At 41.2% G+C, this 273,618-nt stretch overlaps 2 protein-coding genes across 7 annotated transcripts; one reads left to right on the top strand and one right to left on the bottom strand.

The window, feature by feature from the left end:
* The first annotated feature begins 53,237 nt into the window (after positions 1 to 53,237).
* On the top strand, positions 53,238 to 123,967 carry PRKAA2 (protein kinase AMP-activated catalytic subunit alpha 2). 3 transcript variants are annotated; one of them, XM_070609477.1, is made up of 9 exons: positions 53,238 to 53,474; positions 82,166 to 82,307; positions 102,135 to 102,228; positions 102,836 to 102,980; positions 104,026 to 104,113; positions 105,688 to 105,912; positions 112,927 to 113,431; positions 114,910 to 115,036; positions 116,302 to 123,967. In XM_070609477.1, the coding sequence occupies exons 1-9, from the start codon at positions 53,381 to 53,383 to the stop codon at positions 116,538 to 116,540; spliced, it is 1,659 nt and encodes a 552-aa protein (XP_070465578.1). In that variant the 5' UTR covers positions 53,238 to 53,380; the 3' UTR covers positions 116,541 to 123,967. The 3 variants fall into 3 exon arrangements, 2 of the variants coding, with proteins under 2 accessions (XP_070465578.1, XP_070465579.1); XR_011537331.1 differs by having other exon boundaries at positions 53,300 to 53,474; positions 113,223 to 113,431; XM_070609478.1 differs by lacking the exon at positions 53,238 to 53,474 and adding an exon at positions 53,677 to 53,873.
* Positions 123,968 to 126,933: 2,966 nt separating this feature from the next.
* FYB2 (FYN binding protein 2) lies at positions 126,934 to 243,450 on the bottom strand. 4 transcript variants are annotated; one of them, XM_070609476.1, is made up of 20 exons: positions 243,354 to 243,450; positions 209,682 to 210,423; positions 206,323 to 206,508; positions 204,517 to 204,550; positions 183,179 to 183,279; positions 167,154 to 167,188; positions 164,815 to 164,846; positions 161,298 to 161,400; positions 158,457 to 158,616; positions 150,482 to 150,596; positions 150,350 to 150,390; positions 148,921 to 148,984; positions 147,760 to 147,858; positions 143,819 to 143,847; positions 142,311 to 142,371; positions 134,234 to 134,320; positions 131,798 to 131,891; positions 128,613 to 128,769; positions 128,470 to 128,503; positions 126,934 to 128,135 (listed from the first exon to the last, which is right to left on the bottom strand). In XM_070609476.1, the coding sequence occupies exons 1-20, from the start codon at positions 243,360 to 243,362 to the stop codon at positions 128,114 to 128,116; spliced, it is 2,205 nt and encodes a 734-aa protein (XP_070465577.1). In that variant the 5' UTR covers positions 243,363 to 243,450; the 3' UTR covers positions 126,934 to 128,113. The 4 variants fall into 4 exon arrangements, 3 of the variants coding, with proteins under 3 accessions (XP_070465577.1, XP_070465576.1, XP_070465575.1); XR_011537330.1 differs by having other exon boundaries at positions 127,515 to 128,135; positions 142,131 to 142,371; XM_070609475.1 differs by having other exon boundaries at positions 128,470 to 128,769.
* Positions 243,451 to 273,618: the final 30,168 nt, after the last annotated feature.

Raw genomic sequence — 273,618 nt, 5'->3', positions numbered from 1 at the left:
CACACGTAATTTAAATACAGAGAGTCAAACAGCTTTTATTGAGTACTATGAATATACCATTTAATTTTATTCATCCTTCTCTAAATGCAATAACACCTTTGGCCATTCTTTCCTATCTTTTTTTTAATTGTGCAATTTCTTGAAATTTCTGAAAGTAGTAATCAAACATCCTTATTTTTTCGTAGGCAATTTAGTTACTTAGTGTTTTCCTCAGGATTGTTTGTGAAACTCAAGGAAAGTTATTTGCTTAAACTAATGCTGTAACTTTGTACAAGTGAGAGTATTTTCGTTTTAAAGCCACTTTCACATCTATTATCTTATTTTATCCTTACAACTCACGGGAGTAGGTGGGGTTGCTATCATTAGCCCATTTATAGATGAGAGAACTGAGGCAAGCCCGTTTAACTGGCCAGAACTGGTTTTCCCTGTAGATAAAATGGACGTGATGCTAACATTAGCTCATGCAGAATAAAACAGAGCCCTTTACAGTTTATAAAGGTATTTACATTCACTGATCTCATTTCAAGTAGGTAAAGCAGAGATTATTACCTTTGTTTTAGAAATAAAGGTACTGAATTTTAGAAAGATAAAAGATTTACTTAAAATTCGGGGCTAAGGAGATTCCTGAAGCCTTACTAGAATCCCAGGTGTCTTAATTTCTCAACCGAGAGTCTTTTCTTTAAGGTTTCACCCTCAAAGGCGCTCAGAAATTTCTGCTTCTTGACAGTGGTTTCAGAGTGATTTAGATTATCCTTACCTCTTTATTTAAAAAGACAGAGGAGAATAAGTTTTATCTTTTTTTCTTTTCTTATAGACTTGAAAAGGAACAACGTTGTTGCACCTTGTGTAACCGAAATGGAAGATTTGGGTTCATTATTTGTCAAGCAGTTATTTGTTACAAAAAAAGGAGCTTTAAGAACACACAAAACAGTAGTGTTACTATACTGCAGCCTCAATTCATGTCAGTATTGGTCCTTTTTTATAAGCAATAATCTTTTCTTTAGCTAGAAATTAGGGCAGTTAAGAGCTAACCTCATGATAATTGAGAAAGTTAATGTTCATTTTTTAAAAAAAGAGAATCTAGAATGGATGGAGGGACTTGCGAATGAAGATGTTGCAGCGTTTGTCCCTCGAACGGGTAAAACTGGACCGGCTGATAACTCAAAAGGAGACGGATGCTGCCACCTTGCGTCAGTGTAGAAAAATGCTGTGACTCCCAAGATTGGCGCGTCGTAACTGGGGATGGGGAGTGGTTGGAACGGGAATTCAGAACTTTTATATCAGACACGAAATAATAACACCCAACAGTTATTGGGATTTTCCTGAGCTGGGTGTGTGTCATTCACACAACAGGTGTCTACCCAGCACCTGCTGTGTACTAAACACTCTCCTGGGAGCTGGGGATGCGGCCGTGAACAGAGCAGGCAAAAGTTCCAGGCCTCATTGAGCCATTGGGCCTCTGATTATTGTGTATGTATGAATTCATTTAATATTCCGGACAACTCTGTGAGGAAGGCTTTCCCATTTTACAGGCGAGGTTACTGGGGCACCGAAAGGTTGAGTAACAGGTCTAAGACTCCGCGGCTACCAAGCAAGAGAGCCTGGATTCGAACCTGGGCAGTCTGACCAAGAGCCGCCAAGACTTTAATCACTAACATACGCATAAACTTCGTCCTCTGTGTGAGGTATGCAAGCGAAAGATCAGTGGTGTCCCTAAGTTGTGCCTTAGCTGTGTGTGTCCGGGAAGGAGACATATGGCTGTCTACAGCTGCTCTTGTGCTGCAGTGGCAGAGCTGAGTAGTTGCAAGGAGTGGAAAGTGTGTGTGTGTGTGTGTGTATGTGTACACATATCTACACATTTATGTGTATTATTCGCTGAATTCCTATGTGTACACATTCTGTCTGCATGTTCACTGTATGTATATGTGTATTTATTCACTGTATATGTGTGCGTATTATTCATTCATTCATTCACTCATCAAATTTTCATGAGCACCTATTCTGCACTAGAGTTTATGCTAGGTGCTAGAGATAATCAAATTAAAGCTATGGTCCTGTCTTCAAATGACCGTTTTTAGTAGGAGAAAAACATAAACAAATACTTGCAATATTATCATGGCACTTATCACATTTTCTTGTAAAGCCTTAATAGGTTTCTTCAAAAGAGTAATCTCCTTCAGACAAAAACCAAAGTTTTGTGCCTAGCATGGTACGTAGTTAGCCTTTGAAAAGCAGTTGTTGAATGAATGACTGGCAGGGAGTTATAAGTTCCACATAAAGCCACCAGGAAAAGTTTCACAGAGCAGCTAAGTCATAGCTACATAGTAAGGTGGGAAAAGGTATATAATAAATTGAGTACGTAGGTATATAATATCTAACAATAAAAGTATATAATAGTGAGCACATAGAAACAAAAGTGTAAAACCTTTACTTCACGCCATACACAAACTTAATCCTAGACAGATCATTGACATAAACCTAAATAATAAAATACAGCTTTTAGAATAAAACAAAGGAGAACATGTTCATGACCTTGGGGTAGGCAAAGATTTTTTATATAGGAATAAAAAGCTTTACTTCACACCATTCAGAATGGCTATAATTGACAAGACAGGAAACAACATGTTGGAGAGGATGTGGAGAGAAGGGAACTCTCATACGTTGCTGGTGGGAGTGCAAACTGGTGCAGCCACTGTGGAAAGCAGTATGCAGATTCCTCAAAAAATTAAGAATAGAACTACCGTATGATCCAGCTATTCCGCTTCTGGGTCCAAAGAACACGAAAATACGAACAATAAAGATATTTACAACCCTGTGTTCATTGCAGCATTAGTTACAATAGCCAAGACTTGGAAGCAACCTAAGTGCCATCTGTGAATGAATGGACAAAAAAGATGTGGTATACATATAAAATGGAATACGACTCAGCCATAAAAAAGACAAAATCTTGCCATTTGCTACAACATGGATGGACCTCGAGGGTATTATGCTAAGGGAAATAAGTCAGAGGGAGAAAGTCAAATACCTATGATTTCGTTCATAAGTAGAAGATAAAAACAATGACAACAAACAAACACATAGATACAGAGATTAGACAGGTGGTGACCAGAGGGGAAGGGGGGAGGGAAGAGGGTGAAAGGGCTGATATGTCACACATGTACAGTGATGGATGGTAATTAATCCTTGGGTAATGAACATGATGTAGTCTACACAGAAATTGAAATATAAAGATGTACACCTGAAATGTATATAATGTTAATAAACCAATGTTTCCTCGTACATCATACTACATATTTCATAAAAAATAAGTGAATAAATAAGTAAAAAGATTTCTTATACAGGAATAAAAAGCATTATTGACAAAAGAAGAAATATAAATTGGAATTCATTAAAATTAAGAACTTATATTTATAAAATATATATAAAGTCACAAAACTGGCCTTTGGGCTAAATTCAGCCTGCTACATGTCCTTGTACAGCCTATGAGCTCTAAACGGTTTTTACATTTTCACATGGTTGAAAAAAATCAAATAAAGAATAATATTTCATGATATGAGAAATGCATATAAAATTCAAAATTTCAGTGTCCATAAATAAAGTTTTACTAGAACACAGCCATGCCTGTTCATTGAACATATGGCTGTCTACAGCTGCTTTTGTGCTACAGTGGCAGAGCTGAGTAGTTGTAAAAGAGATCACGTGACATGCAAAGTCTAAAATATTTACTATCTGGCCCTTTATAGAAAAAGTTTCCTGATGGCTAAGATATACAAGAAAGTGAAAAGGTAATTAGGACAGATTAGGAAAATGCATATGTACACGAAGAAGACTTATATCCAGAATATATAAAGAACTACAAATCTATCAGAATAATACAGACAACCCCCCATTTTTTTTAAAAGGGAGGTAAGCGGGGGGTGGGGGGGAGCCTTAAATAGGCTCTTCACACAAGAGGATGGATGAACGGCCAATAAGCATAGGACAAGGTGCTCAACATCATTAGTCATTAGGGAAATGCAAATTAAAACCACAATGAAACACCACTACATACCTGTCAGAATGACTACAATTAAAAATCCTGACAATATTAAGTGTTGGTGAGGATGTGGACCAGCTGGAGTGAAAATTGGAATAGCTACTTTGGAAAACTCTTTGGCAATATCTACTAAAACTAAACATACACCTATCCTATTGCCCAGCAAGTCCACTCCTAGGGAGATGCCCCACAAGGATGAGGGCACATGTCTACCAGAAGACTTGGACAAGAAGATTCATAGCAGCTTAGTTCATGATAGCTCACAAATGGAAAAACATGTGAATGTGACCTTGTTTGGAAAAAAGGGCTTTGCAGATGGAATTGATTTAAGGATCTCAAGATGAGATCATCCTGGGTTACCCAGGTGGGCCCTGAATCCAATGACAGGTGTCATAGGTGTCGATGAAAATAATCCATAACCGATCTATAAATGAAAATTTGGGTGAGTTTATTCTGAGCTGAAATCTGAGGACCATGGCCCGGGGCCTTTCTTCCCAAAGGAGGAAAGGGCACCGAAGAAGTGGGGTGCACACAGTGGTTATATACCCCCAAACAGGGTGTTTCACATATGATTGAAATGTCCCTCCCACAATAGTCACAAGATTGCCCTGTCGGCACAGGCACTAGATGGACACAGCAGGTAGTGGGTCTGCTGTCTTGGTGGGCGTAGCAGGAGGCAAGTCTATTGTCTCGAGCTGGGCGGTCACAGGTGAGCGCAGCAATCAGTTTCTAGCCAAAGGAAAGATGCTTAATCCTTAAGGAGATGCCAACGTTGGGAGGGGGAGGGAAGTTGCACCTTTATCTTAAGGGCCTTTGTTCTTGCCATAGGGAATCTCTAAAGCAGATATACAATGCATGCTCAACAGCCCCGGTAAGGCCCTTTTGGAAAGACAAGGTCAGGCCGAATTAGGTTTATACCAAATGGCTTCCTCATATTCTCCAATATACCCTATTGCTTGCCATTTTTATTTGTCATTAGCGACATAAGAGAAGACATGGACACACACAAGAGAAGACCGCATGAAGATGGAGGCAGAGGCTGTGGTGATGGTGCCAGAAGAGCTGGGACAGCCACCAGGAGCTGGAAGAGGCGAGGAACAGAGTCTCCCCTGAAACCCCCACAGAGAATGTGGGCCTGCTGGATTTTGACTTTCTGGCCTCCAGAACTGTGAGAAAACACATTTTTGTTGTTTTAAGCCACTTAGTTTGTAGGAATTTGTTAAAGAAGCCCTGAGAAACTAAGACATTGAATTACCGAGTGCATTATCTTCTCCAGTCCAACAGAAACTTTTCTCTTTCTTTCCTCCAATGCTAGAGGCTGGTGACATGGGACACTGGATGGCAGGGACAGGAGCCACAGGGCCTTTGCCTGAATGTCCCCCCTGGAGAAGTGCCCCTCCTTCAGGCCTTTACTTCACTCAGGGCATCCCCGGCTCTCCTGGCACCGTTGCTGCATTCTTCCCCATAGAATTCATCTATTTTACTTTTTTTTTTCCCTCCTGTCTTCCTCCACCAGACTTCAAACTCCATAAGGATGAGAACTTCTGTCTTTATTCCCCTTTTGTCTCCTCATTGCCTGGCACTTAGCAAATATTTGTTGAATAAATTAGCAAACGAATGAGTGAGTGAGTGAGTGAGTTAATGAATGAATGACACGCTGGATGCCATGCGTGAACGCCTCGGGAAGAGTGCACAATATCTTTAGATATTGTTGACCAGAGTCCTCCTTGGGGAGGACCGCTTCATTGTTATGCATTAGATACAACACAGAGCTGTGGGTTTCATCTCTCAGCCAATGTCCCAAACCAGCTCCACTTTCTTCAGGAGTTAGACTGTCTGCTTCGCTGACTAAGCTCAACTCCATATTTGCTGATTGCATTCTGTCTCCCCAGCCTGGATTGTGCCTCCCCCTTAGACATTCCTCTCTCCATTTCCCCCTCCTCAGGGGATGTTAACTGGCCTTTATCTCCCATCTTAAATGGTTGGGCAGTTCAGTGGGCTTTCTCATAATGAGAGAGTGTCTCAGGTTAATCTAACCCTGATAAAAGTAAAAAGTTTGATTAAGACAAAAGTCAGGTGGAAAAATAAGGAAAGAAACTTTAGCAACATACTTTGAATATCCACAACACAATGGTTCCTTTCATATGTATTGTCTCTCTCTTCATGTTAAGCCTGTGAAGTAATAGCAAGAGCTACTGCTTAGCAGTGCTTATACGCCCAGCCCAAAGCACTTTGCATGTGTTGACCAATGCACGTACTATTTAACAAGTCTATGAGATCAGTGCTATTATCCCCATCTAAGGGTTAAGAAAATGAGATTGAAAGAGATTAAGTAACTTGCCCAAGGTCACACAATGATAGGCGTGTGGTGGAGCCAGGATCCAAATTAAGCAATGGGGGAGCAAAGTCTGTGCTCTTAACCAAGAAGCTATAATTAACCCAGTAGGTTATTATTTGGCTATTGGAGGTTATTGTTATCTCCATTAACAGAGGAAAGAATCAGGAAAAAAATAATTTTCTCAATGTCACATAGTTAGTAAATGGCAGAGCCAATATTTGAAACTAATCTAAACTATATATCAAACTACATATGTACATATCTACTTGGTTGTGTTCAAACGCATCTCAAATTTAGCATATCCAGAACTACCTCACCAAAAAACACTCCTCCTGTAAGGGTCTTTATCTAAGTAAATGAATCTCCACTTACCCATATCCTTCATGCCCTACATCCAATCAGTCATCAACTTTCATTGATTGTCCCTCCAAAGGAGATCCCAAAATCCATCTGTCTCCACTTCAACCATTCTTTCTCCTCGTCTACTGCAATAACCTTTTGATTACTCTATTTCTGACTTGCCTACTTCCAATTTTCCACACACCAGCCAAAATGATTTTTTAAATGGAAATTTGATTATGTCACTTCCTTGCTTAAATCCCTTTAAAACTTTCTTTAAGGCTTACGGTAAAATTTAAGAGCCATGTCATATGTTCCTTATCTAAATCACCAGGTTTTTCCCACCTTGCCCATACACCTTGGGGACATTGGCTTTCTCTCTTTTCCTCATAGACATTTAGTTCCTTCCTAGTTTGGGGTCTTTACATATACTGCTCCTTTTATTATGTTTTTTCCCTCCTTTCCATTACCTTACATTTTTTAAACAGCTTTTTAGAGATGCAATTGACGTACTATAAAATATGCCCATTTAAAGTGTATGTTTCAATAGTTTTAGTATATTCGCAGAGATGTGCAACCATAACTACAATCAATTTTAGAACATTTTTATCATCCCCAAAAGAAACCCTGTACCCATTAGCAGTCACTCCCTTTTCCTCCAACCCCCCCCAGCCCTAGCCAGTTCCTAATCTATTTTCTGTCTCCATGGATTTGCCTATTCTGGGCATTTCTTATAAACAAAATCATAATATGTGGTCTTTTGTGACTGGTTTCTTTCACTTAGGATGTTTTCAAAGTTCATCTTAGTTGTAGCATATATTAGTACTTCACTCTTTTTTCTTACCAAATATTATTCCATCGTATGGATATATCCCCCCTCCCTTTTTTTTTTTTTTTGAGAAAGTTTAGCTCTGAGCTAACATCCACCGCCAATCCTCCTCTTTTTGCTGAGGAAGATTGGCCCTGCGTTAACATCCGTACCCATCTTCCTCCACTTTATATGTGGTATGCCTGTCACAGCATGGCTTGACAAGTGATGCATAGGTCCACACCCAGGATCCGAACTTGCAAACCCCAGGCTGCTGAAGCAAAATGTGTGAACTTATTAACTGCTGCGCCACTGGGCCAGCCCCAGATATACCCCATTTTTGCTTATACATTCATTTGGTGATATTTGGGTTGTTTCTACTTTTTGGTTGTTATGAATAATGCTGCCATAAACATTGTACCACTGAAGGGACTTTAGCCTTTACTCGGAGTGAAACAAAAGTCTATTTTAGAGCTGGGATAAGAGGAGTTAAGTTTTAAAAGAGTCATTCTGGCTGTTTTGAGAATAGATTGGGTGTGAACAAAGGTAGAAGCAGAGAGTCTAGTTCAGAGACTCGCAGTAATCCAGGAGAGAGATGGTTGTGGATTGAATCAAGGTGGCAGTAGTAAAGAAGGTGGTGAGAAAGCTCAGATTCTGGCTGTATTTTGATGATAGAACCACCAGGATTTGTTGACAAAATGGATATGCAGTAGTAGAAAAAGAGAGACGTCAAAGATGACTCCCAGATTTTTAGCTTGTGTAACTAGAAGGATGGAGTTGCTGTCAACAGAGATGAGAGAGACTGAGAGCGAAGCAGGTCTGTGGAGGGAAGATGGGAGCAGAGTTTTGGACACGTAAAATGTAAAATATCTGTTAGGATGTAAAGGACATTAGGATGCCAAGTAGGCAGACATATATTATAGATAAAATTTTATTTGTCCCTATAACACCAAATAACCTGTATTACTAATTTAATTTTTTATTCATTCAGTAAACAATTAGCAAATGCCTGTTATGTATAAGGCACAATGTAGAAGTCCAATAAAGCTAACCTAACTCTGTTTACGTCTCAGACAGCATTCTCCATAGTGCTGGTTATTAGCAAAAGCAGTGTGGCGTCTGGAAACATACATAGTAGCTCTGTCGTGTTCGGAATGATAATCCTAGGCAAGAAGCCTCACTTATCTGTGCCTCAGTTTCTTCAACTTTAAAATGGGGAGTTGTGCAAGATGATAGCCAAGATCCCCCACAGCCCTAAAAATCCTTGCATTAGCTTATCTTAATTGAAACCTAGTTTTCCTCAAGCGGCATCATTTCCTTGAAACTGTACTGGGAAAGGCAGCTGCTTTTCCTCCTTCTGTTAATGCACTGGGCAAAGAAAAAGAAGCCGGTCTATATATTCCTCACTCTCTGACCACCTTTGTTTCTCTTCCATGAATTTAACAATCGCTCTTCTTTAAAAAACAAACGAATCTTTTTTATTATTATTACAAGAGTAATGCATATTCAGTGTAGACTAAAATTAAAATTATGTTGCCCCTCCTTTTCCTCTGCTAATTTCTCCTAACACTGCGCTCACACTGTGTCTGGTACAGCGTTTGTAACACTCTGTCTGCTCCTATGGTTATTTGCATGCCAGAGACTACACAGTTCATAAGGTCACTGATCATTTTCACAGTTCTCATAGTGTTCAGTTCAGTGACTTGTCAACGACAGACACCCCAAAACGTATACTGAATTGATGAATGAGTCAATAAACCATCTATAATAAAATACATTTTTTTAAAGATTTTATTTTTCCTTTTTCTCCCCAAAGCTCCCTGGTACATAGTAGCATATTTTTTTAGTTGTGGGTCCTTCTAGTTGTGGCATGTGGGACGCCACCTCAGCATGGCCTGATGAGCGGTGCCATGTCCATGCCCAGGATCCGAACCAGCGAAACCCTGGGCTGCCAAAGCGGAGTGCGCGAACTTAACCACTCGGCCACGGGGCCGGCCCCATAAAAGACATTTTAAAAAATCTAATATACAATAAAATAAAATTTTCTAGGAGGATCCCTCTGACGTCTGTCAGTGGTTTATCTGCTCTTCTGAGCTTTTGTGTAATATCATTATACCTTCTTTGATTTGATGTATATCTGTGAGATCTTTAGAATGCTCTCTGGCACAGACAAGGTATTTCTGATTTTTTTAAAAAGTAGCATAAAGGAAATATTATAGCAATTAGAATCAGCAATTTGAACCCCAAGTCTGGCACTAAGTAGCTGTGTGACTTTGGGGAAATTGCTATTTATCCTTAAACCTCAGTTCTCGATTTGATAAAGTGAGAATCTCAGACCTTATACACTAGGTTGATGTGGGAACACAATGAGATAATGAATGTGGAAATTCTTTGTAGACTGAAATGACTTTATTTAAAAAAAAATCGTTTAGAAAAATTTCTGAAAAGATATACTATTATTATATTATTTTTACTGTTAAAATGATCAAAATTCTTCAGTGGAATAGTTTAGCAGACTCCTAGTTTAATGCTAAGATTTGAAAGGAATTTGACTCGAGAGGCATGCTCTATAAATTTTAAATGAGAAGACAGAGAACTATGTCCGTAAAAATTTTGGAAATTTATGTAATCTTAGGGCCACCGTGTGTGGCTGCACTGTTCCAGGATCTCCATTCGCATAGCCATCCATGAAGGCCCGGCCTTGCGCAGCGTAGCTCCTGGTGGTCAGCCAGGCAGTTACACAAAGAATGGAGAGCCCAAGTTGGGAACACCCAGTAAATTCTGTGAGTGTTTTGGGAGGTGTATTTATAATGAATTCGTAAACTGTAAATGACACTCTGTATCATTACCAATACTAAAAATATGAAGAAAAAGCGTTGGGACAACTATCCAAAGAGATTGAGTTGAGAGAGTATAGCTGACTAGCAGAGAGAGAGAGGGCTAGATACGGACCCATCCTCCCTTAGCCTACGTGCCTCCCAGCATTTTCTTAATGTGGATCTGGATCTCATTCTTCAAAAAGAAGTGCTTCAAAACAAAGGTATAGTTATACTCTGTGAACAATTATATATCCAAATAAATCATGTCTAAAAAATACGTGCAAATGTATTAACATACATAGGTTGAAATGTATAAATGCTGTGCTACACAATTTTTCTTATGTAGCATAACTATTACGCTTACTTAACAACTATGTTTCACCAATTTATCCATTCATTCAAATAGACATCCACTGAATGTTGCCTCTTGTTACGTCCAGCTAACAAAAAATTGCCTCAAAATGCTCACAGATATTCATTGTGGGTCCAAGGGCTCTTGAGAAAGCATAAAGTAAACTTTAAACGTGATTGTATGGAATCCAGAATGGGAATGTTTAAACCTAAAAAAAAAAGAAGAGAAAAGATAAAGATTCTCTGGAATTTCTATGGGGTAAAATCATCCTGACACAGGAAAGAGTTAAGAACCACGAGTCATCTTGGGGCTCAAGTCAATCATTTGGCGAGAGGAATGGTTTCAAGTAGGACACTGAATCACTGTCAAATGTATTTCGTTCTAACCAATGGGGAAGAATTTATAAAGCTTTTTGTGAGCTAAGGACAAAGCTATGAATGCTGGGAAGGGAAGACCCTTTTCCACTCCTAGGCATGACCAGTGACACCAGGAAGGGAGGAAGCAGCAGTTTTGGAAGGAGCCCAGCAAGTGCCAGAGCAGCACAGGGCACCTGGCGCAGCAGCCACATCAGGAAGGAAACGTCATCCAGGACCCCCAGAGGAAAGGTGGACACTTGAGGGGCTTAGGATCCCAGTGACTTTACTGGCAAAGGCAAATAATGTTAAAGGTAACAAGTAACAAGGAGAAAGGGTTACACAAAGGGGCTTTGTTGTCCTTCAATCTCTTCCAAGAATGATAAGCCTATTTGTCCTTAAAAAAATAAAAGAAACGTCTTCTTTTTTTTATAATATTATTCAGACTCAGTTTTTCCACTTTTAACCCAGTTTGCCTTATAGTAATAAAGAAGACATTATTTTGCAGTCAGATCTGGGCAAAGTATTTTGCCTAGTGCCCTGTGGGGTTGGAGCGACGGTGAAGGGAAACATCCCGAGGCGATCACACGGGGAAGTTCATGGACGCCCTTGAGGTTCTTTCCCTGTCCTTCTGGTAACCAGTAGCTCTTCAGGTTCCAGGATTTGATATAGATACTCTCTCTTAAAACAGGTCAGGAAACACAGGAGAAAATATTAGAGCTAATGTCTGAGGATGTCTCTTAAGCCTTAATGGGCATATTTCTGAATTTTCAATTTTGGAGGAAAGTGGATGTCTTCCTTGCATCACCTCCATGATTCCACTGGTTTATCTCAACATTGTGACAGCACAGAGTCAGACACGCTGTGCTACTTCCTAGTATATGTGACGATAGGCAGGTCACCTCAGCTGCCTACCCTGAGTTTCTTGGTCTGTAAAATGAGGAGAGCTAGACCCGCTTTGCAGTGTTCCTGTGCAGGTTACGTAAAGAACGTGCATAAAGAGTGAAATTAAATGCTCAATTCGTGGTGAGTGTTTGATATTTCAGCCACGTAATGGCAGTGCCCCCTGGAAACTGCGCCCTGTCGTGGAGGATTAAGGCTTCGTGTTTGGTAACTGATTGAAATGCTCAAATTTCTAAAATGCTTGGACAAATGAGGAAAGAAATTTGGTATTCTATATCAGACAAACAAGATTTATCCAAACAGAAAGAGCTAAAGATGAAAACACAGGACTGTGAGCTCATGTAGGGCAATAAATATTTTCATTTGAAAAAGCTTGGGAGGCTGTCCAAATTCTTCCTAGGCTTTGTCATCTGGCCTCTAGGTTGCTTGATTGCATCTGCATAGGAGGAACAGTGAGAGGGTCCAAACTCCACCCCTCCATCACTTCCAACTCGCAAAACTGGTCTGAGCGTCCACCTTTGCCACAGAAAGGAGGCACCTCGGCAGAACGATTCCTTTAATGCATAAAAATTATCAAATCTTCGAGCCAGGAGGACTCTTAGTTATAGCCTGGACCTCATTCTATAAGAAGGAAATTATTCTAGAGAGACAAGGGACTTGCTCAAAATAGAGGAAAACCAAGTTCCCAGCTCTCCTTCCCAGTCCTGTGCGCTTACCCCTACGTCACACTGTTTGTTTCTGATTTGTTTTACATGTGAAGGATTCTGTTTCATCAAAGAATTAGAGGGAAGAAAGAAGCTTTACATTCACATATCTATTACTGTGCCTCCTAATCCATAACTCTTATACATGTGGTTTTCAACCAGAAATATTTAGAAACCCGGGATGATATTTGTTAATAGTCACTATGATGGGGGTTTGCTATCTGTATATAGTGGATGTGACTCAGGAGTGTTGCATAATACAGCATAATAAATTGTCCTTAACAAGAGCAACAGCCATCCTGCGACAAAAACATTGGTGCACTGACCATGTTCCAGGCGATATGCTGCTAAATGCTTAAATGTGTTATACCCCAATTCATTCACACAATAAATTACTAAGATAGGTACTATCGGAATTTCCATTTTACAGAGTAGGGAGCCAAGGCAGTGAGCGGAAGACCTGCTGTATGTGCCTATGTGTGTATGCATGTATGCACTGGCATTTTTATACTATCAAAGCACAGAATATCTGGAACATCAAAAAGGAGGGAAAACCATTATCCATGTCCCACCACGTTTTAGTATATTTCCTTCTAATATTATTTCCCATGTATCTAACTTTTAAAAATAATTATAATAGCATGCATGCAAATGTAAGTTTATATTCTGATTGTTGTCACCTAACATAAGAACCCCCCCCCACTGCTATATAGTCTTCATAACCATCATTTTTAAAGAAATTATGGTGTTCAAATCAGCGCCTGTACCATAATGTCTTTAAACATCCTTTCTTTAGTTCTTTTTGCTAACGGCGTGCCTCATTTTATTATGCTTTGCGGATGTTACGTTTTTCATAAATGGAAGTTTTGTGGCAACCCTGCACCAAGTAAGTCTATTGGCGCTATTTTTCCAACAGCATCTGTTCACTTCATGTCTCTGTGTCACATTTTGGTAATTCTTGCAATATTTCAAACTTTTTCATTATTACTGTATTATATTTGCTATGGCGATCTGTAATCAGTGATCGTTGATGTTACTATTGTAATTATTTAGGGGCACCAAAAACTGTACTCATATGACGATGAACTTAATCGATAAACGTTGTGTGTGTTCTGACTGCTCCACCAAGTGGCTGTTCCCCCGTCTCTCTCCCTCTCCTCGGGCCTCCCTAGTCCCTGAGACACAACAATATTGAAATCAGACCAGTTAATAACCATACAACGGCTTCGAAGTGTTCAAGTGAGAGGCAGAGTCGCATGTCTCTCACTTTAAATCAAAAGCTAGAAATGATTAAGCTCAGTGAGGAAGGCATGTCAAAAGCCAAGACAGGCCCAAAGCTAGGCTCTTGTGCCAAACAGTTAGCCAGTGGTGAATGCAAAGGAAAAGTTCTTGAAGGAAATTAAAAGTGCTACTCCAGTGAGCACACAAATGATGAGAAAGTGAAACAGCCTTATTGCAGATATGGAGAAAGTTGTAGTGGTCTGGATAGAAGGTTAAAGCAGCCACAGCATTCCCTTAAGCCAAAGTCTAATCCAGAGCAAGGCCCTAACCCTCTTCAATTCTGTGAAGTATGAGAAAGTGAAGAAGCCACAGAAGAAAAGTTTGAAGCTAGTACAGATTGGTTCATGAGGTTTAAGGAGCGAACCTGTCTCCATAACATAAAATTGCAGGGGGAAGCAGCAGGTGCTGATGTGGAAGCTGCAGCAAGTTCTCCAGAAGATCTAGCTAAGGTAATTAATGAAGATGGCTACGCTAAACAGCAGATTTTCAACGTAGATGAAACAGCCTTATGTTGTAAGAAGATGCCATCTAGGACTCTCACAGCTAAAGAGAAGTCAACGTCTAGTTTCAAAGCTTCAAAAGACAGTCTGACTCTCTTGTTAGGGGCTAATGCAGCTGGTAACTTTAAGTTGAAGCCAGTGTTCATTTACCATTCCAAAAAATTCTTAAGAATTTGCTAACTCTACTCTGCCTGTGCTCTATAAATGAAACAACAAAACCTGGACACACCTGTTTACAAGATGGTTTACTGAATATTTTAAGCCCACAGTTGAGACCTGCTGCTCAGAAAAAAAGATTCATTTCAAAATGTTAGTGCCCATTGACAATGCTCCTCGTCACTCAAGAGCTCTGATGAAGATGCAAAATGAGGTGAATGTTGTTTTCATGCCTGCTACCAAAACATCCATTTGGCAGCCCACAGATCAAGGAATCATTTTGACTTTCAAGTCTTATTTTTTTAAGAAATACATTTTGTAAGGCTGTAGCTGCCAGAGGAGAGTGATCTTCTGATGGATCTGGGTGAAGTAAATTGAAACATTCTGGAAAGGACTTTCCACTCTAGATGCGATTAAGAACATTCATGATTCGTGGGAAGAGGTCAAAATATCAGCATTAACAGGAGTTTGGGGCTGGCCCTGTGGCGTATTGGTTAAGTTCACATGCTGCTCTTCAGTGGCCTGGGGTTTGCAGGTTCAGTTCTGGGGCGTGGACCTACACATCATTCATCAAGCCATGCTGTGGTGGCATCCCACATACAAAATAGAGGAAGATTGGCACAGATGTTAGCTCAGGGCCAGTCTTCCTCAAGCAAAAAGAGGAAACTTGGCAACAGATGTTAGCTCAGGGCCAATCTTCCTCACCAAAACAAAACAAAACAGGAGTTTGAAGAAGTTGACTCCAACCCACGTGGACGACTTTGAGGAATTCAAAACTTCAGTGGAGGAAGAAACCGCAGATGTGGTAGAAATAGCAAAAGAGCTAGAATTAGAAGTGGAGCCTGATGATGTGACTGTATTGCAGCAATCTCACAATAAAACTATAATGGATGGGGAGTTGCTTCTTATGGATTAGCAAAGAAAGTGGTTTCTTGAGATGGAATCTACTCCTGGTGAAGATGCTGTGAAGACTGTTGACATGACAACAAAGGATTTAGAATATTACATAAACTTAGTTGATAAAAGGAGCAGCAGGGTTTGAGAGGACTGACTCCGAATTTGAAAGAAGTTCTGCTGTGGGTAAAATGCTATCAAACAGCATCACATGCTACAGAGAAATCGTTAGTGAAAGGAAGAGTTAATCGATGTGCCAAACTTCACTGTTGTCTTATTTTAAGAAATTGCCACAGCCAACACAGCCTTCAGGAACCACCACCCTGATCAGTCAGCAGTCATCAGCATTGAGGCAGGACCCTCCACCAGCAAAAGGATTATGACTCGCTGAAGGCTCAGATGGTGGTTAGTATGTTTTAGCAATAAATTATTTTTTAATTAAGGTATGTACATTGGTTTCTTTTAGTCATAATGCTATTGCACACTTAATGATTAGTATCGTGTAAACGTAACTTTTATATGCACAGGGAAACCAAAAAATTTGTGTGATTCTCCTTATTGTGATACTTGCTTTATTGTGGTGGTCTGAACTCAAACCTGCAATATCTCTGAGGTGTGCCGGGACATTAAATACATGAGGAGAAGATTCACAATTCATTTTCTCCTAAATAATCTCCTATCTATTCCTCTCCTCCACTCCCTGCAAATTCTGCTCTTGGCTTCAGCTATACTTTTGATAGTTCTAGGATGCTTCTTTGCCTCTGTTCATGATATTCCCTTACCTGAAACATCCTTTGTCCCTTCTCTTTTTGGCTTCACTTTTAGAGGAGGTATTACTTTCTCTGGAAAATCTTTTTGAGAGACTGCTACAATATCTATGTGTTTGGGTGAACTGTATGCCCATATCTATCAAAACACTTATTATGAAAAATTTCCACTCCCATGACAATGGAATAATTGGTACTGGCCTTGCTCTCTTATCATAAGAAAACTAGAAAAGTGGACAAATATGTGAAAATTATTGTTTCAGAATTTGGACAATAGGCATAACAAAGCTTTGACCCCTGAGAGAAGGGAAACAAATGGGAAAAACCCTCTGATTTTCCCACCTTTTTACTTGGAGTCACTCTACAGAACAGAGTGGGAGAGAAAGAGCATAAACAGCATAGTAGTCACACTGAATTGAGAAGAGAAAGAGATCAGAGGTCAGGGAGGCTGAGGTGGCTAAAATTACAGAACAGAGTACCAGAGCAATGGAAGCTAAACAGAAAGAGGTGTCCAGTAAGCTGCATAGGAACCCACTGAGAGTTGATGAATACTAAGCTGTGAATACACAGAGTAAAGCTCCATGAGGCTGGACAAAGAATAATGAAGAACTGCAAGCTGAGCAATTCTTAGAACTCACAGAAGAGTGGAGAGATACTCAAGTTCCAACAAGTCAAAGAAACAGAGACAGTGTTGAACACCTGGAGCATACAATAGAAACCCAAGAAGGCTCATATCATAGTAGTAAGACTCAACTAGTTCTAGAAAAAAAGCTACTCTGGGTCAGCAGTAATAAAAACTAAAAACAGACCTCAAAAGCTTCAAACTGATTTTAACTTAGTACTCTTTTAAAAGGCATCAGAATCGATACGTGACACCACAACATCACAATGTCTAGCTTCCAGTGAAAAATTTCTAGACATGCAAAGAAGCAGGAAAATGTGACCTATAACCAGAAGAAAAATAAGTTGATATAAATGACTCAGAAATGGTAGATATAGGCAGGAACTTTAAAGTAGTTAAAGGAGATAAAGGAAAATATAAATATAATGCAGAGAAAATTAAAGACTTAAAAATTCTACAGCTGAAAAATACAATATCTCAAAAAATTCACTGAAGTGGTTTAACAGATTAGATGGTACAGAAGAAAAGATAAATGAATTTGAAGACACAGTAAACTTAAATATATCCAAAGTGAAGCACAGAGAAAAAAGACCAAAAAAGAATGAACAGTGACAATGATTCGTGGGACAATATCACCATGCAATATACATGTAATTCGAGTCCCAGAGGAGAGGCGAAATAATGGCTGAAAATTTTCCAGATCTGATGAAAACTATAAACTCACAGGCCTGAGAAGTTCAACAAGTACCCAGCAGAATAAACACACACACATACACAAAACCAAGGCACATAGTAAACAAATTACTGCACACCAGTGTAAAAAAAATCTAAATGCAGCCAGAGGAAAACAGATACATTACCCCTAGGGGCGACACTGTCAGAAACAATCCTAGCCAGAAAAAAATGCTACAATATTCTTAAAGTGTTGAAGTGAGGAAAAACGTCAATCCAGAATTATATATCCAGGAAAAACATCCTTTAAAAATGAAGGTGAAATACAGATTCTTTCAGAGAAAAACTAAGACAGTTTATTGCCTATAGACCTGCACTACAAGAAATGATAAAGTTCTTTAGGCTAAAGGAAAATCATACCAGTGGAAATTGGGGCATAGATTCCCCCTGAATCAAGGTGATACCCCAATTACTAAAACTTTCTGGTGGTGACTTGAAAGAATGTTCTCGCTAAGGGGGATTCCTTGGTGGGTGAACGATTCAGCCATGGGAGTTGGAGGTAATGCATATTAAATTGTATCTTACAGATCCTCTGTCTTACAGAAGAATAATGGAAAGCCAAAGGCAGTTAACAACGGAAAATTAATTGTTAAGGCCAGAGAGCCTCTTTGGTATCTTAGAAAGAGGCCCTTATCTACTGCAGTGAGTAGCAGAAAAAATTAAAAACCAAACTCAGAATTGAATAGAGTCCCTAGCTTCAAAGACAATTGAACACGTAACCAAAGAAGGTCTATTATGCCAATGTCAAGGCACTGGTTGGGAAAACCGGGGATCCAGACACATGAGTTGGGATATCTGTATGGATGCCCCTGGAGACTTTTGCTCCTCAGCCTTATCCAAACCCTCAGTGGCCTACCCCTTCTCATTAAGAGCTAGCACTCTCTTCACGGAGGAAGACACTCTAGAGACCACTCCTCCACAGCACATCTGGGCTGAGCTGCCAAGTCAATAATTGTGTGGAGTAGCAGCATAACCCAGCTGGGTTCATGCTAAGCTTGATAAGGGAGGATGGGATCTGTAATCTAAACAGGCTGTGAGAATTAGTCAGTGTGTATTAGACACAGCCGGGGCAGTACCTGTCGGACTGGATTTTGAGAAGGGGCTAGAACAGAAGACTGAATAAGGTAATGTTTATTGACTTTGGAGGAACTCTCTTGAGATGTTGGATTTAGCACCCCTCCAAGAAACTCAGGGGACAGTGCAAACTCACTGCAAGGGCAGCTGAAGAAAGCAATGGTTCATGCTGAGCTAAGCTGAAATGCTTGAATTTCTGTGGCATGTGGTGGACAGAGAATAAAAAGCTTAGGCAACAGGCATGCTGGAGTTGTGAGGCTAAAAGACTCACCAGAGGATTTCATGCTATGAGAGTCCCAAAGATCATGCAACTTACCAAGGCCATCAGGTATACATCAGTGAGAGAGGCATCAGTGTCACGAAGAAGTTTAGTGGTGGCTCTCTTCTAAAGGCCAGGTCTGATAGTAGGAGAGGTAGGTGAACTTGGCTTATTGGTAGGAAGGGGAACGAGGCCAAGTGGTAGCGCTTAACCACCAACCCATGCTTATCATAATGATGGGCAGCACTGATGTGGCATCCAAGATATTGACCCACAGAGTTGTAGAGGTGGCTAATAGAAGACAGTGCCCCAGGGACAAAACAGATGGACAGCCAAAAAAAGTGTTCCTTTATGTCTCTAATCAAAAGAAAGCAAGAATGGATAAACAGGGGGCTGAGGACAGTTGTCTCAGGAAAATTCCTAATTCCTTGCTCAGTTTCTAGACCTGTGCCAGACACCAAACCTGGAGCACATTTCTTTCAGTCTGGGTCCAGTCATGAGATAGAAACCACACTGTGATTTAAACAAAGGAAATTAGATATAAAATATTATCAAGCTATGATAAAAGAGTAAGTATAGATATAAATATACCTTGAGGCCAAGGGATAGTAACCAAGGAAGGAAAAACATGTACAGGGGTTCAGATCTCATTGGAGAAGGTGTAATTGAAATCCACTAGATGATGAAAAATTCTCTAATTTCCAAGACCAGAGCTGCTCCACAGTCACTGGGCCAACAGAAGCAGCCCTCCGGGGCACAGGCAAGCCACAACCAGTGGGCATGTGTGGGGTGTAGGAGGAAGCTACTTCCACGAGTAAGGAAGCTGAGAGTTAATGAGCCTGAGTTTGTCGGGTTATTTTCTCTGTAAGTGTTGAAGTGATCTCAAAAGAATCCGTCCCATTCCACAGTCCTTATTGTCATCACGACTGCCATAGTGGTCAAAAGTAGTAGTCACTTAAGTTTCCAAGGCACATGATTTATCTAGCACTTCATCGCAATCAATGACAGCTTGATGAATCGTGATGTCATTGCAGGCCATGGGTTGCTAGCATCCCATTGCCCATTAGCAACGTGCTCAGACTGCACTCAAGCTCAGGGCATGACCAACCCAATCCCCAGACCTAAGTTTCTGGGACAATTTCCATTCTATAGCAATCTGGGTCCAATCAAGAGACAGAAACCACACCATGATTTGAAAAGGGAAAGTTCAATATTAAGAATAATTAGCTATGATAAAAGACTAAGTATGAGATATAAGGATAGCCTAGGGCTAAGAGAAGGGACCCAAGGAAAGTCAAACTTCTAAATGGGGAGTTCTCTTCCGAAGGCTGAGTTCAGACCTTGCCCGAGAAGATGTAGTTGCAACTCACGGAATGGCAGAGGAGCATGCTGGTTTTACGAAGCTAGAGCTGGTCTACTTTCTGGGCAAGCAGGGAGACAACCCTGTTGTGGGGAGGGTGGCCTGCAGAGGGAGTCAGGGTGCCAGTGCAGATGAGATGCCTGGATAGCACAGTGTCTATACCAGGAAAGCCACACCGTAGTTGGAGACGTAGAAGACAAACCTCTGGGGGAGGGGTAGCGGCCAGCAGAAGGAGATGGGGTGCTAATGCAGGCAAGAGGCTTGGAAGGCACAATGTCTGTGTTAAAGGGCTATGGAAAGATTATCGGGCTAGGCTGGAGCTGTGCATCCTGGGACCATGGTGGAGCAGAGCACCACTGACCACATCACTGATCAACAGCACAGCAGCCAGAATTAGTGGAAGAAGCCTCTTCCTCCTGCAATGTCCCTCTAGCACCCTCTACCGAGAAAGCTTAGCATTTTCTCACTGGGAAGGGTAAATCCTTAAAAGAATCCCACCCATTATACAGCAAGTATTGATGGGTGAATTTGGAGCTGAGAGGTAATGAATTGAAAACTAGCACATCATTGAATAAGGAGGTGGTCTGTCTCCAGGAAAAAAGACCTTGAAACGCCACAGCAAAAATATACCCAAATTCTCCCAGTCCTTTCCCAAAGGGGACTATGGCCATTTGCTTGAGTGACTGTACACTGGGGTAAGAGAAACACCAATACGTTTTTTTTTATTGAGGTCATAATAGTTTATAACATTGTGAAATTTCAGTTGTACATTATTGTTTCTCAGTAACCACATAAATGTGCCCCTTTACCCTGTATGCCCACCCCCCAACTCCCTTCTCCTCGGGTAATCAATAATCTGATATCTTTGTCCACGTGTTTGTTTATCTTCCACATATGAATGAAATCATATGGTGTTTGTATTTCTCTATTAGGTTTATTTCGCTTAATACAACACCCTCAAGGTCCATCCACGTTGTTGCAAAAGGGACAATTTTGTTTTTTTATTTGGCTGAGTAGCATTCTACTGCATATATATATACACCACGTCTTCTTTCTCCATTCATCAGTCGATGTGCTCTTGGGTTGCTTCCACACCTTGGCTATTGTGAATAATGCTGCAGTGAACACAGGGGTGAATAAATCTCTTTGAATTGTTGATTTCAAGTTCTTTGGGTAAATATCCAGTAGTGGGATAGCTGGGTCATATGGTATTTCTTTTTTTAATTTTTTGAGAAACCTCCATACTGTTTTCCACAGTGGCTGCACCAGTTTATATTCCCACCAGCAGTATATGAGGGTTCCCTTTTCTCCACATCCTCTCCAACATTTGTTGTTTTTTGTCTTGGTGACTATGGCCATTCTAACGGGCATAAGATGATATCTAAGTGTAATTTTTATTTGCATTTCCCTAATGATTAGTGATGTTGAATATCTTTTTATGTGCCTATTGGCCATCTGTGTATCTTCTTTGGAAAATTGTCTGTTCATATCCTCTGCCCACTCTTTGATCAAGTTGTTTGTTTTTTGTTGTTGAGTTGTGTGACTTCTTCATATATTTGGGAGATTAACCCCTTATCAGTATATGATTTGCAAGTATTTTCTCCCAATTGGTGGTGGGTTGTCTTTTCATTTTGTTCCTGGTTTCCTTTGCCTTGCAGAAGCTCTTTAGTCTGATGAAGTCCCACTTGTTTATTTTTTCTTTTGTTTCCCTTGTCTGAGAAGACATGGTGTTTGAAAAGATCCTTCTAAGACCCTGTCAAAGAGCATACTGCCTATGTTTTCTTCTAGGAATTTTATGGTTTCAGGTCTTACATTCAAGTCTTTGATCCATTTTGAGTTAATTTTTGTGTTTAGTGAAAGATAATGATCTACTTTCATTCTTTTGCATGTGGCTGTCCAGTTTTTCCCAGCACCATTTTTTGAAGAGACTTTCCTTTCTCCATTATATGTTCTTAGCTCCTTTGTCAAAGATTAGCTGTTCATAGATGTGTGGTTTTATTTCGGGGCTTTCGATTTTGTTCCATTGATCTGTGTGTCTGCTTTTGTGCCAGTACCACGCTGTTTTGTTTTTATTTTTTATTTATTTTTTTAAATTTTTTTATTTTTTAATTGCAGTAACACTGGATTATATTATACAGCTTTCAGATGTACATCATAATATATTTTTAATTATGTGTAGATTACATCATGTTCACCACCCAAAAACCAATTATAGTCCATCCCCTCACGTGTGAGCGTAATCACCCCTTTTGCCCAGCCCCCCTTCCCCTATAGTAACCACCAATCCAATCTCCACTGCTATGTGTTTGTTTGTTGTTGTTTTTGTCTTCTACTTACGAGTGAGATCATACAGTATTTGACTATTTTGATTATTATAGCTTTGTAGTATATTTTGAAGTCAGGAATGGTGATGCTTCCAGCTTTGTTCTGTTTTCTGAGGATTGCCTTAGCGATACAGGGTCTTCTGTGGCCCCCTATGAACTTTAGGATTCTTTTTTCTGTCTCCATGTCACTGGGGTTCTGATTGGGATTGCCTTGAATCTGTAGATTGCTTTGGGTAGGAGAAATACCAACACAGTTTGAAAACTATTGCAGCAGGGCCTGACGTTTAATGCTGATACTGTAATAGTTAATTTCAGTGTCAATTTGGCTGGGCTATGGTGCTCAAATGTTTGGTCAAATGCCAGCCTTGATGTTGCTGTGAGGGTATTTTTCAGACGTGACTAGCATTTAAATCAGTAGATTTTGGGTAAAGATTATTCTCCATAATTTGAGTGGGTCTCATCCAATCAGTTGAAGGCCTTAAGAATAAAAAGTCTGAGTCTTCTTCAGGAAAAAGGAATTCTGCCTGCAGACCACCTGTGGACCTGAGCTACAAAGCTGCAATATCAACTGTATCCTGGATCTCCAGACTGCCAGCCTGCCTTGCAGAATTCAGACTTGCCAGTCCTTACGATCACGGCAGCCAGTTCCTTAAAATCTCTTTATTTCCTTACACACACACACAAACACACACTATTAGTTTTGTTTGTTTGGAAAATCCCAACTAATACAGATACTTAGAAACCCAGTGTCATCATAACTCTCTGTAGAGTGGCTGCAAAAGTGAGCCAGGCAATAAGTAGACTCTTGGCCAAAGTCTGGCTTAAAATTGGCATACTAGGTCTGTGCACCCACCCTATGGTTATTTCCCCAATTCCTGAATGTATAATTGAAATGGATATACTTGGCATTTGGAGTAACCCATGGCCTATGGGGTAAGAAATAGGATAGTAGGAGAGGCCAAGTGGAAGCCTCTGAAACTGCCCCACCTGTACCCCCAATCAAGATAGAAGCATCATTGCATCCCAGGGAGGATGCAATAGATTAGCACCACCCCTAAGGATCCCAGGGACGCAGGGTTGGTGGTCCTCACCACATCTCCAAGTGCCCAGTCTGGACTCTGCAGAAACCAAATGATAGATTAGCACCACCCCTAAGGATCCCAGGGACGCAGGGTTGGTGGTCCTCACCACATCTCCAAGTGCCCAGTCTGGACTCTGCAGAAACCAAATGATAGATTAGCACCACCCCTAAGGATCCCAGGGACGCAGGGTTGGTGGTCCTCACCACATCTCCAAGTGCCCAGTCTGGACTCTGCAGAAACCAAATGATAGATTTAGAGAATGATAGTAGGCCACTGCAAGCTCAATCAAGTAATGGCCCTAATATCAGTTAACATCCTAAATATGGTATCTTTATTAGAGCAGATTAGTTATAGCCTTAGGTACATGGTATGTGGCCCTTAACTTGAAAGTTGTATTTCTTTCTACCCCAATCAAGAAAAAGGACAAGAATCAGTTCACATGGAATGGACAACTATATACATTGACAATATTGTCCCCAGGGTTATGTTAACTCACCCGCTCTCTGATATTAATACAGTCCAAAGAGATGTAGTCTTTCTGGATGTTCTGCAAAACATCACATCGATCCATTACAGTGATGACACCATGTTGATCTGGCAGACTAGGCAAGGAGGGGCTAGCACACTGGAAGCCTTGATAAGGCACATGCATATACTCTAGTGGATGGGAGAGAAACCTTTTGAAATTCAGGGACCTGCCATTTCAGTAAAGTTTTTAGAGCATCAGTAGTCAAGCATATTCCAGAACATCTCCTCCAAAGCAAAAGACAAATTAATGTATCTTGCATCTTTCCATAAAGATGGAACCACAATGCCTGCTGGCTTCTTTGGGCTCTGAAGGCAACACCTTCCACACCTAAGCATACTGCCCATATACTGGTGTCGTGACAGTCTGTGAGCTTTGAGTGGGGCCTGGAAGAGGAAAGCGCTCTGCAGCAGATCTAGGCTGGGGTGCAAGCAGTTCTGCCACTTGGGCCATATAATTTGGCAGATCCTGTGGTGTTGGCAGTATCAGTGGTGGAAAAAATGGTAGTGTGGCATTTGTGGTAAGCTCTAGCGGGAGAATCCCAATGCAGGCCCTTGGGCTTCTGGAGTAAAGACGTTCCATCCACAGCAAAGAATTATATGCCTTTCGAAAAACGGTTCTTGGCATGCTACTGGGTCCTGGTAGACATGGAATGACTGACAGTAGGACACTAAATGATCAGGTGGTCAGAATTTCCCATCATGACCTCTGGGCTCTGTCAGACCCACTGAGTTATAAAGTTGGGCAGTCCCAACAGCAATCCATCAAAAGATGAATGAGTTATATCCGAGATCAAGCATGAGCAGAACCAAAGGGCAGAAGTAAGCTGCATAATCAGCTATCCCAAAGCCCCGAAAGAACCCTGGAGGAGATAGTCCTTCGGAGGAAGCAGGCTGCTTGGGGAAACGGGTGGATTGTAGTGGCCAGAGAGGTGCATCCTTTACTCTCCCTTTAAGAAAGAACTGGCTGTCCAGCTACAGTTGCCAAGAGTGAAGTCAGTTGACAGCCTCCTGTTTCAGGAACTTCAGGGTTCACTTTGGTTTTTGAAACGAGCCCTTACTTTTTCCAGGCAACCCCAAGACAATGACTAAACACAGTGGGTGTATGTTATGAACTGAATGTTGGTGGCCCCCTCACACAAATTCATATATTGAAGCCCTAACCCCCAATGTGATGGTGCTATGCTCTCAATGTTTGTGTCCTTTCCAAACGCATATATTGACATTCTAATGCCTAGTGGGATCGTGTTAACAGGTGGGAACCTTGAGAGGCACTTAGGTTATGACAGTGGAGCCCTCATGAATGGAATTAGTGTTATTTTTTTTCATTCATTGAAATATAATTGACATATAATACTATATTAGTTTCAGGTGTACAACATAATGATTCAAAATTTGTATATACTCTGAATATATTGTGAAATGATCACCACCATGATCTAGTTAACATCCATCACCACACACAGTTACAAATTTTTTTTCTTGTGATGAGAACTTTTAAGATCTACTCTCTTAAAACTTTCAAATATACAGTACACTATTACCAACTACAGTCACCAAGCTGTACATTACATCCCCAGGACTTATTTTATGATTGGAAGTTTGTACTTTTGACCACCTACCCCCCCCCCCACAACCATTGATCTGTTCTCTTTATCTATGAGTTTGATGTTTTGTTAGATTTAACATGTAAGTGAGATCATATGGTATTTGTCTCTCTCTGACTTACCTCACTTAGCATAATGCCCTCAAGGTCCATCCATGTAATTGCAAATGACACGATTTACTGGTTTCTTGTGACTGAATAATATTTTGTTTTATACACACACACACACACACACACTACATTTTCTTTGTAATTTTTTTGTCTTCACTGTTGTAAATAATGCTGCAGTGAACATAGGGGTGCAGATATCTTTTTGAGTTAGTCTTTTTGTTTCCTTCAGATAAATACCAAGAAGTGGGACTGCTGGATCATATAGTAGTTCTATTTTTAATTTTGGAGGAGCCTCTATATTGTTTTCCGTAGAGACTGCACCAGTTTACATTCCTACTAACAGTGCACAAGGATTCCCCTTTCCCCATAACCCCACCAATGCTTGTTATTCTTGTCTTTTTGATAATACCATTTAACAGGTGAGAGGTGATACATCATTGTGATTGTGATTTGCATTTCCCTGATGATTAGTGATGCTGAGCACCTTTTCTTGTACCTGTTGGCCATCTATATGTCTTCTTTGGAAAAGTGTCTATTCAGATCCTCTGCCCATTTTTAAACGAGATTGTTTGTTTTTTTGCTATTGGGTTGTATGAGTTCTTTATAGATTTTGGATAGTAACCCCTTGACCAGATTTATGATCTGCAAATATCATTTTTTTCTCCCATTCAGCAGGTTGCCTTTTCATTTTGTTGATGGTTTTCTTTGCTGTGCAGCTTTTTATTTTTATATATGGCCACTTGTTTATTTTTGCTCATTGCCTTTGCTTTGGGTGTCAAATTTAAAAAATCATTGCCAAGAGGCATGTCAAGGAGCTTACCAGCTATGTTTTCTTCTAGGAGTTTTATGGTTTCACATCTTACATTCAAGTCTTTAAACCATTTGAAGATAATTTTTGTGTATGGTGTAAGAAAGGGGTCCACTTTCATTCTTTGGCATGTGGCTGTCCAGTTTTCCCAATATCCTTATTGAAGAGACTGTCTCCTCATTGTATATTCTTGGCTCCTTTGTCACAAATTAATTGACCGTATCTGCGTGTCTGTTTCTGGGCTCTTGATTCTGTTCCATTGATCTGTGTATCTGTTTTTGTGCCAGTACCACATTGATTTAATTACCGTAGGCTTGTAATATAGTGTGAAATCAGGCAACTTGATGCCTCCATCTTTGTCCTTCTTTCTCAAGATTGCTTTGGCTATTCAAGGTCTTTTGTGGTTCCATACAAACTCTAGGACTGTGTGTTCTATTTCTTTGAAAAATGCCATTATAATTTTGATAGGAATTGCATTGAATCTGTAGATTGCTTTGGGTGGTATACACATTTTAACAATATTAATTCTTCCAATCCATAGTCATGGAATATCTTTCCATTTAATTGTATCTAATTCAGTTTTTTTCATCAATGTCTTATAGTTTTCAGTGTACAAGTCTTTCACCTCCTTGGTTAAATTTATTCATAGGTATTTTATTCTTTTTGATGCAACTGTAAATGAGATTATTTTCTTAATTTTTCTTTCTGAGAGTTTGTTATTAGGGTTTAGAAACACAACAGATTTTTTGTTTGTTTTTTTTTTTAGTGAGGAAGATTGGCCCTGTTGCCAATCTTCCTCTATTTTGCATGTGGGTTACCATCACAGCATGGCTTGATGAGCGGTATGTAAGTCTGTGCCTAGGATCTGAACCCGTGAAAGTGAACCCCACACCACTAAAGTGGAGCACACAAACTTAACCACTATACCACCAGGCCAGCCCCACAACAGATTTTTATATAATGATTTTGCACCCTGCAACCTTACTGAATTCATTTATAGTTCTAACAGGGATTCGTGTTCTTATAAAAGAGACCCACAGAGTTCCCTTCCACCATATGAGAGCATAGCATGAAGTCTGTGACCCAGAAGAGGGCCCGCACCTGACCATGCTGGCACCTTGATCTCAGACTTCTAGCCTCCAGAACTGTGAGGAATAAATAAATTTATGCTGTTTACAAGCCACTGTCTGTGGCAGTCCAAAACAGCTAAGATAGATGGTGTTTGGAGATGGGGCCTTTGGGAGATAATTAGGGTTGAGCAGGTCGTGAGAGAGGGGCCTTCATGATGAGATTAGTGGCCTCGTACGAAGAAGAAGAGAGAGCTCTGTCTCCTCATGAACACAGAAGAAAGGCCACAAGAGGATGCAGAGAGAAGGCAGCTGTCTGCAAGGCACGGAGGAAGCCCACACCAGGAACCGCACCCTGTCAGACTTTGATCCTGGACTTTGCAGCCTCTGGAACTGTGAGGAAACGAACTTCTGTCGTTTAAGCCACTCAGTCCATGGCATCCTGAGCAGACTCAGTCAGTGTACCACAGCTTGGCCATTTATACCCAACCAGAACCCCTAATGTTTGCTCCAGGCTCCTCGTTAGGTTGGTTAAGACTTTGTCAGATCTGTATTTTCAGCCTTACGCCCTCCTTTTATTGGTAACCATTCAAAATATCTATGGTCTGTCACTTCGTGGTTTTAATATAAGCAAACACTAACATATATATTTGAATCGTCTCCTCCCTTTCTTAGATAAATGGTAACATACTACGCATGCATTCTCCTCCTTGCTTTTTACACTTAACGATATGCCCTAAAGATAACTCCACAGTAATATATAGAAATCTTCATTCCCCTTTTACATCTGCTTGGTACTCTATTATATGAATACGCTCTGGCATGCTCATCTAAGCCCCTATTGATGACACTGGACTGTTTTCAGTGTTTTGTCATCAGTTTACCCTTAGGATAGGGTCTTAGAAGTGTAATTGCTAAGTCAAAGAGCAAATAAATATGTCATTTTGCTAGATATTAACTGGCATTCATTCTGGAATTTGCCATTAAGCCCATTCCTACTCTTTAATTTGCCATCGTCCTTCAAGGAAATTCTATCCAGTCAAACTAGTCAGACACTTGGAGATTTTCTCCAACCTTCCTTTTATTTCCTGCCACCACTGAAGCAGACATAAAATTAAAATAATCTTGCCTTCTTGGGATGTTTCAAATCGAGTTCTAACTTTTATTTCCGAAAGCCAGTGCTTAAGTCAAACCCTTATGAACTATTTGGACATGCTGTCTCATATAGCATATTACTGGTATCCTGATGCATAGGATAGAGTGGAAAAAAGAATTTGACTTGGCTTGAAAGTCAGAGAATGTTTAAATTAAAAAAAATGATTTCTAAACATATACTGAAGACTGAACAGGCACTAATAAAGGGCATTCTTGGCAGAGAGACACACACGTCCCGAGGTACTGTGGTGGGAGGACGCACGAAGAGCGGGAGGGGCAGAAAGACAGCCAGTGAGTCAGAAGCACAAAGAGCAGAAGGCAAACTGGAGAGGTAGGCAGACGCCAGAACACACAGGGCTTGCCGGCTGGGTTAAATACCCCTTTTTTATTCTAAGATATATAGAAACCATTTAAAGATTTTAAGCAACAGGGTGACAGAGATTTGGGGATTGAAAACGTCCACACAAGAAATACTGGTACACTCTGGTGGCAGTGAGGGTGGCAAAAGAGACAGATTCAAGAAATATTTAAAAATAAACTTAATATAACTTAAATTAATTAAAGCATTTAAAAATCTCTACAAATAGGCAGGACTCAGTGATAGAGTGGTTGGGGGAGTGTTTCCCTTAAGCACGTTTCTGCTTGTATGACTCAACGGACAGTGATTTCAGTCCCTGAAATGGGGAGAACGAAAGACAAGCAGGCTGGGCAAAGCGGAAGGTGGGGTAGGAAAGTGGGCTGGCTTTTTGGATGTGCTGAGACTGCAGTACACTTGAGATTCTAAGATAAGACGGTAAGCACTAGATGGAAGTAGAGGTCCGAGGAAAGATCTCAGCTGATGACATACATTTGTGAGTCATCTGCGAATGACATAATTGGAAATCATGGGTGTATGTGAGAACGCCTAAGTAGGTAATGAGCACCGGAGAGGCCAAGACCCGGTTTTGAGGACTGACAATGTTAGGAACCAGAAAGAGGAGAGGGAGCATACAAATGTAATAGAGAAATGGCAGCAGGTAACTGAGGTTAAAAGGTAGCCGGGGAAAGAGGGTGTTTAAGGGAGAGAATGCTTAGTAGTGTTGATTGCTGCTTGAGGTTGGGTTGGAAGGAAGCCATAAAAAATGATCATTAGATTGAGCAACAGGGAAGTCAGTAGTAGCTTCTATAAGGCAGTTTCAGTGACGCAGTGGAGGTGAAGCCTAATTAAAATCAGTGGAGGAGTGAATAGACGGTGAGGAAGTTGAGACAGCTTTCCCTTTAGAGAAGTTGGGGAAAGGAAGTTCAGAAATGTGCAGATAACTGGAGGACAGTGTGTGGTGAAGGGAGGTCTTCCAAAGATCGGAGAGTGTTTTGAACGCAGATGGGATGATGCAGTAGCGTGGGAGAAACGATTGCTCCAAGAAGGAGGGGGAAATGACAAGGAACCAAGCCCCTGAGGAGGCCAGAGGGAATCTGATCTCTCTTGAGGTATTGCTGAGAGTAGGAAAAGGGACACTTCATCAGGTGAAATCAGAGAGAAGGAGGGGTGAGGGCTGGCACAGACCTGTTTGTTGAACTAGTGACAAGGTTATGAAAGAGTGCCCATCTGATGGTTTCTACTTTCCCAATTAAATTTGAAGAGAGGTTGTCGATTGAAGGTGAGAGTGATGGGGATGGGAAGTTTGAGGATAGAGATTCTATGAAACAGGTATCTCGGAGAATGCAAAAGTGAGCTGAGAAGAGAAACGTAGTAGGATGGTTGGACAGGGGTGACAGTTCATTTTACGAGTCAATTGGCGATATTACTGTTCTTCTGTATTTAACATCCTGTCTTGAAAATTAAGCCAAACTGATCTCTGCAAGAGTTTGGCCTGAACTAACGAGATGATGGTTTCAGTTCTCCGCTTTGCTCACGTCCTAGCCTGAATCTCTCAAAAGCAGAGCCTGAAGTGGTGGGCTTATGCACTCTTATTTTATGAAGGAGTACAGTCCCGGGGAAGAAATGTGAAGGATGAGCAGAGTGAAGCAAGGAAGGTAGGAAAACCAAGGTGACGATGCTTGATGTTGGTGGTTGTAAGGAGCGATTGATTGCTGGATCCAAAAGACTGTGTTCTTAAGAACCAGGGCACGCTGTATCTCACAACTGCCCACTTAGGAGAGAAGGGGGTACAAAAGAGGAAGATTCCATCCACTGGCTATGATCCATGAGATCACAGGTGTGCCCCCCGTACTTCCAGGCTGCACATGTCTGGGTGCATGCAGCCTTCTGGTAGGAAGCTCTCCAGTGGGAGGAGAGACATGCAAGGCAGGGCCAGCAGGTGAAGTGCGTTCGATCTAGGCCTGTGCGAACTTTGTCAGAGCACACACAGAGCTGGCTGGCCCAGGAGCAGCTGGAATAAGACAGATGTTGCAAAGAAGTATCTGATACAACTTACGACTGCGAATATGGCTTACTTGATTTGGCTGAGTGAAGTAATACTTTAGAAATACAGGCAAAAATGAAAATCAACTAGTCTGTTTCTAAAGTCCTTAATAGAAGTCTTCTAATCTGGATGGCGAGCCATTCAGATATTTTAAGGTGCTTTCGACATAGCAGAAGAATTTCAGGTTTGCTTTGGGCAGACTTACGCAGGAAACAATTTTAAAATTATGATTTTAATGTACTATTTTCACAGGGTAGAAGAGTCTCACGGATTGTCAATGATGGCTTTGTTTTCTTAATCACAAAGCACCCTGTGCTGCCATCTACTGTTCACCAGTTTGTAAGAGGAAAATTTGTGCAGAGTTGCTTTACCTGTTTCTCAATGGCACTACTGACGTTTTGTGGCTGGACAACTTCTAGTCATGAGGGACTGCCCCAGGCACTGCAGGATATTTATGTCCCTGCCCCCACTAACCAGCAAGAGCCACCCCAGTCACTGTCAGGACTGAAAACCCTCCCACACCTTTTCTGATGTGCCAACACTCCAACCATTGAGACCCCTGCAGGAGGGGTGGTGGTGAGCGCCCAGGCTATGGACGAGGAAACTAGGGCTTCGAGAAGCTAAGTGGCAAGGTCACATTCCAGATGAGCAGTGGAGCAGGGGCTCGGAAACATAAGTCCCTTTCGAACTTTCCCTTCCCTCTAGAGATGGTCTTTAAGTAACTTTAGCATTCTTAGTGCATCTGTAATATGACACAGTTTATAACAAATTCTGTTTTCACATAGCTGTATTTCATAAAGCGAGGTTCACTCATAAGATCCTGAGGCTAACAAAGATAGGATGGATGATAGATGAGAGAAAAGTCACAAAACACGAAGATCATCAAGAGTCTGAGAAAGAGATTTTGTAGGGGGACATTTTAAACAAACTAGGCTATTCAGCCTGGAAATTAGAATGGCCATTTGGTGATGGTCGTCTAGAGTGTGAAGGATCTTCACACAGAGAACAGTGTGTGCGACGCACTGTGCAGTCTGAGGTGACCCGAGTCAATGGAGATTGCGTCAGGATAGTGTTTGTGCTGTGTGAGAGCTGACCAACAACTTTCACGCACATTGTCTCGTTTTAACAATCTTTCTAGTATTGTTAAAAACGTCAACGTTGCATATATCTTGCTATGTACCTATGTAAAAGAGCAGGAAAAAACAATCTTTACTGACAAAAAAGAGAGAAAAGACTATTAATATCAAGATATCCAACGACCCAGGTTTTAATTAGATAGAAAGATGGGAGTTCAGATGGCCCATGCCTGACCCCCTAACATCTGGATAACGGAGGGAACTGATTAATTTAATTGAGGCTATAGGTATGTGTTACAAGACCTGGCTAGCTGAACAAACCAGCAAAATTTCAATCAGGAGCCGGCCCTGTGGCCCAGTGGTTAAGTTCTTGTGCTCTGCTTCCGCAGCCCAGGGTTTCACCGGTTTGGATCCTGGGCGTGGACATGGCACCACTCATCAGGCCGTGCTGAGGCGGCATGCCGCATGGCACAACCAGAGGCACTCACAACTAGAATATACAACTATGTACTGGGGGGCTTTGGGGAGGAGGAGAAGAAGAAGAAGAAAAAGAACATTGGCAATAGCTGTTTCTCAGGTGCCAATCTTTAAAAAAAAAAAAAAAAATCAGTGAAAGTGAAACTAAGTTCAAAGAGAAACTATGTATGCATGACATTGCAGACTATCAATGGAAACAAACACAAAGTTTTATAAAACAGTGAAGTTAGGAACACAGGATTATAGGGAATGTATGAGGCACAACAAAAAGGACAAAGAAGATGATATAAGAGAAAAGTCTGGAAAAAAGAGTTTTGAGACTTCCTTATGAGAACAGAATTATGTGCAAGCTGCAACTGTCTAATTTGTTATTCATGAGGAATTGTTCATTCCATTGCCTACGTATGTAAAACCAAATAACCAACAATGGATACCTAATATAAGTGAGAAGAATGGCCGACCATGTATTGCGCATAAATATGTGTTTTTGTAGTTACATTATCCAACCAACTTTTAAATAAAGGAATCACCTCCTAAGATAGTGTTATTATACCTACCTCCTTGACACACTCATTCAACAAGGAGAGCACCCACTGTGTGCCAGGTGCTCTGATGGGCTCTGGGGACACTGCAGAGAGAGAAATAAATATGTTCTTCCCGCATGCAGATTACTTTCTAGTGTGTGTGTGCGTGTCGGGGGTGTGTGTGTGTCGTGGGGGAGGGACGGAATAGGAGCTAGAAGAAACAAACTAAAGAAGTTAAAAACGTGCAGTCTGTGAACGGTGGTAAGTGGGATGGAGATGGTAAAGCAGGGAGGGAGGACGGGGACTGCTGGGCATCGTGAAAAAGAACATTTGTTGCTCGGGATAAAATACTAGGTGAAAAGAGCAGGATTGAAAACTGCGTATGGGTACCCTGCCTATTTTTATGTAAAAATACATTTGATACACTATCCATAGAAAACAGAATATTAAATTCTGTTTAATCTTAAATATTAAAGTTCCTAACTATCAAATACTATCCTAAATATTAAAGTGATTATCTTTTGAGTTGATGAAACTAAGAGTAATTTTTAAAGTGCTTTTCTTCGTTCTTTGCCATTTTTATTAGTTTTTCTATGATTAGTGTGTATTACTTTTATAAATCAGAAACAATAAAAATTTTGTTATTTTTCTAAACATCTGTTTCCCGTCTCCACTAAGTAGAATGGTTTATACTCCCCCATAATAGATTTGTGTTAGCTATACAGAAGAATCATCTAGAGAGAGATCATATAAAACCTTCCTAAAATGCCTGTAGCATTTCCTTTTGTCATTATTCACGTTTCTTCCTATTAAAATGTTATCAAGGGGCTGGCCCATGGCTTAGTGGTTGGGTTTGGTGCGCTCTGCTTCAGTGGCCCAGGTTCGCAGGTTCAGATCCCAGGTGCAGACCTACACCACTCACCAGCCATGCTATGGCGGTGAGCCACATATAAAGTAGAGGGAGAATGGCACAGATGGTAGCTCAGGGCTAATCTTCCTCAAGCAATAAAAAATGGAGATTGCCAACAGATGTAAGTTCAAGGCTAATCTTCCTCAGCAAAAACAAGCACACAAACAAAAAACCCCAGTGATCAATTTTTTAAGGTCTGGATCAGAAGCCCCTGATTTCTCTCCCCTCATTCACTTACTGCTTAGACCACTCATTAGATAGTTATCGTCTGTTTTCTTATATTAGTATCCTTCTCTTGAGAGGCAGTGTTGTACAATGGTTAAGAACACAGATTCTAGGCACACTCAGCCTGGGTTTGAATCCCACCCTGCTACTCACTAGCTCTGACACTTTGGCCAAGTTACCTAATCTTTCTGTGCCTCAGTTTCCTTACCTAGAAAGCAGGGTGCATATAATTTCTATCTCACAGATTATTGCAAAGAAAGTGAGTTCGTCCATGTTGTTGCTTAGAATAATGCTTGCTATATATCAAATATTACTCATTATTACTCTAAATTTAATTTGCAGAAGGAAGGGACCACATTTTGTATTTCTCTATGTTCTAAGCTACAACTAAGACCAGTGCTAGGAAACGCACCCATCCATTTTGTGTCCCTAGGACTTAACGTGGGGAAGAGGTGAGACTTGAGGTGGGGTGGGTAGAACAGGATGTCAAGCAGTTTTGTATGTTACGTTTTGTAATCCACTCTATCATTCTTTGAGGTAGATAGCAGATATGAAAGCAGAGGCTCTGAGATTTTAAACAACATCTCTGAGATCACCCAGCTGTTAAGGGCAAATTAAATCCGTGTTTGTTTGACCCTTTTCATTGTACTTTGTGTTGGAAATAAATATGAATAAATGGATGAATGAATTTGAGAAGGATCTGAAATTGTCTTTTGAGCCCCTCCTGTGTTTATTTATCTACTGCTGTATTCCCGAAACTTAGCACAGTGCCTACTTCACAGGAAGAGCTCAATAAATATTTATTGTTAAGTGAATGAATGAATAAATGAAGAGAGGGACAAAGGAAAAAAATCAAGGGATGAATGGGCAAAATGACTTCTCAAAAAGTTATTTTCAGCCTTAATATCCAGTCTCCTACATTCAGTGTCTGACAGATTCATGACAGAAGCTTCTGTACAGTACCTAGAGAAAGTGGAGGAAGGAATTTGTTACCTATCTGCTATACCTACTAATTCAGACCAACTGGGACACAATCGCCTGTGGTTTTATTTTTATGAAATGAAGAAGTAGTAAGTCTCCAGCTGTGCAACCACAAGCTTCATTTGTTTGGCTGTGGGTTCACTCGGAATAGGCAAAAGAATTCAAATGAATCCGTGCGGTTTATCCCAAACGTATTTTGTCTTTTTGATTCAAGGAACTTTGGGAAAACACTTTTGTGTATATTTCGGATGATTGTATCTCTCTGCCAACACCTCCCCTCAGAAAACTCAGCCTCAAGCTGGCAAAGGTCTACAGGGAGTCCTGGGGGCCCTGCCACCGACTCTTCTTTCAATGCAAACTAGTCCCTCACTTCATCTGAATATAAGTGTGGGAGGAGCACCATAAGTTTAACATAAAATGGATTTGTTTATAATAAGATGTCAACATGATAAAAACACGCTAATACATCTGCAGGGTACAATGAAAAACTGCTGTAAAAATAATTTTTATTTAGATGAAAAATACCAGATTGTTCAGGAATGAGCCAATATATGTCTTTGTGAAGGGAGTTTATATCCCACTGGTGCTTATAAAACATTTCTCAATTTATAAAAATATGCTTTCTAGGGGCTGGCCTGGTGGTATAGTGGTTAAGTTTGCATGCTTCGCTTTGGCAGCCCGGGGTTTGCAGGTTCAGATCCTGGGCACGGACCTCTGCACTGCTCATCAAGCCATGCTGTGGTGGCATCCCACATACAAAATAGAGGAAGATGGGCATGGATGTTAGCTCAGCGACTATCTTCCTCAAGCAAAAAGAGGAAGATCGGCAACAGATGTGAGCTCACGGCCAATCTTCTTCACTCCCCCCCCCCCCAAAAAACCTTTCTTACATGATTTTAGAGTACATAAAAGTCCACTGGAAATGGCATAATATCATAATGTTTTATATGGTTACATTCTCTCCACTTGCACAGACAAATATTCAACATTGTAATTAATTTTGGAACAGGGAGTTTGCTTTGAGATAGCCAAATAACTATAATATGTAAATACCGTGTAGTGAGAAGAGCAGAATATAAACAAGATGAGTGTTAAGCATAGATGATTTTAAAATCTGGTGATCTACTGCTAATGCACAGCATTGAACAAGAAATCTTTCTTAGCGTTGGAACCAGAACCCTGCTACAAACGAGGAGATGAATAATGTTTGGTATTATTATTGGTTTTGTTTTTATCCCCACACACATCTGGGTGTTCAGTTATATAACGTTGTAATCATACAACATGGTTTGTTTCCTTTATTTTGTTTCCTGTGGTCCTTGGTGGATAGTGAAAACTGTCTGAAGCATTTAATAAGCCTCAAGTTCTATTTTATTAGGATAAAACTCTTTTTTTGCTTGTAATTTTCTGCATTGAATTAGATGAATGGCAATAGATTTTATTATAAAAATGAATCACTGTCCTTTTGAATTTTATACTACCAGGGGAATCATGACAGATACACAACTATTCATTATTAATACAAACATACAGACACATAGACATATCTGGAGGTCAGTGCCTCGCTCCTAAATATTTGTACCCCATGCATGCACTTTTATACTAAAAGGTAGACGTTGTGTTAAGGATGATAGAAATGGAGCATATTGTACAATCTGTGTATAACGTTAGCTTCCTTTTTGTTTTGAAAGTCACTTCAAATATCCTGCCTTTTGTTTATATTGCTTACGGTTTTTCACACAAGTGTGCGTCTAAGGTTGACTTTTGTATTAATCACTCTTTGCTGCAGTACAAACAACTCTGAAACGTCAGTGGCTTATACTAATAAAGATTTACTTCATGCACACGGGCTTGTGAGCTGCCTACAGCTTTGCCGGGCTCTGGATGTTTTTCAGGACGGGGCTATCTGAGAGCTCCTCTTTCGGCAGAGGCCAGAAGCTCAGGAGGCCAAGCCAAACCCCGCAGGCAGATTCAACGCCTTTGCAAGAACGGGTCCGTGTCACATCTGCTCACACCCCATCTACCAAAGCAAGTCTCGTGGCCAAGCCCCTTGTCAATGCCGTGGGGAACTATATTCCTCCATTGGGGCTGAGGGGTTAGGAGAGTAAATATTAGGTGGAAAGTAATATTATCTATTATGACTACAGATTAAAAGGCTATTATGTCTCTCAGTTACAAAAAGAGTTAAATATTAAAATGTCACAAATTTAAGTAAAATTTTAATATTTCTTTGGACAACTACTTCCAAAGGACATGATTGCTTGAGAGCCAGAATGGAAGTTTCAAGAAAGAAATCTGATACATTAATTAAATCTAGGAAAGTACAAAACAAAACATATTCATTCCTCTTTGGGGCTTCCTCAGCACCTGTGCTTACGTCTTTCATTTTACTTATTACTATGCTTTCTGATTGTTCATTTTTGAAGATAAGAACATTATCTACTATCTTCGATATTCAAGGCCTAGTAAAATCTCTGGCATACGGTAAGCACTTGGTGAATGTTTGTTGAATGACTAAATGAATCCATGTATACATAATCCAGAATATGTTTTTCTTATTGGTTCTTTTCAGTGCTGAAATTATTATAATTTATAACATGAGAGAACCAACATATTTGCTTTTCTCCTGCTATTTTCTTTTTCTACCTGAGACTTTTCACTTTTCCTTCCCTCAGTGAGGTTATTTTATTTTAAATAAAATAAGTTGAACACATTTAGTTTGATATACCTCAGGTATTTTCCTGCAGATAAGTTTTGTGCACATACGTGCACTCCTGTGAGTGTGTGAGTGTGTGTATGTGAGGGAGAGAGAAAAAGAGATCTGTGCAAATAGTTTTTGTACATTTAGGGAATATCTTTCTGGTATTTACCATCCATTTTCTGTACTACTGATGAAAATCGGTTCTTGAACTGGGTTCTTTCCATATTTTTATTTCTTTTGTGATTTGCCTTCTAGAAAAAGCTTCAGTGAGTCACATGATGTAGTTATGAGCCTGTCAGGAGGACTACTCCCGTCCTAGCACAGTCAAAAATATTTCAGCTAGGTTGTATAGTACAGTGCCTTCACGGTAAATAGCAGACAACAATATAAAGGAACGAGGAAGCTGATGAAATTCAAAAAGGTGAAAATGGAAATAGTAGAATGCACGCTGGTTTCTATTCCCATTCAACACATATAATAAACCTTTCAATTTCTATAAAACTATCTTAAACTCACTTGGATCAACTGTGTATTTTTCACGATTTAAACTTCACTCTGAAGTCATGAAGTATTTAAAATGAAGTCCACGCAAAATTGCATCTTTGCAAATCATCCGGAAATAATAGAGAAATATCATCTCTACAACGCCTCCTGCTTCCCCAAACCACGACTTTCCAGTTCTGTACCTGGTTTTAGATAGACTACGTATGTGACAAGAGTAGAAAAAATTCTTTTAATGTACCTACGCAAAAGGAAACAGAATTTGCTCATGATTTTTACATATGCATATCATCTTATTACAGGAAAATTAACTGCTCGTGACAAAGCTTTTGAGGACTAAATGGGTATGGTTTCTTAGTTCAAGTTAACTTGGGTTTTTTTTTCTTTCTTTTTTCTTTGCTGAGGAAGACTCACCGTGAGCTAACAGCTGTTACCAATCTTCCTTTTTTTTGCTTGAGGAAGATTAGCCTTGAACTAACATCTGTGCCAACCTTCCTGTATTTTGTATGTGAGCTGTCGCCACAGCATGGGTGACGAGTGCTGCAGGTCTGAGCCCGGGATCCAAACCTGCAAACCCCAGGCTGCTGAAGCAGAACATGCCCGACTTAACCACTAAGCCACTGGGCTTGCCTCCTGGCTTTTTTTTCTTATAAGTTAAAATGTGATAACAGTTTATAGACTAAATGAGTTATCCAAAATCACACAGCAAAGCCAGCTTGCCTCAAGAAATATCATATTTGAATATTCAGAAGATTTTAATTTAGGAACTTAGACATAGCGTGGCAGAAACAGTACAGTGATGAAAAATAGTTAACGTTTGAAACCTCAGAATTCTTTGCTTAATGCTGAGAAGTATTTGCAATCCAATATTTGTTTTTATCTGATGATTGACTGTGTTCTGAGGATTCGCTCAGATCCAATCTCAGTTAAGACCCGTGACAGGAAGCTATAATAGACGGCCCCTGACAGCCATGGAGTGATGACACACACATTTGGGTAGGGATTTATTTTTTAATTTATATTTGAAAAATGTTCCTGACTGATGGGCAAAAGTAAGGAGCTGTTCATAAAACCTTTGGCTTATTTCCACAGAAATGCTCCATTTATTGAGCAGGAAATAAGGTACAGAAAGAATTCATTTCTCTAATTTATAAAACCTATTCATTCCTTCTGCGACAAACCAAACATCTCCTCATCCCATACCTGTCGTAGGCTTGACTCTTTAAATCGAGCTCCAGAGTAAGTGTTTATGGCACCCTCTTTCGTGAAGAAGAGGAAAGAGCAATTGCTTTCCAATGTTGATAAATTCTCGTGGGTAACAAGGTTGGGGGTTACTTGGTGTGACAAGAAACTTGCCAGAGTGGCACCTCCTTGCTTTATTTGATGCTATGGCAACCCTTTTCAGGTGAAAACCTGAAGTTTGCTAGGACGTATCCAAATTTTACAGAATGAATTTTGGACTGGTGGGGATGAGCAAGATGTTGTTAAGACATTCAGACTTTGGATGCAGCAGGGGTGGAAAACAGGAGTAAACGTCAAAAATGTGGAACAGAGTTAACCTGCACATTAAGAGGCAAAGTAAGGAACAGCTGGTGAGAATTAACAGGGCGCCTTTCCAGAGAGAAAACTCAGCTTGGAGTTTTCGATTCAAGAAACATAGTCAATGTTGGGACTTAGAAACATGAGATGTATTAAAGACAGGTTTGATCAATTCTGTCTCAAAAAAAATAAAAGAAGAAATCTCCCTTGCCTTTCTGGCTGTTTTCATTAAGCAATCACCACACGATTCCGCTTTTGCCCCCTGGGCATCATAAGGATACCATTAGATTTTTAGAACAGGGGAGTGAAGAAAAGGGCAGAAAGCATATATAATCACACTCTTACACATCTATGTTTCTGAGGGTGTTTATGTCATATGCAATGGAAATAGGTAACAAAAATCAAGTTACTTCTTTCCTGTGTAAAGAGAGTTTGGTGAAAGAAATATAATGAGGTGCCATTTTAATCCATGAGTTAAAAAATAAGTAACTTGTTTTTGAATTGCTTCCTGGGCCCAAGTCTTCTCCTTGAGAAGGTAACAGCTATAAGGGCTCTGCTATGAGATCCTTCTTTTGTATCTAGCATGGTAGGCACTAAAAAATTTTTGAGGCTTGAATTACACTTAAAAAAATTAGCATTTAGCTTACCAAAAGAATTCCTTTAATGATTCAACTTTATAGTAAGCAAAACAATTGTTAACTGAAAAAAGCCATATTAAAAGTAAAGTTTTATAAAAGTGAATTAGAATCAGTTAAAAAAAAAAGAATGCCTCCAAATTTATTTTTTTATTGTTCCCCAAACAACGTTTGAAAAAGATTATAAAAGGCTTGAAATATACTTTTTTTTCCTGCTGAGGAAGATTCACCCTGAGCTAACGTCTGTGCCAATCTTCCTCTATGTTGTATGTGGGTCGCCACCACAGCATGGCCACAGATGAGTGGTGTAGTTCCGTGCCTGGGAACTGAACCTGGGCTGCCAAAGCAGAGTATGCCAAACTTAACCACTAGGCCACAGGGCCAGCCCCTGAAATATCCATTTTAAAAAAGTAGAGGGAGATACTTAAGGTGATTTCTTTTTATTCCTCATGAGGAAAAATTTAAAGCCCCATTTCTGAGAATATAGTTAAAGATAGCTTTGACCTTTAGTTTTTTTCCTGGAAAATCTCAGGAGAGACACTGTGATAAGTTTCTCATTACTCATTATAATTGTTAGCATTTCCTGAATCTGTGTCCGTAGGCCTAAGATTCCTCACGCTTTATTACGTACTCCATGGGAGGTAGCAGGTGGATCCTCAATGGAGGAGGCCAACCACATGCTAGCTTTCTGAATTCTGGCAAAGGGACCAAAGTGTCAAATTTGTTGGGGATCTTCTCCCAATATGGTTTGTTTTCCATTCTCCCTTTTTCCCAGTAATAGGAGAAGCTTTCTGGGGCATTAAGATGATGGCACAAAGAGGAAAAGCAAAGTGGGGGAAATAAAAGCTGCCTCCAATCTCCGGGAAAGTGGAAGACATTACTGAGTAGGTCAGAATTTCCCAAGTGGTCGAAGGAAGCAGAAAGACAGGGACGCTAGCCTTGCCTACTCAGTCATGGTTCGCAGGAATCGCTAACGATGGTATGTGGATGACATCCTGCACGTGTCGCTCAGTCCTTTTCCTGAGAAATTTGTTTCAAGTTCTGCATTGCAAGGGGCTGTAAACTAAAAGAATAAAATCAACTTTTCGATTGTTAAAGAGTTGTAGTCACTGGGAGAAGAAAACAAACAAGAAACTTCTCTTCCATTTTGAGGATTATGATGGCAGCAGAGGGCACCAGATGGACAAGCAGTGCTGAGGAACACTGGGAAACAGAATAAGCATGGGTCCCTTGGGTTCCACAGAGATCAGAGAGGTCAGAACTTAATAAAACCTCAGGGAAAATTCAGTTCCTGCAACATTTCTATTTGTTTCCAAAACTAGCATGGCCTGGGGAAAGAAGCATAATTTTTTAAAGTAAAACTATTACTTTGTTTAGAATTTAGTTTATGAAGGACGATATTGTCTTCCTCAAACCCATACAAATATATTATTTCTGGCTTTGAACAGTAATAGATTAAATGAGTGGACTAATTATGTACAAAACACAAAATCTGAATTCCCTCTGAATTTGGTAGTGGAAATAGTACTCCTTCCTTCCTTTATTCATTCATCGAATATTTAAAGAATACTAACATCTAAAAGGCTCAGTGGAGGAAGACGTTGTCATAGTTACTAGTGATAGTGTAACTGTACTAGCTTATTAATGGTTTATTTTAACAAGATAAATCATATCAGACTGAAGAGCGTCAGTTTCATAGCTCTCTCCAACGGGAAAGGGCAGGACTATGCCAGCTGCTCTAGGCATTGGCAAGGTGTGCACTACTCAAGTGCAGCAGTACACAGAAAAGAAGAGTTGAGAATCACAACCCTCTGGGAATATGATGAAAAACAAAAGTGTTCTTGTTCTTAGGCTTTGTAGTCACTCTATATCAATAACTGTCCCAGAAAGTGATAATTACACGAGAGAGATACAGCTACGGCTTAATAGAATGCCAGAGTAAAAGATTAATTCTAGCCAAGAGTGATTAGGGAATTCTTTGTGAAGGTGGAAAAAGATGGGCATGATTACATGATATAAGACTTTAAAAGGTAAGATGGCTCTTGAATGATTAAACAATACATTCTTAAAACATTTATTGAGAACCTAGGTGCTTGGTATACAAAGATAAACAGGATAAAATCCATGCCCTTGAACATTTCAGGCAGGGGACATTTACACCAAAAAAGGGAGAAAAAGCAATGTCATAGAACAAACGCAGTGTTATAGCACAAAATAGTGCTAGAACAGAAGTGATCTAGGACCTTACAGGAATAAACAGGAAGAAGCCTTTAGTGCTGCCTGGGAGGGGATAGGAAAATTAAGATAAAGTTATTCCTGAACTGAGATTTCATTTGTTTCTTACTCATTCATTCAACTAACATGTATTAAGTGCCTACTATGTTCACAGTGCTTGCCTTCAAGGGATTAATAGTCAAATGATGGACAAGACACATAAATAGATAAGTACAATGATGGGTTTAATTAAGTATACAGTACATGGTGTTATTAAAGACGGGGTGGTCAAATGTATCCAGGAGGTTGAGGAAAGGCCGCAAAGAGGAGGTGAATTTTGAAACATGTGGAGGTATTTGTTAGGCAGACTGCAACTGGGAGTCCCAAGGGCTGAAGCGTTCCACACAATGAGAACAGTGCAAGCACAGGTGCACCGGCCCACCGCAGCTTGGTGTGTGCACAGAACGCAAAGAAATCTGATAGGACTAGAGCTCTGGCTAAAGAAGATGAGATAAGAAATTAGGTTAGCAGGGACCAGATTAAAGAGGACCTTGAATGCAGAGTCAAAGACTTTCAAACCGGATTCCACCAAGTCCTTGAGTTCCAGAGTGCCTCAGGTAAGGGCAGACTGTGGGGGCCATGAATTCCAGACGACAGAGTTCTAAACATTAATCTTTAGGCAATATAAAGTCTTTGAACATTTGTAAGGAAGGAAGTGACAGGTGAATAACTGTTTTTGGAGGATTCATCCATCCACAAAACCATGCCAGAAATCTGGAAGTCATCCAAAATTGCTTCATTTCTCTCCTAATTCATAAACAAGCAGTCACTAAATCCTAGTCGTTCTTTCTCTTAAATATCTCTCAAATCCATCCTTTCCCCCCCTCCCTACTGGAACTGCCAGTGGTTCTCGTTCTCATCATTCTTCTGCTGGTCAAATAAAAGAGCTTTCTAACTTAGTGCTCCACACTCTTCAATCAGTCCTATCCACAACTTTGTCATATCACTTATCGCATATCACTTCTTATTAATAAACTTTGAAGTTTATTCATTTAACTGTATATGTTTTCCATCAGACTATGAGTCTCTTGAAAGCAGGTATGTGAGGTCTTGACAGACTGCCAATTGGGATTCACTGCTAAATGTTTTACCATTATTCATTCTATCCTACACTATCATTTTTTTCCTCTTCTACTCTTTTCCCATCAACTTACAAGCAGGTTGCATATTTCCTTATCCAAAAAAATCCACCCTTGTCTCCACATCCCCCAGTTGCTACTGCCCCCTTCGTAGCAAAACTCAAAAACTTCCCTGCTCCCTTTCATAGCAAATATGAAAAGAATTGTACAGAATCACCTTCTCTATTTCTTCATTGCAATTTTCTCATAGACGTACTCTGTTCCGACTTCTATCTCCTTCACTCCAAAGTCATTTGTCAAGGTCATCAAATCCAATAGTGAACTCTTCATCCTCATCTCACTTGACCTTTTCATGGCATTAGACATGGTTGATAATAGCGTCTTGAAATAGATGATAATACTTACTTCCTTCTGCCTTAGTGGATACTCCTTTTCAGTATCTTTTGCTAACTCCTCTTCCTTTCACAGATCTCTAAATCTGGGATATCTCACTGTGAGAATCTCTTCCTTTTGTTGTTTATATTCACTTCCTAAGGGATCTCCAGTCCTATCGTATGTGTAAATGCTCATGATTTTTAAACTTACATTTTCAGTCAGGACCTCCCCCCTGAAGTTCACACTCTTGTGGTCAACTACCTACTTGACATGTCCTTTTGAATTTCTGCTAAACATCTCAAACTTACCACCTTCGAAACAGAATTTCGTCCCTTAGCCTCCTCTTCCTCCCAATTTATTTCTCATGAAGTCTTTTAAATTTCAGTCTGTGGCTCCCTTGCTTATCTAGTTTTATAGTCCAAAAAATGTAAGTCTTCAATTTCTCCTTTATGATTCTTTTCACGCTTCTCATTCAACCATTGGCAAACCCTCTTGGTGTTAACATCAAAATATGTGCCAAATCTGAATGCCTTTCACCATCCTCACTGCTACCACCTTGGTGTAGGCTACTACCAGTGTTCCTCTTGTCTACTACAGTGCGGCCTTAGTGAGTTTCTTTGTGTCCACTCTAGTCCCCATAGACTTTGCTACACAGCAATCTAGAGAGATCCTTTAAGTCTATAATTCATATCACATCACTCTCTTGTTCAAAAATCCTCCAAAAATATGTGATCACACTTTTAAAAAATCCCGAGCTTTTAACATAGCCTACTGATAGGATCTGGCTCCAGGCATTCTAACTGCAAACACCTCCGTTCTCATCCTGGTACTCTCCACTCTGGACACAGTGGCCTTCCTGCTGTTCCTCCAAGATGCTATTTGTACTGCCTGTGGGACTTTGTACTTTCTCTTTCTGTCTAGAACGTTCTTATCCCAGACATTTCAATGGCTCCTTCCTCCAAGTCATTGTCAGGTCTCGTGCTCAAATGCTACATTCTCAGAAAGACTTTCTCTGACGACCTATATAAAAGGCCTATTCAACCCTCCCCTCTCCCCCACTTTCACCTCTGTATCCATTTACTTGGGTTATTTTTCTTTACAGCACCTGTTACTAACATTAGATTATATTATATGTTTGATTGTTTATTGTCTGGCTTTTCTATTAGAAGGTGACAAAGACTTTCTTCTTGACCTAACTCTTATCAGGCTCTTCTGAGCCCAACTAGGCCCCATTCCAGGGCATGTCCTCAAGAGCCCAGTTTTATCAAGAATCCTACTAAGTCAGTTTAGCTGGAATAATCACCTTGATATCCAGCAAAATTTCCTCATCTTTGCCATCACCTCAGCCCGCCTGCAGCAAGTCTCCTGTTAGGTCAGTTTAGCAAAGAATTACCCTATGCTCTTAGTAATTTTCCATTCACCAATCCTCTCACCCTGCTCCTTGGCTATAAATCCCCACTTTCCTTTTTGTATTGGAGTTGAGCTCAATCTCTCTCCTCTACTGCAAAACCCTGTTGCAGTAGTCCATATATGTATAGAAATAGTCCTGAATAAAGTATGCCTTACCTTCCTTAAAATTGGCATGAATAGGGGTCGGCCCTGTGGCCTAGTGGTTAAGTTTGAAGCACTCTCCTTCAGTGGCCTGGGTCACTTCTGAGGTGTGGACCTTACACCACTCATTGGTGGCCTTGCTGTGGTGGTGACCCACATACAAAATAGAGGAAGACTGGCACAGATGTTAGCCCAGGGTGAATCTTCCTCAAGCAAAGAGGAAGATTGGCAGTGGATGTTAGCTCAGGGCAAATCTTCCTCAGGGAAAAAAAAAATTGTCATGAATAATTTTTTCTTTAGTAAATGGTAGCATTATGAGTGGTAACCAAGACAGACATGGTACTCTTATATCTTCAGTGCCTAGAGGAGTGTCTAGCACTCAGTTGGCATTCAATACTTCTTTGTTTAATGAATGAGTATATTTAGAACAAGGAATGATATGCTCAAAAGAATCTGGGAATCTTTAATCGATGGAATAACTAGTTTGCTACCACTTTTAAAAACATTTCAATATTTTAAAACCACGGATGAAAAGCTCATTAATGAATACTTCAAAAAAATTATTAACACATTTAATTTCATAGAATCAGAACCTCAGAGTTAAGAGCACTTAAGGGTGCCCAGTGCAAGCCCACATTCTAATTAAAGAAAGAAATTGGATTCTTTGGCTATTTTTTTAAGGCTTTTAGTCTTGGAGGGAGAATTAGTTTATTATTTACATAGCATTTGGAAATTTTGAAATTATCTAATTGATCTTCACTTCACACTAATTAATCACATCAAAGCTTTGTTTAATGTTAACAGAATTGAGCCGACAAGCCAAAGCATTAACACTGACTTGAGGTCACCAAAAGTATATTTTAAAAAACTTCAAATAATATATATACTGTATAGTTTTGCCGAGAGTTGTTTTAATTCCAAAGTACAGCCATAACAAAGAAGATAAGCAACTCAAGGTGACATTGGTTTCTCCTTATTCAAACCTCACCAATTGAAAAGTGTTCAGTAGAGAGGGGCCCTGAATCCCTGCCAGTGGGGAAATAACTGATTTAACTGATCCAAAACCGTGTTTGAGCTTTCTTCAGACAAGCCGTCAACACACACATGAGACCAAGATTCTAAAATACTGTAAGATCCATAATGTTTATACAGCAAAGCAAACAACCTTTGTTATTCCAATTAATGCATCTGCTCATGGAGGAAATCTGAGCCAAAATGTTTTATTTTTTTCTCAGCTACACTGAAAATTACAATGTTGACTCATATTGAAGCAATTTAGAAATGTACTCAGCCACAAAATGGAAATGGATTCCATTAGGTTTAATATTTGTTGCTAGGGTACCTGCTAAAAATAACATCTCAAAGTTGTATGTTACACTTCCTTGAAAGGGTTTTAAGTATTGTCACACATATTGCATCTACTTATCATCTAGAAGGGGGTTGGGAGAGGTAATATTATTCTCTCAACCTTACAAACCAATAATAATAAATGTCAAGAGGTAAAATGTGTGCAGGGAAAACAGTATACCCAGATCAAACTGTTTGTTGAGATGTCCCGGCCTATAGCCTACAGTGCTTTATAGCAATCTCCCTGTCTTTTTCCATGGTAGCTTCACCCTAAAACGGGACTGGGATTTGGGAGCTGAATTTCCTAACAACCGAAGAGAACTTTAAATATAATCAGGTCAACACTACGAGTTTTACCAATGAAATGTGAGATGATCTGTTTAAGAACATACTGCTAAGTGGCTAAGCTGGGACACGAACTCGGGATTTTTTTCTAGATACTCTGTTTTGTCTACAACACCATCTTACCTCTTCTGATCAAGAGTAATTATTGAGCTAAATCCAACAGGGTTTAGGATATTCAACAGGTAAAATGATCCAATTTTCAACAAATAAATGACATTTTAACAAAGAGGGGGAAGGGGCTGGCCCGGCAGCCCCTTAATTTCATGGTTAATTTCACACGCTCCACTTTGCTGGCCTGGGGTTCGCTGGTTTGGAACCTGCACACCGCTTATCAAGTCATGCTGTGGCAGGCATTCCCACATATAAAACAGAGGAAGGTGGGCACAGATGTTACCTCAGGACCAACCTTCCTCAGCAAAAAGAGGAGGATTGGTGGCAGATGTTAGCTCAGGGCTAATCTTCCTCAAAAATAAATAAATAAATAAATACATACATACATACATACATACATACATACATAAATAAATAAAAAGAGGGTGAAGGAAAATCGTTATTGATTAAAAGAGACATAAGATCCATATCAACAAAATGCTAACTGTAGACTTTCTAAAATCTTGATTAGAATGAACCTAATGTAAAACCACATTCTTGATACTATCAAGGGAAATTGAACACAGAGTGGATATTCCACAGCGGTAAGGAAGTATTGTTAATTTTGTTAGATGTGACAGTGGTAGTATGGTTATACCACAAAGAAGTCCTTATCTGTTAGAGCTAGACACTGAAGTATTTCCCAGTGAAATAATCTATCTGGTTATTTGCTTTAAAACACCTCAAGAAACAAATAAATTTTGGGGAAGGATAGATTGGTAAATGTTAACGATGTTGATAATCATTAAGGATGGGGGTTGGTTAAATTACCTTACTTTGGTGTCTGTTTGAAATTTTCATAATAAGAATAAAAAGAGAAGTGACTATTGAACTTGTACTGCCTATAAAACACCATCAGCACACTTCATTAATCAAGTGTCCAACTTACTTTTTATTTTAAACTGGAAAACAATAAGAGGAGCACTTTATCATGAATCTATAAGGTCCTATATGTCCTGGCTTATGCCTATGTCCAACCTCACTAATAACTACAACACCCAGAGAGAAAATTTTGCTTTTTTTTTAACATGTGAATGAATAAAATGAAGCTGCTATTAAATTTGACTTCTTAAGTGCTCTTCCCTGTATTCTTGTTCCTTGATTTCATAGCTTAGTAACCATTTTCTTTATTTCAATTCAACAAATATTTCTGGAATGATGGTACCAGGTTACATTAGGCCCTAGGAACAGCAGATGGGGTAGGTCATTTTCATATATATATATATATATATATATGAAATATTCATTTATATGTGAAATGTATATGAAATTCATGTATATAACAGAATTGGTAGATGTTACATTAGCTATATGAAAAAAGTGCTATGAGAACTCTAAAGAGAAACATGTAATCAAAAACTTGATCAATCATGTTAGAGAAAGGACAGAATTATCTTTCTATTGTCTCTACAAAAAAAATTATAAAATATGAAGAGGCAATCAAAGAATATGCAGCTAAAAAATGTAGAAAACAAGTATTATAAACGTATGTGGGATAGTTAACTTATAAAAATATCATGGTTTTTTTCTGGATTTAGGGATGTTTGTGTTATTTGTCAGCTTCAAAAAATCTGTAGATAGTTCTGTTTCTTCACTTCAAATAAATATACACTTTCATAACCAATTTTGTATTTTTTTTCCTTAAAGAGGTCCCCCACATCGTGAAAACTTCAGGTGCCACACAACCTGAATCCACTTGAGTCCCTTTAATTTGCTAGGCACTGTTCTGGCAGCTCAGAACACATCAGTGAACAGAATAGAGAGAAAACCCTCTCTCTTGTGGAGCTTACATTCTAATTGGGAGAGACAGACAAAACGAAAAAATAATAAACACATAAATTAAATAATATGTTAGAAGGAAAGTGCCATGGAGAAAACTTGAGAAGGGTTGGAGGGTGGAGAGTGCAGAGCAGGGAGTGTGGGTGAGATGAAGAAGCATTTGACAAGATCCAGCATCCATTTATGACAAAAATTGTCAATAAAATGGGTCTAGAAGGAAAATAACTAAGCATTAAAGGCCATACCTGACAAACCCACAGTCAACATCACACTTTTTTTTTTTAAAGATTTTATTTTTTTCCTTTTTCTCCCCAAAGCCCCCCAGTACATAGTTGTATATTCTTCGTTGTGGGTCCTTCTAGTTGTGGCATGTGGGATGCTGCCTCAGCGTGGTTTGATGAGTAGTGCCATGTCCGTGCCCTGGATCTGAACCAATGAAACACTGGGCCGCCTGCCGCGTAGCGTGTGAACTTAACCACTCGGCCACGGGACCAGCCCCCAACATCAGACTTGACAGTGAAAAACTGAAACCCATTCCTCTGAGAACAGGAACAAAAGAAGGACGCCCACTCTTACCACTCCTATTCAACACAATACTGGAAGTTTTAGCCAGAGCAATTAGGCAAGAAAAAGAAATAAAGGAGATCCAAATTGGAAATGAAGACGTAAGACTGTCACTATTTGTGGATGACACGATTCTCTATAGAGAAAACTCTAAAGAATTCACCAAAAAACTATTAGAAATCATCAACAAATACAGTAAAGTTGCAGGGTACAAAACCAACATACAAAAATCAGTCTCATTTCTTTACACTAACAACGAACTAGCAGAAAGAGAAATGAAGAATACAATCCCATTTACAATCGCAAGAAAAAGAATAAAATCCATAGGAAACCGCAATTTTAAATAGGCTGGTCAGAGAAGGTGAGCCTCACTGAGAAGGTGACTGTGAGTAAAGACTTGAAGGCCTGGTCGTCGATAAGACCAACGGAATCTAGTATTCGAGTTTAGCGGTACTCCATTATTCTCTTATTCAGGCCCTACTTTAGAATATTTGAAGTAAGATCACCCCAAAGACCCAACAATGGGAGGGTAAAGCAGTAACAACTGACCGGCATTCAGAACGGAGTGGCTGCCGGGGCACTCATCTCAGAGATTGGTACCAAACAGCATAGGGACACTAAAACATCACTGAAAATAACACAATGGGGAATACTGTATTTACCAGAACATCTTTAGTGGGTGAGACCCCTGAGGGGCATGACTCTTCAGGAGATTTGGTCCAATTAACTGTCTGGTTTGCATTGCAGGGTAGGGTGACGCAAATATGGAACCGTATCTGAAACGGTCAGAGCAACTGAAGGCTGCGTGCTGCCACCCAGCGCTGTCCTTCCCCACCCCCTCCCCCCGACCCACTTAGCTTTCAAGCTTTCCTCTCAATAGAAGTCGGAAAACAGCTAAAAATAGGAGTTTAAAGTATATACTGCCCTAACAATAAAAATAGGAGACTAGGGCTCTAATTGTGAACATTTTAAATGTCCTTAGAGCACTACAGTTCTTTCTTTATAAGCGGCTGTGGTATAGTAGAGAGACAAAAGGACAAGTCAGAACTGGACATTGAGTTCTGACTCTGCCACTTAGCTGATTAGCCTTGGGCACATCAGAGAGGGAAAAACTAATTTTTATCATCTATAAAATGGGCATAATAATAAGTTTCTTTTATGACAATTAAATAATTGTGTTTAAATGAACTTTTTAATCACCAGAGTATCATACACTTGTTTGGTATAATCATAAAGCTACAAGGTAGTTTTATTTTATGTATTTATTTATTTATTTATTATAGTTGCTAAGTAAGGATCATAGCTATGAAGTCTATAATAATTTAAGTTGTAATTATCAACGAATAGTTAAGACAGTGCAGAATGCTTTAAAATCTCTATAGTCTGTCTTCATGGAGCTTCAAGAAAGCAATCTAACAGACTTTTCAACATCTTTTAACCGGATCTTAGCACAAGAGACAGACATACATGTGGTATGTCAAAAGCAGAATAGGTATTTTGTTTTCTTATTCACTTGAATGAATACTGAAGGAGTGACCCTTAACCAAATGGAGGGTTGGCAGCAAAAATACCTGGCTATTTTCTCCAAATTGCCAGCTAGGTAGAGTGATTCTTAAACGATACTTCTTGTAAGCAAGAAAGATGATCCCAAGAATGAACAAAAACACCCTCTGTCCGACAACTGTGCTATCTATCATTTATAAGGTGCGATCATCTCTCGTCAGATTGTCTTGGGTGTCTAAACAAGAATGGATGCTTATTTGCCATTTGTATATCTAACACTTCTCAGAAAAACTTTTGTTACATCTTCTTTCTGATCAATCTTTCTCTCTTTACATATAAACAGTGCGATAAGAGACTTCTTGTTTGAGGAATGTGGTCTTGAAACTCTATCGTCATGCACAATGCTAAAACTGTTCAACTAATCCTTAAACATTTATTCCCAGTCAGTAAATAATTTGTAAGCACTGAAAGACAGGTAACATTGAAGAACAAGACCACACGGAAGGAAGGAAGGGAGGGAGGGAAGGAGATAGGGAGGAAGGAAAGAGGGAAGAAAGGATAGAAGGGAGGCAGGAAGGCATAATCACTTCGCTACTAAGTTCCTGTGGGTCTTCAGACTCGGCCTGTGTGCTACGCTTCCAGTCTCTTAGGATTTTTTCCCCACTTTTATTTTTACCTTTCTTTAATTTGTGCCTTTATAGCCCTTGCTCTTCACACTTCTCGTTGTCCCTTACGTATTTTACTTCCTATGCACACTATATTCAATTTCCCATCTCATTTCTTGCACTATTTTCCTCTTGCGCAGCCCCATCACAGGCTATTTCGACACCATATATTTACATAAGCATATGCTAAAATACCATCAAGCAAATATCGTGACCGACTTGATGAAGAATTTTGTGCAAATTAGTCAGAATTGAGAGTTCTGGAGGAGATCGTGTCTTCCATGTCTCGGACAACATAACTGAAAATGATAAAGCAGCGGAGGGGGGCAACTGCCCATGTACTCTGTGTGGCCGTGCCCGGCGCCCGGCGGAGCCCCCGCGGCTGTCCCGGCCCGCCCCCTGCCGTGCCCCCTGCCGCGCCCCCTGCCGCGCCCCCGCCGCGCCTCCGCGCCGCCCGCGCCGCGGTTTTCACGCGCCCCGCCTCCCCGCGCTGGCGGCCTGTGTCTCTCCTTCAAATTCGACTCGCACCTCCTTCCATTCGCCAAGATCCCCCAAATCTCGGCCTCATATTTCCTCTCCCTTCGCTTGCCCTCCTGACGGCCCCCGCGAGCGCCCCCCGCCCTCGCCCCGCCCAGGTAGGGGCGTCCCCTCGGCCGTCCGCGCACACCTGTCGGCCCCGCCCCGGCGCGCCGCCTCGGTGGGCCCGCGCGCGCCCCGCCCCCGGCCCGGGCCCGCTGCACTGTGGGTAGGCGGCGGCGGCGCCGGGAGCCCGCGGCAGCCGAGCGGGCGGCGGGCGCTGAAGATGGCAGAGAAGCAGAAGCACGACGGGCGGGTGAAGATCGGGCACTACGTGCTGGGGGACACGCTGGGCGTCGGCACCTTCGGCAAAGTGAAGAGTTGAGTACGCCGGGCGGCCCGCTTGCCGGAGGCCGGGCCTCGGAGCCCCGGGGGAGGGCGGGCGGCCCGGCGGCAGGTGGAGCGGTGGCCGCGCGAGGCCGGGGCCGGGGGCGCGGGGCCGGGGCGGGGGTCAGGGGGCGCGGACCGGGGCGGGGGTCGGGACCCGGGCGCGGGCCCGGGGCAGGGGTCGGGGGTCGGGGCGGGGACCTGGCGCCGCGCGCCCTCCGCAGAGCAGGGGGTCGAGCCCGCGGGGTGGGGCTGAGTTCCCGGTCCTGCCGGGCGCCCCGGCAGGTGCCTTCCCTGTGACCTCGGGTAACTGTCCCAGCAGCTGGGGCAGGGCTGGCCTCACATTGACGGTGGGAAGACGCGGACCCCAGAGGCGGAGGAACGTGCTCAAGGTCACACCGAAATTGGCAGAACCAGGCTGAAGTGTAAAATGTCCTCCCCTTCTGGCCAGGCTGGGAGGTCCCTGCCCCGGCTTCTCCCGCGCCCCCCGAGCGCGGGCTGGCGGCCGACGGTCGAGGGGGGCCCCGGGGCCGAGAGGAGGGCCGGTTTGGGGGCTGGGGATGCGCGGGGCTGGCGCGCAGCTGCGGTTGTCGGGGTCGCTCAGAACTGGGAGGCTGGGAGGCTGAAGGCTGGTTGGCGGGTGTAGGATGGCTCTGGGGAGGCTTCGGGAGTGGGCAGAGGAGGAGGGTTCCTTGCTGTTGCAGCTTGGAGGGTGTGGGGCTCAGGAGGCAGACCTGCTGAGGCATATTCTCCGGAGGTCGGTTTTCCCGGTGAGAGGGTCCCATTTTGGATGTAGAAAAACAGGCTGCTTTTGAAATGTTTTTACTTCTTACTGGTTAAGTATTGAACTTTCCTTTTTTGTTGTTAATAAGTCACGTGGGATTTATTTTGTCCTCTTTCCAGAGCTAGAGCCCCCTTATTAAATATACTTTCCCTTTGGTGGTTGCGATTTCAGAATTATAAGTAAAATGTTGGCTTTTTTTTTTTCTTTTTGCTGTAGAGATGTTCGGTAGGCAGTTTGGAGATTTTATTCTGAGGCCTCTATTTCCTTTAAAAATTCCTATTTTAATCTTGTTAAATAGGTTCAGAAAACACTTACTGAGCACCTATGATGTACTGGCCACTGTTCTGGGCAGCGGGGATACAGCAAGAAACAAAATGAGATTAAAAGCCCTCCTTTTGTGGAGTTTATATTCTAGTAGGGAAAGACAAACAATAATCACAATATTTATGTATAATGTATGGTATGTTTAGTGCTATTGAGGAAAATGAATGAGAGAAGGGAGCATAGGGAGTTTTGTGAGGTTGACAGCTTTCAATGAAGTTGTAAAGCAAGGCCTCACAGATAAGGTGGAGTTTATGTAAAGACCTAAGAAGTTTATAAAATTCTTTAAAGTCCTTTGAGGGCTATGGAGTCCTGGATTATTTTTGAAAGACCTCATAAATAAAGTGGATAGTTAGGGGGATATGTTTGGAACGAATATAGGAAGGTGCAGGGATTGGATTAATAACACTTGTAACATTAGTGGTCGTTACATATGAGTTGTGAGGACTCTTGTGCTTTGACATTATGCAGTTACTCAAGCAAACAGTGCCTTTGCCATCTGGACGTGTACACTCTCAAAGTTATATAACTTACCCTATGTCCTTTCAAATCGTGTTAACGTGTTTATCTTTTTAAATTCTTCAGCTGTAATCTGAATGTTGACTAAAACTCCCGTCAGCTCAGTTGGCCCATTGTCAGAGGACAATTTAAACCTCTTTTGTGTGTACTCTTGAGCTGCTTCCAGGCGCCGGCTTCTTCAGATATAGACTAACAGAAACTTTTTTGATTTCTGAGAAGTCCTTTTCCTGGAGGACCCCTGTCCAGTGAGCAACCAGTTGGAGGGGTGTCCTTAACACCGGGTGAAAGCCTCTGTGAAGCTAGGCTGTGGCTTCCCAGGCAAGGTTAGAGGTGTTTAATGAAAGTTAGGGAAGTGGCTCCAATCTAAAGTTACTCATTTAGTTCTTCAAGGGACGAGAAACAAAAGTACGTGCATTTTTAAAAACGGGTTTATTGAGGTATATTTTACATTTCCTAAAATTCACTCATTCCAAGTGTACAATTCAGTGATTTTTAGAACTTTACCAAATGGTGCAGCCGTCATCATAGATCAATTTTAGAACATTTTCATCACCACAGTGAATCCCTCATGCCCGTTACAGTTAATCCTTGTTCCCGCCCTCAGCCCGAGGAAACCACTGTTCTATTTTCTGTCTGTATAAACTTGCTTTCTCTGAACAGTTCTTGTAAATGGGGTCATTCAATATGGAGTGTCTCATGTCTGACTAATTTAACGATGTTTTTGAGGTTTATGCATGACATAGAATGTGCCACTAGTTTGTTGCTTTTTGTTGCTGAATAATAATCTATTGTGCGGGTATGCCCCATTCTGTCTGTACCAGTTGATGGACATTGTTTTCAGTTTGTGGCTATTACAAGCAATGCCACCACAAACATTCGCGTGCAAATGTTTGTGTGGACATAGGTTTTTATGTATCTTGGGTAGATACCTAGCAGTAGAATTGCTACGTCGTATCATAGTTTTATGTTTAGTTTTTTGAGAAACTGCAAACTGTTTTCCAAAGTGGTTGTACCATTTTACAGTCCTACCAACAACATATGAGGGTTCTTGATTCTCCACATTCTCATCAACCTTTGTTACTGTCTGTCTTATAATAGCCATTCTGATGGGTGTGAAATGGCATCTCATTGTGGCTTTAATGTGCGTTTCCCTAATGACTAATGATGTTGAACATCTTTTCATGTGCTTATTAGCCATTCATATGTCTTCTTGGGTGAGATGTCTATTCATATCTTTTGCTTATTTTTTGATTGGGTTGTTTGCCATCTCATAAGTTGAGTTATAAGAATTCTTTATAACTTCCGGAGACAAGTCTCTTGTTGGATGTTTTGCAAATATTTTCTCCCAGTCTGCTTTTTGACTTTTCATTTTCTTAATGGTATCTTTTGAAGTATAAAAGTTTTGCATTTTTGTGAGGTCCAGTTTATTGATTTTTTTCTTTTTATGAGCCGTGCTTTTGGTGTTATGTCGAAGAGATCTTTGCTTTAAGTCTCAAGGATTTTTCTCTTATGTTGTCTTCTAAACGTTTTATTGTTTTAGCTCTTGTGTTCAAGTCTCTGACTTATTTTGAGTTAAATTTGAGCGTGGTATAAGATGAGGTTTTAAGGTCAATTTTTTGAATATGAATATCCAGTTGTCCCCAAACCGTTAGTTGAAAACATATGCGTTTTTAGTTGTTATAGATGTAGACTTTGTAAAATTAATATCTAGTAAAAAACTTAATAGTAGATAATTTCGTTTTATATGGCTGTAAAAACATGGAAATGCAAGAGTGAGTTTGCCTTCTCTCTTAATAGTTATGCTGATTATATATTTTGAAAATTTAACTTAATTATTGATGAGTCAATTTATGGACCAGAGTTAGGTATGATAAGAAAAAATTGAAAATGGCATAGTTTTCATTCAATAGCATTCGTTTCAAGTTATTTTTAAAAAGTAAATGGAAATCCTTCTCTATTTGTTGAGAAATAAATAAAGCCTATTAAAATGTTCTAAACTGAATTTTCTCCTTCGTTATTCTATTTTCTTGGATTACTAGGAGAGTGCTTATGGAAACAGATTATGTGGTCTGGCAGAGTTTAAAAGTAATACTTTTTATTTACTTAAATGCTTTCTTTATATTGATTGTTTCAGTTCTTACTCTTTCCAGGGTAGAGTGGAACCGCTGTTCAAGAGCTCTTGTAATTAGACTTGTTCAGCTCTTATTGAAATAGCAAAGGCGATAGAAATTCTAGAAGAATAGATCTGTTTGTGTTATACAAAGACTGGTTGAAGAAATAAGTATTTATTTATAATAGAATGCTGATTATCAGTTACAGAGAAGCCTCCATTTTCCAAGTGAGGACTGGCAGATTGGGTTTATGAAGTAGTTCTTTATCGGAATTGTGCATCAAGAGAGACTTTGCCATCACATTCTCCCTGAGCAGCAAATTCTCATCAAGGACTTACCTTCTCTGTTTTTCAATAGTTACGTGAATGGCCCACAGAATTGACTGTCAAGAAATTAAGTAAATATTTTACTAATTCTCCACTTCTTTTGAGATAATAGGAAAGATAAGCAAATAGAACTTTCATTAAAAATTTTTAACAAATAATGTTCCCTTTTTTGAAATGTAAATTCCATGTCCTAAATGATAAATTGAATTTCAGACAACTGCCCGGTCAGTTGGTGGTCCTGGGAGTTGTGCCTCTGATATTTTGGGCCCTTGCTGGGATTGTCTGTGATGCCTGTGTGTAGTGTCAAGGCCCTCAACAAGACATTTAACCTTTTTGGGCCTCATTTTCTTCTTCTCCTAAAGGATGACTTTAGAACACCTGATCTCTCCGGTCTTCTCCAACTTTATCATTAAGCTGATTTTTTTAAAGATTTAATTCCAAAATATGGATGTGTTTAATGGAAATCTGAATTACTGAAGACCCGAGCTGAAATGCAGATGTCACGCAGAACAAAAGAAAAGAAGCGTGTGTGTAACACTTGAGTGATGAAAGCTACAATTTGATTCAGTTTTTACTGTATTCTGAGTACTTTTTATGTACTTGATTTTATTTATTTTCCAGAGTAATCCTCTGAGTTTGGTATTATCTCCATTTTACAAGTGAAGAAGTTGAGAATCAGATACTTTTTGAGTAACTTGCCCAAGGTCACAGTGCCAGTACGTGGCAGAATTGGCAGTTAAATTCTGGATTCTCTGACTCCAGAGTCCGTGCAATATGGCATGTCAAGTCAAAATGCACAGTATGTTATCTTTTGAGTTTCAAATCTACAAGGATATAATTTTACATATCTGTAGATATTATCAGGAATTGAGAAAATAAGATTTAAATGTCTTTATTTTAGTCCATATTTACAGAGAATAAAAATTTTTTTGAAGCTCCATATGTATGGTAAAAATTTATATTTTCATATTCCCAACTTTTACTCATATGCCTCAGTCCGTTCCTTTTCTTATATGATGAATGTGTTGAATACTGACATTTTAACCCAAGTTTCTTAGAAATACCATGTATTTCGGGTTTTTTTTCTTCCTATGAAAATAACCTTGACTAAAGATTACCAGCAACCTTTGGTAATCAGACTACAGAGAACTTGTAGAAAGGATTTTATGTCCTAGAAAGAGCGTTGGTTTTGGAAGGCATTATCCGTTCCGCTACCAGTTTTATGGCTTTGGGAAAACCATTGAACTCCTGTGAGCCTTTGTTGCCTCCCTTGTAAAATGGCAGTAACAAAACTTGGCCTACCTACTTTCTAGAACTTTTAGGAGGATTAAATGAGTCAAGATACCTAAAATGGCTTTAAAGCAGACAAATTGCGGTACACATGGGTGCTGCTGTTGTGGAGGTGACTTGACGCGTGGCGGTTGTGAGTAAATTCCGCCCCGTGTGAGGTGTGAATAAGTGTTTGCTGGGTTTAGGAGTGCCTTCAGCTCTGATAGCAGTATTGAGACAGAGCTGTGAGAAGCTGTCCCTAGTTTTTGGCTGCCAGCATTGAAGAAAGTTCTTAATGACTAATTTTTTTGTGCTCTGTTATACCTAATTATTAGCATTTATATTAAAATGCATATCCTTTTTGGTTGTCATGTAATTTGTTTTTTCACAAATATGGAAAATGAATGAGAGTCAAATGGAAATAATAGTGAATGTTTATATAAGTCACTAGCTGAACTGATTTTACTTTTGAAATTATGCAAATTCTAAACATGTATTAAACAATAGTTCCAAATAATGAATCTATATTTCTCCTCAAAAACTAGAAGATTAGTGTTTGAATTAAAATCAATTCAGTCAGATCTCTCAAACACTTAGGGAAATGATGTACTATTTAGATTTTTTTTTTGCTGACTTATGTATCATTTATATGATTGTGACGTTGGTGATTTTGTTCTGAATTTCTCAATGATTTTGTTCATTTTGTGTAATCAGTTGGTTGACTCTCAAAAGATTTTTTCCCGTAGGAAACAATGTTCTAAATGGTGGATAGGTTTAGGGTAAACCTTCGAAGGCAACATGGTATATAATACAGAGAACACTGGATTTGGAGACCTGCTGTGGAACTTGAGCTGTGTCATAAGCCACCTGTGTGACCTTAAACCAAAGACCCTTGATATATAAAGAAGAGACTAATACTGTATGTTCTCTTACACCATTGTGAGAAGTACATGAGAAAATTGAGGTGAAAAGATACTTAGAAGTACTTCACTCCTAGGTACTTTTATGTACTTAGGTCCTATTATGCACTTAAACCCATAATTAGCTGAACTCTGAGAATAGTCAGTGATCTGGTTCTGACACCAGAAATTTATTTGATGAGGTGTAGGAGGAGTTTACTATCTCCTGTTTTGTTTTTCCCATGTCTTCTTTCATGTTTCACTCAAATATGTTCAGAAAACTAATTGTCTACATGCTGCTCACTTACCACCCTCCCCTGTACACCACTGCCAAAGCGTATATGCAGACACTGTGACATACGTATGTTCCATTCCCGTGGTGGCAATCATAGAGCTCTTGGAGGAAGGAGGAGCGTGTGAGCATCAGCTGGTAGTTTTTATGTATGTTATTTTTAAAGCCATGTCTACTTAAAGTAGAACCAAAATAATAAATCAAGTTCATTTTTCTTAAACTACAGAAAATGCAGACTCGGAGCTAAAAATGCCTTTCTACAAACTTTTTCCTTATATATCTGTGTAAATTAGAAAGGATTCTTGTAGTTTGGTCATATACTGAGGTAACCACCTCAGTTCTGTAGAGACTCTTCCGTTCCCATGCTGACACGGCACTGCTTTATCTAGTTCTTTTGTAAAAACATGCCAAAATACTCACTTGTCTTGTGGTCCGTGTTAGCTTTCCTCAAAGCATTTGGTACTGGTTTGTAATGATACTTCTGCATTTATTCTTCTGAGATTCCTGTGGTTTCCTTAATGATGGGGAAAATATTCTGTAGAGAAAATAGTTAATTTTTTGAAGCCAAACAGATAATTCAGTTTGATCTAGCAGAAGATCTGGTCTCAGATCCTTTAAGAGAGAATGAATCAGTAAGTGGGTGGCACAAGACCCCTAAAATTTTGAATGTGTTATAAAAATGAGAGCAAATCCTCCTGGTATGTTTATTAGATGCAAATGTAAGAGAAAACACCTTGATTCAGGTTGAATAGACTTTCATGTGTTATTTAAATGATTGAAATGCAAATGCAGAGCAATGTGTTTATTTTGAAATGTGGTGAACCATTTTATTTTTAGTATGGTCTTATTAAGGAAAGAATTTCAGGCAGCTCTTATCTCTGCTAATAATAGAAACCTTCTTCACCCCTTCAAGGGAACAGGATTCTAGCTTAAGTGGTTTCTTATGTTTAACACTGTTTGCTTCTAATAAATTTTACTGTCTCTTTTGGTGGTGACTTTGACTTTAAAGTGATAATTTTTTTCCATTTGCTCTTAGATTTTTAAAATATCCTTTTATATGATTAAAGATAATTATCAAATCCTGCTATAATTTGTCTCATTCTGAATGCTAATATATCAATTTATTAAAATAGGGTTTCTTAGAATCTTTTTTCTTTATATTTTCTTATGTACTATTAAAAACACAATGAGCAATATGTTCTCATTTAACATCTCTCAATTTCTAAATTGCAACGTAGTTATAAATGAGGAAGGGTGGCTGATGCCCCCAGGGCCCTGCTTGTTGACGCATAGGGTGTCCCTTCGCTTGTCATAGCCTAAGTGTGGGTATAGTGTCATCTACACATTCTTTCTTAACTTTGTGATTGTATTGTGCCACATATACAAAGAGGTACATGCATTCTAAGTGATTTTTTTTACATAAATCCTCATTGAATTTTCACAGACTGAACATACCCATATAAACTACTAACGACACAAAAGAGGACCAGTATTCTACAAGCTCCCCGTGGTGTCCCATTTTAGTTACTGTTTCTGTCCTCCACCCCCACTAGGGGTAACCACCGTCGACGGATTAGTTTCACCTATTTTTGAACTTTATGGAAACAGAATCGTATTTGTGAGCTGACTTTCACTGGAGACTGTGTGGTGAGATTTATCCACGTTGTTGCGTGCAGTTGTAATTTATTCATTCTCATTGCTGTATGGTATTACATTAAGACTCTGCTCTTTATCCATTCTGTTATTGTTGGGTATTTGAGTAGTTTTTACTTTTTGGTTATTATAAATAATGCTGCTTTAAACGTTTTTGCATGTGTCTTTTTTTCTATTTATGATATATTGCTATTTTAGATAAACGTTTAAAATCATATCATTAAATATTTTAGAAGTACTGTTTTTTTTCTACGTCACATTTCAGATTTTTGTCTTTACTAGGGTTACTTTTTGAATCATCGACCATGGTTTTCTAGAGTACCATATTCATTTTCATTTAAGTTATTTTGAATCTGTGTGCAGTACTATAACAGGTACCCACTAATATAACATTAGAGCTTTGGGTTTTTCATTTGTCTTGTAGGCTTATACTTAATGAGCTTCACAATGTTGCAATCACACAGTATACTGCTTCTTAAATGTGAATCTTTAAAAGGCTTATATTTAGGATGATACTCTACATTTTTAAGTATGAAATTATTCATCAGGAATAATTATATTACCTTATCCTTGATAAATATCTTTTTTTTAACTGATTTCATCAAATGTTTTCTCTCCGCTAATGATTGATACATGTTTAGGCAAATGTGTCTTTTATACGTTGTCATTTGTTGTCCAAAATAACTTAGAAAGTGCTTTCTTAATGTAGAAGGTTTATGAGAACTTGGCTTTGAGAACAGTCTCTTTTTTCTGAAGTATAACTTTTGGTTAAAAAAATCAGGTTATATTTGGACTATATTGTGTACTTTTGAGAAAAGGATTTTGTCGTGTTGTTCTTTTTAGTCTAAGTGCTGTTTCCAGTCTATTTTTGCATCATTTAACAAGTGGCAACAGGACTCTTCAGAACTCTTAGGAAATGAATACAGAGCAAATTTTTTCCCCCTGAGAATTGCTTTGGAGATAGCAAGATATAGCTTTGAATCACAGCTCTAGTACTAATTTCTGATAGGAATTTTGGGTAAGTTTCTTAAACTCTGTGAGGCTCAATTTTCTCTGTAAAAACCCTTGTAGGGTTTAAATAAGAAAAGTATATATATTAAGTGCTTAAAACGCATGTACACACACACACACACCCACCCACAAAAGTGCCTGGTAGGTAGTAGGCACTCATTACCATTACCATCGTCATCATCTGCGGTTCAGCAAGAGCTGTCTTCCTGTTGCTGTCGTAGCCACCTTTCCCCAAATTGCTCTGCTTCCTGGGCCCCAGAATCGTCTGGTCCTTTGATCCTGCCTTTGTGGACCCACTCTGGCTAGTTTCCTTTCTACAGTACCTTGTGCTTTTCTTTCTATTTCTTGGGTCTTTGCTACTTAAGGTGTGAGTCTATGGACCAGCAGAATTGAGAACTTTTTATAAAGATCTCAAAGCACCCGAGAACTTTTTATGTGTACATTTCTGTTGGTTGTGTACTTAGGAGTGGAATCAGTGAGTCAGAGCATACATACTCAGTTTTAGTAGTTACGTGTTTTGCACCAATTTACACTTTTCCCTATTGTTTGCACTAATTTACGTCCCCACCAGCAATATAAAAGTTCCACTTGGTCTACGTGCTTGCCAATACTTGGTATCGTCTGTCTTTTGTTGTTGCTGTTCTGGTGGGCATGTTGTGGTACTGTATTGCATTGTGGTTTTAATTTACATTTCCCTGATGATTATTAATATTGAGTACCTTTTCATATGTTTATTGACCATCAAAATTTCCTCTTTTTCAAATGCGTTTTCCTGGAGGACATGTAATTTCTTCCATAATGCCCAGACTTTATGTAAGTTGTAATTGTGGTTCTGTGGTGCTGATGATTATTTCTTCTTCTGTCAGTACTGTTTTCTTTTTGGCTTAAACAACATTTGTTTCTCAGAGTTCTGGAAGCTGGGAAGTCCAAGATCAAGGTGCTGGCTGATCCAGTTCCTGATAAGGGCTACCTTCTCACTGAGTCCTCACATGGCTGAGGGAGCGCAAGCTCTGGTGTCTTGCTCTTCTTGTGGGGACACCAGCCGTGCTGGATTAGGGCCCCACCTTTATCACCTCAGTTATCCTTTGTCCCCTCCTCACAGCCCTGTCTCCAAATACAGTCACACTGGGTTAGGGCTTCAACACGTGAATTGGGGATGGGGACGGCACAATTCAGTCCATAGCAAAAAGTAATACAGATTTTTCATAAAGAACCCAAACATCACAGAAATAAATATGTAGAAAGGGAAAGTCCCTCGTAATTCCATCCTCCACGTAAAACCACTGCAGATAGTTGGTGTATCTTCTTCCAGATGTTATTTTTATGTATGTACTAATATTTTTGGAAACGTGCTCTTAAATGCTGTGCATCAATGTGGTTTTCCACAACCGTGCTTTTTACTGTGACTTCCCGGGGAGAGAGTTTCTTAGTCTGCTTTCCTTGCAAGAAAGACTCGTGCCACAGCCGGGGTCACAGGAGATTCCTCCAGAAGAAAGCCCTGAATGAATCCAAGTTCAGGGGAGAGAGAATCTGAGGCATGGAGGCTAATGCACACATTGGCTGTGATTCTGCTTTTTTGAAATTTCTAGGTTTGCTTTCAGAAATCATCATTGATCTGATGATACCTCCTCTAACGCTGGCCTTTCACATGCTCAGTAAAGACATATGATGTACTTACACAATGCCCCATTGAGGGACCTGGTTCAGCCCAATAGTATGAGCCTTTGTCTCCTCTTTTATAAGCAAGTGGATTTGACTTGTCGCAGCTAAGATCCTTTTCGCCTCTGAAGTTTGGTGATTCTGAGTTCTCTCCGGTAGGAATCAAATGGATAAATATGAATTACTTGTTCACTACTGCTTTGTGTTAAAGAGATAATCACCTTTCTGTCCATGTCAACCCCATGGTACTGTGTTTTCTCTTGTCAAGATCTTAGGCCTAAAAATAAAGTACAGAAAAAGCTTTTCATGCTTTGACTTGTAAAGAAATATCCCAGATTGCAGTTGTATCAAGAGCAAGGTGACAAACGAGACTTCATCGTATAGAAAGAATATGCAATTCTAGAGCCAAGGGTGCCTTTTCCAAGAGAAGGAGCAATTGGAAGGTGTTTTTAGTATGACTTTGGGTTAAATATATCAATAGAGGTGAGTAGTATGGCTAATGCTTCATAGTGAAATCTATGCAATTTTGTTCAGCAGGTGACATGGCAGGAATAACCTGGCAATGTTTTCAGTGGGAAAATATCCAAGAATAGAACTACAATGCCATGCTTATTGTGAAGTGATTTGTTAGAGGGATTAATGAACACCAAGCATGTGGATATTCAGCCAATAATTTTTTTTTAATTTAAAGTAAAGAAAACTTCAAAAGCAGTTCACCCATTTCTCCCACCCTCCACCCCCTGTCTCTGGCAACTACTAATCTATTCTCTGTATCTAGGAGCTTTTTTTTTTTTTTAATACATATATATTTTTAGATTCCACATATAAGAGAGATCATATGGCATTTTTCTTTCTCTGTCTGAGTTGCTGGCATAATGCCCTTAAGGTACATCCATGATGTTGCAAATGGCAAGATTTTATTCTTTTTTATGGCTGAATAATATTCCATTATATATATGTGTGTGTGGTGTATATATATATATATATATGCGCCACAATTTCCTTAGCCCTTTACCTATCAATGGATGCCTAGATTGTTTTCATATCTTGGCTATTGTAAATAATGCTGCAGTGAACGTGGGATGCATATATCTGTTTGAATTAGTGCTTTTGTTTTCTTCAGATAAATACCTGAGGTGGAATTGCCAGATCATTTGGTATTTCTGTTTTTAATTTTTTGAGGAACTGCCATACTGTTTTCGTGTGGCCACAGTAATTTGTATTTCCACCAACCAGGCACAGGGGTTCCCTTGTTTCCACATCCTCGCCAGCACTTATTACTTCTTGTCTTTTTGATAGTAGGCGTTCTAACAGGTGTGAGGTGATATCTCATTGTGATTTTGTTTGCATTTCCCCAGTGATTAGTGATGTAGACCATCTTTTCCTCTACCTGTTGGCCATCTGTATGTCCCCTTTGGAAAAATGTCTCTTCAGATCTACTGCCCATTTTTTAATCGTTTTTTTTTTGCTGTTGAGTTGTGTGAGTTCTTTATATATTTTGGATGTTAACACCGTATCAGATACATGATTTGCAAATATAGTTTTTTCTTCCATTCAGTAGATTGCCTTTTCATTTTGTTTGTGGTTTTCTTTGCTGTGCAGAGGCTTTTTAGTTTGATATAGTCCCACTTGTTTATTTTTGCTCTTATTTGCCTTTGCTTTTGGTGTCAAATTCAGGAAATCATTGCCAAGGTGGATGTCAAGGAGTTTACCACCTATGTTTTCTTCTAGGAGTTTTATGGTTTCATGTCTTATGTTCAAGTCTTTAATCCATTTTGAGTTAATTTTTATGTATGGTGTAACACAGTGGTCCACTTCGATTCTTCTCCATGTGTCTGTCCAATTTTCCCATCACCGTTTATTGAAGAGACTGTCCTTTCCCCATTATATATTCTTGGTTCCTTTGTCATAAATTAATTGACATATATGTGTGGGCTTATTTCTGGGCTCTCTATTCTGTTCCATTAATTTATACCTGTATTTTTATGCCAGTACCATACTGATTTAATTACTATAGCTTTGTGATATAGTTTGAAGTCAGGGAGCATGATGCCTCCAGCTTTCTTCTTTTTTCTCCAGATTGCTTTGACTATTCGAGATCTTTTGTGGTTCCCTACAATGTTTAGGATTGTTTGTTCTGTTTCTGTGGAAAATGCCATTAGAATTTTGATAAATATTGCATTGAATCCGTATATTGCTTTGGGTAGTGTCGACATTCTTAACAGTATTAATTCTTCCAATCCATAAACATGGAATATCTTACCATTTGTTTGTGTCTTCTTCAGTTTCTTTCATTAATGTCTTGTCGTTTTCAACATACAGGTCTTTCACCTATTTGGTTTAATTTATTCTTTGGTATTTTATTCTTTTTGATGTAATTGTAAATGGGATTACTTTCTTAATTTCTCTTTCTGATAATTCATTATTAGTGTATAGAAATGCAGCAGATTTTTTATCCTGCAACCTTACTGAGTTCATTTATTAGCTCTAACAGTTTTTGTGGAGTCTTTAGTGTTTTCTATATATGATATCATGTCATCTGCAAATAGTGACAGTCTTACTTCTTCCTTTCCAATTTGGATGCTTTTATTTCTTTTTCTTGTCTAGTTGCTCTTGCTAGGACTTGTAATACTTGAATTGTTGAATTATTGAATAAAGGTGGCAAGAGTGGACATCCTTGTCTTGTTCCTGATCTTAGAGGAAAGCTGTCAGCATTTCCTATTAAGCATGATGTTAGCTATTGGCTTGTCATATATGGCCTTTATTATGTTGAGGTATGTTTCTTGTATACTCGCTTTGTTGAGAGTTTTTATCATAAATGGATGTTGAATTTTGTCAAATGCTTTTTCTGCATCTATTGAGATTATCATATGACTTTTTACCCTTCATTTTGTTAATGTCATGTATCACATTGACTGATTTGTGGATGTTGAACCATCCTTGCATCCTTGGAATAAATCCCACTTGATCATTAATGTATTGTTGACTTCGGTTTGCTACTATTTTGTTAAGGATTTTTCCATTTATCTTCATCAGTGATATTGGCCTGTAATTTTCTTTTCTTGTGGCATCCTTGTCTGATTTTGGTATCAGGTTAATGCTGGCCTTATAAAAGGAGTTTGGGAGCGTTCTCTCCCATTCTATTTTTTGGAAGACTTTGAGAAGCATTGGTGTAAATTCTTCTTTGAATATTTGGTAGAATTCACTAGTGAAGCTGTCTTGTCCTGGAGTTTTGTTTGTTGGGAGGTTTTGATTACTGATTCAGTCTCCTTACTGGTAATTGGTCTGTTCAGATTTTCTGCTTCATCATGATTCAGTCTCTATAGGTTGTATGTTTCTAGGAATTTATCCATTTCTTCTAGATTGTCCAAAATGTTAGCATATGATCTGTTATTTCCTTTCTTTTACTAACTTTGGAATCTCTTTGTTCTACCTTTTTTTTTTTTTAGTTCTTTGAGGTGTAAAGTTAGATTATTTGAGACTTCTCTTGTTTCTTGAGTTAGGCATTTATGTCTATGAACTTCCATTTTAGAACTGTTTTTGCTACATCCCATAAATTTTGGTATGTTACATTTCCATTTTCATTTGTCGCTAGATATTTTTTGATTTATCTTTTGATCCATTGGTTGTTCAGTAGAATATTGTTTAATCTTCACATATTTGTGAATTTTCCAGTTTTTCTGTGTAATTGATTTCTAGTTTCATATCATTGTGGTCAGAAAAGATGCTGATTATGATTTCAATCTTCTTAAATTTATTAAGACTTGTTTTGTGGCCCAACGTATGATCTATCTTGGAAAATGTTCCATATGCACTTGAGAAGAATGTGTATTCTGTTGCTTTTGGGTGGAATGTTCTGTAAATATCTGTTAAGTCCATCTGGTCTAACATGTCATTTAAGGCCAATTTTTTTTTATTGACTTTCTATCTGGATGACCTGTCTATTGATGTAAATGGGGTATTAAAGTGTCCTACTATTATTGTATTGCTATTTCTCCCTTTAGGTCTGTTAATATTTGTTTTGTATATTTAACTGCTCCTATGTTTGGTGCATAAATATTTACAGATGTTATATCTTCTTGTTGGACTGATTCCTTTATCATTATTTAACACTCTTCTTTGTCTCATGTTACAGTCTTTGTTTTAAAGTCTATGTTGTCTAGGTATAGACTCTAGCTTTCTTTTGGTTTCCATTTGTGTGGATTATTTTTTCCCATTTCTTCACTTTCAGTCTGTGGCCTTACATCTAAAGTGAGTCTCTTGTAGGCACCATATAGATGGGTCTTGGTTTTTTTAAGTCCATTTAGTTACTCTGTCTTTTGATTGGAGTATTTAGTCCATTTACATTTCAAATAATTATTGATAGGTATATACTTATTGCCGTTTTGTTAATTGTTTTCTGGCTGTTTTGTATTTCCTCTCTGTTCCTTCTTTTGCTCTTTTCTTTTGTGGTTTGATGACTTTCTTTAGTGGTACACTTACTTGTCTTTCTCTTTATCATTTGTGTATTTACTATAGGCTTTTTATTTTGTAGTTACCATGATTCTTACATATTACAACTTATTTCTATAAGTCTATTTTAAGTTCATAATAACTTAAGTTTAATCCCATTGTAAAGCTCAACATTATTGCTCACCCCTCATGTTTTATGTTTTTTGCTTTTGTTTTTTTTTGCTGAGGAAGATCCCCCCCTAGGCTAACATCTGTTGCCAGTCTTCCTCTTTTTTATGCGAGCTACCACTACAGCGTGGCCACTGATGAGTGGTGTGGGTCTGTGCCTGGGAACCGAACCCAGGCTGCTGAAGCAGAGCAACTAGGAGGCCGCTGGGGTTGGTCCTTGTTTTATTTTTTTGATGCCACATTTTATATCTTTTTATCTAGTGTATCCCTTAACTAATTATTTGTGATCATATATTTATATGTTATTTTTACTACTTTTGTCTTTTAACCTTCATACTAGCCTTACAAGTGATGAATCTACTACCTTTACTGTATCTTTACCTTACTAGTGAGTTTTATTCTTTCATATGTGTTCTTGTAACTAATTAGTACCCTTTCTTTTCAGCTTAAAGAAGTCCCTTTAACATTTCTTATAAGGCCAGTTTAATGGTGATGAACTGTTTTGCTTGTCTGGAAAACTCTTTCTCTCTCCTTCACTTCTGAATGATAACTTTGTTATGTGGAATATTCTTGGTTGGAAGTATTTTTCTTTCAGCCCTTGGAATATGTTATGCCACTCCCTTCTGGCCAGCAGAAAAGTCTGCTGATAGTCTTATGGGAGTTCCCGTGTATGTAAGAAGCTATTTTTGTCTTATTGCTTGTAATATTCTCTCCTTGTGTTTAACTTTTAACATTTTAATTATAATGTGTCTTGGTGTAGGTCCCTTTGGATTCCTCTTATTTGGAACTCTCTGGGCTTCTTTGATATGGATTCCTATTTCCTTTCCCAGGTTAGGGAAGTTTTCAGCCATTATTTTTTCATATGTGTTTCCTTCCCCTTCCTCTCTTCTCCTTTGGGACTCCGATAATGTGGATGTTGGTCTGCTTGATGCTGTTGCATAAGTCCCTTAAGCTATCTTCACTTTTTTCATTCTTTTTTCTTTTTGCTGCCCTGATTGGGTGAGTTTCACTGCCCTGGCTTCAAGTTGACTGATCCTTTCTTCTGCTTCATCTAGTCTGCTGTTGAACCCCTCTAGTGTATTTTTTAGTTCATTTATGGTATTCTTCAGTATGTGGCTCCTGTTTGCTACATTTTTGTGTTTTGTATCTCTTTGTTGAAGTTCTCATTGTGTTCCTCAATTTTTCTCCCCAGTTCTTTATGACCACTACTTTTAACTCTTTATCAGGTAAAGTATCTCTGTTTCATTAAGGTTTTTTCCTGATGTTTTGCGTTATTCTTTAATTGGGAACATATTACTTTGTTTTTTCATTTTGCTTGACCCTCTGTGTTGGTTTCTATACGGTAGATGAAACAGCCACCTCTCCCAGTTTTGAAGGAGGCTCCTTGTGTAGGAGATGAACCTTGTTATTCAAGCCTGCCTCAGCTCTTGGTTGTCTCTCAAACTTTTGTGCTCGTCCCAGCAGCCTATTATATTTTTAATCACTCTCAGTAGTTCAGGATGTGCCAGGACCTGTCAGTGTTCCAAAGGGGAAGATCTCAGCACCTAGATTTAGGCTGACTGAAGCCAGACCCTCAGGCAACAGTTTTTAAAGATGTGCAAAGATTTACAGGCCTGTGGGACCACAAGCTTAAACCTCACTGGCCACCAGAGCCAGGTGATCTGGAGGTGTCCCTGGGTGGCAGTTGCAGAAATTGGGGCTCCAGATGAGTATATAAGTTCATTCCTGAGTGATACTGGCGAGCTTGAACAAGGCAGAGGCAGAGCCCCAGGATGGCATCTGCAGCGTATGTTCCTTCAGAGCAGCTCCCTAGGCCAGTAAATGTGTGTCAGACCTGAAGCCTGCCCCTCAGGCCAAAGCTTCCAGACAAGCGTAGAGGCCTCCTTCACAGAAAGACTGGAGAGTGTGCCTCAGTCTGCTCTCTGTGCAGTGCCCTGGGGGTAGTGCCCCACCAAGAACCAGCTCTCTGATTGCTGCAGTCCTGTGGGACCTAGGAATGCAAGCCCCCCGCTCCCCCCCCCCCCACCCCCCAGCCACCAGAGCCAGGCAATTAAGGGATGTTCTGTGAGTGGAAGCTGCAAAAACCAGGGTATCAGGCATACAAATTAGGGCACCAGATGTGTGTAGAGCTCCGTACAAGGAGACACTTATGTTCTGGAGTGCGGCACAGGGTGAGTGTGAGGATAGCACCTGTCCTCCAACGCCTCTGGGAAGGATTACAGTCAGCCCCAAGAAGCGTGCTTAATTAGAAGCCTGTCCCTGAAGCCTCAGTCACGAAGGTTAGCCTAACAGGCCTGCTTCACAGAAAGATCGAGCTCCTAGGTTTGATGACTCTTGCTGTGCCCTGGGGGTGGTAGCTGTTTAAGGACTCTTTCTCCACTGGTTACAGACCTGTGGGGCCATGAGTGTAAGACCCACTGGCTATGAAAGCCAGGCAATGTAGAGGTGTTTCCTGGAAGCAGTCACAAAAGTTGGGGTGCCAGACAGGGGTATGAGCTCCTTTCTGGGTGACACCAGTTATTACAGTCCTATGGCACCAGGAGTGCAGGTTCCGCTGGCTTTCAGAGCCAGGTGATCAAGAGGTGTCCCCAGGCTGCAGCCACAAAATTCGGAGTACCAGACACATGTAACAGCTCCCTTCCAGGGAATACTGGTGCTACGGAGCACAGCAAAGGGAAAGCGCGAAGACGGCACCTGCCATCTCCTTCCGGGAGAGTGTTCCAGCAGGCTCCTAGAAGTGTGTGTTAAATCAGATGCCTGGCCATCAGGCTGATGCTTTATTATAAGCAGGTGAGCCTACTGCACTTTAAATCTGGGAGCTAAGTCTGCGTCTGGGCTGGGCCCTGAGGTGAGTGAGTCTGAGGGCACGAGCCTGTTAAGGGCGGTTTCTCAGATAGCTAGAGTCCTGTGGGTCTCTTGATGTGAGCTCCATTGGTTTTCAAAATTCGATGTTTTCAGGGCTCGTGACTCAAGTGTATGTCCTAAAAGTTGGGATGCCCGATGTGGTGTTCCAGCCCTTTGCTCTTCAGGGAGAAGCTCCCTCCTCTGGTACCTTCTTGGGAGGGTTTTGCGCTCTCTCCTGGTTGTGGGACACTACGCCGAGGGTGGGGTTTATGGAGAGACTGTGTCCCAGCTTCTCCTGTCCACTTCGATGTGATTTTCTTCTCATTTCCCAGATGTGTAGTCATCACTCACCCTGCTTTAGGTTTTTTTAAAGAGGAAATTGTTCCGTTTGTAGCTGTAGGCTCAGTGTGTCCATGGGAGGAGGTGAGTTCAGGATCTCCCTATATCGCCATCATGAACCGGAAGCCCACGTACTCGTTCATATTTAGGAGCTCCTGGAATCTGTGCCACATAGGATTCCTTGGAACTTGGAATGTATAGATAATGCCTCTTCTTTGCCTCAGATATGAGCCATTACCACACCCAGTTTGCATTCTCCTCTCAAATTCTAAAGCAGCAATACTAGTAGAGTATGAAACTTAAATCATATGTTCAAGCAACCAAAATATCAGTATCAGTCATGCCTTTCATCCATATAGAAAATAAATTGTTATTAAACGTCAACTTTCTGTCAGGCGCTGTGCCGCGTGCTGAGACTGCAAAGATAAATGAGACACAGATCCTGCTCTGAAGGAGCTGATTGGTTTAAAGAGGGAGGCCAGTAACAACAACAACAACAAATAGGTGATTACAGCACTTGATGTTAAGCGCCATCTCCAAGAGCTGTTGGAAGCACACTGGGGGGTCATTTAATCCAGGCAGTTGAGTTGTTGGAATGAGGGGGGGAGTAGAAGTGGTGATTAGGGAATGCTTACTGGAGAAATGGTACTTGAGCTGAATTTTGAAGGACAGATGAGACTTATACATGTGGAATATTGGAAATTGGCGATTGGGGAACACACATGGTTCACATGTTTAACAACATTCATTTATTCCACTGCATAAAATTCCACTGAAATTTACTGAATGCTTAACATGACCTAGGCATATGTTAACTTTGGAAATGAGAGAAAGCACATACCTTATGGGGGAATTCCAAGTAGTTCCAAATGACTGAAGTGTAACACTTGAGGTAAGGGAATGGTGAAAGGTGATACTGGAAAGGTGAGCAGATGCCTAAATATGTCTTACATAAATGCTGTATGTATATGTATAAGACTGTATCAAGCCTCCAATATTACATAAATCATTCTAATTATCCCCTCATCCCAATTTTCCAACCAAGTACAGAACATACTGCCAGTATAGGATTGGTTCCAGCTTCCCAGTATCTGAGCCTCCATTCTGTGTGGTGTCATAATATGACCTTGCTCCCAGCACGTCTGTCCAACACCATCATAAGAAGTTCTTGAATCTTCCGTTTACTTTCCATTTCATTCAGCTTGCCTTACTTGCAACTGGAGGGTGTACAGAAGACTAATCTTTCCTGCTACTGAAGTATTTCATATTGTATGACACTGGGCAAAAACAATTACCAGTGGGAAGAGAAGGGTTTCTAATCCTGGAGTCTACAGAAAAGGAGATTCTGGAGCTGTCTGAGGACTGATAAATGTGCCTTCCCTCAGGTCCCAGAACTTAGCCATGCCCATTCCCCACTTCTCTCATTCCTGCCCCCAGCTTTTCCCCCTACTCCTTAAACCTAGGGCCAATTTCAAGATCTCATCCTAAGATTTTTAGAACCATGAGAGGAACCTTGAACTGGGGCAGTAAAAAATTCCACTGTCCTTAGAAGAGCTCTGTCCCTAGCATCTCACCTTAGAATTCTGAGTCCTACTCTCCCAACCCCAAATCATTATTATGTATGGTGTTTAGATTCTATAGTACTTTTAATATAGTAGTGGTGTTTCCGGCGTTATGAGTTAAGTCTTTTGTCAGGTAAACGTGGGGTTCAGTGTAATGTAATCAGTAAGAACCCAGGCAGACTTGGATTTAAATACTGATTCTGTCCCTTACTAGTCTTCTTAATTTCTCTAAGCCTCAATTTCCTCATCTATAAAATTTCCTCATCAGGTTGTTATGAGATTAAAATGAAATAATGTATGTAAAATATTTAGCATGTGTGCATGCTTGTAGACATACCACTGCTACTTGTCTCTCCCAGGGTTGTGGGAAAGAATCATTAACTGTCCTTAAATAACCCCCACTACACCTCACACTGGAGCTTACTACCTGTGTGCATGTTTCTGAGAAAAATCTGGGTGACAAATTGAATCCTGTAGCCACTCCGAAGGATGATGCCCATCTCTTTGCACTGAGAGCTGTGCCTTCGCTTGGAGGCCCTCCTGAGGGATTTAGTGTACTTTTTTGTAGCCTAAATTTAAGTCAGACCATCCCCAATATACCTTGAAATTTTTAAAAAACTTCCTCTATCTATTTTTGGTAATATGGTGATAGACTTGATTTTACTTGGAAGCTAATAATTTCCTGGGAGCATAGCACTATGAATGTCATGATTACGATGAGATAAAAACTTTTCAAGTTCCAAAAAAGTGATTTGCAAGCAAATTTTGTGTATAGGTCAGGGACTTTGTGTAGGCATGGGAAGTGCTATGCTCACCTACTGGTCCTGTGGAGCATGTGAAATTAAATAGTCAGTTCTTTTTGTGGACTGCAGCTTGCTCTTCTCTGACATAGTTCAAATTATGCAATAGTTCCGTAACCTTTGCAGCAGAAGGACCTTTTGCCAACTCTTTGCTTTGTTTGAGCCTGGAAGATAAATAGATTATAATTCTGGCCTAAAATAATCAGTACTTTATTTTTTAATTGTTCATTTTTTTTGCTTCATTAGATATGATCTAGATTATATGATATTAACATTGAATGTAAGAAGTATTTTGTATGAATTAATATTGAATAATGTATAAGAGAAGTGTTCCAAATTATACTCATAAAATTATAGGGTCTGTGCTGGTGGTAAAAAATGCTGGAGTCCATTGGGAATCGTATTGGAAATTTGAAAAATTATAGTCTTTGTGCAAAACAGCTCTGTATTTACAAGGACTTCATGTGGCTAAATGAAATCCTGCATCTTGTGCATCAAGAAAAATGTGTCAGAACTGGAAAGCATCCAGAAAATGGCAACTAAAATCACCAGGAGGCTAGAGTGGCTTAAAAGACCTACCCTTCGGTGTGGAATGATCACTGGAGATATAATTTGAAAAGTCTTACAGTTGGAAGGGGAATTAGGTTTGATCTAGTCCAACCTGTTGCTTAATGCAGGAGTTTATCTTATATTAATTCTGACAAAGGCCTGAACTTCCTCTGTTTGAATATTGGATGGTGCACACTGCTAGGTTTAAATCCAGTCCTGCCACTTCATAGCTGAATGATTGTAGGCAAATTCTTAACCTCCCTGTGCCCTATTCTCCTGGTTTACTGGTTATTGTCAGGAGCTGTGTCCCTGGCAATAGACAAACACTACAAGGTACCTGACCTCCAACGCTTTTCCATCTAGTATTGAGAGATGAACTGAGAATGAAGTAAATGTTCATGTTACACATCCTGTGAAAGAAGTATACTCAGGGTACAGCCGTTACACTAAAAAGGAAATTTTCAAGGCCTGCCTAGTGGTGTAGTGGTTAAGTTCACAAGCTCTGCTTCAGCTTCCTAGGGTTTGCGGGTTTGGACCCTGGGCTCAGACCTTTATACCACTTATCAAGCCATGCTGTGGTGGCATCCCACATACAAAATAGAGGAAGATGGGCACAGATGTTAGCTCAGCGACTATCTTCCTCAAGCAAAAAGAGGAAGATTGGCAAGAGGTGTTAGCTCAAGGCCAATCTTCCTCACCAAAAAATAAATAAATTTAAAAAATAAAAAGGAAATTTTCAATCTAGGCTGGAGTGATGAAAAAGATGGTCATGAGAGGTTTCATAGAACAGATGACTGTGTTAGTTGAAATCGTTTATTCCCACTTCTGCTTCTGGAGCAATATAAGTCAGTTTCATTCTTTCTTCTTTATGACAGCTCTTTACCTTATCAAATGTAAAATTCTAAAAAGGCATAGATTGGGTAAGTATGGATTTTTTCCCCCATAAAATTCCATAGCTTTAGAGAGTGTTTTGTGTAATTTGGTTGTAAGTTAGGAAAAACAAAATGTACCAGTAATAGGTATTAAGTTTGTAGAACACTTTTAATCCAAGAAATTGTGTGGGCTGTAAATTATAATTTATCTCCATTAGTTCACGGATGACAGTTCAGCAAAATTGGAAATTTGAAGTGATTTTAAAACTTGTGAGTTTTAAAGTCTTTTGAATAGTGTATTATGTAGTTTCAACCCTGAATGACAGAAATCAGCAACGTAAGAGCGGCTTAAATAAGGTAGTATTTTGTTCTCTTAGAACTCTCTGAGCAGATGACTCAGACTGCTGTCGTGCCTGATGGGGTCAAAAGCATGGGCTTCTCTCTCTTGTTGCTCCCATCTGTCTAACCCTGTCCTCATGGTATAAAATGGTGCCTTTGGAATTCCAGGCTTCAGGATGAAGGAAAAGATGAAGAAGAAGCTGCTAGGGACATTTCTGCTTGCATGCCATTGGCCAGAACATAGTCACGTGGTCACATATCTAGTGACAAGAGATGCTAGGATGCAGTCTTACTCTTGAGAGTCGTGTGCTCAGGTGTAATTTGGGAGTCTTCTGTCTGGGAAGGAAGGGTGGAATAGATACTAGGGGACAGCTAGCAGTGTAACAGAGCTAGTTCGTTCATCACTTACATCCCAGGTGTCTAGTATAGCTCTTACCATAGTAGGCGTTCATTAAATGGTTGTTCCTTGGATGAATGTCCCTGTTGCTCCTGTCAGAATTGGTATTGATCTGGATATTTACTTATATACATGACAAATTATGGCAAATTTGTCCTTTTTTGGTGTTCATTTTTAATGTTCTTTCTCGTCTATCTTCTTCCTTTACAATAAATTATCCCTGAAAGTCTTCAGACAGATTTAATATGATACAGAATTTATTTAACTCCTTTATAGCTCATATTTTTTCCCCTACTAAAACGTCTCTTTTCATGTATCTTTGACCAACACAGTCCTGGCATCTAAAAGATACTCAGTATTTTATTGTTTGATTGAACAAGTGAATGAGAATAAACTTTGATGAGTCCAAGCCTTTCAGTTACTTCCCTAGAAAAATTTATGGCTGTGATACACATAGAAGAAATTCTTGGTCTTAAATCTGTTTTTATTACCAGATTTTTAGGAACATTCATTCGGCTTTCAGGAGGAATGTGATTATGAGACAACTATTTGGATTTAATTAGTTATAACTAAGTGTTAATTCACTTCACAAGTTATTAAGCAATAGAGGCTAGCATAGTTCAGCAGAAAGAGGGGGCATTCTTAGTGCATTTGATTCTTTTGACCACACAGAGATGTGTATATATTTAGTATTCTTGTGAGAACATTTAAGTTCTCTCTTGGCAAATTTCAACTATTCAATACAGTATTATCAACTATAGCCACCATGTTTGACATTAGATCCTCAGATTTTATTCGTCTTGTAGCTGAAATTTGCAACTTTTAACCAACCTCTCACTATTTCCTCCACCCCCTACTCCCTGGTAACTGCTTTTCTACTCTCTGTTTCTAGGAGTTTGCCTTTTTTGTGTTTTTTAGATTCTACATATAAGTGATACCATGCAATATTTGTCTTCTTTATCTGGCTTATTTCACTTAGCATAATGCCTTCAAGGTCCATCCATGTTGTTGCAAACAGGATTTCTTTCTTTCTCATGACTGAATATTCCATTGTAAATATAATATATATATACACACACACACATATATACATATATATACCCCCCCATCTTCTTTATGCATTCATTTGTTGATAGATACTTAGGTAGTTTACATATCTTGGCTATTATGAATAATGCTGCAGTGAACATAGGAATGCATATTTCTTCCATATCCTGTTTTTATTTCCTTTAGATGTCTACCCAGAAGTGGGATTGCTGGATCACACGGTAATTCTATTTTTAATTTTCTTTTCTCCCCAAAGCCCCAGTACATGGTTGTATATCCTAGCTGTAAGTCCTTCTAGTTCTTCTGTGTGGGATGCCGCCACAGCGTGGCTTGATGAGCAGTGCTAGGTCCACGTGGAGGATCTGAACTAGAGAGCCCTGAGCCAGCGAAGCAGAGCGCGCGAACTTAACCACTTGGCCACTGGCTGGCCCTTGTTTTTAATTTTTTGAGGAACCTCCGTGGTATTTTCCATAGTAGCTGCACCAGTTTACATTCTCACCAACAGTACACAAGGGTTCGCTTTTCTCTACATCTTCAACAACACTTAACTCTTGTCTTTTTGATGATAGCCATTCTAACAAGTGTGAAGTGATAACTCATGGTGGTTTTGATTTGCATTTCCTTGATGATTAGCGATGTTAAACACCTTTTCATGTACTTGCTGCTCATTTGTATGTCTTCTTTAGAAAAAAGTGTATTCAGTTCCTCTGTTCATTTTTAAATCAGATTGTTTGTTTTTGCTATTGAGTTATGTGAGTTCTTTATGTATTTTGGATGTTAAACCCTTTATCAGATATGTGATTTTCAAATATTTTCACCCATTGTATACATTGCCTTTTCATTTTGTTGATGGTTTCCTTTTACTGTGCAGAAGCTTTTTAGTTTGATGTAGTCCCACTTTTTTTGTTTTTTGCTTTTTTTGTCAAATCCAAAAAAATCGTTGCCAAGACCAAAGTCAAGAAGCTTACCCCCTATATTTTCTTTTAGAAATTTTACCATTTAAGGTCTTAAATTTAAGTCTTTAATCCATTTTGGGTTGATTTTTGTGTAACATGTAAGATGGAGTCTGGTTTCATTCTTTTGTTTTCATTTTGGCTGTCCAGTTTTCCCAGCACCTTTATTGAAGAGACTTCCCCATTGTGTATTCTTGGCTCCTTTGTCATAAATTAGTTGACCATATATGTGTGGTTTATTTCTGGGCTCTCTATTCCGTTGATCTGTGACTGCTTTTATTCTAATACCATGCAGTTTTGATTGCTATAGCTTTGTAATAATAGTTTGAAATCAGAAAATGTGATGCCTCCAGCTTTGTCCTTTCTTAAGATTGCTTTGACTATTTGGGGTCTTTTGTGGTTCCATACAAATTTTAGGACGCTTTGTTTTATTTCTGTGAAAAATGCCATTGGAGTTTTGATAGGGATTGCATTTAGGTTGCTTTGGGTATTATGGACATTTTATTAATATTAATTCTTCCAATCCATAAGCTGAGCATGGAGTGTCTTTCCATTTATTTATGTCTTCAGTTTCTTTCATCAATGTCTTTTAGTTTTCAGTGTCTAGATCTCTCATCTCCTTGGTTAAGTGTATTCCTAAATATTTTATTCTTTTTGATGCACTTGTAAATGGGATTGTTTTCTTAATTTCTCTTTCTGATAATTTGTTGTTAGTGTATAGAAGCTCAACTGATTTTTGTATATTGATGTTGTATCCTGCAGCTTTATTGAATTTGTTGATGGAGTAATACTTTCTCATATTATTTTCCAAATGAATTCACTCACTTTTTGGTGTCTTGTTTTTTTTCAGTTTAAGCATATGTCATTAAAAAACAAAGCTGCCATCTGTTTGGCTGTTAGAGTCCTTGGTCTTAACTTCTTTGATCTGGAAAGACCCACATGTGTTCTCAGTAGACACTAGTTTTACTTATCCAGTGGGAAGGCGGACATGAACTCTTCTCCCTCTTGTGTTGACAAGGCCATTGCAGAGAAGCCCTATCAGGGACTTGAGGAGAGAGATATACTTGCTCTGTCACCCAGGCAAATCTTTGGCTATTATAAAATTTCCCCAGGTGAATAATGAACTACCCAGGCATCAAGAAACCATTTAAGTTATTTTAATTGAGTAGAAAGTCCCTGAAATTGATAATGTGTCTCTGGAGTCCTAGAAACATATTTTGGAATGTTAGTAAGTTAAGTTACTTGAACTTGATTTCTCCCAATTTGTTTGTTTGATATTCAGGGAAAGTAGCTTTCAAGGTTCATTAAAGTTTTTGAGATGATAATTTATTGCTTGAGAAAGTTATAAAGGTAAAAGTCATCTCCAGTGACAAGAATTTCAGTTCTTCCTAGGTCAGCCCATTCCATGTTTGGATTGCTCTGACTGGGGCCCCTATTCTGTTGGGATTAAACGTGTTGTTTCTGAACTGAAGTCAGGCAGTATGAGATCACATGTTGTACCACCACTTAACATGTTGCCTGGACAGGTTGCTTAACTTCTCTGAGCCTCAGGTCACTCCTCTGTACACTGGAGGACAATAATACTTCATAGAGGTGTGAGGTTAGTGAGCAGGTCAGTTAGCACTTAGAATAATGCTTAGTACATAATAAACACTTACTGTCATTGTCACTTCTATCATTGTTATTAACATATTTGTCATAATGATTTGCAACTTGACTCCAAGAAATATTTAGGAGACAATGTCACCTGACTCCGTGATTTCTAGCTTGTAGGCTGTGTGCCACACCAAGTGAAACAGAGGACATAGGTCTGGTGGAGGAAAATGCTGGGTTTAGTTTTGAATATGTTGCATTTGAGGCATTTGTGGGATACTAACCTTGAAATACATGAATTTGAAGAAGGAGGCAGTCATTGGCATATGGGTTGTATTTAAAACTGTGAGAAAGGAATGGGATAACTTCAGGATCTACCTTGGGTCTAGATTAGAAACCTGGGGATGCTAACCATTAAAGAAAAGGTGGAGGTCATAAAGGAGACCATCTGAGAGTTAGTAGGGGAACCAGGATAGAGAAGTGCCACCAAAGAGAGAGTGATCAATGTTGTCCCGTGCAGCAGAGATTATAGTGGTATAGTGGTCTGAGAAATGAAAAGGATACATAGCTTGGTAATTAATGGGTCTTTTGTGACCTTTTGGTTTCGGTAGAGGAGTGGAGGCAGAAGCCAGAGAGCAGTGAATTTAGAGATAGTGAAAAAGGAAGAAGAAAAGAGAATGTGGACTACTGTTTTTGAGAAATTTTGGTAAGACAAATGTTGGAAACCAGAGGAGGATACAAGGTAAATGAAACATTTGGGAAGGATGGGATAATGATAGGCTGAGGAGAAGGAGCTATTAGAAAAGAAAAAGGTCGAATATAAGGAGAGTGTAGAAAAGATGCATTCAAGGGCACAAGATGATGAGGCCAGCTTTGAACAGGAGGAGTGCCAAATCATCTCTGAGACATGTGGAAGGACGGATGTGGAATAAATACGTCTTTTTAAAGGAAATCACTCTTAATGACTTCATTTTTCCCAAAGAAATGAAAGGGGGAATTTGTCTGCTGAAAGGGGCCAAGGATTGAATAGGATGTTGTGAGAAGAATGGTGAAAGTTAAGAATAGTAATTGAGGGAAATAGGAGGAGGGGCTGACGAATTTCTTCCCCGACTGAGAGATTTTTCATGTGAACGGTATTTAAAGATATCACTAGTTGTGTAGATAACTGTGAATGTGTTATATGAAAGAGGAATGACTGTTGTTTCATTTAATGCAACATATATTTAGTATCTAATATGTACAAAACACTGTGCTAAGTTCTTCCTGGGAGATTCAGATGAATACTATCATGTTATATGAAATGTCAAAAACACAAATGTTTATAGTAGCCTAAAAATGATAAGTGACACACGAGCTTTATAAATATACCGTGAGGATGTGAAAGAAGTAGAGATTCCATGAAATAAGGGGAGAGCAGGAAGGCTTCATGGGAAAAGCCAAAAAAGGGATGGGGGCGCTGCATATGGATTTTCTGATGAAATAGTAATGAAACTAGTTATGAGTTTTTAATTTATTATAGTAATCATTTATTCTTCTATAGTACAATGACTGGCATTAACCAGAAGAGGGGAAATAAAGAGATACCAAAACATAGTGAATTCTATTCTATCCCAAAGGTGTTCCTATTTTGATTATATTTTTATGCAGGAGTATAGAATTCAGTAATCCTTTCCACAAATATTTAATGAACATGTCTATGCTAGGTGCTGAGGATATAGAGAAGACTAAGATACAGTTTCTGTCCTCAAGGAGTGCATGCTCTGGTAGAAGAGACAAAAGTGAAAAGAAATATCTTCAATTTTATGCAATGAGTCCTATAAAAGTGGAATATATGCATAGAGAAATTTGGGGTTACAGTGAAAGGAAGCATGAGTAAATGATTGCATTGTTATTACAGCAGATTTTTTCCTTTTTCTTTTCTTTAGTTGGAGAACATCAATTGACAGGCCATAAAGTGGCAGTTAAAATCTTAAATAGACAGAAGATTCGCAGTTTAGATGTCGTTGGAAAAATAAAACGAGAAATTCAAAATCTAAAACTCTTTCGTCACCCTCATATTATCAAACTGTAAGTATTTTTGTACCTGATAATAAAAAAGAGAAACTGTCTTATACATTTACAAATAATTGTTTATCTTTTATAAAACATTTTACAAAAATATGTAATTTTTAATATTTATTTTCAGCAAGTGTTAATTCATTTAACCTCCATCAATCCTTTTTTGCATGCTTTTGGTTTAGGATTAAAAGTCATTGTTTTAAAATTGGTACTATTTTCAAGTGATGAATGAAGCCTTGGAAGTTGACTCTTAACTGCTACTATTCACTTTGAAGGTCATTTAGGACTTTGATATTCCTAGATTCATTTTGTAGTTTTTTTCTCATCACTTTTTATTAACATATCAAGGTATTTTCTTTTTGGAAAAGGTAGACAGTAACTGTTGAAGATTATACACCACAGTTTATTACTTACAAAACTTCAATTATTACTGTAATTACTGATATTAAAGCCCTTAGTAAGGCAAGTGAGTTTTTGAGGGGATAAGACAAGTTACAAACTTACAAGATACGTAAATGTTGAGATTAATAAATAAGCTAGTTAATTAAATTGAAAGATAAATAGTTTAAAATCAATGGACTCAGAAAATTTAGATAAGTATACAACAGTATTTAAATCATTTGAAGTTGCAGTTTAATATTTATTGAGAAAATATAATATACTGAACACTGAAGATTCTTTTTATTTTATTGTCTTAAAGCTTATATAGAGTTCTATAAAATAAATATTAATCTTACTTATTGAGTACCTGATAATGGCTTGGAACTGTATTGAGCATTTTACATATATAATTTCACTTCATCCTCATGATAAGCCTATCAGCTGAGTAGTATTATCCTCATTTTATAGATAAGGAAATTGCATATCTAAAGAGTATCAGCAACTTGTCCAAGGTCAAATAGCTAATACGTTGCAGAGCTGGTAGTTCAGTTCGGATCTCACTCCAAATGCCATCCTGTTAACCTCTACTCCAGTACTCTAGTTTTTCTCAAAACTGATAGTTATATAAATTGCTTTCAAAGGAAAAATAAATTTGTTGATCCCTGGTTTTGACTTGTTTTTAATATACCGTTACTTAAGTTTATAGAAACAAAGAACTAGATGTAAACTCCATGTTTATAGCTTTGATACAATTATGAAACCAAAATAAATTCACAATTTAAATACAAATAAGACAGTGAAGCCAAGGAAATTCAAAATAGTATCTATAATATAATGTGACAAATAATGTTGCTTTACAAAAACCAAATTATTGTTAGTTAAAGAGTAGAACTAGTAAAACGCGGTCCAATACTATATTTATATTTTGATTCAAATAATATTGTTGCAGAGAAAGCTGTTCGTATAACTATACTGTAAAAACAAAACAGTATTAGTATCTTTGAGGCTTTGTTTGTTAGTTCATTATAATCAGACATTATATTTAGTTAAACTTTATAAGTGAGCAATCTTTGGCTGTCTTTGTTAATGGGGAACAACTTGATAACCCAGTAGAGGTACGTTGTTTACCTCATGGCAAGGCCAGCATAGCAGAATAATAGACTCCTAGGATGTCCTAATGTCCGGAACCTGTGAGTATGTTACATTACATGGGAAAGGAGAGTTAAGGTTATAGATATATTTGAAGTTGCTGATCTGCTGATCTTAATTCTCCTGAATTGTCTGGGTGGGCCCACTATAATCACAGTGGTCCTCAAAAGTGGAAGATGGAGTTAGAAGAGTCAGAGAAAGAGATTTGAGGATGGAAACAAGGTCAGAGTGATAAGATGTGAGAGGGACTCAACTGGCTGTTGCTGGCTTTGAAGATGGAGGAAGGGAACCATGAGCCCAGGAAGGCAGGTGGTCTCTAAAAGCTAGAAAATACAAAGAAATGGGTTTTCTCCCAGAGTCTCCAGAAGACAAAGCCTAATGAGACATGTGTCAGACTTCTAACCTATGAAACTAAAAATAATACATTTGTGTTATTTTAGGACACTAGGTTTGAAGTATGGCAGCAATAGGAAACATACAGTAGGATCTTGAAATCCTTCCATGAGTGGCTGATCCAATTATTTCTGGGATTTGGAGCATGCATTTAGTCTTTACTATCACTAGCTACATTTATTTCTAGTGAGCTATTGCAAATTTTTATATTCAATGATGGGGCCCATTCTGTGCATCTTAGCCACAGCATAAATATACCACTGACTGACTGTTCAGAAAAGGCTTTTTTTGGGTTTGACATCCCGTTGGGTGACCTGTGATGACTGAGTTCTCACACCAGTACCATGAAAACTTTATGTTACAGTAAGCTTCATTGTCATTTGATCTTCACTTAAAGTTCGCTAGATCATAAACATAAACAAGAAATGGGGTCTCTGAAATTGCATGGCAGTACTTGATGATAAGGCTGTCATCTAGGACCTATATTCTAGATGATCCAGACTATGTATATACAAGTTTTTTAGGATCATCATAAGAATTAAAATACCACCCATGAGCTTGGTGATTCACCTCCCCTGTTCTTTGTCTCCTTAACCTTAATATGGGGCTGCCTCATGGTGTTATTTGAGGATTAAATGTGTTTGCACTGCTATAATGCCTAGTATTTGATGAACGTTGGCCCAAAGCAGCAATTGGCAACCTACAAGCTGATTCCACTCCTCTTTTATGATTCCAGATGGTTTTCAGTTAATTGAAACAGTTCATACCTATCTTCGACTCCATGATAGTAGTGACTTTATTCTGAGTGATTTCTAAGCAAAATCTCTTTGCTCTTTCTTACTGAATGGCCATTTCCTATAGGAGGGGAAAGCTGGGAAGCCAAACCAAAAGTATCACATGCTAAGGAGAGAGTGGAGAAGGGAGAGATCTCTCTGTATTTGCCTTGTTCCTCAGAATGGCAACCCTGAAAGACCCCAAGGAAATTTTGCTCATTTGGGGTGTGAGTCCTAGTTCCTGTTCTGTTCCTGCAAAGATGAATCAGATTTTGTCAGCAAGCAATTGCAATTGTCGTGAGGATTTAAAAATTAATTTTTGATGTCTTATATACCAGTGTTTTCTTGCCTCCATTTATATAATTATTTATAATTGTTTAATTTTAGTTTGACTTATTATCTCATTCTGGTTTAGAATTATTTCATTATTTGCTATTCTGTTTTTGAAAGAGTTATAGAATATTCTCAGAATTGGTCAGAAAGTAGTGGGCAGAGGTGAATTTAATGTTTAAGGCTTCTGTCTTCCAGCCTTAAGCTTAATCCATTCAGCCACACTGCCTCTTTAATTGTGGATCTTAATTTTTTAAAAAAAGCACTCCTGTGTTCTTGCTGCGGAACAAGCTTGTTGACTTAGCCTCTGATAGTGTTAGTGATTTAAAGAGGGAGAGAGACCTGATCCTTTTAGTGGTTTTGTTTGTTTTATGCAGTCTTGGATTAGCTGCCAAGAATACTTTCCTTGTTACAGAAGGGGCCTCTAGAATTAGTAAGTAAGTTTGAAAACTAAATACCAAGAATGAAGGCTGTTTATTGCCTGATTTCTCTATTGACTCAACTTGAAAAAAACCCACTGGGAGAAAATTAAAAGAAGTAAACTTTAGGATTGAAAGGAAACTCCAAACTTTCCCAGGAACTAGAAGTTGTTGAATTGATTTCTGTCCTTGTTTTTCTTTCCCCCATTGTTCTTAGCTAAGGAAACTTCATTTTAACTGGTTAAAAGATCAGTACTTTCTGATTCGGTAGAGATGGTTTTGCCTGTCTACGTTTTTTAGACTTTATCTTACTCAACCTATGGACAGCTTTTTAACATTGCTCACCACCACCACCCTGAAATGTTGTAGTCTCTAGTTGTCTCTGACTCCAGTCTTCTGGTTTTCTTTTTCCATTCTTGCTGCTGCTTAAGATTTTCTTTTATGGGCCCCTCCATCTGCCTGGCCATTAAAAATTGATGCGTTTCAGCGTTCTGAGCTCGTGGAATCTTCTTAGCAGACCCTCTTTAGGTGACCTCATTTATTACCATGGTGTCATTTGTCATCTCTGTGCTAAAAATTTCCAAATCTATATTTCTGGGCCAGATATTTCTCCTGAATTCTGAACACATTTGCTGAACTATTTATTGGATGTTTCCATTCTGAAGTCACAGAGTCATCTGCAACTTGGTTGAACTTTTCTTTCTCTCCCAAATTTACTCCTCTCTCTGTTCTTTTTTTTTTCCTTTGGTGAGTGAAAATACCATTCATACAATTTCCTAAGCCTAAAACTTGGGCATCATCTTTAACTTTTCCCTCGTCCCTTACATATAATTAATCATTAAGTGCTGCAACTCTTTTTCCTCAGTGTCACATGAATCTGTCCATTTCTCTCTGCTCTTATTGTCAGGTCACCGTCTTCTCCTGCTTGCTCTACTTCAACTGTTGCCTGTACTTGGAAAACTTTATCTGCATCTCCCTTCCCTTAGGCTTCCAATTCCAACTTGTCATTTAGATCTCAGCTTTTAAATACAGTTATCTCTAGAAAACCTACTTTATCCCTTAACACTGGATTAGGTTTCATCGTCTGTGTTGCCACAGCACCCAGCATTTAGCTTTTCCAGAGCCCTTGACATTATGTTATAATTGCTCATTTTCTTGTTAGTATGTCCCACAAGGCTGAGTTCTTTAGGCGCAGGAACTTTTTTTTTCTTTTATTTATTCAACAAATTTTTATTGAGTACCCACTATCTGATGGGTACTGTTCTAGGCATTGGGGATACAATGATGAAATAGCACAGACAAGATCTCTGCTATTTGTGGAGTTTGTGTTCTAGCAGTATCCAGCAGCTCTAGATAGTCAGTAGAAAAATAAATTAGCAAGATTATTTTAGTCTGTGATAAGTGCTATGAGGTGAATGGAACGTGGTGCTGTCAAAGTGTGTGTCTAGGAAGGAGGAAGTGCTAACTTAGATTAGTTTGTGGGAAAGCCTCACTAAGGAGGTAAGGTTTGAGCTAAGAACTAAAGGATGATGAAGATCTAGCCATTTGAAGATCTGGGGACAGAGTGTTCTCAAAACAAGGGGAACCACAGCCTTGAAGGAGTGAAACAAAATTCCAGTGTTGTAGGAAAGAGAGAGCTATAATGTCGAGAATAGTGTGCGGGGGAGAGGAAGAGAGGCAGCAGGTGGTTCATGAGGTCAGAGAGTAGATATGGGTCTTGACATAGTAGGGTCTTGAGGGCCTTGGTAAGAGGTTGGATTTTGTTCTAAATGGGAAGCTTTTGGAGAGTTAGAGGAGTGCTGTGGTCTGACCGTAGTGTAGAGTGAGCATGGAGGCAGAGGGACCAATTAGGGACTATCGCTGTAGTCCAGCGGAGAGATTATGGTGACTTTACCCAAAGTGCTAGTCTAGATTTGTGCTGTCCAATACAGTAGCCACTAGCCACATGTGGCATAAATTTAAATTAATTAAAATTAAAACTAGTTTTCTGGTCACACTAGCCACATTTCAAGTGCTTATAGCCACATGTGGCTAGTGGTTATCATATTGGACAGAGAAGATGAAAAACATTTCTGTCATTGCAGAAAGTTCTATTCAACAGCACTAGTCTAGATGGAGAGAAATCGATGGATTCAATATATGTTTTGGAAGTAGATCTAATGTATTACTGAGGAAAAGAAAGGGAGTGAGGAATCATTTTGTTTTTTGCTTGAGCAACTGGGATTTTGGGTTTTGGGTTGGGTGATGATGATGATGATACTATTTTCTGGGATAGGAAGAATGGAGGAGAGCCATACTGGGGTATGGGTGAACGTTAAGGATGCTATTTTGGCCATGTTAGGTTGAGAATCCCATTAAGCATCTAAATGGAGATGTCAAATATTACCTTTATTTCTCTAGCACCTAGCACAATAGTGGGTGTTCAACAGTTGCTTGTAGCATGTATAAAGAGGTAGGTCCTGATGGTTCTAGGAGGACAAGCAAGAGCAAGAGAATGAAAGTCTAAAGAACATGGTGTGTTGGGAGTACAGAGTCTGATTTGGCTGATGCACAGGGTGTGTGTAGGGAAATAAGACCAGCAATTAGCTTGTTGACATTCATTCAATGAATGACACCATTTAGGCCCTATGGATATATATCAGCAAACAAAAAGATGACAGCAACAAAATCTGCTAATATGGAGCTTATACTTGTGTGGTGTGTGTATGTGTGTGTGTGTGTGTGTCTAGTGGGGGACATTGAGGAGATAGACAATAAACCCTATATTAGTAAAGTATATTTTATGTTAGAAAGTAAAGAGGTGAGGGAACATGCCATGCAGATAGCTGGAGGAGGAAAATAGCAGTTGGAGGAGACAGCAAATACAAAGGCTCTGAGGTAGAAATTCCTACAGGCTAGAGATCAAGGGAGCAAAGTGATCTTGGAGTAAGAGACGAGGTCAGAGACATAAAGGGGATCCAGATTGTGTAGGGTGGTAGAGGCCATTGTAAGGACTTTGGCTTTTGCTCTGGGTAAGATAGGAAGCTGTTGGAAAGTTTTGATCAGAGGTATGATATGACCTGACATATGACCTGAAGCAGAGAAACCAGTTCAGAGTCAATGGCAGTAATCTGAGTGAAAGAGATGGTGGCTTGGAATAGAGCATAATGTGGAGAGTATTGAGAAGTAAGCATATTCTGTATATACTTGCAAGGTAAAGACACCAGCATTTGCTGACGGATTTAGATGTAGATTGTGAGAGGATAACTCAGGGATAACTCTGAGGTATCTGGCTTGGGCAAATAAATAAAAGGATGGAGTTGCCATTAACTGAAGTAGACAGAATTGTAGGAGAGGTTTGAGGTGGGGAGTGGTATCAACAATTTGGTTTTGGTTTTATGAAGCTAAAATGCTTATTAGACATCCAAGGAGAGGTGTAAATAGGCTATTGAATATGTGAGTCTGGAAATAGGGGGAGAGGTGTAAACTAGAGATAAATTTGGAAGTCATCAGCATATAGATGGTATTTAAGATATTTAAAGCCCTAAGACTGGATAAGATCACCAAGGATGTGAGTACAGGTAAACACGAAGTCTAAGGATTGATCTTGAGGGCCCTATGATGTTAAGGTGTCTGGAGATGAGGGGAAACAGCAAAGGAGAATGAAAATGAACAGTTAATGAGGTTGGAGGAAACCCAGGAGAATTGGCTATCTTCAAGCTAAGTGAAGAGCATATTTGAAGAAAGAGAAATTATTAACTGTTCCTTACACTGCTGAATATTGAGTAAGATAAGACTGAGAATTGACTACTAGATTTGGTGAGGTGGAGGTTTCTGGTATCTTTGAAAAGAACCAATTTGTTGGAATGCTGAGGGCAAAAACCTGTTGTGAGGGGTTATATGGAATGAAGGGAGGGGAATGTGGGATGAAGAAGGGGAGGTAGTAGTAATAGATAGTTCAGGAATTTTATTAAAAGGAGAGGAAAGAAATAGGAGTGATAACTAGAGGGGAATGTGGGGTCTAAATAGGATTTTTTTTTTTTATGATGAAGATACAGAATATTTACATGCCAAAGAGAATGGTTCAAGAGGGAGAGATTGATACGAGAGAAAGAAGAGTGAATTGTAGAAACCAAGTCCTTTGTGTGTTGGGGAGAGGAATCCAGCGCGTAATGTTAGGAATTGGTCTTAGATAGTGTGTGACCATGGGGTGAGTGGCTGTGTGTGGTTGAGGAACAGATAATTAGAAATGAGCAGATCAAGGAACTTAGAGGCCACGTGTTAGACAAGGATATTATTTACATCCAAAATGATGACCACAGTAGGAGTGGGAAAAAAGACATTAAGTCAGAATGAGAGAGAGTTGGCAAGGAAATTGGTTAATGTCTATAACAAGAAAAAGTATTGGGTAGTATAATCTGATGGCCTCCACTTCAGAGACAGTGGGGTTTTTGAGGAAGGAAGTTTGAGTCAAGATTTCCTTTAGACCATAGTTCATTACTACACTATGCAAATTGGCCAGCGTTTCAAATTTCGTTGTGAATTAATAAATCTAGGCTCTGATCAAGAGTGGCTGCTAATATCCAAAAAGGAGAGACAAATATGATAAGCCTTCGGCTGGAGGTACACAGTACCATCTGTTCTTTCAAAAGAAAACAAAAATCAAACTGAAATCTGATCAAGTCTAGATCTAAGAGGGGGCTAGAGACTGTGCATTATGCCTCTATAAAGAATGGATCAGCAAAATGAGACTATGGAATCCTCTCTATAGGGCAAACCAAGTGGTTTCTTCACCAAAAGAATGCAAGGAAAAAAACAAATGGAGGAACAACCTATAAATTTAAAGAAACACAAGAGACATATCAACCAATTGTATTTAGATCCTGATTCAATAAAAATATAAAAACAAAAACCAAAAAAGTATTATAAACGAATCAGGAAACCTTCTGATTGGATATTTGATGAGATTCATGATTTCTTAAATTTATGCATGATAGCAATATTGCATGAGTATATACAGATACGTTCTTTAAAGTTATTATCCTTTCAAGATACATACAGATCTAGTTACAGAGAAAGTGAAAGCCAAATTCAGTGTGAGTTGGTGACTGAAAATACATACTTTTATAAAGTTAATTGCCAAGACATATTAATTATCTTATGTGCTAACATGTTATGGAAAATATTGATTTATTCTGTATGTCTGCACATAAATTTAAAAAACATGATTAACTTAATAAAAATGGGCAAAAGACACAAGTAAGCATTTCATAAGACAGTGTACAGTGTGTTCGAAGTGTTGGAGAATATATAAAGCCATAAGCTTTCTAAAGATTTTAGCATTGCCAAAATCTCTTTGGAAAATAGTTAGCATTTTCTCCTAAGTTAGACGTTCACATAAACTATGACTCAGCAATTTCACTCATAGGTATATATCAAAGAGAAAATCTTACCATGCACAAGAATGTTCATAGCAGTACTGTTTATATAAGCAAAATTTGAAAGTAGAAAGGGTAGAAAAAATGCCATTTAGTGGTAGATTGAATGAATAAATAGTCTCTCTATTAACAGGAGAGTAGATGAATAAAAACAATGGAATATTATACAGTGATCAAGTCAAATAACTGTAGCAAACACAACAATGTGGATGAATCTCAATAAAGCAAGTCCCAAAATGTTACATATAGCGTTATACCCTTTCTTCTAAAGCTAAGAACAATTAAAATAAGAATACACATATGAATATGAATTTTTCATATCTATATGGAGAGAGGGGGCTACACATACATATGTGTACAGTAGTCCCCCTTATCCACAGTTTCGCTTTCTGCAGTTTCAGTTACCAGCAGTCAACTACGGTCCAAAAATAATGCTGTGTCACAATGCCTGCGTCGTTCGCCTCACTTCATCTCATCATCTAGGCATTGTATCATCTCACATCATCACAAGATGAAGAAGAGTCAGTACAGTACGATAAGATATTTTGAGAGAGACCACGTTCACATAACCTTTATTACAATATATGTTTTTCTATTTTATTATTAGTTGTATAACTATTGCATAATCTCTTACTGTGCCTAATTTGTAAATTAAACTTTATCATAGGATGTATATATAGGAAAAACATAGTGCATATAGAATTCAGTGCTGTTGGTGGTTTGGGGCATCTGCTGGGAGTCTTGGAACATAGCCCCCGTGGATAAAGGGAGACTGCTGTATGTATATAAATAAAGCTGTATAGAGAGCAAGCGAGAGAAGAGTGAACAGGGGATTCAGGGTGATGGCTCCCTTGGGTGAGGAGAGGCAATGGGATGTGGCGGGCTGCTGCACTCTATGCTTGGATGGAGGTATTGTCAAAGTCCTGGGCTTTTTTAGGTGATGGGTTTGTAGGTTCTTATTATATTATTAAAAGTAGTAATTAACTAAACAAGAGCAGGCCATTCATAGACCAATAAAGACAAATGCCGTGAACCAAGGATGATGATTACTACTTTTCTTTATATTACAACTGAATTTTAATTAAAGAAAAATACTATTCTGTATACATAGTTATATAATATTTTAAGACTCTATAGATATAACCATCAGAAAGGTATGCTCATGACGGTTGATTTTTGCCAAACTTTAGAAAGATTTTTTCCCATGAGTTTTATATGCTATTTAAAGGAATATTGCCTAAAAATGCATGTAACTTGACCAACTGAATAATGCTTTGGGTTTTTCTGGATACTTGAAATTTTTTTTTGCTTAATTAGAAATACTGTTTCTGAAAAGTTTCTAAAGTATGTTAGTTTACTTTTCTATTATATTAAGAAAATAGTGACATGTATGAGTGATTCCTGATTGAATTTCATAGAATGCTTCAATGTGATTATCATTTTAGAGGGCTCAAAAGATTTGGCTTACTTTGGCCAGGCTTAGAAGATAATCCTGGAATTTGCCTTTTTCACGTGAAACTGTTTTCTTAGGACTTATTTCTTCTAAAAATGATGTTTCTCTTTGTCCCCACCTCATTCTGGTTAATTGAAATTTTATTGGTTGAAGTAATTTTCAGTCTCAGATTATTTGAGTTTTGGCTCCAAGCTGCTCACATTATTTAAAAGTGCTAATTCCTATTTACTTAAATACCTATTTCGTTATAGATACTTTGCTAGGTGTGTACTTATTAATCAAATGATCATAAGAATAAGTATATAGTTACCAACTGAGGTATGTGCTCTGAAGCTCAGGGAAATGCTTCCGTGAGAGCAAAAAGAACCTAACCTGGGTTAGGAAGTGAGCTTTAAGCTGAGATCTACAGGATGAGTGCTAACCAGTTGAAGGGTGGAGTACAGGTCATGGTATAGGATTCAGGTTAGCAGAAACAGCTTGTACAAAGGAGCTGTGCCAGGAGGAAGTGCAGCATGACTAATAAAGAAAAGAAACCCTGTATTGTAGTGGTGGAATCGAAGATGAGACAAACAACAGAGATAGCAGGGGCCTGATTTCTTTAGGACCTAAAAGCAATGGGAAATCCCTGAAGATTTTTAATTATGACGCTGCTGGAGAACAGATTTGTGTTCTGAAAAGAATACTTGTTTAACATCTGGATTCCTGGGTAGACTGTAGGCTCCACGAGTAGAAGGAGGAGCTATTGATTTCACCAAATGCAATACAAGTAGCTACTCAATGTTGTGTCACCGTTTCCTAGCTCAGTGCCTGGCGCACAGTAAGTGCTCAGTAATGTTAGCTGTGGTTTTCATTGCTCTAGATTGGCCTTTGGTGTGGACAGTGGATGCTGTGGAGTTAGGGGTCTCATGAAATAGTTCAGTCCAACAGTGTCTGTTGAAGACCTGTGATATACTTGGAGGAATCAGCAGCTAAGTTTATTAGAATTTTATCACTTCTTTTCTCTTATGCCCCACAGATGTACAGTTAGAAGAAAAGTGATTGAGAATTCTGTTAATCAATCAGATCAGCCTTCAGGGAGGGACACAGTGGGCGCTCTTGCTCTCTACTAGTCATGTTATTAAATTGGAGTTCGGGGCCATTAGGATTGCTTTTATAGAACCATTTCTTCTAGAGTTCTCAGGTAAAATTCCCTTTCCACAGTTCATTTGAACTTATTCCTCAGTTATATTAGTTTATTTTATATAAACTGGAGTACCTAGTCATTTTTCATCCCAAAGACTAAAGATTGCTGCTAGAAATATTTCTTCTGAAAATTTCTAATAGTTTTCAATACTATGGCTTTAATATTTTACTTTTTTCAAGTGTATAATTTATACATGATGTGTCCTTAAAATGTATAATACGTTGTTATATCACCAACTTCCTGGCCATTTTTTTCACTCCTCCTTAGTGGGGGATAGTAAGCAGAATTACCATCCAGCATATACTTGCTTTTGTGCACATTAACAAAAATGCCCCATCTGGGTGGACTAATCACCAAAAGGTTCCTCTGCTTCTGATACATCCTGTATCCAGGTATACTGCCCAAAGGGTGGCATCTGGGCCCCTTTCAGCTCCTGCTTGTGCCTTCTACTGGGTGCCGTTAAGCCATGCAAAAACGACACCGCTCTACTAGCGGCCATAAATAGTAAGTCAGTATAAATTAGATATTGCTCATGATCAATCAGATTACAGATAATCCTTTATAAACAAAGCAAGCCTATTTTAAAACATAGAACAACTGTTCATTTATGTAAGTGTTAAATGCACTTACATAAATATTAAAACATTAATATTGTATTTAACTTGTTTTCAAGATGTCGGTAAAATTGTGTGTATAGAGGGGAAGTTGTACTTTTTTTAGGAAAAATTTTATTTTGCCAAATAAAGCTAAGGTTCTTTCCTTCTATATTTTTTTTAGTTATTTTATTGAGGTCATAATGGTTTGTAACAGTGTAATTTCAGATGTACATTGTTGTTTATCAGTTTCTGTTTAGACTGCATCATCTTCACCACCAGTAGTCTAATTTTTATTCATGACCATATGTATGTGCCCCTTTACCCCGTTTGCCCACCCTGCAACTCCCTTTCTCTTTGGTAACTACTAATCTGTTCTTTTTATCCACGTGTTTATCTTCCACATAGGAATGAAATCATGCAGTGTTTGTCTCTCTGTGTCTGACTTATTTTGCTTAACATCGTACCCTCAAGGTCCATCCATGTTGTTGCAAATGGGACGATTTTGTCTTTTTTTATGGTGGCGTAGTATTCTATTGTATATATATACACCACATCTTCTTTATCCATTCACCCCTTGATCGCCACTTGGGTTGCTTCCATGTCTTGGCTACTGTGAATAATGCTGCAGTGACCATAGGGGTGCATAACTCTCTTTGAATTGTTGATTTCAAGTTCTTTGGATAAATACCCAGTACTAGGATGGCTGGATCCTATGGTATTTCTATTTTTAATTTTTTGAGAAATCTCCATACAGTTTTCCATAGTAGCTGCAACAGTTTGCATTCCCACCAGCAGTGTATGAGGGTTCCCTTTTTTCCACATTGTCTCCAACATTTATTATTTTTTGTCTTGGTACTTATAACCATTCTCACTGATGCAAGGTGATGTCTCATTGTAGTTTTGATTTGCATATCCCTAATAATTAGTGATGTTGAACATCTTTTCATGTGTCTGTTGGCCATTTGTAAATCTTCTTTGGAAAAATGTATATTCATATCCTCTGCCGATATTTTGATCAGGTTGTTTGCTTTTTTGTTGTTGAGTTGTATGAGTTCTTTATGTATTATGGAGATTAACCCCTTGTCAGATATATGATTTGCAAATAGTTTCTCCGAGTTGGTGGGTTGTCTTTTCATTTTGTTCATGGTTTCCTTTGCCTTGCAGAAGCTTTTTAGTCTGATATAGTCCCATTTCTTAATTTTTTCTTTTGTTTCCCTTGCCTGTGTAGACATGGTATTTGAAAAAATGCTGCTAAGACTGATGTCAAAGAGTATACTCCCTATATTTTCTTCTAGGAGTTTTTTTTTTTCCCCAGATATTGGTACCTGAGCTAACATCTGTTGCCAATCTTTCTTTTTGTTTTTTTTTCTTGTTCTCCCCAAAGCCAGCAGTACATAGTTGTATATTCTAGTTATAGATCTTTCTGGCACTGCTGTGTGGGATGCCATTGCAGCATGGCCTGACGAGTGGTGCTACGTCTGCACCCAGGATCTGAACCAGCGACACCCGAGGCCGCTGAAGCAGAGTGCCTGAACTTAACCACTTAGCCACGGGGCTGACCCCTCTTCTAGGAGTTTTATGGTTTCAAGTCTTACATTCAATTCTGTAATCCATGTTGAGTTCATTTTTGTGTACGGTGCAAGATAATGGTCTACTTTCAGTCTTTTGCATGTGGCTCTCCGGTTTTCCCAAGACCATTTATTGAAGAGACTTTCCTTTCTCCACTGTATGTTCTTAGCTCCTTTGTTGAAGATTAGCTGTCCGTAGATTTGTGGTTTTATTTCTGGGCTCTCAATTCTGTTCCATTGATCTGTGTGTCTGTTTTTGTGCCAGTACCATGCTGTTTTGATTACTATAGCTTTGTAATATATTTTGAAGTCAGGGATTGTGATGCCTACAGCTTTTGTTCTTTTTTCTCAGGATTGCTTTGCTTATTCGAGGTCTTTTGTTCCATATAAATTTTAGGATTCTATGTTCTGTTTCTGGGAAGAATGTCATTGGGATTCTGATTGGGATTGCATGGAATCTATAGATTGCTTTCAGTAATATTGATATTTTAATTATGTTTATTCTTCCAATCCAGGGGCATGAAATATCTTTCTATTTCCTCATGTCTTTCTATTTTCAGTAATGTCTTACAGTTTTCAATGTATAGGTCTTTCACAACTCCTTGGTTAAATTTATTCCTAGATGTTTTATTCTTTTTGTTGTGGTTGTAAATGGGTTGTATTTCTCTTTCTGCTAGTTCATTATTAGTGTATAGAAATGCAACTGATTTTTATAAGTTGACTTTGTACCCTGCCACTTTGCTGTAGTTGCTGCTTATTTCTAATAGTTTTCTGATGGATTCTTTAGGGTTTTATATATATGGAATTGTGTCATATGCAAAGAGCAAGAATTTCATTTCTTTCTTTCCAGTTTGGATTCCTTTTGTTTATTTTTCTTACCTATTTGCTCTGGCCAAAACCTCCGGTACTATATTGAATAGGAGTGGCAGGAGTGGGCACCCTTGTTTGTTCCTCTTCTCAAAGTGAAGGCTTTCAGTTTTTCCCTGTTGAGTATGATGTCAGCTGTTGGTTTGTCATATGTGGCCTTTATTATGTTGAGGTACTTTCCTTCTATACCTATTTTATTAAGAGTTTTTATCATAAATGAATGTTGGATCTTGCCAAATGCTTCCTCTGCATCTATTGGGATGATCATGTGATTCTTTTTATTCCTCATTTTGTTAATGTGGTGTATCTCATTGATTGATTTGCGGATGTTGAATCATCCCTGAGTCCCTGGTGTAAATCTCATTTGATCATGGTGTATGATCCTTTTAACGTATTGCCGTATTCAGTATGCCAGTATTTTGTTGAGGATTTTTGCATCTATGTTCATCAGCATTACGGGCCTGTAATTCTCCTTCTTTATGCTGTCCTTTCCTGGTTTTGGTATCAGGGTAGTGTTGGCCTCATAGCATGAGTTAGGAAGCGTTCTGTCTTCTTTAATTTTTTGGAGAAGTTTGAGAAGGATAGGTATTAAATCTTTGAATGTTTGGTGTAATTCTCCGGAGAAGCTATCTCGTCCTAGACTTTTGTTTTGGGGGAAGTTTTTGATTACTGTTTCGATCTCTTTACTTGTGATTGGTCTATTCAGATTCTCTATTTCTTCTTGATTCAGTTTTCAAAGATTGTGTGAATCTAAGAATTTATCTGTTTCCTCTAGGTTATCCATTTTGTGGGCATATAGTTTTTCATATTATCTACAATCCTTTGTATTTCTGTTGTATCCATTGTAATATCTCCTCTTTCATTTCTAATTTTATTCATTTGAGCCGTCTCTCTTTTTTTCTTAGTATGGCTGAGGGTTTGTCAATTATGTTTATGTTCTCAAAGAACCAGCTCATAGTTTCATTGATCCTGTCTACTGTTTTTTTAGTCACTATTTCGTTTATTTCTGCTGTTACTTTTATTATTTCCCTCCTTCTGCTGACTTTGGGCTTTGTTTGTTCTTCTTTTTCCTGTTCTGTTAGGTGTAGTTTAAAATTACTTATTTGAGATTTTTCTTGTTTGTTGAGGTGGTCCTTTATTGCTATGAATTTCCCTCTTAGAACTGCTTTTGCTGCATCCCATAAGAGTTGGTGTGTTATATTTTCATTTCATTTGTCTCCAGATATTTTTTGATTTCTCCTTTGGTTTCTTCATTGATCCACTTATTGTTCAGTAGCATGTTATTTAATATTTGTGACTTTCCCAGCTTTTTTCTTGTAGTTAATTTCTAGTTTCATAGCATTGTGGTCAGAAAAGATGCTTGATATGATTTCAATCCTCTTAAATTTATTGGGGCTTGCCTTGTTTCCCAACATATGGTCTATCTTTGAGACTGTTCCATGTGCACTTGAGAAGAATGGCATTCTGCTGTTTTTGTATAGAATGCTCTTTCTATATCTCTTAAGTCCCATCTACTCAAGTGTTTCATTTAAATCCATGATTTCCTGGTTGACTTTCTGTCTGGTTGGTCTATCCATTGATGTATGTGGGGTGTTGAGGTTCCCTACTATTATTGTGTTGCTGTTAATTTCTCCCTTTAGGTCTGTTAATAGTTGCTTTATATACTTTGGTGCTCCTGTGTTAGGTGAATATATATTCATAACTGTTATGTCCTCTTGGTGAGAAGTCCCTTTTATCATTATATATGTCCCCTCTTTGTCTCTCACTGTCTTTTTTCTTTTTCCTTTGATGTGGAAGGTTGGCCCTGAGGTAACATCTCTTGCCAATCTTCCTCTATTTTTTGCATATGGGATGCTGCTATAGCATGACTAGAGTGGTGTGTAGGTCATTGCCGGTATCTGAACTCGCGAACCCTGGGCCAGTGAAGCAGAGCACATAAACTTAACCACTACCCCACTGGACTGGCCCCTCATTGTCTTTTTTTTTCTTGCAGTCTGCTTTGTCTGATGTAAGTATGGCAACACCTTCTTTCTTTTGTTTGCCTTTGCTTGGAGTATTGTCTTCCATCCCTTCACTCTCAGCCTGTGTTTGTCTTTAGAGCTGAGATGCATTTCCTGGAGGCAGCATATTGTTGGATCTTGTTTTTTAATCCGTCCAGCTACTCTGTGTCTTTTGATTGGAAAATTTAGTCTATTTTCATTTAGAGTGATTATTGATATATGAGGGCTTAGTACTGCCATTTTATGTCTTGTTTTCTGGTGGTTCTATATTTCCAATTTTTTCTTCCCTTGTATTTCTGACTGTCATTTCAGTTTGGTAGTTTTCTGTGATGGTTTTCTCAGTGTTCTCTTTATTTATGAATTATGACTCTGCTCTAACTTTTTGTTTAATGGTTACCATGAGGTTTGTATAAAAGATCTTGCAGATAAGACAGTCCATTTTCTGATAGCTTCTTATTTCCATTAGCCTAAGCAGGTTCTAGCCCTTTCCTCTTCCCTTTCTGAGTTATTGTTGTCAAAAATTGTTCTTTTCTGTGTTGTGAGTTTGTGATTAAATTGAACTGTTTAAAGTTGTTTCTGATGTTTTCCTTCCCTTTATCTTTTATGTTATAATCGTATTTGCTAAGTGGTCTGATAGCTGCAATTTTCTGATTTTTCTATTTATCTTCTTGCTCAAAGCTTTGTAAACCTTTCCCTTTTTGTTTCAGGTATGAGGGCTTCCTTCAACATTTCTTATAAGGGAGGTCTAGTGGTGATGAACTCCCTCAGCTTTTGTTTATCTGGGAAGGCTTTTATTTTTCCATCGTGTCTGAAGGATAGTTTTGCTACATAGAGTATTCTTGGCTGAAAGGTTTTGTCTTTCAGTATTTTGAATATATCATTCCATTCTCTCTTAGTCTATAATGTTTCTGCTGAGAAGTCTGCTGGAAGCCTGATAGTGGTTCCTTTGTAAGTTATTTTCATCTGCCTTGCTGCCCTTAATATTTTTCTTTGTTGTTGACTTTTGCTGGTTTTACTGTTAAATGCCTTGGAGAAGGTCTTTTTGCATTAATGTAAGTAGAAGTTCTATTGGTTTCATGTAGTTGTAAGTCCAGTTTCTTTCTTAGGTTTGGGAAGTTCTCAACTATTATTTCTTTGAACAAGCTCTCTGCTCCTTTCTCTCTCTCTCTTTTCCCTCTTGAATACCTATAATCCTTATGTTGCATTTCCTAATTGAGCTGGGTATTTCTCCAATCATTTCTTCATTTGTTTTAAATCTTAGTTCTGTCTCCTCCTCCACCTGAAGCATTTGTGTATTTCTATCCTCCAAATCACTAATTCTGTCTTCTATAATGTCAGCTCTGTTATTTAAGGATTCTGGATTATTTTTTATCTCATTAATTGTGTTCTCCTTCTCCAGAATTTCTGTTTGGTTCTTTTTTAGTGTTTCAGTCTTTTATGTGAAGTATTCCTTCTGATCATTAATTTTATTCCTGAGCTCATTGAACTGTCTTTCTGAGTTTTCTTTTAACTCATTGAGTTTCTTTATGACAGCTAATTTGAATACTCTGTCGTTTTTACTGTAAATTTCTGTGACTTCTGGTTTGTATTGGTTTCTGGAGACTTGTAATTTTCCTTCTGCTTTGAAGTGTTGGTATAATTCTTCATGGTGTTTGATCAACTGATCCTTTGCCAGGGCCTTTGTAGTACTATTAGGTTCAGGTTCCACCTGCCATCTCTGATGGGAGGGGCAGGATCTGTGTTTTCTGAACCTGCCACATCTGCTTGAAGTTGTGCTATTAGGGCTTATCTTCATTTGCCTGCTGGCAGCCATTTGGCAGGTCACACATGCACACACAAGTGCTCTGGTGCTGGACTGCTGCCTTGGCAGAGGACCTGCTGAGCTGGTGTGCTAGGCGGCAGGGGTGGGGTGCTTTCTTTTGTGCTTGCACACTGGCACTCTGCTCACAGGCAGTTCACCTGAGCTGCTGCACTTGCTGGGGGCTCCTTTGCAGGGGCTGAGCCACTCCACTTGGTGGAGAGTGTTCCCATGGGTGAGGCTGCTGCAGCTTGGTGGACACTCCCACAGTCAAGCTTTAACTCTGAAAGTGAAAGTGTTCGTGCAGATGCCTGGCTGCCCCCCACCTACTCTTACAGTCATGTGCTGGCTGCTGTGTGAGGACCCTCGATCTAGGTTGCTGCCTCTTGGGAGGGGGAGGGATCCACTCACCTCTTCCTACTGCTTCCCAGGGATCTATTCCCTACCTTCAGATGTATGGCTGTGTGGATCTCTCTGATGTCCTGTTGTGCTTTGTAGAGAATCCTCTGTTGGTTAATGAATGTCCATTTAGTTGTGACTTTGTGGAGAGAGACTAAGGGAATAACTCACTCCCCATGATGCTGACATCACTGCCTCTTTATTTTTTTGATGTGCTCAGTTTTGAATGCCTATATATATATTTTTTATATATATATACACACATACATACATACGTATGTTTATTTAGTTTTTGTGGAAATTTTTTTAATATTCACAAAAGTAAAGTGGTGAAACCTCATGTATCTGTCATTCAGCTTCACCAGTTGTCAGGTAATGTTATATCTGCTTTCTCCTACTTCTTCCATCCCAACTTATTTTGAAGCAAATCCAAAATACTATGTTTTAATCTGTAAACTCCTTATTATCTACTCTGGAAGATAAAGACTTTTTAAAATTTTAATAACACAAGCACAGTTCATTGTTATACCTAAAAAATTAAAATAATCAACAACAACATCAACCATCCAGTCAGTATTCAGACTTTCTTGATTGCTTCATAAATGGTTTTTAAAGTTGGTTTGTTTGAATCAGGATCAAAACAAGTCTATACGGTATAATTGGTCAGTATATCTCTTGAGTTAATCTGTAGCTTCTCCTTACCCTCTTTTCTTGTCTTTTATTTGTTGAAGAAAAAGCTGTTAGTCCACCTCTTGGATTTTGTTGATTGTATCCCTTTGGTATCATTTAACATTTCCAAGAATATTTTTTACTTATGTTTAAATATACCTCATCTCCATACACTGTAAACAAAGTTTTGTTTAAATGCAAAAATTAATGCTCAGTTGTTTAATGAACACATGAAAGGAAGGATCTGAAGGAAAGTTTGTAAGCCTCAGAAAGTAGTTGCGTTTGTATAGCTCTGTGATAATTTTGATAACATTATATGATTTGTTACCATCTTAAAATATTGTAAAACACTAGAATGTAAAATTGTAGCAAGAATAGATATGCTAGATTGATTTTGGTTAAAGTGAAATTTTTTATTAACTTTTTTCATTTGCAAAAAAGATACCAGGTGATCAGCACTCCAACAGATTTTTTTATGGTAATGGAATATGTGTCTGGTGGTGAATTATTTGACTACATCTGTAAACATGGACGGGTGAGTAACATGCTGTGTAGTACAGTAAGTCCCTAAGCTAAAAAGGAAGAAAGTAGTGGGAAATACCAAACAGTAAAGAGATCTTCCAAGTCGGGGTTGCTTCTGTAATAATGCCCAGCTAAACATGTGGAGTATTAGACATCTTTTCTTTCTTAGAAAGTACAGCTTTCAAAATACTGATTTTAGGAAGTATGTTCCACTTAATTGCCAGCATGATGCTATACCTTTCAAAATGAAAAACCTGTTCCATAACATCATGTTGAAGCTTCACTTATTTCCTTTTCTTAGCACTTTCATGTAAGTTCTGCTTTAGATTGTTTTACTTGTTAATTCCTAAAAACATTGTACACATTTAGTAATGTTAGTTGAAAATTAAATATTACTGCTTTTACTGCTATTACTGCTATTACTGCCTAGCACAAAGAAAAACCTGTTGATTGACATGTTGAGCATTAATGCAAGTTTTTGGTTTGTTTGTCTGATTTGTTGAGAATTGTAACAGTTCTAATTAGCGTACTCAGTTATATGTAGGCTGATTATGAAACTGAATCTTTTGCTATGTAAATGTCCCAAATATTCTTAGTAGAGCTTCTTTTATATTTGATAGGTTGAAGAGATGGAAGCCAGGCGGCTCTTTCAGCAGATTCTGTCCGCTGTGGATTACTGTCACAGGCATATGGTTGTTCATCGAGACCTGAAACCAGAGAACGTGCTGTTGGATGCACAAATGAATGCCAAGATAGCTGATTTTGGTATGTAACTCCAGGGTTGTTCAGAAATGTGCTTGCTACCTTTTAAAGTGTGTCAGTAACAACTCTTACATAAGAACTTTCAGTTTCAACATTGTAAATTCTAAACCATGAAAAGGGATTAGTTGCAGTCTCCACGTGGAGGTACATGAAAATTTGCATGCAGTTCTGGAGCTTATAGTCTTTCTGAATTGATACGGGGGAGTGTCCATGGATCTCAGGGTAATATTTAAGAACTTAATAAAAGAATAGGAGCTTTTATCAGGGATAAAAGAAAAGGTAAATCGTAATTTTTATGCACCAAACACTTTCTGGGGTAAACACACCTGGACAGGATGCCATAGTAGGTTTTTTAGCAAAAGATTAGGAAGTGAGAGGTTACGGCAAGAGAGCTGGAAAGGTGCCAGAGTCCTGTGTTGCGTTATTTACAAATTTTAGTCTGTACCTCGTCTTTAATCTAAAAACCAGAAAACCGGTTTCCATGTTTCTCTCCCATCACTAAATCAGAAAACTCATTAAGTACTATAGTTCAGCTAGATTTTTGGTTTGATAGATTATTTTTTCTATGTTGAATTAAAGCTTTCCAAATTAAAAATTTAAGGAACATAATCTTTATAAATTGGAGCCTATCTGATTTCTACTTAGGTAGAAATTTTTTTAAAAGGGCTTTTGAAAGCATAGTATAAAAAAGTAATAGTTTCTGTTTTATTCTTTTAACTATATAAGTGAATAAATAATATTTTGATGCTTTTATGTTTGGAAAAGTTTATGTAATTTAGAATAACCTCAAATTTGTGAAGTGAATCAACATTTTTATTTAGAAAAGGAGTTTATTCATTTGTATATGTGATATACTTTAGCTTTTTTCTCTTGGGGTAACCACTCTCAAATGGTCTCTTTCTAGTCTAAAAATGCATTCCACTGCTTTTTTTCCAATAATTAAGAAATGATGTGTGCAGCATTAAAGACTTGACATTTTCCTCATGCATTTGTCTATATCTGCTTTTAAAAATATCTAGCACTAGGTAAACTTTACACCTTTTTTCAGGATTATCTAATATGATGTCAGATGGTGAATTTCTGCGAACTAGTTGTGGATCTCCAAATTATGCAGCACCTGAAGTCATCTCAGGCAGGTAATAATATACTAGTGAAGAATAAGCTTTTGTTCATGCTGATAATATTTAATTATTCTCTTTGGAAGATAAGATTTTTGTTTTGAGGAAGATTGGCCCTGAGCTAACATTTGCTGCCAATCCTCTTTTTGCTGAGGAAGACTGGCTCTGAGCTAAGATCTGTGCCCATCTCCCTCTATTTTATATGTGGGACACCTGCCACAGCATGGCTTGATCAGCAATGTGTAGGTCAGCACCTGGCTTTGAACCTGTGAGCCCTGGGCTGCTGAAGTGGGGCATGCGAACTTAACCACTACGCCACAGGGCTGGCCCCTAGAAGATAAGATTTTTAACAGAGTAGAAACAAATTTTTCCTTTGATTTTTCCATTATTGAAGAGAGAATAGTTAAACAATTTTTAAACGTTTAATTTAGATTTTGTTATGAATGTATTTAAGGAGTTTTTCCACTAAAAAAATGACTAAAACAAATCTTGATTGTTTCATTTTAGAAAAGTACAGGTAAGAGAGTAAGCATTTGCTAAATTCAAGCCAGTGTCAATATTTACTTATCAGGCACAGTCCTGTAATAATACTTTACATATTCTTTTATAAAGTATACTGACTATTGTTGTATATTTTGTCTTTAGAAGAATGAGGTTTTTGGGGGACAATATTGTTTTGTGAAATTAAACTACACAAGTGGAGATTGTGTAATTACTTATGTAACTTACTCATTGGTTCATTTTAAAAATGTTTATACAGATTGCAGTGGTAAACTCAAGTGTTCTACAGTGATCAATGTGTGATTTTTAAAGTTAGCAGAATTCTGTGAGAGAAAATATAGAAAAGGTGTTATTGCAAGTAGCAGATATAGGAGTTTGGACAATACAGCAAATGATGTAAATGATAGTAACTTTTATTGAAATGGATTATATTCAGACACAGGTTTGAGTTTGATAATGTGTAATCAGGTTAATTTTAATACTGTAGCAAGGTGAGGGAGAAAAGGAATAACATTCTAGGTGTTCTGGAGCAAAGCTAATCTTAATCCTACGAGCTGGCAAGTGATTAGGATGAATAATGTGCTACAGGATACATACTGTCAAAGAGATTGCCACGGGACTAGTTAGATACTTTAGTGTTTAAATAGTCCTTAAAATAGGTGGGTAAGGATAAAACTTGTATTATATTTGTATTTTCTTTTTTCTAATAGTTTTATGATAAAAATATTTAGCCTATACATTATATAGTATTGTTTTTTTCAAGTTTATGGTCATCTACTTTGTTATTTCCATCAAAAATCAGTCATAGAAGTTTTGTATTTTTTAGTCAATTGGTAAGTTCAGTTATATGAGTTTGTGCCAAATAAGTAAAAATAGCTTTTTCTTTTGGAAAACTTGAATAGTAATTGGTTAGACCAGTTATTCTCTTTGGGGAACAAACATTGAGCGTTGGGGAGGGACCACGGACTTGAATAAAGACCTGGGAAAGCGACATATACTGATCTATACTGTATGTGTATGTAGAAACAGGGTACGTATAGATGAGAAAAAATGACACTTGCATTTCATATTTGTGTTGTCATCTTTCTTAGATTGTATGCAGGTCCAGAAGTTGATATCTGGAGCTGTGGTGTGATTTTGTATGCTCTTCTTTGTGGCACCCTCCCATTTGATGATGAGCATGTACCTACGTTGTTTAAGAAGATCCGAGGGGGTGTTTTTTATATCCCAGAATATCTTAATCGTTCTGTTGCCACTCTCCTGATGCATATGCTGCAGGTTGACCCCCTGAAACGAGCAACTATCAAAGACATAAGGTGAATATTCTTTTTGTTACTGTTATCTACATATTCTGGTATTAATAATAGTACCACTAATTGAGTACCTGCTTTATGCTAGGCTCTGTAACACTTTACTTCATATGAATTTTACATTCCTTATTACACAAATCTGATCATGTCACTCATCTTGTAAATATTTCAGATTGTTTCCAGAGCTTTTCAGCTTCGGTAGCAAGCATGCGAGGCCCCTCAGAGGGAGGCCATCGTCCTCCTGCAGTTTATGGCCTGCACTTGCCACCGCACCCCTTGTACCAGTGCAACAGCCACGTTGGGGTTTCCTTGTTCCTCAAACATGACATGTATTTTATGCCTTCATGTCTTTGTTTATATTATTCCCTTTGCCTCTGATGCCTTTTCTGACTTTTTTGACCTATTAGATTTCCATTCATCCTTTAAAATTCTGCTCACATATCACCTCCCTTGTGAACTCACTTCTGGCTCCCCTAGGCAATGTTGCTTCCACTTCTCTGATTTCCACATTTTGTTCATGCTTTTATTCTTTCATTCTCATTTTGTGTCCAGCTGTTTCTCAGTGTGTCTTTCTCCTCTCTTAAATTGTGACTACAAAGGCGGAGGGAAACTGTCTTACTCATTTTTGTATATATAGTGTTAGAAGACCTAGGAATATAGTATATGCTCAAAAAGTATTTGAACAAATTTCAGATGGAAAACAGGGTGAGATTTGTGTAGTTTACATATGGTTGGTGAAATAAAGCATAAAAATTGTTGCTAAGATTTTGAATCCAAAAATAGCTGCTAGTGGGTTTGCTGTGAGGGCTTTCTTGTTATGTGAGAAACCTTGAAAGTGCAGTTGCTGTGTTACTGTGAATATGATCTTTATGTAGTGCACACAAGCCAGGGTGATTCATTGCCTTCCACTTTTTACTTATCATGTCATATTTCTTAGAGGGCTTTTTGTTCTTACCTAACACTTTATCAGGTATTTATTTACAAACACATTCTTTTGACATCGTTCCAGAATCCTTCCCCTCTCTTCATAAGCCAGAATGACTGTGCAGAGATCTGTAACTCTTGGAATATTTAGTGCTGACTGAGGCAGTTGTTTATGTGACTGCTGCCAGTCTTGCAGGCGAGAGCTGATCCCTCTTGCATTCTCTTTTCTTCCCCCAGCCTTTCTTCCATGTTCAGGCCTCAGACATAAAAATGTAAAATTGTAAATTAACACCAGATTTAGTTATGGAAAGTAACTTAGCAGGAAAAAAACCTCTTGTGTTCTCGGTTCTTTAGAATAAATAGTTCACTTTATTTGCTTTTCCTTAGAAAGAAAATTAGATATGCTGATATATGTACTTGCACCTATTTCTGTCAACGTATGTGTATTCTAAATGTATGATTTAGAATAGTAAAAGTACTGAGTCTGTTATTTTCAAACAGTTGTTTGTAAATTTACGGGCTTTAGGAGAAAAATGTAAATAAAATTCAACCAGGATGAGTTAATTTACGCATGTGTAGGTGGTATAGAATAGTGGCATTCGTCTCTGTACTTAAAATAATATAAAACTTGAATTTGAATTCATTTTTTAATTTACCCATATTCAGTTTTCTAATGTTTGGGAATTCTTGATTCAATAAAATATAGCTCAACAGGGAAAGAATTACAAATTATTGAACAATTATTATATACCAGGCATTTTGGTAGATACTTGATTTATTTTATTACACTGAGAATAGGTAGCTATTATTTTCATTTTCCAAACCATGAAACTGAAACTTAGAAAGATTCTGTTATGATTCATTTATGTATTTGCTTACCTTATTAAATTTTAAGTTCCTTTAAATTAGGGACCAAATATTAATATATGCTAGGCCTTGTGTACTTTATATGAATTGTGTTGAATAAATCTGTTTGTTGAAAATTATGCAACTAATAAGAGGCAGAAGTGAAGCTTAACTCAGAAATTGCCTGAATTCAAAACCTATACTATTTCCACTAATCTAAATTGCTACACCAGTTCTCTGACATGCATCCTTCCTCCAAATACCGTAATATTTTATATTTCTGTTATGCCACCACATTCTGTCTTATAGTGACTTCTGTACAGATCTTATGTTTGCTATAATCTGGTAAGCCAATGGAGGTTAGAAAATATATCTCAATATTAATTTGTTCAATTAATCATTTTTGCTTTTATTTATTGAACAAATATTTATTTAGCATCTGCTCTGTGCAAGGTCCTGTACTAGGTGCTGAGAATACAGTGGTAGATGAGACAGACGTTGTCTTCGTGAAAGTCACATCTTTGTGTTCTCCCGAGTGCCGTAATTCAGTATCACTATTAATGTTGTTGTGGCTAAAAGTGAAGGGTCTGAAGTTCAGTTGTGAACTGATATAATTCACATACCATAAATTCCCCCTAAATATGAATCCTGAGTTCTTCTGTTTACTGTCAACATATTGCTTCCTCTCTTTGTGCTTTAGTTACATCATATATAGTAGATTTGTTGAGAGGATAATCGTAGGTTGAACCATTTGAATTTACTATTTCTGTAGGTCTAAAAAACAGTTGAATACCAGAAACTGCAAATATTCATCCTAATATAATTAAAGCTCTTAGCACAATGTCCAGCACACAATGTTAGCTATTAATGTTTAAGTGAAAATATAAGAACCTTGTAGCTGCACTTAAAGAAGTTTAGGAACATTGTGAAGTTTCTAAAATGCGATTGGTAGTCTTCATAACTCATTTAATCTTAAGTCATATATCAAAATCAGGTGTCAGGTAGTGGTGATAGAAAGACATAATTTCTAGTGGCTGTGTTGTAACCCATGGGAATGAATTGATTTTGTCTCAGGCAGATCGTCACAAACATCCTGGTTACTGCTTGCCTTTGTAGAGTTAATTCAGAAACTGACTCCTGAAAATCAAAAGCTGGAAGTATGGCTTTTTAATTGGCAGTTTTGTTATTGTAAATAATTATGGTCCTTTATCTAATGAATTAGAAATGAAAATTTAGGTTATTTCCCTATTTATTATTTTTTAAATGTTTATTTTATCGATATAATTCACATAACATAAACTTCCCCTTTAAATTATGTAATTCAGTGGTTTTTAGTATATTCACAGAGTTGTACAATCATCACCACTATCTAATTCCAGAACGTTTTCATCATCCCCGAAAGAAACTCTATACGCATTATTAATCATTATCCTTTTCCTCTTCCTTTTAGCCCTGGCAACCACTAATCTGCTTTCTCTCTTTATGGATTTGCCTATTCTGGACATTTCATAAAAGTGGAATCATACAGTATGTGGCCTTTTGAGTCTGGCTTCTTTCACTTAGCATAATATTTTCGAGGTTCTTTCATAGTGTAGCATCTATCAGTACTTCATTCTTTTTGTGCTTGAAAAATATTCCGTTGTATGGATATACTACGTTTTGTTTATCCATTCATCAGTTAATGGATATCTGAGTTGTTTACACTTTTTGGCCCTTATGAATAGTGTTGCTATCAGTGTTGATGTACAAGTTTTTATATGGTTGTATGTTTTCATTTCTCCTGGGTATATGCCTAGAGTTTGTAATTGTTGTATATTGTTGTTGCTCTTGTTTGTTTGCTTAGTGATTTTACTGATTCAGTTCCATAAAGTCTATTCTTTGTTGTGGGTGGCCACTGAAGTCTTTGCTTGGTTAGGTAATGGTCAGCTAATTACTAGACAGAGCTTTCCTTAAGTGCATTGATCTAATAAGTCTGCCGGCCCTTGCTGAGGAGCTGTGTATGCATGTTGGGAGTATGTCTTCAGTGCTCCAGTGAGAAGTTCATAACTCTGCCTTAGTCTTCACTTCTTGCTAGTGCAGAGCCTCAAAGTCAGCCAGTGATCAGAAATTAAGGCCTTTCTTGGGCATGCACACAGCTCTGCATATGTGTGTGGCCTTCTTGAGTCCCAGGAATATATCAGAGTATTTCAAAGACCCCCATGGAACTCTTATTCCCTGACTTTTCCTGGTAAGTCTTTTGGTCAGCTGCTTATTTGCTCCAACTCTTTTTGCTGCTTTAGGCAGCTGGGATGTTAGACCCTTGCCATTGGTTCTTTTGACAAATGTCCTGGAGGGAAGGCTGTTGGCAGTAAGGGAAGTGTGAGTCGAGTCAGATAAGGACAAGACTTGTGAGCAGAGGTTTCCAAGAAACAGCCAGCCGTGTCAAATAATGGCACTTCTCTGGGGATGAGGAAAGGGAGATAGATATGGGGCAACTTAAAATATTACAAATCTTGCTGTTCTTACCGAGACTCAGGCATTTTTCTTGAATAAGTACTCCTTAGATTGTTGCAAGCCTTTGGTTAATTTCCAGAGTTCTTAACAAGTTGATTTTGACAATTTTTGCTAGTACTCATTGCTTTTATAGAAGAGTGAAGTTTTGAAGTTCATTCAAAAGTGCTCGTCTCCCCTATTTGTCACTGATATTTTTAAAATATCAGATGTAACAAAATTTATCTTCTAATATTTCTTTTGAAAAAATTAATATCCATCAGCCATTACCTAAACATCTCTTAGGTGCTTATTATCATGATATAGCAAATAAACATATTAATGAATTCATTTTTGTCTTCATACTTCACATGTCTATTTATCATTTATTTTTTCTGCGTTTATTGAGCGTTTTCTCTGTACTGGGTACTGGAGTACCCCTAAATAAAGCATGGTCACTGTTTCAAGGAGCTCCCAGTTTAGTGGGAAAGATTAAGAAAAAATCAGTAACTGTGAGAAAGTATGAATGTTATAATAGAAAGATCCACTAGAAGCTGTGGAAGTCTCTTCTTTGTGTGTCTCCTCAGGGCCTGGCACACCATCATTTCTCACTTGCTATTGCACTAGTGTCATTGTTATTATTATTATTTTTACTTTTTCAATTCAATTTCTGTATCACAAGCAGAATAATCTTTATAGACTGCGATTTAGATCATGTCACCCCTGTCTCTTTAAAGTCTCAGTGATTTTCATCAACCGTACATTCAAATTCTAAAACCTTTCTTATAGCCTACAGCTGTCAGAAATATCTGATAGGTGTTGCCACTGCAGCCTGTAACTCATGCTTTCATGCTATTGGCATCAGTTCAGTTCCTTGAACATGGCAAAACTTTTTCTGTTCTTAGAGCCTTTGCATATATTGTTTCTTTTGCCGGAAATACCTGTTTCCAACTCTTTGCTTATCTGACTTATAGTCATTCTGGTATCTGCTTACACATTACTCAGAGTGGCTTCCCTAATCATCCACCACCCATTCTGAATTATATTCTCTCATTTTACCCCAGGCTCTTCACTCACAGTCTTTATCACAGGATTTTCTATATTTGTATATTTGTAGCTATATATTTATTTTTGCAAGTATTTGTTTAATCTATATCCAGCTGGAATATAGGAGCAGAAGGAGTGTGTCTTTTTGCCATATTGTGTCCTTAGTAAATATTCATAAACTAATTAATTAGTCAGTAGAAAGCATTCAGGCAAAATATATGTTGATGTGAATGCAGTTAGGGGCTGCCCAGTTCTGCCACGTAGCAGTGCTTCCTGGTCTTGAAGGAATAGTACGTGTTAGTCAGTTGAAAACGGGTGGGATGTTCCAGGATGGTAATAGTAACATCGTGTGCAAAGGCCTATAGCTGTGAGAAAATAAGATTTAGGAGACTAGCTCTCAAACTTTTTGGTTTTAGTACCACTTTACAGTCTTAAAATTGAGGACTCCAAAGAGCTGTGTCTTGTTTGTTTTGTTTTTAATGCAGGTGATGTCTATTAGTATTTACCATACTAGAAATTAAAGCTGAGAAATTTAAAAATATTTAATTCACTTAAAAATAGCAATAAACCTAAGTGTTAATCTAAATAACCTATCTTTTATGAAAAAATCTTTATTTTCCAAAAAAACAAAAGTGGTGATAAGAGTGGCATTATTTTACATTTTTCAAATCCTCTTAGTATTTGGCTTAATCAAAGACAGCAGCTAGATTCTCATATCTACTTCTTTCACTCTGTTGCAATATGTTGTATTAATTGAAGTCCATAAAGAAAATCTGGCCTCACTCAGATGAGTGGTTGAAAAAGGAGGAACATTTTAATAGCCGTTCAGATAGTTATGGATATTCTTCTTTGATATATATTTTTGTTTTTTTGAGGAAGATTAGCCCTGAGCTAACTGCTGCCAATCCTCCTCTTTTTTACTGAGGAGGACTGGCCCTGAGCTAACATTCATGCCCATCTTCCTCTACTTTATATGTGGGACGCCTACCACAGCATGCCTTTTGCCAAGTGGCGCCATCTCCACACCCGGGATCCGAACCGGCGAACACCGGGCCGCCGAGAAGCGGAATGTGCGAACTTAACCACTGTGCCACCGGGCCAGCCCCTCTTCTTTGATATTAAACCAACACTTAACGTGTTAGTTGCAGTATCAAATCAGGAAACATATCTGAACTTTTGTGCTTTATTACAACAAAATCCGCTGGTCTGTTTTGCATTTTCAGTGGAACTTTTACCCATGTATCATTCTGTAACATGTATAGGTCGTTTGGAAAATATTGGGTTATTGAGTTAGACAGATTTTGCAAATGACACATTTCATTATCCATTATCAAAAATTATATTCATTATTATCATCACTATAAAGTTATCAGAAAAGTCTTCAAGTATTAAGAAGCTGTCAAATTCATGGAGGCAGATACAAATTATACAAAATTCTAAAATTTTGCTTGAAAGCTTGAATTTTATCATTGGCAACAAATACTTCCAGGTTTTTCTTTGAAGTGATAGGCTCATTTTTTTTATTTTTGAGAAAATGTCCGCCAAACACCCAAGTCTGAATAACTATAGTTATTCAAGGGTATGGGTTAGTTAACTTACCCAGGGTCACAAAGCTAGTAAGTGGCTAGAGACTAGGGCTTTCCGATTCTGTTGTATTCTATTGCCTCATGTCTAAATTATTTGGGACTTGCCAAAGCATGTTCTTACCATAGTGTATTGTGGTATTTTTCCTAGAGAGCATGAATGGTTTAAACAAGATTTGCCCACTTACTTATTTCCTGAGGACCCCTCCTATGATGCTAACGTCATTGATGATGAGGCTGTGAAAGAAGTGTGTGAAAAATTTGAGTGTACAGAATCAGAAGTAATGAACAGTTTATATAGTGGTGACCCTCAAGACCAGCTTGCAGTGGCTTATCATCTTATCATTGACAATCGGAGAATAATGAACCAAGCCAGTGAGTTCTACCTCGCCTCGAGTCCCCCAACTGGTTCTTTTATGGATGATAGTACCATGCATATTCCCCCAGGCCTGAAACCTCATCCAGAAAGGATGCCACCTCTTATAGCAGACAGCCCTAAAGCAAGATGTCCATTGGATGCACTGAATACAACTAAACCCAAATCTTTAGCTGTGAAAAAAGCCAAGTGGCATCTTGGAATCCGAAGTCAGAGCAAACCGTATGACATTATGGCTGAAGTTTACCGAGCTATGAAACAGCTGGATTTTGAATGGAAGGTAGGAAATTATAGTATTTAAGATCATTTGTAGACACCATTTTTCTATATAGTAAGCTGCTCTGAGCCTCTGAGTTGAGTACTGAGGTCAATAAAAAAGTTGTTTTTGGTTTAGATGTGAAAGCTGGTGTTGATGCTTCTGGATGATAAAGCCCATTCTTTTCAATAAAATATCATGTGCATTCAGATCAGAACAAATAAATGTCTGTAAGTATGAGGAGCTGTTCATGTTGGGAGCCTACATATTTTTGAATTACAGAATAGCATTTTTGGCTGAGAAACAAAAAGTAGTCAACTTGAAGTCACCTGTCTCAGCATGTATTATAGCAATAAAAAGTCATGCGTCTTCAAAGGTAGTATGTTTTTACTTTTCTCTCTCTCTTTTTGGAGAGGGCTTTTTTTTTCTTTTTGCTAGTAGCTGTAGCAGCTAGTAATTATACCATCAGGACATATTTCTTCAGTCAACAAATACTTTTCTCTAAGTTGAGATAATCTGTCTTATTTGGCTGGTGCTTTTAATCTCCTTAGATATGTTTTTCTTAGCTCACATTTTGCTTTTTTTTAATTAGTGCTCAAATTCATTTTTATTCTATTTGTGTATGTGTGGGGGGAAAGTATTTTTTCATTTCAAATATCACTTTCACTCGTTTCTTTCTTGAGGACCGAATGTATTTTTAAAGGAAGAAGAAAAATGTTCATGTATACCATGTAAATATTCATTTGACATGTTTGAGTGAATCAGTCATTTTCATTTATTTGTACATGAAATGAATAAACAAAATAATATTTCCTTAAAATCGTTAAAAAAACAGACCTCCTTTTTCTGAAGCAGTTTTATTTAGTTAGTTAAAAAAGAGATGTTAATGTCTTTAACATTCCTTACTGAAAAATTTTTGGAACTAATTCGATACATGTTTTGAAAACCCAGAATCATTTTTATCTGAGCTGCAGTTTCCTTCTCTTCAAAAGGCAGATAATCTCTTCCTCACAGGCTTATTGTGATGCTTAAATTTTGTGACAGTACCTGTGACAGTGCCTGCTGCAAACCATTAACATCTTAGTTCCAGTTTATTCCTTCTACTCCATATTCACAGGTTAAGTATTCAAGCTGAGGCTGAGCAACCAGAATTCTTATTGTTTTAAGGTGGATGCATGTCTAGAATGATGGCTAGACTCTACATAATCTCTGAGTTCTCTTTAAATTTTAATTGCTGTACACAAACAGTACTGTTAGTGGAGATTAAATAAATAGTAAACTACAATGTAGTATAAAAACAAAAAGATCATTCGGAATTATTTCTCTACCCCACCTCTGTCAGTTATTTGTTTTGGTATTCTTTGTAATAAGAATAAAAAGAGAGATATTTCGTAGTTTGTTATTTATTCATTTATTTATTTTATTGAGGTCATAATAGTTTATAGCATTGTGATGTAGTTTGTTTTTTTAACATTTTCCTTAAAGAAGATTTCCTGTTTTAGGTAGTGAATGCATACCATCTTCGTGTAAGAAGAAAAAATCCAGTGACTGGCAATTATGTGAAAATGAGCTTACAACTTTACCTGGTTGACAATAGAAGCTATCTTTTGGACTTTAAAAGCATTGATGGTAAGGAAGCTGTGCAGGCATGAGCTCTGAGAAGAGAAAACTTGGCACTAGTTGGCAAGATGTTAAAATCATCTCAAAGCTGTGGTGGGTAGGTTTTCTATACTGGTTTTTAAGTAATCTGGACTTAACTAAAAATGTGAGTGAAATGAAAATGATTGAAGAGACGTGGAATATTTCTAATCCAGCACCTCTCCAAAAGAAGTGCTTCCTTTTGGCCTGAAAAGGTCATTGGAAATGTTGGCTGTGGAGCAAAAGTAAGGAACAGTAGGAAGTAGCTTTTGCCTAAAATTAGCTGACGTGTCAGGTTCTTTCTCAGAGTTCTTCACTGTTGGCCTTCTGATACCTAGACTTCCCTTTCACCAGCTTACCTCATCCGGGTGGCCAAGGTGACCACATAGACCTCTCCTGGGATTTAAGTTGGATTTCTGTGCCCAGGGCCATCCAGGAGCCAAAGGAGTCAGGGGAGCTGGTTGTGTCCCAGTACACCATGTGTGCCAAGAGTCAAACCCGGGTGAAGCAGATGTGCTTGTTCCATTTAGAGGCCCACGTGGGATCAAAACAGCATAAACCAAGGCTCAGGAGAAGAGTAGAACAAGAATGGAACTGAATTCAGAGTCAGGGAAGTTGTTTAAACAGAGCATTGAAATTTTATTCTTTATCTGCCATTAACTGTAGTAGTGTTTATATGGTCCCCAGACCACCTTCACCAGAATTACCCAGAGTTCTTATTAAAATGCAGATTCTTGGGAGCTACCCCAGATCTACCAAATCAGAATCTCTGGAGATGCGTCCTGGGAAACTGGAAATCTGCATTTTTAACAACATTTTCCTTGCCTCTTCTACCAGACAATTGCAGTGTGTACTGAAGGTTCAGAAACTACTGTGTGATGGTAGCTTGTTTTTATCTTAATAATTTTTTGTCAGTAGGCTGCAAGAAAATAAGCCTCTAAGGATGTACTTTCTTCAAATGCAGGGGTATCAGTTTGGTTTCAAGATTAACGCCGAAGACTACGTTGAGAAGGATTTCAGGGTCACATTTTGGCTATTTGGAAGTCTTGTGATTGATTAGTGATGTCTGTTATAATTGTGGGAGTGAGGAGGTGTTGCCACCTCTGCTTCTAAAACACTGAAACAGGATGTTCATTATTAAGCTGTCCTTGCTCAGATGCATTTACTTACTTAGTTTTCTGAATATAGCATCTTCATAGGAAGGGCTCGAGCAAGTACATGTTTCTTATAAACGGCTCTTCTTTTGTCCATTTCAGATGAGGTGGTGGAGCAGAGGTCTGGTTCCTCAACACCTCAGCGTTCCTGTTCTGCTGCTGGCTTACACAGACCAAGATCGAGTTTAGATTCTGTAACTGCGGAGAGCCATTCGTTGTCTGGCTCTCTCACTGGCTCCTGGACGGGAAGCACCTTGTCCTCAGCTCCACCTCGCTTAGGCAGTCACACCATGGATTTCTTTGAAATGTGTGCCAGTCTGATCACTACTTTAGCCCGTTGATGATCTTTCTCTATCTTTCTGTTATTGCACTGTGAAAATCAGATATATTCTTTAAATTATTATTTTACTTATGGATATCACATGCTCTGCAATACTGGGTGAGAGACGTGAATGTCTCCAGGGGACACTCAATGCCATTGAAATTACTGAAAACAAAAGTCTGACATTTTATTTACCTGTAGAAATCTGTAATTCTATTTTTCCTGTGATAAATTCACATAAGCATATCTTTAATAGGTGAACATCAGTGAAGATGACTGTTAATTTAAAATTGTGAGTGCACTACAGATGATTAATATGCCCTCACTGGTGAACCATCTCAATCAAAGGGTATTGGCAGGACCGTCTTGCTTGACTGTTTAGTTGAGGTAATCCAGTTTACTTCCTAAAGTTCAGCAGGATTTAAGCTGTGTTTATGCACCCATTTCTCTTGTACAAGAAGATTAAAAAATGAAAGAACCATTAGTAAGGTAGTATTTGAATGTTGAAATCTTAAAAGCCTGCCCCCAAAATTCCAGAACCCAAGTTCTTCTAGCAGTTTTTGCAGATACTGCCCAGCGTTCCACAGAAGGGCTAGGCTCCTGGAACAGGTAACCGTAATTCCAGGTTCCTTAGAAACAGCTGTAACCAACTAGAGGATTTATCTTGAGAGTTCCCTGAATAATATATTTATATTAAGAGCCCTCAAGGTTCTTCTCAGTATTGGAACATCTGGAATTGCAACAACTTTTGTCTTTTTCATAAACTTTTATCGTTTTGAAACATGCCTTCAAAACCTACCTTTCTCAAATTCTTTTTGGCTCTATTTATTTTTGTACTTTATCAGGTGTGATAAAATAGACAGTGAAATGAAACAAAGCAAAATATCATAGTCCCTTAAAAGAGATCTCTTATCTTTGATCTCTTATTTGGGGGGGGGGGGTTGGGGAGGGAGTGTGTGTGTGTGTGTGTGTGTTTGAGAGTTTGCCTCCCACAATGCTAATTCTTCATCTAAAGTTTGTTGTAGTCAGCCACTCCCTCACCTTCCCCAGTCACCATTGTCTTTGTTTATTGTTTGATCCTTGGTGGCTGTTGACTTAACTTTTAAATCTTTTCTGGTTCGATTTCTTTGTTCTCTATCTTGGTTGCTAGCCATCTGTTTTGAAAACACTCTTCTGGCCCTAGGGGCTTGTGTATACTTCCAAAGCTTGATAGGCTGTGACCTTCACTGTTGAACCTGTTAGGCAGGGAAGCCTTAGACATTTAAAAAATCCTCTCTTGAATAAATATATGTGTGTTTACATATATACATATATTCACACACCAGTGCTTTTAAAGGAAAACCAAACAGTTTTTTTGTTTTTCTTTACTATTAACAGAAACAACCTATATACAGCAGAGTAAATAATAGCTCATTGATTATATTTTTAGTAAAAGTAATTTTTAAATTAATTGTAGTTTATCTAATTATTATTTATTTGTTTTAATATGTTATAATTAACAATCCCATTCACCTGACTTACCCTAGGAAAAAAAAAGATTAAGCTCTTGAAAACGGAAAGTGGCTATGCCTTGATAGGTTCTCATTGCCAAAAATGATGTTTTCTACCAAGAAACAACTGAGAATATTAGGCCACGTTTCTTCTCTGTTTATGGAAGACAGGCATGTCTGTCTTTAAATTTTGAGTTAGGAGTTTGCAGTGTGTCACATCATATTGTTTTGTAGAACCTTTAAAAAATAGTGTTAAATAACTTTTTATGTCTGACTTCTTAATATCAAAATAAAAGGAATCCTTGTTTGCCAATTTGGGAAGGAGGGTGGGGTTGCAGTTAAGATGTTTTAAGTTTAAACCTTTGAAAGATTGCCATCTAGTGGCACCAAAAGGTACTTTTTCTGATTATTTTTATAGGGATAAGCAGTCCTGCTGTGTTAGTGTGATGTGCAGTGTAGACCTGGCACCATTTTGGCCTCTCAGAATGCGTAAATACCTCTTTTGGGCAAAACAAGACCACATCATAATATTTGCGTGGCCATGAATGCGATGACTTTAGAAATAAGGAGCTTATCTGATTCCTTATACCTTAACAGAATCCCTCATAATTTTGAAGGCGGAGAAACAGCAGGAAGGAATCCAGTGGTGTTTTAGCTTCATTAGTCTAGTAAATCAGATGTTAGAAACTTATTCATATCAAAATTACTCTATATGGATGATTATCGTGTTTTTTGAGAGTTAAAAAGATTATTGACTATTTTCTCATTCTTGCTAGTATTTATGAATATCTACAGTTTGATCGTCATCTGTTGAATTTTCGGAGGACCAGGGGTCACGGTTGTGGTTGTCGTGTGCTGAACGGTTCCGAGCACAGCGGTTGTGTGGGTGTGGGTGGTGCAGTGACTGGTTGTGGAGAGAGGATTCAGGAGGCTCGCTGGCGCGCTGGGGCAGCACGTGGTCATAGGATGCTTTTTGAGGGAAAGAATCAGTTGCTAAATTCCCACATTTCAGTCTTGAAAACTGGTTAATTGTGGAGGTCAGATGTGGCATATAGACCTGGGGTAGGAACAGTTCCTTCCGGTTAAGATTCTGCAGGAGAGCTGCTGTTATAAGGCGTAGCTCTCTCATGGAATGGACTCCATGTGATTCTCCAGCAGCCTTTCCCAGCCTGGGTCCTGTCAGATGCTCTGCAGACAGGTGATTCCATTGAACAAATAGGAAAACGTTACAGGCTACTCCTGCTTGAGGATGACAATGGAAATGAGCACTAAAGACTTTGACAAGTCCTTCTGTGAAAACAAAAGAAAACTATTGAAACTGCTTTGCCCGAGTTGACCATCTTTTTACACTTATTATCCCCTGGGGAAAAGCAATTTTGGCAAATTTGGCAAATACTATTTTAGAAAAATTTTTGGTCCGGGTTGTCATAATTAGGGTACTTAAGAATGCAATTAAGCTTTCCTTTTCCTTTCTCATTTGTTGGAGAGAATCTAGTTCAAAATCAGAATAATTTCGTTTTAACCTGTGGGCATTTTTATCTTGAGCGAATGCTGGACTAAGTAGAATTTTATATGTGTGTAACTTATTTCATAGCACCTGGATCTTTGTAATCAGGTTGTGGTGTAGTTTGGGAGCAAAACTGATTCTTTTTTGTATTGACTGGATAACTGAGCAACCTTAAACAAGATTACTTGTGAAAAAGGACTAAGACTGGTGACTCATGCTTATGGCTCTGTGAGTAATGAGTCAATATCATTGGTTCTTACTTTCAAAATGTATAGTCGGTGAACATTTTCTAAATACTTTCCTATAGACGCCGTATTTAGATTTAATCCCTGTTATCCTTTAACATAGGAACAAACAACATCTCAAAATGAATATGGAGGGAGAGAAGTGTTACAAGTTGGCTTTTTATTTTGATCAACAAACTTTTAAGGGACACTTTTGTAATCTCTAGTACTTGCATTCCTTGATACTAGCCATCTATAAAGAGAATCCAGGAGCCTAAATTAATCAGAAATAATAGTATTTCTATGTCAGAGAATTGGCTCTATGTCATACAGAAATTCTCCATTTTCCGCAAATAGGTTTTCCATAATAGTTACATAATTCTGGGTTCACTTTCTCTTATTCCCTGGCCAGTTTGTACTCAGGGAATACAAGTTGATTTTAAGTATTAGATGAGACATAACTGAGAAAATAATTATAGACAATTGTTACAGATTATTTGCCTATTTGGATTTATCTGTAGCCTCTCTTAATGTACAGTATACTGAGTTAATATGAGCACTGTACCTTTTATTTAAGAAGCTTGGAACGTGCCACCCACAGACACTGCATCTTTCTCTCTTCACTGGTTAATCATGTAAATCCTATTAATAGTTGTGAAATCTCAGTATCTAAATGCTAGACAGGTTCTCAGTTTTGTCTGTTTTTAAAGACCCCCCACCTTTTCAATCTAGCATTTCTTTACTTGGTTGTCTTGTCACTCTGTGACTTTTAAAATAGGAGTAATTTATTTGAATAATAGTTCTCAGAGATTCTACTTTATTAAAAATTCTGGATGAGGGATATGTGCAATCTGTTGGTAAGTCACATGCTATGCTGGGCCTCACTTTTGTGACCTCTAAAATGGGAGGGACAGATGAAAAGACCTCTGAAGTACCTTTGAGCTTTAAAGTTCTGTCTTCTCATATGATTTGTATTAGTGTTCACTTTTTATATATTTAGAGTTTTTCTATAGTGTGAATGTTCTATATTTGTTTGGTGATGCATTTTGAAGATATATACTTGAATATTTTTCTAAATATAGCTGCCCTCTGAAATACAAATGGCAAAAATCATCCAGAAAACCAAACATGTTAACACATCGTGTACACTTGGTGTAAAGCAAAACATTACTAATGTGGAGTGGTGGAAGTGTTCGACACGTTTTATAGTGATGTTTAGATCCAGAAATCTTCCATATCTACTCACTTATTTGATCCTTTGCAGTAACCTTGTGAGGTAACCATTTTCCAGATGAGGAAGCAGGACCAGAAAGCTCTTCGTAAAGCTTTAATGCCATACAAGTATTCACTGATGGCCCCTGCTCTTTATATGCCAGCTTCCTCTGGGGAGGATTGTCTGAATCACTGAAACATCTGGGTAGTTGAGTAATAAAAATAAACATAGATGTATTGCTTTTAAGTCTTAGAGTGACATAAAGTAGTCTTAACTGAATATTTCTTAGTTTAATTATTTGAACCAGTTGATTGTACTAAGTGTAATTATCTGAAGTATTTATGATTAGCATATTGATTTTTATAAGTACTTCTAAGTTATTGAGGGTGCTTAAAAAATACTGAAGAAACTTTTTAGGACACGATTCTTCCTGTAATTTTATTTACATGATTCTTATAGCACAATCTTTTTTAAAAAGTAAAATTAGCCCCAGCCCCTATCTTAAATTATCATAGTGTTTGACTATTATATGAATTAGGCTTATCTAAATTTCATATACAGATTGATAATTTTTTGTTTTGTGTGCCTATTAGAAGATAAAACACTATTTTCATAGAGTATATTTCTATTCACGAACTACCTATTATCAGCTTGTTAGTCTCCCTTATGAAACTTTGAAATGTAATTTATGTTTGATGAGCTTTAAAAATTATATAAATCTTATTTAAACAAGTTGCTGGCATCCTTACTAGCCTTTCCCACATACAGTTATGATGCATTTGATGCCACTGAACAGTAACAGCATAGAGAACAGGACCCACAGTCCAGACTGGGTTGAGTTTTAATTAAACTTTTTCAGCCATAACCTGATAGGAATCAGGCTGGGTCTGGAAGTTACCAGACTGTGGGCCTGTGTGTGTTTTGTGAGGCAGTGTTAATGTTTACTGCCAGCCTTGCGTAGCAATCCCGTTTGCAGCTGTGGCTGTGGGTGTGACTCTTGGTAACTCTTGTTTATATGTAAAGCAGTTTAGATTTCATGGAAGTAGCTCATGATTATGTGGACAAGCAGGGTAGATAAATTTGAGTTACATTTAAAGTGCAATTAATAGGAAATCCTAGAGTAGAGCACCCTTTCCAGGAAAAAAAAGTATTTGTAGAATATCCTAGCATGAAAACTGTTTTGAACATAAATAGAATTTTGACAAGGTTCATACAATGTTTTGGGTTTTTTTTATTCGGGGTTTGCTACTTTGTGTCGATTTAAAATTTCAAGGAGAAGTAGGAACATTCTAGCCAAGGAAAACCGCATAGTTAATTTTTTGCTGCTAATTTAAGCATGCATTTTTCACAGCTGAAAGTCCATTTTAAGTAAGTTTTGTTATAAAGGCAGGCCATTTTTCTAGACAGATAACATTTTCCTAAAATGGAAAAGAGAGACAGATCCACTGGTCTAAAAAAATAAAAACACCTTAATTGTGCCTTCTTTTAATTTACAGGAACAGTAATAATTAGTAAAAAACTTATTTGAACTGTATTTTCCTTCTCCCTGATTCCTCTCATTTTTCCTTAAGTCTGCCCTCCACTCGCGGTCACGCTGTTGGCTCCGCCTGTTGTTGGAGGCCCCTGTGGCCGGCCCTCCCCTGTTGCGTCCGCGTCACCCGCTAGACGATGCTTCTGTTTCTGCTCTGTTGCTTCCTTGTTAAGCCGACTTGGTCAAAGTTTGGCTGCCTTCCTGCACAGGTTTTTAAAATGAATGCAATTAATAACAATCTTTATATTGCAACCCTTTAAAAAGTTTATAAAGGAAAGAAACAATGCAGAGCAAAGATGAAAACCTCATTTGGAATTGATTCTCAGCTCGGCTGCGGTGGGCAGCAAGTCACGTAACCTCATTCAGTTCTCTCATCTGCAAAACGTGGGTAATGACCTACCTCACAGACGTGTGTGAGAAGCTCTTTGAAGGCCCTTGTTTAAATACAGGGTTTATCATCCTCATATTTAATGTAAATCCCTTCCTTTCTTTTTAAAATAGCTATCTTTGATACTGATAAGACGTGTATCTTGATTTTAGGTAAGTTTTACGTGGTAAGAATATAGTGGTAAAAATATGTAAGACGACACTTTCACAAATTATGCTATTCTTATTTTGAGTGACTTAAAGTTTCTTGAAAACACTGAATATTCAGATATTAAAGTTGTCTTTTATTGCAACAAATATTCAGAACTTCCTAAAATGTGGGCTGAAGCTGCCTTAATGTACCAAAATACAGCTTTTTCTCAAGACTATTCACAAATATTGATGGTTGTACAATGTTTTGAGTATTTAATGTAAATTGTGGTAAAACTGTGAACTCTAAGTGTAGTAACCTTAATGTTGTAGGAAGAATGCTTGTGTTCTTTATCATGTATGCCTAAATATCATACATTGAATCTTGAGTGCAACAAATAAAACTGAAAGTTGACAATCACTAGGCCATGTCCATGACAATCATAAGAAAATGTAAGGTCAGATATTAATTATTCAAATTTTTTTCATGAACATCCTGCATTTATTCTTTCTAGCCCATGTTTGAAAAAGAAAAAAAATCCCGTAGGCTGATACATTAACCCATTGAGCACTTGATTAAATTAAAATTTTAAAATCTATTAAATTTTTTTTAAACTGTTGAAATTGTGATTGCTTTTTATATTTTGTCTCGGGAAGGAAGAAAAAAAAGACCAGACTCCCAGTGCTTTTTCGCAGTTTTAATAACCATAGATTCAAATTTCAGTTTTGTTTGTTACGTGTTTTTCGTGAGTGTGAAATGGCCAGTGGGCAGGATTTGTCTTCCAGTAACACCGGTGAAGCTGTCTTCTTGGATTACACAGCGTTTCGTAGTCACAGGTTCTCCCCAGTTCATATTTGCACTGTGCAAACTCATAGGTGACAAACACAGAAGAGAAAAGCAGCCTATCTGATTGCTTATAAGCTTTTTTCACAAAATCACATTAAAGTCTCTGGTTCATTTGAAAGCTGTTGTTGTTTCTGTTCAGTCATTAGCCTCATATTCTGCATGTCAGTGAATAGTTACACAGAAAGCTGTTGCAGGAAGAGATTGCCGTGGTTCCTTGGAGATTGTCTACCCTCTCTGTCCACTTTGGTCATCTTTGTTGTAAATTGTAGTTTCCAACTTCAGCCATTGTATTAGTTTTCTATTGCTGCTATAACAAATTACTACAAATTTAGTGACAACATAAATTTATCATCTTACACTTTCGTAAGTCAGAAGTTTGGTAGGCTTAGCTGCTGTTTCTGTTTCAAGTCACTCAAGGCTGAAACCCCAAGCTTTGGTGGGGCTGGGCTCTGGGAGAGAATCTGTTTCAAGGCTCATTCAGGTGGTTTGCACAATTCAGTTCCATGGTGGTGCTGTGGGACTAAGGTCCCATTTCCTTTCTGGCTCTTGGCTAGGGGTCATTTGAAGCTTCTAGAGGCCACCATCATTCCCTAGCCTATGGCTCCCTTCGTCTTCAAAGCCAGCAACAGGGGGCTCATGCTACAGATGTGTCCTGCCTCTTCTTCCACTCCCTCTCTCTGACTGGCTGACTGCCTCTTCTGCCTTCCTCTTCTGATTTTAAGGGCCCATGCGATTAAATAGGCTTCATATGGTTAGCAACCTTAATTTCATCTGTAAAGTCCCTTTTGCCAAGTCACATATTTACAGGTGTAATACCAGGGCATGAAGATCACAGAGGTCAAATTCTCCTTACCACAGCAGTAGAATAAGGAGGGAAAGGCCTAGAAGATCTCAGGCTAACAACAGAATTTTACACTAAAGCCTGCTGAGGTTAGAGAAGCAACGTAGGTGTGATCTTACGTACCGATAATGGTCACCTTCCATATTTACATATGTAAAAGCAACTTTTTGAGAAGCATTGTACTCTAGCCTTCCTTAAAAACACATCAGGGGCCGGCCCCGTGGCGCAGCGGTTAAGTGCGCACGGTCAGCTTTGGTGCCCCGGGGTTCGCTGGTTCGCATCCTGGGTGCGAACATGGCACCTCCTGTCAAGTCATGCTGTGGTAGGCGTCCCACATATAAAATAGAGGAAGATGGGCACGGATGTTAGCTCAGGGCCAGTCTTCCTCAGCAAAAAGAGGAGGATTGGCGGGAGATGTTAGATCAGGGCTAATCTTCCTCAAAAAACAAAACAAAAGAAAACAGAACAACACACATCAAAGTCAAGATACAGAAGTAAAGATTTTAATTTGCTTTATGCAAACTTTAAAGAGAAGAATGGATTTGTTTATTAGTTAAAACATTTTTCCTTTATTTCCTAAATTGCATAGGTAATGCATGCTTACTGAAGGAAATTTAAAAAGTACAGGAAGTTTGAAGAAGCTGAAAAAAAGTCGTCCTAACCCTGTTACCCAGAAGTAATCACTTCTTTGGGGTTTCTTATTATATCCTCATTTTGTTTTCTTTTCCTATTCTTACCCCTAGAATCTAGCATTTTAAAAGTTCTAAAGATGTGCAGGAGAGGGGCTGGTCAAGAGAATGCCATGTTATCTTGGAATGCCAAGCGGCACTCAGAAAAAGGACGGGAACATTTTATTGGTGCCTGTTAGCAGGTTGCTGTGGTGGCCCAGCCTGCAGATGGATTTGATGGGCCAGCGTCAGCCTCTGTTAGGGTCAAGTACCTCTGCATGCTGTCTTTCATCTGACAGAATGTTGTTATCTTCACTGATACCTTTTTATGTAAAATTAAAAGTGAGATAGAACCTCAGTCTTTCCATTGAAACTTTATGCTAGATTAGGATTTCTGGGAGATAGATGACATCTGCTTGGGACATCACTGAAGTCTTAGTTATAGTGTTTACTTTAAAGAAGCTTGCAGATCAATAGTGTGAGAAATTTGGTTTCAATGCTATGATTTAAACAATGGAAGAAATGTGGCTGACAGTGAAATGGAAACAACCACCTTGAGTATGGATAGAAGCAGTTATTTTTCCTAAAAATATACTCCGTGTCAATAATAGCAATTAGGTACTAGTTTATATTAGGCCAAATGGTTTATACTTTAAAAACATAGAAGAATGTTCAGTTTTAAAAACCTATTAAATATATGAATGTAAAATTAATTATTACATCCTAGCCATTCTTTCAAGTCGTAAGATTTGAATTTCAAAAACATTTTTGTTTTCAGCATTTTCCAACTTCAGAAAAGGCCAGGTACTAAAATAACAGCACTTTGACAGTATTGTGTATTAAGGGTTTAGACACTTATTTATATTAATACATTACAGCCTGAGAACAAGCCTGTGAAGTAGACCAGGTGAGTGTGTTACTAGCCCTGTTTTACTGATGAGGAAATTGAGGCTCAGAGCTGAGTCATGGAAGTAGAACGAGAAGGCGTTCCTCATCCGCCCTTGCGATGAGATGGAGAGTGCATGGGCAGACCTGTCCCGGTTCAAGTTTAGTCCCTCTGCCACTCTAGGATTGAAAATACTTCATGTTTTTGTGAGGCGGCGAGAGTGATATATGGTTTACGATTTTCTTTTGGACAGGGTTATTGCATGAAACGTCTCTGCTCGGCATAGCCCTGTCCTTTCTCTCTCACTCACCTCCTTGCCCACAGGCCGTACTTACTCTCGTCCTCTCCAGGGCCCAGCGTAACAAGTCCTGCCCTGGAGTGTGGGACAGGGCTGCAGCTGCCTGATGGCCCTTCCTCTCACTGAGTAAATTCAGAGGGGTCCCAGCAGATATATATTCCCAAGCTTTGTTACCTGCCTTAATCTCATCTCCCAAAAAAGCAATTTCGGAGTCATTCCCTAATTCTCTCTCACCTCTAATCAGTCACCAAGACATTCTGTTTCCTTACCTCTGTAATACCTCTAACGGGGCTCCTGTACTATATATTTCTATTGCCGCTGTCTTATATTAAGGTCTAATGCTCTTTTGCCTAGAATATTGCAAAAACAACTCCTTTCTCTAGTCTATCACCCATATTGCTGTGATTGTTTTTTTCTCTTTTCTCTCTAAACATCTGGCATTCCTTCCTGCTTAAGACCTTAGAATGCTCCCCACTCTCTGGAGGAAAAGGTCCAAGTGAAATCTGTCCCATTGTGCCCCCAGCTCACCCCCCAGCGCCTGCCGTTCCCGCCAGACAGCACGGTTTGTGCATCTCTGTGCCGTGTCCAGCAGGGGTCCTTGTGTTTAAAGACCAAGCTTCAGGGTCGCCTTAACTGCAGAGCCTTTCTTGATCTAGGCGTGCCATTCCTTTCTTAGTGCCCTTTCTCAACTCTGGGAGTACTTTTGATTCCTGTCTTCCAGAGGGAGCTTGGCCTTTCCTGGCCACTGCCATTTGGAACATGAAAAGAAGATAAAAGAGCCTAGAAGCTTAAAAGGCAGTGTACATCCCTTAAAAAATAAAATATTATTATAGCTTGGCTTTTATTTTTCTTTCATGTAAGTAAAAATACGTATGAATTCTATTTGAATAGCTGTTCAGGCATAGACAAAAACTATTTTTCTTGTGGACAAGAGGATATATTAAACTGATACAGCATATATATTATTTAAACTTTGTTAAATATATTTAGATACTTCTTAAAATGATATTGGGTGAATTTAGGAATACATTTTCAGAATACTATTTACAAAAGAAACCAATTTTGAGCAGTATTTGTCTGATTTTGGTTTTATGACAAAGTACAAAGACACATCATTATTTTAAGGTTAGACTTTGGTTATACTATTTACTTTTCAGAATTAAATTACACCGAATTTAAACATACAACATCTTCTAGAAATTATAAACACTTGTGTACTAATATTAGAAGCAAACTAGCCATCTGCACAGCTGACTAGGTGCCAAAGGCATGGTTTCTCACTGTGCATGTGGCTCATTAACAAGTGTTCAAATGCTAACACGCTGCTCACATCCTCTTGAGCCAGCAGTGAAACAGATACTGAAATAGACATTGGAGTAACCATTTAGGAGTAAAAGCAACATCTCAATGTGGAGGAAGTGTTTTTCTTTTTCTCTTCTAAATTCCTAAGGGAAGTTTCCACAGATTCTGCCACCTCAATTTGACGTGTAAACTGAAACTGATGGGAGGCAGGGCTAAGATCTCAGAACTAGTTCTCACTTGGGCAGCCCAAACCATCGATCTCCATCTTCCTAAGGTGACCAACCTTGATGCCTGAGAAAAAAGAAAAATGTAAATACATTGTAAACTATAGTCCAGTGGAATAGTGAGTAAGAGATTCCTGGGGGATTTCTTATCCAGTTTAATATTTTTATGCTCCTTTAAAATGTTTATAAATATGCTCTGTAGAGATGTTTGATAACATTCTCAGGAGACACAATAAGAAAGTCTCTTCCAAAGTAATCCTTATAGAATAGGGTGTTGCATATCTAATTTTCAAAACTTTTCCTGAATTTAAATTCAGTAGTCTTTCCTTGAGACTAATGTACACAACAATGTATTAAGTATTTAGAATTCCTGATTTGAATTATAAAATCAAACCACTTACTTGAAATCTAGATGTTCAATTAGCACGTATCCATCTACAGAAACAAAAATCATTATTACTAATCTGAAAGTTATAGAGATGATTCTTTGAGATTTTTTTAAAAAACTGCTTGAAATTTTGTGGATGATAAGCCAATAACTTACATTTGCCTTTCGAATTGCGACATATCACTAGATTTTCTTCAGTGATATCAATGACTTCCAGCTCTTCTCCAGGGGTTATTGGCAAATCAAATATTCCATTTCTTGAATTATTGCTACATGCCACTGCTGTGTTGATGACAGTGATCTCTTTGTCATACTGAAACAAGAAGTTACTAATCAGACTGTGCTTGCATAGTTTTTATTCTTTTTCGTTATGACAAAATTAATGGAGGACGTAATATAGTAACCTCAAAGTAAACCGAACATGCTAGATATTGATCAGTTAGATAACATCTAAGGGAATAGAAGATAATGGCAAAATATTCAGTGAAAGGAGAGTTATTTAAGGAAATAATAGTAAAATACCACAATCATAAATTTGTTTGGTACAATCATATTTTAACGTGTTTTCGTACCCGTTATCTAATTGTACTAGAATGAGTTCTGGATGAGAAGGGTTTAACATGGGTACAAATTAAGTAACGTGGATGGTATGTTAACTGTTCCCGTAATAAAGTTACCACCAAACCCAGGAAAGGAGAAGTTAAAAAAAGAATAAAGAAGGAAAGAGAAAAACCTGTTTGTGTAGTGCGTGCATTTATGATGCTCTCGCATACCTGGCCTTGCTAGACAGCACTCTTCCCCGCCTTCCTCTCAGGGTGGGCGTATATATTCTTATACCTAGCTGTAGCACACACATTTTAAAGTAGTAGGAATGGAGTGTAGGGACCAAATCCCACTCTCCTTTTGTCGTCAGAGATAGGCATTTGTGAAAAAACTGATGATGAAATCAATTTCTGACCTCAGGGGAGTTTTTCCTGTGTGATAAACTAAGCGGCCTCTGGATCTGAAGACACGTTACCTTCTAAAGTACTGAAATCTATTGACTGGAAGAAAATAGTTCCAGAATATGTAACTTATATTTACAGATGTCTGTCTCACCAAATTAGGGTGGCCAAACTTCTCCCTTTGCTCAGGACAGTCTCTGTAGCCAATGTCGCTGTTTACAAGCACTTATTACGATCAGGTGTGCCTCCTTCCACTCTCGGAAGTGTTGAATTTGGTGATAAATTACAAGATCACTCTATAGCAGATGGGATCTGAGCCATAAAATAGATTTTTCTTTTGCCTAAAAAGTAATAGCTTCCTGGCTGATCTTACCTTACCAGACCCTTGTTCACTGTGAAGACACAGTGATTTCCCAAAACACAAGTCTGATTAGGTCACCTTCCTTTTTATATAGAAGATTCACATTTCTTAGCTTGACATTCAAGGTGCTTGGCATACGGTCATTCCCCATGCCCTTATCTCTGTCCCCTTTATTGAAGCCACATCAAGCTCTATGATAACCCTGAGTATACCATGTACCTTCCATATTTCCCTGCCATTGCTCATGCTGTTTCCTCTGCCTGAAATACTCTTTTTTCTCTTAACCACTTTGCATGAAGACTTTCATGACTGCTATGTATAATTTACTATTTTAATTGCACTTTGTATGTACTCTTATTGTAACATTTAATAAACACACCTTGTAAAATGAAAGTGAAACTTTTATTCATGCTTGTATGCTCAACATGTGGCACGTATGAGGTACCCAATTTTTATGATTTGAGCTGAATAAAAATTATTGAAATGGCATAGTTTTTCTAATGATATATCAAGGAAACCCACCACAGGTAATTAGGAAGAATGGACTCATACGTGTGTGAGAATGGGAGTTTCTGTCCCATATGAGACAGTCACAGACAAGATGGGGGAGAAAAGCACTAAACAGAATGTAGAGTCTTTTCAACAAGTAATTGTTACACACTTGCTCTTCACCTAATCAAATAACATCACAGTTTGCAGTAAATAATTTCATGTCACAATTTCTAGATATAGCGACCTTAATTGGCTTTGGTCCGAGCAGGAGTTCTTAGTGATTATGAGGAATCCGTGTGCATTCTTGTTTTAGTTCCAGCCCAAAAATATTTTTGGATGTTTACAAAGTGTTAGGTAGTCTTATTCTGCTCTGCACATGAATGTGAAGATAGACAATACAACCCTTGTCCCCTGGGAGCTCCTAGTTTAATTGATGAACATAAAATTACAATAATGTTCATGTTCTGTGATTAGCCAGAGGTTTGCTCAGGTATATAGAGGAAGAGTAATTTCTTTAATTGGCAGGTGTGGGTAAGTCTTCCTGGAGGAGAGGAGATGCACCCACTGGGTCTTGATAAATGAACAAGAGCCAGTCAGATGGAGAAAAGTAGCAAGAGTTCTGTATACGAGACAGTTGAAACAGACCAAGTAAATGCCTAGAGGAAGGAGTGTCAGGACAAGGACAGCAGTGGATGTTCATTCAAGGGATGGAAACGAGCAGTTTGCTGCTGAAGCACAAAGTGCAAGGTGAAGAATGGCAGAAAATAAAACCAGAAAGACAAGCAAAGGTCATGACATGAAGAGCTTTATGTGCCGTGTTAAGAAACTTAATCCTTATCCATTTGGCAATGGGGAATTTGGGAAAGATTTTAGGCAGAGTAGTGACTTGGACACATTTTATGAGCAGGATGCACAACTTTCTCTCTCTCAATCCCGTGTCTGGTACGTGGGAAGTATTCAATATATGTTTCTTAAATTAAGAAATTCTCAGTGTGACAGTTTATGAAATCAGAAGGGAGGACCATTTGAACCTGGGAATTACGGAAAAATGCTCCATGGACTCAATGACAGAAGTGGTAGTCAAGGAGGTTCAGATGCTTCATTCATTGGTTCATTCACTGAACACTGTGTGTCCAGTTTGATTTGGGGAGCTTGAATGAGACAAAAATCTCTCCTTCAAAAGGGACTCAAGAGTTCAGTTCAGAATACACACACACACATACATGCCGTAATGACGGATATGAGTATAATAGATACACAAAATACGCTGAGGCAATAACTGCCTGGACGGGTTAGGGAAGAGCGGGTGACATTTGAACAGAGCTTTAAAGAACATAGGAGCTTTTCCAGGCCGAGGGAAGGGCATGTACAAAGGCCTGAGAATACAGAATGTAGAAATACATCAGGAAAAAATCAAACATCAGCTAAGTCAGAGATTCTGTCTATCCCAGAGAGGCAGAGGTGCAACACCCTTACAGAATCTTTAAAAATAGAAATGCCCAGCCTTTAATCTTGCTAATTTTTACCTTTAGAGAAGAGCTTACCTCAAATCTTTCTCTAAAAAGTTTTTCTTCTCTTTCCATTCTGTTCTTTTCTAAGTTTTGCTTCTTAGGTCTGAAGAAATTTCTAGGAGATAAACTGGCAAGAAATATGCAGTAGGGTTAAATGTACCATCATAACACTCTTTAAGTTTCTAAATCTATCAACCCACTCTATTTCAGGATAAATTCAAGTATAATTTTGCGTGTATAATTTTATATAAAATGTGTGTATGTATATACATGTACATGTATATGTATATACATACACATCTCTGGAGCAGATTGTCAAACAACTGGACAGGGTAATACCAATCACTCTTCCCTACAATTAAAGTCTTTTTTTGATAGCAAGATAATTTGGAATAAAACCAAGTTGGTTAAACTAGAAACTTCTCTGAAGCAAACTTAGAAGCATAATTGTCTAAAAAAATTGTCTAAAAAAAAACTTAGGAAATTTCTAGATCTTCCTACTCACTCTCAGATTACTTAATGGAAAACAGTAAGAATAAATGGCTTCTCTCTTGTGGTTTGCCAAGTTTTCAAACCTATTTGGGGAATCACAAATCTGTGTGCCTCAATCAAAGCACTGTCCTTTGCTGAATCACTTGGAGAAGGAGAGAATTAAGAAAATAAAGCAAGATCCACAAAACGCGCAAAATCTTTAGCACGTAGAAGTGGACAGCCCTGCAGCAGAGGCCGGTGCTCCTCTCCCTCCTCCCTGCTCCTCCCCTGCTCTAACGTGGGCTTGTGCTGTTGTCTAGCAGTTTAAAAAACTGACAGATGGAAGAAAGTCAAGCAAGTCCTGTCTGTTTTATTCAGCAGTGTCTCCTACATCTGCTTCATTCTGTCCAGGATTCCAGCCACTGCCATATTTCACTCTTGCCCGTACTGCCATCCTCGTCTGGCCTCTCCTTTCTCAAATCATCTTCATACCTGCCTCCAGAGTCATCTTTCTAAAAATTAATTGATCATGTCTCTTAAAACCTTTCAATCTGTCTTGACAGCCTATAAGATAAAGTCACATTCCTTAGCCTGGTATGCAGGGCATTTTAGAATCTGGCCCCGGTCTTCCTCTCCAGCTGCCTTTTCCACATGGAACACCTCAGAAGGTGGGTTCTCATTTCCATGTCTTTCATACCTGGGATAGTCTTCCCCAACTTCTCTGAAAACTTGTCATCATCTTTGATTAATAAAGGGATAATGAAAGGACTGAACTAATGTAGAAAGCATTTCTTATTGACAGAATAAGTGATGGTAGAAACCACTGAAAAAGGAACAAAGAGCACAGAGAAATTGATGCATCAATCTACAGGAACAATGATAGCCTCAATGTTGCATTTTCAATTCACTCAGTTGAGAATAGAAGTAAACTATCACGTCAGTTTGTTGTAAGAAGTTAAAAAAGCACTAGGAAATTGTTTCCTAAAAAGACTTAGACATAGTCATTAAAATACTAAAAAGCTTTTGGGGGAGGGGCAGACAGAAACTTCACTGATGTTTCCTCTCTTGGAATTCTGTTTTGCTATGCTATGCCAAGGTATGTAAAAGCATGACCTTTCAGGTGGAAAGATGCTTTTCTAGTCTCTGAATATACCTTTCCAACGTGGGAAAAATAAATTACATCAAGTCTAAACCTAAAGAAGATAAATTTAAGGGAAGGGCCATCCTATGCTGTCCTCTGAGTTTAAATTTGGTATAGACATGTCTGACTTGTTGGGGGTGCTCCTGTAGGTTTCTAGACAGGTTTCCCAGAGCAGACAGACCCCACAGTGTTCCTAGCTCGGTGACTGTTTACACAAGGATTTCCCCAACGCGTTTGTTAAGGTGCCTCAGATCTCGCCCCACGCCCTGGCTGCTGAGGAGAGGACAGCAGCAGCACAGAGCTCTAAGTAACCGTCTGAGACAGCAAAAAGCATCACCTCCCCAACAGCCAGCGGGGAGCCCGAATCGCATGAATGAAGGTTAGATCTTGATAAAACATTTTTTAAAAGTTTTAACACTAATGTAGTCATAACCAGAATTATACTGTAATTTAGGGAAATCAGTCTTACTATATATCTAGTTTCTCTTCTCAAAGTTTCGTTTAAGTTCAAATTGGTGTATTATTTAAGTTGTATCTTACCGAGAAAATATTCTTACAGTCTAAAAGGCTAGAAGTTTTTCATCGTTTGCTAAGGGCTGGCTTGAAATCTTTCCTCACTCCCCATCCACCAAAAGCAGACGGTAATGATGAAGATAAATGTTTGTGACACTTTACATTTTCATATTCTTTATCTCTTTTAATCCTCTCAACTGTGCTATAATGTAGACGTTATTATTCTCATTTTTTAGATGGGGAACCTGAAAATCAAATTGGATGACTTGCCCCAGGCCGCCCAGCTAGGAAGAGGTACAAAGTGCAGGAGATAAGCTGTAACGTGAGTGCACCTGTGTGCCTACCTTTCTGATTCTTCAGCACCTTTCTTCTCTTTTTTTTCCTTTGGTATCAAAAACTTGGGCTTCCAAGCTTTTAGTTTATCTTCATCTCTGAGGAGAAAAATATTTTGAGCAAGTAAATTAAGATGGAACTAAAACATCGTGGAACCATCAGTACTTTTTGGGCAATTATGTTTTACAAAAAATTTAAAAGTCATCTAGGAGTATATTTTGACAGTCTATGACAAGGCCAGATAGTACATATTTTAGGTTTTGCAAGCCATACACCTCCACGGTAGCTACTTAACTCTGCTGTTGAGACTGCATTTACAAAAACAAGTGGCTGGCAGCACTTGGCCAACAGGCCATAGTTTGCTGACCTCTGGTCTGTAGGGATCCAAGTTTGACACCAGAAGCAAGAGATCAGCCTGCTTATAATCACACTTCCTTTCCTTTCAGAGCCTCAGTTTCTTTGCCTCTAAGACATGAACAATATCTATCCCTTCACTGTGAGACAAGACTGATCCAGCTAGTGTTTGGCATTAGGAGAAGAGCATGGCAGGGAGGGGAGAGGGTCTCATAGCATGAACACTTTTTGAGCACCTCTGTGTCAAGTCTTAGGCTGGGTACTTTACATATGATAACTAATTTGGTTTTCACAGTAAGCATTGTAGCCATCCTTTAAAATAGTCATCCAGGTAATTTTACAAAGTAGGAAATGCATGGGGTCCGGCCCAGTGGTGTAGTGGTTGAGTTCATGTGCTCTGCTTCGGTGGCCCAGGGTTCACAGGTTCGGATCCCAGGTGTGGACCTATGCACTGCTCATCAAGCTATGTGGGCAGCATCCCACATACAAAATAGAGGAAGATTGGCACAGATGTTAGCTCAGGAACAAGCTTCCTCTAGCAAAAAGAGGAAGATTGGCAACAGATGTTAGCTCAGGGCCAATTTTCCTCACAAAACAAAACAAAAAAGAAATGCACGATCGGAGAACTGGGTATTTTGTCATGGCCACGGAAACAGTGACTATGAACCCAGGTACATTTGACTCCAAAGTCTTTGGTCTTTCATCATGCCTGCTTCTTCAACACATTTCTTCCCTGGCATGACAAGGTGACCAATATGTCCGTCATTGATATGAGCAAAACAGGACCCTACGCCGTCACTCAGCTGTATGTCTGTGGTGTCTGCACACCCGAACACTTCAATAACGCTTCAGTGGGTAAATCATAACCACAGGGATGTTACGTCAGAGGAATTTTTGAGATTTTCAGAGACACTGTGTCACGATTCCCTTCAGGTTATAGTCATAAGTGTCCAACAGAGTGTCAAGGACTCAGCATTTGAGCAGCATCGAAGATGAGCTTAGGGTAGGATTTCAGAAGCCTTTCGGGCCTCGCCCAGGGATCTGCCATCCCTGTCTCTTCTCAATGTCTGTCGCCTTCAGAGTCTGTAGCAAGGAGCTCAGCAATCACTCCTTTTCTAACTGTCCGATGGTCACTTGTTTCCTCTCTCCACTTTAGCTTCCCAGAAGTTGGGATTCAAACGGATAGTCCAGTGTGTGGCCCACGAGGTGAGCACAATGTAGGCATCTAGCGAGTGTTCACGGAGAACCTCAGGCACGCGCTTGTGTGCAAGGAGCTATGACTACGGGGCAGGCAGAACAAATGCGTGCTTTCTGAAAAGTTTGTTTTCTTTGCTGATTGTAAACCAGTCTATCCTGAGTATTTCAACAATTGGAAGCAGAAGTGGAAAGGAGATAAAAGAAGCATAATCTGACCTCTCAACGACATCCAAGTTTCCTTCTAAACATGTTTCCAAGCACTTTTTAAAACTGAGTTGAGATGATACTGTACATATAGTTTTGCACTTTGCTATTTTTCAATTGCATCATAAGTATAAGCATTTCTCCACGTCACTGGAAACTACTTAGTACATATTTAGCATGTATTTAAATGGTTATGTTGAGTGCTACACCATAATATACTTAGCAAAGTACTACATATTTGATAGTTGGGTGGTTTTAAGCATCTCCTTTTTATAAATAACACTGAGATAGACATTTCTGAACATAAAATTTTTTCTTTATTTTTCCTTTATTTTTTCATTAGAGATAATTGCTTGAAGTGGAATTATTGGCTTAAGTGAAATTCATGGGATTCTGGATACATATTGCCAAATTATTCTTTCAGGGAGAGCATACCATTGTATACTCGTGCTAGCCACATGAACATTATGGTCAACTTTGTCTCCTTGTCAACTTATTTTAGCTTTTCTAGGGATCCAGTTTGAGAACGTAATGAATTTGGCAGGATGGGGATTGTTATTGCTGTATTAAAGGTTAAGAAACTGAGGCTCAGAAAGGTAAGATGACATGCCGCGGGGCCCGCTGGGGCCACGTTGTGGAAGCAGTTCCTGTGTCCTTTCCCAGATGCCTCCTTCTTCCTGCCCTCACTGACTCTAGCCAATGTTCTAATGAACAAAAGGATGTGAAATGTAAAGAGAAGTCTGGATCACCTAGCAGCAATTTAGTCCAGAGCTGTATAGGCTACCCCTTCATCTAACCCCTACCAAGACATGACATGCAGACTAGGCAAGCTTAGAAGAACTCGGGTATCATCTTCCTTCTCTCTTCTCATTCCAAATTCTGCTACTTTCCATCTATGGTCTGCCTGCTACAAATGCCTTTAATAATTGGTTTCTGTGAGGCCAAACTACTAAAGATTTACTCTATCACATGAAAAAGAAATTGGTCAGTGTATAACAGAGCTAAATATCATTTAGTCAGAAGATATTCCTTGCGTACCTCCCATGTCTTAAGTGCTATATTTGGAGCTGGATAACAGGGATGAAGAGGATCTGGTTTCTACCAAAGGAGTTTACAATTTAATAAAATCCTCTTAAGTTCTCCCCTGAAATATCTTCCCCTCTCCTTCATTTCTTTCACTGCCCTAGAATGCATTTTGATCATCTTTCGCCTGAGCAATAGTAACTATATTCTAACATATGTTCTGTTTCTGACTTTCTCTCAAAACATTCTGTAGAAGGGTCGGGTTACTCTTCCTGAAGTGTGACTCTGGTTATATTCTCCTCTTGCTCAGGGTTCTGGACATTTGGCAGTAGGGCAGAAGAAAATTCTGAAAGAGCCCTCCCAATACAAAACGACGAGATCCTGGATAAAAGTTTTTTGTTTTGTTTTGTTTTAACAAATTGCTATCCTTTACACTTAGAGTAAGTACTACCCATTGTACCCCCACCAAATAAGCTGAAACCAGAACAGAGAGCAGCAGTAAGCAGCATGCAAGCACAAAAGGCACATTTGTCCTGAGGAAAATGCTAGTATCAGCACCACAAATATTTCAGAAGATTGAACCTTAGATCAAGGGCAAGGTAGGAGTTAAGGCAGATTGTCATATTGGACTTTTAAAAAGCCAAATTCAGTTCTATGGAATTTATGGGAGACATAGAGAATGAGAATATGGAAAATAGAAAAGTAAAGGATCAGAAATGTATCCTGGGCAAATACTAACTAAAAGAAAGGCCAAGTAGGTATATTAATATTGGGCAAATTAGACTTTAAGACAAAGAGCATCTCTAGGAGATATAGCATGGTGTAGTAGTAAAGAGATTAGATTGGGAGTCCAGTTGCTTGGGTTGGAATCCTGGTTCTATCACTTACTAGCTGTGTGAGCTTGGGTGAGTAACTTAACCTCTGTGCCTCAGTTTCTCTTCTATAAAATTTGTATAATAATAGCATCTACCTCAGAGGATTGTTGTGAAGAGTGAAAGAGTTAACATATATTAAATGTATGAAACAGTGACTGACCCACAGTAAGAACTATATAAGTGTTATTTTTGTTATTAATAGTATTGGGGATAGAGATGTCTAAAACACAGTTAAGAAACGGCTCACTAGAAGATAGTTTTAATTTTGTATGCAACTAATAAAAGAGCCTTAGAATATATAAAGCAAAAAATGATGATAGAACTTTTGGAAGAAACTGACAAATCTACCATCTTTGTGTGAGATTTCAACCCATTTCTCTCAAATATTGATGGATCAAGCATCTAAAAATTCATGAATCTACAGAAGATTTTAACAAGAGGATTAACTCATGTTTAATTTAAAGGATTTAAAGGATAGAAATTGAGCCCTGTATCAAACAATGAGAGAAGTCACTTTTTTCTAAAGTGCACATGGAACATTTGCAAAAACTGACCATATGCTGTGCATGAATCATGACTCAGCGTGTCAAAGTACTGGTGTCAACTACCTTCACAGCGTACGAATATCATATTAAATACTTTTGCAGACCACAATGCACTTAACATAGAAATGACACTGGAATAGAATAGAGAGCAGGGAAACAGACCTTCAGATAGATGGAAATTTGCTATGACAAAGATGGCATTCCAGATCAATGGGGAAAATAGGAACTATTCAATTATTCATGCTAGGACATTTATCCATATGGGAAAAAATTTAATTGGATCTCTCCTTCACTATAAATACAAAAATCAGTTCCAGATAGATCTAAGGTTTAAGTGTAAAAGGCAAAGCTTTAACAGTTTTAGAAAACATGGGACACTATCATGACCTAGGGATAAAGATTTCTTTCAAAGATACGGAAAGCAACAATCATAAAGGAAAAATTGAGAAATTCAAATTTGTTAAAGTTAAGAATTTCTATTCGTCAGAAGACTTGAAAGGAAGTTGAAAAGGCACACTGCAAAGTGCGAGAAGATATCTGCAACACAAGTGACAAGGGAGCAGCATCTCGAGTGCAGAGACTCCTGTCTACAAAGGAAGAGAAACAGGCCGGGAACCCGAGAGAAAACAGGCAAAGCCATGAACAGGTCTTCTTTAGAAGGAAAGATATGAATGGTGAATAAACATATGAAAAGGCGTTCAACATTGTTAGTAATGAAGGTAATGCAAATTAATATCACAATGAAGTAGCGTTTTATATCCACTAAATTGGCAAAAATGTAAGAATTCTTTCTGTGCTAAGTGTTGGTGAGAATGTGAATCAATTCTCCCTGTGTATACTGCTGGGTAAAATGTAAATTGGTGCAGCCACTTTGGAAAACAATATAATTTGCATTTCTTCCCCGTTCTAAGTATATATATATCTCCTATAAAAATTCTTACACATGTTCACAGGGCACATGAATAAAAATACTTGTAGCGTTATTGTTCCTAAATGCAAAAAATCTGGAGCTGCCCCCATACCCACCTACAAGAGAATGGATAAACTCTGGTATATACGTACAATGGAATATCACAGAACAGTAGAAATAAGTGAACTACAAGTGTTAAAAAAGGGACAGATTTTATGAGTGAAAAACAGAAGTTGCCCAGTTCTATATATAGCATGATACCATATTTATAATGTTCAAACTCCAAATGAAGAATGTATTTTTGTCATCTGTGTTTGATAACACCATTTTTGTTTTGAACAGGAAATGAAAGTCATAAAGTTTAGGAGAGTGGTTATTTTGGGGGAAAGGCAATGAGAGAGGCTAGGGGATGCGTGCAAAGTAGAGAAGCCAAGGCATCGGCTATGTCCTGGTTCTGAAGTTGACTGATGGGTCCGGGGGAATTTATTTTATCATGCCTTACAACTTACATATGTTTCTTGCTTTCTTTTGATTTTTATAAAAATCATACAATTTATTTTTAAGAAAAAGAATACATTCTTAACTCTAATTTGATATTCCAGGGCCCTTCTCCATCTCATGCCAAATTATATTTCCTGCTTTGTAACACTCTCTTTCCTGAGTATGTGCCTCACGGTCCAATGAAAATACCCAAACACACGTGTTTCTATTTACAAAGTTGTGCACACCCCACCCCCCCCGCACCTGCCTACCCTCCCCTCTGTCTCTCTTCTTGATCCCTAGTCCCCATCTGTCAAAATGTTACCCATCCTTCCTGCTTCAACTTGGCACAGACACTTTTCTGATCCCTTAAATCCTATGCAATAGGAAATGGCTGCCTACTCTGAGCTTCCAGATTATTTTGCACATATTTCTCAGCAGGTTCTTCGTCAACTGATTTAAGAAACTGCTCTGGTATGAGGCCACATGATACAGTGGGGAAGCCATCGTCCCTACCTGAGGGACTTCCCATCTAGAGGGGGAGACTGGCAAGAAATAAGACACTACAACTATGAGAAAAATGTTCTGATAAAAAAGGGTACCTAACCCAAACGGATAAGGACAGCAGTAAAAGTCTGAATTCACTTTTAAATAATGAGGGATAAAACAGTTAACCAGGCAAAATGCATGGCAAATGGTGTTACAGGTAGAACCATTCTTTTGTTCTTAAATTCTCATCTCCTTGGAGAGGCCTTCCCAGCTATCTACTCTAAAATGACTATTAATCTCCTCCCAACACACACACCCTATGTCCACTCTCTTTCAAAATATTCAAAGCAACCAAATTCCAACGTGTAATTATATATTTATTTTTTGTTTATTTCTCCGTCTCTCCAATCAGGCAGGAACAGGAATTATATCTGTTTTGTTCACTGCTTTATACTCAATGCCTGGCAGACAGTACATGCTCAGTAAATATTGGCTGAGTGAACTGATGAGTCTGGAACAAATGTGAAGGTTTAAAGCAGCTGGACAGCTTGCTGAGTTTGAGGAACTCCAGTTCGTATAGCGTGGATGGAACACAACAATCGTGGGTGAGCGGGAAGTGCAGGTGAGGCCAAGAGTTTGCCAGGGGCTGGATCATGAATGAACTTCATGTCCTCCTAAGCAGTTTGGATTTCATTCTGGGAGCGATGGACAACCACTGAACATTTGTAAGCTGGTGGATGGCAGGTTTTATGACATGATCACATTTGCCCTTTGGAAAGTTTGGAGAATAAACTGAAGTAGCAGTGAGGCGGCCATTTAGGAAGTTGTTGCGGTAGCGCGTCTGAGAAGCAGTGAGGACCTGCATTGTGGCTGTGCAGTAGGGATGGAGAAGTGGGGCTGCTTCGAAGGTTATTGGAACAGAAGAGGCACAGGGCAGGAGGGAAGGAGCCGTCAAGGACAATGCCTAGGGTTTCGGTTTGGGCAACTGCGTGTTTACTGCAACAATCACGAACACAGAGACTAGAAGAAAGGGGCCATCTTTGGACGGGAGGGTTGAGATTATGAGTTATTATGGAATTCTGAGTCTCACACAGTTATCCAGCAGGCTTATTAGAGTGGAGGAGAGAAATCTGACCTCAAAATGTAAATTTCGATATTATTACCATAATGATTACACTTAAAGCCCTAGGTATGGACGAGATCATTCAAGAACATATAAAGGAAGAACTGAACTGAAATAGGAAATCTGAGGAACACATAATTTTTAAGGAGATGAATGGTAGAATTAGAACTCTCACTCACACACACAAAACCAAACAAACAACAGCCAAAGATGAGGAATAGGAAATAATGATAACATGGAAACCTGGGGAAAAGTTAATATTTTTTTCCTTTGAAGGATGGCTTAGTCCACAGTTTGAGACACTGGAGAGAAGCCAAGTGAGATAAGGACTTAAAGGTATCCACTGGATTTAACAAGTTATTAGTGACGTTACCAAAAATAAGTTCACTGGTGTGATAGGAACAGAAGAGCAATTGCAACGAGTGTGGAAAGACGAGCAGACGAGAGCTTTATTTGCAGCCGTTTCGTTGAGAGGGAAAAGACAGATAACAAGTAGCCAGAGGCGGGTCATGAGCTGCAGGTGCTGTCTTTTTTGATAGATTATAGTTATTTAGTCTTTGAGAACAGAGGTTCTGTCAGAGAGCGCCTGCTGGCCTCCAAGTTGCCCTGTACATAGGAGGTTATTAAATAAGCGTTTGTTATGCTGAAATGAGTCTCTAAATTCAAAGAAATAGATTCCAAAGCTCCAGTGATTTTTGAATCACCTACCGCTGTTAGATCATCTACGTTCTTCATTGTTTTCCCTTCTTGGTGGGGGAAATATCACAAGTTGACTTTTCATCCAGTCTCCAAGGATCTGAAGAGATGGCCCTCTGATCATATTTAAGAAAGCTTAACAAAGGAAATGGCTTAAATAGCAGGGATGCCCAGTGAGGTAAATTGACTTACTTGGACTCTTTTTCGTTTATGTCCACATCATCATAGATAATAACTTCTTGAGACCTAAGTTCTGGGGTCAAGATGGGAGCAAAATAGTCCATTATTAAGTATGGTTTATACAGTCGCTGGATTTCTAAATTATGCACAATTACCTAATTATCCAGGCGCATCCCAAGCCTGTTTTATCAAAATCTGATCATAGAATGCAGACAGGCTGGAAGGATCAAAGAACAAAAAGATTCTCCATTTGGGAAGAAATTCAACTGAGAGATTAAAAAAATTGATGTCCTAGTACCTCAAACACACACGCACATATATATATTTATACGAATTTTATTTCATGCAGATCTCCAGAAATATGAAGTGCTGAAAGGATAATTTTTAGACTAGGTTCCCATCGTCTTAGAACTGAACAAAAATATTATACTGCTGGAATAGTGAGAGAGTTTTCCTTAATTCCTAGGGGGAAGAAACCAGTTTAATAGAATATTAATGTTGATTTTTCTCCCATGATTTTTCTTTCAAACCATTGGCAACTACTCCTTTATAATAATCTTGCATAAAGTTGAATCTGATGTGGTGCGTCATCATAATTAGACATTTTCAGTGTGGGGTATTCGCATTCCTTGCTTGGTGCCCCACACAGAATTCCATAATGCTCAAGCGATTCACCACCTCAACTAGTTTCAGACCTTCCGGCATATTTATTCATAATTCGTATTCAATTATTCATAAATTTGGATGGGAGTACAATGCATGCCTATTCTAAGTTGGCCATTTTTTTTCTTTTGACACAGACCAAGAGTATTCTGGGAGATCTGTGATTTTACAGGTTTATAGAATCTTCATTTGTTATTTAGTTCAGCAAACCCATATTTGTGGAATATAATATACATTTGAATTGCCAAGTCAAAGTGAAATCAAAGTAGCACCATGGCTAGAGCCCCAAACCAAAAGCAGAAACAACAAAAGTCATGGTCCTCTTTTACTGACAGATTCAATTTACTGAACATGTATCGAGAGCATACTGTGTGTCAGGCACTGTGCTCATATGTGCACTGTTATTTTTATAGCAAAGCAAACAATATGCCATGACCATCTTTGATTCAATAGTATGTGGACTGCAACATAATCCTGTTCAACGTGTTACGTCGTAATCGCAGCGACCTGGCTGTCCAGTCCTTCGGGAGGCTGTGTGGTACGTATCATGTAACAGGCAGAGACTTCCGCCCACATCCTGGAGCACTGAGTAGGGATGTGGGTCCTAGAGCCTCCCTAAAGAGGGGTGATGTCTATTTCTCTGGTATTTTAAGAGGCCTGATATATGGTAGGCACTTGAGAAATGTTACTCATCTTCCCCAAAATAAATTATAGTTGTGTAAAATGTTTTCTTTGATTTTGATGTATCAGTTTTTCATTAGATGTGGAATGCAGGAAGGATTACTTCTTCTCTTTCCCTGCCCCTGAATCTGCTAATGCTGAGTAGTTTTGTGTCAGCAAAAGCAAATGTCACTTACCTAAATCAGGCAGCGAAATGGAAAACGCACTGTTGATTGAGAGAAGACACAAAAGGGTTAAGGGCAAAAGCTGTGTTCAGAAAAGTTAGCTGATACATCTCAAATAATAACATTGAAGACTGGGTTTCTTGATACAGATGTTTCTAGGCGAAGATGTGGAGCAAACCTTTCCTGCAGCTTTGTTCTGACCACCCCCCCATCTTTTGAAAATGAGCTTAGTAGTCCCCAGTGATCACCTGTGCCCGCTTCCTGACTAGACAACCTCAGGCTGTCCCACAGCCCTGCTCTTCTCCATCCACAGGATTCTGTCTCTGCCTTCTAACCTTCCGAGATGCCATTAGATCCATCCGATGTGGGATAAGTGTGGAGAGAGAGAACAATTCCCTGGAGACTCTGGACCCTAACTGTGTGTATGTTTAAGCCAAAGGGATGACTTGAGGGGAGAATTCCAGGCGAGGCGGAAATGGAAGATGATGCATCGCTAAATGGGAAAGGATGTCTGGCTCGGGTAGATTGTTTGGTTCTCCTCAATCTCACAGTTAAGGAGATCACATGTGAGGAAGTATGATGTGGTAGAAAAAAAATCCACGTATTTTAAGCAACTAATTTCAGTTCAGTCCTACAGGTATACTGGGGACACTCACAACGGGCCAGGCCCAGGTGCTGGGTAAACAAAATGATCAGACACAGTTTCTGTCCTGAAGTAGCTTGGGCATAGTGATGGAGACCAAAAGTAAATTAACACAACCCTCTGATAAGAACACCATAAAGGAGTGTCCTAAGGCACAGCGCCTCCAGGAAGCTCAGCTAACCGTCCTGTGAGCCTCAGCCCCTCATTTCTAAAGAATCCCAGCACCTAGCCTATAGAGTTACCCTTGTGTTGGGTGAGCGTACCTCGGTGCATGTGCCTGGGACACTGTGATGCTCAGGGAGCCCTGCTGTATGTCTGTAAGACCAGACTGGATGCTGTCAGGATGTGGCATGCAGGATAGGGGGCAAGAAGAACATGGTCACTGGAGTCAGAGACAGCTGGAATGGACTCTCTGTTCTGCCACTTATCTACTTCCTTGGGCAAGACTCAACTTTTCAAAGCCTTCCATCTATGAAATGGAGAAACAAGTTTCCATCTCACGGGTCATTGTGAGGATTAGAGAGAGCACGTGGGAAGCACTTAGTGCACTTGCTGCCCCCCACACCTATTAGCACATATCCTGGGCATCTCCACTCAAGGGTCCCTTGCTCCAGGAAGCCTTTCCTAACATCAGTTCCCTTCCTCTTGTTTAATTGGATCAGAGTGCTGGTAGCTCCTATTTAAACATAGAAACCGAGGTCACAAAAAATCTATTGTGATATTTCCTTCCTTTAGGTCATTTATTCATTCAGCAGGTATTTATCGAGTGTCTGTCATGTCCCAGGCACTGTTCTTCATTGGAGATACAGCAGCGGAAAAAACAGTCACAATCCCTGCCCTCATGGATTCTAGTAGAGTGAGGCAGACAGAAAACAGGAAATTTGTCAGTAGGGAAATGTATGGAGATAGGTGCAACTGAGAAAAATAGAGCAGGGTATGGGGACAGACGGGCTGGAGGTGAGGGTTGGTTTGCCATTTTTCAGAAGATCGTCAGGGAAGACTGCACTGATAAGGGGCCTTTTGAGCAGAGACTTGTAGGGAGGCAGGGAGGGAGGGAGCCACACGGATATCTGGGGAAGCGCATTCCCCGGAGAGAGAACAGCAGATACGGAGACCTCAAGCCAAGGTGGGCTTGGCCGTTTAAAGAAGAGCAAGGAAGACAGTGCATATGGAACAGAGGGAGTGAGAAGAGGTTTACCATTTAATTCCCGTGTAAAACTCACAGCATAGCTAAGGCTGGTGGCATTTCATTGTTGGTTTATTTATGCCTCCATCAGGCAATTTACTAATGACGATCCTAAAAGGCAGTGGGGGCAGGGCGAGAAAAGATTGGGAGTCTGTACTCTTTTTAAATGCCACATTTGCATGGGTGCAACCTCCTTCTGAAGATGAGGCAGTAACCTAAGAGCTGGTCTTCAGCGGAGGAGCCTCAGCCAAAAGGCTCGGCAAAGGGAAGCAAACAAGTAAATAAATAAAATTCTGTATCACCTTGGCATATCTACATGCTATTAATTGAAAAATTAAAGTAGAGAGGCAGATTTTGGCAATGTGAAAGGGAAAAAATCTTAATAGACCTTTGTAAAGATGGAAGATCCCTCTCTGCGGGTTGTGCACTGCTCCTTCACAGAGGTGTGCAAGCACGGCGGCTCGGCTGGCGGGCCGCGTGCAGGGCAGCTTGTGCAGCGGGTCGGACTTGGGAATGTGGACGTCTCCTCTTACCCTGAGGGTCTCTGCTCTAAGAAAAAGGGTTTCTCAGTAGTATTAATAGATGTTACAAGATGTGCACAGGATGTTAGGGGAACACAGAAGAAAGACAAGTAATCCAGGTTTGGGAATCAGGGAATCAGGGAAGGTGGGCCAGAAGGGGTATGTTTGACCTAATTTTAAGAGAAGAACAGAAGTTCCATAATCAAAGGAGGTTGGAGGAGGGCAGTGCGTTCCAGACCAAGGGAATGTCACGGTTAAAAGCAGGGAGGCACGAAACAGCACGGCAGAGTCAGATCCATAGGATGTGTGTATGGGGTGGTGGTGAGAGTAAATTTCAGTGAGGTATGGAGCTGGACAAGTAGGAAGGGGGACGCCATAAAAGTATTTACTTGCCATGGAAGGGGGTTGGATATTTTCTCTAAAAGTCATAAGGAGTCACTGAATAGTTCTAGGAAAAAGGAGATCAGGAAAGGAAATGCATTTGAAAACATCGGCATCTTACCTAGATGCAATTTAAGGGACTGCCGGGATCACGCTAATAATTTTTGTCAGAAGCATCTGACCTGCTAAGGCTGGGTCAGCCCTCGGGTCTCAGTGACCACTGGAGCTAAACTCACTCCTCTTCCGTGGTCGGGACTACAATCGATAAACCCCATATTCTGTTCGGTCTCTTGGTGGATCTAAATCCAACAGACAACTAGACTTACCATCACATAACTTTGAGGTTTTATCATTGAAAAGAACTTCAAGGCAGAATAACAGAATTCCTTGTCAATATATGTAATGACTTTGGGCAAATTATTTTACCGTCTCCTACCCTCATCAAACACAGCTCTCTGTCTCTATCTCTATATCTCCGTAGATTAGAGAGCAAAGGGCCTCCAGACACCCCCTGCCAGTCTCCCCCGCACTGCGTGCAAAAGGAAACCTGAGCCCTGCAGGTGCGAAAGGAAGTGATCTGTCCACGGCTGCACGCGAGCAAACGGAAGAACTGAAACCAGAAGTCAGAATGTAGGTCTCCCGCCTCTTTCTACTCCCAGTGAATTTGTAACCTTCCCAAACATCGCTGATTAGCCGGGGTGATCTTGGAGGGTCCTTTCCAGGTCTAAGACTTTGAGATACACAGACCATTCAGCTGAAATGTTCATCTCCCCTCTCCACACATTGCCTCCTCAAGAGGGGCAAATTAGAATATGGAAGTGTAGACAGATAAAACCACTGGAACTTGTAGGGCTAAGAAAGCATAAAGGGACATAATTAATATCATAATGCTGAGTCATGTCAACAGGAATATATGCCAAGGGTAATGAGGAAAGTTTCCTTTTTCGACTTTGCTTGATTAAGACTCTCCCTCTACCCTTGTTTACAACCTTTTCTCTTCAATTTTTTCAAAAGGAACATTGTCACTTTCTCATTGTATCTGTGGGTTTGGTTCACTCAAAAACTGGCAAGAAGGAATAGGTGATAACCAGGGCCTTGGGTTCTGGTTTCTGATATCCCTTCACTGTTTCTGGGAAGAGGATGGAGAGCATCAAGCTGTCTAAGTACCAGGCCGAGGCTGCTAATTCTCTCCTGGAAACAGAGATAAAAAAGGACTTTTTACCTTAAATTTTCTTTCGACTTGGTTTTCCTCATTTTAAATTTATTCTTTTCTTTCTTGAAAAATCTTTGCAGTCTCTTAAGAGCTTCTTTTCCATCTAAACTAAGAGAAATCAGAGGATATAAATAACATGGCGTTTGAGAGAGTGCTAGAGATGGAGGATTATTGTAGTCAAAAGGACCAGAGGCTTCAGTCTCATTTCCAAAACACAGCCCACTCAAGCAAGAGCAAGAAAACGCCTTCTCAACTCCTGTGCGCGTCTTCTTTGTTTAGAAGCCGACATGAAGTAGCACACAGCAGTCAGCTATGAAGGGAATTATTATATTTCAATACAAACTTTCATCTACTCCAAATGGTCTCTACTTTAGGGCGCAAAGTCTTCTTTTTAGAGAAGATGCTTCAGGGAAGCATAGTGTACAAAATATACTAGAAATGCATTATAAGAATTCCTGGCTTCTGAAATTCACGTCAGTGATTTTTTAACTTACAGAATGATAATACAACAAGGGTGGTACATTGACTGTCCAGTTGATGATTAAAATTCTTCCAAATATGCTCTTGGGTTTTTCAGTGGGGTAAGGAGAGAGAATGATACACCCACACCATCCCAACCAGCATTGATCCCCTCTTTTGCCTTCAGCCCTCGAACTTTTTGCTTTTGACCATAGCTGTTTCCTTTCCATAATGTGCCCTCATAACTAAACTTGATGAACAATACCCGTTTGAACAAATATTATTCTTGATAACACTGAATTGTTAGATATTAAATTAAGCCCAAATCCCAGTGACAGTCTTATTAACTTGCAAAGACACAGGTAAGTCATAACCACTAACTTCTTCCCGAAAAAGCACGTACAGAATTGAAGCATGTTATTGATATTTACCTCTCCTTTCTCACTTATTCCCAAAGACAATATCAAAGTCCTCTGCTCTGGGAGATGGACATTTCTCAAAAGAGAAAGCAACGTGATTAAAAATTATAGCGTAAGATTGTACACAATTACAGGTATCCTGTTGGTCACAGGCAGTATTACAATGGCTTATCACCCCTATCTCTGTGCAAATCCTCCCTATACATGGTGGGGCGGGAAGGGGAGCCTTCGTAATCTCCTAGACTAACAGGAAGTAACATTGACTATGAAGCCAAGAAAGAGAGAAACTCACTCTATCTTTGAGTAGTTGCTCTTTGCTTTGTAGATATCTTCATACGTTTCTTCACTATTTTCTTCTGAAAATTAAAAAAAAAAGTATTTTCTTCTGAAATTTAAAAAAAGTATTTTCATTCATTATAATGGCAATAATTCGGATTTGTATTTAACAAAAAAATTATTGGATACCTACCAGGTACTAGGTACTTTGATCTTTTTCTGTTAAGTAGTTTTTATTGAAACACATGCACAGGTTTTTACGAGCATATGGTAAAAATAACTAACCTCCATAAAAATATGTACAAATGAAAATTAATATTTGTTTCCACCCCTGATTCCAAGACTGATCAGATTTAATCAAAGAAAGTTCGTTTATCAACAAATTCCTTCCTTCTACCCTCCCCCTTTGCATATTTAATACGGAACCATTGAAGTCTACTGAACGTCAGACGTGGTGCTGAATGCTGGGGAAGGAATGGAGACCTAGACACATCTTCAGTAATCTTTCCCTTCATAGCATGGCTTTAGCGGAGTCGGACACACACACATACACACACACACACACACACACACACACACACACCCGGTATATATATATATAGCCCAACACAGACATACTTTGAGTCTACTCTGGCAATGAAAGATTTTCAAGTTCAGAACTTGAATCACACACAGTGAGCTTAGGAGAGTCACTTCTCTGTGCCTCAGTTTCCTTTCTGCAACGAGCATACTGTGTTTAATGATCTTTAAGATTGTTTTACCGTCAAAAATTCTGACATGCTAAGAAGGACAAAAATAACCAGAGTAGCATTTGATTATCCCTCCTCCATTGCCTTTTTATTCATTCACTCAACAAATATTTTTTGGAATATCTAACATGTGCCTGGCATTATGCGAGGGGCTGGGGAAAATGGTAAACATAAAGAAGGTAACCATCTAGGAGGGATGACAGTTATTAATCAAAGAATCACATAAGTAGAAGATTACACTGTGACAAGCAAGTCAGAGAAGCTCAAAGGTGGTCAGCTCAACTGGATCTCAAAGATGCAGATTGAGTAGAGTGTGAGAAGAGGTTGCAGAGGCAGCTAGGGGCAAAACTCTCAAGCCTCTAGAGCATGTAAGGGCCATCTTAAAAGCACTGGGAAGCCATGAAAGTGTTTTAAGGAAAAAGCATTCCTCTAATCAGACTTGCATTGTGAAGAGATCAGGAAGGAAGTAATTGCACAGTGAAGTTGTTTTTATGCCACAGGAGTGCCCCCACTTAGCAGCATCTTCACCGTCATGATTCTAAATGCATTTATCAGCACATACCCGGACCCCTACCATTAGCTCACATTCACCCTACCCAATCGGTATTATTAAAATATGTATATACAAAAGACGCCTTATCACCAATCAGCCACAAAAACTCCTACTGACAGTTTCAGATGTCTTCCTATACTTACCATTATCTGAGGCAAACGAGTTAGCAAAGTCTGACTTCGGTCTGTGGGGAGGAAAGATACGAAGACCGTCACCCTGTTGCACCTTTAAAATCTCATCACATTCGTCTTGCTGAAGGGCTGGAATGTGCTTACCCCTCTCTCCCAGGGTACTCAACATCATCGTAAATCTCCTCTGAGATGGAATTTGGCTGAAAGGCTCCTTGGCCTGGGATTTCTTTAGTCACCTCCAAGGCCTCCACATACCCACCTGTAAGGAAAACAGAGAAGCCCCTGAAGAATATCTCACCAACAGCTACTATAAATGCATTCACACGCATCATTGGCAATGGAGGTAGTGAAAAGGCAGATTAAATGTGCTAAAACTGGATTATAATCTTGGTACGTGTGGCCCTCTGGCAAAGCACTTCACCCTGCAGAGCCCGTTATGATTCTCTGAAGCTGGGATAATGATAGTGACACCTGCTCTCACGTGACTGTGGTGAGCATGGACACATTTTCAGGAAGGGTGCTAGTTACCCGGTAAACCAGTAGCTCTCCCCTCTTCTTTGATGGTTCTTCTTCCTCTGATCCCTGACCTCAACTGTGAAGGCCTCCAGTGCACAGCCTGGGGCTTCTCGCCCTACATCCAGATGACATTATCCAGTTTTGTGGTATTTTTTCTTAAAGTACAACTCTTAGACAAGTTTATTGAGCACATGTCAACCTTTATGATTCACCAGTGATGGAATTAGCCAGAAGATAGTGTGCCAGGTTGAAAAATGGATAGGGATTGTTTGCACAAGTAGCTAGCCTGTTAAATACACGTGCTGGTTTATTTGCAGAGCTGTAAACTTGTCATAACCATAAAACTGCCACTTTTTTATCAGTTGGAATAGGTTAACATTTGGAGTATGGGTGATTCAGACCTATTTTCAGACACGAACTATTAATCAGAAATAAGTAATATATCTGAGAAATAAACAATAAGCAAATTGACTTGTCTGTTATTAAATGAACCAAGCAACAATGTTTTATCCCCTGACAAGAAGTCAACTAGCATATGGGCCCCAAACTGTCTCAATGAATGTCAGCTCCTAGAGGCGTCGAGGTCCTGCTGTTTCTTACAGGCTTATTAGTAAATTTCTCCAGCACAAAACAAAGACGCTGAACACAGTTGCTTAATTTTTATTTTGGGACAACTTTTTTCTTTCTTTATCCTTCCTTTTGGCTGAAGCAAATGTAAAAGTTTATGGCTTCAATTTTAAAACACAGACAACTCCCAAATTTACATCTCTAGCTTACACCTCTCTCATGAATTCTAGATACTCCATCAGCCTTCACACCATTTCCACGTGGTTGTCTAAACATATTATGTTCCAAAACAAACTCATCGTTTCTCTCTGTGTATTTGCTCTTCCTGAAGTCTGCCCCACCTCAAGAAAAAGTGCCAACCCATCCTTTCAGTTACTCAGGTCCAAAACCTTGACACCCCTCTCTCTCCTATCCCACTTCCAATCCACAGCCATGGGTCAGCTCTACTTTCAAATTATATCGTGAGTCCAAACACATCTCAACAACTCTACCACCGTGCCCTCCTCCAAGACACCATCACCTCTCACCTAAATTATTGTAACACACTCCTACCAGGGCCCTGATTTATTCTTCTACATGCTTCTGTCAAGACAGCAGCCAGGATGATTCTTTAAAATGCAAGTCAGATCATTCTGTTCTTGTGCTTAAAAACTTTCATTGGTTTAAAAAATCTCATTTAGCATAAATGCCAAAGATCTTGCAATGGTCTACAAAAGCCCCTCCACTCCCTGGTCCCTGTTCTCTCTCTGACCTCCTCTCCTACTACACTCTCCCTCAGTCACTCTGCGCCAGCTACACTGGCCTCCCTACTCTTCCACCAACACATCTAGCAGGCTCTTGCCTCAGAGTATATTTGCCTTCCTTTTCCTCTTCTCTAGAACATTCTTACCCTAGATACACACTTGGCTCTCTTGCTCATCTACTTTGGCTCTTTGAGGTCATCTATGAGCACTTTAACACTGCAACTTCCACTACCGCCACCTGTTTCCCTAATTCTCTTTCTTTGCTTTGTTTTCTTTCCATAACATTTGCTACATCCCACATAGTGGATCTTTATTGCTTATGTATTTATTATCTGTCTCCTCTGATCAGAATGTAACCTCCCTGAGGACAGGAATTTTTGTCTCTTGTTTACTGCTGTATTCTCAGCGCCTAGAACAGTGCTGGGCATGTAAAAGGCACTCAAATATTTTTTAATATTGAATGATTTGAATGCATATGTCTTCTAACTAGAGAGTTTCACATATTAAATTTATAGTGTTTACTGTTATTTTAAAATTTATATCTTATTACATACTTTTTATTTGTTCTATTTCTTCCCCATATTCTTCTTTCTTGATTGACTGAGGTTTCTTCTCTTTTCTTCATTCTGTTTTTTCATTTCTATTTCTTTAGAAGCTATATGTGCTATATCTGTATTGTAACAGTTACCATACTATGTTTTAAGTTTTAATTAAAGTATAATATAGTCGTGTTGCATAATGATGTTTTGGTCAACGACGGACCACATATGCAATGGTGGTCCCATAAGATTAGTACCATGCAGCCTAGGTGTGTGGTAGGCTGTCCCATCTAGGTTTGTGTAAGTACTCTCTATGTTGTTCACACAACGACGCAATTACCTAACAATGCATTTCTCAGAACGCATGCCCGTTGTTAAGCAACGCATGACTGGATACAGGAAAGGGCACAAATCATTAGAGTACACCTCAATGAATTTCCCATATTGAACATATTCATGTACACAGCACATAGATCAAAAAATGTAACATTGCCAGTGTCCCAGAGCTCCCATCTTGTGCTCTCTTCTGGTCACTATTCCCTCCCACAAGGGTCACCACTATCAACTTCTAATACCAAAGGTAAATTCTGCTTGTTTTTGAACTTTATGTTAATGGAATCATTCAGAATGTGCTCTTTGGTGTCGCCTACTTTCGTTCAATATTATTTTTGTGAGATTCATCTATATTGTTGTGTATAGTTATAATTCGGTCATTCCCATGACTATGTATTCCATGGTGTGAATATACAACAATTTATTTATCCATTCCACTTTTGATGGCTAGTTGGACAGTTTCCAGTTGAGGCTATTATAAAAAGTTATGCTCTGAACACCTTGTATAAGTCTTAGTAAACTGAAGTCTGCATTTCTATTGGGTATAAGAACAGGCATGGAATTGCTAGGCCAGAGGCTACGCATATCTTGGGCTTTAACAGGTATTGCCAGTTTTCCAAAGTGATTATCCTAATTTTCAGTCCCAACAGTGTAGGAAAGTTCTAGTTGTTCCATAACTTCACTAACACTTGATATTTTTAGTCTTTTTATTTTAGCCATTTTGGTGGGCATGTAGTGATATCACATTGCAGGTTTCATTTGCATTTCCCTGAAACTTAATGAAGTTGCACAGTTTTTCATAACGTATTTGCCTTTTGACTATCCTCTTTGGTAATGTGCCTGTTCAAATATTTTCCCAATTTCTCTAAATTTATTTTTTTAATGATTTATTTCTATTTTATATTTTCTGGATACAAGGATGTTTATAGAAGATTTCTGTATTTCATATATGAGTCCTTTGTCAAATAGATATATATATGTGCATATATGTAAGATATATATATATATATATACTCTGTGACTTGCCTTTTCACTCTTTTAATGGTATCTTTTGTTGCATATACCCTAGCTATTCTGTCTTTTAAGGCTAAAATGAATTAATGTTGTTACTTTCCATTAAAAACTTTGGAATACTTGAACTTTGATCACCTTCCCAATGTATTTACTATTACTGTTCAATATTTTAGTTCCCTTTCCCTCAACCTGACATTATTATTGTTTTATTCAGTTGATACTTTGCTCAGATATCTTTCTTGCATCCAAAATTCTCTATTTCTTCTTTTTTCTTTTTGGGCCATTGGTCTTTTCCCTTTATCTCCTTTAAGATACTTTAAGGTATTCTCTTGTTCTTTGATGTTCTTCAGTTTCTTTAAGATATGGCTTGGTGTGGATTTCTTTTATTTTTTCCTGCTAGAGAACTTTAGTGTTCATGGATCTGCAAATGGATATCTTTTTAACAATCCTGGAAGATTATCAGGCATTATCTCTTTTACCTACTTTTTCTTCTTTCCCATTCTTTCTAGTGTCCTTTTATAGAACCCTGATTTGATGTTATTTTAAGGCTTCTCATTCTCTTCTCCATGACTCTTATCCTCTCATTCTTTTCTATCATTTCCTTTGTGGAATGAATTTTGGATAATTTCTCTAGATTTTATCTTCTAGTTCACTAATTTCCTCTTCAGCTGTGTCTAATCTGATGTGTAATTCATTCACTGGATTTCTCTATCAACTGATCAATGATTATTTTTTGCATTTTTCAAATCTGTTTATTCTTTTATTTTTAAAGCATATTAAATATGCTTATCTTGTTTTGTGTCTGATAATTCCATTTCTGTAGTATCTTGCAAATTGGTTTCTTTTGTCTGTTGTCCTGCTTGTTTCACTTACTGTGACTTGTTTTCTTGCATGTTTAGTTATTGTCTATGAACTGTTAATTTTTTAAAGAATTTTTTTTGGGAATTATTTGAAACCTGGGAATAAAAGAAGGCTCCATTAAAGAGGATTTATGTTTGTTTCTACCAGTTGTCTAGAAGGGCTACCAAGCTGATACCACTTTAGATTCATTTGGGTTTCTTTTGGACCATACAGATAACGTGAATTTGAACTGAAGATGTGCATGAAGATGAGCTTGTGGTAAGAGATTCTTTTTCCTTCGCCCAGCACCAGGGTCAAAATGGGCAAATTTCCTTTGCTCAGTGGGGTTTATGTCTTACTAATTCTCTTTTTGTTTCAATCAAAAGAAGCAATACTTTTGACTTTGTTCATTTTTTCAAGAGGCCTACCTGAATAAAAGGAGTATAGAAAAACATTCAATTGTATTTTTTTCCTCAAAATTTTCCTCTGTTTTCAAGCCCACTCCCTTTGACTAAGCATTTTGTGCTACTCATCATAAGTATTCCAAAGACTTATCAATGAGTTCAGCAACTCCCTTGTGCTTTAGCAATATGTACAGATTACTCAGAATAATCTTCTTCCAACTCTTTCCCTCATGGTATAATTTCCAAATCTGTAGTGACTCCTCATGGACAGTACATAACTGCATGACAATGGTTCTCAGCCTCATATTCAGGGATGTCCTTTAACTCTTTTGTTCACTTCAACTTGTTTTCCTCCTTTCCATTCTTTTTCTTTTCGAGTGCTGTCAAATTGATTCTGATTCCTAGTGACCATGTGTGCAGTAAGGCAGAATGCTGCCTGGTCTTTTGTGCCATCATCTCATCTTCTGATGCTATATCAGACAATACTCTGCTGCTCTTCTTAGGGTTTTCATGGCCAGTTTTTTGGAATTCAGTGGTCAGGTCTCTTTTCCTAGACTGTCTTGGTCTGGAAGCTCTGGTGAAACCCATCCATCACTACTGGTATTGAAATACTGGTGGCATAGCTTTCAGCATCACAACAAAATGCAGCTGCCACAGTATGACAACCGACAGCAGGGTGGTGTGGTTCCCTGATCAGGAAACGAACCTGGGCTGTGGCAGTGAGAGCGCTGAATCTTAACCACTACACCACCAGGGCTGGCTATTTTTTTCTTTACTCCCAATAATTCTATCCACTTCTCATCTTAAAGCATGGTTTTTAAATTAATGTTACCTCTGTGCTTTCTCATGTGTCATTCACTTCATCAGAAATGTCTTTCTTTTCCTATATTTTTTTTAATTAAAAAATATTTCTTTTATTGTGGTGGGAACACACGAGATCTACCCTCTTAACAAATTTATAAGTACACGATACAGTATTGTTAACTACAGGCACAGTCTTGTTTGTTCTTAAAGTGTAGCCCTTTGGAGCCCCAATTTTATACAGGAGTCTCCCATTATAAACTCACTTTGGGCAGCCCCGGGATAGAGCTCCTGTCCTCTGCATTCCACGCAGTCAAAACAGGAGCCGGGGGATTCATTCAAAACCCTCATGACAAAAGTAGCTTTGGTTCTCACCTCCCAGGCTTCCTGGTTACTGTAGGCGTGTGCATGCTTTCTTTTTATATCAGTTATGTGATACTTTTATATCTTAAAAAAACCTTTATTCTTCACTTTACTTCTTTCTGTGAATCATTCAGATTGTCTAATCCACTACACTCTCAGAAACTGAAGTTCGATTTATTCTTTCATTCCTTCACTCACTAAAGTTTTCTTGGGTGTCTCCAGTGTGCCAGACACTGTGCCAGGTCACAGAGACACAGAGAGAACACCAATGGTCTCTGATCTCAAGGTGCTTACAGTATACCATGGGAGACAAACACGTACATCATGAATTATAATGTAAGGCATGCTCTAATCTTTCAGAAAAAAAATAACTGAAGAGAGCTAACAATTATTTAGCCTACAAACCAGACACTTTATACTCAGTGACAACCATTCCTGGGAAATAAGTAGTAGCGTCCTCATTTGCACATGAAAGTAAGCAAGTTTTCCAAGATTACGGGATTAGTGTACAGTGGTCTTGGGTCCCAGAAATGCTTGGCTCCAAAGCCCAGGATGGAAACGTGCTCATTCAGTTGCTGTGTAAGTGTCAAGGAAACAGGGAGAAGTGAGGAATTATGGTCCTTGGAGAGCGGGAAAGAAGAGGACAGACTAAGGAAAGGGAGGCCTTAGAGGAAGCGACTTTCAAGATAGATCTTGAAGGATGAAAAGGGCATCAGCAGGTAGAGAATGAGCATGACGGCACTGCAGACAGAAGAAAGAGACTGAGCAAAATTCTAGGGCCGTTTAAGCACATAACACAGTAAGGTGAGAACAGAGCGGAGAGTACGCAGGAAAGGAGGCATGTGCCAGGGATGAGGCCAGCTAGCCTGGAGGCAGATTTTAAGGGGCCTTGAGTCCATCTTATGATTGCTGCAAATTTATTCTTCCAATAACTCTGATTCCAACACTTTAGGAAACATCAGTGGCTTACCATAGATTATTGGGTTGGAGGGGACATCTGTTTTATCTACCTAGTGTCTATTTTTTTTTTGATAGCAGCCCTCTTATTTTCCTTGGGAAACCCTTGAATCTGATGTTATGTAGTTGTGGTAGAACTGACTCTGCCCCCAGTTCCAGGGGTGAGTTTATGGCACAGGATGAGTCAATCAAAGCAGCCGAGCCCCAGTTCACGGCTGGTTCAGGGGTGACATGTGATGCAACCAGGGCCAATAGGACTCAGAGCTGGGCTTTTTCTTCTAACTTGGGAGATGATAACAAGGTCTAGTTTTCCTCTGGGGTTCCTAAGAGGATAGGGTGTGAGCCTGTCACTGCTAGATGCCATCCTACCTCCACAAGCGGAGAATTTGTCTGACAATGGAGCCAACCCAGAGGGGAGCAAAGGCAGGAGTGGGAAAAGTGATACTGAGCCCTTGTGACATTGTTTGTGTCCCTGAATCCAGCCAAGCTGAGATGTTCTGCTAGGCGAGTCTTCTTTTCTCTTTTTGCTTAACCTAGTATGACTTGATAACTGTTTACAATCAAGAGTCTTGACTAACATGAAGGTAAAATGCAACCTGAATAAAGTCAACTAACGATATCATGTCATAATCATCAGTGTGTCAATTACTTGGGCCTACAAAAGACAACAGGAGCTGGTAGATAGAAAGAGAAAGGAATAAACATTTGCCAAGTGCCTGTTACGTGACATACTGTCAGATTTGGTCCTCATAAAACTCCTGTGAGGTCCACGTTATGGTCCCTTTTTAGAAATGAAGAAATTAAGCTGAAGGAATATGAAGCTATTCACCACACAGCTGATAAGCATTAGAGCCTAGTTTCGAGCTCAGGCCTTCTGCTTGTTAATCGAGTGCTCTTTCGACTACTGCACAGCTGGCTCACTGGTGCAAGTTACTCTGTACATAATAGGTATTCAATAAATATTTATCAAAGAAAGTCTTGGACATGCACAGCTTTAAAATAATTTGGTGATGGTGAAGGAACCAGAAAGAAATGAACTTACCGTGGTCTTGCGAGAGCCTGGCCAGCTTCGGGTCCTCGGGACAGGCCTTTGTCTGGATGACGTCAATTACAGCGTCCTGCTTCCCAGCCTGCACGTTCCTTTTACCGCTGTGGACTTTCATCACCTGGACTTTTCCAGGTGTGCCGTCATGGGCACCCACCTAAACACATGCAACAGGGAGAGAGTTGAGGGGCTCCGATGACATCCTTTCAGTTCTCTGCTTACTTAGGCTGTTCTTCATTCATTCATTCCTCATGGATAACACTTACTTATTATTTTATTTGATGCTGTGCACCACATCTTTTGTTCACCTGTGAATGGCCAGTGAATGCCCGGCACAGAGGCTGGCTCACAGTCGGCAGTCAGGATATTAATGGAGCACTGACTACCGGGCGGGCTCTTTGTACATTCTATCTCACTTAATCTTCGTGATTCTTCGTTATGAAAATATCATTAGTCGTCTTGATAAAGGGTTTAGAAAGGTTAAATTACTTGGCCTCTGGTCCCACAGCTAGTATTCTACTGAGGCAGGACTTGACCCCAGAACCCTGTGCTCTTGACCACTAAGGGATGCTGTGTTCCTTTTGCCTGACATTTCATCTCTCTACCTGCCATTCTTCTGTTTCTTCTCACGCCTTTCCACACTCCCTCTCCCCAGCATTTGTCAAACGCTTACTAAGGGTGAGGCAACATGCTAAGCTCTGGACATAGAGAGATGCAATGGACATGGTGGCTTACCCGCTGGTCATGGAGACAATACACACAATTAACGAAGGTATAATGTGCCCAGTGTTACTTATGGAAGTACTGCTCACTGAGATGGAAACAGAGAGGAGGGGAGGTCAGTTCTCTTAGCTAGGAGACAGAGTGGGGGAAGACTTCAAAAGCAACTTTTATTAAACTGTACCTTAAACTGTAAGCAAGAGATTGATAGAGAGGATAAAGGACTACCTGGCAGATAAATCAGCATGGGCAAAGGCCTGGCTATTAGTGTCCTTGAAAGGGCAGCATGGAGGCTGCGGAGGAGGGAAGCACTGAAGAGAACGGGGGAAGAGATGGGGGAGGAAGACTGGGGATGGGCTGAAAAGGGGAGATGGAAGGGGCTGAGTTACGGGGGGTCTTGCATGCAAGGCAAAGGGTGTGGGCTTTATCTCATAATCACGGGGAGTCAGGCAGCAGAGAAACCTGATCAGATTTGCATTTTGGAAAGATCTGGGTAGACTGACATGAGGAGACACTGGACAGAGAGAAGAAGTAGAACGTTTCTGGCCGCCTAAGTGTCTTCTAATTCTCAGATGAGAACGAGAGAGAGGGCTACTGTCCTTTCCTCTGCCACAGAGTGGGCGTGAGGGTTGACTGTGATGATACATTGGGAAGTACTTGGAAAAAGCTAAAGGAATTGACAGTTATAAGGCATGGCCTATCCCGAGTTCTGGGTGGGAGCTACACAAACTCAGAGGAGAACAAAAGGAGGGGCCTACTTTTAAGTTACACAGCCAAGAATGAGTTTTTTAAATTGGGAAAAATGACAAGAAAGTAATGAAGTCAATGTTTCACACAAGCATGGTGACTGCCTTCCTTCAGTGCAGCCCCGATGGAAGCAGTACCCGGCTTCTCTGAGGGCTGTCCTTGGGAATGGTCTCTAGAGTCAGTTTGAGTCACAATGGATTATGTATCTACTTACTTATAATTTATATTTGACCCCAAAGAGTACTGCCCAGCTAGACCACCCACCACATTCACCTAACATAGTCTACATAACTTTCAACAATTTCCAAAACTCCAACCCACTCCATGAAAGTAGGAACACGTCCCTTTGGTGGTAGCCTGATCCCATACCTGGCTCTTGTCATATAGCCAGCACTGAAAACCGCTTTTGCTCTTTCATGGTCGATATCCTTAATGGTGCTCCTCTCCTGTCTTTCTCATATGTTCCTGATTAACCCCTTCCTGATCTCTGGCCTCATCACCCATTTATGGCCTTGCCCCTGCTTCTGACCTTGACACCCAGTGCTGCTTCCCTGGCTCTGGTCCCTGTCTTTCTTAATTAGTGACTTACTTCATCTTTGAATTATACTGCTTTGTGATACTCTGTAAAAACCCAACCTGGCCCAGCCTGGCCTCTGAGCCTACACACCAGTTCCGGTTCACGCCACCAACACGCTGTGTGACTCACCCCAGCCCTGCGGACAGCACTGCAACAACTTGATACTATAACATAAGGCTTATCTCAAACAGGTTTCTAGAATGTTTTGAGCACTGGCGGTAACCCCGGTAGTCTCCACTGTCAAGCATCTGACCACTTTAACTGTGTTGAAGGGGACAGTGTCCATTGGAGATGGATACAACACATATACAGTGTTTACTATTAAGAAAATCAACACCACATTTCATTTTTATAGTAGCTTATGGCTTACAAAGCACTTTAATGTACATTATTTCATGGTGGAGGATAGGTGTGGGGATGGTAGTTGGGTGGGGATCATTACTCTCTCCTCACAGATGAGATGACTGGGCTCAGAGACTAAGTCACTCTTCTAAGCAGGGCCTCAGAGCACAGCAGTTAAGGAGCTGAGTGAGTATCTCTTGATATTTTGCCCCAGGGTGCCTTGCTGAACTCACACTAGTCCCAGCCCTGATTCACGACTGATAAGTAGAAAATCTGAGCCTAGGGCTCAGTGCTATTGTCACGTTCATTGCTTTGGCGAAATGCCCAACACCACGGCATCTCCTGACTGTGTGCACAGCTGCACAGCTCAGCCTTTGAAAAGTCACCCATGAACTGATCCTCTCACATGTCTGAACTGCACTGTTTGGTTCAGAATCCTGGAACACAGATACCTTGACAAGATGGTTTGAAGGTGGGTCCTTTTCTGATTTATGAGATTCCAATTCACATGGCTCCTTTTCCTTCGTGTTTTTATCTTCATCTTCATATTTCGGGCTGAAATGTGAAGAGATACCAGGGAAAGAGTTAAGCTTAGAGTGTTTAGATGACACTGCACCATTCAATCCTAAATGAAGTGAATAGGGAAAATAAAGTTAAGTAGTCATGAATCCTTTAAAAAAGAAAAAAGATAAGGGGACCCAGCTCAGGTGAACCACATGGATAGTTTCCCTGAGTTTCCAGCTGTTCCAGTCAATGTCAGAGCATCAGTTCCTGCTTAAGGCTCCTAATAACTCCCCCTTGCCTGTAGGACGAAATGTCAGTCCTATCATGGGCTGGCCCTGCCTTTCTTTCCAACCCCGTCTCCCTCTGCTCCTTCCCTCCACTTTTGCTATAGTCTAGACTCTCGTAATTCCCCAAACCTACCATCCTATTTTGAGCATCTCTCCCTTTTTATTTGCCATTTCCTTTGTCCGACATGCCTTCCACATGTTATATTGCTGGAAAACACAACAGTCTTCTCGATTTGTCTAAATCATCTTACCTCTGAGAGTCCTTCCCTGCTTCTCCCAAGCAGTCAAACCTTCTTATCGGCTCCCTAACATGTTCTTCTTCTACTCGTGTTATAACGCATCGTCTGTGGATCTGTCTCCAGTTCCTCCACTTTGCCTTGTCAGCTAACTAAGAATCAAGTTATAGTGGCAGAACTCTCTTATTCATATGGCAATCCTCAGCACTGATGATGTGTAATCCATGGTAGCAATGGCACAGTGCGTGGCACAGAGGGGTACTCATCCTGTGTTCCCTAACAAATGAATGACTGGCACGCTCCAGTATAGAGACAACAGATGCAGTGGAGGAGTGGAAGGAGACAAGGGGGAGAGTGTAATGAAAACCTAAGGATCAAGGACAGAATGCTGGGGAGCATCAACATTCACACAAGAACTTCTGTTTCTGGCATAACAGTGAACTAGATAGTTCTATGACCACATTTATATGGAAGGCAGAGGAAGAAGAGCCCTCAAAGGAAATCAGAAGGAGCGGTCATGAAGGAAGGAGAAACACCAGGAGAGAGTACTGTTCTGAAAGAGTTTGAAGGAATTTCATTCATTCATCCAATTACTCAGCACTCTTGCCCACCATTAAAGTCACATGCTCGTTCTGTGATGAACAGGGGCTGCGAAGTGAGGGCTGGGTTCTAAGCCCCACTCTACCTCTTTCTAAAAGTCTAAGATTAGCCTTTCTAAAACTTAAATTTTCTCATATTTAAATGAAAGATCACAGTGCCAATCTCCATGGTTGCCCCAGGAAGGAAATGTGGTTAAAATGTTGAAAGCCTAGCATTGCTCGTAGCACGTAATGGACTTTTAATAATTGGTGGTGCCCTTTTCTTCATTGAAGCATTTGCTGTGTTAGAATTACCCAATTCTTATGTGCCCATTACACATTGCTGATATTTCTCCTAAGTCACTTACCTGCCTTGTTGATGTACGTGTCCTATTTTCCTATCCCCCAAGCTTTGTCCAATAGTTTCTACACAGCTGGATCTCCACACATAACTCTCAAATTAAATTTAATATTGTGACTTTTAGGAATACCATGAGGGAGAAGGGTACATTATCTCTGCTTTAAAACTCTTCTGGGCTAAATTTGTCTAAATTCGTCTAAATTTGTGCCATCCAATTTGGTCACCACTGGCCACGTGGTTATCGAACACTTGAAATGTGTTTGGTCCAAATTGAGCTCTAAGTGTAAAAGATATCTGGATTTTGAGGACTTGGTATTAAAAAAGGAAAAGAACATACCTCGGTAATATTTTTATATTGATTATATGTTGAAATGATAATATTTTATATATAGGGATAAATAAAATTCATTAAAATTTCACCTCTTTATCTTTACTTTTTAAAATATAAAATACGGCTAGTAGAAAATTTTAAATGACTTATGTGGTTTGCACGTATTTCTGTCGGACAGGGCTGGTCTAAGCAATGAATTAGGGCGCTCAGGCCCCCCGGCTCCAGCTCTGCAGACTTGCCCAGCTCTGTTCCTGCTGCTCGCACACTGCATTTGATGCTCAAGCATTATCAAACTGTTTGTGCGTTCCTGCACTGGCTTTGCTGTCTAACCCTCTGTGTCCTTGCTCTATATCTTTCCTTGTGCCTACGACATACTTTCCACAGTTGTCACCTGCCCAGTTCCTCCTGGTCTTCCAAGCTTCAGCTTAGTTGTCCCTCTTCCAGGAAGCCCTCCCGGAGTCTCCCCTCTGGGTTTTACAACTTCCTTAGTGGTGATCTATCACACTGCGATTTCCTATTGATGTGGTCATCTTCCCCTCCAAGTAACCCCGACCCCAACCGCTTCAGCCTCCACTCCCATCTCGAACCGAGGGTAGGAAATATATTCTATTCATTTCTGTTCCTCAGAATCTAGCGGTGTCTAAACAGAGAAAAAGCTCAGTAAATGTTAAACTAAATAGTCAATCATTTGACATGTGTCTACTGTGTGCCCAGCGCTGTGCTCGGTGCTGGAGGATCATTATGGGGTCATGAATTTAGGGTCAGGCAGGAACTCCAGGGAGACAAAGAGACAAAGAGAGGGGGACGAAGCAGGGTTTTCCCCGTGATCCAGCTCTTCTGTTTTTAGCCTCAGCCAGGAAATATTGATACTTGCTGTCCAGCGCTCACCAGCCATGTTTATTCTAATGCCTTAAAAAATAACAGCGTGGGAGAGTGACACAGTCTCTGAAGAAGCAGGAGAGAGCGCTGCTCTGGACCCGGGAAGTATGAAAGGTGCTGGGACACCAAGAACAAAAAATCCCTTGCCCCCAGGGAGCTCACAGACAAGGTGGGAAGGAGAGTGAGGGTGATCTGGCATGTGAGCAAACAAACGACATGAAGTGACATTGGTGCAAACATATGTGCACCTTACAGTGGCACCAAAGGGACGGGACTGGTTAATTTTCTCTAAAAGAGGGGAATCAGGAAGGCTTCTTATAAGAGGGGACATTTGACGGTCAGTAGAAGTTTGCCTCATTAAGTTGGGGTGAGTTAGTGAATTAAATGAGCAAAGGCGAAGAGACTTGAAACAGCACAGTGCATTTTGGAAATTGTAAGTTTCTGGGGAATCATGGCATTGTCATATGCCTGTTTGATTGTGTGACTGTCCCACTATCCAGAATTCCCCAGGGGCTAGCCCTCTGTCCCTGCCACAGCTCCAGTCATTAGCAAATGGCTGGCACACGCTGGAGACTCAGGATCTGCCGAGTGAGTGCAGGGTGGGCTGGAAGGAGGCGAGATGGAAAGGCTGGCAGGACCCCTGGGCACCTTCTCTGGTCCCGGCACCTGGCGAGGTACTGGGCCAGGTCAGGCACTGGAAGCACAGCTGGGCCATTGAGGAAAACTAGTTCAGTCGTCAGAGGGTCACTGGTTGGATCATTTGGGTTAATTGGATTCTGAAGATAAAGCTCACCTAAGCTCTTGATGGAGAGAACTCTTCCAAGGCTGAAAGTAAAGAGGAAAATGGTCATTTTCATAAATCATTCCAAATCAGACATCTGTTTGGGTACAGATCGTTAGAAACTAGACCAAAGGTGAGGCAGGTGAGGTCTCAGTACAGACAAGGGGAGACACTGACAACAGAAAGTTCCATGAGCTGTTGCCAGTAGAACCGCAGATCAATCCAAAAAGAAAACGAGCGTTTGTGAAGTCACGGTGCATGCTAGAGGGCGTGTGTAATTTGACTTAGAAGAATAAATTGTTCTTTGCACGCCTTTCCAGGAATGCGTCTGTAGAACAGAGAAATGTTAAATCATATGAAGAAATGTGAATTTGTGGTATTTGAGCAATGTTTCAGTGGGCAAAATCGGTCTATGCAAATATGCAAATCACGCTGGGAATTCTCCCTCACTGAGCATGCGCACTCTGATAAAAAATCAGCTCCCACATGATCTGGATTTGACTGCATTAAAGTTTTATTCCAGAGACCACAACATAGCCCCTCATTTATTCAGTTGTGACATGTCTGATGCCGTGCTTTATTTGGAATCTAGCCAAGAACTCTGAAGAAAACAGAAAATACCTAAGCATCCAAACGCTGCCACAAAGCCCAGGCCTAATAGCTCACATACGTTCCCTTGAGGAGAGCCCGCAGGCCTTCATTCAGGGACTATTGGCTTTTACTTTCCATATAATTCTAGCAAATTGGACGACAGTGCTGGCGGAATGAAAGGTCAGGGAGCTTGGTTTATATCTCTGCTGCATTATTTACAGGTTATTTAACCTCTCTGAGCCTTGAGTTGAGTTCTCCTCTGTAAAATGGAAGCCGTGACACCAGCTCACAGGGTGACCAGGAGGATTAAGTGCTACCATGTATGCACAAGCGCCCGGCACACAACAGGGACTTGGGACATGCCTGACCGCGTGCAGACTCACTGCTACACGCAAAGAGACAGTAGAGAGAAATGATAATTTTCAGAAAAGAGACAACAATTACAGCAAACAGACTTGTGGTGGTTTGGTGTGAAGGCAGTCAGCTCTGGACACCTGCAAGGCCCAGGAGCGTCTCCTGAGAAGGGCATGCACTGAGCCCCTCAGCCCCCGGGGCTCCAGAGCATCCGCGTCCTCAGGAAGGGGTGGGATCAGATTCCACCCACCGAGCGCAACAGTGCTGACCAAACGGGGTGCATGTCTGAAGGGTAAAAGGTTTAAAAATTAAAGATACTTTCACGCTTTTTTATTTTAATAGGATAAAATTTGGTCATTTGGAGAGTTCACTTGTGCAGAAAGTTTATTTGCTGATGTTGCCGGGTAAGTGAAGCATTCTAGTAGAATGTTTCTCCTTTCATTAATAGGAATAATAATCATTTATAGTGTTCTGTCTATAAAGTGTATCCACAAATGATCAATCCTTTCCAGTAAGCATAAGAAAGCTGAAGGATCTAGACTAAATGTACCCCATGAGAGAAGAGTGGAACCTTAAGGACCCTGTGACAACATGAGGGAAGCGCCTACTGAGTGCCAGGCACTATCCTAGGTGCTCAGCCACTTTGTCTGACTTCATGCTCTCAGCAATTCAGTGAAACACGTATTGGTCCCCACATTTACTGAGCATCTGTCACTGCAGGTGTGGCAACCACGGGCACGTGCTTCCTGCCCTCGTGGAGACGACAGCATTTTACAGAAGACACTACTGAAGCTCGGAGAGGTAAAACGCTGGAACAGACGCCAGCACTATTAAACCGCGTACCTGAATTTAGCTATTTTCATTCTCACCGTGACCCCAGATGTGGGTGCTCTATTCTTGCTAGTTTACAGGTAAGGAAATGGAGCTGGAAGATCACACAACCAGGAGCTGAGACTGAGGCCAGGGATTCTGCTTGGACCCTAATTAACTTGCTACATTGCCCTCAAGGTGGCACCTGGCACCGTGCCCACCAGGAGCCCAGAAAATATGCCTTCGAGGGTCTGGTCATTCTCGTGAAAGCACAGGATATACAAATTTAGCTTGTGCCAAACAACTCTTCTCTCTGAACGGACAGTTATTAAAGGCCAGTTGCTGCTGCCCACTGTAGAGAAGGGGCTGGGGATGGATTGGAACCATCTTCTTCCACCCCGTGACACATTTTCTGTTCCCGAAATGGCAGGGCTCAGGCTTCAGAATCGTGGCAGCTGGAGTCTGGATAAGGCCTCAGAAATCTGGGGAAAATCAAAACACAAAGACCTTCCTTCCCTCACGAAAGAAACTACTTTAGCATCAACTCTGTACACTTGTTTTAGTTATAAAGCTGGTAAGAAGAGAGGAAACAATACCTTTTGGAGTTCTTCGATTCCAACTTCATAAGTTGCTAAAATGAACATGAAAAAAATTATTTCAGGCAGTTTCTCACAGCAGCCAGGACCGTCGCCATTATGAGCGAGCGCAGAGTCCGCTCCCTCAGCTTTCAGAGCAACCAGCCACGCGAGGCTCTGTCTACGTGGTTTGGGAAATTCTCGGGTCCCTGACCGTGGTTTTAGCATCTGTGGGGATTTCCAGGATGGAATGTGCAGTCAACGAAAACATTTGAAACAATTTTCAGTTTCCTTTTTGGTAAACAGAGTCATACTCCCTGATTAAGAGAAAGCACTGAGATTTCGTGGTGGCAGTGAGAAGGCAAGCTTGAAAGGACAGGGAAAGGAAAGGCCACAGAGCCCAGATCCTGCCCCGACACCAGGGCGCCACGGTGTTCCACAAGTGTTCTGCTCCCCTGGGCTCGACACCTTTAGATTTTTCTGATATTTCTGTGGATTTTAGTTAAAGACACGATGCCAGCCTTATTAATGAACACAAGTAGTGGCAAGACTTTGGGTCCAGTCCTGCCATTTCCTATCTGTGGGCCTGCAGACAAATTCCTCTATTTCTTTGAGCTTCAGTCTGCTCATCTGTGAAATGGGGTCGCTGGTACCTGCCTTACAGAGTGAATGCGAAGATTACAGGAGACAATGTAAGAAATGTAACATAGCTAGCAGAGCACCAGACAGTGTGTAGAAAGTACTGTGTTTTTTGATAAAATTCCTGATTTGATTTCTTTGCTTAAAAGTTTCCCCTTACAGTTACTGACTATGCATGCATAATGAATAGGATTCCCTGTTTCTTTTCTCTTTTTTGCTGCTAGAATCCTGAAACTTTAGTTTAGAAAACTGACCAGACAACATGTTGCATTTCTAAGCCATTATTATTCTAAACATACAATCCATCAATAAAGCAAGGGAAATCCTAGCTTTTCTTTAGGGACTGCCCACACGTGAGTGTTGACACACAGACCTAAAATTCTGTGTGGATGATTAATAATAGGTATTATTTTCACCGATTTTTGAATCAAAACATATTATTCTGCTATTACTGCTTTAAAAACTTTGTTTACTATTAATACATTAAAAATATCTGCTTATGATACAGTTTGCCCAATATCCATTCCAAGTATGGATTTCTTTTTCAATTTTAAAAATGATAATTTCTTCCCTCCCCCAAATTATTTACCATTCTATGTTTTTCAAAGAATTAACAAATCATGATCTCTGCTTCTCCTTGCCACCTGGAGGAGAGGGGAGATATTATTTTCTCTAAGAAATGGGGAAACCAACGCTCAGAGAGGGCTGAGGGGCTTACTTGCCAAGGCGAGTAAACAAACATAATACACACACAATTAATAACACGTTCATAATTTGATACTGCTTTTTCACAAAGTGGAGATTCTCCAAAGGTAAGTTTGGTCATCAAAACTTGCTCCCAAGGTAGGAATATCAAGGACATAGGACTCTACCTCATGGAGTCAGGAAGGGACCAGCAATTACAACAGGAGGACGCAAAGCACAGCATTGGAGCCCTCGCTCACTCTCCATATGGAGTTATATAACTCTCTCTCCACTGAAGAGCTTTATCTCAGCTGGGAGAAAAAGGACAAATATCAGAGGATGGTGCTCAGCAGCCTTCAAGTACCTGCATCGTAACATTATCATGTCTGTCCGGGCCTCAGCTCTTTCTCCATGTACTACCTTCCCGAGTGACCTTGGACAAGTCCCTTTATCTCTTTTAGGCCAGGAGGTATGACGATTGGTACTAATATTATAAAAACAATAATAATAAGCAGCTAACATTCTTTACACTTATAGGTAGCAGGCATCATGCTAAGGGTTTAAATGCATGATTTCACTCAATTGTCATAATGATCACTACTAACATTTCAATTTTACTGATGAGGAAACACACCCAGAGAAATGAAGTAACTTGCCCAAGGTCACTCGGTTAGGAAGTGGCTTTCAAACTTTCTTTCAGCAACAGAATCATTTGTTTAAAAGGAATATTACCCAGGAGCATAAACAGAATTTTTCCAGTTGAAGTTATCCCCAAGGGTCTCCAAGACCCCTCAGGACAGCCCTGGGACCTAGGAAGCACAGTCTGAATGGCTGGTCTAGATGACTTCTGTGGACATTCTGCACACCTTCCAGAACAGCCTAAATCCTGTTTACTTATGGCTGAGTTTGGTGAAAAAGGGAGAAGCCTCAGGAAGGCACCTGCTGAGCTATGTACCCTGAGGGGATGGTCTTGGTTTTCTTGCCATTGTTCAAGGGACAGACACACCCAATGGTGACAGTAAAAGCCAATCACCTCTACCTCTCCCTTTCTCTATTCCTTCCTTCCTCTGTTCCAGAAAGTATCATTTAGATTCCTCACTCTTGGTGGGCAGAGAAAAAAAAAAGATCCATTTTGAGTTAATTTTTTTTTTAGGATCCTCTTTTTCCAGACAGAAAACACAACGACCTACTTTGCAGGACTCTCAGAAGCAACCATTTTTTTCTCTCATTTAAAATTTTTATTTACTTTTCATTTGAGTTCATAATAGTTTACATCAATGTGAGATTTCAGTTGTACATTATTTCTTGTCTGTCACCACATAAGTGCTCCGCTTCACACCCTGTGCCCACCCCGCACCCCCCTTCCCTGGTGACTACTGAACTGTTTTCTTTGTCCATGTGTTTGTTTATATTCCACATATGAGTGAAATCATGTGGCGTTTGTCTTTCTCAGTCTGGCTTATTTCACTTAGCATAATTCCCTCCAGGTCCATCCATGTTGCTACAAATGGGATGATTTTTTCTTTTCTTATGGCTGAGTAGTATTCCATTGTATATAAATACTACATCTTCTTTATCCAGTCATCAGTCGATGGGCCCTTGGGTTGCTTCCGTGTCTTGGCTATTGTGAATAGTACTATAATGAACATAAGGCTGCATATGCTACTTTGGATTGTTGATTTCAAGTTGTTTGGGTAGATACCCAGTAGTGGGATAGCTGGGTTGTATGGTAGTTCTGTTTTTAGTTTTTTGAGGACTCTCCATACTGCTTTCCATAGTGGCTGCACCAGTTTGCATTCCCACCAGCAGTGTATGAGGGTTCCTTTTCTCCACACCCTCTCCAACATTTGTTATTTTTAGTCTTGGTGATTATAGCCATTTTAACAGGTGTATGGTGGTATCTTAGTGTAGTTTTGATTTGCATTTCCCTGATGATTAGTGATGTTGAACATCTTTTCATGTGTTTATTGGCCATCTGTATATTTTCTTTGGAAAAATGTCTGTTCCTATCCTCTGCCCACTTTTTCATCAGGCTGTTTGTTTTTTTGTTGTTCAGTTGTGTGAGTTCCTTATATATTATGGAGATTAACCCCTTATTGGATACATGATTTGCAAATATTTTCTCCCAGTTGGTGTGTTGTCTTTTTGTTTTGATCCTCATTTCTTTTGCCTTGCAGCTCTTTAGTCTGATGAACTCCCACTTGTTTATTTTTTCTTCTGTTTCCCTTGTCTGAGAAGACATGGTGTTCAAAAAGATCCTTTTAAGTTCCATGTCAAAGACTGTACTACCTATATTATTTTCCAGGAGTTTTATGGTTTCAGGACTTATCTTCAAGTCTTTCATCTATTTTGAGTTTATTTTTGTGTACGGTATGAGATAATGGTCTACTTTCATTCTTTTGCATGTGGCTGTCCAGTTTCCCAACACTATTCATTTAAGAGACTGTCTTTTCTCCATTGTATGTTCTTGGCACCTTTGTCAAAGATTAGCTGTCTGTACATGTGCAGTTTTATTTCTGGGCTTTCAGTTCTGTTCCATTGATCTGTGTGTTTGTTTTTGTACTAGTACCATGTTGTTTTCATCACTATGGCTTTGTAGTACATTTTGAAGTCAGGGATTGTGATCCTTCCAGCTTTGTTCTTTTTTCTCAGTATTGTTCTAACAATTCAGGGTCTTTGGTTGCCCCATATGAATTTTAGAATTCTTTGTTCTATTTCCGTGAAGAATGTGGTTGGGATTCTGATTGGGATTGCATCGAATCTGTAGATTGCTTTGAGTAGTATGGAAATTTTAAGTATGTTTACTCTTCCAATCCATGTGCATGGAATCTCTTTCCATCTCTTTATGTGATTATCTATTTCTTTCAATAATGTCCTATAGTTTTCATTGTATAAGTCCTCCACCTCCTTAGTTAAATTTATTCCTAGGTACTTTATTCTTCTTGTTGCAATTGTAAATGGAATTGTATTCTTGAGTTCTCTTTCTGTCAGTTCATTATTAGAGTACAGGAATGCAACTGATTTTTGTAAGTTGATTTTGTACGCTACAACTTTACTGTAGTTATTAACTATTTCTAATAGCTTTCCAATGGATTCTTTAGGGTTTTCTATATATAAGATCATGTCATCTGCAAACAGTGAGAGTTTCACTTCTTCACTCTCTATTTGGATTCCTTTTATTCCTTTCTCTTGCCTAATTGTTCTGGCCAAAACCTCCAGTACTATGTTGAATAAGAGTAGTGACACTGGGCATCCTTGTCTTGTTCCTGTTCTCAGAGGGATGGCATTCAGTTTTTCCCCATTGAATATGATGTTGGCTGTGGGTTTGTCATATATGGCCTTTATTATGTTGATTATTATATTATTATATTATTCTTCTATCCTCATTTTTTTAAGAGTTTTTATCATAAGTGGATGTTGGATCTTGTCAAATGCTTTCTCTGCATCTGTTGAGATGATCATGTGGTTTTTATTCCTCATTTTGTTAATGTGGTTTATCACACTGATTGATTTGCAGAGGTTGAACCATCCCTGTGTCCCTGGTATAAATCCCACTTGGTCATGATGTATGATCCTTTTGATGTATTGCCGTATTTGGGTTGCCAATATTTTGTTTAGGATTTTTGCATCTATGTTCCTCAATGATATTGGCCTGTAGTTTTCCTTTTTTGTGTTGTCCTTGTCAGGCTTTGGTATCACAGTGATGTTGGCCTCGTAGAATGTGTAAGGAAGTGTTCTATCTTCCCTAATTTTTTGGAATAGCTTGAGAAGGATACGTATTAAATCGTCTCTGAAAGTTTCATAGAATTCCCCAGGGAAGCCATCTAGTCCTGGGCTTTTATTCTTTCAGATTCTTTCGATTACTGTTTCAGTCTCTTTACTTTGATTGGTCTATTCAGATGCTCTATTTTTTCTTGATTCACCTTTGGGAGGTTGTAAGAGTCTAAGAATTTATGCATTTCCTCTAGATTTTCCATTTTGTTGGCATATAGTTTTTCGGAGTGTTCTCTTATAATCCATTGTATTTCTGTGGTATCCATTGTTATTTCTCCTCTTTCATTTCTAATTTTATTTATCTGAGCTTTCTCTCTTTTTTTCTTTGTAAGTCTGGCTAGGGGTTTGTCAATTTTATTTATCTTCTCAAAGAACTAGCTCTTTGTTTCACTGATCCTTTCTACTGCCTTTTTTGTTTCAATAGCATTTATTTCTACTCTGATTTTTATTATTTCTCTCCTTCTGCTGACTTTGGGCTTTGGTTGTTTTTCTTTTTCTAATTCAGTTAGGTGTAGTTCGAGATTGCTTATTTGGGATTTTTCTTGTTTGTTAAGGTGAGCCTGTTTTGCAATGAATTTCCCTGTTAATATGGCTTTGGCTGCATCCCATATGAGTTGGTATGGTATGTTTTCATTTTCATCTGTCTCCAGATATTTTTTTATTTCTTCCTTAATTTCTTCAATGATCCATTGCTTGTTCAATAGCATGTTGTTTAGTCTCCACATCATTGTCCCTTTTTCTTGTAATTACTTTCTAGCTTTACAGCACTGTGATCAGAGAAGATGCTTGTTATTATATCAATTTTCTTAAATTATTGAGGCTTCCCTTTTTTCCCAACATATGGTCTATCCTTGAGAATGTTCCATGCACACTTGAGGAGAATGTGTATTCTGCTGTTTTTGGATGGAGTGTTCTATATATGTCTATTAAGTCCAACTGGTCTAGCTTTTCATGTAATTCCACTGTACTTTGGTCTACCAGTTGAGTTATGTAGTTTTTTATGCTATGTTTCTTTGTTATCTCCTTATTTATTAATTGTGTCTCCGTTCTGCTTTTTTGTTTAGTGGTTACCATGAGGTTTGTATTCAAAATCTCATGGATAGCATAGTCCCATTTCTGATGGCCTCTTATTTCCTTAGACTAAACCAATTCGGTCCCTTTACTCTTCCCCTTCTAAGTTGTTTTTCTGACATCTTATTCCATCTTGTGTTATGACTTTGTGGTTAAAATGACAAGACTATCTTTGTTTTTGGTGTTTTCCTTCCCTTTTTCTTTAATGCTATACTTGAGTATTTGCTATCCTGTTCTGATTCTCCTTACTCCATGCTTTGTAACCTCTTTCTCCCTTTTTTTCAGGTATGAGGGCCTTCTTGAGGATTTCTTCTGGGGGCAGGGGTCTCATGGCTATGAACTCCCTTAATTTATGTTTGTCTGGGAAAGTTTTTATTTCTCCATCATACATGAAGGATATTTTCACTGGATAGAGTATTCCTGGCTAAAAGTTTTTATTCTCCAAAGATTTGAATATGTCATTCCATTCTCTCCTAGCCCGTAAGTTTTCTGCAGAGAAATCCACTGAAAGCCCGATAGGGGTTCTTTTGTAGGTTATTTTCTTCTGCCTTGCTGCCCTTAGAATTCTTTCTTTGCCATTCACTTTTGCCAGTTTCACTACTATATGCCTTGCAGTAGGTCTTTTTACATTGACATATTTAGGAGATCTGATAGACTCTTCCACGTGGATTTCCATCTCCTTCCCTAGGTTTGGGAAGTTCTCTGCTATTATTTCTTTGAACAAGGTTTCTGCTCCATTCTACTTCTCTTCTCCTTCTTGAATACCTATAATTCTTACATTGCATTTCCTAATTGAGTTGGCTATTTCTCAGAGACTCTCTTCTTTTCTTTTTAGTCTTAGTTCTCTCTCCTCATCTATCTGGAGCATTTCAACATGTCTCTCCTCGATTATGCTGTTTTGCTCGTCTATGATGTCTGCTCAAGCATTCAGGGAATCCATATTTTGTTTTATTTCTTCCATTGTGTCTTTCATCTCTAATATTTGTGACCAATTCTTCTTTATAGTTTCAATTTCTTTTGTGAAGTAGCTCCTAAACTCATTGAATTCTTTCTCTATATCCTCTTTTAATTTGTTGAGTTTTTTGATGATAGCTACTTTGAATTCTTTGTCATTTAGATTACGTACTTCTGTGTCCTCAGGACTGATGTCTGGGTACTTGTCATTTTCTCGCTGGTCTGGAGATCTAATATAGTGTTTGATATTGCTAGAGGGAGTGGGTCTTTTTTCCCCCAGCATACTGGTGTTATTTGGTCACAGTTACTGCCTATCACCACTGGGTGGGGGTTGAGAGCTGCATAGTCTGAGCCCTCTGCCTTCCATGAGATGCCAGGCAGTGGAACCCGGCTGGGCAGCTGGTAGGAGGGGCACTTTCTTCTGCATGCTCTCAGGGTTTTCTCACTCTGCTCTCGTTATCTGCTTTCCTGGGGTGTTGGCTTGATGAGGTCACCCCCCAGCAAAAGCTTTCACCACAATAGAGGGCTTCCCTCTAGGCTGCAAGGGCTCTCAGGGATCCTTGATGTTCCCATGGACAAACCTTCCTTCCCCCATTCCTTTCCTCCTGGAGGCCTCCCACAGCCTCGGATCACAGTCTTTATGGGAGGGAGCAAAATTTCCACCTACCACGTTCCACTGCCTCCAAGGGGGGCTGCAGCCTCTCTGCCCTCTGTCGTATGACTGCCTGGGTCTCTCTGACTTTTTTTGTGTTCTGTTTGGATGTCTTCTGTTGGAGTATGAATGTCCTTTTCATTGTATGTTGGAGGGGAGAGATTACCAGGAGAATTTACTCCACCATGATGCTGACATCACTCCATTTTGAGTTAATTTTTGTTTAAGGTGTGAGACTTAGGTGAGGATTTATTCATTTTCTTACCTAGGGATATCCAATTGCTCCCACACCACCAGTAGAAGTTATCTTCCCTCCATTGTATTGCTTTTTACAACTTTGCAAAAGAAAAAAGTCAATTGGGCATATTTGTGTAGTTCTCAATTCTGGGTTCTCAATTCTGTTTCATTGTTCTAGGTGTTTCTTTTTGCCAATGCCACACAGTTTTGATTTCTGTGAAATTAGGAATTCTGCTACCTCTCCATTTTTCTTCTTCAAAAAAATTTTTTTAAGCTATTCTAGTTCCTTTGCCTTTCTGTATACATCATGCACTGCATGACAACATTTTGGTCAACAATGGATCTCATATACAACAGTGGTCCCATAAGATTAGTATCATACAGCCTAGGTGTGTAGTAGGCTATACCATCAAGGTTTGTGTAAGTATGCTCTATGATGTTCACACAACAATGAAATTGCCTAACAACACACTTCTCAGAATGTATCCTTGCTATCAAGTGATGTATGACTGTCCATTTTAGAACAATCTTGTCAATATCTACAAAAGATCTTGCTTCATTTTTATAGGAATTGCATTAACCCTGTATGTCAATTTAAGAATTAACATTTTTACTATACTGAGCTTTCCAATCCATAAATATGGTATGTTTCTCCATTTATTTAGATTTTTTTTGAATTATTTCACCAGCAATTTGTAGTTTTCAAAATTTGTCTTATACATATTTTGTTAGATTTAAGTCTAAATAATTCTTTCTTCAGCAATTGTAAATGGTATTGTGTTTTTCAACTTTACTGTGCATGTGTTCATTGCTAGTATATGGAAACATAATTGATTCTTTAATGTTTGTTTTGTATCCTATGACACTGTTCAACTCATTTATTAGTTCTAAGAGAGGCAATTGTTTTTAGGCAATTTACATGTTTATGTAAGAGAGGGTATTTTTGTTTTTTGGTAAATTTCTTGGGATTTTCTAGACAATTATATCATCATAAATAAGGACAATTTGTTCCTCTCTTTTTGATCTGTATGCCTTTTCTTGCCATATTGTGCTGGCTAGAACTTTCAGCACTACGTTAAATAGGATTGGTAAGAGCGAACATCCTTGCCTTGTTCCCAGTCTTGTGGGGAAAGAATTCAGTGTTCCACCATTAACTTTCTTGTTAGCTATAGGCTTTTTGTAAATGCTGTTTATTAAGTTGAGGAAGTTCCCCTCTACTCCTATTTTTCTAAGAGTTTTTATCATGAATAGGTAATTGAATTTGTCAAATGCTTTTTCTGTATAGATTGATATGATTGTGTGATTCTTTAGGTTGCCAATGTGGTAGATTTCATTGATTGATTTTTGAATATTGAACTAGCCTTTGCATCCCTGGAATTAACAACACTTGGTCATGGTATGTAATTCTTTTTATATTTTGCTGAATTCTATTTGCTAATATTTTGTCAAGGATTTGGATGACTATACTCATGGAGGATATTACTGCCGTTTTCTTCATTTGTACTGTCTTTGTCTGCTTTTGGTACTAGGGTAATGACAGCCTCACAAAATGAGTTAGGAAGTATTTCCTCCTCTTCTATTTTTCCGGAAAAGATTGTACAGAATTGGTGATAATTCTGTATTAGACATTTGGTAGAATTCTCCAGTGAAATTTCCTGCACTTTGATGTAACCTTTTTGAGAGTTTTAAAATTATGCATTCAATTTCCTTAATAGTTACAGGGCTATTCAAATAATTTATATTGAGTTGTAATAGTTTGCATTTTTTGAGGAACTGTTCCATTTTAATCTAAGTTGTCAAAATTTATATGTGTAGAGTTGTTTATAATACTCCCTTATTATCCTTTTTTGGCTTGAGGAGGATTGTTGCTGAGCTAACATCCGTGCCAAGCTTTCTCTATTTTATGGCTTGAGGAACAGTATGTAGGTCTGCACCCAGCATCTGAACCCACAAACCCTGGGCCGATGATGCAGAATGCATGAACTTAAACCATTATACCACTGGGCCAGCCCCTATTCCCTATTATCCTTTTGATGTCTGCAAGATTTGTAATGATATGTCTGTTTTATTCCTGATATTTTTAATTTGTGTTTTATTTCTTTGTTTCATCAGTCTTGCTAGGTGTTGTCAATTTTATTGCTCTTTTTAAAGAACAAGCTTTTGGTTTTATTGATTTTTTCCTACTGTTTTTCTGTTTTCAATTTCATTTATTTCTGTTCTTATCTTTATTATTTCTTCCCTCTACTTGCTTTGGATTTATTTTCCTCTTCTTCTTCCATGTTCTCGAGGTAAGATCTTAGATTTGAGGCTTTTCCTCTCTTTTAATGTAAGCATTTAGTGCAACAAATTTCCCTTTCAGCATTGCTTAAGCTGTGCCCCACAAATTTTGATCTGTTGTATTTTCATTTTCTTTCAGTTTATATGTATGTTTTGATTTTCCTCAAGACTTACTCTTTGACCCAATGATTATTTAGAAATGTCTTGTTTTGTTGCTAAGTGTCTGGAGACACTTCCTGTTATCTTTTGGTTATTGATTTCTGGTTTGATTACATTGTGCTCAGAAAACATACTCTGCATGATTTTAATTCTTTTAAATTTGTTGACATTTGTTTTATGGCTCAGAATATGATCTATCTTGGAATATGTTTGTGGGCGCTTGATAGGTATGTGTATTTTGTTCTTGTTGTGTGTTCTATGGATGTCAATTAGATCCTGTTGGATGATGGTGTTGTTGAATTCTCCTGTATCCTTGCTGATTTTATGTCTAGGTTTCCTGTCAATTGTTGGGAGAGGAGTTTAAAGTCTCAAACTGTAATAGCTTTTTGGTCTATTTCTCCTTTCATCTTTTGCTTCACCTATTTTGCAGCTCTGGAGTTTGGTGCATACATGTTTAGGATTGCTCAGTCTTCTTGGTGGATTGATCCTTTTATCATTACATAATGCAATGTCTCTGGTAATTTTCTTTGCTCTGAAGTGTACTTTACCTGTTAATATAGTCACAACTACCTTCTTTAGATTAATGTGATATATTTGATATATTGTTTTCCATCTTTTTACATGCTCTACCTATACTGTTATATTTGAAGTGAGTTTCTTTCAGGCAGCATATAGTTACTTCATGTTTTTTGATCCACTCTGCCAATCTCTGTCTTTTAATTGATATCTTTAAGCAATTTACTTTTAATGTAATTAGTGTAATTATCGATATGTTAGGGCTTAAATCTGCCCTTTATTTTTTGTTTTCTGTTTGTTCTGTTTTTTGCTTTCCTGTTTCATCTTTCTTGTATTCCCATAGGTTACTTGACCATTTTAGAATACTTTATGATTTATCTCTTGTGGGGTTTTTTTGTGTATTTTGAATTATATCTCACTGTATAGCATTTCTAGTAGTTGCTTTAGGGATTACATTACATTTACAAGACTTTTCATACTCTACTGGTGTGGACTTTTTATCAGTTCACGTGAAGAGTAGAAACCCTATTTGCTTTTATGTCCCTAACCCTCCCTCTTATAATTGTCTTAAATATTTCCTTTACCTACCTTTAGAACTATATCAGATGATGTTATAAGTTTTGGGTTCAACCCTCAAACATAATTTAGGAAACTCAAAAGAAGGAAGATGCATCATATTTTCTCATATTTGTATTCTTTCCGTTGTTCTTTTTCTGAAAGGTTGTTCCAAGGTTCTTTTATTGTTTCCTTTCTATTTAGAAAACTTCCTTTAGCTATTCTTTTAAGATGAGGCAAACAAATTTTCTTAGTTTTCCTTCATCTGAGAATGCCTTGATTTACCCTTCATTCTTGAAGGATATTTTCACTGGTAATAGGATTCTGGGTTGATAGTTCTTTTCTTTTTTCACTTGAAAAACATTGTGCCACTTCCTTCTGGCTTTCATGGTTTCTGATGAGAAATCCACTGTCATTCAAATTGTTTTTCACCTATAGGTAATGTGTCATTTCTCTCTCACTGCTTTCAAGATTTTTATTCTGTGTTTAATTTTTCAGAAGTTTGATTTTGTTTCTTTGTGTGCACTGGGTTTATCCCATTTGGAGTTTGCTTGGCTTCTTGAATCTGTTGTTTTATATGTTTTACCAAGTTTGGGAAGTTTTCAGCACCATTTCTTTAAGTACTTTTTCAGGATGTCCTCTTTCTCCTCTCTTTCCAGAACTCCAACTTAAGACTTCTGTTATAGTCCAACAGGTGCTTGAAGCTCTGTTCATCTTTTTTCCAAGTCTATTTTCTCCTTGTTGTTCACATGGGTAATTTCTGTTGTTTCTTTCAAGTTCACTGATTCTTCTGTTCCCTCCATTCTGCTGTTGTGCCTTTTATTTTTCTTACTGCATTTTTCAATTCTAAAGTTTCCATTTGTTTGTTCTTCCTTTTTTTTTTTTGCAGAGACATTCTATTTCTTCAATAAGACTCTATTTTTTCCTCCATTTGTTTCAATCCTGTTCATAATTGCTCATGGAAGAATTTTTATAATAGCTGCTTTAAAGTCTCTGTCAGAAGATTCTAACACTTCAGTCACCTAATGTTGGCATCTGTTGATTCTCTGTTTTCATTCAAGTTGAGACTTTCCTGATTTTTGGTATGATGAGTGATTGTCTATTGAGACCAGGACATTTGGAGTATTGTGTTATAAGTCTCCGGATATTATTTAACTCCCCTTTTTTAGGCGGCTTTTCATGGAAGCAGAAGGGAGGAGACTGCCTTCTTTTTGCCAAGCTGGGGTAGAAGGCTCAGTCCCCACTTCTGTCCTCCTGATCCCCAGGTGAGGGAAGGGCTCCTTATCACCACTGGGCAGGGTGGGGGCTCCAGCTCCCTGCCAGGCTCCTGCTGATAATGCCCTGGCTGGGAGGGGTAGGAGTGCTTGTTATTGTTCCCCAGGTGACCTCTGCTGATACTAGAGGGAGAGGGTGGCTGCCTTACTGCTGGGTGCTTGTGAAAGTATTGACTCTCCGCTAAGTCTCCTCTGATACCACCCAACAGGGAGAGGAAGGGGCACCTTGTTACTGCTGAGTGAGGGGTTGGAGTCCAAGCTCCCCATGTGGTCTTCACTGACCGTCACTGTAGGTGAAGTTTTGTTAGTCCTGGCAGGGACAAAAGTCTCAGCTCCCCACTTGGCATTCTCTGAAAGCACCGCAGCGGAGGGGTTGGGGTGCATCACTGCAGCCTGATGAGGGTGGACATCCAGGCTCCCCACTCAGCATTGGCTAGCGGGGGTGGAGCCACATTTTTTTCTGTGATGTTTAGCTGGAGTACAATGGTTGTTGTCTAGAGGCTTTCTGTCTTTCTCGGCTTTTTCTTTCTTGGTCCTTTGGCTAGAAAGAGCAGGCTTTTGTTGGAGCTGTTTCTGTCTGTGCCTATTGGTGTTTCTGGGTTACTGGCTTCTTCAGCTCCAAGTCTGGGATATATGGGGCAAGAATAAAACCAGGGAACTCACTACCTCTCCTTTCTTGGGTCCTGAGGTCCCTAGCTGGTCTACCTTCTTCTTTCTACCTTTTCAGAGTCTTCTAGTTTTCTTATGTTAGTTTTATATGTAACACCCAGATATTTTACTTGTCCTTAGCAGGAGGACTAGGGAAAAGTACATCTGCTCCATCTTCCCAGAAGCAGAATTCCACTTGACTCGAAATGTATTATTTTATCAAACACTCAGAACAACTCCACAAAGGAGATATTATACCCATTTTGTAGATAAAGAAAGTGAGGTTCAGATGTCGTTCAACCAGTAAGTGCTGAAAGAGAATGGAAGACACTGGGAAGAGTCAATGAACAGGGACAAGTCAGGGTAAAATAGCCTACTTCCTTCCTTTCTTTTTCTTGTAGGGTAACTGTATCTTGGCTCTTTAGAGAGGGGCAGGGAGAGGAGTGCGGACATATAACAGAATCCTTTTGATCCCAGGCTATGGTTTCCCAGCTTCTTCAGCCCTGGCAGGCCTATTCCTATCTCCCACAAGGATGCCCTCTCTAGCAGGGGAAGCCCTTGCCATACCTGCCCTTCTCCCAGCCTACTCCCTTTTCGTTGCCCTATCCTCTGTTACCTCTCAATTGCATCAGTGGCTTATTTTCTGAACTCTTTTCAATCATAAACACTTGCCTTCTTAGCAGCACTGTCCATGAAGTACACAAAGAATTCCTCAGTGAAAGACTGAAGAGGAGCCTGGGTTAGTGGTCCTTCTTTGGGTACCTCAAATGATGCCCCCTGGCAGGCCCACCTTGAACATTTGTGACCTGGAGAGTACAAATGCAGGCCTCTGGTCCAGCTTCCCATTTTCAATCCTCAGCTTCACCCAGTAGCACAAGGGGCCTTACATATGTCTAACCCCATCCATGCCACCCCCATGAATAGCTCTCCCTGTAGTCCAGTCTGTCCTGAGGAAGAAGCACCTAGGGGAGAGAACCAAACATGATCTTAGGGAGCCACTTACAGCAAGGGCTTTCTGGGGGCCACATGTAGTCCAGAGAAAGAAGGTGCAGGCTCTGTTTGCAGCATCTCCTCGAGCCTGTGAGCCCTCATCTTTGTAGAAAGGCTTGTAGTTGGAATGTAGCCCAGGCGGGGCCCACAGCCTTTCTATTCAAAGTGTGGTCTGCAGACCAGCGGCATCAGCATCACCAGGGAATTTGTCAGAAACGCAGAATCTCGGGCCTGACTCAGAGCTACTGAATCAGAATCTACATTTTAATAAGATCCCCAGGTGATTCATGTGAGCGTTAGGAGTTGAGAAGCCATGCTACAGTGCGACACCCTGAGAATGGAGCGACACTGCCTTCTGGGGGCGATGGGGCAGGAGACGGCACTCTTCTTATGGCCAGTATTTTACAAGCCATATGGGAGAATATAGAGTTTCCCAGTCTAAGAGAGTTTTTCCAGCAGTCCCTCACCACCTTATTTCCTGGGGGAGGTGAGGGGTATGTCAATGGGTCCTAACTCTTACCCCACAAACTTCCTAAGTATGTGTTCCCACGCAAATGACCTCCTCTCCCAGAGCCTTGGGCTTCTTGTCTGTATAATAAAGATGTTAGACCAGATGATTTCTCTGTAACTCTCCTTCTGGGAGTTAGACATCCTTCAATGTCTAACATCCAAAGGAATATCAAACATCCTTGAATGAGAAGCAGCATAAAATTGAGGCAAGAGCATGGATCTTAGAGGCAATCTGAGCCCTTTTCACATTATAGCTCTGCCACATATTACTTGCATGACCTTGTGCAACTCAGTCTCTCTGATCTTCAGTTTCTGTCTCCAAAAGTGGGTTAGTACAACTACTATTTCAGCAGGGATATACACAGAGGACCTAACACAGAACTGGTACATGACACAGAAGCCATAGTACAGGCTCAGTAAATACTAGTGTTTATTTGAGCACTAATATGCATGCCTTTTGTAGAGAAATTGGCTGATCCTATATGCAAAACAAAGATATAGAAGCTTATAGAATAGCTATGAGTCCCTGCTTCTTCATTTTCTTGCCTGAGAGGGTCTCTGTCTTCACAGAATGGTCTGAGCTTTGTTGGCAATACCAGAGGCACCAAGACTTACCTCTGAGCCTGTGGTCAGATCCAGTAAATGAATCTCTGCTCCTATCCTCTGCTAAACACAGGGACCTACTTCTCACAGTCTGTTATCTCCCTCCTCACACACAGACTCACCGGGGGACTTCAAGAGAACGCCACAAGAAGAGAGATGAAGTTTCCATAGGAGGAGAAGGAAGAAAAATGAATCGCCGTATCTTGATTTTTCCCTCCCTCTCACATATCTACAAAAGGCACAGCATCTAAGCAGATTGGGGAACGAGAGAAGAGACAAGGGCCAGAGAAGGCAGCACTAGGAGTTGTGAGAGAGCCTTGATGCCCACTTGATTTAAGTATGTTTTTAAGAGACAAGATCAGGAAAAAAAAAAGAAAGAAATGAGACGGTAAACAGCATGGCTGTAAATTTTTAAGCTTACAGTTAGCGAGGAGAAAAATACCATTTTTGACACATTTTCATTCCACACAGCGTTATAATATTAATTGGCTCAGCAGACTTACAATCAGCCATTTCTTTTGCGGTGCACAGGTTAATGGAGTTGCTACAGTGTCTCAGATACGAAATTGTTGCCTCGTAATTATGCGGTTCTTCAAATTCAGCACTGAGAAGCATGGAGAAAAAAGGTTACTTAAAATAATTGCTTTAAACATATTTTAATACATTTTGTATTTTTTTCTCATTAGAGAAGTTATATAAGTGTGTCTGGCCAATAAGGTGACCTCAGCAGATATGGAAGGTACACCACCCCTACTCTAAATACAATTCTCGATGAAATATAACTGCAAAGAATTATACAAAGACCACATAACTCACCTAGAAATCAATAAGGTAAAAATCCCCAGGTACCAGACACACAGAGGAAACCCACAATTAAAGATGTTAGTGAGAATTGCAGCCAAGGGACTCAAAGGGAAACTGGGACCAGATATAGAAAGATCTTAGTGACCGGGCAGCTGGGGCTATAACGACTGAGTCAGAAGTGAAGTTTGAGCCACAGGCCTCATCTGATTGGGAAGCTGGAACTGAGCTATCAGCATAAAGTCCGGAGTCACAAAATGACATCCCATCTGCAAAACAAATTCTAAAAAACCTCTGTGCACTCCCCCAGGCAACAAGCAGGGAGACTCGCCATCTGACTATGGCCCCTGGAGCTGAGAGAGTCACTGCTGAGAAATCAGGAACTCGAAAACCAGCACCAAAGTACAGGTTGGGTTCTAAACGCATGCGATCTATGTATTTCAGAGAAGCAAAGCCAAAAGCGATGCTTGAAATCCAACCCCCCTTGTAAAGTGGATCTGAAATCACTCTGCATAGATGCTTCCACAGCTCACCACACGGATGGTTTCCAAAGGAAAGAATTCCCCCTCAAAACAAGCTTGTAATGAAGGGCTGCAAATCACACAACGAGACGAACTGACGTAGAAGAAGGTGCAACTGATGGGAGAATTAAATAATACAGTGAGATGAAAGTGACATTAAAATAAGTATGTTTTAAGTGCTTGAAGAAATAAACTGAGGAATAAAAGCCACTAGGAAAAACAAGAGTGTGAAAAAAGAACATACCAATTTGGGGACAGGAGAAAGAAGTTATAAAAATCATAAATATATTTCTTGAAATAAAAAACTTACTGTAAAGGTTGAAAAGTACACTAGACACGGCAGAAGACAGAACTGGTGAATTAGTTAGATCTGAGGAAGTCCCCTGGCATGTAACACAGAGAGGTTAAGAGATGGAAACTATTCAAAGAGTAGTTAACAGTAGGCAGGATAGAATGAGAGAATCCAACATATATATACCAGGGATTCTAGAAGGAAAAAAGAAAAAGGATGATGAGAAGGAGTCAACATTGAAATAATAGCTAAGACTTCTAAAGTTGAAAAGGGACATGAGTCCTTCTATTGAAGCAGCTTCGATAATAAGAAATAGCAATAAATCCACAGTTATACAGTATGTATATGTATATGTAATAAATCAGCACAAAAAAGTAAAAATGTAAAAGTTGAGTGAAAGAAAAGACTACTAAGGGACAGCAGTCAGAGTGGCAATGGACTTCTCATTAGCAACACTAGATGGTGGGGATTGTGGATAATATCTTAAAGCACTGAGCAAAGGCATCTGTCAATATAAAATTCTCTTCCAGCTAAATTATTATTCAAAGACAAGGACAAAGATGTTCTCAGAATACAAGTGCGTGCTCTCACCACTCTCAGATGCTTGCTGAAACATTCAGTCAAGAGAAACTGAACTAGTGACAAAGCAGGGCATCAGAAACAATGGTGGTCAAAGAAATTAATAAAGCTATTGGTAAACCTAAATAAATACTGACTGTAAAAAATGACCAATTTGTAGAAGTTGAGGAATAAAGTGGAATGAAAATATTAAATAATAATATGGGAGATAGTGAGAGGGGGCTATGGGAATTATTGTCAGGTCTTTGCGTCATTTAGAAGGATAGAGATTTTAATTAACATTGTTAATTGTGGAGGTCAGAATTTAACTGTAACCACTAAAAAGGATAGAAATAGTAGAATATTTAACTTCTCAACTGGTAGAAGGAGACCATGCAATGAGAAAGCATACTATTAAAAAAAGAGAGCATAAAAGGAGGAAAAAATGCACATAAAGAAATTTCATAGTAAACTTAGAATATATAATGGGAGAAAGTCCAAATAGATCGAGAAGCACAATATATGTACATAGACTAACCTACTCCAACAAAATAGAGAGTGTCTGGCCTGATGTTTTTAAAATCTAGCTAATGCTGCTAAAAAGTGCCAGACAAACCAAAACTCCCGTATGAATGAAGGGAAAAAGCGATGCAAACCGATACTAACCAAAAGAAAGCTCAGGTAGGTATGTTAATATTAGCCCCTACTTTAGCATGACAGGCGTACACACTCAAATTACAGATAAAACAGGGGAAAAAACTAGAGAGAGTTTTGGGTTTTCATAAATCTAAGAAAATGTTATGATCAGCTCTCTGCCAATACATTTGAAATTTTAGGGCAAATTGGCAACTTTATAGAGAAATATAAAATTACCACACAGCCTAAAGAAGAACTAGAAAGACTGGTGGGCCAAAAAACCATTAGAGGACTTGAATCAATATTACACACACCCACTCTCCCCCACCCACTTCCACAGTCAACCCACCTCTCTCCTTTGCTTTCACCAAATAGTTTTATAGGCAAGTTTTAATGAATGGTTTCAGAGAATTAAAAAAAGAAGAAAAGCTATCCCACTCCGTTAAGAGTATAGTATAATTTTGATATGAAAACCACAAAATGACTAAACGATAAAGGAAAAATATAGCCAAATCTCACTTAAATAATTTTAGCCCAAATACTTAAGATACTGGAAAATGAATTAATCAGTAATAACTCAAGAACAACTAAAATTTATTCCAACACTTCAAGAATGGCTCAATATCGGAAAATCTGTCATTACAATGAATCACATTGAAACAATAAAAGAGAAAAAAAAGATTTTTTAATAGCTGCAAAAAAGCATTCCACATAGATAAACTCTCTTAACTAGATTGACCTCCAATGAGTATCATAACGGCAAAGCGTAAGAAAGAGTTAATATCCAAACCACTGAGAACTCCTGTAATAGGAAAAAAACAAATAAACCCATAGGAAATTGTACAAAAGGATATGATAGACATCATAGAAGAGAAAAATTGAATAGTTTATAGGTAAACAGGGAAACAGAAATCAAGACAATGAGAATTTAGTTCACACCCATCAGTTTAGCAAGAACCCTAAAGTGTGAAAACAATATCTTGTTTGGCAAGAATATGGAGAAACAGGAGTTCTTTTTCTGGTTTGAGAGTATGAATCGGCACACACATTCAGGAGGATAATTTTTTTAATATCTAGTAAAACTGAAGTGGTTTATTTACTATTGTTTAGCAATTATACTTTTAAGTAAAAAACCCTAGAGAAACTTGTTTATATTCACCTGGAAATATATGAGGATGATTACAGCAGCAGCATTTGAAAGGTGAAAATGTAAAACAACCTAAATGTCACTCAGTGGAGGAACACATGAACAGACGGTGAAATGTTCAGCAGTGAAATGCACACAACACTGCAATTACAGTGAATAAGCTGGAGTTACAGGCATCAACTTAAATATGAAAATACAGCTTTGAAAAAAATCAAGTTGCAGAAGGATAAAGTAACATGCCATTTTTTTAAAAATGTAAAATATTCTATCTTTAACAGATGTATGTATTTGTAGTTAAAGTATGAGAAATACACTAAATGGATACATGTCGATATTCATGGTAGGAGTTCCCTCTGGGAAAAGGGTATGAAATAGAAGGGGAAGTGAAACAAAGGAGACATCAGCTGTACCCACAACACATGGAAAAAATCACTCCTTCACACCAAACGTGGATAGTAGAGGAGAAAAAACACCCGTAACCCTCCCACCTTGCCATGAGTGAGGGCTTAGCATTCCAGTGTTCTTCCTGACTTTTTCCATTTATGGATATATTTGGAAGCTGAAAATGATGAACACACAATGAAAAGTTGGAATTTTCTTTTCATGTTTTCCCCACTTATTATTATATCATAAGCACATTCTACTCTATTGTTTTCCTTCCTTTGTTTGATCATTTTGGATATTTTCAGGGTTTTTTAAATCATATTCTCTACAATATTTTAAAATCTCTAAAATATTTTTAAAAATAAATTTAAATAAATATGATCTCATATCATTTTCTCTATAATATTAGTTTAAAATATAATATTTTAGACTCAAAATTTTAAATTATAATATTAATAAGAAACAAGTGTGGAAAAGTTGAAAGAAGATTCATCAATTTCTTGAACTACTTTTGTCAGAAATGAATAAATATCTGACTTTAGATATGAATAGTTCATTTTGCTGAAAAGGAAAAATTATGAACTCTAAGGCATCAGGAATTTCTCCCCTCACTATTTTGTTCCCCTCTTCCCTGCAGGAAGTAATCGAGAGAAACTTTCTTAAATTATAGACTACGCCGTGTTCCTCATGCTCCAGTGGCCTAACGAGTCTCATCGAGTCTATGGTAAATTAACTTTACTAACGAGAAATAAGTGTGGAAAAGTTGAAAGAAGATGTCTAATCAATTTCTTGGACTACTTTTGTCAGAAATGAACAAATATCTGACTTTAGGTGATCAGAAAGGATTTCAACCAAATGTTAAAAAAAAAAAGAAAGGGCGTCTTTCAGATCGTTAATGCTAGAAGAGAAAAAAGATATTATAGATGTATTTGAACCTTCCTTTTTGCTCCTGAATGTCTTTTATCTTTTCCCTGGTCCACTAAAACCAGATCTAAGATCTACTTGATTTAATACAGCATGGGTCAACATAAAGAGCTTGGATTGAAGGGAAGAAATAACTCTATGATTTAAATATATTTATGCTTCAATTTCCTTTTTTCTTCTATTTTTTTTTCCTGAGGAAGATTCGCCCTGCGCTAACATCTGTGCCAATCTTCGTCTATTTTGTATGTGGGTCGCCACCACAACTAGGCTGCCAACGAGTGGTGTAGGACTGCGCCTGGGAACTGGGCCTGGGCTGCTAAAGTTGCAGTGAACTTAACCACAAGGCCATGGGGCCAGCCCCGATGCTTCGATTTCTTTGTTTCCACATGTATTTCCAGAACTGCAGGCGTTACCAGGAGGCAGCAGAGAATACCAACAGACCAGGAGCTTGGGGTCAGACAGATCTGAATTTGACTGCTATCTCCTCTACTTTCTATTATGAGGTATTGGATAAATGCTTATAATCTACTTAATCCTCAGTTTCCTACTGTATAAAATAGCAATGATAAAATCTACTTTAAAGGCATATTGTGGATATTGCATGAAGGGTTTGCCCCTGCACATAGGCAGTCCACAAAAGTGTGCTAGTAATATTATTATATTGGAGGACAGATATCATACTATTTACAAAAATAAGTTTTAAGGTTTGCATTTTTGGAAAGTTTCTTTTATCTTTAAAAGTCTCTATCTTTTCTGACTTTCTCATAGAAAACCTCCAGTAACCTAAACACCGCATAATAAAACACTAATGTTTCTCGATAATATCTTCAACATTATCTCTGTTCAAGAAGAAGTAACAGCTCTGAAATGTAAGACAAATGTCAAAGATGATTTACAAAAGCAGGTATTTTCTAATTGTGTTTGGACTCTTGGAAACCTATCTTCAAAATAAACTTTCAAACAAGGGAGGACCCATGACCTCCCGTCATGACTGTTCCCACTTGCCATGTCTATCCCCGGGCCTCAACCCTCCTCTGGAGAATGATCGAGCTGTGTATTATTAGGCCGTACACTCTGGAGAAGTGACTCACACAGTTCATTTAAATGTCTGTTCACTTGGCCCAGCAGTGGACCGCCCGTCACAGTATCAGCTACTGTTTGCTGAGGGTTTCCCGTGCGCTCGGCACTGTACTCTGCTTCATGTCCATCTCTCCCTGACTGCGGGGACTTGAGCCATCGTCTGGGTTCTCAGAGCCTTAATTTCTTCATCAGGTCACTGTGGAGGGTTACTGTGGGAATAACCGAGTTAACACGTGGGAAACGCTTGACGGGTCCACTTCCTTTCTCATCTTCTCCTGTGCTGCCCTACATGAGGGTGAGTCAAAAATGTCACTGCAGGACAGTTCTGGAAATTCTAAAGAAGGACTTGCGTTAAGTAGAAAGATTAAGACTTGAACAGCAAAACTCTTAGCTGTATTTTTGTATTTATTTTATTAAGGGGGTGGACCTAGTTGAAAACCCAGCTTCTTATTCAATGGGCCGCACGTTTGGGAAACAGGGAGAACAGGAGTAGCTTAGCGGCAGGCGCTCTCGGTGACGTTCTGCAGGCTCCTGGTGACCAGGGAGGATGAGACCATCTGACTTCGCAATTACCCAACGTCGCAAACGGGAAAATTCCCATTTCCAATAAATACTTCTTGTAAGACTACCTTCCCCGCAGGACTTCGCCCTAAGAAATCCTTCTCTTGAATGAAACGGTTAGTGATTAGACTTTTAAAAATGACATCCATGCTATCTAAAATGGATCTCCAAATGCACTTGTGCCAGTTTCATAAAAATACCTGATAAATCTTAAAGGACAGCTTTCTCTAATAAACTAGTAAAATTTCCATCTTCTACACATTAGATGGTTGTTGAAAATGAACAGTCAGTGACGCAGTGGAGCGGAGTGGTCAGAAGGAGACACCGGCGTTAGAGAGACGGACGTGGGGCTGAATCTCAGCTTTCCCTGGCTGTGACCTTGGAGGGGAATTGGACCCAAGCCTGTTCTTCCTTTAATCCTCTGCTTTATGAGGACAAGAGGATACAGTTATGCCATGTTTAGTGCAGTGCTTGGTGCAAAGTGTTTACATTTCCACTTCAACTACTACTTGTACTACCATTTCCACTTCCACTACTTCTCCCACCTCTACCACTAGCTCTCCTACTCCCACCATTTTTACACAACACACACTCACATACTTTTGTGGATACATATCTTTGAATATGATACATATATTTTATGTATCACATATACGTGTATATATACACATGTATGAATAATAAATACATGCGTGTGTGAGCCCAATCCTACTACCACATGTTTCATAAGTTTACTAATTCTACCATGACTTCTACAACAACCACAACAACAAACGACAAATACAGTGCCTCCAATGTCACTCAGCCCTGGACACTAGGTAGTTATTTGTTTCTAATTCTTGAATTTATAACCCAGTTCTTTCTGTAAAGAGCCACAAAACTATGATGACTGTGATGGTTAATTTTATGTGTAAACTTGAGTGTCCACAGGACATCCAGATTAAAGATCACTTCTGGGTGTGTCTGTGAGGGTGTTTCTGGATGAAGTTAGCATTTGAACCAGTGGACTGAGAAGGCAGATGGCCCTCCCCACTGTGAGAGGGCATCATCCACTGAGGGTCTGAATAGCACAAAACGTGGAGGAAGAAGGAATTCACTCCTTTTTCCTGCCTCGCTGATTGAGCTGAGACATTTCATCTTATCTTCTCTTGCCCTTGAGCTGGGATTTATGCCATCAGCTCACCTGGAATTACTTCACTGGCTTTCCTGGGTCTCCAGCTTGCAGAGGGCAGATCATGGGACTTCTCAGCCTCCATAAAAGTGTAAGCCCATTCCTCATAATTAACAAATTATGAGGAATTAAAAGCACCAGATACATTATATATATATATGTGTGTAATCTAATATATAAAATGCAAATATATAAATATCCTACTGGTTCTGTTTCTCTGGCAAACCCTAATACAACGACTAAGTAAACATTATTAACGTGCAGCATAACCTCACACAGCATGCCATCTCCCCCAGCCTCACTTGAAATATTATTAGCTCTGAAGCCCTGTTGTCAAATCATTGTTCTCATTCCTAAGGAAGGCACAGAAACAAGAAGAATAGCTAGTAATTATTGAGCGCTTCCTAGGTGCCAGGCACTGTCCCAATTACATGTATCAATTCATTTGATTCTCATTTGCCTCTGTGAAGTAGATATTATCATTCTTTCCACATTCAGATGAGAACACTGAGGATAAGCCAAGGTCATAGAGTAAGTGGCAGAGCAGAGATTAGAAGCCAGGTGTTGGACTCCAGAATCTGGGGTCTTAATCATGATGCTACATACTGTCTCACAAAAGGGAAGTGCCAGTTGAAGTCAAACACAGCAGAGCAGCTCCCACTACAATGGAAGTCACCAAAGAAGGAGGTCATTGGAATAAATAGCAAGGAAGGCCCCAGGTGACTGAACAAACTATTAAGCAAAGTCCCAACAAGAGACAACCACATGTGCTGAAGATGTGAAAGTAGAGAAGCTCTGAGGTTTCTCATTCATTAACTCACATGCTCTCACTCACTCTTTGAACAAGCTATATTCATGCTAATGTTATATAATAACAGTTAACAATCTCAGTTGCACCTTGAGGCATTTTACAGGTGAGGAAACTGAGGCTTGGAGATATTCAGTAACTTGCCCAAGATGGCACCATTGTTAAGTAGCAGGGGTGGGTCCGGAAATCAGGCCTTCTGATTCCTGCTGATTCCCATTGCTCTTTTCCTCTGAACTACAGGTCGCTTTAGAACCAAGGAAAAACTGAAAATGCAAATAATGAAGCACAGGACGATGGTGACGGTCCCTGAGCTTACGAGCGGGTTTTGGATGATATTTTTCAAGATTTTGTTAGCCTGATCCAATGGTTTCACAGATCAGTTCTTCTCTATATTAGTTATTTATATGGGGAAAATGTGACAGGGAAGGTACTATACTTGTCTGTGCTTGACATTATCACCTATGAAATAAGAATAGTATCCTTAACCTGTATCTTGAGGTTAGCCAGCCCTGGTGGTCTGGTCGTTAAGAATTGGCTCTCATCACCACAGCCGGGTTTGTTTCCCAGTCAGGGAACCATGCCACCCATCTGTCAGTTGTCATCCTCTGGTGACTGTGCATCGCCGTGATGCTGAAAGCTCTGCCACCGCTATTTCAAATACCAGCAGGGTCACCCATGGTGGACAGGTTCCAGTGGAGCTTCCTGAATAGACAGACTAGAAAGAAAGACATGGCCACCCACTTCCAAAAAAAATTGTCCATAAAAACTCTATGAATAGCAGCAAAGTATTGTCTGAGACAGTGCCGGAAGGAGAGAGGATGGTGCAAAAAGTCTGGACAGGGTTCTGCCCTGCTGCATGCAGGGGCGCCAGGAGTTGGAATCAACTAAACAGCACTAACAGCAGCAAATTTTGAGGTCAAGGCAGAATCAGTGAAACCACTGGCGAACTTAGGAATGGCTCTGTGAAAGCAGTGACTTCTACTAATGCAACCGCTAACGCAGGTTCTTAATAATCCAGTGGCAACTCTCATAGCATGAAACAAAATGACCTCAAGCCTTCCTTTTCATCATTAAGGTCAACTTTTCAAATGTCCGCATTTCAAATTTCAGGGTGTCTGCTTTGAGGTGGGTCCTAAGATCCACCCCCGTTTGTTTTACAGAGGGAGGTGAGGTCACCCTCTGAGCTAGTGGCAGGCTTTCCTGGGAGTCCTGATGCCCAGGCCACTGCCCATAGTGCTGGACAGACCCTGCTCCTACAAGCAAACTACAGCCCACTGCCGTTTATCAAGCGTTTTGGCATTGCTGGGCACTTTGGAATTGTAGACATTTATCTCAATCCTCACGGCAACCCCAGGAGGTAGAATTTATTGATTTCACCATTTGGTATATGAGGAAATGGGAGGCCCAGAGACATTGAATAATTATTCTAAGATCATACAGCTAGCCTGTGTAGCTCAAAATGTGACTCCAAGGCTATCTGACCCAAAAGTCTATGCTCTTAACCCCTTATAACACACTCTCTGCATCTTCTGATTGTAGATATCGCTACGCCACTCAGCTTAAACAAGCTTCAGTTACACAGCTGGTAACAAAAGACGTTTTAGATCCTCTCCCTGCTTTCGAAGAATTTATAATTTAGACAGGGAGGTGAGGTCCACCCAGGAAACTGGAAAATAACAAGCACAGACTGTATATAAGGGAGTCTCAAGCTAAAGTACCGTCTGAGTCCATTCTGTTATTCAGCCCACATCTGTTGAACTATTATGATGTGTTTCACTGCCCTGCGCACACTCCTGACCCCCCACATGCCAATCACATCAGATTACCCACCATGTTTCCTGCCTCTGGGCTTTTGTATATGTGGTTCCTCTGCTTGAAATATCCTCACCACCAAAGTCCTCATCACAAACTCCTACTTATTCTGTAACACACTGATTAAGTGACATTCTCCCTTGTCCTTCTACCATCTATTCTCCACACAGCAGCCAGGGCTATCTTTCAGAAAGATAATTTAGATCTCGTCACAGTCTGGCTTCAGACTCTCCAGGGGCTTACTAGGATTCTTAATTAAAAACAACTTCCTGGGCTGACCCTGATGGTTTAGTGATTGAGTTCCACATGCTCCACTTTGGCGGCCCGGATTCAGTTCCCAGGTACAGACCTATACCGCTCTGTTAATGACTGTTCTGTGCTAGCGGCCCATGTATTAAAAATGGAGGAAGATTGGCATGGATTTAGTTCAGGACAAATCTTCCACAGCAGAAAAACCAAAAAACCCAAAAAAACCCTTCCTTTCTCATTAGACTCTAACTACGCTAGCGTCCTTTCTGTTTTGCAAGGATGCCATACTCTCTTTCTCCTTGAGGACTTTGCAAATGCTCTTCCTGCTGCCTGGAATGAATGCTGTGTGGCCAGCTCCTTCTCAACAATGAGGTCTCACCTTAGACGACCCTTCAAGAACATCTTTCTGTTGCTACCTTTTCCAAGTAGCCCTCCTCTCCACCTATTTCTAACTACCATAATCCTCTGCTTTATACCATTCTTTGTAGTTGCCATAATCTTTAAATGATTTCATTATTATTTTCTTTAGTTCAATTTTGTGTCTTGCTCTGGAATCTTGTCTCTCACTCACTGCTATGTCTCCAGTGATTAATACAGGGCCTGGCACATTACAGGTTCCCAGACACTTGGATCCTTCTCTTATGCTTGCAGAAATACTGGAAAGCCCTATAAGGACAGGTAGATGATGTCACATCATTAGTTTTTTTCATTGAGCTCCTCCTCTGTGCCAGGCACTGTTCTAGAATAGAAAAGCAAATAATAGACAAGATCCTTGAACCCAAGACTCTTATGGTCTAGAATAATAATTGAAAATAAACAAGGAGAATAAATATTATCATTTGAAGCATTAATAAACACTAACAGGAGAAGAAAGTAGGCTTATATATGGAGTAGACAGTATCTTGGAAGAGGAAGCATGAGCTAAAGTCAGGGAGGCCAACATTGAAGCATTTACCATTACCTTACCTGACATCATTATTTGCTTATTTGTCTTTCTTCCCAATTAAAATGTATACTCCATGAGGGCAGAGACTTTGTTTTGTTATCTGTTGCACTACCAGCATCTAGAACAATGTCTGTACATACTTGGGGCTCAATAAATATTCACTGAATGAATGAATGAACAAACGAATGAATGGATCCTGTATGAGAAGGAGCCATCAGGTGAAGTTCTAGGAGAAGACCATTCTACACACAGAGAAAAGCAAGTATTTCCACTTGGTAAGAACATGCTTGCTGTGTTTGAAGAGAAGCCAAAAGGCCAGTCAGCGGACTAACAACAGTGAACGAGGGAAAGAAGGGGCTGGGAGAGGAGAAGAGAGCGGCCAGGAGATATGGGACTTTCTTGGTTCTGGCAAAGAGTCTGGGAGTTTTGAATTTTATTCTAAATGTAAAATGAAGGCAAAGTGCTCCATGATTAGTTTGATTAAATAAATATTTAATTCAAAGTGTAAAGGGTCCACAGAAGAAGGGGAAGAGAGGAGAGCGCCTTCCGTGGAGGCTAAAATAAGAAGGACAAGCTTCTTGGCAGAGCATCACTTGCTGGACGCTGGACTAAGAAGCAGAGGAAAGAGGAGTTCATGTGGGTCCGTAACTTCACATGGCAGGAGCCTTTATGTAATACGCAAGGGCAACTGATCAGCTCAGATTGTTCTAACTATTTAGCTTTGCTTATTGTTAGAAGGATGTGATATCGTATATGCAAATCGACGCAAAATAGACAGATAACAGAGTCTTGGAATGTTTTCCTTAATTACGTAAAAGTTCCCGGGAGGTAATATTCTATCTGTCCATCCTTCTCCCCATTCATCTGTTTATCCGTCTCTCCATTGGTCCATTATTTACTTAGTCACTAAATAATGACTTGCATGTCTACTTTCTAGGGAAACAAAGGTGAAAAAGACAGATGATCCCTCCTCCCATGGGGTTTACGGTCTAATAGAGATCTCCCCAAATCCTTTCTGTTGGAAGAATTCTGAGACAGGATAGCGTAGCTGAAAGTCTTCATACACATACAGCCCTGAGCTCCTATCCTGGATAAGCTCTGTGTTACCTGGTACTTCAGGGCAAGTCACGAAACGTCTTTGAGCCCTGATTTTTCATCTACAAAAGAGGAAACTCTGCCCTCCTGAATGGGTGTGGGGCTAAAATGAGCCTAGCTGATGCAAAGGGCTAAGCAATGCCCAGCATGTGGCCACACTCAAAGATTAGTTTCCATTCAACCTTTCTGAATATACCTATGTACCAAAATAGGCTTCAAGTCTGCAACTTGTCTGATTTCTTTCTAAATCATGACTTTTCCCAGCATATCATTAGAACGCCACTAAAGAGAGGCGGCAAGGCTTGGCTCCAAATGCTTTCATACTTTAGCTCCACCCTGGCCAGCTTCCCTTACGTAGATCTTTCTGCAGACCGAAAATGAAACCCTGAGGTAGGCGTTCAAGAACACCTGCCTGGAGAACGTCCAGGCTCAATTTGTAGAGCAGGCCATGAGTCTTTTAAACCTTGCCCTCTTTTATCATAGGCAACGATCCCATGTGAATCCACAGTAAGGCAGCCTGGGCGTGGTGGCTGAGAGGCTGTGCTCTGGAGCCAGGCTGACAAGGTCAAACGCTGGTGCTGCCGATCCAGTGGCTTCACCCTGGATTACTCAACTTCACTCTGGTCAGAGTCCGCAAACCACTTGCTTCATGGGGTGGTTGTAGTTGGGAGTTTTAAAATGAGAGAGTGGACATAAGTATCGGGCAGAAGGCTTTGTCTATGGAAAGTGTTCAATAAATAGAATCTCTAGATGATTTTTTTTAAAGGAGGAATACTTGAAAATATGAAAAAAGACGGAACCCCTAAGTAAATCCACCGCTCCTACCACGATTGCCCTTGTGAAAGGCAGGCCAAACAGTGGACTTGTTGTGTCTCTGAAGCCCAATTAAAAAGAATAATAGGAAGTTATTGAAGTGGCTTGAGCTGAAGCCACCTGAACGTTCTGGGTCTAAAACCTCACAAGGCACAGGCTTAAAAAATTTCCTTCTCTTCTTTCTTGCTCTCTAGCAACTTGATTTAGCACTCTGGGATCTTGGGGCGCACTCTCATCTTCCAGATATCATTACGAGGACCCTGGTTTCCTGTTGGTCAATCAGAGCAGGTCTATACTATCTTAATTAGTTAAAATGCATCCATTCAGGAAAGAGCGCCATAGTTGCAAACAATTTAAAAACTAGCCTTTAAAGGCTCTGGTCTCACATGTGCAAAGGCAAAATCACATGCTTGTTTTGTTTCTTATGTGAAAATCAACCCCAAATAGCTTTCAGGAAGGGTCAGTCTTGTCCTGAGCGCTGATAATGTGCCAAGCACTCCACATATGTTAACATCAACACTGATGGAAACAGCAAGGCACCTAGGAGTTGTCCTCGATTCCTCTCTTGCCCTCACTCACATCTCACTCTGCGCAGTTGATCCAGTGATTGCTGGCTTTCCTCCAAAACATAACTTGAATCCATTCATTCTTTTATCTCCATTTCTACTACCTTGTCCATGTCAAGTTATGTAACCTCTCTGTGACTCAGTTGCCTCATCTATAACATGAGATATCTTCATCTACTTCCTAAGATTGTCATAAACGGAATCATACATGTACTTAGAACAGACACTATATAAGTGTCGATTGCTATTTTCAATGTATTGTCATTGTTTTGTTATTGCAATGGCTTCCTAGGCTATCTTCCTGTTTCCACCTGTTTCCCCACTAAATTTATTATTTATACAGCATCTAGAGTGATCTTTACAAAATAAATGTCGGCTCTTGTAACTGCCTGGCTTAACACTCTCCTACAGATTCCCAATGCATTCAGAGCAAAATCCAGATTCATCCATGGCTCACAGGAATCAGCACCACCATTCCCCTAGCACACTGTGGTTTAGCTGCGCTCCCCTCCTTTCTGGGTCTTTAAACACGTGGAAGGTGGTTCTCCCTTGAGAGTTTGCACCAGCTGTTCCCTCTCCTGGAATGTTCTTCTCCTAGACTTTCCATGGCTGAGTCCTCACCATTCAGGTCTCAACCCAAATGTTACCACCAATCCCTAGTTACTGTCTTAATACTGTTTGAAAATTTTTTATAGCACTTACCACAATCCAAATAAGGACTATAGATGCATTTCATTTGGCCACAGTGTCATCTTTCTGTTATTATCATTATTTTACTTGAAAGCCTCAGGTCAGGCATTTATTCTCCAATTTCACAGGATCCACTCTTCCCAGTTGCCTAACACAGGCCCTAGACACGGTCACATATTCTGCCCAGGCCCAGGGGTACTTGTGTGCCCTGCTCTGTGTAGGGTAAAAAACACCAAAAACACAAATGCAAAGGCATGTTCCAAAGTATTAGATTGAAAGAGGTCATCCAGATTCAAAACAGGCTTATATTATCTTTTAAAGACTATCACCAAAATGAAAACACAAAATTTAAAAGTTCAGGAGAGGGACCGGCCAAGTGGCATAGTGGTTGGGTTTGGCACCCTCCACTTTGGCGGCTCAGGTTTGCAGGTCAGATCCCAGGCGTGGACCTACACCACTCGTCAAGACATGCTGTGGTGGCATCCCACATACAAAATGGAGGAAGATGGGCACAGATGTTAGCTCAGGGCCGATCTTCCTCAAACAAGAAGAGGAAGATTGACAACAGGAATTAGCTCAGGGCCAATCTTCCTCACCAAAAACAAAAGTTCAGGAGAGAAAATGATGGACTCCTGGATCCACCCAAAGACCCTCATCTGAGAAACATTATACTGCCTGAATCTTTTCTACTCCTGAAATAAACAGCCTCTTCCTTCCTTAGAGTCTGAGTCAGAGATTCCCTGAGTCAGAACTAACTTCTGACACTTCTTAATGGGAGAAAAGCCATATTTATAGCTAATGAATAAAATATTAGCTGGCTGTGCTAAGGACTGACAAAGATCCAGCTGCTGACTCCTGCCCTGGGACTAACTTGCTTTGCTCACACAAATAAGGGCTGTTTATTCAAGAAGGATGCCAGCCAGCTTGGTTCACATGAGAGAGTGATGACAAAGAATAATCTCCAGAGAGTCCTTTCACTGTTCGAAACTGAGGAGATACTAATACTCCAGAGATGACAAGGGATAGAGAGGCCAAGGGTTGAGGAGAGTAAGACTCACTGAGCATATTCTCTGTACTCTGTGCTTTATATAATTTATCGCATTTAGTCTTCATGACAACACAATGGAGTAAATATTATTGGGTCCACTTTACAGATGTGTATGTCAAAGCTCCGAGCTGTTAAATGACTTGTCTAATGTATAGAGGAGGGGTTAAAACTATGCTAATCTGAGTGCAGACATGTGCTTGTTCCATTACCCAATGCTGCTTCTCATATTTAACGCACAATACGAAGAAGCTCAGAAATGAAAATGGCTATTGTAAATGCACTGAGTTCCTTTAAGATGATTAAAATATATATCTATAGAAACACAGCTAAACTACAAAGACTACTGTTTTGTGAATGGTGAGTTTCAGTTTAGAGAAGAACGTAGTCCTTAGATGTCTTAAGAACTATCATGTAAAGAAGAAGTAAAGAGAATGTCTATTGTACCAGCAAGTAGACCTTGGACAGCTGGTTGGGAATCTAGGGTAGGGAGCTCACTTTTTTTTCTAGCTTAACTTGAAGGACTTTTGGGAAAACAAACAACCAAGTATGTGAGCATACAGGTAAATATGTTTGTCTACTTTGTACACTTCTTAACGTATATAAGAGCACTTGGCATATGGTAGATGATCAACAAATATGTATTGAATGAATAAAATCTGCCCCCACAAAGAAAAACAGTGGACTCTGGGTAATGAGCTCCCCATCAACGGATTTTTGAAGAGACTAAGGTTTCAATCAAGGATTCCTGCCCTTGGTGGGAGGTTATATAATAGCTAAGCAGTCCTTGTTGAACACTCTCTAGATGCTAGGCACTGTGCTAAACACTTTACAATCATTGTTTCATTTAACCCTCACCACAACTCTATCAATATCCCACTTTACGAAAGTAGAGACAGGTTTGTAGAGGTTAAGGCACTTCTCCGAGGTTAGACAGGTGTTAAGTGGTAGAGCTTGGATTAAAAAACCTAGGCTTTTGTTGACACTATGCTATGTGGCCTGACTGCATCAGATAATCACCAGGGCCCATTCCGGTAATGAGATCTTACCTATTCTATTTCTAATCTAGTATCTGTATTGAAGATTAATACCATGAACATGGAAGATGTTCTTCCCAAACAAGTGCCAGTTCTCATGGAAGTTGTATCTAAGGCTGCTCAGCATCAGGGCATTTACTTGTTCAAACTAACTTATTGTTGACAAGATAAAGTCCCAACTCCTTAGCATGGCACTTAATGCACTTTAGGATCCAATCCTGTCTCTTATTTTGTACATCAGAATACGTTTTTGTCTGCTTATTTCCTACTCCTTATTACCACTGCCTTGCTTTCAATCATACTTTATCTTTATAGTGAATATCCAATGGTCCATCCATCCATCCGTCCATCTTTCCATGCATCCATTCATCCACTAACCAACTATGGTCACGTGTCGCTTAGCGATGGGGATATGTTTGAGAAATGCGTCATTAGGTGATTTCATCGTTGTGCAAACATCACAGAGTGTGCTCACACAAACCTAGATGGTGTAGCCTACTACACGCCTAGGCTATGTGGTGCGAACCTTATGGGACAACTGTTGTATATGTGGTCCGTCATTGACCGAATGTTGTTGTGTGGCACATGACTGTACAAGTTAGGAATGTGGTTATTTCTGGGAACCATACCCGTGCTCTCACCCACATTACAGTCTCACAAGAGGGAACAAGTAAGTAAGCCTATTCAATTATGACCCATCATTGCAGAATGCATCTCAAGTTCTTTCGTCTTCTATGAGGCTTCCCCTGATTATCTTGCTCCCTCTTCATCTCTTTTGCTTTGCATTCTTGCAACACCATGGCCCATATCATAATTGAGGGACAATGAACCTCATTTCAATGACAGTTAGGTTCTAAAATCAGTGTGAGAGGGCAGAATCATCAAATTTCCCTTGTAAATCCCTTAGGGAGAAGTTGTCACACTAGAGGCTACTGTTTCCCAATACTTGCCCATCACAGCAACTTTATCCCCCACGTTGAAAAGAGTTCCTGTGTCTTTGATTAAAATACCAGAGAAGAAGTTGGCTTAGTTTAGAGCTAAGCTGTAGGACAAATGTATATCCAGCTAAACACTACAATCATAGCACACTCACACTCACTCTGAGATGCTCACAGGATGTGAGGCATGAGGGGACCAAGACCAACTCAGAGCACAGCAGCTGCACTGTCCCCGCAAACCATCACACTGGAGCCCATGCTCAATGAATAAATAGTGCAAATCAGCACCTGAGCTGTCTAAATTGTCTTGTTCACATAAATGCACGTAGAATGCAGCTCCACTGACCTACCTTGCACCGGCATTTAACTCTTTCAAATAGACAAGTGAGATAGGAGTTCCTGGAGCTCGCAAGGCATGTCTGGCACCACACAGTCAGCTCCTTGTTGAACAGGATTTTCTTATCTCTTCCTTGGTGGACAAGATCCTCCGTGAATCGGTTTCTGTCTACGTCTGCAATCCCATTTCTTTCCATTCCTTACTATACTTTCTACGCTGTAATTCTCCCCAATTATTTCTGGTTTCCACAGATAAGACATGTCACTTCACATCTCCTGCCTGTGCCTGCAGTGCCCCTTCGCATGTTATCCGGCAAATGTTTCCCTCCACTCTCATTTCAAATGTTTCCTCTTCAGTGATAGGTTGATCGGATTAATGTTCCTATTCTCCACCTCTTCTGATCCCGACCCTTTGCCACATAAATTTTTGGTGCCCTCCCCCTCTGACTCTGGGCTTGGCCACGTGACTTGCTTTGATCAACAGATGTTAGCAAACACAATACAGCAGAGACTTGAATGTGCTTACACAATTTGGCTTTTTTTTTTTTTTTTTTTGAGGTCACATTGGTTTATAACATTACACAAATTTCAGGTGTACATCATTGTATTTCAACTTCTGTGTAGACTGCATTGTGCTCACCACAAAAGTCGAGTTTCCACCTATCACTGTACACATGTCCCCATCTCCCCCTTTTGCCCTCCTGCCACCCTCTTCTCCTCTGGTAATCACCAATCTGTTCTCCGTTTCTATGTGTTTGTTTGTTAATCTTCCACACATGAGTGAAGTCATACCGTAATTGTCTTTCTCCATCTGACTTATTTCACTTAGCATAATACCCTCAAGTTCTATCCATATTGCTGCAAATGGCAAGATTTCATCTTTTTTTTATGACTGAATGGTATTCCATTGTATTTATATACCACATCTTCTTTATCCATTCATCCATTGATGGGCACTTAGATTGCTTCCAAGTCTTGGCTATTGTGAATAATGCTGCAATGAACATAGGGGTGCATATATCTTTTCAAATTAGTGTTTTCATGTTCTTTGCATAGATAACCAGAAATGGAATAGCTGGGTCATATGGCATTTCTATTTTTAATATTTTTGTGGAATCTCCATGCTGTTTTCCATAGTGGATGCAACAATTTACATTCCCACCAGCAGTGTACAACGGTTCCTTTTTCTCCACATCCACTCCAACACTTGTTATTTCTTACCTTTTTAATAATAGACATTCTGACAGGCATGAGGTGATATCTCATTGTGGTTTTGATTTGCATTTCCCTAATAATTAGTGACATTGAACATCTTTTCATGTGCCTGTTGGCCATCTGAATATCTTCTGTGGAGAAATGTTCATATCTTTTGTCCATCTTTTGATCAGGTTGTCTGTTTTTTTATTGTTGAGTTGTATGAATTCTTTATATATTTTGGATATCCACCTCTTATTGGATACGTGGTTTGCAAATATCTTCTGCAATTGGGCTTATCTTGCTTGTTTGCTGTGACTGCTAGGAGAACGTTCCTGGGCTAGCTTGCTGGTACATGATGGACTGTGCTAAGTCAGGTTGCCTCAGTCGTCCCACTCAAGGCAATCCCATATCAGTCAACAGCAAGCTGACCCCCAAACATGCAAACAACCCCAGCCAATATCAGCAAAGCTGTCTACGTAGTCCGCAGTTGACTGCACACATATGAGCAAGCCCAGCTGAGAGCTGCCCTGATCAGCTGAACCCCACATTCATGGTATTTGCTCCTGAAGCTTTATTGTCTTTTATTATGTAGTATTACTGTAGCAATAGATAAGTGATACATCTTCTATAAAGACTTTCCTGATTCTCCCAAGAGAAGGCGACCACTCCCTCATTTGTGCAACCTCTGAATCTTGTACCTCCCTCTATTACAAAACTTAACACTCTCTACCATTATAAACATTTGATGAATGAATAAGTAATATGATTATGTATTTTTATGTTTGGTTCTCCTTCTAAGACTGACCTTCTTGAGAACAGGAAATCTTTGTGAGGGAGGTGAGGTGGTATAGTCAAAGTAGTTTGGGCATCCCTGTTGGTACAGCCATAATGGAAAACAGTATGGTGCTTCCTCAAAAAATGAAAAATTGAACTACCATATGATCCAGCAATCCTGCTCCTGGGTGTATATCCAAAGGAATTGAAATCAGTATCTCAAAGAAATATCTGCATTCTCATGTTTATTGCAGTATTATTCACAATAGCCAAGATATGGAAACAACCTAAGTGTTTGTCAACAGATGAATGGATAAAGAAGATGTGGTATAATACACAATGGAATATTACTCAGCCATGAGAAAGAAGGAAATCCTGCTGTTTGCAACAACATGGATGGACCTTGACGGCATTATGCTCAGTGAGATAAGGCAGACAGAGAAAGACAAACGTTGAATGATATCACTTATATGTGGAATCGTAAAAACTGAACTTGTGAAAACAAAGAGTAGAATGGTGGTTACCAGGGCTAGGAGGTAGGGAAATTGCAGATGTTGCTTAAGGGTACAAACTTGCAACAGTAGATAAGTTCTGGAGGTTTAATGCACAACATAGTGATTATAGCAAAAAAAATAAAATACTGTATTATAAACTTCAAAGTTGCTAAGAGACTAGATCTTAACTGTTCTCAACACAAAAAAGAAATCAGAATTATGTGAGCTGATCAAGATATTGGCTAATGCAGCAATCATATTGCAATATGTAAATGTGTCAAACCAACATGCTGTGCCCCTCAGACTTACCCAGTGTTATATGTCAATTACGTCTCATTAAAAGAATATATAGTTTGGGCACCTCTGGGTTGGAGCCATGGCTCTGCACATGGCAAACTGTCTGAGCCCAAGTGTCTTTGGCTGTACAATGAGGACAGCGGCAGCCACTCTGCAGCCTTCTTGAGAAAAGGCAACGAGAAAATCTGTACAAAGTAGCCGGCTCAACGCCTGACATCAAAGGGAGCAACAGACAGTATTTGGTTGAGTGACTTAATGAACTGATACTTTCAAGGCAAAATTCTTAGAAGGTATGCACCAAAAATAGAAGGTCCTTTGTCCCATTATCAATTGCTAACATCACACCAGCTGCCCACAGCGTTCTGTGGCCTCTAATTCGACTTGTTACCATGGAAGCCAATGTTTCAATTTACTGAACTCAACTGCATAATAAATAAAAGGACCTTTGAGGCCGGTCTTTGCAAGTGAACCTCAGCTTGGTTGGTAAATGCAGTTTATTTAATCCCTCATTTAAAATAAAGTTGCAGTTTGTTGCGTATAAATCAGCTCTTCCTGCAACCCTTCTGAGACATCCAGACACCTGGCTTGTGCTAGCTGTCCGCTCTTGGGCGGGCTCGGCAGCCCGGCTGGTGGGCTCCCCTCCTGCACAGTTAAGAACCAGGTACTCACCTCCCTGGAGGCAGGTCACCTTCTTCCACGGCGTCTGCAAGGGCAAGAGGCAAAGTGAGAAAGAGGTGTTATCGGAGCCTGAGGAAAGCAAATATGTTAGTGCAACGACCTGACCCCGAGACAAAGTGAGGAGTGGCAACTGCCCTCTGCCCCAAGCCTCTCCCCCGACCCCTGCCCGGGCACCCAGGCCACTGCCCCTCCTGCACCGCAGCACTCACCCGCCCCGTATGGTGCTTATTTATGGTGTATGCTCTTGTGTTAGACTCTGACCTCCCTGAGCCCCGGAACTTCTGTGGGCTTTCTCTCTTGATCACTTGTGTCTATCACAGGGCCCGGCAAAGAGAGTGTAGCTGCTCAATGCCTGCCTGATATCACTTTTTTGAGGGCTTACTGGTATGCCAAGTCACTTTCCGTGACTCATGTCATTTATCCTCACAATCATCCTATGAGATGAGTGTTACTGTCATCCCCATTTTACAGATGAGGACAACGAGGCTCAGAGAGTAACATGCTCATGCTCAGACTTACAGAGCTGCTGAGTGGGGAGCTGGGATTTACAAAGCCCATGTTATTACAAAAGACTTAGTACTTTGTTCTCTGTTCTCTGACAACCTTCTTCCCTCTCAGAGAGATGGTCTTAGGCCTGAATTATTTAATGTTTATAAAAATCACACTTAGCTTTCTCTGATATGGAGGCGGCCGTATTATTCAAGTATACTTCTAAGAGCTCTACTTGTCTATACAGAGTTTTCTTTCAGGACAAGACTTAAGATGACTTGTAGCAATGGTTCTCAAAGTGTGGTCCCCGGGCCAGCAGCATCAATACCCCCTGGGAACTTGTTCAAAAGCAAATTCTCAGGCCCCCAACCCAGACCAGCTGAATCAGACACTCTGAGCTTGGGGCCCAGTCACGTGTGTTTGAACAAGTCCTCTAGGTGATTCTGCTGCATGCTGAAGTTTGAGAAACACTGAGTTAAAGAAATTTAACCATGAGGTTGCCCAAAGCAATCAAAGCAGCAATCAATGAAGTAAGAATCACTGAACTAAGAATTAGCTCTCTCAGGGACCATCCACCGGCGCTCACCGCCACAGTAAACAAATGTGAACACTGCACTACATACCGCCCCAAGGGGTCGCTCACTCATGTGTCATCACAGCAAACATAGCAAGGCTGTATAAAATGTCAACAGGATCAGACTGGGGGGGAGGGGGAGTGGAGAGGGCATAAGGCGGTGTTCCTTTCCAGAGGAAGACCCCAAATGTCTTCCAAGGATGCTTTGGTTCCTGGAGAGGACCGGGTGGTGGGGTGGGGGTGGCACAGGAGTGGGGGGTCCCTCATTTATTTACTGGAGGCAGATCATGGAGGCCTGCGGGACCTGTAACGATCGCAGGTTAAGTCCACACTGACCTTCCTCCTTTTTCCCTCCCTCCCCCTCTTCCACGGCACTGGTTGTGTTGACAACACAGGCTTTGTAGGGAGCACAAAGGCTCCCTGCCTTCCCGCCTGGCTACTTTTCCTTTTCTTCCTCTTGGATAGATTCCCAGTGATCAAATGCCCTGCTCTCAGGGGAAGCCGGCTGGCCCAGCAGCGATAAGGGGCCAATTCCCGCAGATCTGTCATTACTTGGGCAAGCTGCCACGGCCTCTACGTGAGAACAAGCAGTGATAGATGTCCGGCCCTGCGGAAAAGCAGTTCGGCACCGTCACCTGGGAGATGACGTGGAGAGGGAGGTGACTGGGGGTGCAGACACTGGAGCCCTGACTCCCACTGGCTGGCTGCATGTGGGGCCTTGTGCATTGGCTTACCTTCCCTGTGGGTCCTGGGTGCAGCCGCTGTCCGCCTCCGCCTCCGCCTCCGCCTCTGCCTCTGGAAGTCCTGGAGGTTCACCAGCGGGGGCTTGGGTGGCTTTCGGGGAGGTGGACCCAGGGACTCCACGGAAGGCAGTGGCTTCGTTTTGGGAAGTTGGTGATGCCTGACATCTGGCTGTTTTTCTGAGCACAAATAGTCCAAAATATAGGTTATTATTATTTCCGTTTTGTGGCTTGTTGGGTGAAACTGATGAGTTTCTTTGCTTCAGTCTCACTCTCTGCAATCTATTCTCCACCTAGTAGCTAGTGTCCTGACCAAAATGCAGATCTGATCTTGTCACCATCCTGTTGCCCAGAGGACGAATTCCGATCTCCTCAGCATGACAACCACTCACTCCTCCTCAGCACGGAAACACCAGGCAGCCCCAGTCTCCATTTCCAGGTCCTTTTCTTACCACCATTTACCATCCTACTTCCCCACCTTGAGCCCAGACATCTTTCACTCACAGCACTTGCTTCTCAGTTTTCCAGATTTGATTTTAAAAGTCTTAAAAAGCTCTCATATATCCAAAATTTCATTCATGCCATTCTGGTTCTGGAATGCCGTTCCCTCACTTCTCTCTTGGCGAACTTTGACTTATTCCTTAAGGCCCTGCTCCGATGACACCTCCTCTAGGAAGCTTGTCTTGCTTTCTACCAGAAATCAAGGCCAGAATCAACCACTGTCTGTTTTGTATCCCCATAGCACATCATTAACATGGTGCTGTGGCATATTGGAGGGCTGGTCCGTCTTCCCACTGAATGTAGGCTCCTTGTGGGCAGGGACTAGGCCATATTGATCTCCTGGCACCAAGCACAGGCCCTGCTTCAGAGGAAATGGACAAGGACTCTTCTCTGAAAGGACTTTCAAGCACTTATGGTGGGCTAACAACATGGGCGCCATGAAGAGGAGAAAGACTGGATCTCTGATTTCCAGGGCTCATAGCCTAGGACAGGCTCCAGGCTGACTCAGTGGTACCTGGGCACCTGTGGATTTTGTGTCCCGGAATTTCATATATTTTATCCTTCTGCACTAATAAGCCAAACTCCAGCAGCAATTTCAGTATTATATATGAAAATCAAGTCTGCCTCTTATACTGATGATAGCATGAAACCTTGTATTATTCAAGTGCCTAGATTTTTGACTCACATCACACAGTGGTTGACTACATGGTAAAACTAAAGAAGTTGGCTAGTGTCTTACAAATACCTCAGTGCAGCTTCCTCCAAGCCCTGCTGACCTCTGCCAGTGGGGAGGGGGCTTCCCTCTTGCCTTGCCAGCAGGGGTTACATCACTCAGGGCCAAAGCTCCTCTCTTCCTGGCTTTAATTATAAGTCACAATGTCAGAAATTTCAGTCTTTATCAAGTTAAGGAGAAGACATAGTGAAAATGAATGATCACTTGCTAAGTGAGCTCCTGCTTTTCACCAGGCACTGTGCTAAGCGATTTACATGGGTTATCTCATTTAATCCTCTCAACAGCTCCAGCAGGCAGGTAAGTAATCCATCCGTTTTTCTTTCCTCACATCTATCCTTCATCCCATTCATCCTCTCTTCCTTCCCATCCCTTCATCAATAATTATTTATCTACTATATTCCAGGCATTGTTCCAGGGGCTGGGGATAGAGTTGAAGAAAAAGAACAGATATAGTCCTAGCCTCAGGAATTTTCAGTCTAATAGGAAGAGACTGATGATAAACATGTAAACAAATATACAAGATAATTATAGAGATCTGTCAGTTCTATAAAGGAAATAAACCAGGATGATATGAAAGAGTGTGAATGCATGGAGGTGAGGTAGTGGTCTTTTTAGAAAGAGAGGCCAGGGAAGGTTTATCTGGGAAAGTGTCATTTGAACTGAGACTTAAATGCACACGTAAAAAGGTCAAAGCAAAGAATTTTCTAGGAAGAGGGAACAGCAAGTGTAAAGGTCCTGAGTTATAACAAAATCTATTTAAAGAACAGCAAGAAATCCAGTGTTGACTACGGGCTGGTGAGCCAGCGGAAGAGAGGCCGGAGGTAAGTCAGAGACAGAAGCAGGGACCAAAAGAAGCAGAGTCATGACATCAGTCAAAAGTCGTTTAGATGCTATTCTAAGCGCAAAGAGAAACCATAGAGGATTGTAAGCAGGAGATCCATCCATCCATCCACCCATCCATGCAATCATTCATTCAATCATTCAATAAATAGTTTTTGAGGACCCACAGAACCCAGCCTGGCTCTTATATGTGCTTCATATGTTCTTATACGTGGTGGTAGAGAGACAGTTTTTATTCTCATGTAACATATATTTTACTAAGGTAAACAAACAAATACCTAACAATACATCAGGCAGGGATAAGTGATAATGAAGAAAACCAAAGTAATGTAAGAAGGTAGAGAGGGATGGGGGTGGGGTGGCTATGTTAGACGGAATCCACTCACAGCAGGTGACACTGAGCAAAAACCTGAGGAAGTCAGGGAGCGAGACATCGAAGACCTGGGGGAAGAGTGTTCCAGGCAGAGGGATAAGCAAGAGCAAAGGCCCTGGGGTGGAACCAGCGTGGTATATCTAAGGAATAGCAAGAAGGCCAATGTGGTGAGAGAGGAGAGGGTTGGAGAGGTAGCTAGGGACTGAATCACATGAGCCACCGTAAAGTGGCTGGAGTTGAATTTGAGGAGAGGAGTGATGTGATCTGAGCTGTGATTTAGAGGATCGCTGTGCCTTAGAGGATTGCTGTGCCTGCTGGGAGGAGAGCAGAATAGAAAAGGGCAAGAACGTGGAAGCAGGGAGCCCAGTTAACCCATTGCAGTGGTCAAGGCAAGAGATGACGGCAGCATGGACATGGACAGAGGACAGAAATGGACAGAAGTAGATGGATTCAGAACGTATTTTGGTGGTAGAACCAAGAGCTTGGATGCAAAGAAAGAGGGGGAGAGAGGAATAGAGCATGACTCCTAGGTTTTGGCCTGAGCAAACAGGAGGGTGGTTGTCTGTTTACCAAGACGAGGAAGATTGGCAATGGATCTGATTTATAGGAGAGCAGACCAGGCTCTATGATGTTAAGCAGATTGCCCAAGTTCATGCATCTTGTAAGAAGCAGAGCTAGGATTCAAATCCAAGTTTGCCCAAACTGTCTCTCAATATAATTCCAGAAGATTAATCCCTTTACCCAAACCTGAAATTACAATTTAGCAGATGGGCCTAGAGTATCTGTGCTGGAGTTTGGAGCAGACATTGCCCAGGTCACATATGTGAGCATCCCAAGTCAGCCAGTTCTAAATTAGGCAAACACAGTGACCTCTCCCCCTAGGCCCATGGGGATTAGATTTCTTACCTGGGGCCTGGCTGATGAGCTCACTATCATAGATAGGCTGGCAGGTGCTCTCTGCTGGGCTTCTCTCAGGACTGGGGTTTTCTAGGCTCTTCTTGTCATGTTGAGAAAGTAGAAAAGTAGGATCTTCAGAGGCAGCACGTGATTTTCTTTGGGCCATCAAGTGCCTCTGGGAAGGAAGGGTCTGGGCACCTTTGGTTTCCAGCTTTTTCCTGGGCTCCTCTGGAGTAACCCCCATGCTTTCCTGCTTTTCTAGATGGATGGCCCTACTTCCACAATTGGCAAGAAGAAAGGCTGATGACACGTCATTTTTCTGAGATGAAACCTTCTCCCAGTTCCAGAGCTTGTCTCTGAAGCTACTGGTCACCATTACTTTCTCATTGGTTATCTCAGCATTTGACTGATTCACGTCTAACAGCAGAGATGCCTTCTGTGAATTTACTGCAGAACTAGAAGAGCCTCCTGGAGGTCCTGGGGAGTCAGAACATTTCTGAATCTCACTCCTCTGGGCCAACTTCATTTTCTGGGGTTTAAAAGGCTGGGGTTCACCACTGGGACAATATGGTGGGGACTGATTGTGGTTGGATGAGAGGGGTTTCCCATTGGCCAAAATCCTTGTGGGCTGTGTGCTTCCAATGTCACCCTTTTGAGAAACACCTGCTGGGAATTTAATAACTCCTGGAAGAGCCGATGCATCAAGCTTCTGAAATTTGGCTTGAAGTTCCTTGAAGTTTCTTAACCTTTCCTAAAGCATAAAAGAAAAAAGAAATGTCTCATTATTCTAGGGAAAAAGCAGCATGATTAGCTGACTTCGCTGCGGATGCTAAGGTGCTCTAAGTGCCGATGTCAGGTCATCCCCTAGCTAATGACCATGAGCAAGTAATGCTATTGTCCATGCGAGATGGAGTGAAAACAATTGTTCTCTTTGAAACCCTTCAGATGTATTTAACATAACATATAAAGAACACTCATAAAGGAGATAGTATTAATAATTGCTGATAAATCCCTTGATGCAAACTTTTGATAGCTCCCTGCTGCCTACACAAATAAATTCTAAAGCCCTTAGTGTAGCATTCAAGCTTCTTTGTGATGTGGTGGGATTATGACCTCCAGCCAATGGTCAACTCAGTTACCCTTAAACCAAACACGATCATTTGCAATTTTCATAGAAAATTTGTACTTTTCACCACCCTGACTTTGCTGATGTGTTCTCGCTTCTCAAGATGTGTCTCCCATCTACTTGTCAACTTCTTTCTTGCAACTTCACCACCCACCTTCTCCACTGATCTCTCCTGGGGTTCACAGGTAGAGCTAACTTCTGCCCTGTCTCCTTGGGGCTTCCATAGTACTTTATAAGTTGGCCATGGAACTTAACACCGTGAAGTGTGGAAAAGAGCAAACTTTGGAACCAGACAGGTCTGTTTTCAAATTCTGACTCTGCTCTTTCTCATCTAGGCAAACACTTTGGGAAACTTGGCATTACTAGTGCAGTCTCCTCAGAAAAATAAGTTCCCAAGTGGTAGAGGATTAGGGATACTCTATGTGAAGCATCCGTCACAGCGCCTGACACATAGTAAGCCCATGATAGATAAAAGCTATTTCTAAGAGGCCAGATGACCCTCTTGTATTTTTCACTGCCCTTGGGAGATTGTGTTCTTCCTTCTAAATTCAGCTCAAATTCAGTATATGAAAAGAGTGGGAGTAATAGCAGCCTAACCCTTGGGGCAGAGGAAGGAACGTGCCCAGGATCATACAGTGAGTTGGTGGCTTACGTAGGCACTGTTAGGACTCCTGCTCACTACTTTTCCCACTGCTCACCCCCTTCTCTCACCAGATCTGATTTGTTTTGATATAGTGCATTTGGTCATCTTTTGTCTTCACAAGAGGTAGGAGGGTGTGGAGGTCGAGGGTGGGAGGACATCTAATGGAGCCATTTCCAAAAGTAAGAGCCACCATCTTCTCCTGATTATCTTAAAGGTCTCAATTTCATGCATTCAACCTCCGTGCCAGTGCCTTCTGCTTTGCCAGCTGAGGAAATGTTGGGTGACCTTTCCTCACTGTGTTTACAGTTGACTCACACCTGCCCTCTGAGATTTAGGAAGGGAGGGAAACTAACAAGAAGCACGAAGCAGGTGTCTGGGAGCTCTTTCTCTGTCTCTGTCTCTCTCTTTCTCTCTCTCTCTCTCTCTCTCTCACACACACACACATACACACACACACATACCAGACACACATTTATAGCTTTCTTCACAAATTGCCAAGGGTTGGTTTCCTATATTTCAACCAGCAGTCAAGTTAATTCCACTACACTTTCTCTCCCCTGATGTGGAAGAAGCCAGCACTGGGCATGGAACCAGGAGATCTGAGTATGAGGCTCAGCCTCGCCACTTTCTAGTTATGTGCCTTGGACAATCCACTTCCTTTCTCTGAGTCTTCTTTTCCTCACTATAAAATGGGACTGTTTGATTAACAGTTCAGCCTTATTGTAAGGATCAAATGAGATAGCAGATGTGCATACCTCAGTGGTTAATATTTTTTAAATTGCGGTAAAATACACACAACTTAAAATTTACCACCTTAACCGTCTTTAAATGTACAGTAGTGTTAAGTGCATTCACATTGTTGTGAATATCCAGAACTCTTTTCACCTTCCAAAACTGGCCTCTATAGTCATTAAACAACAACTCCCCATTCCCCTTCCCCCAGCCTCTGGGAACCACCGTTCTACTTTCTGTCTCTAGGAACTTGACTACTCCAGGTGCCTCATATGAGTGAAATCATAGGTACTTGTCTTTTTATGACTAGCTTGTTTCACTTAGCATATCGTTCTTAAAGTTCATCCATGTCATAGCATATTACAACATTTCCTTCCTTTTTTACAGCTGAATAATATTCACTGTACGTATAGACCACATTTTGTTTATCCATTCACTCATTGAAGGGCACTTGGGTTGCTTCTACCTTTTAGCTGTTGTGAATAATGCTGTTATGAACATGAGTGCGCAAATTTTTTTGAGACCCTGCTTTCCATTCTTTTGGGTATAGACCCAGAAGTGCAATTGCTGGATCGTATGGTAATTCTATTTTTAATTTTTTGAGGAAACGCCATACTGTTTTCGAAGTAGCTACACCATTTTACCTTCCTCATTGGCACATGGGTTCCAATTTTTCCACATCCGTGCAATACTTATTATTTTGTTTTTTCAATTGTAGCCATCCTAATAGGTGTGAGGTGATCAGTGGTTAACATTTTTAAAGAACTATAATGATGATTACTTTTAGCTCTTCACTATCTGAAGCTGCCTGAACTAGAATGTTATTGCTTGGTAGATTTTAGTCTCTGGAGGAATGATTAGGAAAAAGCCTAGCAGGAAATAGAATTATGGATTGATAACTTCCAAACCAAGGTTCTGTGTTAAGCTCACTGGTTCAGGAGGAAGCAAACCTGATTAAATCGGACTCACTCCTCTTTGGACAAATGTTTGTTAAATATTTACCACATGGGAAAAAACACTGTTTTAGACAGTAAAGGACTCTGCACTTAAATATTACATTCTAATGTCAGGAAGAGACAGAAAATAAGCAAATGCATGTGAAAATATAAAGACAAGTGCTATGTGGGAAATTAAATAGGTGATTTGATAAAGAGTGACCAGGTGCCTACCACTGATTTTCAGAGGTACTGTATGAAAGCCATTCCTCTTTTCTGGGTTCAATAATTTATTAAATTAGGGGTTGGTCTGGCCAAGGTCCCCTCCAGCACTAAAATCTGGATTTTATTTTCCTTGCTATGGGAAATAGATGTGATGCATTCTGCTGTTTACTATTTATCACCCCTTTGATGGGGGGGGCGGTGTTCAGGGTTGAGGACATGAGGCAAGTTGAGTGAGGATGGGTTGTGTGGTGGCCAAAGGGGTATTCCAGTTAAAACCATGCTCCATTTTCTGGGCACAAAGCTAGTCAGTCACCACATCCTGCTGATCTTGTCTTAAGAAGCCCATGAGCCCGTCCCCTCTTCATGCTATTGCCACAGCCTTCGAGTCCTCCTCAATTATTGTTTAAAATGACTTCTTCATGGTCTCGCTGCTTTTACTCTGGGCCCCTCTAACTCACCATTTACCCAGCTGTTAGACAAATCTGACAAATCTGATTGAAAACACAAATCTGATCATGTGCGTCCCAGTTTAAAATCTTCCACTTTGGCTTCTCAAAGCTCTCAAATACAGCTCACACTCTTTTGCTTAGCACATAAAGCCCTTCCTAATCTCAACTCTGTTAATTTTCTGACATCATATTGGGCCCCTCCAAGACATGCTTTCTTCCTTTTGGCCTCACGGAATGACTTACATTTTCCAAAACTTACTTTGCTCTTTCATGTCTCTGTACCTTTGAATGCGTTTTTCCCTCTGTCTGGAATGCCCATCTTTCTTCCAATTTCTTAACTAGTAAATTCCTTCTTCAAAATTCAACATGTGTCACCTGAAAATTTTCAGTGGTTTCTGACAAAGTGTAGGCGTTAGGGTTACAAAGATGAATAAGACATTCCCTGAACCCTGATACTAAAACCAGACAAGGATGCTACAAGCAAAGAAAATTACAGGCCAATATCCCTGAGGAACATACACGCAAAAATTCTCGACAAAACATTAGCAAACTAAATTCAACAATACATTAAAAGATTCATACACCATGGTCAATGGGATTTATTCCAGGGATGCAAGGATGGCTCAACAACCACAAATCAGTCAATGTGATACACCACATTAACCAAATGAAGAATAAAAATTGTATGAGTATCTCAATAGATGCAGAAAAGGCACCCCACAAAATCAAACATCCATTTATGATAAAAACTCTCAACAAAGTGGGTATATAGGGACTATACCTCAATATAGCAAAGGCTATATATGGCAAGCCCACAGCTAACATCACACTCAGTGGTGAAATGCTAAAAGTTTTTCCTCTAAGATCAGGAACAAGACAAGGATGCCCACTCTGGCCACTTTTATTAACATAGTACTGGAAGTTCTAACCAGAGAAATTAAGCGAAAAAAGAAAGAAAGAAAGAAAGAAAGAAAGAAATGGCATCCAAATTGGAAAGGAAGAAGTAAAATTGTCGCTATTTGCCGATGACATGATATCACGTATAGAAAAACTAAAGACTCCAACAAAAACTGTTAGAAATAATAAATGAATTCAGTAAAGTTGCAGGATACAAGATCAATATACAAAAATCTGTCACATTTTTATACACTGATAACAAATTATCATAAAGGGAAATTAAGAAAATCTCATTTACAATTGCATTAAAAAGAATAAAATACCCAGGAGTAAATTTAACCAAGGAGGTGAAAGACCTATACACTGAAAAACATAAAACGTTAAGGAAAGAAATTAAAAAAGACACAAATAAATGGAAAGATATTTTGCACTCATGGATCAGAAGAATTAATGTTAAAATGTCCATACTACCCAAAGCAATCTACAGGTTCAATGCAATTCCTATCAAAATTCCAATGGCATTTTTCACAGAAATAGAACAAACAATCCTAAAAATTGTGTGGAACCACAAAAGATCTTGAATAGCCAAAGCAATCTTGAGAAAGAACAAAGCTGGAGTCATCATGTTCCCTGATTTTACACTACATTACAAAGCTATAGTAATCAAAATAGTATGGTTTTGGCATATGGTATTGGCATAAACGGTATGGGAATTAAACATAGATCAATGGAACAGAATAGAGAGTCCAGAAATAAACCAATGCATATATGGTCAATTAATTTATGACAAAGGAGCCAAGAGTATACAACAGGGGAAAGGACAGTCTCTTCAAGACATGGTGCTGGGAAAACTGGACAGCCACCTGCAAAAGAATGAGACTGGACCACTATCTTACACCATACACAAAAATAAATTCTAAATGGATTAAAGACTTGAGTATAAGACCTGAAACCATAAAACTCTCAGAAGAAAACGTAAGTGGTGAGCTCTTTGACACTGATCTTAGCAATGATTTTTTGGATCTGACTCCCAAAGCAAAGGCAACAAGAGCAAAAATAAACAAGTGGGACCACATCAAACTAAAAAGCTTTGCACAGCAAAGGACACCATCAACAACATAAAAAGGAAATCCACTGAATGGATGAAAATATTTACAAGTCATATATTGTATTAGAGGTTAATATCCAAAATATATAAAGAACTCATACAACTCAATAGCAAAAAAACAGAGTCTGATTAAAAAATGGGCAGAAGATCTGAACAGCCATTTTTCTAAAGAAGATATACAGACGGCCAACAACATGAAAAGGTGCTCAACATCACTAATCAACAGGGAAATGCAAATCAAACCACAAAGAGATATCACTCACATCCTGTTAGAATGGCTATTATCAAAAAGACAAGAAACAACAAATATTGGCAAGGGTGTGGAGAGAAGGAAACCCTTGTGGACTGTTGGAGGAATGTAAACTGGTACAACCACTATGGAAAACAGTATAGAAGTTCCAAAAAATTAAAAGTAGAACTTCATATGATCCAGCAATTCTACTTCTGGGTATTTATCCAAAGAAAATGAAAACTCAAAAAGATATATGTATCCTCATGTTCATTGCAGCGTTATTTACAATAGCCAAGACGTGGAAACAACCTAAACGTCCATCAGAAGATGAATGGATAAGGAAAGTGTGGTATATATTCAATGGAATATTGTTCAGCCATAAGAAAGAATGAAATCTTGCCATTTATGAGAACATGGATGGACCTGGAGGACATTATGCTAAGTGAAATAAGTCAAAGAAAGACAAATACTGTTATGATTTTATTTACATGTTATACCTAAAAAACAAAACAAAAATACCCCACCAAGCTCATAGCTATAGAGAATAAACTGGTGGTTGCCAGAGGCAGGGGATAGGGAGTGGGAAAATGGATGAAGGGGTCAAAGGGTACAAACTTCCAGTTATAAAATAAATGAGTCGTGGGGATGTAATGTACAGCATGGTGACTTGAGTTAATAATACTGTATTGTATATTTAAAAGTCGCTAAAAGTAAATCTTAAAAGTTCTCATCACAAGAAAAAAATTTTGCAATTATGTGTGGTGATGGCTGTTATTAGACTTACTTTAGTGATCATTTCACAATGTAAACAATTATCAATCATTATACCATACACCTGAAACGAATGTAATGTTATATGCTGATTATACGTCAATTAAAAAAAAATAGTCCTTGACCTTTTAGAGTTTGTGGAATGAGGGAAGAAGACACAAACTGATCATTTAAACGTAATACAGAAAGTGAATTGATACCAGGGACAAAGTCTTCTATGAGAACATAGTGAAGAGGTCATGGTGACAATGGGGGCACAAAGAAGGCTTCCCAGAGACGGCTCCTTGGCTAAAACAGGCAGCCAAGCAAGGAACAGTGGGAAAGACAATTCACACAGAGAGAACATGAAAGAAGAAGGCCTGGCATGGGAAACAGCATGACACACACAGGAAGAGTAAGCAATTCCATACTACCTGAGCCCTGATGTTCAGTACATGAGGCTGGAGAAGAAAGCAGAGGTCCCGTCTCCTTAACGTAGTTGGGCTTAATCCTCAGGTGGATGGGGAACTACTGACTTCTTTCAAACAGGGCTATGACATGGTTAGAATTATATTTTATACATATTTGAATAATTGTCTTTATATTTATAAATATTTTATAATACATTTTTGGAGACTATTGCAATGGTCAAGTAAAAATGATGAGAGGCTGGACTTGGACAATGTTGGTAGGAATGGAAAGAAGGGGACAGATAAGAGAAGTACACAGAGAGTGGTACAGACTGGACCTGGAGATTGACTGGATCTGAAGGAAAGGGGAGAGAGGGCCCCGGGAGGAGACCTGGGCTTCTAAGGTGGGTCAGAGCATGGCTGTTGGCACCTGAATCCTAGACTGAGGACTAGAGATAAAGGATTGGGGAAAGATGACGAGCCCAGTTTGGGATGTGAGGGGTTGTCTTGTTAGGGAAGCCATCTAACAGGTAGTTACATATGTGAATCTTTTGGGGTAAGAAATTTAGATTTGGAGTTATTAGTTTATTGGGTAACACAGAGCTTAAGAGTATTGACCCTGAAATCAAACTAAATTCAAATTCCAGCTCTGTCATTTATTAACTTTTTGATCCTGAGCAAATTACTTAACCTCTCTCTATTTATTGCCTTATCTGGGATAATAATTGCATTCGCTTCATAGGGTTTTTGTGGCAGGTAGAACAGTGGCCCCTCAAAGATGTCCACATCCCAATCCCTGAAACCTGTGAGTATGGTACCTTGCACGGCAAAAGGACTTTGCAGATGTGAGTAAGTTAAGGACCTTCAGCTAGGAAGATTATCCTGGATTATCTGAATTGGTCCATGTAATCACAAGAGTGCTTGTAAGAGGGAAGCAGGAGAGTCAGAGAAGGAGATGTGACAACGGAAGTAGAGGTGAGGGAGGTGGGGGTCAAAGATGCTACAAGCTGGCCTTAAAGATGGAGGGAGGGTTCACAAACCGAGGAAGGCAGGCAGCTTCCAGAAGCTGAAAAAGGCAAGGAAGTGGATTCTTTCCTAGGGCGTCCAGAAGGAGCACCGTTAGCAAACAACTTGAGTTTAGACATCTGACCCCCAGAGCTATAAGATAATAACTTTGTGCTGTTTTAAGCTACTAAATTTGTGGTAATTTGCTAAAGTGGCACTAGGAAACTAATATAGCTGTTATGGGGATTAAATTAATAAGTACACGTCCAGCACTTATAAGACATAATAAGTGAGCCAGTCCTGATGGCCTAGTGGTTAAAGTTCAGCACTCTCACCACTTTGGTGGCCCAGGTTTGTTTCCTGGTCGCAGAACCACACCACCCATCTGTCAGTTGCCATGCTGTGGCAGCTCACATAGAAGGACTAGAAGCACTTACAACTGGGATATACAACGATCCACTGAGGCTTTGGGGAGGGAAAAAATAAAAGAGGAAGACTAGCAACAGATGTTAGCTCAGGGAAAATCTTTCCCTGCAAAAAAAGACATAATAAGTACTCATTAAATTTTAGCTCTTATTATTACAGGTGGTTATGGAGGTCATGGGACTGGGTGGGATCACTTAGGAGAATGTGTGGTGAGACCGGAGCCACAGGACAATAGCAGAGGCCAAGAAGAGTCTGAGAAGAAAGAGAGGTATGAGGATAGGAGAGAAAGAGAAGGGGTGGGCAGGATTAATGAAGAAGGAGTGCCCAGCAGTGGGAAATGCAGCAGGAGGTTCTGTAAGATGAAGACAGAAAAGCATCTGGTGAAATCCGTCAAGATGGAAACCATTTCACGGACATTGCAAAAGAACATCTTGGCAGACGCAAAATTGCAGTGGGCTCCAGAGTAACGGAGGTGAGGGAGTGAAAACATGACTGTGGCTTTTCTCTTAAAAAGCTGGCATGACAAAGGCAAGGGAGGGGAGAGATTAGAAGGAGATTCAGGGTCAACCAAAGGTTTAATTACTTTTTCTTTCCAGTGAACCCCGCCCTAACACAGATCCTAAAAACCTCAGAACTGTATTTCCAGGCACTCTTTCAACTAGAATTCTGCCAAGCAGAGGTATGCGTGAGAGGTGGGATATGAGCGCATGAGGGTATAGCCACTCGGCGGGGAGGGGAGCCTCTGGGGAGCAGAGTGGGGTGTTCCCATGCCATTAAGTAGGCAGCAGCATCAATGGGTTTCCAGTGCAACAATCCTGTGTGGATGTTGGACATTTCCCTTAATTGTAGCACACAAGCTCATCCTCAGCCCTTCTGGAAATTCCCAACATAACCTATTTTAAATCCCTTTCTGCTCAAACTGGCAACAGATTTGGTCTACGACAAAAAACTCTCACCAATACATCCTGGTTTGCATTTCTTCATGGCACCTATCAGTGCCCAACAGACTGTCTCTCTCCCTCCACCAGAGTGTGCACTCCTTGAGCACAGGCACTGTGTCAGTAGTTGTTCACTGCTGTAATGCCAGGGCCCAGAAGCACATTTGGCCCATGGTAGATGCTCAGTAAAAATCTAGTGAATGAATGAGTCCTTGACTTGCAAGTCTTTCAGCATCTTTCAAGACAGGGAAAGCATCTCATTTATGTTGGTACTAGTCCTGGGGTGCACAAAATGTTTGGTGAATGAATAAACCAGTGAATGAACATTTAGGAAAATTAGCAGGTTCACATAATTCATGAGCTGTAACTACAGAAGTTTAAATTTTTTCCTAAGGACAGCATATAATGCACACAGAAACAAATTGTCTAATTTCTATAACATCAGAAGACGACTCTGAAAATAGCCATGGAAGATAGCCTTGCACTTCCTGTCTGGACGGAGCAGGCCTTGAACACTTCATCTGAGAAGCAAGGGCCAAAATGATTCCAGAGGTATTGTGGGAACAACCTACCATAAAAGACAGCGGTGTCCTCTAAACAGAAGAGGTTTAGCACTTTGATGTGGAAATTAAGCAAGGAGGAAGCGACCAGCCCCGAGAAACAAAGACATTGCCAGTTCAGCGAGAATAGGAGAGCAGCGGGAGACAGTCACAAGTCGGACTCCCATTCTCTAAATGTGGTATTATCATATTTACATGAATATATTTAGCCAAACTAGGGGGGAAAAGACTCCATCAAACAGACGTCTCTCATTCAATATTTATTTTACAGGAATCTAAGGAATAATAATGATAACAAAATAGGTATTATATGCCTATTTGACATATATATGCCTTATATGACATGACCGTGTGCAGGCACTAGTTAAGGACGTAACTACATTACATTATGACCATGTACTTTGGATTTTCAAGGAAGTTCTGATTCCATGTAATTTAAAAGGTGATAAGAAAGTGCAGAACCAGATAAAATGCAATTTAGCGTCATACCCTTTCAAAATAGATCTGCAAAGGAGAATAAATTCTGTGTCACATCACATGTCCTGACTTCTGGTTTATAACAGATGGTACAGAGGGCTGCTCCACCCTCCGCAGCTTAGTGCCGTGCAGGCTGCTGGGTAACCCGCCCCTGCATCACCGCTCCCTGGGCTTGCATCTACGGTGGCATACACCACACCACACTGCAAACTGCAGTGAACACAGACTACAGTGGCCCAATAAATTAGTAGTGACTCAGGGAGTGAAAGTCATCACAAAAATATACAGAAGTCCCGAAAGAAGACACCGTTTTGAAGCATATTTCTTGATTTAAAAAGAAAAATTAACTCATCTCTGAATTTCTGCAAGTTGCTGAATATCGCCTTCCACCAGGGAGAAACAATGCAACGCCAGTGGCAGCGGTTCGCTACACACTGAACATTCTTCTCCTGGTAAGCAAATGCAAGGGCCTTAAGGAAAACGGCGACTCAAAATCTAAAGCACAGCAGAGGCCAAGAAATGGAGCCCGGAAGAGAGGCAGTAATAGCTGTCAAAGTCTGCCTAAGATGGAAAGAAACAGAAGTCAATTAAAAATAGCAGCTGAGTCATCCTTCATGAATAAAATGGCTTTGATTCAACCTCCACTACCACAAGAGCTGGAATAATGGCAAACAGTCTGTGCTTCTGGTACCGGTGATTAATTCCAAAACCCCCAAAGAACGGGTAGGCACAGCAGAGCAGAGCAGTGCTGTTTGAAATCCTCCCACCTGCCCTCCGAACAGACACAGGACAGCAAGGTTAAAAGCTTCCATCTTAAAGGTGTAAGAACCAAGAATTGCACACCCTCTCCCCATTACCCATCAAGTGGAATCAGTGCTTTTCATCCTTCACGTCAGGTATGGGCAAGAATCCCAGCTCTGCTAGATGCGTGACCTTCAGCCAGCTGTTAAACCTCCCTGCATCTGTAAAATGGGGTTAATAAGGCCCGCCACATGGGCTATCGTAAGCTCTCAGTTAAGTGTGTACAAAGCCTGCTAAGTGTCTGGCCCCTGCCAGTGCTCTTTGTAAGACTACCCCTCCTCTAGTCGCAACTCCACATGCTGCATGCTGAAAAGGAGGTGTCCAGAGCTCCCCAGGCTACTGGCAAAGCACCTCCTCCACCAGCATGACACTGCCCACTGCTGATTTTAAAAGCAGCCCAGAGTCCTGCTTGATCTTAATAAGACTGCCATGCCTCCCTCACCACGACATCCTCTGGGTCACCATGAAAGCTGCCAGTGCCCCAAATTCTTAATAGTGGGCAAAATTAGTCAATGACTCATCTTCCCCTAAAACAACAGGCTGTCATGCCTTATATCCCTGTTTACCTCAGCCATCATCAGAAAGCCAAGTTAGCCAGTAAATACAGGGCCTTACCTCCCACAGACCTCTATAGCATCCCCAGTTGAATCCCATTTCTCACCCTTCCAGTGAGTAATCTGGAAATCACGAGTGGTCAGCAAAATCCCTCATGTCCTCCTCTCTTCTAAGAACATGTCCTCCGCCTCTTTGCTCTAACTCAGACTGGTGTCTCCCCTAAAGGCAGCTTCCTTGACGCTCTCCCAAGTGTGGCTTCTTTCTTCCACTCTCCTCTACTCCTGGCCAGGAGGAGAGTAAAGTGTCCTTTTAGCTCCTCACTGCTGCTTCCAAATCATTTCTTCTTCCTTAGAAATACCAACTCCTAGTAATAGTACACCAAACTAAACCCACTGCTCCCTGTGGAAGGCACCTGCCATATTCCTGGTCACTCCCTTTCATTATTGAAGATTTTAGCAGCTTCTTACTCCTCTCCCTCCACTACTACTTCTATGACAATAAGCAAAGTCAGGATCCATGTGGATAATCCTTCCAACACCCTGGGCTCCTTTCTGATGATCTCGCCTTCCGCCCTACCGCGGCCACTAATTTCCATGGTTACACCTTAGACTTTGCCATTACCACATATCAATTCCAAGTATCCTACTCTTGAATCACCACCTCCTATCTCACCCACTTGCCTGTCTGGTACCCCAACTCCAGAAATTCTTTGGCCCTGTTAAATTAATCCCTGGGCCTCAATATCTCTTCCCCATCCACTATCACCTGTTGTCTTCATTTCCCCACGTCCCCAGATTAGATCCCATAGACAATCACTCTAATCCCTCTGGCACAATATCAACTCTCTTGCTACCCTCCCACTTCATAGTTACTTGTGCCCAGATAAAAGCATAAAATGCGCCTAGAATTCTGACCTTGGTTACATTCTCCTCTGATTCTTTATCAGTACCCGGAGCGAGCAGGGTGCTCCCATCTTGCAGGGTGTAAGAACTGGAATTTTCTATCAGAGTGTGAGCATGCAGAAACTTGGAATCCAAGTTAGGGAATTAGGATTTTATTCAGTAGGCATTGGAAGCCTCTACGGGCTGTGAGCAGGACAGTGACACACTAGACATGTATGTCACTTAAGTCTCATTTAGATCTCCCTGCTCACGTAAGTCTCTTTCAGGGGACTATTTCCAGAATGTCCTGGCCTCCCCCAGTTCTGGGCCAAGTGCCTCCTCCGCTCAGTTCTGTCTCAGTGCTGATCACACCTCACTCACCACAACTGTTTACTGCTCGGGCTCTCCCACTAAACGCAACCTTTTTCCAGTGCACAAACCATGTCTTTCCATCACTGTCTCTTCAGCTGATAGCTAGGCTAGCTAAGCAGAGCAATTCAAAACATCTGATCCCTCTTCAGTGAAGGCAGTTATGTAAATCATTACCCAACCACGCTCTATGCATAATATCAATGAAAACACAGTGAAGTGAAGAATTAGTTTGGCTTGGCCTATTCAGGGAATCCGTTCAAAAGGAGGTAAGATTGCAGGATAAGCGGGTTCTCTCTGGAGAGAGCAGGGACTATGCAGACGTTTTAGGCTAAAGGAACAGCAGAGGCAGAGGCACGGAGACAGACAGGCCCACTGTATTTCAGGTGAGCAGATCAGAGCATAGAGCAAGTGAGCTGGAGGAAGAAAGCCATTATTCTCCCCAGAAGCCATTTTCATTTAGGTCCTTCAAAGTTTTCACTCAAAGAAATAATAAGAAATTTCAGTTGCCTTTGAAGGATAACATGCGAGAGAAGATACTTTGGTGCAGAAAGCCTTTCGGTGGATTGAGTATCATATCACTTTGCCGCTTTCTCATCTCCACCTGCTTCTTGAGGACCTTTCTGCCCATCCATCACTAGTCACAGAGCCACTAGAACTTTCATCCAAGAATTCAAATAGTACTTTGACAGCAACACAAGTAATCATCTCTCCAGCATCTGACATGAAAACTTGTGTGTTAGTCCTACTTCCGCAAAATCTCTTCCATCCACACCTCCCCTCCACAATAGCTTGGGCTCCACTTCTTCCTCCTTCCTTTGGAAAATTGCTTGGGTTCTCTAAGCTTTAATTTCAGCCTCTGCAAAGCAACACTAATTTAGGTCTCGACTTCCTTTACAAAACCCTTAGGCCGGATGTACGTTGGAATTTAGAAATTGTCCAATTTTAGAAAGATAATATGTTACAAATTCCAATATATATAAACCCTAGTGTGGTCTGAGGCAGCATGCTGGGTCAGACGTGGTGCTATTTCTGTAGTAAAACATCAGCGTTCATCTAATGTAGGATCAATAAAGACCCCAAAATGTCTCATGTCAGTTCAGGTAGGCTTTTGATACCAAAAAAGATATGAAAAATGGGTGATTTTCAGAGCTTACTGGATTTTGGAACTGTGGGTAAGGCATCATAGACTTGTTCCTATCCATTTCCTAGGGTTCTTTCAAGGCTTAAAGAAGAAGAAAAAAGCAAAACAATTATCCTAACTCCAGGCATAATAAATGGTGGCTGTTACTATGGTTATTCCCCATTCGGTTTGTCATCTTCTACTCAGAATTTTGCAATCATTTTCTAACTGGTGACCGGGCCTTGCTCAAACATTTCTTCAGTGATCTGATGGCTCTAAAAGACAGTTCTGGTCATGTCATTCCATTTTTGAAAAAATTAACAAAGTTTCATAATTATCTGTCAATTATGATATCAACTCCTTCACCTCCTTGACCTCCTTGATCCAAGCCACGCTTACACCTCTTTATGCTACAGTTGTGAAGAACTCCCAGGGTTCCCCAACTGTGCGCCTTCTTTCCGTGCATCTCACCATGTCCTCGGCTGCACCTGCCACCTGGAATGTCCTGCCAGACATTTACTGTCCAAGTTCTACTCGTCCTTCTCGGCATAGCTCAAATGCTCCAACTCGAGGAAGCCACTTCATCAGTGGCCCCTTCAAAACAACCTCTTCCTCCCCAGACCTCTTCTGGCAATGGTCTTAAATCTAGAGGTGCATTGGAAATGTCCTGAGGACTCCTGAACCTGCCCCACTGAAACAGAATCTCTGGGCAGTCTGTATCTCATGAATCACCTTGAGTGCTTATTGTGTAGCCAGCCCAGCATCTGGTCCAAGGAATAGATTGGGAAACATGCCACAGCGTTTCATCTGCAAATCTCTTTTAGTCCTATGCCTCTTCCCACTTTTCACGTCCTACCACAGTTACTCAAGTAGATACCTCATCTTCCCTAAGAGTCTGCAAACTTCCTGACAGCAGGTAGAAAAACATACTTGCCTTTGTAGAGCCCACAGGCTCAAGCATGATGCTTTACTCCTAGTAAGTACTCAATATTTGCCAAACTAATATTGAAAGAAATGCATGAATGGATTTCTGCAGTAATGACTAGAGGGCATGTTCTTTAAAAGGGTTTTCTTGGAGACCTACAAATCAAGTTCATGCAATGATGCCTCCACACTGCAGTTCCGGTCATGTCACTCCCCTGTCAAACCCTTCAATGGTTCCCTGTGACCCCGACGATAAATTATACATTCCTTAGCCATATACCTAATGCCCTCTGATCTTTTCCTGCCTCCCTCTCCAGCTTCATTTCCCACCACTTCCTGCCTCTAACTCACCCCTCCAGTAAAACTGAACTTGCCTCTGTACAATTGTTCATGCCATTCCCTTTGCCTGGAACACTTTTTCTATACTTATTCACCTGGCTAAACTTATTCACCTTTTGAGCCTTAGCTGAGCTGTCCATCCCTCCCAGAGCCTCTTCCAGCACTTAGGTTGGCTAGGAGACCTGCTCCATGCTTTAAGCACTTTTGCTTACCTCCAGCTTTCCATCTATTTAATTTTATTAAAATCATCATCTGTGTATCTGCTTTACCTGCACCCCACTCACACTGTGAGGTCTCCAGGGGCATGGACCAGAATGGATTCTTTTTCACCTGTGCTTCTGTCACTGTGCCTAGGCACATAGAGCGGAGATGGACAATATGTGTTCTTTTGAATTGAACAGAGCTAATTAGAAAGCATTTGGATGTATTTATGCGTGGAGGAAACTGAGGAAAATGGGGAGTAATTCTACATAAAAGAATATGCAAGGTACATTGAATTCTTATTATGTTACATCATATTATGTTATTATGTTTCCAGATACTGTGAAGCCCAACAAGTGTACCTCGTCTCAATTACTATAATCCTTACAATGGGCTTCTGAGCTGTGTCCCTGAAGATGAGGATGAAACCAAGGATGGGAGTTTTCTGAAGCTTGCTCAGGTCACGTAGCTAATGAGCATCTGAACTGAGGTCAGAACCCAGCCCTGACACCAATGTCTGAGACGTTTTCAAATGGACTCTATGCTCCAGTATGCCTTTTCTCTAAGGACAGGTTTCCAGTTGTCTTTTCCAAAATTCATCCAACAATTATTTGTTGCATGCCTACTATGGGGTAACATAAATGAATAAGCCAGACACAGGCCATGTCCTCATGGGGTACACAGTCTATGGAAAAGAGGGACAAGTAAACAGACATTGACAGCACCCATGGCACCTTCTGTGATGAGGCATCACCAGGGCAGGCAGAGGGCAAGGCTGACAGGGTGTGGGGTGAGCCAAGACCTTCCTGGAGAAAGACATGAAGAAGACATAGGAGTGTGACTGTCAGAAGGGTGGGGGCCTTACAGGTAGAGTTGACATCTGTAAGACCTGAGGCCTGAGAGGGCCTGGCATGTGTGGGTTTCCAAAGTGGTGAGGGGACTGGAATGTGAGATGGGGAGGAGGAGAAGTGGGGCTGAGGCAGCACCCTGAAAGGCCCTGTGAGCCATTGAAAACAAACTTATCAACACATGTTTTCATTTTTATGGTTCAAACTGCCTTCATGGGCCAGTCCCAGAGGCCTAGTGGTTAAGTTCAGTGCACTCTGCTTCAGCGGCCTGGGTCTGGTTTCCCGGTATGGACCTACACCGCTCTGCTAGCAGCCATGCTGTGCTGGGGGCCCACATACTAAAACAATAGAGGAAGATTGGCACAGATGTTAGCTCAGGGTGAATCTTCCTCAGCAAAACAAACAAACAAACAAAAAAACCCAAACCAAACAGCAACAACAAAACCCTTCACAGATTATACAGGGAGATGGTGAATTAGAAATTGATATTTTGAAACCTCCAAATCCCCTCACTCAAGCACAGTGAAAAACAGGAGGATAGCTATTCATTTCACACAAATGAGGTTTATGATGCCTTTTAGGAAATCAGAAAACCAAAATCCAAAAACCCCACAACGGGTTCAGGATTGACGTTGCTGGGTAACTGCATTTTGTGGTAGGAGTGAGGGTCTCAGAGGAAAAATTGGGCCATACATTCTCACATGTCAAGTGCAAGATGCAGCTCCCAGAAAAGGGGCTCAAGTGTGACTTAGCCATCTGGAGATAAGGGTCTGAAGCCAGAATTTATGATCTCTGCAAACAGGCCAGTCCTCAAACTACCCCATGACCGGCCTTCCTGAACGCGTTCCCCATGCTCGTTTGGCACTGAAACTTGGGTCAAGAACAGGGAAGGTTCTCAAGAAACTGGATGCTGGCAAGTTGGAAAAATCGCCCACGGAGCATCCTCACTTGAAGGGCTTCCCCCTCCGCGTGCTGCCCTCTCGCGCCCCAGACGGAACAGCCGCGCAGCGTCCTTTGGGTTTAGGCCAGTTTCATTTAAAGGGCAATTTACTGAAGACTGAAAAGAGAAGGGTTGAATAACTTCTTTGAGCTACTTTATTGCTTTCACCCTACAGCATCTGATGTCAACTCCTTAGCCAGTGTGGCCATCTTAATTTCTTAGATTTGTTTTTCATATTAGAGTCCCAGCTCCATGAAGAAACAGTAAAAGAAATCAAAGACACCATTCTAAATTCAATCAAGACAGATTTTACAGGCGTTAGATTTTTTTCGTTTGTTTTTTTAAAGAAGAGAAAGCAGCTCCTGTCTGTTTTCCTATCTCTTTAGTACCTTCTTTTTCCAATAGCAATGGGAGCTGTCTCTAAGATCTGGAGAGATAGTCATCATCACGGCCATCGTCATCATGTCCCCCACCACAGCCACCACGGGCTCACCCCACACCATTGCTGAGCTTGTACCACTGCGATCGGTGCTTTCCAGGTAGAACCTTGGATTCTCTGAACAATCCGGCTGGTAGGGTCGGTGATACTGTCCCCACTTCACAGATTAAAAAACTGAGACTTGGGGAGGCAGAGCAGTTGAGCTCAGAGATTATAAACCACGTGCCCTGGGAAGTCAGATGATTTGTGTTTGGATCCTGGCCTTTCCTCTGCCAGCTCGGTGACTTTGAACTTTACCTCCATCACCTCGGTTCTCCTCAATAAAATGGCAACAATGTTAGTATTTACTCTATTGTTATTCCATTAATTTAGACAATCTAGGTCAAGTGTTCAGCACAGCACCTCGTGTATACTGTCTCTATGTTCTAGCTACCTATTATCATTATTGTTACTATTAATATTGGTGTTGTCAAAGATTGCAGCACTGTCAGAGGTAAGTTTGGATTTAAAAATCAAGTCAGGGGGCCGGCCCCGTGGCCGAGTGGTTAAGTCCACGTGCTCTGCTTTGGCGGCCGAGGGTTTCACCAGTTCGGATCCTGGGTGCATACCTAGCACTGCTCATCAGGCCACGCTGAGGCAGCATCCCACACAGCACAACCAGAAGGACCCACAGCTAGAATATTCAACTATGTACTGGGGGGTCTTTGGGGAAAAGAAGAAAAAAAAAGATTGGCAACAGATGTTAGCTCAGGGCTAGTCTTTAAAAAAAAGAAAAAATCCAGTCTGATCTCCACACTCAAGCTCTTCACTCTGCCACACTGGTGAGATCCTTTTCTTACATTTCTCATTTGCCTTCCGGCCCCGCTGCAGTGGAGAAGTGATCACTCCATTTTACAGATGAAGAAACTAAAGCTGGAGGGGCCAGGTCACTCGCCTAAGATTGAAGAGCTAATAAATGGCTGACTAGACCCTCTGACCTCAATCCCCGAGCTCTTTCTGCCAACTATCATCACCTCCATTTTTGCCTGTGAACAGCCAAGAAATACAGCTGAACAGCGTTTGCGAGGCCCTTCATCTGGGACAACATTGCTTCAGACAAAATTGATGCTTGACGGTCTTTGTCTTTCTCAATATGTATTCTGCTAATCCGCTCACCAAACTTCAGGATCTTCTTTCCTCAAAGAACTTGTGCAGCCAGAGCCTCTCGTGAGAGAGGTTTACAGCAGCAGCTGGTTACACAGCAGTCCCCAACAAAGGCTCCCGGCCCCAGCTCCCGATTTCCTTCACCTTGGGAGGGGGCCAGCTGTGTGGGGCCAACAGCACATTCTGCAGGCCAGCTGTTTCCTAGGAAAGAAGCACCCTTGGTCCCTTGGAGGAAACCAGGAACTCATGGGTTTACAGAGAAACCGTGTGCTGTGGTAGAAGAGCACTGACCAGGAGAGGCCTGGGTCCACTTTTGGCTCACTCACTAGATGCGTGACTCGAGGCAGGCACTTTCTATCTCTTCCTTACCTGTGGGACAGGTGCACCGCTTTACAGCAGAGCGTTAACTAAAGCTTCCTGCATGAATATGAGGCTGAATAACAGTAATCTCTGTCGAGCCTCCCTTCCTGCCTTCTTCATTCACTAGCTTTTTCAGTCAACAAATGTTAGCCCTCTATATCAGATGTGAGCCCAGCTATCAAGCTGCACATCTGCGGGGGCACCAGTCATGTGTGATCACACAGACTGTTACATAGACTACCAGGTGGACCACAGGTGAACAGTATCCCCTGGAGTTGTACAACCCCGTGGCCCTGCTGTGGATGGAAGGAATGATGGTGATGAACAAATGTTCTCAGTGCTCATGGAACTTATCGGCAAACAGGTTGTCTTAAAGGTCAACAGAGATCATTCCTTCAACAACCAGTTGAGTGCCTATTACATACTAGGTAGTGTTCTACGCATGTGAAAATGCATTGTTAACATAATACGGGTATACAACCAACAGTTTATTTTCCTCTCATCTCCCCCTCTAAATACCTAGTGTTCTGGAAGCTTCCAGTCTCATCTCCTCTAGTTTATCTCTACACTGGATGCACTCTACTCTCTCTTATTCACCCTTGAGTTTTCCAACATAGAGCCCGAAGCAAAGAAGACAGTAAATATTTGCTGAAAAAATGAATGCCTCCACGCTTTTGCACACATTTCATCCTCTGCCTGGAATGCTCTGCGCCTTTTTTATCATCTGAAATGTGTTTGTCTTGCTTGACTCAGCTCAGTTGGAGCTCCCTGAGGGAGCCTCCCACCAGGTGTGCAGTGAGGGGTGGTGGTTCCCATGCACTCCCAGAAACCCCGTCCTTCCCTCAGCTGCCGCCTTCGTGACACTGCTCTGGTCTTTTACATCTTCCTTTCCTCCCTAGGAGGAGAGCGACTCTAAGTGCAGCAACAGGGTTAAGAATGTGGGCATTGGCGTTGAGAAGTCTTAGGCTAGAATCCTATCTCTATCAATTCTGGCTCTATCACCTTGATAAAGCCATTTCAGTTCTCTGTTCCCTACTTCCTGATGAGTAACATGGGGATACAACTATTCACATCATAGGACTTCCCGGGACATCAACACTGGCCCGGTGCCTGCCGCAAAGGAGGCCCACAGTAATGCCATTTCGATGAGGATGGTTGTGATATGGATAAAGAGGCTGATCACGAGGAGAGGGACAATGACGATCACCATGATTATCATGGTGATTTTGACAGTGATGAAATGATTATTTCTGGCAAAAGTACACGCTTAGGAAATATGTCAGAATTAATCGGCCTGATGGTTTCAGATGGGAAAACTGTATCCGTGCTGATGGTGTCATTTTAGTTTCCAATAACAGAAATGCTTCCATTTGGACCTCCCTTGTCTGCATTCACTGACATGAAGTATCCATGGGTTTTCTTGGAACTTTCATTCCAGTCCACCCCTTAGTTCTACTCATTTTGTGAAATCACCCTCTTCCCCCCAATCTCTGCTCCATTTCCCACCTTATACCCCAGCCCAGCCAACAATGCTAGTTCAGAACAATGGACAGCAACACAGGGCCCAGCCTTCAAACATTCAGTTCTGCTTCCCTTAGGATCGCACGCCCGATCTGCACTCCCTCCTGGAGGTTTCTCTTAGCTTACTGTCAGCTAAATCTGGAAAATACCAACGGGGATCCTAGCAAGGAAAAAGCAAAGACAAAGGCAACTAGATGCAGCTGGCCTTGAACTGATCTTATGGGTGCTGCGTCAGACTTTGTTACTTAGCTCAGAGATACTAAGGTATCTCTGAGATACTGAGGTAAACAGCCAGAATAACTGAAGGGCAGGATGAGGCAGGCCCCACTGACTAGAATGCATGGCTTCATGGAATATTAACTGAGATTTTTCTTTGTGTTAACTGACAAGAGGAAATAATAAGGCTTTAATAACAGATGATGCTGGCAAACGAAATAAACAACACTGCAAATTGCTTAGCTTTGAGAGAAGAAATATGAGAACCAGGAGAGAGGTGATCTAGCTTTCTGACTTTTAAGGTATACAACCTTGGGTCCTCAAGAAGAATGTGCAAGCTTTTGACTCATTGAGGCCAAATTAAAAACAGAAATAAAATTGGAATCAGCCCAGGATGTGAATATCTGCTACGTCACTCTGTGGTCTTTGAGAAGTCACTTAGCTTCTCAGAGCTTCAACTTGCTCATCTGGAGGATGGGATACCTTCTGGTTTAGAAAATTTGTGGTGAGGATTAGAAATCCCTTGGTCTAACTTGGTACTGCTCACAGAGTAAACAGCTAATAAATTCATGTTGACCCGATGAAGATAATCTTATACAACCATGGAGAAATTAGTTATTGCCCACAGAACTTATCATGGCCTGAGGAAGTGCTAAAAATCTCTTGACCATTTAAAGACAGAAAATCCCATTCTTTTTTTGTAATACTTAAAATGCAAATAATCCTATTTGTCCTGTCTACCTCATAAGATTCCTATAAATATCAAATAAAGTGAAATATTAGGATGCTTTGAACAGAATAAAAAATAAACAGAATGCAATACAGATTCAAGACACTATATGAACATATGTATAAATGCTATAGATCTGACACAAAAGGATTTTCCAGGTAGAAAGAGCAAGTAATCTTTGGAATTGGCTTACCAAAGACAAAGGGCAATTAGCTCAGGATTTCAGTGTCTAACACAACACATATCACATGGCGTGTACTCAAAACTTACATGCTAAATTGATGAATAAATCTCAGGGAGGGCTGGGGGAAAAAAGAGGGGAATGGCTTAAAGCAGGACTCATTCCAATGATTCTATGAAGCTCTATCTCAAACTTTGAAATGAAGTAACTGTCTAACCACATAGCCACTGGCTCATAAGCAGCGTGAGAGGAGGACTTAGTTAATTCGGTGTCTGCTGCATCCTTCCCGTCGGCCCGCACAAGTTCTTCACCTTAGTACTTGTCCAGTCCTTAGCAGAGGCACGCTAGTCTCCATGTTTCTCTTCTGCCACTGTCCCTGCCTCCCCAAACAGACTGTGCCCCTTCTGCCTTAGTTGCCTCTCATATGCTGTTCCCTATGTCTGGGATACCTTTCCTCTCCTACCTCCCATTCCTGGTGAACGCTTTTCATGTTTTAAAACCCAAATCAGAAACTGCCTCCCTTGGGAAAGCCTTCTCTGCCTCACCCAGGTTGGGTTAAAACCTCCTTCCTCTGCTCCCTCAGTTACTTGAACATAACGTCATTGTTCACATTACTTTATAATTGTCACGCTGTATTCTAAATATGTTACTTTTGGACATCTTTCCTATTAAACTCTGAGAAATTTAAGGAAGGTCTAAATCGTATTTTACTTTGTGGGCCCTCAGCACCTTGCCTGTTAAATGAAAGATCTCTGGGGTCAGACAGGGTCAACTCCTGGATCCATCGCTTAGTAGCTGTGTGGTCTTGGGGGCTAGTTACTTAAACTCACTGAGGTTCAGTCTCTCTACTTGAAAACAGGAACAGTAACGTTACTTATCCTTGCCAGACTGCTGTGCAGATTAAACTATATCATTCATAGGAAGGGCTAAGCACAGTGCCTAGCCCAAAGAAATGCCATCTCGTTGTTGCTGTCATCATTGCTGTTATTTAACCATTTATGCCGCCGGGAGACGGAACAGTGAATGAGAAATGGGTGCTGCCTCTTCCTAATGGAATTTACAACCTAGACGGAGAGAAATTAAATAGATATTTACACAAGTAACTTTCCTTTTTACAACTGTGACACATGCTCTGGAAAAAAAACCTTTGGGGTGAGTAACAGTCAGGATAAATTAGGACTGTGATAGGCTGAATGACACTTCCTCCCAAAAATGTCCATGCCCGAATCCTCAGGCCTGTGAGTATGTTACCTTACACCATAAAAGGAGATTTGCAAATGTGATTGAGTTAAAGATCTTGAGATGGGGAGATTACCCTGGATCATCCAGGAGGGTGGAATGTAATTCTAAGGGTTGCTGTAAGAGGAAGGAAGGAAAGCCAGAATCTTAGAAGATATAAGGATGGAAGCAGAGGCCAGAGAGGAGAGAAATGCTCTGCTGCTGGTTTTGAAGTTGGAGGAAGGGGCCGTGGACCATTGAATGTAGGCGGCTTCTAAGCTGGAAAAGCCAAGGAAACGGACTCTTCCTTGGAGCCTCCAGAAGGAACGCAGCCCTGCAGACCCATTTTCAACTCCTGACCTCCAGAACGTAAGAGAATGAGTTTGTGGTACTTCAGGCCACCAAGTTTGTAGTAATTTGTTACAGCAGCAATAGGAAACTAATACACATGCTCTGCGAAGAATGCTTTGGGGTATATACCGGTCAGGATAGGCTAGGTTTTGTTATAACCATGCAACTCCTAAATCTTAATGGCTTAACCTAAAGGCCTCTCTTTCTCACATACACACATGCTACAAGTCTGACATGAGTCAGAGGGGCCTCTGTCCCTCACACTCACTCAAGGACCATCATCTAGTGATGTCACCATCTCAACACATGGTTGAAAGTCATGGAACCAGAATTTGAACCCAATGTTTGCCTTGAAGCTATTAGACGCTCAGTATTGACTATCATACTACATGTTTGTTCATCAGCCAGAGAAGCAGCAAGAAGCATGGAGACATTAAGCTGTGAGCTGTTTCCAATTCTACCTGGAGTAAAACAATAGGTTTGCCAATAAATGAAATAACCACCACTAATCTTCTCCACCTCCCCATAACCCAGAAATCCTCCTGTGAGGTCAGGTGTCAAATCCGTGAATGTCAGCACTCACAGTGGTGATTGAAGACTCTCTGATTCAACCTATCATTTCACAGATTAAGATTCTGAAGATCTGTGCAAAGCCACACGGACTCACTGCCAGGGCCAAGACTGGTTCTGAAAGCAGTACTTTTCCTCCCTGTCTGGGGGGGAGAACTGAAGCCGAGAAAGACATTTTATGCAAATCTTTCAACCATTTTAACAAGATCTGCCCAGATGTTATTGTTCCAACCTTTCAGATAGGAAAACTGAAGTCCAGCGAGTTCATGTTCCGAGGGGCGGGGCTTAAACCTGACCCTCTGGAACCGTCGCCCAAGCTCCTAACCTGCACTACACGCTTCCTTTGGGTGTATATGGCCCTCCCTCACCCGTGCTGGGGGCACAGAAAGGCGACAGTTGGGATTCCTTCTCATCCCTCAGAGCCCCCAGCTCCACACTGCACTCCTGAGGAGGAGCAGAACACAGGGTTTTATGGCAAACGTTCCCAACAGCGAGTCTAGAAGCTAAGTATTGTCTTCTAAGTCAGTCTTGTGAAGCTAAAAGTCAACATGAATCTCTCTTCAGTGTTGGGGAAGATAGGGACATTTATACCCCATGAGGGAAGGATGAATGCCGTCACCCGCTGATATTTTAAGGAGTTAATTGGAAAGTACTCGAACAGTTGCAGCTATACTTTGAAACAACTTTTTAGATGGAGGGTGTCGCCAGGCTCTGTTTTTCTGCTGGGAGATTTATTACTGATTTTCCTTGTGAATGCATGCTATGAAGAGATGTATTTTCTGGAAGAGAGACTTGAGGAACAGGAGGGATGTTTGAACCATGCCATTTCCCCTGAGGGCCGCATATGGGCAAAACTGCTTTTGATTTTCAAGCAGAGACCCAGAGGCAAGTTGTGTCCTTGGGTTTCACGGCATTGGTGTGTTGGGATGTCTCTCCTTTTTCAGCTAGCTCTGTGCTTTTGATAGGCTGGTACCACTATTCTAGAGTTTCTGGGAGAAAGGAACTCTTATAGCATGTGTCCTGTAAGCTTTCAGCTTCTGGGTTGAAATCCCAGTGCCACCACCTACTGGCTGTGTGACTTTAAGCAAGTTAATCAACCTCTCTGGATCTCTCAATGGGCTGCCTGATGACAGTGTTTACTCTAGAGGTGCTCTGAGGTTACACGTACAAAGTACTTAGAATCATGCCTGACATACATAAACGCTCAGTAAGTGTTAGTTGCTCCTGCTGCTAATAATAATGATGACACAATCAGGTAACCCCAAAGAACTTGCATTTCCTCATCCGTGAAATGGAGGGAAGGTCTCCCTCAGATGATTCGTGAGGTTTGAATGAAATAATTCATGTAGGCACAGGGACTGACAGAGAGTGTGTCTTCCACCAAGATCGTCTCTCTTCCTTCCTGGGACATTAGTTCAACAAATTGTCACTCAGCAAGGCACAGTGGTGGGCACTGAGGGGCGTTAAGAGCACAGCTGGTTAGCACATCTATTGGCAATTCATTTGCTTCCGAGAATTACAGAGCCAGGCAGTAGGGTCCCTTGCCCACGACATGTAGATCAGAATGAGGCAGAAAAATACACACCAGATTCTTCCTAAGCTGTCCACCCCCAGCTCAGAAGCTACTAGCATGCTGGACGAAGACTGCATGGACGTCTGCTACGTGCTCCTATAGACATGTCGTCTGGTTCACTCAATCCTTGCCAGTAAGTGAGGAGACGGAGGCCCAGACTCCCAGCCCAGCGCTCTTCCCTGCACCCCACGATGTGGGGAAAAAGCCTCTGCGCGTCCTCGGAACCAGCTCTGCGTGGAAGCCGAGCACAGGAGCCTTTGGGATGATTTTTAAGGGTGTGGAAGGTGGCACTTTCCTGTTGTTCCTTTAAAAGGTTAAAGAATAATGCTGCTTTCTTTTTCTATATTGACTTCAAAATGTTAAGAAACCTTTTTCAGGTATGGTTTTCTGTTTCTTACCTAAATCACACACTGACCTTTGAGATGCGCTAGTGGCTGGTGCACGACAGGCGGGCAGCAGGACTCAGAGAGCGTTTTGGATTCTACGTCTTCTGTGCTCAAATTTTGGATTGGGGGGGTTCTGATGACAACCGGGAATATTAGTGTAGGATTTTATTATTTACAATAGTACTTCCCAATACATTAGCCTGTGTAATCCTCGTAGACAGAATTTCAAATAAGTATTTAATATTAGACACACTTAAGTAAAATTGTAGTTTTTTCCAGTATTATGATCCAAAATTGCTTAATTATCTCTGAAACGTATTTTTTTTTTCTTTTTGAGGAAGATCAGCCCTGAGCTAACATCCGCCACTAATCCTCCTCTTTTTGCTGAGGAAGATTGGCCCTGAGCTAACCTTCATGCCCATCTTCCTCTCCTTTATATGTGGGACGCCTGCCACAGCATGGCTTGGCAAGCGGTGTGTAGGTCCACACCCAGGATCCAAACTGGCGAACCCCTGGCCGCTGAAGCAGAGCACGCAAACTTAACCCCTGCACCACTGGGCTGGCCCCTGAAGTGTACTTTTTATAACTTCTCTGTATTTCATATGTCCTGACAAAATGTTCAGTTCTTTTGATTAATCTTTAAAGGTCACGCAGGAGTTTGCTAATTCAGATTTATATAGGTGAGAAAAACCAAATCTGAGGAGTCAGCAACGAGGGAGGAGTGTGGACCACGATCCTAAGATCGCCTGCAGCCCCTTCCCGTTTCCCGGCAGCGTGGGAAGAAACACTTCTCAGATTTCTTCTGTGAAGAGCTAAGCGCAGCCGCCCTTTCGGGAGAGGTCACAATAACCTCACGGCAGAAACAACTCCCCGGCTGGCTGACGGGGGAAAGGCACTGCAGCCAGTGTTCACATTAATCCTCTTCACTCGTTTGCTGATAAGGGCCATGGATGAGTTTCCAGCCCTGCCGGAACAAGGTGCCCAGACTGTGCAGCTGAAACAGATGTATCGCCTCGCGGGTCTGGAGGCTGAAGTGCGAGACCAAGCAGCCGGCAGGGTTGGTGCCTCCTGGGGCTGGGGGGGAAGGGTCTGTCCCGGGCCTTTTCTCTTGGCTTGTGCACGGCTGTCTTCTCGTTCACAGGGTGTTCTCCCTGCCCCTTCACATCGTCTCCCGCTGTGTGGCTCCATGTCCGTGTTCCTCCTTTTACAAGGACACCTGTCATATTGGGCTCGGCCTGCCCTCGTGATTTCACTTTAAGTTGATTACCTCTGTAAAGACCCTATCTATCTCCAAACAGGTCACCTTCTGAGGTCCTGGGGATTAGGAGGGCAGTGGGGACACAGTCCAACCCAGAATAGTCCATTTATTATACGGTAACATATTGTCATTTTAGTTTGTACAATTACTTGCCCTTTGAGCCCATGGAGCTGTTCGAAGCTCTTTATCTGAAACTCCGTTGACTGCTAAGAGGTAGATATTATTATCCCCCTTTACAAATGAGGCAACTGGGCACAGAGGGATTAAGTAGGTTGCTTCAAGCCAAACAGCTAGTAAGTGGTAGAGCCAGAAACTGAAACCAGTCAGGCCGCCTCAGAGTCCGTGCCTTTAAGCGCCATGCTGTGCTCCGTCTGGGAGCAAAGCCTAGTTCTTGTGCTCTGGGATCTCACAGGCCAGACCTGGCTCTGTTCATAGGGGTGAGGTCTTGCAAGGAGAGAAAAGACCAAGTGTGACCAAGAGGCTAGGAAAGGCTTCTCAGGGAGGTGATATCTGAGCTGAGTCTGATGAAGTGCAGTAGCACTCTGGAGAGAAGAATGTGCATGCAGAAACAGGCTGGAGCACGAGGGAGCGGGGCAGGAGGCGGCAGACGGAGCGCCTGGGCCTTGTCAGCAGGCTGAAGGGCTTGGGCTCTAGCCCACCGACAATGGGGAGCAACCCCAGGGGGTTCAGCACGGAGTGACATGATCAGATCTGCCCTTGAGAACCATCTCTCCGGTGGAGAAGTGTGGTGCATGGTTTGGAGAACGGACGACCGGACTCAGTGGGAAGGTACCACTGAGTGAGTGCTGGGGTCCGAGCTGCCAGGGAGGACCGGCTGGCACAGACATCTGCCCTGCAGCTGTGCAGGTCACTTAATGTCTCACCGTCAAGGACTAAACAACACAGGTCAAGAGGACTCTCAGCACAGTTTCTCTGCAAAGGTGGAAGTGATATGGCCAGTCCTTTAGAATTGTGAATAATTGGATGATCCTCCCTTTTCCCCTTCTCAGAAAATTTCCGGAGGCTACAAGAAGCTTTGACCCGACAATCTGATCTTAATCCCCAGTGCACTCCACTCTCCCAAGAACAAGCTTGTTAACAACAGACTATCTTTACAGTGTGATCCTTATCGGGTGGCTGGTCCACTTTCTTTTTACATTACCCTGTCTTGTGACTTACTCATTAACAATCAGATCAGTCAGGAAAAACCCCTCTGAAATTGCTCTTGAGGGCTTGCCAAGTGGTTTCACAGGCACTCAGAATCTGGGTTCTAGACTCAGCTCTGTCTAAAACAAGCCATGTATGACCTCGGGAAAGTGCTGCAGTCCCAGAATGTCAGAGCATGACAAGACCTTGGGGACATTTAATTCACGCTCCCTATTTTGGAGGTGAAGTCTCTCAGAGGCTAGGTCGGCCTATAGGATAAAGTACGTACGGCATTCTGGGTCTTTCGACATCTGGCCCCTATTTACTTCTTGGGATTTGCTTCTGGCCACACGCACTCTCTCATTCTCTTTCCCTCTTTTAATTTTCTGCTGTATCAACAACTAACTACAAGAGTGTCTTCTGAACTCTCATCCACACTGCTGCCCTTTGCTCCTTTGTCCACACTGTCCCTCTGCTCCCCTCCTTCCCTGATGAAATGCCACCTGCTCCTCCACTCACCTTCAGCTCAGACGCCAGTCCCTCCAATGAGGCCAGGAGGAACCCCGCCCCGGGTTAGGCACCTACTCTCAGCGCTCCCACAGAAACGTGCACCTCTCTTCATCATTCCACTTTTCATTTAATACTACAATCGTCTGCTTTCGTGACACCCTCCCCTGCAAAACTCAGCATCTATGATAGGCCCCCTCAGAAATGATAGGATGGGGCCTGGCTCCTAGAAGATGTTGGGGAAATATCTATTGCATAACAAAAGGGTAGGGCTTGGTGATCTGCTGCCTCAGTTTACTCTCAAAATCAGTAAGAACATTTACGGAGCATCTGCCACATGTGAGGCACAGTGAATAAGCAGTTACAAAGTCTGTTGTCAAACCACCCTCCCCCAATCCCGTGGGCCTCCAGTTTCCCCTTCGCTAAAATGGGACTTGTTAGACTGACTGGTCTTTGAGAAATCTCCCAACTCCTGCATTTTATTATTCAATGATTTGCTCAAATCACTTGACTAATAAAAGGCGGAAGTAAACATAAACACAGGTCTTTCAACTACAACTCTAAAGCTCGTTCATCAAAATTCAAGTACCATTTTGTAAACATCCCAACTGAAAAGCATTCGCAGCTCAAAAATGCTATAATACTCTTGCCAAGACTGTGTGACTAAGTGAAAACTTACCTGGCTGAGGGAACGCAATAGGGGATCTCTCAGATTTACAAAGAGAAAAACTCACCAACCTCTCTGTTTGAGTGTCTAAACTACAAATAAAGCATCTTTTTATAGAAGTGCCTTGAGCCTTATGTGCATGGGGGAGAGTGACAATTCTTTGTAACTAAAAAGAATAAAGGATATCTAATTGTTCAGACATCTATTGATGCAAAACAAACCACTCCAAAACAGAGTGGCCTAAAACAGTAACCATCTTTCCATATCTCACCATTTTGTGGGATAGGAATTTGGGCAAAGCTCAGCTGGGTGATTCTTCTGTTCTCCAGGGTATTGATGAAATTCACTCATGGTATCTCACTGGTGGATGGGCTGGTCTGGAGGGTCCTGCTTCCAGCCTCGTGGGAATGTGAGAAGGTGAGGCCTAGCTGGAAATGTCAACCGGAGCAGCTCCATGAGGCGTCTCCAGCCTCTTACATGGGGCTCAGGGATGTACACCTCAGTGTTCTCACAGACGAGGTGGAAGCCTCTGAAGTCACCCAATGTCATACGTGTCACACTCTCTTGGCCAAAGCAGTCACGTTCTATCCAGATTCAAGAGAAGAGAACAAAAACTCCACCTCTTGATGGGAGGAATGTCAGAAAATGTGGAGCCAAGTTTTAAAACCACACAGTTAACAGTAAAACTGTCAGACAGTAAGCCACCACAGCAATACATACTAAACCCTCTATGCACCCAATGTGAGGCTAGACCATGAAGACACAGTGTCTCAAGCATACCTCCTAACAGGCTTCTCCCTTAAACCTACTCGGCCCCCAACTTACAGCTTACTCCATCCAAAACCCACTCCCGATGCCCCACAAGGCGCCCGCCTGAGGTCACCTCACTGGGAGCTGACTCCATTCTCACAGGCGCTCAGGGTTCATTCCTTGGTGTCTTTGATGATCCCTCCCTTTGATGATTTCCTTTCACATTTTTCATCCAATCCATCAGTAAGCCCTGGTGACTGTACCTTTAATATATATCCAGAAGCTGACCACTTCTAGCCACCTTTACTGCTGAGACCCGGGTCTGAGCACTGGGCCCTCTTGCCTGGATTATAGCAATAGTCTCCTGCTGCTGCACTAGTTTCTGCTCTTGCTCGCCCTCTCATCTGTTTTCAACACAGTAGCCAGATGACCCTTTTAACACGTAAGTTGGATCATTCCGTTATGCCACTCACAACACTCAGGTGGATTTTCATCTCAATCACAGGAACATCTGAAGTTCCTACAATGACCTCTAGGGTCCTACGTGATCTGACCACTACCTCTGACCACTCTCTCCTTTGTTTCCTCTGCACCAGCCATTCTGGCCATTTTACTGCTCCTTGAACACACCAGGCATCTTCTGTCTCAGGGCCTTTGCACTGGCTGTTCTCTCTCTGTAGAATGTTCTTCCCTAAGATACCACGTGGTTAATTCCCTCATCTCCTTCAGGTTTCCCCTCAAATGTCACCTTATATTGATGCCTATCTTGAAACCATCCCATTTAAAACAGCGGCCTGTCCTGCTGCCTCGCCGTCCTTAAACCCTTCCCTGCTTTGTGTTTCTACATTGCACTTGCTGCCCTTTGACTTAGTGTATGTGCATTAATTTGTCTTCTCCATGACAACAGAAGTTTTCTAAAGGCAGGCATTTTTGACTGGTTCACTTCTGTACCTGCAGCACCTGAGACAGACCCTACGACACAGTGCAGGGCTCAGGATATACGTATGGAATGAATATTTTGTTGACTTTTTAAAAATAAAACAAAATCCTCCTTGTAAGGAGCGGGCCTGGTGGCATAGAGGTTAAGTCCATGTGCTCTGCTTCAGTGGCCCAGGGTTCACAGGTTCAGATCCCAGGTGAGGACATATACACTGCTCATCAAGCCATGCTGTGGCAGCGTCCCACGTACAAAGTAGAGGAAGATTGGCACAGATGTTAGCTCAGGGCCAATCTTCCTCACTAAAGAAAAAAGAAAAGAAGAAGCAGAACCCTCCCTCTAAGATGAGAAATAACCCATATTTCTCTTTTGATCTTTTTTCCCTTTCCCTAAGCAGAAAAAGTTGCATAACCACATTAGCTTATCCCATAAAAATGTCATTAGCTGACACGCCCTTTCTTACTTTTCTCGAAATTGTCTAACATTCTACCTGTTTTCCCACTGTCATCCTTGCTAGCAGCCTGGCTTATAGATGGCACTCAGTATTTGTTATTGACAAACCTAAGTTCATGCTCCAGCTCTGGGACTGGCCAGCCCTGTGATACTGAGCAAGTGACAACATTCTGACCATCGGTTTCCTCCCCTACAAAAAGCGGCAAACGGCCTCGCCTTCACTGAGTTGTGCTGCAGATAAACTGAAATGAAGGAGGCCGTGGATGTCCACCACATCACAGAGGGCAAAGTGTAAGTCAGCTTCTTTTTCTTACAACAGCACTAATTCTGTTCAGCCTGGCATTTCTCCATCAAGGAGGAACTCCTCAGAAGCCGCTGAACTGCAAGATGGGGGGAGAGAACTCAGAGGAGAGGAGCTGGAGGCGACACCAGTGTGCCCTTGCTCACTCTCTTCCAAAACTCAGCTAGTCCGGCTGGAGTGATCTGCCACGGGGAGACAGGTGTCCCGTGCCTGGGGACAAAGGGGAGCTTTTCCTGACGGGCAGCAGCTGAAATGGTTCCTCCGCCCAGATTTAAAACCAAACCCCTGGGAGGGAAGCCACATGATTCACAGGAGAAAATGACTTGACTCCAAATTCATAATAAAGACCACATGGAAGCAACCCCATGCCCCCTCTGTGAAAAAAACCCTGATTTGAGAACAGAGGGAGTGGCGAACCGGAGAAGGAAAAAGGAAGCTGTGGTCAGTCAGGTGGAGAAATTCTCCAACTATGCCAACAGCACACCGCCATCCAAGGACAAGGGAATTCCACCGCCTTGTGCTGGGCACTCGCCCAGACGTCTCTCTGTTTGCAAGCACCTCCAGTCATCCCACAAACTAGTCATTCTAGTATGTTATGTTACCAGAGGGGAACCCAGGGGGCTCAGCAGGATGAACTCACTTGCCCCAGGCCACACAGCTAATAAGGAGCAGAGCCCACAGTAAAGCCACCAGCCCCCAAAGAGCCCGGCGCGGCGCTGCCCCCGGACGGGAGAGAAGGCGGCCCCCGGCCGGACCCGCAGAGCCCTCGAGGGCCGCAGGCAGGGAGCCAGCGGGCGCTGGGGACCAGGCTGCGGGTCAGGGCAGAGCCCAGCCCCGGGCTGCGAGCGGATCCCCGACGCCCCCGCTCCCGAGAGCCCCTGTGCCCTCAGCCTCCGAGGTGGCACAGGACGCGGCACACACCCCCTGCCGTCCCCCCGCCCGGGAGGAAGGCCCGTGTGGGCTGGGGGCCTGACAGCGGACGTGCTGACTGCTCTCGGGGAGGCAGACGCGGCAGCCCGCGGGGGGAACAGACCCGGCAAGAAGGGACACAGCGGACGACAAGAGACTGACGCGCCTTACCCCGTCCATGGCTTTCCTGGAGGCAGAACCTGGGAGTCAAGGCCAGTTGCCCGGAGCCGGGGCCTGGCCAGGAGCCCGCCCTCTCCGCCCGCCCCGCAGGGGCCACGCCTGAGCTCGCCCCCCGCCCCCGCCACGCCCCCGCCACGCCCCCCGGCCACCCCTACCCGCACCCCGCAACCCCGCAGCCCTCGAGGCGGCTCCCCCTCTGCGGCCGCCTGGGTCCCACCAGCGTCGCGGGCCGGGCCGGCGGGGAGAGGGGCCTTCCCCGCCAGCCAGCGCTCTGCCCGGTTCTCTCCCCGGCTGGCCCCGCGGTCACTCTCCGGGGGTGCACTTTGTGCCCAGGCGCCGGGAGTTGCCGAGGACTGGGGTGGCTCCGCCCTGCGAGTACAGGACGCTCAGGCTGACAACGTTATCTCCAGTAGGGACAGCCCGGACCCAAGCGGCCCCTGCCCACGGCCGCTTAACGTCCCAACACGCTGGCTCACCGACAGGGACACCAAGGCCCCGGGGACAGAGCTGCCTACCCTGGCAGGGGGACTTCGCGCAGGCCGGAAAGGGGGCTGCTAGAATGGAGCACTTGTTTGAGGCCGAGCGGTATTTAGCATTTGGATACGTTATTATGTGTGAGTCCCCCAGGGCCCTGGAAGCGCTGATATTCCCGTTTAGCAGGAGGAAACAGGCTCAGAGCATCCTCTGACCGGCCCACCGGGGCCCGGAGGTAGCCAGCAGGAGCATCAGGGTTTGAACCAGGTCTGGCTGACTCTAAAGTGATTTTGTTTTTCTGTTTTGTTCTTTTGTTGCTGTTTTCGCTTCTGTTTGCTTTTCGGAGAGAGCTGGTGCTGGAAACCCAATCCCCAGTTCCGGTTCTTGAGAGCTCGCGGCTGTCCTGGGGGTCCGGCCGCTGCAGGCCAGGCCGCCGCGCTCTCCTCCAGGCGCGGTCTGTGTGACTTCTCTTGCTTGGCTAGGGCCGCGCTGGCGAAAGGACAAGACTCTCCTGCCGTGTCCAGGGGAGAGGAGGGGGAAAGTGAGGACAGCCTGCGTGCGCGCTCACTTCCAGTAACAGGCAGCTCCCAAACCTGGCTGACATCAGAGCGGCAGGGAGTCTATGAAAATGCAAGCTTCAAGACCCCGAGGGAGGCACGAGTGAATGCTTCAGCTCTAGGGTCTGGGAATCTGGACTTTAAATAAGCTCTTTAGGTCTGCATGTTTTAATAATCGATGACGCTGTAAGATAGATCTACATTATGACTCAGCACGCAGATACGCACACATATACATATACTGAAATAAAAATGTCTCAGAACAGTCACCCTTACAGTGTGTGTTATCGCAGTGATATTTTCTGTTCTCTTCTGAGCCATGATGTGCCATTTACTTTAAGAAGTCAATGGCCACCACGCCCCGCTACAGTAATCTTGGCTCACAGTTTGATCTTTGCTGCCCTGTGGGCTCTGCGCACAATCAGACTGGAGGCCACTCCTCCACACTTAACGGTGGACAGGCCAAAGGTTCTCTGTGACTTTCCCTCACACCCAACCCTCACTCAGGTCAAAGGCAACCGTGTCTGGGGTCCACTTGTAAATAATATGATGGAGCAATCATCTACGGAAGCTCTCAGGACGCTGGCCGCCTCCTCCCAACCCCAGCTGATAACTGGGCAGTCAGATGCCCTTTGCTCTTAACACAAGGGCTCCCTCTGGTGGCCTCAGACCAGCCTACAAGGCGGAGGGGGTGGAGCAAGTCAGAGGGGTGCTCACCTGCAGGACCTGGCCGCCCTGGGCGCTCTGTGCTTTTCGGTTTGGGTCAGAGCAAGCTACAGTGGGAGGCCATAGGATGGAGTAGGCACTGATTATTGGTGGCTGTTATGAGTGTTTGCAAGTAGGCTTAAGAACCGTGACTCTTGGAACTCCATAGGATCCCCCTTTATACCTTAAGATCCTCAAGATACCAACCTCAGTTTCCCCACGAGCTGTTGGCTGTGAGAATGTCAGCGATCCCCTCTGTGATGTATGTTCCTCATCTGTAAAACTAGGTAAGAGGACTGGCGGTGCCGGCTATGGATTAATGAGCCATGTGAAAATCTCTACAGTGCTTATCACTAAATAGGCACCAACAATGTCAGTTCCTCTTCCTTTCCTCTCTTCTCCTCAGTTAATGGTGGCTGTGTCAGTGTCAGGATGCGTATGCTACACTTGGACGTTCAAATGGAGTGGCGTTGCTTTATTTCCCTGTAATGATCCCATTTTGCTCATGAGCCCCCATCCCACGAGGAGCAGGTCCCAGCGTCCAGCTTGACGTTAGGAGAGCCCATACATGCTTCCGTGGGAGTGTGGAGGCAGAAGAGGCAGGAACAACGGGCAGACATGGTGGGGAGGGCTTTGGATGTGAAATTTGGGGTTTGACCTAAGTTTAGCCAGATCTTATTACACCTTAGAAATAAATAATTCAGTTGAATAAAGAAGTATGAGATCTTACTATAGCCACAAGGTGCTCTGATGGCCTGCTGCTGGCTGTAGGCCAGGAAGACGCTGCCTGGGATCTCCACTTAAGCACTGGGCCAGGAAATGACTGAGCATCCACTGCCTTCTAGGGACAGTGTCCCAGAACTTACAAACATCACCTTATTTAGTCCTTATTATGATCCTCATTTTCCAGTTGAGGAAACTGAGGCAGATATGAGTTAAGTCACTGACTCAGGGGGATTCAGTTAGCAAGTGGAAGAGCAGACATTCCAGTGCAGGCAGTCTGGCTCCAGAACCCACTCACAACCACTCTGGTTGCCTCCATTTAAATCTTAAAGAAATACGGACAAATGAACTCACAGAATCTGCGAACTTCAAGCGTTCTTTGAAGCAATTTTTTCCACACTCAATTTTGAAAGAAGTCTGTGAGAAAGTTTAGCAGATGCCTGGGCTGAAGTTAGGCTAAGAATCTTCTAGATGTTTCTGTCTTTCAAGACCCTGGCTTCAGTTTGCCTCTGCTGGTAATGGGGATGATGTCCATGCTCTCCTGTGAGGTCTCATCCATTCTTGGGCATGCTGAGCAGTGGAAATAAGTATTTCCAGCATGTTCTTGATGCTTCTCAACCTCACTTTCAGTCTCAGATACTGCTGGTAGCTTTTCAGTGTTTCCATTCATGTCTCAGTCTTTCATTTCTTGGCAAACATTGTTTACCCTTTGCACCCGAAGTAATGGTTTGTAGCAGAACACTTTGATGTAAAAAAGAATTTAAAAAATATCCGAAAATGGGAAATCCTGTGCATTCACCTCTTTCCAGGGTAAACTTTGAGCACCATGTTATCAGATGACAAAGCCAGAGCAAGTAGATTGATTGGCAGAATTAGGACGGTGCTGCTAGAGTAACCTATTATTAATATTAACATTATTATTGGTTATATTAATCATTTCTGAGGATTTCTAGTGTAATGTGTAATTTATTTATGTATAATTTATATCCTGACTGCTTTCAAAAGGGAGAGAAGGAAAGAGAAAAGGAACTTAAATTTATTGAGAGTCTATTGTGTCACAAGCTACATGGTTTGCCTATATTTTCTTCTATTCCTCTTGACAATGTGATGAGATAAGAGCTGTTATCCCTACTTGACAAGTAAAGAAAAATGAGGCTCAGGAAGGTCAAGGCAAATGCCCTGGCCATTCAGAGTGCAAGTCTGGTTCTCTATCTGGAGTCTGCGCTGCTCTAATCCGTTGCTCCCTCCTCCGCTCCATATGCCCCAGAAGGACTTGGGGAGTGGACCATACAAAGCCAGCAAAAGAGGATAGTTAAAAGTGAAGATAATCACCATACAGAGGACAGGACGGGTGGGAAGGTAGGAAAGATGGTTAAACAGTACCGGAATATGGGGTGGGGTGATTATTACAAGGTATACAATTATTTAAAGATAAATTATTTAAGGATAAAATGCCTAAAATTATCCCAGGAGGTGTGTGGTTTCAAGAAAGGGTCTGCTTCCTTTTTACCAGTTTGTGAAAACTGTCATTCAGCTGGTTTCTCTTTTACTTGAAGGAAGCTCACATCTCAGTTTTGTGCTTATCTAGATAACCATCTTAATAGTAGATCATAATTTAGTAGCGCTTTCTTGAAGGATGCTCAGCAAGCACAACCAAGGCAAGTTGCTTTCCTTTGAACGGGCTTTTACGAAGAATCTGAGCACCTCCGTTGTGCCAGGGGCTGTCTCGTAGCTGGGGAATGCAGCAGTCCTCTAGCTTCTTGTAAGGAGACTGTCTTCCTCTGCTTAATGCTGGTTACATTATGAATGCATCACTCAGATGAATTATTAAGATGCTTTCTGATATGCTTATCTTGTAGAGATTGAAGGAAGACCACTCCCCTGTCTGTGGGAAGGAAATGGGGCTTGCATGGAAGTAGGGAATTGTTCCAAATATCAACCACTCCAATGTCCCATCATCCAGAAAAGTGGGTCCCCAGATGGAAAATTCAGGCAGGAAACCCTCTTATCTGTCTTTGGGTCTTGTTTTCTTGGGTCTGGACTTCAAGGCATGGTGATACCACCTGACTGCCATGCTTAGAGGCTCTGAGTGCCAGGATGTAGGAGTGTAGGTCTCTCCACAACATCCACAGGTCAGTTGGTATGTGACTTAGGACTCATAATTGGGTAGCTAATTTCGTATGTATTTGAAAGCTCCATCTAAGTATAAGAGTTAGAATTGCTTTCCTCGCAGGAAGTTAGGGAGGCAAAGCTTCTCTCCTCCACCCGTGTACACATCCCCTTCTCTCTCTGACTGCTTCCCCTGAAATGCCATGCCTCTGTTTTGTGGACTTAAGATGTGCGTGGGCATTCCTGGGTAGGAGGGGTCAGATGGCTTCTGATCTGTGGCTGCAGGACAGGAGTGTGGCAGGCGGGTGGTCCTATGCAAGACTGAAGCTGAAGATGCATAAACTCCATTTTAAAAAAAAGCAAATGAGCAGCTGTAGTTTACTCTCTGCTTGTTCCTCATGGGTCATCCCCCAATCTTTGGTAAAATCTAGTAGAGTGAGATATTTAACCTCAGCTCTAGCATAGTGAAAAGGGAAGCATCTTTGTCCACATTTGGGGTAGGAATGTTAAATAAGGGGAGAGGGAGAGCAGTGTCCTCCGAGGTCAGCACGCTGCAGGACTGGTTACCGAGAGACTCCACAGGGCTGACGAGCCTGGAGGAAAGAGGATGGAAGACTCAGGTTTCTGACATATAGCTACCTCTTCTCACATGTTGGGGGCTTTGGAGGTTGTTTTATTAAGGGAGGTAAGATGGGCAGAGAAAATGCTTTGTGTTCCTCAAATCCTAGTTCATTTTCCTTTTCTTGGGAATGTGAGAAGACTGTATTTCTCAACCTCCCTTGCAATTAGATTTGGGTGTGTGGCTAGGTTCTGGTCAATGGGATGTGGGAAGAACTAATGCATGCTACTTCTGGGCCTGCTCCATTTCCCACTTTCTCTCTGCTCCTTGTGCAGCAATCTTAGAAGCCATGTGCTTAAGATAGCAGAGTCACAAAATGGAATGAGGCTGGATCCCCGAGTCCCTACTTCTGAGAGAACTAGGAAGGAGGTCTGTCCAATAATTACCAGATTGTGATATAAATAAGTCTTTGCTGTGTCGAGGTATTAAAATCTGGGGGTTATTTGTTACTGCAGCATAACCTCTTTTATTCTGACTAATACAACTTTGTTATAAACAATTGGTGAGCAATAGTAAAACTTGGGCAGTGGGCTGGTAGGAAAAGTAGAGGAAATAGGAAGGGTTTGGTCAGCAGATAAGGAAATTAATCCTGATGTGGGTTTAGCCAACTTCCTGAGGATCGAATTGAAGACCAGATTGCTATGCCTGCATGTCGAGATCTGTGCTGCTGGGAATAACAAGAGGCATCCTTTATTTATGAAGTGCTTATTTTGTATCAGGCACAAGGGTCATTACTTTACAAATACCAAATATATATACCACTCAATCTTCTCAATAATCTTAGGAGGAAGGTATCGTTACCTCCATTTTATAGATGAAGAAATTGAGGTGCAAAGAGATTAAGAGTTTCTTCCCTAGGCATCACAACCCATGAGAGGAACAACTGGGTTCAAACTCAGATCTGTTTGATTGATCTGTTAACCACGATGCTACAGGTGGTAGCCAAGCTGGAGCTCACAGGGGTGGCATCATTGTGATTTCAGGGGAAGGAAGGTGCCAGCTAGTTAGAGAATGATGGTTGGCAGCATCTGGGGTGAATTTCAACACCCAGGGAAAGAACTTACCATGCCTGGAAGAGGTATCAGGGCATCAGACACAGATTAGGGTGTAAGGCCTTACAGAAAGGAAAGTGAAAATCAAGAATAGAGGCAGATGGTTAGTCAGAGGAGCAAGGCATGCACGGCGAGGGCTGGGCCACAGGTGAGGCACAATGGCACACGTGACAGTCACTTCATCCCAGAGAAGTGTGGACACGACAACCGAGTAGCAAGATTAACACCAGCCCTCTCCTGCTGGTGTAGATGTCCCTACCATCACTTCCTACTTGGTTAGGAGGTGCCCAGGGCCCGAGCAGACCTGGGCCCTGTGGTCCTAGGCCTCCAGACCTGCTCAGTGGGCAGCTGGAACAGGCAAGGAGATGGATTAGAGGGGATCCTGGCTCTGGAGGAGCTCACTTTTGAACAGAAAAATGACAAACCACACAACTAGTGCTCTGTTAGAAATATGGAGAAAGCAGATACCCTGAGTATTTGATTTTTGACCAGTCGGTGCTCACCCACTTAGTAGCTGTTCCTTTGACCAAGTGACTTGGGTCTTTGACCCTCAGTTTCCTGATCTGGAAAATGAGGCTAACAAACTCAGCCCCCCAGATGGCTCTGAGTACGAACTGACAGAGGTACATAAAGAATTACCCGTGGTGGCTGATCCCGAATCGGCACTCTGGAAGGGCTGCGTCTCTTCCCTCGTCCTCTCCAGAGAGGAGGCGGTGTCTGTCTCCACCCAGAGGGTGAAGAGAGAGGCTTCACAGAGGGAACAAGGTTTGATCTTAGTCCTAAAGTGGTCGAGGATGGGGCAGTCCAGAGGGCGAGAACAGCTCGTGCAAAGCCCTGCCTTCAGCAGTCAAGTCTCCAAGTGGGCCCCTTGGGAGGATAAAAGTTTTCAAAAGCTTGGTCTCCGCTTTCAGGAGTTGCTGTTTCTGACCCTTTGTCATCCGGAAAGCAGCCCTACAGATTACACATCCTCTTCTGCGTCAGTGTCTATTTTTTCTGCTCACCAGCTACGTTATCGGAGCGCCCAGCCGCTCAGGCTCTGCTGCCAAGAGCTGGTGCAACAGCTTGCCGGGAGGTGGGATGTGGCCAGGCCCCAGCACCACAGCCCATGTGACAGATCTCAGTCAACTCTGAGAGGGTGTTGGAGGGGACGGGCCATTTGGCCTTTGTTCAGGTTGCAAGATGAGAGTCTTTTGTCACTGAAATGAAGGGCTTCCTGGGAAGAGAGGTGGCGTGTGTCAAAGAGATCTCCTTTCCCACTGTCTCCCAGAGCAGAGGATGCTGCTTCAAGCCAGGTGGAACTGAGCATGCAGGTCACTGTATTTATTCAAAGGCATTTATCACTGCAGCATTTAATCACCTATACAAACATTTGTGGAGTGGAATTACCTCACCTGATGCCCACAGCCACATAGTAAAGGAGGCAGGGTTCATAATAATCCCCTTTTGCAGATGAGAGAACAGAAGCTCTTGAAAGGTGACGTGAGCAGGGCTCAATTTGGGCAGTGTGGCATTTGGGGGAGGGGAAGGGAATTGGGAAGTTTGGAGAAAAGTATTACAAACCAGCAACTTTGAAGCTGAAAGCTCCATGCTTGACCTGATCTCTCAGCTCACCAAGACCCATACTTTCTCTTTGCTCCCACCTGCGTCCTGCCCACGCCCACATGCATATCCCCATCCCTTCATCCATTCAACATATGTTCACCTAATCTCTACAGTGGGCTGGGTTAGGCCAAGACGCACAGTGAAGAACAAAACGCACGCTGTCCTCACCACTGTGGAAGCCGTAGTCTGGTTAGGGAGTGAGGCATTAAAGTGAATCCTTATATGATTACTCACGCCCGTAAGTGCTATGAAGGAAAACAGCAGGGAATAAAATAACAAGGGGTCCTGCTTTGTACAAGGTGGTCAAGGAGTCTGGGTCATTCCTGAATTCCAGGCCCATTCACTCATTCATTCACTCGACACATATTTATGGAGACCTACTCAACGTGTTGAGCGAGGCCGTGATCTGCATGTTGAGGACTCATGGTGACATACCCACCTACCTGCTGGACCGCTCACTCGGGTGTTCCATGGACACTTCAAACTCAACAAAGCCACAACTGAACCAGTGTCCTGATCCCCGAAACACACTCAGGTGACATCAATCTCATTCACTTTCCCAAGCGGAAAGCTTGGACACTCCTGACGTGCGCTGATGCTCACCTCTCAAACGCACTTGATTGTGCCTCCTTCGACAACATCGAGCAAGTGTTTACTCTCTGCTCATTCCTGTGTTAGGCGCTTGATATTTTCTGTCACAAAGAGGTGCATTCCTTGCCATCAAGGGACTTAGAGTCTAATTTCACCTCAGGAAGTGACTAGACTACTCAGAAGCATCTCTTCAGCCAGTCTGTTTCTCTCCGTCCCTCCGGCAGGCTGCAGGTGTGGGCTCAAGGTGCCTCTGCCTCCAGTCTCCCACCTCACACGAAATGAGCCCTTGTGTTACCCAAAAGATCTTCCCCAAGTCAAACCTTACCTCACGCTCCACCACTCAAAACCTGCTCTAACTCTCTAATGCCCCAGGAAGAAGTCCAGACCCTTCCCCAGGACACACATGCTCCTCTGAATCGGCCCCTGGAGCTCCTCCAGCCTCAGCCCCGTCACTCAGCTGCCTACACACCTGCCACACTGAGTTACCTCCGTCCTGGGTGCACAGTGCTATTTCTTGCCTCTGGATGTTTGTCTAGCCCATTTCTCTACCTGGAGGGCTGTCCCGGGCGCGCCTGCCATGTGCCGGTGCATTCCGCCTGCACCTGCAGAGCCGGGGCAGGTGACGCTGGCAGTGCGCCTTTTCTGATGGCCACAGGCAGGGCGACTTGCTCAACCCTCCGTCCCCACAGTTCCCTCCTTATCTATCTCGTAACCCACGGTGACTACGAAACTGGTCCTGTTGACATCCACGTGATAACGTCTCTGAGACCTCCATGAACTCCTCACCTCCTGGGATTTCTGAGGAGCTTCCTAAAAGGCTTCCCGGGGGCCCTCCAGGCATGCTGTGAGCTGGAGTCAGCACGTGGCATAACAGTGGTCTTCCTTTCCAGCCTGGTTCCTCCTTGCATTGTCCGGGGCTCACAAAACAGTCAAGGAGCCTCACTCTTGTCCTGGTTGTGGGTGCCCATCACGACGACACCAGTGTCCTTGGGTTTACATCACATCAGACGAGATATGAAGAACTTTTCCTGCACAAACTCACTTTATACCCACAACAACTGCAAGGTAGGCACTCAGTCCTCCTTTTACAGATGAGAAAGCGGAGTCACGCAGATCAAGGTCACCAGGCTGGGCAGTGTGTGAGCTGGGATTAGCCCCTGGCTGCCTCACCCAGAGCAGTGTTCTTAAGTGCTGTGCATGGGCCGCACATGGAGCACCTGGGCTCCAGCTCTGCCTGCCAAGCTGCCTTTGTCCCTCTGTCCCTGTGTCTGTCTCCCCCAAGTAGACCGCGGGGCCTTGGAAAGCAGGAATTGGTTCTTACTCATTCTTATTCTCTGCATCCAACTCAGCGCTAGGCCCACAATAAATGTTTCCTCAATAAATATGTGGCCTTTCAAGTGAGATTTCACTAAGCTGTATTATTTTCCTTTTCTCACTTTAGTGCTGAGCTGTTTCTTAATAGCTGCTCAGCATCATTGACAGCCAGGCCGATGAGGGGTCAAAGTGATTAAAGAGATGCCTGGGCCAGGCAGTGGCAGAAAGGGGGGCTGCACCATCCTCTTCACTGTAGCAGAAGCTTTAACCTCATGCCATTCCCAGATCCCTCCCCAATGCCTGGTTCATATTCATTTGGCCTCCAGAACATGGAAATAAAATAACGCTCTGGGCAGCACTGAGGAGACCATCCGGCCGTATGCTGGCCTCACGCACAGGGGAGCATTTTAGCAGCCAGTCTAATACTCAAATCTCCTACTTTGGCCGCAAATGTGCATCTTCCTTTTATCTGCAAATTGCACAGGGCTCCAGGAATAACTGTAAATTGGCCTGGCTCTGGCTTAAGTCACATATGGGCCCGAAGAACGGGAAGATAATGAATCCTTCGCCATTGTCCTGTGGATCTCGGCCAACAGCCTCCATATTTTGGATTACGCAACTGTTCTAATCTTGATGATCTCACTCCATACTCAGTGTCTTCACCATCTGTCAGTGATGCAGATGCCATGCAGGACCTGGATGTGGGTGAACTCGAACAAGGGCTTTGTGGTTGGGAAATCCAGCTAGGAAAAGTGGATAGAACTTGAAAAAAGATATTTTTGGCCATAGAAGGAAAAAGAGACTGATAGGAAAAGCCATGAAGGTGTCTTAGAAAGTGGAAAAATAAAAATTATTTATGACATGTAGACATGGTTTTCTATTCATCCATCCACTGATGTCATTCATTAATTCTCAACTGCTGGATGGGGAGATGAGCTGATGTGCCAGTCATGGTCCGATTAGGAAAATGGAATTCACTTTAAATGTTTGAAATGGGAAACTCAATACAGAAAACTTGTTACACCAGGGATGGAAGAGCTGAGGGACCAAAGTGGGGACTGTGAAGAAACCCAGAGACTAGCCACAGCTAGAAGCCACTAGGCCGGAGGGACAAAGAGGAGGTGGTGTTATCAGGGCCCAGGAGCTGGAATCACTCAGAAGAGCCTAGAACCACTGAGGGAGAGAAATGGCCACTGGCGTGCATACCTCCTGAGGCTTCTGGAGAAGGGACAAAACACCCCGGCTTCTCCCTTCCTGCCATCCTACAGTCTCCTTTCCGTGCCTCCCATTGGCCAAATGCAGGCAGAGTCGACCAGTGCAGGAGCTGGAGCCACGCAGCCTGCAGGGGTCAGACACACTGCCTCAGAGAAGACAGCGTGGCCGGGTAAGGAATGGATCTGGGGGCAACCTCCCCGAGGCCAAGCACATGTGATAAATAAAAATATTACAAGGGCAAAAGGTGGTGTTATAATAAACTTTTTTTAAAAAAAATCTACAAGATCACAAAAGAAAGAGTCACAAAATCCTGTTCTTGTGGAGAGGAAGGGTTAAAACTTTTCAGAGGAGACGACACATGACCTAGGTCTTGAGTGAGGCATGAGAGCATGAAATGAAAGCAGGGAGAAGGGCATTTCAGGAGAGGCGATGGCAGGAGGGGACCACGGCTTCTGGAGAGGGCCCAGCATCCAGGGAGTGGAGAGAGCTTTAGCCTGGCAGGAGTGCAGGGTGTGTGGGCCAGAGAGCCGCCAACAAGAGGCCACAGCAGGATGTCGCGGCAGCTCAAGGCCTGAAGGGCATATTGATTCCGGCTTTAGCCTGTAGGCCGGGAGAATTCAGCTGTAGGGTGACTGAAAGGGGGTGGTAATCAGATCATCTTCCTTGTAGAAGAGGGCGATATCGTGTGACCGTCTCTTTCTTTAAACAAATATGTAACTCAAGTGCCTTCCCGAATGTTCACTCTTTAATATTTATTAAAAATATTTTTGGGACTCTCCATTGACTTGTCTTCAGATCCCAAGATATGTTATTTGAAAAGACGAGTCTTTGCTTTGGAGGCTAGATTCATTTTTTTGAAAAACTTACAGGGGTTTGGGACCAAATCAGATGCATAGTGTGATCAATCCAGCCACTGCACTTCTTTTGGTTAAAACTGAGGCATAGTTAATACACTTTGAGCTATGGCCACATGATTGGCATATGAAGGTCACCTCTCTAGGTGACTTCTCGGAAGAGCAGCACTCATTTAGATATCTAAGTAGTCTGTTAAAAGTCGGCCTCATTATTTTATGATTAAGCATAGAATGATTCACTTTAGGCGTGAAGCACAGATGAAAAGAATGATCCTTCCCATTTGTGCCGGATCTGACGCTTTCTAACACACTTGCACAAAATCAAAACAAAGTACAGGGAATAAAGAGGGGAACAGAAAGCGGCAGAGGAAGAAACTAAATTATTCTTTAGAGACACGATTTTTTAACACTGCACTGTCAAGAGAGACAGGAAGTCAATATCTGAGTATATTTCAAGAAGTCAATATCCGAGGGTATATTAGGGAACTTCTTGTCAGAGGTTAGGAAGTTGAAAACCATAACGTCCAGTTAACTCACAGATTTCTGAAAGGCTGGGTGATTACTTTGAGTAATCACAAAATAGCATTTGCCATCTACCCCTACAACTTCTTTCTTGCTTCAAGGGAAATAAACATACCAAGCATAGCACACACTTTTGGTAGCCTATGTAGCATTCATTTCCCCCTGCACACTCTTTCTCCTGCTTAAAAACAGCCTTTAAAGAAAAGTTTGCTTTCATTCTTTCCCCACAAGCCTAAGTGACTGAAGGAAAGCTGACCCCACCCGCAGCTCCAGGTATGGGTCCTGATTGGCAGGTCATCAACACATTCCAACACATTGGTTCAGGCGTGAGCGTGTGACCTAAGCCTGTCCAATCAGAGGAATTGGAGCATTCTTTCTTAGAATATTGGGCTGAGACTTCCTCATGCTCTCAGAGTAGACTGGGAACATGCAGTAATAGGGCTATTGACAGCTATCTTTGACCCTTCCGGGAGTCAGGTTTAGAACAACCTTACCAGGCAGAAGGAAGGGTGGAGACACAGAAAGAATCTGAGTCCTCAAGCTGCTGGATGGATTAAAACAGCCCTAAGCTTAACTCTACCCTTGGAGGTTCTAGCTCTGGGGCCAATGAAATCCCCATTTGGCCTGCCAGTTGGAGCTGAGTCTTCTTTCTCTTGCAGTGGAAACGTGTGGCGTAACAACAAAAATACTCCTTCAGAATGAAGATATTGTTTATGTGAGACACAATTGCTTTTTAACCAGCATTTATTGAGCCCTGAATCTGTGCCACATATTTTCACATAGTTTCACTCCAGCTTCATACTCCATCCCTATTCTTATTTGGAGAAACTGAGGCTAAGAGAGGTGAACTGACTTGCTTTAATAGCCAGGGTAATTACACTGGCTGCCATAACAAATAGCCTTCAAATCTCTGTGACTTAGCACATCTAAGTTTATTTCTTGCTCGCATCGTTTGGTAAGAATCAGGTGGCTCTCCTGTCCTTTAAGTAATGACTCATGGATTTGGCTCACTTCCCTCGTGTGACCTTGACATCCTGGATTACTTTGTTTTCATCAATGTGGATGGAAACAGAGAGTGTGAAAAGTCGCTAGGGATGCTGTAGGCGGAAGGCCTGGAAGCACCCACATCCCACTGGCCCACATCCTATTCCGCAGAACTCAGTCACATGGCTCCCAATTGCAAGGGAGGCTGGGAATACAGTCTTCCCATGTGCCCATGGGAAGAGGGAGCGCGTCCATCCTCACCCTTGTGGAGCACCGTCTCAGGATGCTGCTGGCAGAACGTGTGAGCAGCGGCGTGGCTCCAGGCTAAGCCCTGCACGGCCACAGCCTTCTATTTCTCCTGCTCCTGCCTTCGCCTCCCGTCCCCCACCCCATACACATTCATTAGTACCCTCAGGAAGTAGTTACCCTGCTTATGTAAAGGTCAATTTGTATTTTTTCCTCGGTATCTTCTTAAGGAAAGTAGAAACTCCCAGTCTCCCTGACATTTGCTAGAACCACAGAAGCTATTACTACCTCAGAGAAGTGTTCACCGCACGATAATGTATATGAGGGATTGATCATTTACTTATCCTCAGAGCAGATGGACTTTATAAGGAGACGTGCTCTGTAATGCAGACATGGCTGTGAAGAATAAATCAAATTTCTCTGTGTACTTAGGGGAGAAAGAATTATTCAAATGTGGCGTCTGTGCTTCAGGTCCATTTACTGAGCCCGCAATCCTGCGCAGTGGCCACGAGGGGGAGCCCTGGGCCCATCCCCGCACTGGCAGCTATTTTTAGAGGCAGCCGCCAGCCTCCAGGAAGAAGCTGAAGAAAGAAAAGACGTGATTTTTTTTTCCCCCAAACCGGACCAACTTATAAATTATTTGTGAGTCCAATAAAAGGCAATTATCAACATTTCCTACTATTTCAAGAGTAATATATTCTATGTTAGAAAAAGATTCAATTTATTCCGTGGCTATGATTCAGACAATGGAAATCCGAATCAACCACAACCAAAAAAAAGATTGTAATCCTGTACAAACCTCTGTGTTTAAAACTTAAATCAGAGGATGTGAGTCCCAGCCTGGTGGGTGTGAGGTATTTGGGCTGAGGCAGTGGAATGTGATGGGCTTGGGGGAGGTGGCGTGTGTGCGCGTGTGCTTGTGCACGTGTGTACATGTGGGGGTGTGTATGCGTGGGCTCACACCCACAGTGAGTAGGACTCCTTGTTCTTTCCTCAGCACGAGGGAGGGAAGTCAGAATAATCTTATCCAAATAATTGAATAATGAACATTGTAGAAGTATTTTAGGGAGTATGGTTTTATTATTTCCAGCTCTATATAATGGAGCTCAGAAAATCTCTGTTTCATAAGTCAGGTTGTTGTATTAAAAAGAGGCTTCTGCCCTCCCAACCGGTGCAGCGGGAAGCGCCCCCTTGCTGGGCAGCAGCACCTCACGGGGTGATGGCCGAGCATGTGTCGCAGCCCGGGGAGGCAGAGCCCGTCTTGCCTCTGCGAGGCAGTAAAAGTGAGATTTGGGGCACATTACTTACCCCCTCTGATCTTCAGTGTCTACAGTGCCCATCTCGCAGAATGAACGTAAAGATGAAGTCGTGGATGTGAGTGCCTACCACATCATGGGTGGTCAATAAATATTAGCTTTCTTCTTTGATAAGTTCACTTGTTTTCCTAAAGATGGTAACAAATAAATTTGAACTGAGTCTGGTTCTGCATTTTCCCAAACTCTGAGTCCATGGGCCTAGATTCGTGAGGATTTACTTTGAAGCGGTGGCAGGAATGAGGGGTGGGAGACGGTGGGCCCACCTGAGAGTGGGCAGTCTCTCGCTGATTCCTTAGCTCTAGAACGGGGGGCTTGTTTGTGTAGACGTGTGTTCTCCAGAGAGTCTGGGCACTTACCTGAGCTGAGAAGTGCTTTCTCAAGGATGAGGAACAAAGCAGCCCAGATGGGAGTGAGAGCATGGGAGCCCTCAGCCCTCCATCAGCTGCAATGACGACTTAGACATCCTTAGACATCTTAGACGTCCTTCCCCCTGATTGCGTGAGCAGCAGAACAGCAGGAGCTGATGAAGATGAGAGCCTCAGCCAGCGGCTGGGGAACTCGGAAGGAGGGTGGGGGCAGGCATCTTGTGGATTGCCAGGACTCTGGGGTCAGGTCAGCGCTCCAGAACTGAGAGAAAATGGAGGATCCTAGAAGGAAAGCCCTATATGGCACGAGGACAGCCATCAGGCTGCATGGTGAGCCCAGCATCTGCTCTCCTTGTAAAGCATGGGTCCTGAACACTTATCTGTCTTCACTCCTGCTCCTCCTGATCCGATCCCTGTTTGTGACCAGCTCAAGCCCAAGACCAGTGCTCGTCACGGCTGCTTATTCTCAACCCCCTCCACCACCATCCTCCACCTCTCTCAGTCCTTCCCTGTGCCCTGGGAGGCTGACCCACACAGACTACACCACCTGGACTTCCCGGCTGCCTGGTCCTGGTTGGGAAGCACCAGCAGGAAGTCCCAAGGCGAGATGAGAAGGAGGGCGGGCATTTCTTCTGGGCCCCTCCCCCTGCCTTAGAGTGCCTCTCTCAAAGTGTCTGCATCCTTCCATCCCTACGGTGCACGCCACTCTCCTCGTGGCCCTGTACCCATTGGACTCTAGTCATAACCTTTTCCTCCCTGGTTCCTCCTACCATCGGGGTGATAATGGCTTCCTCCTCTTGCTAATCCCTGGGCACCTCACCATCCTTGTCAGTTCCCTCAACCCTGTCCTTCCCTCCATGAGAGGTCACGGCATTCTCATGTCTCCTTTGGAACTCCCTGAGGGGAATTCTGTTTTCCACCAGGGCCCTGACTTATATGTCATCCCTTTGTAAATATTTATTTATTTCTATATTGTTTGTTCCTTGTTTTAGAAAGGAGCTTATAAGGATTTATAAAATGTGAAATCGACGAAGGTAAAAGTAGAATTAGAAAACATGGGAACAAAGGCATAAATTGGAACCAAAGATAAAACGAGGAAAGCCGCACAGCATCGTAAACTCTCCTCTTGATTGTTGGCAGGCCACACGTGCAGCCGCTTGTTTTCCAAATGCCCACAGATAAAGTAGAGCATCTATTAAATTCAGAGTCTGTAAACTACAAGCAAGCCAATTACCCTGCACAAATACACACGTGTGGAGGTGGGAGTGTCAGCAGCATTCTTTCAGGTGTAATGAAGAGAGATGTCCACGGACAGCACCAGAAAGGTAAGGAGAATGGCAGGGCCTCCCCATAAGGATGCCCTTGGCCATGAGGGAGGAGGGGAGGCCCCAGGAGAACGAGAGTGTGGCCCGGCCTCCCAGGTGAGGCACCTGCATCTGGGGTGCCTCCAGAAACCTCAGCGGAAGGATCTCCATCTTCGTGTTGCCACCAGGACGGCGGAGCTATATGCAAGCATTAGCTGCTGCTGCTTCTCTTTCCGCCAACATTTGGCTTCCTCACGTGTCCTTGGTCTTCCTCAGAGCTGCTGGTTACTTGGGAGTCCTCATTGTCATAATTTTTATTTGCACATCACATCAGTTTATTCAGAGTCTCTGCTCTACTTCATAGCCTTTCTCTGGGCATCCACCTAGCCTCCGTTTCTGCTACTAATAACTGGATTTTCCCTGCATCTTTCCATTCAGGTTCCCCAGAGTGGAAATCTGATCGGCCAGCTCACCTTTCTCTGGGCAGAACTTTCCATGTTTGGCAGCCTCATAGCTGGCCTTTGGTCAGATGTCCACACCTAATGCGATTGGGGGTTACAAGGTATTCACATGCTAAACATGGCAGCTCAGGGGCTGTGGCGTATGTGGGTAGGGCAGTTTCCCTTAGAAGAGGACAGCAGACAAGGGAAACACTGCAAATCATTTTTGCTCTTCATAGAGAAATTGTGGATGATTTGTGAACATTTGGTGATTCTGGCCCATTGAGGCCCCTGGGAGTCTGTCATGGCTCCATCCTCCAACAGGAATTCTGCTGATCTATTCTAGCTGTGTGAACAGGGCCCAGACAGCAGAGGGAATGTGGCCTGGGCCCAAACACTAGGCATCTGAGTTTGTGAGGTCATTTGTCCCCAAGCACACCTGAGAGTGAGGTGGAGGTTGAAAAACAAATGGACACCATCTGCTAGTGAGGACTGAGCAGGACTCTGGCCTGCCCTGAACTGACTCAGGCCACGGAAAGGGTGAGCTATGGATGGAGATCCTGAAGGAGTCCAGCTGAGCATGGCTGAGGAAGGCAAGTACTGTCACTTAGCCAGTCTGGATAGCATGTCCCTCTGTAGCAGGGACGGCCATCGGAGGAGAACTTTCCCTAGGGAGCCTAGCAATGGTTAGTGACGGCAAAGCTGAAATTCTCACTCTGCCACATATTAGCTGTGTGACCTCGGACAAGTTACTTGATTATTGAACCCATTTCTGCGTATATGAAATACAGACAATAAGATCTACCTTTTGGAGCTGAAGCAGGAAGTACGTGATATAGTGGTTATTAAGTCCTTGGAGACTAAACTCTCAGAAACAGACAGTAATTTTTATGATTATGATTATTGGTGGAGCAACTGACCTGTCTCCTAATGTTTGCAATGGGACTTGGGCTCCCAATGACTTGGGAGGAAAGTCATCTTTCAAACCAATGTGAGGAGTTGTGCCATCTAAGATGAGGCGGCCACAGCGTCTTGGGATAGACAGGGCTGGCTGTGTGCTTCATGCAGCTCAGTTGGCTGTGCATTGAATAATCTATTGTGAAGCCCAGATTTGAAAATAAATTTTTTTAAAAGGCAGTGGTACAAGAAAAGATAACAGCTCTCCCCAGAGGCACAGCAGACTACAAAGCATTTTCTTGCATGGAGATGCAACGAGGGCTTGGTCCGTCATAGCATTACCCTGCCTCTGAAATCCAGGAGGTTGTGAGGGAAAGAGCAGGCAACCTTGACCTCGTATTCGAGACACTATCTCTCAAGATGGCCCTCCCCACCAGAATCTGAGATCCCTTGTTCAAGTGAGAATGTGAGCGATGAGTCACTGAATCCACCTGTGCCATCTGGGGAGGGCTGCAGGGGGCAGGCGGCTTAAGACCTCTCTCTGTCTGCCTCTGGAGGGAAGAGACTGTCCCCCTTCAGCCCAGGGAGCCGTTTCTCTAGTGAGAAGGCAGGGAGCCCCTGGCCGTCTCGCTGCCACGTGCAGGCGGAATTATCTCCCAAGAGCAATTGGAGCCTGCCTTGGCCGAAGTCGGTGAGCTTGTAAAACCTCTTCCCCAACGCACTCCAGCACCCAATTTGAAGATGAGTGGGGATTTATATGATTCCACAGAATGTTTCTTTCCAGTATCGGCTCAGTCAGTCGTGAAGGAGGAATCTGTGAGCAAAGCTTAGTGGCTGTGGCTCGAGCTTCGTTCTTGTCCGGAGGGGCTTCAGGAGTGGAGGCGAACAGGGCTGAATCTTTGAGGAGGTTAAAATAAATGATGCTCAGGGCCAGGATGCATCAGTTTCATCGTGACCCTGGGGAGCTCTCTCTTTGGGGTCAGGAGTGATGAGCAAAGAGAACTCTTCTGACTCTAAGCCCTCTGTGTAAGAGACACTCAATGTTTTGAATATTTATTTTCGGGCCAGATTCTGTGTTAAGCTAGTTCTCCACTTGCCCTCATGAGATCCTTACAACAACTCTGTGAGGTTGACATTTTTGTCTTTATCTTATGGATGAGGAAACGGAGTCTCAGGAAAGTTAAGTGATGAGCCCAAGGTCACACAGCCAGAAGGTTGCTCAGCTGACTCCCCACTTCGGGGAACGCTCCCTGGAATTCAAACCTGGATGTGTTTATTCTTTCCAAATAAGCATCATGGACCTAAGAACAGAGTCGGCTGGCACACTTGTTTTGTGCTTCAGTCCATGCAGGATCTTGCTGGAAAGAGGTTAGCAGGCAGTCAGGGAGCCAGACAGCAGTTGTCTCTGTGCTGCTGCCCTGTGGTTTGTGGGCTGGAGAGGGTAGAGAATTGACCCAGGTTGATCCAAATCCATGCTGATCCACTTAACAGGTGTGGGATCTGGAGCAAGTCACTTATCCTTTCCGAGCCTCAGTTTCTTCATCTGTTGAGTGGATCACTCTAAGGATTCAACATGGTGGTCGGTGTAACAGGCTTGTCAATGAGCAGCAGCTCTGCGGACGTCACATCACCGCCTCCGCTTGTCTATTACTGCGCAACTAACCACCCAAATGTGGCGGCGTAAAGCGACAATGATCATTATTTTGCTCATGAATCTGCAGCTTGGTCAGGGCTCAGCAGAGACTTCCCCCCGCTCCACGCAGCGTTGGCTGGGGTGGTCCTCGAGGGACCTCTTCCAAGATGGCTCTCTCACATGGCTGCAAAGTTGCTTGTCAGTTCCTCTCCGCAGGGGTCTCTCCACAGTGTGACCTGTGTTTCCTCACAGAATGGTGGCTAGGTTTGAAGAGGAGGGGTCCCCAGAGACAGGAAGGGAAACCTGTCAATCCAATAAGACGTGGACCTGAACCTGGCAGGGCACCACTTCTGTCATATTCTATTGGCCAAGCAGTCCTAGAGTCCAGATTCAAGAGGAGAGGACATCCCTACCCTTAATGGAGGGAGTATCAACAAGTTTGGGATGCTTTAAAATGGCCGTGGCACAGTCTGCCCTCTGGCCACAAATTATTTATATTTATTCCACATGCTGACTTTGCTCAGTACCTCCCAATATCTCCCAAAAGTCTCATCCCATTGTGGTGTTAGCTTCAGGATCCTCGAGGTTCAAGATCTTGTCATCTCATCAGGTCAAGGTGTCAATGAGGCTCCTTGGGTTCAGTTCCTCAGATACAACTCCTTCCGGATCCTGTCAACGAAAGACATAAATCACCTGCTTCCACACACAGCAATGAGGCAGGGCATCTGAAGCCCGTGGGGCAGCAGCGTTCAGCAGAGGCTGGGGTGCGCTGTCAGAGTCTCAGGGGAGAGTTCTTGTAGCATCCTGGTGCCGTGGACTGAGCACAGGTCTGATGATAGATGACCCGGGTTCAAATCTAGACTCCACTGCTGACTTTACGGGCTGTGGTGAATGTCATTTCATTGCTTAGAACCTTAATTCCCTTTTCTTCAAAATGGCAGCAATACTCTCCGCTTCACAGAGATTCTGTGAGATTTAAATGAGGTGTTGTACTGCAACCTGCCCAGAAAAGTTCCTGGCGTATACTAGGTCTTCAATAAAAGAGAGTTGAATTTAAAATCATGAGATATGCAAATCAATTGGGCGTAATGACATTTTTTTCACAGAGTGAATGCAAGGCTCAAAATATACAAAAGAGATTTGTAAACTCTAAAGTTTTGTGAAAGAATAGCGTGTGTTTGTTTCTTTTGTTAATGTCCGTGGGTTGCTCCCCAGTCAAAGCCCCAGCATCAGCAGGGTCGGTCCCCTCTGTCCTGGGGCTGTTGACAGGTTGGTCTCTGAGGCAGAGGCTGGGAAAGGGAGCGGCTGGCTGGACGTCAGCTGAAGGCCATTCGTCTTTTCCTTTCCTGTGTGCTTACCTTTGCCCCGACATTGCCAGATTTCGTCTCCATGGGATCACACTCAAATCCAGTAACCCAGCCATTTGGTGCTAGGACAGATTTCTGGAGCAGATGAGCAGACCAATCTAGATTGGGGCCAAAAGTTCAGAGAAGCAGGGATGGCAACATGGTTTCTGTTTCTGGGAGACAATGATGAAGCCAAATGAATATGCGTTTAGAAGCAGGCAGACCAGGGTTCAAATCCAGGCATTGTCCCTTCTTGAGGGTGTGATGTGGGAAAGCCCCTTCATACCCTGGATCCTCAGCTTTCTCTTCTGACAAACGAGGAAATCATGATTCCAGCTGAGAGGGTTGTTGTGAGAAGGCACTGAGGCCACGCATGTCAAGATCTCACTTCAACGCCTGATGCAGAGGCAGTGCCAAACAGATGCTGCTTTACCATTATTGGAAGAACTTGGGAAATAATACCCATCTAATCAACTGGGATGAGGATGGGAGAAATTGCACTCAGCACGCCTCTAGAGTTGGGCATGTTGGAAGAGCCAAGGGAAAGGTAGCTGCTCCTGCGGCCATCAATAATTGTAATTTCAGCAATAACAGTGTTGAGCACCCTAGACTCAATTCCTAACATTCCTCGAAAGTTTCTATAAGCGTGGAGACAAAGTTTAAATTATGTATACATTCAAATACCATTTGAAAGATTTCTCCTGCAAAAGCCGGTTATCTAAGTAATAGATTGACACAAAGCAAAGAAATAAAATGTAAAGATAAACGGGAGGGAAATCATATTGAGACCAGTGCCCACAATTGTACTGATGTTCCAGGTGAGTGAGTGCACAATGGAATTTCCACTTTGAAGGTGACACCATATTTTTTAGGCAGAGAGAAATGCTAAGTGGAACAGATTTATTGAATAATTGGAAAAGGGATATAAACCAGATATGGTTTCACTTATTTTTTAGTCACTGCCTTCAGTTAAGCTCTGTTTAAATCCACTTTCTCATATCTTACTGGTAAATCTGTAGCTTTTTGGTCACTTTCAGCAATGAGGATAGACTCAATCCAGTGTTTTAACTTCCTTGTCGCAGCCACTCTCCTCCTTTGTCCCTCCTTGACCTTGTGTGGGCTATTCCAGCAAGTGCCCTGCCTTCAGAAACCAGGAGAGAAGCAGGCCCCAGTCTCTATGATTTCATAAGTTCCCAAACACCAAGAGCACCTCTCTCAAGAATTTTCTTACCATGTTCTCCTCCAAATCAGAGTGGTTCTAGGCTGAGAGCCGAGAGATTCTGCAGCTCCGTTGACAGCAGACTGGGGAACATACTGTATTGGTTAGCTGTTGTCACATCATGCTGCATAACAACTATCTCCAAACTCAGTGGTTTAAATCTCATTTTTTCTCACAGATCTGAAGTCAGCTAAGAAGCTCTGCTTTAAGCTGTGGCAACTAGACTGAGTCTGGATCTGACTAAGCAACTCCATTTCAAGCCAAAGGTCTGCAGGCTGGCTGAGTTGTTCTGTCCATGTGTCTCTTTTCCTCTGGGACTAGAGGCCCACCTGGAGCATATTCTTCTCCTGTGATAACAGAGGCGTAAAAGGCATCACCAAGTATCACACTCTCATACAACTATGTCCAAAGGTAGGAAGGGAAACAAAGATTCTCCTTGCATACCTGTTTCTTTTCATCAAGGTGTACAGTCTTTGTCAGAAGTTACCCAGCAGTCTTTCATCGCATCTGCCGGGACTGGGCCCCACGGCAATCTTCAATTGAATCCCTGGGAAAGGGAAAGTGCTCACCATTATGGGCTTAGAACTTGCTTGTTGAGTGAATGGATTCCTATAGAAATGAGTAATCCTCCTTTAAATTCCAACATCAGTTTTAGGAACAAGCCAAAAACATGCCTAGGTTTAGCAAAAACACATGAAAAAGAAATGAACAGGGGAAGAAGAGAAAGGAAGATTCCACGATTCCACTTCATGTTTTGTTACAGACTCAGCTACTCAAACAATAGGGTAGTTTCAGTGATACGGAGGGTTAGTTTTTAGTAATACAGAGCTCAGAGTCTGTAGGATACACTGGACCTTATCTAGCTTGGGGGTTCTTATTTCACTTTCAATAAAATAAAGGCAGTTGCAGTGAGAACTTAATAATAATTATTATAGTAATATGCTGTAATAAGCTATTAATAATAATTAGCTATGACTAATGTTTCAGTAGTACAAACTAAGTGCCAGGCACATTCATAACTGCTTTACGTGCCTAAATTCATTATTATGTGCTGCTCATAGATTGACGTGGCCTCAATGAACCCTCCTTCCTGATATTCACACCTCATGTGGTCATCTTCCACGCTGATCCTGGGCTTGGCCATGCGACTTGCTTTGCCCGTGGGACATCAGCAAGCATGACGTAAGCAGAAGCATTCTCTCTTGGAAGTCAGCTGCCAGACCAGAAAGAAGCCTAGGCTAGACCACTGCGTGATGAGAGGCCTGTGAACAGAGAGCCTGGAGGAGAAGACGCCGTCGCGCACGTTCCAGCCCCGCTGAGCTCTCAGCTGAAGGCAGCCCTGTGAGCGACAGAATCCTGAGAAAGAATAAATCAAGGTTGTTTGCAGTCACTGAGTTTTGGGGTGCTTTGTTACACAGCAATAGAAACGGAAACAAGTGGACAACAAATGTGTGCAAATTCCTTGGACAATTCAAGTCAAGGACTTTCTTTTCCTTTCCTACTATTTGTGATCAGCCAGAAAAGCTAACGGAATGACTATGAGCTTCACAGGGTTCATTTATTCATTCGACAAACGCTTACAGAGTGCCTGCTCTGTCCCAGGCGGTGGCCTGGGTGTTGGGCACGTTGTGCTGAGTACAACCCTACCTTCACAGAGCTTACGGTTTATGACATGGACTCACCCTCCTCGATGACCTGTGAAACGATTAGCAGTGCTCCCCCAAACACATCATTTGTTTTCTTCATAACCTACTACACATCTGTCCCTCATCTCAATCTGATTTTAATCTGCTCATAATTCCAAAGACGGGGAGCATTAAAGTCAGACCAACGTGGCCTCAGCTCCTCTCTCCCTCCCACCTTCCTCTCCCAGTCTCGGTTTCCTCATCTTCATGCTGGGTATAAGGATTCTCATCTAAAGTTACAGAGAATTCCAAGAAGAACACCTGTGCTCAATGAGTGTCCGTACTGTTTGTCTACCCCCCCATAGATTAAACACCTACATCCAATTTCAGGGCACTTTCAATCAGAGGGCAGTTCTTGGGGCATCAGGTCTGTCCTTCTCCTGTTTTCTAGGATTCAGATGTGAAGAGGATTTTGAACCTCGCTATCCTGCATGCCCTGCACCTGCCCTGACTCCCTGAGCCTTTGCGCAGGAAAGCTGGGCCTGAGATCCTTGACGCCGGCCCCTGGCGCAGAGCCTTACCAAAGGCTCTCAGGAGCATTATCTCAGTTACTCTTTCCATCAGGCCTGCCGGGCGGATGCTCTCAGCCTCATTTTACAGTTGAGATACCTGAGGCTCAGAGAGCTGAAGTGACTTTTGCAAGGTTACAAAGAAAATTAGTGGCTGAGCTTGTCTTGAAACCCAGGTGCCCTATCTCCTGCTTTAGGCTTTTTCTAGTTTCTTTGCACTGCCTCCCTGCCCCACCCCCCCACACCACCCCTTCCCCTCCCCCTCCCCTGCCCCAAGCTGCGTCAGAGAGATGCTCGAGAAGTGAAACCCATAGCACTCTCGAGAAAGGGAAGCACACGTGATTATTTTCTTGCAGCCGTGTTCGTAGGAGGCATTAACATTCACCCAGGAGCTGCTGAAACCCACTCAGCTGGAACGGAGACCGGCGAGAAGGGGACTGACCGAATTTGTTTACTGAGGGCTAATCCGCTCTGTCTCTCGCTCCACACAGCCTGGCTTTATGAGCGGGAGAAAGTCTAATTACAGACTGACAGCCTGGAGTGTCTCATGGGAAGACAAGGCCTGAATAAAAGTATTAAGAGAGACTTGTAGGTTTGAAAATATGCATTTGTTTCCTAGTCCTGTAGTTCTAAGGGGCTGCCTTAGATCAGGATTATAGAGGCAGAAGATTTCAGACTGGAGGAGGCAGTGGGGAACGAGTCAGCCCTCGGGCGTGGACACTGAGGTCCAGAGACGTCAAGCGACTGTCCCAGGGTCATGCAACGGGATCCCCTAGAGGTCCAAGCACAAATCCGGAGGCCTGACTTCTGCCCACCACTCCCTCCTGCCCCAGAACTTCCCCTTGTGTGTCAGATGCCCCAAATCCCAGGCCTGAGAGTCAGTCTCTCAGCTGGTTTCTCTGCCTCCAGCTTAGCCTTCTCCAGTCCAGCCTCCACGTGTCCCCCAGAGAGCAAAGGACAAGTCTGATCCTGGGCTCTGCTGCTTCAGTTTGTTCTGGAGCCCCTTCAAGTCCTGAAGGATGGAACTTAAATTTTAGTCTTGGCAAAAAAAAAAAAAAAAAAAATCTGATGTGGCCATTACCTGTGCTTCTGCCTGTCTCACCAGAGAGCCGTTGGTCCCCAAACTGGCCATGTCCCTTTGCATCTTCAAGGATTGCTCAAGCTGCTTCCTCTATCTGGAGTGCCCTTTCTTCCTCTGGGTAGAGAAACTTCTACCCCTCCCCCGACTGCCTCCTTCAAAGCCCAAATTACAGAGAAGCAGCCATTCACAGATGCTCCCAGCGTCACCCCCTGCAGATCCCCAAGGCGCACTCAGTCCGGGGCACGGCGCTGTGATGGCGGGGCTGTGTTCTTTCACATCTGGGTGTTCAGTGCCCAGCACAGACCCTAACCCCAACCCTTGATGGAATGAATGTAATAATGACTGATTGGTTACTATGTGCAGCCACTTTGTGCTATGATGGAGAGCAAAATGGGCTTGGTCAGCCCTGCTGAACTTATGTTCTCACTGATCAACCCACTGGGTCACTGTTGGTGTGAAGCTTAAAGGCTACAGTATCTTTAAGAAGCTTCATGTAAGCAGTAAGCACCTGTGGCCTGATAACATAAAGATGCCTAGCACACGCAGAAAAATGGCACACGCGTGGGTCTACTCTATCAGTTTCTCAGAGACCCTCATTCCATTATTGACTCTCAGAGTACCTCCTCACTCCCTGAGCGCCGGCTGAGAGCAAGCCCCCACCTGAGTGGTCACAGGGGACGTTTCTGGAGCAGAGGGCCATGACAGAGAGGGCAGGAAGCGAGAGGATTACAAAGAAAAACAGCATCCATCTGGATGTTGCCTGGAAATGCCTGTTAATTTGGGTCAATTCAACAGACATTTCTTAGGCACTATGGGTGTATGTGTATGTGTGTGCAATGTATACGTATATATATAAAATTACCATCAAGCCCGTTATGCCGGAGGGGCAGTTCAGGCATAGTTGTGAAATAACTAGTCCAAAGCTGCACAGCTGGTTAATGTTTCAGTCTGGGATGTTGGGCTGGAAAGCTGCGGGCTTCCTCATGTGCTGCACGGAATGCAAGTCTGGAGCCTCTGCCATGTGCCGGCACTGGGGGTACAGGAGTGATTCAAAACATGGCCCCTGCCCTGGAGAAGCTCCCAGCGTAGTGGGGGAGTAGAAAGTAACCAGTTCTCTTGGTGTGATGCTGGCAGAGAACGGAGGATAGAATGCTGTGAGGGGGTTTTATCACTGACACTGTTTAGAAATTTCTGCACATGGTGATCATACAAAGCTGACCAACTTGTAGTAGGTTTTAGTACTGTTTTTAATATCTGTGAGCCCACTGCGGTCCCTTATTGCCTGCTCATGGGGCACACAAAGTTGGCCAGGCTGTGGAGAGCTGGTTGCACTCACTGGCTCTCACACGTCCAGTGCACAGAGACCATGGGCCAGCACAGCCCTGCCTTCCAAGAGTTCACAGAAATCACAAGTGTGACAAATCACAAACCACCAAGTCGGGGGTCTTTCAGAGAAGGAGCTATGGCCAAGATACTGTGGGAACACAGAGCAGGGTCTCCTGCACCATGCTGTGAGCAATGGCGTCACAGAGAGGGAGACGAGTGATCAATTGATGAAGCCTGGAGAACTTGCTCAGGTGTAAAATGGACTCTAGTCTTTATTGCAGCCAAATGCCAAGAGGAAATTCCCAAAGGGCCAGCCAGATTAGAGCAGAGCTGCTTACAGTGTTCAGCGCCTTCTTTGAGGGAGGTCTTTAATTTCTACGCTAATGAGCGAGACACTGACTCCCTCTCGTCCCACCCCCTAAATGCAAATGAAGATCTTCAGCACAAAGTGGGGAGCAGTAGGCGTGCATTAGCCCTTCCGTTCTAAAGCTTCTAATTGAGACCAATTACTGAAACCAGCCCCAGTTCATTTCTAGGCAAAAACCCACCACTAATGTCGGTTGGCCACAGCCCAGGGCTGGTGAAACAAACAGGAGGAAAAACAGCTACGATAGGTGTGCGGTCTTACAAAGGTTGGGAGAGGAGGGTGAGGAAGGCAAGACAGTGGGCAGGGGACGTTTATTACTGCCTGTGGACTTGGTGCTGGGCCTCGTGTTGAATATTTTGCAGGTTTCTCCAGTGAGGGAGCAGAAGACCATCACCTGGCCCCAACACACACACACACGCACACAGATACACCTCAAACTAACTCACAAAGCCGTTCTGCCATGCACGTGGACTGCAACTAGCAAGCTGCTTGGAGAAGCTTCGTTTGCTTCTGGCCACAGAGCAACTGGCCACATCCAAGCTGAAGTCCGACCTTGACTTCCTTCTGAAGTTTTCACCCCTGAGATGCCATAATGGTACTGGGACCCGGGCAGAGATGGAGCAGCGAACCCTTCCAGCACTGTGTCATGTGGGCCCTACAGCTGAAATCCTTCCGTCAGCCTCTGCTAGTAGCATCCTTCCTTGAGAGAGCCTCAAAACCAGCCCCCCGCCCGGGACATGGCCCTCCCACATTCCATCCTACTCCATTATTCCCTTTGCCAGGCCCCTCCCTTCTTCTACTTTCCCCTTCATTGGTACTTAAATGAAAGCTCCCGTGCTTCCGAATGGAGACAGATAGATGGTGGGAAGGAGGAGCGAAGAGGAGGGGAAGGATTGTTTAGATAACCCAGCAATAGGGTTCAAAATTCCCAGATGAGGCTAGATTTCCTCACTTAGTCTTCAGTTCTTAATCCTCTCCTGATAGGTATTATTTTGTCCATTTTACAGACAAAGAAACTGAGGCTGGGAGCCAGTAACTGGTTAGTGGTGCTTTCTGACCTTCAGCTGTGTTCTTTCCACTGTAGCGAATTGCCTCCATCTGTGCTGGGGTTGCAGCATTTTGATCTTCCATCTGGTTTGGGAGGGCTGTAGACCTAGCACAGGCGGAATGTGGCCCCGAGCTTCTAAAGCTGTTCAGGGAGCACAGACCTGGACGTTGTCCTGCGGTGGCAGTCTGGGCCAACACAGGACATGTTCACTCTGAGGCCGTAACTCTCAGGCTGATTTAGGTAGTGGAAAGTGTTTCCCCAAGACAAGCAATACGTTTTCAAAATGAGTTGCGTCTCGCTGTCTATTCTGCATGGTATTTTATAACTATCTGTCTTGGACAACAGACTGTTACAATTAAGGTGAAATCCACATGTGCAAGCCTAACAAGTTTTTGGCATTTTCCATTCATCTTAGCACATTTTGGCTGAAAGCAGATGAGTGCTCCACCCCATCCCAACATACTCTCACACGCACACACTCACACATACACACACAGTCATAGAAGCATGGAATGATCCCATTTGACTTAGCTTCTCTCTTTTGATTCTAGCCTGTGATTCTCTCTCCATTCACTTTATTTTGCTTTCCTTGTCCCCTGGAGACGATAGTTATTCTTTGAGTTAAGGCATGACGGACAGAGAACTGGACTTAGAGCCAGAAGGTGCTGGCCTTCGTCCTGATATGCTGCTGAGTAGCCACGTGGCCAGACCCAAAAAGATCTCAAGTTATGAAGTTGGACAGATTATAAATCCATGACTCTGAGACTCACCAGCTGTGCGATTGCAGGCAAATTACTTAACCGCTCTGCAACTCAATATCCTCACCTTTAAAACAGCACTAGTATTACCAGCCTTGCGCGATCACTGCGAAGATGAAACAGCGTGCTGTGTAAAGCAGCAGGGGCAGGGCCTGGTGCTCTGTGCATCTTGCTTCTGTTTCCCACCTTAATCACTGTCTCTCTGACCCTCAGGATTCTCTTCTGGATAATGATATTTATCTCCCAAGATTATTTTGAGGATTAGATGAGAAAATATACTTGAATGTATTATGAAATAGTAAACTATTTTAGTTGATTTGTCTGCTAATTCACTCAACCAACCAGTATTTCTTATTAAAGACACAGTATTAAGTGATATGGGTGATTATAAAGAAGAATCAGACACAGAACTTACCCTAAAGAAACTTTCGTTCTCCAGATACGCTCCACTCTCCCAGAAAAACATAATATGTGGCAAGAATGCAAAGTGCTGGTAATGTGTTTATAAGGAAGGTAAGGGGAACCTGACACCAGTGTGGGGGTAATTGGAGGGCTGTGTTGAGGAGGTTGCACAGATGGGCTGGGACCCATCGCTGGAGGAATTGGGACTTCTAATCTGAGAGATGATGGACGCCACTGAAGGTTTCTGAGCAGGAGAGCAGTGTCGTCAGAAGCAGTTTTCTCAAAGGGAATCCAACAGTAATGTGCAGGGAGGTTTGTAGTGAAGAGAAACGGGCCCACCAGGAATCCATTATGATAATTTCAGAGAGACCCGAGGCCCTGACATGGATCAAGGGCAGTGAGAATGAGGAACTCTGACAGAGGACATACGGTAGAATTTAAGTGACCGCGTTGGGGGGCAGAGGGGGAGAGAGGTGAGGAGGGGTTAAGGAGGAGTCCTGATTGCCACTGAGGTCTTGGGTGAGGAGAAAAGCCATCAGGCACATCCCAGAAGGAGCTGGTCCAGAAAGGAAGATGATATTGCTTATATGTAAAAAGAAGAAGACAGGTAAGTCACCGGAGTGCCAGGGCTCAGGGGAAGGCAGACCAGCCTTTCTGTGGAGCAGCACTTCCCAAACGTGGCACTGTTGACAATTTGGGCCAGATAATTCTTTGTTGTGGGGACTGTCCTATGCATTGTAGGATGTTTAGCTGTATCCCTGGTCCTTACCCTCTAGATGCCGGTAGCACAACCTCCCAAGTTGTGACCTGCAAATGTGTCTAGTCATTGCCAAACGTCCCCTGAGGGCAAAATCACCCCCAGTTGAAAGCCCTGTTGTAGAAAGAGATCTGCTCCCCTTGAGAAAAGCTGTAGAAATGGAGAGAAACCCGAGCTGCGCTCCCCAGGGGGCTCTGCGGACTGTGTCAGGATCTTGGACTGTGGGTGGGACAGGT

Source organism: Equus przewalskii, chromosome 2, assembly GCF_037783145.1.
Source record: "Equus przewalskii isolate Varuska chromosome 2, EquPr2, whole genome shotgun sequence".
Classification (NCBI taxonomy): Eukaryota; Metazoa; Chordata; class Mammalia; order Perissodactyla; family Equidae; genus Equus; species Equus przewalskii.
This window is presented reverse-complemented; position numbering and strand designations above follow the sequence as displayed.

Excerpts from the sequence above, each read along its gene's own strand:
- PRKAA2 (XM_070609477.1), top strand. The coding sequence starts at position 53,381 with ATGGCAGAGAAGCAGAAGCACGACGGGCGGGTGAAGATCGGGCACTAC. Across the intron at positions 102,981-104,025 it reads TGCCAAGATAGCTGATTTTG|GATTATCTAATATGATGTCA; the intron begins GTATGTAACTCC and ends ACCTTTTTTCAG. Across the intron at positions 115,037-116,301 it reads GGACTTTAAAAGCATTGATG|ATGAGGTGGTGGAGCAGAGG; the intron begins GTAAGGAAGCTG and ends TGTCCATTTCAG.
- FYB2 (XM_070609475.1), bottom strand. Across the intron at positions 167,189-183,178 it reads CGCAAAAGAAATGGCTGATT|CAACTTATGAAGTTGGAATC; the intron begins GTAAGTCTGCTG and ends TGTTCATTTTAG. Across the intron at positions 134,321-142,310 it reads ATAAACGAAAAAGAGTCCAA|AGATGAAGATAAACTAAAAG; the intron begins GTAAGTCAATTT and ends TTTTCTCCTCAG.